Source organism: Rhopalosiphum maidis, chromosome 1 (genome assembly GCF_003676215.2).
Source record: "Rhopalosiphum maidis isolate BTI-1 chromosome 1, ASM367621v3, whole genome shotgun sequence".
Lineage (NCBI taxonomy): Eukaryota > Metazoa > Arthropoda > Insecta > Hemiptera > Aphididae > Rhopalosiphum > Rhopalosiphum maidis.
This window is the reverse complement of record NC_040877.1, coordinates 60317527-60605884: the sequence shown is the minus strand read 5'-3', so window position 1 is coordinate 60605884 and position 288358 is coordinate 60317527. Positions and strand designations below refer to the sequence as shown.

The following is a 288358-nucleotide window of genomic DNA, read 5'->3' as shown; positions in this document are numbered from 1 at the left end:
GAGTTTAGGTCATTCATAAATCAATTCGGAAATAGGTATGTAATTATTTTTCAAGGGCCAAGGCTAAATTAATTGATATGAGATACATTTATGACCATCAGATGTCCTGATTAACAATCTCAATATTTAAAATAGAAAACATATTTTATTCATGATGATTTTAAACTAGTGTTTCTAAATTGTAAATATAAAAATAATTGAATTTAGGAATATTATTTTCAATCAAAAGTACAATTTTATAGAAAAAACTATTAGAAAATAATGAATAACAACAAATTATAAAAACATAAAATTAATTTTAGTTGAACAAATTTCAGTTTAAACATAATGCACAAATAATATTAATGTTGAATTCATAAAAAATAAATCAAAACATTAACAATTTTATAATAATGAGTGTTAGATTTAAAATTCCAACAGATATATTTCACATAAACGAAAAATATTTGTAAAAAAAATTAATACACAAATGAACCAATAATATTTTAGTTTCTTACACGGTAAGTTTAAAATTATTCCTTAGATTTATTCTTTAGATCTAAAATGGCCGCGTTAATGTCGTTAATTTCGTTTTTTCTTTTTTTTCACGTTTTGTTTTAGCGTTTGACTTTGTGTCAGCACTCTTGGTCGATTGCTGGACTTTAACCGACCCTGACGGTAAACCTGTAGTTGACTTTACGACGGTATCTATGCCTGGCAAAGTATCTATTCCTTTAGAAGTTGTTGTGGACGTTTTACGTACAGTCACCGTGGTTCCAACATCTCCATCGCCTGCGGCTATGTCGAATTCACCTAGTCCTGTATTCGATATACGAGACGCTCTCCGTTCATTATCGATGAAGTCTGACACCACACCCGTATTCACATCGATGTCAACCGTATCAAGGATTAGCGAAGATTTAGATCGCGACTTTCCAAATATCAATAAGCCAGCACTTGGCTGGGACGATTTTCTAATAGGCGCAGCGTCCAACTGTGGCTCACCCTCAGCTTCAGGGATATCATGGTCCGCTGGTTGAGAAATAGATCGCTTAAATATTTTGGGCATCGAAATAGACTTCCTGGACTTTTCCGGAGACTTCGTGTCCCGTTTATCAGGCTCGTCATCTTCTACGTTCTTCGGTGATTTACTTTTGCTGCGGCTCAGCTTGGGCATACCAATTTCCAACTTTTTATCGCCGACACTCATGCTGACTCCGGATTTACCAATACCAAACTGGAAACCATGAGATTTTTTCTCATTCTCTGATACACCGTCGGTGACAACAGTCTCTTCGATAGTTTTCACCTCTCCGGGCAACGAAGATGACGATATTTTACGAGTTGTGTGGACTGTAACCTTGGTGTGCCCCGAACCAGATTCGTCCAACGTGTCCGGTAAATCTTCAACTGTAGTAGTTTCTATTATTTCTTCGATAATTTCTTCATCCTCGGCCCCGTCAGCCCCGTCTATGTATACAATTTCTTCAATGACCTCAACTTCCTCTTCATCTTCTTCATTATTTTCAGGTACAATGGATTTGTTGACCACCACTTTTTTTTCGACATTTTTATCTTCTTTTTCGAACCCTAAGAACTTTAATTTCGATTCATTTATTTTCATCGCAGTCTCTGTGTGGGGCGTTACGACGGTTTCTACAAGTTTTTCAATCTTATTTTCTGTAACAACATCCCTTTTGTTATGTGCATTTTCAATTAATTTTTTGGTTGTATCTTCATCTAATGTACTCGTTGTTTTCATGTCAGACATTTGTTCATTCGTTTCAATTTGTTGAAGATCTGGTACAGACACTTTTGAGATGCTAACTTCACTCACAGGCGTAACGTTTTCAAACTGTTGCGATTCACCAAGTGTTTTACTATTAATATGTTCTTGTACTACGGCATTGCGTGTTTCAATTTCGTTTAAAGGTACTTTATTTTGTGATTTTTCTACATCGACATTTGTATTGATTTCAATAATATTATGAACATCATTTTCATTATTTTCTTCGGAGTTCAAACTTTGTTTTTTGTCATTATTTAATTGAGAATTTGTATTTTCAGGTTTGATTTCGACATTTTTTTCATCAGTAATTTTTATTGATTTTTCTTTGTCTACTAATTTGGATATCATTGCTGCATCTTTAGATATGATATCCAAGTTCTTCTTAACTTCTTCATTTGATTCAACCTTTTTCACCACATTTTCAAGAATACCGTTAATTGTAGGTTTTAATTTTTCATTGAGTATCGTATTCATTTTTCCACATAAAGAATCTTTTATAGATTTTCCTTGCAAATTATTCTCAATATTTATAAGTGTTTCTTCGACATTTTTCGCAAGTGATTTCTTTTCATTTGTCATACTGCCATATTCATTATTGCTTTTCTGTTGACTATTATCATCGTTGTCGGTGCTATCACTTTTTTGCTGTTCCTCGTCGTCACTTTTTTTATTGCGCTTTTTGGATTTTTGAGACTTTTCATCTACAACTAGCGGTGATGAAGTATTGAATTTAGGTTGTAAAAGAGGTGTTTTTTCATTCGTAGAGTTTTGCGCTTCTAAGTCATCACCAGAAATATAACAACAACAAAATAATTTTGTTATATAATTCTAAAAAAAAAAATATTACGTTTAAACACTAAAATGTTTGCATTGTCAAAACATTTTATATCATACTTTAATTAACCGAAACGTTCCTTTGAAAGGTATTTGATCTGTACCAGTTTTTTTATAATAAAAACGATTTATGGCTGTTCCAGCAACTCCAGCAGCACCAGAAATAGATATTAATGAAACTCTGTAACATTAGAATATTAGAATATTAATAATAAATATTTATAATTTATTTTATTTTATCATACACTTTTATATATACTTACATTGATCCAATTATCTTAGCTGTGGAGTCGTTACCAAAGATTTTTGAAAAACTAAAGCTATTTTCTGATTGATTCGTACTATTTTCGGTGGTTTTTAAATCATCACTTACATTATTATCCGATAAATTTGCACTAGGTTCCGGTTCTGGTTCCAATTGTTCTGGTTGTATGTTTTTGTTAACGTTGTTGATATTATTTATAATTGTACCATTTTGTTTTGATTTATTGTTTGTTTTAATATTATTAGATTCATAGAACGTCGACGTGTCGATTGGTAATTCAGTAGACGAACCACTTACTTCACCAGATTCATTTGTATTTGATTGACCATTTTCCTTTGGCTTAAAATAATTATTTTTCATTTTATTTTTTTCATTCGTGTCGATAATTTTATCATCATCACTTGTATTATGTTTTGTCACATTAATATTATTAGTATCAACATGTATATCTTCACTATCCGTTGGTTTATTCTTAGATTCATCACGGGGGGTTATTATACCATTGATCGTATTGTTTTTGATTACAGTTTTTGAATCAACTTCTTGAAATGGATTGGATTCCAAATTTTTTTTTTGAATTTGCGTTTGATTTTCGTTAACTATATTGCCTGGCACCTTGTTATCGTCATAAATAATCGATTTATTGTTTTTTGATTGGCTTTGATTTGAAATATCAACTATTTTTCTTTCGTTGATTGTATTGCTTTTATCTCCGTTGACCGAGTTCGAAGTTTTATTATTAGTATCGTTATTTAAATACGATTTTTTCGAATAATCTTGATTAAACTTTTTTTCATTATCTGAAGAGTTTTTGTCTTCTTCGAAATCGTTCATCTTTTTATTTGATGTTTTTTTTTCAAATGTATTTCGTGTTAAATTTTTTTCCATTTTCGAAACATATTGATTTAATTCACCGTCCTTATTTTGATCGTATTTTGTTAATTTATTTATAACCGAATTTTCATTTTTACCTTCTGAGTTTTTATTTTGATTTATATATTTTTTTAAATTATTATAGTGCAAGATAGTTTCATTTTTTCTAGGATAACTATATTCATTATTATACGATGTACCAGAAACAGTATTATTAAATTTGAGATTAGTAAATTTATTTTCCAAATCATTATTTGAATAAGTATCATTGTTCTCATGATCTATTAACATTTTGTTTTCATATATTTTTGAATTACCTCCTTTGGTTTCCTCCTTTTCAATTTTCGCCAACAATGATTTTTCATACGTCTTTAAATAATTATCTTTATTTTCAATATCTAATTGTTTTTTCTGAGCTTTTGAAATAATTTGAGTTAAGTTTCCGTTTTTAATATCCTCGTTGTTTGTTTTATTTTCTTTACCATTATTGTCATTTTCGTTAATAATTGATTTATTGTTGTTGTTGGAATTAAATATTTTGTGATCAAACGCATTTTTCTGTAAAGGCATTTTATTGGAATTAGTTGACTCCTTCACATTGTATTCTTCATGAGCAGTCTGAAAAAATAATAACGGGTGGTTTGATTTTCTTATAATATTATTAAATGTAAAGAAGATATCAGCACAATGTTTTTATTTTTTTAATTCTAACCCATGCACAACAAATTATATTAATTTATATTCATCAAAAACAATATTATGTTGTATACTTTTAAATAAGAAAAAAATGTTTTTATGATCAAATATAAAATTAAAAAAATTAACTGTGTTAGTAAGTTGGTCTTAAAATATTTCAATTTGTATGCGATATGAATAAATGACGTGTATTATTAAATCGTATTATTTTACATAAAAATTGAAAAATTATAAAAAAAAAAGCATAAATAAAAATAAAAATACAGATTATATTCCTAAATTAAATTTAAATAATAAATCAATTCGTTTTAATATCAATAATAAGAACATAATAATGGTTTTGTTGAACGTAAATTTCCTATGATTAATTTATGATTTTTAAAAATAATTAGAAATTTGTAATTTGTAATTTTTGTTACATTAAAATTTAAAATTCTGGCCACCAACTTAATTAATTTCATAAATCATAAAGGTACTAATTTGATTTATTTTGAGATTTTTTTGGTAACAAGAAATAATTTGTAAATTCAATATGAGTAATTAAAAACAAAATAGTAGTTAAAATAACATCTCTGCAGCAATATCGGTATAAAATGAGTATTAGCATTAACTGCTAATTTATATTGGTTTTATAAAAACTATTTATTACCCTCCACTCTTCAGATTTGGTTGTCAGATTTTCACGAGTAGAAAAATCTTTTTCCAAAACGGCTAATGGTATATTTGGATGCCAGTTACATGTTTTAGATGTTTTTACTTCAAACCACACTTGACATATTTCAGGTTGTTCTGGGTCTTCGTCAATCAATGTTAAAATATTCTAAAACACAATATGATATTTTATTTAGTATATAAACTTGCATTTTATAAAAACAATATTAAATATAATATGATTTACTACAGTAAAAAAATATATATATTATGATGTCAAGATGTGAAAATAAAAATAAAAATGTGTTTAATATAATTAGCAACAATTTTTTCCAAAAAGTATTATGTTTAATATAATTAGCAACAATTTTTTCCAAAAAGTATTATATTTAATATAATTAGCAACAATTTTTTCCAAAAAGTATTATGTTTAATAAAGGTAAATCAACGTATTAAATTGCATGTTATTAAGACTTTTTAGAGTACAAAAATTGTATATTGATCAAACGCTCACATAATTACATTAATGATTAATGACGTTGGAGTTTTGAATTATAACACAACTATTAACTATAATGCGGGGATGAAGATAAAAATAAAATTCTACTTATATTTTACTTTATTTTTTTATTTTTTTAATTTCAACGACTGGCGTTGATTTTTTAAAGATATAAAATAATTTATATGAACCTATATTTTAATTGGACAAACACGAAATGCTAATAAAGAGAATCACTAATAATGAAAACTAATAATTTTGAAATAAAAAAAAGATATCATTTTTTCGTTGCCTAAATTCCATTATACATATAGCATAAAAACGATTCTATACCAACTAAAAATGTAAGCGATCAGGGACGTAATTAAGGGGGGATGAGGGGGATAGATCCTCCCCAGAGCCCAGAGCCTATATAATATGTATATTTATTTATTAATTTATAGGATTATGTGTTTTGTCGTGCTGACACACAACAAAATATATTAAATAGAAATTCTATCCATTATATAAATCTATAAATAGATATGAACATGGAAAATATTGATAATAAGAAAAAACCATGGTTAAAGATTTCTTCAAAGTTTAAGGCTGTTGAAAGCGAACTATTTTTAAGGGGTTGTATTTAGGCAATATTCGATATCTATCGTTAGTTCCCCGAACGCTTTATGTAATTAATGATAAACTACGGGTAAGATTCTTGGAAATCAGTAACGTACATACGCGCAGTCACACATTACTAAATTTTGCGATAAAAAAAGTTTTTACATGAAGATCCAAAAAAAAGAAAAATTCACCCAGTACCAAAAGTCCGATATTAATTTTGAAAACATATTGAATTCCTTGTTCTCTTTACTAGGTTATGTAGGAAATTGATTTTCAATTTATTAGTTTATTAATTATATTTCTATATTAGAAATTCTTTTGTAAACAGTATAAAGAAAGAACTATATACAATAAATTATATTAAAAATAAAATAAATTTAATATTTTAATAATTATTATTTAATTTTAATATATTAATGTTAACATTTTTGAAAATGTATCATAATGTTGTATAGGTACTAAATTGTATAGAATTTTAAAGAAACATTTATTAATACATTTTGAAATTTTGTGTACCTATATAGTAGTAGAGGGATTTTTGATAAAATAGAATTCTCAGATACCGCTCACCTCTGTACTTGAAAATCTAAGTATATTGTGTGTAAAAAAATGTCTATTCCCCTAAGACAAATTCCTAATTACGCCACTGTACGCGATGTTGTTAATGAATGTGTAAAAAGTACAAATGAATTCAATTATTTTTAAATTATGAATGAGATAATATATTTATAGTGTGATATAATCATATGAATACAAGTATAAAACGTTGTTTACCGTTAAAATAGTAAAAATAAGTACAGTTGTTAAAAAAAAAATTGCTGTGAATATTCTCTAAATTTATATATTTTTTAAAACACTTTCACAATTCATAAATCATAAGCGTTAACTAGTGAATATCCATGTCAAGCTTATATATTATTTTAAGTTTAATTGATATCAATCCGACAACCTATTTCAATTATTCTTTTAAGAACTTGTATAGGTAAATTATTTTATGTTTAAGCCATTTATGCAAAAATAATAAACATTATACGAAACTATATTACTATAATGGTATAAAGTAGATCAGGACATTATATATACTCCGTAATGATATGTTTATAAATGTATACATGGTTTTATCCAAATACAATGTAAAAATTAAAAGCTAACTATCTACAGCTACTTTTTTAATGCAAAATTAATCTAATTAAGTGTTAGTTACTTTTAAAAGAATATATTTTAATTTTTGAATATTGTTTATAGTTTATATGCCTAATACTTAACGTAAATAAACGTTTTGGGCGACATAGTTCCACTTTCGAGGTATGTGTCCTGCTGTCTCCAAAGAACGCTTTCAAAAGCGGCGATCTACAGCATTACATTCTAGTAAAAAATATTTGAATAAATACCTGTTTTATTATAATATTTTATAATACGAATAATATATAAGATTTCATTCGTTATTAGTTTATTACGGCCGCAACGTTAACCGCTCGTATATATTTAATATTATGTAAGTTAGTATACTATACAATTATTCAATGATAGCCATTAGACCAGTGCCGGTCGACAGACGACAATACGCAAGAAACTAATAAGTAATAAAAGCCATTTCAAGTTTCCCATTCCTAATTAAAAATCTAATCTAAAATTTTAAAACAGATTTGTTCATCCGATAAAATATAAAAAATCAGACCATCAAACTGCTCAAGATAATTTCTATTTCAGTATTCTATAGTTCTTAACAAATAAACATTAAACAAAATATTATTTTATTTATTTTAAATAATTCGTTTTATTATTTTATAATATAATATTTTATTTTATTTTACTGTTGTTTTTTTATTCGAAAAAAATAAATAAAAAAATAGCGGTTTTACTATTAAAATGTACAATTGTTCTATTCTGAAAGGAAAGATATGGTCACGTTCTTATACTGCAAACTGCAGTCACAATTTAGATTTTTAAATGACATAACCGGTTTTGTCAGAATTTATCTTATGCAGTAAGTATACGTTGTGTTGCTCAAATACTACGTAAAAACTAATAGTAAGTTAAGAGATGCCTATAAGAGATACTCTATACTCTAAAAATATTACAATAATACTATACAATCGCGATTTACATTTTTAAATCGCATTTATAGTTTTGGAAGTTGTTGTATTCTATTTTAAAAAAACAAAAATTTCAAGTTATAACTTACGTAGTTTATAGACGGATCACATATAAACGTCAGATACGTTTTCCATCGGAGACCTTTGCAAGTGTCTTCTGTATATCTGTCTCGATCACCACTAATGTATGTAAGCACAATATTATTCTCTAAAAACGTAACAAACAAGGTAAAGCATATATACATGATTGATGATATGTTTAAACAGTAAATAAGATTAAACCGTTAACGATGATATTGGATTGGTCAATATGTCCAAGATCGATCGTGTTCCCATCAGCTGTCAATTTAATAGCACCAGTCATCTTTCTGGCATCATAATACATTTCCGGCACATGGCGGCAAATTGATATAACATAAATATTTCCATTTGACTCAGTTAAAAGACTGTGTAGAAAAATTAAAGAAAATATTTTAGAAAAAAAGTTGTTTTTTTTTTTACATATAAATTATTCCATTTCTGATATTAATAGATAATTAATAACAATTAGACAAAAACAAACGCCCATAGTATTCGTTATATAATTATATGGAAAGTGATCAATATCGTTTACAAACCTTCACATTGATATTATATATACATACATATATGTTTAAATTAAAAATATTTACAGGAATTGTTCGTATCAATATTAAACTAAAAATTACAGAATCTTAACATGAACGATTTAACTGAATTTAAATAATTTCATAACAAAGTACACATTTTGTATAACATATCGAGTACGTTTGAAAAGAACTATTTACAAATGTTAATACAATATTGGCATTATAACCAAATAAAATAAAAATAATAATTTTGTGTTAGCCAACGATATCAATAAATAAAAATAGAAGGAGAAACCAGGTGAGCGCTGTGCTTTAGAAGCAATCACCATTGAATAGATCATTGTAAGGTATTAAATTTGACTTAAATGAGAAATAATTATATACGAAAATCAATTCAGAACGGAAAGTCTGTCAGCATATACAGCACATACGCAAATATTATATTGTTGTTAATTATTATAGTAATTTATTTTTCTATTAGTAATATGGCATTAACTATTAGTAGGCTGCAATAGCATAATATAATTTATTAATCCTGTAAATATTTTGAAAATATAATTTGCATATAAAATATAATATTTAATATTCATTAGATTAGGTAATAGGTACATATACATAAAAGTTTCAAATCACCAAGAAAAATATTTTTGAATTGCAATAAATTAATTAAAAACGGTATTCTTTGTTCAAATATCATATTATGTTTAAGAGTATTACAATGTTTATAAAATACAACAAGTTAATTTAAAATATGTTTTCATATTGTCTAGTATTAACTACTTATGAAAAATCTTACATTACATTTTCAAGCTTATAGACCCAATAAAAAAATGTTATCGTCATAAAAATGAAATTAAAAATTAAAAATTAAAATTGTCAAATATCTAGGTATATAATTTATAACTTAAAAAATATGAAAAAAGAATAGAAATTATAATCGTTATAGAAAATGCGAATACAAACATTTAATGAAAAAATTCAAATACCTATCTACAGTTTAAACTGCTTCTTTTTTAGTGACAATTAAAAAACAAAATCGATTTTGCGTACAATTTAATTTTTTTATCTCTATTATTTTGAAAAATATTAGGAATTATCTATCGTGGAAATACATACACAAAAAAAAGAGCCACTCATGAATCATGATAGGCAAATTTATGGATCACTCTGTATACATTTCTTGTATACATGAGATAATTTCATAAATTAATTGTACATTTAAGATTTTTATGATTTTTTATAAATTATTACATATATTATTAAACAAATTTTAATCTTATTACAATTTATTAATAGGATAAAATTGTATTTATATAAACACTAAAAAATATAATTATATGTTATTATTTTCATAGGCATATAAATTATAATTTTATCAATTATCTACTTTGAGTAATATTTTATTTCATATAGTTTATCAATGTTATTTGATATTAATACAAATTTAAGTTAAACCGATAACGAGTTTAATAATCATAAATGTTATCTGTACAATTTATAGTTCAAATGTATAATAAAACAATTTATTAATGCTATCGATATTGCAACTATATACCTACCTATACATTATTATTTGACTTTTAAGCACAAAATCTGAAAATAGGTCTTCTTTGTCAGTCGATTAACGTGTTAATTCATTTATTTATACTTTGTAATAAAAAAATACTTTTCAATATATACAACAAAACTTGATCAGTTTGAATAAGTAATTGAGCATGGGAATTTGTACGTTGCCAAGAATACGGTATTCAAGGACATATTATATTATATATATATATATATATAAATATATGTATTTTTATTGCATGATAAATGTTATAATATAGAGTGTATAAATACGTTAGCCCCATGATGAAGAAAACGATTTCGAAATTAAATGCAAACCCAATAAATAATTATATTGAAACATAATATTATTATGATGTAGGTACACAATATATACAATCTATATGGGAAACCTAATCCAATTACTATAATTAAAATGAAATGCTTCATTTCATTTTCGAACATAAAAATAGTAAATATTACATTTGCACTACGTTTAAACCAAATCAAACATTATTAGCGTATACCATATTATTAATGATGGTGTGTTTTTATTTTTTTAATCCGACGAATGAAGACCTTGACCAACACAAATATACTTATAATACTCTTATTGTATAATATAAAAAGAGACAATTTTTATTACTGGTGGATGAAATAATGACCATCGCGTTATTATATTGAGTTGTTTTCTACAATATAATTGAACACAAATGTAAAATTAAAATATTCGGCTTTTATAATAATTGTATACGTTATTTAAAACGCAAGTATAAAAAACAATGTATGGACTGAGCCAGTGAACCAACTATACAAACAACTTACTAAAATGCGAGATAGGTACTAAATAGTAAAAACTTGTTTAACTAGTTTGACAATTTTTTTCTTCATATTATACCTATGTGCCTATATTAGCATAATAAAATGCATAGGTCGCCGGTTAAAATCTTCAATATTCTTCTACGATTTCGATACGATTTGCACGTTTTGACTGTTTCGAGCTAACTATCCTAAGACCTAACCTCGTGAATCAGAAACGCGGTTGTTTGCTTTGATATTAAGCTCTGTGCCTCTGTATATTATTTCTAATGAGATTTCTGTCGATCAACGTCTCGATGTCTCGCAGTAACTTAAAACGTGCTTATATAATATAATATGTCATATAAATAAATGCACGGATGCCCATGGTAAATCCGATATATACTAGTCCAACTGGTACGAATGTGGAAACGAAAAACATTCCTACGTTGCTTTTTTTTTTTTTTTTTGTCTGCAGGTAGGTATACAGGAGATCGCGTTCCAGTACACCCAACTTAAGAAATAAAACTTCCAACGACGTTGACCGAGTAAATGACGTACGCTGATTAATCATTGTGCTTCAGTGATCGAATAACTTTTCTCCGTCGATCGTCGTTTACAGATAAAAATCAAAATAAAAACAAATCGACAGCATAAATTATTATTTATGTTATTACTACAGAGCTGGTATATAAACTACGATGATGCATCGTTTGGTAATTGGTAAACTAAATTAGTTATCTACTTTGAAATCAACGTCTAGTTCTTAAAAAAAAAAAAAAAAAAAAAATTGCATAATCCAATAATTATTGTCAGTATTAATCTTTTCGCTGCCGACCGTTCATTATACGCCTTTAATGTAAGTAATGTAACCTAAACTTATATAAAGCATTTGTACTAGTAAAGTTGTTTTTTATCAATGTATATATTGTGATGATATAAAATATTATAGTCACTAAGTATATTTATTAATAGCCATTGGGCATACAGTTCAGAATATATAGACGCATATTTATTTACAGATATTAATAAGACTATATATTATTTCAGTCTATACTATAAGCCAATTATTACTTGACTAATATTTAAAATTATATTACTCGTTCGAAATCAAATTTAAAAATTGTTTAAAATGTACTGGAATTTCGTTCTTAAAATATTATTAGAATTAAAATAAAAATATATGTACATTAAAACAAAGTTAGTATTAAAGCAATTAGCTATTAACTATGCCAGGAGGTAACTAAGTATTACCTCATATAACAAAAATAATCAAGTATGCAATTCGATTGATGCACATTGAAAACATTAATAATATAACACAAAATAGAATAGTAATTAATTGCCGGATTTAACATAGAAATTGTAAAAACTATTTGAATTACAAATATAAAATGATTTACACGAGTACATAAATAAAATTAATCTTAAACTAGCCTTAAGCTTACTTTTTTTTTAAATATTTAATATTAATGATGAACAGGGTTTTATATTATAATTTATTAGGTATAAGAACCAGCTACTACGTACGATGTGTTGATCAATCTATGAATTGCAATATAGAACGTATAATTATATAAATATTATAAAGATAATAATAATTAATAATAATAAAATATAGTTATCTATCTTTCCATTTTCCGTTAGCATAATGTTTCAATTGGATTATTTAGTTTCACGTGATCAAATTTGAAATATGTCTAGTGTTACTTGAAATTTATAAATTACTATCTATAAATACGAGTATTAAATAATAAATATCTACTCGTATTTGATTGAATGTAGCCATGGCCCATGAATACATATTATTGAATGTCATACTGTATTTATTTTCACAAATTTAATTTTCAATTATTTATACTGCGGTCAACGCTTACTGTTTTCTATTCTAATTACTTTGTATACCTAATTGGGAAAACTCGATAATAATTGATTATTAGGTAATTAATACATACATTTAGAACTAAAAGCCATACGATTAGACTTTCTAGTATTTAAAAATCGTATGGTACAATTTATTGTTATTTATTTATTATATTATAGTGATGTAAAGTAAACAATTTTAGTTATATTTCTAATTTCCATAAAATTTTATTGATATTAAACAAAAAATGTAAACTATTTTATAGAAACTTTGAAAAATTCCATTAATGTGGAAGGTATCTATTATTGTTAATTATTTTTTAAATATCTCTTATTGTATAGAAAATACTGTAGTTTGTCAAAATGAAAACTCAGACTAATAGAAAAAAAACCAAGACATTTATGTGACGTATTGTTTGAAAATTATTGATTTATAGGTTTTGTCTCGTTTTTACAATAATATATATTATTAAAATATTAAATGACGGCGATAGATACGCATAATATACTGTACAATGCTCAAATCGAAAAAAAATAATATGGGAGTTGTATGCTTAAAAAATTTGAAAAAAAAATAAAGAACAGATGAGATAATACTCAGTCCCCTCGTGTCCCTTCCTAAAGCACTAAATATACGTATTATGACGTGTTTACTCACGTTTCCCCGAAAATGTGTTCCAAAGTAGACAGTTTATATTCTTCGACGACTGTGTTTTTCTGGAGTACGCACGTGTTCATGGGTTCGCCACCGGCGAAAGACGCTACGGCTGTTACAATAAGTGCGACGGAGAGAATCATGATTTTCCGCGCGGAAACAGATTGAGGAAACATCTTTCCGCGTTAAAAAAAAAAGAGCGGGCGATGAATGAAGTATAATTTTTAATAAAATATTTTTCGGTTCCTGGCCAAAGAAACGACCACCAGACGTACTTGCGGCGTGGTACCGTAGTGGGCACTAAACCGTTGTTTTATCGACGAGGTCGCGGAGGAGCAAAATCGTATTTCTAGCGCCACTGCCGCCACGGATCACTACCGCTACGAAGTGGAGACGTGAAACTGGTTTGGTCCTAAAACTCAATGCCTAGCTAAATTATTTATGATACTATTATGATGAAATATTTTTAATATCAAAATATTATTAAATCGGCTTAAAAACACCGTTCAATTATTTTTTTCGAGTAAAAAAAAAAAAAAAACGATAGAAATATAGGTAGCAACACGTATTGGCAACACGTATGTAGACAGAGACGGACATAATGTCGATGCAAATTATTGAATTATGATAGATCCCGTGGGGCTATTTAATCAACCACCAGCCTTATCGCGTACCGAACAATACCGAATTTATATAATAATAATATAATTAATATAATATTATTACATTGGCTCTTATTAAATTATCATTATAAAAATTTTATGGGTATTATTCATTATCACAAATATAATATAGCAGGTATATGTATACCAGGTACACACTGCATCCTTATATATATATATATACAGTATATTTTATAGCGTATAAATTAATAACTAAAATCGGACATACTATAACGATAATCAATAAATTACATGTTTGTTGAAAATAAAAATAATAATGAAAATAATATGGCCTCATAATAGCCTTTATATATTATATATTATCATAATAACACGATCGATTATATCGGTCCACTATTTATTAGACATTGCTTAACGTTTAATCGCTAGCGAAACCATTAATATTTGGGTACACGTGATCCGTCAGTGAACTTTTATTTTTGTTACTGGGTCATCACAATATAAAATATTAATATTAATAACACTATATTATACAGGTACACTTGCTGTTTGCGCGACAGTGGAAAGTTCACAATATTATTGTTGTTTTTACTGCGATAGGAAACGACAATAATGCATAAAAGTTAATGGGTAAATAGCTAGAACAGTTTTGCATTTTATAACGGAAAAAGTGTGATCAAAATCTGACTATCACGGGCCACAGCCGTTTGAAGGCTATCTGGTATACTGGTCTCATGTGTCATTTAAAATTAAATAAAACGTGAAAAAAAATAAACGATTATATTATATCTATTTGCCTTATTCCCTGTTTATATAAGTAAATCTATTGAAATATTATAAAATTGTGATTTTATACTCTTACATTTGAAAAATATGAATTCGTACACAAGTCATCGTCAAACGGCGGCATAACTATATCCTATCGTATTAAAATGATATTTATAAACGAGAAAACGTGTTTTTAATTAGGTAGGTTCTTTAAAATTGTAAGACAATAATAAATAGTATATAAACGTGTTGTTGGTTCGAATGTCGAAAGAATGACCAACTTTAGTGATAATAGTTGCCCTAATTACAAATTATTATTACTATTTCGTGATTCCAACGTGATTCAGATCCGACGACTGCAGATGTGAAGTTTCTAAAATGGAATTTTAATCGAAATACGCTAGGAAGTATGTTTCTAATCACAAGTTAAAATAATACTTAGGAAAGCCCACTTTGCGATAATTGACAGTTCTACATTTCTAGTTTCTAAACGAATTTTAAAAAATTAACTATAAAATACTAATCAATCAATATTTTAAAAAAAAATCTGTTAAAATGTTGATACTATTTTGTATAAGTGTAAAAATCTCAATAAATTAAGTATCTTAATTTGTTTACTGTAATTAGTAAAAATTAGTAAAAATTCTTAGGATTATTACCACAATATACATCATAAATTTTATTTTGGAAATAATTGAATGAAGACAATATAACGGTTATGATGTGTCAGATTATATAACGGCAAAAAAATTATAAATTGATTTTTTCCGTGTTTCTACGGTGCATAAAGTCGACTCAGCATATCCTCATGTACGTTATGATTCATGACGTTAAGCTGTACAAGTTATACCGGGCTAGACTAAACTGATAAAGGTCACTTATCTACTGGGCAACTATTTTAACGTAAAACCACAGAATAAATGGAATTAAAATAAAATAAATCTATTATACCTATTTAGGCTATTTATTTAATTATTCTGTGATATTTAATCTACAACCTTCAATATTAAAGAATTATTTCGATAAATAAAATTGTATTATAACTTAAACATTATATAACTTACTGAACATAATTTTTTATCAACATCGCCTATTATACGGCTATATAACGTTTTCCGAGGAAGGGGGAACTGGCCAGTGTCATAATGATAGTATTTATTAATTAAAATATTTTAATTAAAACCAAACTAAAAACTTGTTAAATATAAACTGTAGTAAATACGGCGTTGTTTAGAGTTAAACGCATTTTACTTTTCAAAATTATAATTGTTGACAATTTTTTTTTTAAATTTAATAAGTAAATTTCTGGTTAATTGTGTATGTTAGTTGATAGCATAATAAAATAACTTTCTGACACATCAGCACAAACAGACAAGAGTTTGGTTTAGTTTAAAATAAAGTTTAATTATCAAAAACTAAAATAAATAACAAATTTATACCTCTCCTTTAAAGTGTTTCTTTTTTTATAATTCGAGATATACTATCATATGTCACCAGCTGGTCACTTATTACCGGGACATATTGAATATTTTTAATAAAATATTATTTTAATTTAAAGTATACATATTATATTGCACGACGATAAAATACTATACGACAATATTCGGATAACCACATTTATAGCCAATAAATATAGCACATATTATTATATTATTATTGTAATAATTTTCATTATAATTTTTAATAATGGAAGTACAAATTATTATACTTTCAGTTTAAAATATTTCTGACAAAACCTAATATAATTGTATTTGATATTATTTGTACTTACATTATAATAATGTTGTATAAAAACAAAATCATAATATTATCTTTAATTTTGAGTATTTTAAAGTAAATACAACTACTTATAAGGGGTTTTGGATAGGCAACCATAAGAAAAGTTTTCAAAAAAATAAAAATATAACAATACATTAGATAATATTATGCATATATTTATTTATTTATTTTATAAAGATGAAAAACGTATTTTTTTCAAACTTTTTTAACTTTCAATGTATAAAATGTATTTTTGACAAAACAAGTTACAGCATTTTCATTATAAAAAAAAAATACCTACATCATATTCACAAGCATTGTCATACAAGACATAAGCCTATATATATATAAAAAAAAAAAAATAACAACAATAAAGCTTATCTTTGAATCACATACTTTTTTTTTTAAGAACCTTTCTATTAAAATATATTTACAAGTGTGAAGTGATTTCCATACAATACACTATGGTATTACTTATATGGATTTGTTATGTGCTTATAAAACAATTAATGAAAACAGTTCTGCGCAATCCAACATTATTCAGCAAATAATAATTAAAAATTATACTATTGAACTTTGGTCTTTCATTATAAACAAGAGAGAATGTTATCAGTGATTTTTTATTTTTTAAAAATCTTAATCACATATGCCAATTTTATTAAGTTGAACGAAATATTACAAAAAATTACTTATTTTGATTACTTAAATTATATTTTCCTAGCTTTTAAAAATTATAAAAAGCACTACACTATGGGTTAAATTATTTTCCCTTATATATGAATAAAAATTTGTCATATTATTCAAAGTACACAGATATTGACTATGTAGCTGCATGATATATATTGATAAGTAGACATTGATTTTAAGAATTAAGCATGTATGACACACTCTAGAGTATAATTTATCATAATAATAATTTCCCTTCATAAAAATGTTTCATGGCAACAGAATCTACAAATTTATTCTAGATAGGTAAATAATAACTTTAATAACAATAAAAACAGTTCTAAATAGTCTAAACAGTTTCAGCTTAATATTCACAAATCATTTATTTTTTCAAACAAAATATACAAAGTTCATACTTCAACTCCATAGTTTATCTTGGTTTCAACTTTCAACTATAAATTAAATAATATTTTAAACCTAATCAAATTATCATCAAAATTATTTTAATAATATTAAAAAGTACAAATTTTAAACCTTTAACAAAATATAAAACGGTTTTTTTTTATGTAAAATTGTTAGTGATACCCATTGAATTTTGTGTAATTATAAAAAGATTAGATTAATTATACCTGTTTTGGCTTATATAAATTTGAACAGTTTAGAAAATTTTAAATAAAAATACATTGCATTTTATGTGAAATTAGTACAAAATTAAAAAAATTATTTCTATATGTTGGAAGTTTTTAGTTTACTCGTTTTGTCAGTAATAAAAAAAATTACATTTTTAAAATCATAGCATAATATGGGTTAAGATGATCGATTTAAATTTATAATTTAAACCAACACAAAAACACTTAGAGCAAAATGGAATTTGAAGTGTGTTCAATGAATCTAAATCAGTGGTATTATATAGTATATTATTATAGCAAAATATAACTTCCTAAAAACCGAGAAGATATGAACTTCAGCATCATTGATGGTGATACAATAATTCTTTACACTTGATTTACACTAAAAGTCACAAATTACTTTATTTGTTATAACTTATAATCACTATAGTTATATTATAATATAAATATATATATAAAAAAAAAAATCAAAAACATAATCATAATGATTGGAAACTAATGTACAATAAAAAGATAAATGTTCTTGAAGACTCGAGCAGCAAAAAATAATAATAATCACCGTACCATGTAACATAACATTGTGATATGAAGAAAAAAATGTTAACACATTGCATACATTATTATGTATTTATTATATAGTTATATAAATTAAGCACCAATTACGATACTATTGCAACAAAGACAATATCAGAACTGCAATATTATGTTTGTAATACCATTACGAATAAACATATAATATAAATGTATATAAACAATTATGATTATTAATATTAACACAAAAAAAAAAAATAAAATAAAAATACAGTCTTTTAGTAACACATTATTATTCGTAGAAAGAAAAATTAATAAAAAAACGCAAAACACAGGAATGAAGGAAGACGCTGTATGATGTGTTGTGTTCGCCTTCTTTTGACGCCTGTGACAACATGAACCAAAATAAAAAAAAAAACAAAGTGGATGGTGTCATACTATGAGCTTTTGCCACAGTGTTTTTATTAGGCTCAGCTGATGGCGGGCATTATTGTTACTAATTACTCGCTGCCAATAAAGTTTGCCACCAAAAATTAAAACCTTAAATACTATATGACAATGTATAAACCATAGACATATAAAAATGAAGTAAATTAAGTAAAAAGGTCTATGGTATTATTAATATTGTCAAATTAACTATCGATTATTGTCACGATTTCGTAGCCAAGTTGACACTTATTACTAAAATAATTAAGCTGTAATTTATTTTGGCGACAAACCTATTGACATAACAGAACAATCAGTTTAAGTTGATCGGGACGGCTGAAATGCATACAATAATAATTGAGGTTATGCGCTTTAAACGCAGACTGCTTGGTCGTCGGTTGCGGCCACCGCGTCGTCACAACGCACATAGTACAACCCCCCCCCCCCCGCGCGCGTCCTCGACCAATTCAGGACGGTTTAATATTCCACATATTCACTACAACGGTATTACTATATTATATATATATATACTATAAACCGAATAAAAAACGATATCTAACGAATATTACAAAATTCGGTCGTACAGAAAAAAATAATAATAATATGAGTAGGTATAGCACACTGACGCGACAAAAACGGAAAAACGAACGGAGCGAGTCGGATAATGACGATATATCCGTCGTTACGAGACGACGGTGGTGAGCTGCGTCTTCTCGGACCTAGGGGGCGGCGGCGGGGGTGGTCGCTTGTTGATCTTGTTGTTGGACGATACGCGGAGATGCTGTGCCGCGGCCTGTTGCTGCGGAGGCGGCGGCGGCGGCAGCGGTGGCGACGAACAAGCGGCCGGGACCGGACCGGGTTGCTGCTTGGGGTACACGTTCTCGTACAGGTTGTTTGGCCCGTAGTGTTCGGCCACCCAATTGCTGACGTTGGCCTCGCGGCTGTACGCGTTGCTGTTGTTGGCGCCGTCGGCGTACTGCAGCCCCTGCGCCGGGTCTCGGAATCCGAGCACTTCGTGCGGGGTGGCCATCGTGTCGAGCTTGCACTTCTGCGCCACCTGCCACTTCTTGCACACCACCCGGTGTAGGTCGGCCAGGAATGCCGTGCTGGGCGGTGACAGCAGCTTGGGCGGCGGCGGTGGTACAGCGTTCATCAGGTCGTCGTCGTCGTCGGCGGCGGCGGCGTCGTGGTCGACCAACAGTTCGGGGGGAGGAGGCGGCAACGATTCCAGACTAGGCGTCCGGCGGTGCTGCATGTGATGGTGGTGGTACTGCTGCTGCTGCTGCTGCTGTTGTTGTTGGTGGTGGTGGTGGTGGTGCTGGTACTGTTGGTACTGTTGCATTTGCTGCTGGTGGTGCTGATACGGTTGTTGCTGGTGATGGTGGTCAGCGAACTTGACCGACTTGACGGGCTTTTGTTGGCCGGCAGACGCCGTGGCCGCGGCGAAAGCCGTCGCCGCCGACGTCTCCGTCACGGAACAGGCGAGCTGACGTGTGGTGGCCGTCAGCGGCAGTTTTGGCGGCTTCCTCTTGATGGTGCCGCACGGCGGGTAATCCGACTCGAACGCCACGTCGCAACCGGACGACGAACCTCCGGAGTCGGACGACAGTCCGCTCTCGCCGTCGTCCAGCATCATGGTGGCCGCGTCGTCGTCGTCCAATCCCACGGAACCGCGTCCCGTCGACCCGTCAACACGGTGCAGGGACGTCCCGGACGAAGGCGACACCGCCGACAAGGACGACGGCGTTTGCGTCGGGTCACCGTCTCCGCCGGCAAGCGCCGACTCGTAGTTGTCGAGCAGCTGCTGCCCGTACTTGACGATCCGTATGGCCGACATCCACTTGTGCAACGTCCGCTCGTCCTCGGCGCACACGTACTTTATGTACTTTGTCGACTTGGGCTGCTGCAGACACGGGTGCTTGACCGCGAAACAGTGTTCGGTGGGCGCCTTGTACTTCTTCCGCCAGCCCACGCCGTAGTACACCTGGTTCACGTCGAACGTGGCCAGGCAGACGAGGTCCTTTGGCGACCGCGACGCCTTGTCCTTGTAATAGTACAGGCCCGAAGCCCGGAGCACGCTGTGGTACTTTTTCCAGCCTTTCCTCGAGTCCGTCTTGATGTACAGCGGGCCCTCTACGGTCGGTAGTCCACCGTTGCAAAAGTATTCCTGCAGAAAAAAAAACTCGGATCAGCAAAAATTGCGATAGTATATCAGTTGGTGATATCGGTCTGGCTACGACACGTATAATTAAAATATAATAATATATAGGTTAGGTCGTTAAGGCGAATTGCGATCCAGTGCACGACTTATTACGGACGAAAATACAATATACCTACCTATCAACGTTTAAAAAGTAATCGAAAAGACGTTTTTTTAAACGAATTAACTTAATTTATTTCAATTAAAATAATAAAAATTTAATTAGAACGTTAGGTTAGGTTAGACCATAACCTAGGTTAATATTACAGGTCGTATATTTGATTTAATATACAAATCGCTCAAAATAATAATAATTTTGAATTTATACCACACGTGGTAATTTTGATATAATTTGATTAATTGTTTGTTTTTTTTTTTTGTATCGAACGAAAGAAAGCCTTAATTGAACAATAATATTGTTTTTAAAGTATTATGATTAGGTATTAAATGTTTAAGATGAGTACTTACTTGGGCAAAGTTACTAGTCGCGTGGCTGAGCGACTGAGTGCTTGTATTAAACAACGACGGATTTTCAAATATTAACGTTCTCTCGGGCCGCTCGACAAACAATAAACGGTTTTTAGAATCTCTGGTCCACAGCATTAAATTATCTACTAGCAACTCGTGTTCTTCGTAAACGCGTTCTAAAAAACGTATACAAAAAAAAAAATATAAAAACAGAAATTCAACACGTGTTGCAAAAGTATCGTTTTTTTTTTTTTAGTTGACATACCCATATGAAGGTCCGGCAGATGTTCGACGAGCCCCCAGCGCGGTCCGAGATTAATGTGATGTTTGTCGGCTAACAATCGCATCACGTAACTACAACGCATACCCTCGTCGACCAGTAACGATTTTGCTCCACCGTCGTCATTGAACACTTTGATGAATAGTTTCTTCACACTGGCCTCCTTCATTTTTTGTAGGGCCAGACGGATTTTATCTGCTTTAGACGACTCCTGCGCACAAACACGAATAACAATCATTAAAACGATTCCGTCGACGCGGCACAATGCGCGTAATATAATATTGTAATAATCGATAATATATTATTAAAATAGTCGGATGACAGTTTACGATAGTATGCAATATGCTTAATATGCATAATAATGACAATAAAATTAATAATATAAAAACGATTAACTGCATAATCGTACTACATACTTTGTTTCCAGAGTGATTGGTAGTGCCGCTCGAAGCTGAACTCTCGCTACTCGACAATAACGATACGCAATCAGAGAACGCGGAATCGTTATCCGGACTATCAGTTCTCACTAGAAAAAAAATTAATTTAATACACTGATTCATATGGTATAATATATTTATATAGTGTAAATCTACATAGTGCCGCGGTGGGATATACATCTGGAGAAAAATGTGATGGGAAAAAAAAGGGATAAGTGAAATCGGACTGACGCGATTTATCTATAAGGGTATTCCCTCGAGTTACTATAACATTATCAGATTTGGGTTAAGTCCAAAGATTTGGGCTTACTACTCAGTTTTAAACGTATACAGACCGAATGTCACGAACGGTCTCTTTGATTCATTACCATTTGAACCATGGCCAAAAATGAAACCGCAATTGTTGGACCAGAGTAGAATAGTGTCGTAACTATATGTTGGCCAGGTGCCTCTATTCTGATATTGACCCTTCCCAGACGACGTATTATTATTGGAACGATAACAGTATTGTGAGTTATAATAATAAAATGGGCACTACCTATATATATATCTACTACGTAAAAAAAAAATTCGTAAAGAAAAGATTTTTGTGATTTGCCGCACAATTGGAAAACCCGAAATGCCTGCCGGCGTATTATAATAACGATAAGGGGTTATGGTCGTTGTTGTCTGCGTGAATAAATCGCGGTGCAACACAATAACAGCTGATATTCAAATAATATGACGGGTTTTACCTGTTCCCGGCTGATTTGAATTTGACAGCATCCTGTTTATTGTATTGTAATCTGTAATAAACAATAAAATGGTCATTATTGTCATCTATATATTTTTATATCTTATAAATGCGAAACGGACGATAATGATAACGATTTACATACCAATTTTTTCCGAATCCAATAGACTATTCGTACTCTGGTACTGGGATTCTAAGGCGCATAGCTCTCCCAACACGGCATCTAAGTCTACGTCTTGAGTATCTGAAACGCGAAAAAATGAACGGTATATTATTACACATCGTTGCATAGTGACGAGGGCGGAGACTATATAAATTATAATATGTTCCGATAATAACGACATCGCATTTATAATTTCGTCATCGGGCAATCTTACCTTCTAGATTTGCCATCGAGAATCTATAAGAATCCATCCGCTGACCAGCTATGTCTGTGGCGTTGGGTGCTTTCAAAATGACATTTTCGATTGGCTTGGACGGGCTTTTATCCAAACTCTACAAAACAAATACAGACAAAAATGTTGATACGTCAATAATAATAATAATAATGAAAAAACCATCAGTCCGACGTAATCGAACAAATATTCAATGATATATATATATATAGTATACGCTTATGTAGTATATAGTTATACGCGTGTGCAGTACGTCTTCGATTTGTGCGCACACAACTATACACGAACCACCTGCATGTAAGTGGCGAGGGGAACAACCCTCAGACGTTTTGGGTTTTCATGGTATATACATATTATTATATTATATTCTATTTTGTGTTCGTGCGACGTCAAAACTTCTTCACAAACGCGACTGCTCCCCCTCTCAGCTAATACAACGAATCCGCCCGGGTTCGTATTATATTTTACTAAAATCCCAACTAGGAACATACTATTGAAATACACCGAGTTTTTCAATTTTTTCCCCCTACAACAGTTATTATATATTATTTTCCAATCGTTTATTACGTAATACCGCTGTTCCTATAGTGCACGCAAAATTCCGACGCATGTTTTTAAATTATAATATCACGTAAACACAATATATATATATAAAAGATACATTATATTGTATTTAAAGAGCGGATTTAAAATATATTATCTTAACAATCTCTTGATTAATCCTTAAACTGGAAAAATATGTTGAAAATATAGATCTTTTTTACTTCAAATAAATTTATAATATTTAAATTTACTATTGCACAACGTATTATAATAAATTATATATTTAATTGCTTATGAGCTTGAAAATAACTGTTGCACCACTATTTTTTAATAAATTATTTAAATTCATTTACATTTAAAACAAACGATCAGTTTATAATATATCAGTTTTCTGAATATAAATAGGTACAAACCAGTTATTTAATTATTCTATCATTTTTCATTTTTAAATTAAAAACATATTTTTCTTGCATTAAAAGAATAATTACAATAAGAAAAATGAACAAAAATGATATATATATTTATCAACAATAACACAATAAATTGTTCTTGACTAAGAAATATATGCCAAATATCCTATTCCAAAACATGCATTAATATGTAAGATACATTTTTTCGAAAACTTTTATCAAGAATATTTTTTATTTTTTACCCCATTTTTCACTCCAGTTGAGCTTGCCTTAAGTCAATAAATACGTGTAAAAACTTAATAAATCTGTTCTTTAAGTTTATTATCACGCGCACACGTTTCAATGCTATTATTTCAACGCCATTCGCAAATTCTACATTGTAACGACGACGATCGAAGCTTATGCGTTTATTATGAATATGGCGTTAGTTTAAAAATGATATAGTTATTTTTGAGCCGATCATTATACTCGTATTATGCATTATTAAAACACGCAGTTAAACAGCACCGTACACATAACATTGTATTGCTCACGCGATTTTTCGATTAATTTATCGTCATTGCGCGACGTCGGCCCAATGGTAATAATAACAAGCGAGGCGTTAAACGGATGAACGTTGTAAAATATATCGGTTCCTAGACAACGCGGTGGTCATATAAAAAAAACATTCACGCGTTGATATAAAGTATAACTCAACCCCGCATAATATAATATGCATACGGTACAGAGCGTAGACGGCGCGCGGTCGTTTTAATAGAAAAATAAAAAAAAAACATTATGTTTTCAATTAAAAAGGAAACAATGATCCCTGTGCAAGCATTGTGTTAGGTCAACTGACTCGATTAAAATTATGCGTTTTTTTAAGACTCGAAAGCCTATATAATATATTATAATGTTTTTAAATGCGCCATTGTTCTTCGCGATCCTCCATATAATAATGTATATTCCGTAACGATGATTACCATTATCAGACGTATACGCGATGCATAATAATAAGTAAAAAGTTAGTATCTGTTCCATTAATAAACCACCCAATATTCGTCTAATAATTAGTTAGGGCGTAGTAGCGTACCTATATTATAATATTATTAATGTAATATTTTTATCGAAAGACCTATGCGGCTGTATTATTACGCGATGTAAGCCCGGTGGCATAATTTTTTTGTCGTTTAGAGGTCGGAGAGGGGGATGTAATTTTTGTACATTTTACCCATTAACTACAAGAAATGTACTTTTAATAAGCACCTCTCGATACAACCTAGTGTAAGCTCTTATGCTAATCTACATATTTTATACGGGAATTTTTTGACATTTACCAACGGCCGTGTAATTATTAATGTCGGCATATTCGAACTATCTCACCATTGTTATTATTTTTATTTTTTATGTAAATCTGATTATCATAATTATTTTTTTAAATAAACAACTTTAATTAATTTTTGATTGATATTGGGGTTTGTCAGTGATCTATGAAATTCGCAATATTTACCGGTTAATGGCTACTGTCATGAAATACGTGTATTTGTATTTACAATTTAAAATACTCGCTACGTAGATGGCGCCATTAGTGAATTCCTATTTTCGTATTTTACCTGCCATCACAATATCGAATAATGTCCAATCTGATACGACAAAAAGGTGCTCTCGAGTATTAATTAACAAATGAATAAATAGTTACTCCCGGCAGTTAGATGGTCATTGATCACTGTGTACATATTATAAATGTTACACGATGAACGCATACATATTAATATATTATATAAATTCTTGCAAAAGATACCCAGACAACATGATTTACCTTATACAAGTGCATACGCACGACCGAGCGGATTCAGTCGCGCGTGATATGGAAATGATTATTATTTATTAGTTTATTACTATCGATATTATAACAATAATAAGTTTATTATACACGAAAATTTAGGTTTCGAGTTAATTCGAGCTTATTCTATTACGTTTTTATTTTGCTCGGTTAGACTTTAATGATGTGATTTTGATTTCGTTGGGTTTTCGTCCGACAAGTCAATATCAATGTTTTGCATCATCGTACGCACAAATTCTCTGTTTGACCGTTCATAGATAAACAATAACAATATATACGACCGGGGACATTCGCGAAAACGTAACATAATATACCAAGTATATGCGTGTTCTAGGTAAAAGTTGGGGGGGGGGCTCTAGTTCAGTGACGACGTGTCGTTGGTTTGACACAATTTTATTTTTAGCCGAATATCATAAAATGTATTATCCTACAATACGCGTTCGGTAATCAGGAGAACCTGCACCGGCTACTATATAATGTTGTATTATTGTATAATATATGTATACGTGCTCTCGTGCCGTATATTGTATACGACGACGACAACACAGTAACGACAATAATAATAATAAAGTAATCGTCACAACTATAATTTAAAAACACCGGAGAGCACGCAATAGGCGTGGTACCCACATCGCCTACATAGTATATACGTAACATGCATTATATTGTTATTGTCGTCGTCATTGCTATTGAAGCGAAAAGGAAAAGAGCGGTACGTTACGTGAGCAGTCTTCACGAGTGTGTCGTGTACGCAAAACGGCAATAATCGTAATAATAATAATAATAAAAGTGACGACGACGACGACGACGACGTAACAACACGCGTAGTCATAAAGTGACGATTTTTCCGCGAAAGACGCGCAGAGGAAAACCGAGCGATTTACGAACGTGGTACTTACAGTAGGCGCGACCGCGGTCGGGGGCGTTTCCGAGCGATTAGACGTCTTGTGCACGTCGACGACCACTCGGCTGGTGTGAAGGGTGGCGGCGGGTGGCGTAACGTCGCTGCCGTTCGTGCGTCGTTCGTCGACGGGCAACGGCGGCAGTGGAAGCGCAAAAACGCGTCGTCCGTCTGCGGCCATCGGCGGCGGCGGCGGCGGCTGCGCGAAAATCATCCGTTCGCCGGGCAACGGCATGCGCTGCCTCTGAGCGATCATCTGGGCCACGTTCTTCCGGGTGGTGGAAAAACTGGAGGCCCGGCGCACGGCCACCGAATAGCACGGCGGCGGTGGCCGGTAGCTGTTGCGACGTCTGATCGGCGACGGCGGGGACGGCGGGGACCGGTGCACGCCGGAAAAGCTGACGGTCCGCTTGACGGGCGCGCGCCGGCGCACCGAACTCGCGGCGCTCGACAGCCGAGTCTTCAATATGGGCTTGTAACCGAACGTCAGGTTGCCGTATATGTGATAGTCGCCGTCGTCGGAGGGCGAACACGACGAATGACCGGCGGCGGCCCTGGTGCGGTTGCCCACGGCCCCGAACCCGTAACTGCCGTCCTCGTCGCTGTCGCTGTGCTGCTGCCCGCTCCGGCCGCAAGCGTACCGGGTCTTGCACGAGAACATTGCGAAGGCGATGAGTCGTCCGCGGACGTCGGTCGAGAACTGATTCCGGGTCTCGGGATGGGTGGCCGGTCTTCGGATCGCGACGACGGCGACCGGGTGTCCCGGGACCGGAGGAGCAGCTGCCGGCTGGAACGGTACACGGCCGGGTCCGCCAGGTGCAATCTCGAAGAGACCGCGTGCATGTGCGTGAGTGCGCGTCCAACACATGTCCCGCCCGTGTCTCGCGGTAACACAATATACCCGACAGAGACACCGCATCAGATCGAGATCCGACGGCAGCACCAGCAGCAGCAGCAGCAGCAGCAGTAGAGAGAGAGAGAGACGCGCGAGCGTACAATACATTATACTCTGCTGTGTAGACGATCGATGAGCGGCAGATGTTCTCGCAGCGAGTAATAATAATATTCGAAATCCGATTCTCGCCCGACATCGAAACTCGTTTAAGCGGTGTTGTTATATACCTATACGTGTGTATACGTTTTAACATAATAATATATAATATTATTATTATTATAGTTCACGCGCATCGGTTACCTGTGGCTGTTTTTTTCCACTGTGCTGTTATTTGTTATTATCGTCGTCGTCGTCGTCGTCCCCGACATTATTATTATTCGCCCTACTGCAGGGAATGCGCGTTACATACGCCGCACGGATTTCGATAAACAACAAATCTCGAAAATCGTGTGTGTGTGTGTGTGGTTTTTTAGCGATTTGGCACCGCCATATGGTCGGCCAGACGGTCGGCGGCTATATTTTATTTTTTTACATTTTTTATTTATTTCAAACGTACCAACGAGAATTAATAAGACTCGTGTACGCAGGCGCCATCGGCCGCCGATGTTGTCGCCGACACGGCGGGTCGCAGCGAGACGCAATGATAACGACACGCCGCGAGGACGACTGCCACACACACGACAAACCAGTTGGACTTTTAACGACAACGCACACACGCCATTGTGATTTGTGCGACCGCGTACGCATAATAATAATAAATAATAATAATATGTGTGTGTGTGTACAAACACGGCCTGTGATAAAACGTAATATTATCATCATCGCCGTTACTATTATTATTGCTGCAGGCATAATATTGTGTGCGCGGACTCGCGTGTCGACGACTTTCCGCGATAGCGCGGCGAAAACGCAATCGCGTGTAAGTAGTGCAGGTACACGACTACGGTATTATTAATGCGCGTCACATTATAGCTCCGCGGGTCCGGCCATCGGCGGGGCGTCGTAAGGGAATGTTGTCGTTTTTAACTGTATAGTAGTACGTCGAAGTCGATACGCGATAACTAACGACGCGTGCGAAAACCGGAAAACCGTGGCCATCGATGACTGCACCGCACCAGTACGTAACACCACATTGTAACCACTCTATTCGCACACGCCGCGATGTATGTACATTGTTATGTATTTATCATATGACATAGTGTTAGGGACGCTGTCAGGCGGACGAGACTGCAGGGGGAAAGCACTGCAACACTTCTGCGGTGTGACGTGGCGGTTGCTTCAGTTTTTCCCGATTCAACCGGTATTGTATTGCGAACAATCGAGTTTAGAATTACTATCAGTCGATAAATAAATTGTTTCAAAATGCGTTGGCGCCCAGAAGAATGAAAAACAATCGAGAGACTTGGTATAAAAACAAAGCGCGTACCACAAATGGAATCTCGCATATGACTGAGAAATCCGCAGTACTTCTTGATATCTACTTTTATCAATAGATGAGGTACGCGAAAAAAAAAAAACATTACTGTGTTAATACCGATGGATAGTGAGTATGAAGAATATGATGGTCTCTGCGATGATGCTTAGAAAACCGTCAACATACTCCCGTCGAAATTTATTCTAATATCGAAACTGCAATTCTTGATTCTGTGATCGGCATGTTCTGTTTGATCTCAGCTTGGAGTATTTATAAACGATTGAACGTCCAAAATTCGATAATATCGAGGGAATGGAGGCTTGTTAAAATATAACTCGAACATCTCTTTTTTCTGTTTAAATAGACGTCGTCGCGGGAACTACTTTCGCATTAATTCGCAAAACACGACTATATCCGAAAACGGCCCTTCATCAGTTAATGCAAAACTAATCCATTGACGACAGCTGAAATAGCGAAAGCAAACAAAACGAAGGAAAGAGCTAATTCAAAGGACAAGAAAGATCACACGTCTATACAAAACGGTATCTATGGATTGAGAAAATCCAATCATAATCACTAACACAGCTTAAATCGATCAAAGACTAAATCGGAAACAAAGCATTGAGGCATAAATCGACTAAACAAATTCAAAGTGTTTACTAGGTCGGTACGACAACTGAAAGAAAAGAGATCCAGTTATAAGATTGATTATGGTGTATTTGTGTAGTCACAAACGCTGAATATGTGTTTTCAAATAAACACTATACTAATGATGTAAATGCAACCATCGATTCATTGAACTCTGATTTGAATGTCAAATAATTCAATATTAAAAACCATTTAACTTACAACAATATTGTAATAGGTACCAACAATTAGTGTATAGAAATTATTGACGATAATGAGAATTCTGACAAATCTAGAACCAATAAATTAAAATCAACTAAAGGTTTTGGTATAAATTGATGTATCTCACATACATTTGTCTATGCATATCAAATATAAACCTAAATACATGCAGTAATATTTCCAAGAGCAATCAGATATATTGTCTACCTATGGAGTCGATAAGTTTTATAGTAAAAATCTAAGAACTATATTTAAGTTAATAGCATAATTAAATTATATAATAATCAATACATATTTTAGTTCGTTGGTAAAGAAATCTGACAATACAATAATAATAAATATATCATAGAAATGTTAACAAAATATGAATATACTATAGAATATTAGATGGTGGACAGAAAGACGTATATTTTTAGCAAAATCAAAGTTTTAATTTTCATTCAACAATAAACTATTATGTCTTAATTTATTGTTGTCGAAGTTCTAATTAAAAAAGTAATGAAGTACCTAATAAATAGGTAATAGTATAAAGCTACTAAAGTCAATACAAAAAATAAATTAAAGTAAATACTAATATTGTATATTATAATTAAATTGATATTATTATGCAATAATAGAAGCTCATTGATACCAAGCAATAGATTTTTAGTATAATTACACTATTTTAATGGTTTTAAGACTCCGATTTTAAAATTAATGTGCCACACTGATAACGTACAGTTGGAATGGACAATTTCTGTCCTTTAAAACTCCTTAAGATATTATCGTCGTAAATTTCAGTAAATAGCTCCTCTTTATTAAAACCCTACGTCGGCTACACCACTGCAACGTAGCTAATATTAAATGTCATCAAAAGTTATGGGTGATTATAATATACTATTTAAAATAGTCTAAAACAAGCGTGTTTCATGAGACTTCATCGTATGTAAATTTTAAATAATAAGCTCATATAATTATTTATCTTTATTTCTAGAAACGCATAAACTTAACTGACAAATATACACACACACACACACACACACACACACACACACACACACACACACACACATATATATATACATAAATTGCTGGTATACATTATAAAATGACGATTATGGTTTTTATATTTCCGGTTGGATGCAAAATATAGTAGTCATTTTCTCTACTATTCACTAGTCAATATTTCTTTAACATTAAAATGCATATCATGACTTTAGAAAATATTTTTTTTAGTCTTAAAAAGAAAAAAACTTTTTCGAAAGTTAAAACGAGTCTAAATTTGTAATTTACTCTTGGAGATCTGCCGACATTTTCAACAAGTAAATAAGTCGTGTAAATGGAATCTGGAAAAACGGTAAAGAAATGTAAACATGAATATACTTATGTATAACCTTGATATTTTCTAAGTTTGAACTCTGTTTTTGATTGTGATAAGAAGTCGTGCGCTTTACGTTAGTATGTAGAATAACATAAATGATACGCACCACTATCCTTTCAGTTCAGAGCTGAGCGGAGCGAGAAGTGGATTTTTTTTTTTGCAAGTACAATATTCCAATAAACTGTATTAATTTATAGAATAATTATCGTTAAATATTAAACCAGTTATTAAGAAACCGTTACATATTACACTTTCTACCCGTAATAATAAAGATAACTAATGAACTCTATGTGTGGCAGTTAAACGAATATGAATTTTAATTGAATGTTTATAGAACCACTATAGACAACTTTATATGCCTTACTTTTAATATATTTGTGAATCGCTTAAAATTGATAATCGAGTGTGCACATTGCATAACAATATTACACCACCGCCGTTACTTCATTGTCGTGTTAATCAAAATGAAATAAAATTGCCGGCTGCCGCAACATAATAAACTGTTCAAATCGGAGGGACGAACATCTTAAACTATTGCTCCATTCGTGGGTTGTATTCTTGAGTCTTTATAAATGACGCAAACACGAATTTATGTATTTCAATAACAAGTCCATAATGTCACGCTGCGAACAGTATATTGTATACAGCGGGAAATCGTATCCTCGCGGGATGTGTCACACATGTCTATATACAGCCAAGAAACGTCGAACAATATACGTAACCCCGATAGTGCATAAAAGTATATTGTACTCTATCTGTGTATACAATATACTCAATATAGCATAAACTATATATTGTGCAGTTTATCGATATTTAGTACCGAACACATTATTAACGTCAAATCACGAAAAGGCGAACGGCGAACCTTATTATTAACATTATATGTTATACTTGCTGCAAAGTGATTCACCCAGCGTAATATTATGCTCTCATACATCATTTCCTTTAATAATGAATTTATTCAAATCCTTACTTTTGATACGAATTATTTTCGGATACATTTTTTCTTTCATCAATAATCACAATATGAAATATATTAATATGAACGTTAAACGCGTGCCTATTCAAAAACATACAAAGTCGTATACAGCAATATAGTATATACATAATATTATGATTATAATTATGTGGCACGGTGTTTGAATCACCGCGGTGGACGAAAATCAAATCCGGAGCCTGCAGCTCGGGTTTCGCCGAACAGATTTAAGACGTCCCGCAGCAGCATCAATTTTCGAATCACCTAGATCGCCGACTTAATTGACCCGGGTGTTGTGTTATATACCTATCTCACACACACGACACGCGGTAAGTGAAGTATAAATCATATACATTATACCGTCGCAGAGCACCTGGCCAGGTGCGGTCGTGCGCATACGGCTCGACTCATCGTGCAGCGTACTTACAACACGCGCCACCTGCCCCGAAGACCAGACACGTGCAGTGCACACGTCGGCGCGGGGCAAGGATACGTTTGCAGCTGCTGTTGATGCCGCAGCCATTGCCGTAATAAGGGCGCATGCCATCTGTTGACGGGCCGAATATTATATATACTTATGGATTCCACCTAGATGTGTATATACATACATGCTATGTACCTATATATCTACGCCATACGTGACCCGAAAAATCGTCCTTGACGATCGAAATCCCGACAAAACCGTGACGGACTTGTTGATCGAGAGAAAGATAAATATATAATATTCGTTGAGCAGTTTTTGTGTGTATATACACTATATATTATATTGTTGTTATTGTTATTGTTATTTTTGTTGCTGATGCTATTATTCGGACCAGACCCGTGCCAGATCAAAATGTTTAAGAGTAGACTAAAAAATAACAATATTATAACTATATTTTATTTTATTTTCGCGTATATATAGAATACCATTTTCTCTTGAGTACTTCTCGAATCGAATTTCAATCACGTATAATTATACTATACTATTTCGGCGAGCTATGCTACTTCGTCTAACGTTCACTGCTTCGTAGTGTTTTTGGTTTCTTTGCGTAATGTTAGACGACTTTTTTTAAACTTTTTCAATCTTTTATCTTTTGCCCGGTCCGTGGCCGTGTTATCTATTTTAGATTGCAATTACGTCTATAAACTACAGTTCTTTTATAAAACAATATATTTTGACTTAATATGCACAGCAGATTCGATATTTTGATACAGCTCTCGTTTTTTAGTATAGGTAGTAACTATAGTTATTTTTTTTTATCAATATTACAATTATTGGTCGATTTTTGGATATTATTTGGGTATAACAATCTGTTTTAATAACACTTAACAAATACAATAATATGATATGTATAATATAATATTAGTCACACACATTAATGTTATCTCCAAGAATAAAACATTTGATTTAATTATTTTATACAGACTATGCGGTTTTTGTAATATATATTTAGCGAGATTCGAGTATAATATAATATTATTTCCATTTAATAAAACATCTTCTGGGACTATAGAGGGTTACTTGGTATTGCGGCAATTATGGACGCGTCACGCCCAAGCCGTAAAACGTAATGAAATCAAATTTGTTTCAAAAAATAAAAAATAAAAATACCGTTCACATTTTACAACATTTCATTCAATACATAAATTTTAGTCACACCTTAAAAAGCACCCAATCCACACGCTATAACTCCATTATAAAGTAATAATAATATAAATCTATTCTTAAATATATTATATTATATAGATGATTTTTCTAGATTTACATCGGCGAGAAGAAGGTGATTACGCCCAAGGTTTTACAGCGATATAGGTCTTATTTTTCAGTTTATTATGTTATTATATTTTTTTGATAATCTTTTTTTTTCTCGGGATAAAAAAACTTCGGAACAGTTTTATGTAGCGTATAACTTATGACGGTTACGTTTTTAAGAGGTAATATATATTCATTTTATTCACAATAGTTTTCCAACATTTTTACTACATGCGGGAAAAGTGAAAAGTTACCTAAGATTAGTGAACCCGTGCGATACACATGCAATAAATATTAAATATTATTATTAGACATTTGAATACAAAGTTACTCATAAGGCCACATTATCTATATACCTACAGTTCTATATATAGACATTACCTATTACCAAAATAATAAACCTATTTCTACTCAGAATCATTACGAATAGGATAGATATTATCCGGAATACCTAGATCAATGGTTTTCAACCGGTGTGCAGCGCTAATTGAAAATATAAATCATTCATACATTTTATAGTATATATAATATATAATATGGCTTGTTTAAAAAGTATAGAGAAAAAGCAAACCATACCATACATTATCCCGAACGGATTTTTATTGATTATAATTAAAACGCCCGAGGCGTTTGGAAACAACGCGCGAAAATTAACAAACGCCTAGAGCTATTAAAAATGCTGAATAACACATTAATTAGTAAATACTAACAATAACGGTGTATGTATATATTATAATTTGTATATTTACCGAAGCTAACGAGTCCAATTCACCGAGCCAAACGTCTAACAATCGCTCTGGGTCTTCTTCTTCTTCCGAGTCGCCACAATAATTGGAGTCCGCTGGACAATCGACGTCGTAATTGCCCTCATATGGTCTCATTACAACTGTAATCGTAAACATCGTTTTACTTCAATCAAGTAAATACAAAGCGTAAGCGTGATAAGCAACTAACAATAAATGATGAATTGTTGGATTTTTAACGGGAACAAATACGTTAGTTGTACTATTTTAGTTGTGCTAAGCTAAAAAGCAGTATCTATAATTTTGGTCATAATAATTTCATTGGGATAGTAAAAAAAATCGTTTGTTAAGTTGTGAAAAACAATGTAAATACTTTAGAACACTTCACTTTAATTTGTTAAGATTTAAAAGTTGAATAATTCGGTTTCAATTTCATTATTTTCATGTAATTAATTAATTATTTAATACTCATAATCAGTTAATATTCAATTATTTTTCAATAATATAATGAAAAATACATTTTTCAAATGTATAATTGCATCAACCTAGTCTAGAATTGAATATTCCCAATTGTCAAAAACATTCTTCAATTTACCTATGTTAAATTGGTGGCACTAATGACAAATCTAAAGTATCATAAAGCAGTTACTATTGATCCACCCAAGTATGTCCTTTCAATCCGTTTAATATATAATTGTATTAAAGTGATACTCGACACATATTATACAGCAGCAGATCTTATTTTCTCACTTGTTTTAAAGTTCAGTTTTAAATATTTGATAACACCTTCAGTTTCTTATTCTTATTTTTTTTTTATTTTCTGGTGAATTGAGCATATTTTAAAAAGTTTTCTGATATAAATTAAACTTTTAAATGATATTATAATTATTTCAGTGTTTCTGTAAAATACAGTGGAAATAATTTTATAATTTAAAAAATATTTTAAAATTTGCGTTGTACCTATGATGTTTATTAATATTATAAATATTTAAAAATGTTCATTAGAGAATTAAATAATATAACGTAGTCACCAAACTTTTTTAATACACTGTATATTGTGACAATGGCAATTGGTAGATTTGTACACCGTACACAGCTAATGCATTGCACAGAAGTTTAGGAACCATAATATCATCATGCAAAGGCATTACGTGTTTGTTAAAATAACACAAAACTTGTTTGAAAACAACAATAAGGGGCACCTAATATCATACGAATATATTTAACTTTATCACCGCGAGTGATTTTTTTTATGTCACCCTTAACAATTGATGGCACAGGATAACACTCCACCCTAACGTAATGTCTCTTATTGAAATCGCCCTCTGAATCAGTCTGAATAATGAACTGTTCAAAATGATTGCGCCATGACTTCCAAAAGTGCATAATGAATAATAAAATGTTTACTTTATACAATTGTTTGAAAACATTAAAATACGACCGTTCAATATGCATTGAAATGTTATACAACCGTATATATCAAATACATTTTTCAATATCCACTGTAAGTCTGTAAGGAAAGTGCTATATTATCCTGCGTACAGTTCATGATAGATATTGCCATGGCGCTATGTACTCTCCTTCGGTAGCTCTGTTTTTATATTATGTACACATACGAATCATCTATAATATAATAATCAATATGATATTCGGAGACTAAAATAAGTGAACAATAGGAATAAATTCATTGTATATTAATAATTTAGAAGCACGACTGTCCTTCAAACATCTATACTCTATAGTCACATAACAAAATCACGTGATTCATTAATAATAAATAACTACACATTAGCCCAAAATGTAACGCACAGAGTTCATATTATAGTAGGTACAATAAATTAGATAAAGCCTAATATTCTATAATAATAAGTTAGACGTTAATGTTATGATATTGTAGTTGTGTTGGCAGACGAACCGAATTATTATATTTTCTATTTCGATAATCAATCACCGAACGCCCTCTGGTGGTTTAATAATCTTTACCTGTCATCGACCATGTGGACTCATATTTTATCACGTCAACCAAGGCGAACACTCAAGGTCGAATTCACACTGTAGGTATACACGTTACTGACACGTGGCTTATGATGATCAACAATTCTGTCAGAAATTATGAAAATATAACACAATATCAACACCACCTATTTAAGCATTTGAAACAGACAATATACATTTGCTTAGAAATATTTGGATTACACATGCTCGGGATTACGGTACCTGGTTTAAAGAAAAATAAACTGTTTACATCGCAGGTATACGTTACGTTTACTATATATATTTTGTATTAATTATTGAAATGAGAAAATAAAAATGTTATTATTTCATCTGTAAAGAAATAATACAAATGACACCATGAAATACAAGTAAATCTAATATAAAGTAAATATAATATTGATATATTAGTATTTATTTTTAACAGTAAATATTAATATAAATAAATGAATAATATAAAATACTTTATGATATAAATGCCGATATAAAAACAGAGAAAATATATATTAGGATATCAATGTGTTTCATGGCGCTTGAATAGTTTTATAATGATTAATTTCTGTCGAAAATACAATTAAATATGATGGAACTGATGATGGGAAGTGTTTTGGAAAATCAAAACCCATATGATACACAGAGTACAAACTGACATGAAGTTTCTTGAAGACTCGCAGACATTACAATAGAGTATAGACATACTCTTAGCACAGCCGAGGGACCCCTCCTTTGTATAATGTACTCAACTACAGAGATAAGGACCACTGGCACTCTCTGTACACAGGATGTATCATATATCATGTATATCCCTTCTATATCTACCGGCGCTATTCGTTTAACTTCAATATGCTACGCGTATATATTTAATATTTTATTAGAATTTACTGTTGTAATATAATATATATTATATCATTAATACAATAATTATTTGCTTTTATTTATACATATATATTATTATTTACATGGCCAAAAATATAACAATACTTTAGTTAGTGATCCTAAAAATATTTTTTATAGACCTTATTGGTATCTGCACTCTGTTTTATAATTATACATCCTTTTTCGTATTTATAATAATATTATAATATTTTAAGTTTACAGTCTAAAAGTTTTATTACCCATCTGTGACAGCCATACGATAATGTATAAATGCGCTAAAATGCTTTAGTAAATTATAATTTAGCCCTAAATGGAACCTCATACATAGGATTTAATAGCTTCCGTTACAGGAACAAAATAAACAATAATTAACGATTTAATAAGATTTGCACACTGAACAGAGGCACATTATTAGTATTTCGAATACTAAACTGGCATGCAAAGTGACAACACTAATCAAATGGAGGATTATAATATTATATAATATACCAAATTAAGGTGTCAATAATTAGCATATGTACGATGTACCTACATTACCTTTAATTTCCATTGACGTTTAGTGTTATAATATCTAAAGTTAAATCTTGTTTAATTTGTGTCCATCTTTGCATTTAAAAATTTAAGGTAATTTAAAATGCCGAAAAATACAAACTGGGCATTGCAGGGCATTCGCTTCACCCACATTGACAAGATGGTCGATAAATTTTTTTTCTAATTTTAAAAACAATAATAAATCATTGCAATTTATAAAACATTTCTTCACATTTCGTTTTTTAAAAATGAATATGTAATAATATGAATAAATAACTAACGAGTTAAAACATTCAGAATAACTAATTCAATGATATTTAAATATTAATATGCACGAATGCGTTAACTATTTGAAATCAATAATTCATGTCATAATTAAACACCCAAATTATCGTTTCAATTTTGAATTATTTTTAATATGTCAAATTAGAAAATAGATTGTATATATGGATTGTATTCACATCTGTCACATGAGTTACAAAGTATTTGGAAAAAGTATATAAGTTTCTAAAGTACCTACCATCTGTATCTGTTGTATTAAAACAGTACAGTACTATGATATGATACAATAAACTTTTGAGATTTTTTTATTGGACAAAAATTCAAGAGTCTTCAAAAATAAAACTCACATCAAAGTAAAACCAAAATAGCTTCTTCTTTTCGCTCAAAATTGAATACGAATATCATATTTGAAAGATTATAATTTATTACAGCTGTTTTTAACTAAAGTGTTTTATTCTGTTCTTGTTCAAAGAAACTCATATAAACTTTAATATTGTTAAAATAAAAAGTAAATAATAATTAAATTTTTTTATGGAATGCAGATCTGAATTATTTGCATAAGACAAAGAAAACGTTATAATACGTTATAAAATATAAAACCTGCCGTATACATGCTATCATATGTCGAATTTGGACTTCGACCTGATTTTTTTTATTAAGAAATCGATATTGCTTTTTATTAATAGTTATGTATTATAACAGCAGGTTTTTGCTAAAACCGCAATCTTACCAAACAGATAACTGATAAGTACAAAATATTATAAAGGAGTTATATAAACTAATTAGGCAGCATTATATGAAAAATATTTTTAAATAATTAATGGTATTAATGATATTAATATTGTACATGTCATACATGTTCAAATAAAAACTGTATTATACACAGTTAAAACCCTACTCAAAATCATTACATATAGAAAATTACCAAATCCCAAATTGTTCAAAAGTATTTGTTACATTGTTTTCAAACACATCTTAAGTACCAATATAGAAACGGTACATCTACACACATTTTAATTTCGAATAATTTATCGTCTAAAATATTTTAATGTGTACACACGCGAAAATAACACAATTTGTTATAATCGTCGAGACCGGTTATAAATCCGTTATGTATTGTACAGTGTTTATACTATAGCCACGAACTTCTATGTATACCATATAATTAATAACATTATCATTGTGGAAAAAAATCAACACGCGTGCACAATGAAGGGTTGGTGTCCAATTGTTCAAACGATTATTCTTTATTATTACTTTTTATTTTAAATCACCGTGAAAAAATAATTATTATTATTGTTTGCCAGGAACAGATATATCAAGAATATCTTTTTTTTTATCACGCATTATCACATTAAATAGTCTACGGCGTAACGATTAAAACAACAATTGCTTCCAGCGAACGCGCGCGGTTCAATGTTCAAATTATAAAACCTACAGCGCCACTCGTGTCCAAATCAACAACAAAAAACGGACCATTGTTACGTATAATGTGATATAAGTTATACTTATAACCAACGTAAAAAAATGTGTGTGCATACAGTCCTAAAAAAGGAATACCAACCAAATAATGAATAATATAGAACCCAAACGGTTTGCTTTTGAAAACGAACGATGCAGTGAATTTATGTTAAACATAAGTGTTTACCAAGGTACATTTAAATTATTTTGTACGCGCGATTAAATACGGTAGATGTATTCGTCGTTACAAAACATTGTTTGCGAAAACATCTATGTAGGTGATAATATGCATAATATCTTAGAATATTTATGGGCTGTAACGCCCATTCTAAAGCACGGTGTATATATATATATACATAGTGTATACAATATATACATTGTATACAGAGCATATTATTTTGAACAAATTAACTTTTCAACCGGTACACGTGTATGTTATCTAGAAAAAATAAACAACTTGCATATTATTAAAATTAAAACGTACAGTCGACTCAAAAAACGGTATTGTACACTTGCAGTGCGCGTGCTACTACTTATTAACTACAATATGCATGTCGCAAGTCTGTATATAATATTAATATATTCTTATAGGTTTTTCTTCACGCGTCAACGCTAACGTATCGTTTGCAGTCGAGACAGTACAATAATTATTATTTATTAATTGTTAGAAATTAAATTTATTATGGATTACACGTCTCTTATCATTAATGGCGCAATTTATGACTTACATCGAACGCACGGTGTTTATTACACCGACGCCTAAACAACGAGCGAAAGTCAAAAATTATACTATCTATGAAATTCGAATTAAATTTATTCGGCGGCTCACGTAATGACCTTGAGAAAATATGCATATTTGATATATATATGAGCGAGTCATAGGTTAAACAATTTTTTCCTAGAATTTCATTACAACGCATCCCCCTTCCACCATTTCTTCATATGAGCAACACCAATCATATAACACGATTATACTTTTAATTATGCATACATGTTCGCAATAAATGTTTTAACACATCCTACAAAAAAAAAAACAACAGAAAATGTAACAGCTAGAGTGATATTATTGAATACGTCTGAACTTTGAAGTATATAAAGCATATATATACCTATATATAATAAATACAATACTATACAGTCTTGAAAATCTCTAAATAAACCTTTAAAAAATAATTATTACAAAAAACTATAGGTATTATAATATTATCTGAATTTTTTATTATTGTGTAAGTATAATGAGTTAATCCAATATGATTAACAAATGTCAAAATAAAAATAATTATGTACTACGGTGATGGTGGACCGTAGAATCGATAAAATATGTACTGCTGAAAAAATATTACGCCACGGAAAATAGTACTAAAAGTGATGACAGCGCAATTGTCGATAAGACGATAACATTACGGAAGAGGAAAAATACATAAGCGAAGGTAACAAGAGAATAATTATTTTCCACAATGATAAATAAACAAGAGGAGATCCTACCTTGGTACTTTACAAAATAAAATATAAATACCTGTAACTATACTACAATACTAAATTTTAAATATAATTAAGAAATTATGTAAATATTTAAAAATGGTAAACCTACACAATTTCTAAAAATAAAATGTACTAAGTATTATTTTATACTATATAATATATTTTTTTAATGGTACATTAATAAAAAATACATAAATACCGTAAATATCTTATCTTCATAAAACATTATGTACCCAACGTATCAAAGAACAATAGAACTGATATACACGTTGAACGTTAGTACTTCATTTTTATATGAAATAATAAAACGCGAATACAGTTTTATACGAACCTAATAACTTTTATTAATTTAACTATCAAACACCAAAGTTACGTTATTTTCAAGCACTTATATTTTAAATTTAAATAAATAGGTAAGTAGGTAATAGGTAAAATCGAAATAAATTGTCTATATGATTTTATTAGAAAATGAACAGCTTAGTGCTGAATTAATAAAAACAGTTGAATATTTCAAGTATAAAAAGAGGTTGTCGTTTAAGTTTACCACTTATAAATGATGAGTAATATACGTAAAATATTTAATATTTAATCTTGAATGTTGAAACGGTAAACAAGATAAATTCTTCAACCATTATTGGTAGAATAAAGTTAAAAGTTTCTATTTGCTCTATTAGTAATTCTCAGTTGACAATACTATGACATTCGACAAACCTAATATACGTATAATAAGTGTTATTGACATAATTTATACAACATTACTGTAATATTTTATACATGTGGGTAATTTGATTTGTTTTAGTTAAATATACAGATTAATTTACATTTTACTATTTACTTATATAATATGCACTTTAAAATTATTTTATTTCAAAAACTATTTGATGATCGATTTATAATTGTACTTATTGCCACTAAAATAAAAAAAAATTATCATAACAATCTATGGATTTCACTTCCCACTTTGCCACATTATGCATTCAAATATTTAATTTTGAACAGATGGTAAATATTTTATTTTATTTTCATTTAAACATAAACTTTAATCGACATAAAAGTGGGAGTTTTTTATTCGACTAAAATGTACTAGTGTAAAAACGCCCACAAAGGTAATACGTGCGGTGTGGTTTCGTGACCCATAATTATGCTATTGATAATCTTTACAGTCCCTAAACGACAAGTATACTCATATAATGCATACACATACAGACATAGAGTGGTTTATTAAAATTGACTATAATATCCGGAGTGAAAATTGAAAAAAAAAATGAAATAGAGAGGATGTAGGATGTACGTGACCGCTGTAGAGTGTCCTTCTGTCTTTTGCCGGTTTCATGACAATTGCACATTAATTTTAATGAATATGATCATGCTCCAGCGTTTTGCCATTATTGTCTATTAAACTCTTGTCTGTCATACAGAATGATATATTATTACTACTTGCTAGTAAGTGCGTACAATAAAAAAAAAATATAAATATGTATTTTAAAACCAAATATACCTACCTACAGTATATTTTTACAAAGGAAATAATAATAAAAAATTCACAAGTATTCAGTTATTAACTTGTAATAAACATCATGCACAGCCTCGTATTTTATAGATAAGAATAATCTGAAAATAACACACAACTAGGTTATGGACATTGAAAAGGAAGTTGAAATAAAGTTTAAAAATTAATCAACACATTATCATACATGTCCAAAAACAAGCAGATGACAATTTATTAAACACTAAAGATAATTCTATTGTGGTTTTGGACATTTATTTAAACTTATAATAATTATAAATGAAAGCTACACAACGTAAAAAGTACTGAAGTACATTTTTATTAACTGTATTTTTGACGATGTACATTCTATAAATAAGAGCGTTGTAAAAATTCGTACATAATAATATATTGGATGTGCATTGATAAGACATCTAGATCGAACGGGTTGATCACATGTTATATTGTTAAATCAGATTTAGTTGGCGTGCGACACCTACGGTTTTGTTCTCATAGAAAGTGTGGCCAGTTTTTAGAGGCGTACTACCGTGACCAGTGGACCCAAAACCATGGGGAGTCCGTTCTTCTCGGTCGACCCGCAATTATACACGCCTCGGCGACCTCCCAGTAAGCGATAGCCGATAAGTTTATACGATGTGAACCACTGATCTGCAGCTGGTGTCACGAGTCCGGTCAAAAGTCTTCTTACATAATACGCAGCGATCAACATCACAAAAGAAGTAGTATTTTAATCCGAACCAATAGCTTTTGCTTTTAGTATACAAATGGTGGAGCTATGTTTCCACCATACGGACGACTGTGCGTTTAGGGCGATGGCAAACGACGAGGTTGACATGATTAAATTTAAATGTTTAAAATTATATTCCAGCAGTGTAAAAAAAAGGGAGAAAGCATTTATTTAAAAAAGTTTCATGTATATTAGTTTATTACGAAGGCTCATGTGCGTGATGTCTGCCATCGGTGCCCGATAATTCAAACAGGCGCTGTAGATTCGAGACGTGCGAGTGGCCTACTACGAACGGTTTGGGTGACAGGACGCGAAGGGCGGGGGAACGGATTCTGAACAACATATGGTGCACACACAGTGGTGTCCAAACGAATATGCACAGGGGTCAACAACATGCGAGTGCGAGTTGTAGGATTTCCCGAGTGCATTTTTAAATCAGACTGCTCACCTTGAAAACCCATTGCACTATATATGGAGAAGTCTAATTTGAAACAAAAGAGCATCAAGACATTTTAACCGATTATCTGTTAAGTGGTTGGTGATGGAAAAACAGCTTTGTATAATTTTTAAAAGAATCGATTCATTCGACAAGCCGCACGAGATTACATTCTTAAAATTCTTTCGATAATTCCAACATTACCAACAATCGACTGCCAATCGTTACTCGGGATCTCCCTGCATTTGTCGTGTAGAGTTTGAAAAAAAGGTAGCTTCCAACGCATGAGTAATTATTCGTTATAAAAAATGTGTATATCTATACGCGACGCGGATAGATATTATTATAAAAACATATAGATTTCGTCATTAATTTTTAATAAATATTAAAATAATTGATCAAAATACATAACCTACCTAGTTAAGAAAAATATGTAGAACATGATAGAATAAATTAGTAAAATAAAACACGGCGTGTACTGTGTTGTTAAGGTATCAAATTATTAAAGAAACTGGTTTACTTGATGATATTATATAGTTACTTTTTATTGATGGACTAATTATTATTATAAAATATCAAACTAATTATTATATTTAGCTAACGGTTATATTTGCGAAACGATAAGTTTAACACTTATTAACTGTGATTGTAAAGTAAAAAGGTGTCGACAGACATATTATATAAAACATATATTTTAGAGTTAAAATATGAAGTATAATATATGTCAACTAAAACAGTTGTTATTCAATTAAATATGATACATGAGTATAAATTTAAACAATGTTCACTATTGTAAATATTTTGATTTAGCTATAATCACTTAGTAATGTATTACATTTTTATTTTGTAAATAATATGAAAAAGTATAAAAAAAAATATTAAAAGATAATTAGTTTAAATAGGTTATTTTTTTTATACAGATCAAAATATATAATATTAAATGTCTAAGTTGATTTATTTTTCAGGACCAGGATTATCATCGTTGATTAACAATTGTATCTATATATAGGTACTATGATAATTTTTCATTTTATTCATGATTGTTTCCCACGCTCTTAAATACATGTTTGAATAAATTATGTAGACTTATGTAGATGATGAAAATAAAAAAGTTTTGAACTCATTGTTTAAATATATATATATATATTTTTAATTTTTTTCCTTGGGGTATATCGTCTGATATTGCCAATGTTGATCTGTATACAAAACAAGTCATGGAAGGCCAAAGCTCGTGAGTCACGTTTTGGACGGTTTATGAAAATGTTTTTAACCAATGTCTCCCTTCTCTAACTACATGAACAAGTTTAGCGACAAAATCCTTTTTTTTTTTTAAAGCTGTGAAAACTAATCATGTGGCATTATTTCAAATTCTCAACGAATGCAGTGCGAAAGTTCCATTGACCTTAATTAAATATCAGTCTATACATGAATGAATACATAAAAATACATGTTTGTTTACATATAAGCAAACACAATTGAAGTACAAAAACTTCTTATAAATTGACGGCATTGTTTCCGTATTTATTATACACAAATACACAATACAAAGAGGGGATAAAGAATAAACCAAAAAATATGATTAACTACTTACAATAACTTATTCATTAATAATAATTAAAAATACATCGTGATGTTATAAAAGTATAATTTCTCTATAAATATTAAATATGTGTGGTAGGTATATTCATGACAAAATATTTTTGTATAGAATATTAATATAGTTAAAATACATATTATTTTATTGTGTTTATATTTTTAGTACTTTAATGTTCTAGCAAAATATCTTTTCCGTAATTTTTTTATCAAGTTTAAAGTAATAGCCAATTTAAATACCAGACATAAGCAATTAAATGTTATTTGTTGTATTATTAATTACTTAATATTGTTTAAAATCAATCTTTCTACATTTCAAGGAAAAAAATCCAACAATAACGTTTGTTACTTAAAGTTTTTTAACTACACTGATACGTATATTATATTATATATTTACGGACAAAAACGCTAAGAAGGTATTATATAAATAATGATTAATAAATATAGTACAACGAACCTAACATTATTTATCATTTATTTTATAAGGAGAAATAGGACGTACAGAAATAGTAATTTATGCGTTTATGACTGAGTATTATTTAAAACGATTATGTTACTATATAAAATATGTTAGACTCCCTAATCAATTCTTCAATATAAACTATACTATTATATCATATCTTCGTAGGTATAGGTACACTGATGACGAAATAGTAGATAATCCAAATTATTTCAAAATAAATAGTTAAATCTTTGTAAGATAACATCACTTACTAGGTACTTATTTATTTAATTTTGTCAAAGTATAAATATCTTAATACCATCATAAACGTCTTTATTTATTAGTCTAGCTAAATAAATAAATTATTACGTCACATTATACAAATGTTTAAAAAAGGTAAAAAAAAAAAACAAAAACAAAATTTTCTGTGATTCTTCAATCTCGGAACATGATTATTATTTTGTTATAATAACAAAAACCATAATAATTATTTTATTTTGTTTTATGTAATAACTAATGAGCCATAATAATACTAATATTATTTCCGGAATAAAATATTAAACAATATGATGATGATAGCTTTTAAATTGTTAATTTAATTGAAAATTATTTTGAAATATTAATTTAATGCTTTTATAGAAATAAATTTTATATCTTACCTATTAGGTAATTTTTTTATCATTATAGAAATCAATCCTTAAGTATTAAAGTTAGGATTCGTACGGTATTAATGTAATTATCAAATGGAATGTTTTGACACACTTAAATGAACAATAACATTTAAATATAATATCTTAAGCCTCGTAATTTAATCCGAAAAGACTTAAATATAACTAAAGTATAAGTGACATTTTAGTCATTTTACCCTAAATGGCCTATGTTACGCAACATGAATCTACTTTAATCAGATTAATTTGCAAATACGGTGTAATGTATTAATATAATTTGTTTATAATTTATTTAAAATTACAAGTGTATAGCACGGTATAGCTAACACTAGGATGTTGGTATATTACACAACAAATAACATACCAATATTACAAATAGAATGATATAAACATTACAATTGAATGTTATATAATTTAAACTGTATTTATACATCGTTTACACACAGGTATACCTACCTTAAATATTATTTTGTTTTTTATTGATTAAATCGGCGGAAGAACTGGTCACTGGGTGTCTAAATAACATATTATAAATGATTGAAACTTAATGAATTGTTTATACGAAAAAATATAGATCGTGATTTAATTTTCTATTTATTAGATACCAAATATAAAATTAAATCACAATCTTTCAGTAAACAACTAAACTTTGTCATACACCAGTGACCAAAAGTTAAGTCGAAATTTAAATACTTAATTATTAATACAAATTAGAAAATATATATTTTTTTCTAAATTTATCATAATAAATTATAGGATGTTTATTAATTACAAAACTTTTCAAATTAGCTCGATGAAATTAATATTTTTATATCTAAAATAAATAAATAATACATAATAATATGATTCAGATTTCAACCATCCGGATTTGGTTTGTTTAAAAATGTACTTAAAAATAAACATGAGCATAAGTAAATAATTTTAAAATAAATAGATTAGCAAAATATCATGTTTAAATTGTTATCGTAAATCGTTCCACAAATAAAAAAAAGCAGAAAAATTAATTTCAGCAGTCATCGGCTAACAATACGAAGTAAACCAATAATAGATAACTTGGTTTACGAAAAAAATAGTCTTCGAATCTTTCTGCAAAAGTAGTTACAAATTTAGAATTTTAGTAATTTATTAAATAATGTAGTCTGATGTTTTACATATTGAGTTAATAACAAATCTTAATAAATAACAATTCAAAAAAGTACACTAACCTAAACTGTATTGCGAACAGAAAAACTGTAAGAATAATAATTTTGCAAACCACACAAACTACACGCACCGTTAGACACGACCGGGCAAAATGTGATAACGCACACACTACATGGACGACATATCGTGTCCGCGCGAACGTTAGCTTTGTACTGAACGGTCCGCTGAGCCGCGTCGTAGCTCGAACCGTAAAAACTCACACGCAAATTGTTGTATAATAATATAATATAAACGTGTCTCGAGTGGGACTTTATGATAGGAAAACGGTTGGGGGATATGCTAAAATCGCTATTATTATTATTACTATTATTATTATTATTATTATTATTATTATTATTATATTATTATTATTAATATTTTGTTAGTATTATTTTAGATAACCAATTGTAGGTACAATGCTATTTTGTTTTTATCAATTCGATTTGATTTAACGTTGAAAAAGTATTACAATTCATTATTTTATTCCATATGATAATGTACTACTATACTCCATTCTTCGCCAAAAAAAAATGTTCTCGACATTATAATGCATATCATGTATTTTAGCTAATGAATACAAAACACAAATGTTAATTGCGGTCATAAAAGGGTCTGATGATTAATTTTTCTTTAATTGGCTAGTTTTGTATATTATATTGGTAGATAGGTTACTGTCACAATTATTTTTACATTAGCCTCAACTACTATAATGTGCCGCGTGCGACTATGCGAAAATTCATCAACACGAATTTGTTCAAATTAAAAACGTAAAGCCTTATACACGCCTGCGACATAAAACTTTAAAAAAAAATATGGTTCATAAATGATTCTTGGATCAATATAGATTTAGTCCATAGGTAAAATTTTTTTAAAAACGTTGATGTAAAATTATATAATAATATTATGAAATCCGTATAGTAATGATAAAAAATACAAAATAATATGTTATAGGTAGTAAAAAATTGATTCGTTTAGATTGTATAATATAATGTATATAGCCAAAAAACATGTTTATTTAAATAACGATCATTATTTTTTTTTTTAGTTTAGTTTCATAGAATCGTTCTTAAACAATAGCTCCTAAACAATTTCTTGGGATTTGCTAAACTCATTATATAAACGTTTTACATTTGGAGTCGTTTGACGTCTTATAAACATTAATGTTCATATATTTTAATGGTCTATTAATACTATCTAAACCTATTACACTTTAAAATATTTTATATAAGTATACTTTTTGCTTTTAAATTTAAGTATAAAATACCAAAAAATATAACAATATAAACTTTTAGATAATTTTAAAAATGTCAAAATGGAGATCATTAAATATAATACTTCATGGTACCATCTATAATATACTGCAATAAAAATATTTTTGCAATCATATCATGTTTCAAATTATGTACCTTAAAGAAATTTATTATTATAATAGCCAAATTAAATGATACACAATATATCATGTAAATCGTGTGCGGTTAGAGTTAAAACTTAAAACAAACAAATATATTATTTTATAAAGTTAAAATAACATTAAATATACCCTTTCAAAAGGATTATTAATAACATCGATTTTATTTTTTTAATGCTAATAAATGTTAATTAATGAAAATACTAATGAATACCGAACAATTAATTAGAATCCAAATAAAATACTTTAGTTATTTTATTAATATTCAAAATTGATTTTATGAAAAACCTGTAGAAAATAAAGATCGAACCCAAACAAATGTCTACTCGGCCTTATTGTGAAGGATTTTTATTTTAATCTCTTAAATGTCAACTTAGCATTAAGAGCTAAATAGGTAGGTTAAACAAAGTAGTTTACTTGTTATAATATATAAGCATAAATGAGTATTACTACATTTTAATAATGCATTTCAAAAAATAGATAAAGTCACAAACTAGATATTTTTAAGAAATTATCATTGAACAATAATTTATCAAAATGTATAACTTATATAAACATTAAATATATTTTCAAAAAGTATTATTACTCATGTTGTTTTTCTTAAAAAAAATAAATATTCATACAACATGCTTTTGACTAAAGATTTTAACAGAATATGTATATTATATGTATCTAATATATTATACATCTATAATCAATTATATATCCTATATCTAATATATTATACGCGATTCAATACATAGATATTATTATATATTTTTATTTTGTATATATATTACCGAAATGGCGACGTCCTCAATAAAATATATAATGTAATGCCTAAAACAGATTAAGCAATGTCTTTATCGCTGAAATTGAAAATACCCAACGATAAACTGCAATATGATTAGTATCAATTGACGATTGCTCTGTGAACACGAATGTTATGATTCAGTACCTACCGTGACGGTCTAAAGTGTATATTAAAGTTGTTATTTTAAGTTGTGTAAAGTAAACAAAGAAATTGTATAATGCAGAATTTAAGATAATCTATGCAAATTTAAAGACAACTAATCCGTATTTAACTGACAAACAAATTAACAAGGAAGTGTTACAAATAAAAGAATCGACAACAAAAGAAAACAATTCATGGCTGATAAGAAGGTAAGAAAACGAACATAATATAATATTGATAATTGATATACTCGTATTATATTTTAAATGATATATTTAATGATTTAATATCTAAAGTTAATCCAATTTTGTATAATCGATCATTATAATACGGTTTACATGTGTACAATAGTTTTCTTATTTCAACATATTGACAAGTGACGATGGTATCAGTTGTAAAATGAAATTTAAAACAGAATCTAAAATACCTATATTTTATTCAGTTATGAATACGTACATATGTCACAATACATAAAATTATTATGTAAAATAAAATACCACAAAAACAATGTCTTATAAACAACTAAAACATAATGATTTACTTGTATAATATATCAATAATAATATATCTAATATTAATTAAACTTAAAATATAAAGGTGATTAGTTAAGTGGATATCAATTTGTATGTTGCATAACTGTAACAGTAAAAAATAAAAATATTTATGTATAATATTGTATTATTATATGATTTATATGTTTTTAAAACATGACAAAATATTAAAAAATATAAGTACCATTTACGTGATGACTAAATTATATAAATACTATTTGTAGCTGTTTATGATTGTATAGTACACCACATAATAACAATTTCTTTTAGTTATAAATTATAACTGATATATAATAGAATAAATTATATCTTCAGAAATAAACGTTTTACTGTTGATAAATAAACATTTCGAAGATTCAAAAAGTATCGCATGTAAAGTCACGCACGTGGCTAACATTATATTATCGGATGATAAATACTTAGGTAACGTATCTTAGTAAAAGAATAATAACAAATTCCTATGTAAGTAAAACGCAATAATATTATTTTGACTGCGCATATTGTTCTTAATATTTTTCGATAAAGTACAAAATTGATAATATTTAATCTCTCAGATGTCTTGACTTAGCAATTAGCAATTCTTTACTCACTTTACCGTTCCAGGAATGTTTACAAACGAAAATCACAAACTAATCGTAATTTTTAATAACTTGAAAAAGTGTAAACTGTTTCCAGTATCCCATTTCTAACTACAATTATTTTAGTTTTGGTCAGCATTTCAATATATTGGAACACAACACAAGACAAAGTGTACTCATCAAATAATTGTTTTCAACTTTTTTGTTGCATTTCCATTACTCATTACTCATATTTATAACATTTATAACATTATTATGTTTTAAGTAGGTATAATTAAATTAATTAATTATTCATTTATTTAATCGAATTATATTTGTCAGCATACGTAATCATTTCGCAAATATAAAGCTCTATTTTTAAATGTTTTGGCAACACTGAACATAACATAGGAGCAGCCGTGAATATACAAGATACAACGTTTCCGGTACGTCCCACGTTTCCTGCTAGCTACAACCCACTATATATCTTTCTTTCCCAAGACATCGGGGTTACTCTTCTAAATTTCAATAACCATTGTCAAAACCAGCCATGAAGTAAACTAAAAACCCTAAAAAACATACATAAAAAAAATAATTGTTCTTTTCATATTCCCTTTTGTATTTTAAACTACAATCGTCCAAGAGAAATATGGTTGATAAAAAAATAAATGTATACCTACAATTTTAGAAACTAAAATCTTACAAGTACTTTATAGTGAGGCCGAATAAATAAACTTTATAAAATCATTGATCATCGTTTTAATACGTCATCGTCGCCGAGTACATAATAATATTATCCTGTAGTAAACGTCAACCAGTACATTAATATACGTATTACATATCTACGTATAAACGCATTATTCTCCCATATCCACACTGATCGTTCAAATAATACAATGCTTCAGAGGAATTCAAACATCGTTAATACATTAAGTTTTACGAGTTATCAAACGCTCAATAGCCAAGTAAATAACGTAGCGTTTTAAATAAATAGTAATTGCTATTCGGTTGAATAACATTATATTATGCTTACGAACAATATAAAAATTAGGGTGAAATTGTTTACAAATATTCGAGCGAACGACGTAGACTATGGTTTAGAAGAGGGCAAGTTATACATATTTATGTGAGTTTATGTATTTTTTAAACACCTCTTCGAAACGTTAATGCTGTGTTCGTCTGGCGCCACAGAATCCCGAAACCGAGCCCATTGTGCCTCCGAACAAGTGACTATATTTTTTCCCCTTCCCACGCGAATACAATTACATTAAAAATCATAACGTAATGCTTATTTTTCGAAAATTTAAAACCAACACGTAGTTATGACGGATAGAACCCGCTGCAGAGGAATATATACGAGTAGTATAATACACCGTATAAATAACAGTAGATCCCAACTTGGGATAAAAGAAAAAATGTGCAGTATATTTTTAGAAATTCCTATACAGTATACGAAGGGTCAAAAACAATATTCTGAAGTTACAAAACATAAATAAATTGGCCATATACAGTTAATGGGGGACACAGCTAGGCAGTGCGCATATGAAGGCGATATTAATTATTATTTAGTCACATTTATTTAAATAATTGATGGATTACGAATGTAGTAAATGCAAAATAGATGGAAAAATAATTTTTAATAATCAATAAAGCGACGATATTACTTCTTGGAATTAGTAGATAATAATAAATTGGGATGATAAATTACATGATTAGTAAATAAATTAACTTGTCTGACTTTCGACATTTGTTATTAACAAATGCAACTAAAACGTGTATAAATAAATACAAACGCAATACAAATATACGTACGAAGCATACAAATATCAAACAAAATAATTAACATTAAGACTATTACTGTGCTCTCAAATCTTAATCAAAATGACAATTAAATAAATGATAATGGTATGAATGTTTTTTTTTTTAGTATGCTACCATATACGTAGACTTGATATTTCATTTATGTACTATGAATTTCCCCAGACAAAGTGCACTCAATAAAAACAGAGGAAACACATAGTTACTGTAATTTGATATAATGTAAAATGTATTTATTTTATTTAATCAAATAATCAATAAGGAAAAACAAATGTCGGTAAATAATATATATATATATTTTTCATCATATAACATAATGTATATAGATAAGGTATATAACTATTTCCTGAATTTTAAATTATAAAACAAATATAGAATCAACTTGCTGTGCGACTTAAATATATATCAGCTATACAACACAAACAAAATATATATTATTTTTTTTTTTTAATGATCTATTTCAGACTATACGTAAATTACGAGGTAAATAATATTTGTAAATACTTATAAAAATATGTAGATCTCGCTATGGTATTTTGATAAATTTTGGATTATAATTTTCTTAAAACGTGAAGAAATATTTAAAAGCTATCCCACAGTAATGTATTATTTTTAAATTTCGGGGACTGTAGAAAATATATTATCAATCCACTTAAAAATAATTAAAATGTTGCGATGTACCCTTAGTTTCATACATTATATGTACATGGACGACCACCAAATGTTTCCGGACACTTGAAAATAAACAAATAATTTATAATGCACATGGAAGCCTGTCGTGTAAAATTAAACTAATGTTTCTTTTATTTTTATATACTTATATAAATAATTTATTTTAAAATACACGAAACAATTTTGTTTACAAGCATAAGACAATGGCAATGGCGTTAAAATCTTCAAGATTCATGTTAATTATAAAGCGCATTAAATTTATAGTCAATTTTAATTTTATAAACCATATAATATTTTGTAGACATTTAATTAAACAATTAATGTATATAATATTTTACTTTCAAACATAATATTTCGAAAATGTACTTTAGATTAAAAAATAAATTTTAATGGCATCCCTTAAGCCCTGAGCACCAACGTAATTTAAAATTTCCTGAACTCTGTCAGTAGGAAAGTACGCGTGCTCCATAGTCAATATAAGTTCGATTTAGACATAAAATCAATAACAATTAATAATATCAAAAAGCACTTCAGTTGGTAAAATAAACTATACATAAGTGACTAACATGGCGTCGTATTTATCTATGGTTATGTTACATCGTTATAACACTTAAGAAAAATTATTTTTCTACATGGTATAAGTTGATGCCAGTTTTTATTCGATAATATTTTTGAACATTATATTACATTTAGGGAACAAAATGAATTATAAAAATAGGCATTTTATCTTCGTAATAAATTTCAAACTGGAATAAGTATAGTTTTTAAATCTTCTAAGACATTTGCGTCCTGACTCGAAAGAACATTAAAATTACCATCTCATAACAAAAGTTTTTAGAAAGCGTTGATGTGACATATTCTTCAAATAATTACCGAAAAGGTTACAAGTTTACAACCTTGAACGAAATTATTATTATTTATGATTTGCAGTAAAAACAGTTCACGAAAGTACCTTCCCTGCTTAGAAATCGCAATAATTTATTGAAGTGAGTGTAACGAATTATAACGTTAAGTGTAATTTATAATAATCGCATTTAATGTTTTAGACAATTTAGTTTAAAAAATGTGTAATCCGGAAAATATAGGTAAAGGTGTTCACTGCAGTTCATATAGGACGGCATACCCCGTACAGTTTCATTTTTATAGACACGATGGAAATATAACTACCGTTTAAATTTGTTCGCGAAATTCTTTAGCAACTACTTTAAAATTTTAAAGCATCATTCTGTAATTGATGCGGCATCGCATTGCGTACGGTTGTTGTTCATTATATTATTAACAGTGCGGAAAAAAACTGTTGTAATTCGATAACCATCGGCATTATTATTATATGTACGCCAAAGTAATGACAACTAGGCGAGAAACTGTCATTTATTTATGTCGAAGTATATACATAATATAGCAACAATGACGTCTTCGGCACAACAATATAATGCATAATACATATTTGACACAATTACTGTCGCTCGGGGGCTCTGGGCGAAATGACGCGACGCCAACAATTACGCGTCCTAGCAATTAAATAATTACCGACGACTGTGCCCCCCCCCCGTCCACTCGGCGTCATCTCGTTCCCCTATACGGCGGGGCGAGGGGTGGGTAACAGATACGTGGCGCGCTAAGCGTGTCTGAGTGATGATCGATGTGAATAATTCACGAGATCAGCATCCGCTTTTGGTCGCACGTTGCACGCGTCTGTCCGGATTTTTGAATTTTTGGACCGAGTTCAACTCATTGTCCCCAAGAAGAATAAGAGGCTTACACTTCGCTGGCGAACAGTGAATTCTAATTTCGGGGCCACCATATTACTATTACTACTTACAACTATTACTTTTACTACTACTACTACTACTACTACTACTACGTCCGACGACTTGTTTATTGTCCATTAAAAATAACCGTGACAGTCACATTCTGGTGACGCGCGATAACGGTTCGTTTATACTGATATATTATATTATGTCGGGGCCATCGTCGGCAACCGACCCGGTGAACGATGATCCGTCAAATTGTGAGAATAACTGATAATAATTTGATTTGTTTTTCAAGAATTATAGACAATCTGATAGTATTATTCTATTTACGACGAGCGCAAACGATGAAAAGTGATAAGTGAAACGTCAGTATTGAGTATATTTTACTACATTTAGCATCGTAATATTGTAGCCGACAACCGGAATAATATTGGGGGGATACTCGTATTAACAAATAGGGTGCAGAGTCGATGGGGATGACCACCACTCAAAGCACGCCATTGACGGACGACCGCGCATAATATTATGGGCGGAAGACTGTCGTGGTCGTTAACGTTGACTTGTAACATCATCATGAACTACACCATGTCCGATAACAATATTATATAGTGGTGTTTAATAGACAATAATATTATTATTATTATTATTATTATTTTAACGACCTCGGACGCCCTCGCCCCCCTCCCCAAAGCGGTCAAACCCCGTCCTCACAAATCTCCTCGGCCCTTTTTCGATCACACGCTGTTATCGCCGTCACGTTCCCGACGATAATACTATATTGTAAGGGAAAACGGCGCGCCGTCTCCGGACGTCGTGCGGCCGTTGTTGTCGCCGCGGCTATTATTATATCTTCGACGACGGCGACGACTATCCGACCATATCGCGTGAACACGATCTAAGGCCGTCCGGAGAGCGAGCAGCAAATGCTGCGCGAAACCAGTTTCGGTCGGTATCCCGAGATGTACCCAGAACGTCGCGCCACGACTACCTGACCCCTTGACGTCGCCGACGACACGTTTCGAGTTTTCAATAATAATGAAAATAATTCGTCCCGGGCGGCGCGGACACATCGCGTCCCTTACCCCCACCCCCTCCCCCCCCGACGCGACTTCGACGAAACCAACAGGCTGTTCCACACACGGTTCGCCCGCCGACAAGGGTCTGGAAACCCGGCGACGACACCGCCGCGCCGTCGCCGATTGCGGGGGCACATGTGTGCGACGACCGCGGTAGCCGTGACTGGTGACGACGCGGCGACGGTCGTGTACCCGCACACCGCCAGTCCCGGCCCGCTGACGGTGCGGCGGAGAGAACCCGCCGGTCTTTGTCGTGAACACGTTGACGATGTTGATAATGGTGGAATAGCCGCGGAACCGAATAACGTGTACGACGCGGTGGTATTATTATTACCATCACCACCATGACGTACACACACGGCCGAATACTCGGAAACATCGTTAAATCGGGGCCGCGGCTAAACGGTTTAAATACGTTCGTTGACGCACTCGCTGGAGGAAAATAGCTGTTGGACATTCAAAACGTTCACGTTCGGTTGCTCGCGACGTTTCGTTTGTTTTCGATTACGAGTTTACGAGAACGGCGCTGCTCTATCCGTAAAAACGCATCGATGATCGATCACACTCGTTTTCTTGAATAATAGTTGGGTGTATCATTTAAAAAGGCCGGAGACAAAAATCCCGTGCTATCCCCTCCCCGACGTGCTGCTCGTGGTGCTTCGTACAGGATGTTTTTACAGACCAAATATTATTTTATACACTTGCCTCGCCGCTACTATGAGAAAAAATTCGACTATTGATCATTGATGATTATTGACCGGTCCGTGTCACATTATTGTATATTATTATTTTAATTGTATACTAATTTATCGTCGTCCGACGAGCCACGAGCACACGGTCATCAGATTCCTCATCGTTGTCAGCGCGCGCACAATAAATCACGGGCGTTTTATTTTTTTTTTTTTACTAACCGATCGGGCACCGCGTGCTGAGCTATATAAATATCGAAATCGAGTTAGTCACGGGGGTGGGACGAACAAAAACTCAAAAAAGGGGCCATATACAGATACACGTTGGTACATTTCGGCGAATCCTATTCGTATTTTTAACCACGCGCCGAAAGCGTCGTGCGACAAATATTATGGCCGCATTAGTGAAACAAAGTCTAAAACCAAAATCTATTTCTCGTATTGTGCAGTTGTTAGACAGCACCAAGAGACGTGTGCGCGCGGGGCTTCACATTTTCAGTTAAACACATATCACGAGTTCAAATTCGCTATTAATTATAATATAATACACATATAAGCGGCGCGACTAATAATTATACGCCTTCGTAGTGGTGCTCGCCTAATAATTCATTACGGGTAATAATACCCACCAAAAATAGGCTCCGACTAAAACTAATACACAACGCAATACGCATATATACATAGTGTACCTATAGGTACAACATTGATTGTAATTTATAATAATAACAACATTAATAATAACGGGTCTTACCTGGCGATCGGAGACGCCTCTTCGTCTTCGTACACGATGTCCGCCGCCGATGCCGAAGCAATGATAATGGATAATAACACGCGACGGAACCGAAATAAAATATCGAAACGATAAAACGTTACGGACTGCGTGAACAGAAACGCCTAACAGTCGTCGGACTGATACGCATCGGAACGACGATTCACGAACGTCGACGACATTTGACGGCAAAATTTGGAATGCGCCGAATTACGCGGGACTTTTCGAACACGTTTTGGCGACTACTACCCGGTCAGTGCGAGGAAAACGGTGACGCAATAAAATATTATAATACGATTTTATGGCGTGCGACTATGGCCTATGGGGCGCTGTGAAAAAAAAAAAAAAACGATGATAATAACATCAACAACAATAATATCAACAACAACAACAACCGTGTCGGTGTGATAACGCCGGACCGATCACTGGCGCTGCAACGCTCATATAGCACCACCGACCGGGGCACGGTCGCAGACGATAAATGACATTACACAGGATGAGTCAACGAACGCGCTACGCCGCATGATTGCCGTGGAGCGCGGCGGCCGATTACATCCGACAGGGCACGGCGACGCGGACGTCCGCCGTCGCGCACGTTAACGCAATAATCGACCGGGTAGGGGTGGAGCGCCACCTATCCGCGGACGTCCGCAACTACAACACGACAGCCGTGCGTCGACCGTCCGGCGGCCAGACGGACCGATGAGTCAGCCGCGGTAGCGACCGGGAGACCTCTCGTCGTCGCGGTCCGTCGACCGTGCGACAGGCCGTCCGTATAATGTATAATATGACGTAATGACGCATTCTCGACGACACGCTCATGACGTCAGTATTTGGTGGAGGGGGTGGGCAAGGGTAAGAGATCTCCGGTCGAAGCATATACGAAAATTCAATACGGTTTTCCGGACTAAATTTTCATAAAAAACCGCGTGATGACTCACCAGTTCGCATTTTCTCCTGTAGGTACCAATGAATCATTGGCAATGGTTTTACTCAAAATATTATGTGTTTTGTAATCTTATGGAATACTGAAAAACCATATAGATATAGTGAATGACTCAAAAATAGTTTAATTTTATGGTAGAATATATTATTATATAGGTGTATAAAACGAATCTAGGACGTATAATATTTCGGATAAAACCAAAGAACCTATTTTTCAACCTATTATTACGTGTAAAATATGTAATATTTATTGACTCTGGGGAGAACGTCTCAGTCCAGTGGGGAAACGTCCAGTAGGTACCGTTAAAATTCACGAAGGGAAAACGTCCAAATACCGTATAAAACAGTGGTTGAATTGGAAAAAAAATATAAAGATGGACTTTAAATGTAGTTTAATAATTAGCATTCCAACGCGGGGGACGCTATAGTATGGAGAAAAATGAAGAGTAGCTCCGTCCCCCCAATGGCTTTAAAACCTAAGACATACACTACATCTATGCAAGGTATTAAAGCAATACAACTGTAGTTTTTGACATTTTAATAAAAAATAATGTTAATAATTTCATAAATAAAAAACGAGATCTTACCAAACTATTTCACATTAAAAAGAAAACCGGCACAAATAAAACAATCTAAAGTGTAAGATATAATTAATTCAATTGGTTTCAAGCCTTCAAGGTAATATATTGTTTATCTATGAAATACAGATTATATATCAGTTTTTATCAATATTGTTATTTAATTTATTGCATTGTAATAATTGGTATTTATCAGAAGAAATTTCCTTAGGAGCTTTTTTAAATTAAGGTATAAACTATAAACTGTTTAAAATACTTTATGTCTCGTGAATTGATCTTCACTCTCCAGTGTTTCAGTATTTCAGGTCTTAGCAGGGTCGTATCTAGGACTAGGGGCTCCACGACTTGGGGGGGACGCTAAGTCGTGGATGGTGACATTTTTTTTCTTGTAGATACTTTATAATATAAATACTATCTGCAAATTGAATTTACCATCTACGAGAATTTATATAATTGAACTTAAATATTAGTAATGAATAATGTTAATTATTATAAATTAGTTCGCTGTTGTAAATATATATTATGATACGAGCAATGTGGAATACCGGGCAATATAAATCACGAATTTTTTTTGGACCAACTAATACTATTTTTTATTATTATTATGAATTATAATTATTACCTATTTATAGTATTGATTTTTTTTTTAAACAATGATTATTAATTTTATTTTATCATAATATTACAAATATTTTTAATTTAATCCATTATAAATTTTTGTATAACAATAAAATTGGTAAATTAATAAGGAGTGGGACTCTCAGTTCTTATTGAATAAATGATGTTTCAAGGAGTGGGGGCGTTTGTTTTTTATTAGCCTAGGGGCGCCTTTTAAGTAAATCCGGCCCTGGGTCTTAGCATAATTTGGAATATATTATACAATTGACATTTTTTTAACTACAATAAAAATAATTGCCAACTGTATTACGATATAGTAGGTGGCAGGTGTATGTATAATGTATATGTTATTATTTATTATTTAATATACAGAAAAAAATTGTCTTTTTTAACTGTGATTTTTTTCCTTTTACTCTGAATCAGTTGAATACAAATAATACAATAATTGTATAATATAATATTATTTGCAATGAATGCAGTTTTTCGAATATTTTCGTTGAAATACCGTTTAGATATTAAAGTCGCTTGCGCCGTTTTATCGCTGTTGTGGCAATATGTGATACATTCACTTGAAATAAATTAACTGATTCCCTCTGTACTCTTCGAAAACATATCAATTCGACGGCACTGTTCTTTGTTTTTTGCAATGCTCGATTTTCGTATAATATCTAGGTTGGAATACATTATATTATAATTATGTCATAAAAACTCGTACCTATGTATAGTCTAATATTAAATTATACTTGCATACTGAATATGTGTCTATTTTATCAAGTCGTCGATGTTGCATGAAAATATATCATTGTCAGCTATCGTTAAACTGTATCTGTCATTCTTATAGAGCATAGTATAATTTTACAACATTCATTATAAATTCAAATCGGTAAAATAACAAAAATATGTTTATTGATTAAGAGGTGTCTGGTTTTTATGACATATTTTATGTTTTTTTTTATCATTTCTTCAAAAACACTGTTATGTACAGACCTTAAGTATTAGATATAAGATATTATTTATTATATACAAAAGTCATCAAAATATTTTATTATTACTATAATTTAAGATTTTGTATTTATTTATTTAATACATTTTTGGTTTTAGTTTTGGCCATCAATGTCCATTTTATAGCCATTGCGATCAATAAATTACAAAGTACCTTTAGCTATTTAGTGACCATTTCAATTTCCATGCCACAAATGGTATAAATTATAAAATAAAAGTTTATTAAGATTCACACGCACATTCGTACAGTGTCAAACAACATACATTTTACCAGTATTATTATATTTTACTATATGAGAATGACGAACTTTTACCCACAATGATAATAATATTTTTAAGTAAGTATATAATTGCATTAGTTTACATACTTAAGAATTATCTATAGCTGTACCATATATTAATATAATATATTTCAAATAAAACACTAATCTATATAATGATAAAACTGTAAAAGTATACAACAAGTGGTTTATTTAATTGTTTATTTTTTATATAAACTTTATTTTAAGTGCATTATATTATATATTTTATATTTTATATTACACACTTATTTTACAACGTAAGTAAGTAATGCCCAATTTAATGAAAAAGTTATTGTTCTTTATGTGTAACAGTTACTATATGATGTTTACTGTTTAGTGTTTACTTAAAACACTATTTAAGACAGATAATTTTCCATCATTTCATGTGTGGTCTATCTGAAATGACTTACTCAATAGTACTATATGTCTATATATATATTTAACGCAGATACAATAACTACTTTAAAGATTAAATATTCTATTTCTTACAGTTCACTAATTTTTGTGCTAGTTATGTAGGTACCTAAAGACTGAAAATACTCTGTTATCTTGAGTTATAATTTTATAAGTGTTATATACGTTTTTTGTTCATTGGTTATAACGTATAAAAAAATGTTCAAAAAATATAATGTCAGTCTTTATAATTTTTATAATCATCGATTATTTCAAATTTAAAACATAAAAGCTTGAAATAAAATTCATTAATCAAAATATATACAACGGATAAAAACCATCAAGGCTGCATATTAGCATGTCATATTGTGAGGTGATTGTGTTTCCATCAGCTGTCATAGCATCGAAATAAAAATGTAAAATATATTATTGTAAATATACAAATTTTAAATCTAATCATATTTTATATTTTAACTAATTTGTACTTCTTACTAAACCTTAAATTTTTCAAATATATATATATAATTATATATATATATATATTTATTTGTAAGTATACGAAAAAAAATGTATATAAAATAATTTTACGCTAGTTATTCGATAAACCAACAATCTGATTAACCTTAAAGTTTAACATTTATCAGTTACAAAGAAATATTCAAATAATATAAATTAAACAAACTTTTGATAGATTTAAATTTTAAATATTAAAATGCAATATTCTATCATTTCCATGGTTCACAAATATTCACAAAAAGTATAATGTCGAATCTCAAGTATTTACTGTTTTATATCTTTGTAAATCTTGTAAAATTGATTTATCTTAAATAAAATGTATTGATTTGTTATTTATTATAAATACTTGTACTCGTATATTAAATATGTGCTTATTATGTGTAATTATAAATACGCAATAATCTTCCAAATACACATTACTTGAAAAATTAAATCATGTGTTCGAATTGGATATAATAAACAATTGTACACATTTTAATTTATTTTACATACTCTATACAGTATACATAATATGAAGAAATATACAATCCAATATTTAAAAGCTCTACTTATTACTTATAGGCTTTAGCATTGCATTTATAGTAAAATTGTATTATAAATTTAATGTCTATAAGTATAAATGTATAATTATTGATCAAACCTCCTTCTGAAATCTTATTTTGGTTATTAATAGATTACACAAATTAATAATTTGATAACAATAATAATTTATTAGATAAAATTATGATGAGTTAACTCGAAGATTATTAATTAATATAATTTGTACATCTGCGGGTGTTGTCAGTAGCTGTTGTCTTTTTGTTACTAAGTTTAGTACCACTTATATTATAAAAACATTTTGCAACACCAACAAACACGCTGGATGTTATATGTTGATCTGGAGAGTGAAGATATCTTAATATTTAAATATTACTAAAAAATAAAAAATATACTTATATAATATATATATATATATTATTTTAGGGCAATTTCCTCATTATTAAAGCTTACTATACACAATTTGAAATGCTGAACATAAATTGGCAATGTTGTACGTTTCCAAAACGGATTTTAAAAAATGAGAATAAAAACTTATGTATAAAAATATCATTAATACTAAAAAATGAATGGAGTATTTTATCATTCTTAAAATAAATAATATCAAGATCAGCACCTCCTCCCTATTCTCACAAAAAATATTCCGCTATTGAGGTAATTATTATGCAATATTGACAGTGAATTGATGATGTTGTAATTAATTCCCATAATAACTATCTATGAAAAATTAACAAAGATTTAGTTTAATTTAAATATTTTAAAGTTTAATGTTTTAATATACATTATATAAGTTATAACTAAAACTAATTATGCATTTTTAATCTCAAAATATTGCAAAAAGTCAAAGTCTTATTAATTATAAATACTAAATTCAATGTAGTTATCTCTAAAAAGCTATATAATTATGTAGGTACTTAGTGATCCTATTAACAGTTAACTTTTATCATCTCAAAAGTATATTAATATTTTTGATTTTTTTTTTTCAAAAATGTTATTTATAATAAGTTCAAACTATATAACTATATAAAAACATCAATACATTTCTAGATAAAATGTATACAGTTAAAAGAATCATTCTGTATGTATTTTAATTATTATAAAATTATCGTTTATCAAATGTAACTTTGATGACCTTAATTATAATAAATACATTTACTTTTTAATACAATGTATTTTTTTTCCATCTTTCTATCGACAGAACAATTTTGTGTTCAAAATAATTATTCTATATTAGTTTTAAATGATTATATTTTATTATAACATATATTCGATTATACTCGTAATTTAATAGTCATTATACTATTTTAATATTATTATGCATTGATATATAATTTATCTATCTATCTATATATATATATATGTATTGTACAAACAAATTTCTGCGCATAGTGGTACATTGTTACAAGGTCTCTGATTTTAGAAAAAAACTTTGCAAAATTGATGGATAAAAATGTCCAGATTTATACGACCGCGGCTCAGTTCCAAACAAATTTATTTCCCAAATAAACTTCCAACATAGTTTCTATTTTAGATTCTTAGCGGAACAATGGATGTATTGATTTTACAATAATGTGTTTTTTTATATGTATATACAATAAGTAGTTGAAAACTTTTCAATTTTCAACTTTGTGGCTGGTTTCTGATAGCAAATTGATTTAGTTTCTACTTCAGACAGGTTTAAATTAAAAACATCGAGTACTTTTAAAAATAATCTGACTGTCTCCGTTCAGAATTGTTTTTCGTATATCATATACAATAATAAACTATTGAATTTAAACGTAATACAACTACAACAGCGACTCTTTCGATAACTACTGATGGCTTAATGCGTAGGTACATCAGAGCGGAACCCATTTACCGATCATTTTATTTATAATTTTTAGACTTTAGTTCCAGTGGTTTTCAAACTTTTTCAAATACGACATACTGCAACTGTACTATTTTTTTTTTTTGTTGTTATTAAATTAAATTTTTTTTAATAACATTTTGCGGTGCCCAGTTTCAAAATAACTCCTTTAGTCAATAACCGTTATATAGGGCACGAATCATTACTAATTATATAGTGTTTATTTAGTGTTATCAATTAAAAAAACCTTGGAATTTTTCGTTAGATATCGCAACTCATTATAATATAAAAGTGCATATATTATAACTTTGAAGTCAATTTAAAAGTAAATATTTTTACCTTATTCATAGTAAATAATTGTTCGCTAATTTAAAATCAAAAAACAAATCACTGTAAATGTAGGTATTAAACATTATAAACTTTTAAACATCGAAGGTAAAACGTAAATCTCAGATTGTTCGTAATGCCGCAATATTATCTGTAGTTTATATTTTAATTTTGAGTATTTCAAAACTTTACTTACATGTACATCCATCATATATTTTCACATTTTCACAGCAAATCACCAGATATTTTAGATTTAATTTTCAACATCCCATCACCAACTGTAAAATATCTTAGGCTATCTCTTGACCGCTGCCTTATCTGGGCCCACCACATTCAAGCCAAAAGACTACAACTAAACTCCCGTTTGCGTATGCTGAAAACTTTAATTGTCAACAACAAACACTCTAAATTAAACATTAAATTACTTCTCTATAAATCTCTTCTACTACCAATGTGAACCTATGGCCTACAGTTAGGTGGTAATGCAAAAATCTCTAATCTAAATAAAATACAGAGATCCCAAAATATTATACAGAGAAAATTACCAATTCCCCTCCATGCGTATTAATCACACACTACATAAAGACTTACACATGAAAACCATACATGAAGAGGCCAAAAGTCACTGTAAACGGTTCCACCTACGCCTTAACTCTCACCCTAATCCGTTCATAAAAAACTTCCTATTAATATTAAAAATAACAAAGAAAATGCCTAGATTATTTTAAAATTCAAATTTGCTAATTTTTTGTTAGTAAAACCATAATTGATAGTAAAATTACATTCAGGTATAATGTTCTCTTAAAAAATTGAAATAATCGATTTTTGATATAAATTGTATTTATGTTTATACAATTATTATAACTTAAAAGAAAAAAATATTTTCAAAATGTCAAAACGTTTTGAAATAACAAAGGTTGACGCTTAAATAAATTATCTGATACTTTGATGCATTTTCTAGACATTATATTATTATTTTGAAAATATTTGTCTCGCGATACATGTTATTTATAGATATTTTAAATGTTAAACTTTTATTAGCTATTTTTTCAGTTTATGATGATGATATTTTTTATTTTTATCTAAATGTAATTTAAAAATATTGCTAAATTTAAATTGAAAAAAAATATATCCATCACAATAATACAAAAGTTTTACATAAAATAAACTATTCTTAGAAATAAATTATGATTTCTCCATGCAACACCTTAGGTCAGAATTGTTTTTCGTACTGCAGTGGATTGTTTTTTAATTCTATTTATAGCAATGGTTTACGAGGGGACGTGATTTTTTATGCAATTTTTAAACGCTAGTATATAATCAAAGCGCGTCCGTGTTTTTTCTTTAATTCACCATGATTTCAAGACACACACACGCACGTTCGAGTCGCCCCGTATGTATAACCAGCTTGTAGGTAATAATAATGTTCAAAATTATATTTTCAGGCCACAAGGCCCACATTTATATATTAATGATCCATATATATTGATTAATATAATAATTATGATCAAATAAAAAAAAATTAGACAGTTTCATAAAAATGTTATACAGATCATTATGAATTTATTAGAATAATATAAAAACAATTATTGTTGTACAGTATTGTATTTAGTTATTATTTTATTTTATTTTGTTTTTGCAAAAGATATTTCATATAATAGAACCATACAAATATATAGTTTTATTTTTTCTAACTTAAGAGTTTATTATATATCTTTGATTTATAGTGACTGCACTTATATATAGCGATTATTTAACGACGACGAGGCACTTGCATGACTACACTTAACTCCTCTGGTATATGAAACAGATACAGAGAATGTTTACCACCGATTATCAAAATTATACAATATAATAAGACTTGGTACATACTACATACTGATGATTATGACAGTTTATTTATTTTAGATTTGATTTGTTTATTTTTACTATACTTAAGAATTTAGACAGTACAAACTACAAAGTCAGTATTTATTTTCACTATTTATATTGTAGACATTCTTTTAAAACTAAACATTCCTATTCTATGACTATACGATGTATTATATCTATATCATATTATTCGTACATTTCTATATTGTGTAGTATACTCGTTATTTTTAATTTTTTAATTTTTACCATACTTAAATATTTAATTATCATGTTGTACTACTATAATACTTTTAAATCGTGATAAAGTAGTAATAAATTACCTTAAATATTGTCATACAGAATATTTTTAACGAAATCATAACTCAATAAAATATACTTAATCAACGATTTATCAAGTATAATTATATCATTTGTATGTATAAAGTATAATACGTCAATAGACAATATACATATTGACAAAATTTATTCATGTTGATAGGTCATGATGATAGGGTCACCTTGTAAAAATTGTTTAGGTTGAATTAAATGTAAAATTACTTACAAATAATAATTGATAAATTGAACTAGAACTTCGAACAATATTTTTTATTATTTAAATTAATTATTTACGATATTATTTTGATGTTTATATTTTATAAATATAAAATAATTATATATATATATATATTTATATAAATTTTTAATAAAAAAAATTTAACCATCGCCATAATATTTTAATTCACAACTCTGAAAAAGGAACAATACTAAATTATTTTGAATTTTCTATTTTTTGAAAAAATCAAAGTTAAAAATTATTATAACATATAATAATACTCGATAAAACCTGAAAATTCTAACTTATTGAAATAAAATAATTTTATAGCAGAATATTTTAACACTCACGTCATTATAATAAGTATTAATGATTTTTAAATTTAATTTGAAGTAAATTGAGTTAGTTAAAAATATTAACTGTAGTAAATAATTCATAATAATGTTATATTACTTATAGGTACATTTTTATCTATTTATTACATTTTTTTTAATTTATCGGGTGAAAAATAAATACAAGAAATTTTGTTCAATACAAATTTAAAACATTAACTGATACTTATATATCTAGGCATAATAATGATAAGATATTTTTATTATTTTTATTTAATATTTGTATCTCCTCGTACGTATCATTCGCATTTTTATCTTTAAAATCTTTTTATTAGTTACAATTGTGTTATTTTTGTTCATGAGATTACAGTTTTATATATATAATTATAATATAATAATTATAATTAAAAAAATTAAAAAATTAAAATTAAATAAATATATATAATTTAATATATAAAATTATTGATAGGTGTATATGTATTTGTCATGGAAAAACTTTTTACAGAAAAAATGACTTGCATTATGAAACGTATAAGTTCTAAATTTGTTTTAAGAAAAGTAGACAAAACATCCATAAAAAATTCATGGTGGATATTAACCTAAAAAAATTTACATCTTAGTTATTAATATTAATTTGAAAATAATTGTGTTTAAATAACAAGATTAAAAGTAATAAAGGATTGTTATTTTACATTTTTACATGTATATTAACCATAAACACATGGAAGCAGTTTTTACAGTTTCAAAAAAAAAAAAAAAGAAGTATTTTGAAGCATTAGAAATATAATAAATTGTCACGGTCGCGTTGCATTAGTAATCTAAGTAGTATGTAGTGTTTAACCACGTTTCTGTCTTCCACGTCGCCTTTATTATTTTGATTTCTCCCACCGAGCAAACCAGGCGATCTAGGGTAGTGGTTACTGGCATGCAGCAGCCAACAAATGTGGTCGGCCATACGTCGAACCAGTACGGCAGTACGTTAGTAGTGGCTCTTTTGTGCTTACTGTATTTTCATGAGTTCACTTCATAAAAACTTATGTTTAGTTTTTAAAACGTAAAAATTATTTTATCGTTATACTAACTATTATCTACGTACATATAAATATATTTTATGATAATTTCATTTTATTTCGCGTGAATTCGTAATAATTTATGTAAAATAATTATTTTTTTTTATAAAAAAAATACCATTACATCAACCGTGAGTTTTTGTTACCTACTACAGTTTTGGTAACGGGTAATACACTAAAGTGTACTGCCTACACAATGCCACCGACAAGGTCTGTATTTTAATATATTATATTATTATACCTAATAATAAAACTAAAAACATCTCAAATATATTAAATTGATTATTTTAAGCTTCTAAGCATGCATATTTTATGTTATCTTATAAGTTGTAATTCTAATGTTTAAAGTTTAAACATTATTTTAATAAATATAAATTAGAATAAATAACTATTTTACTTCTACTTTAAAATTAAATTTACAATTAAACTATTGTATAGAAGCCTAGAAGAGTGACTTGAACTCTGAAATTACTCTGTGATTATGTTTTAATCAGTTGAACTATATAGATTATTATTGTATAATTATGGTTCTCTCATTTTATTTCTAATAAGTTATTATCGTTATCTCACTTTGTAAGAGACAAAATACGTCAAAAGGACCGATTACAGAATATAATTAATATAATTTGATATTGGTCTTATGAAAAAATAAATTATATTTAAAATAATTACTCGTACATTGTAGACATATATTATAAGTCTTTTTTTACATGATAATTTTTAATTCAAACTGCAACAATTTGAAAGGATTTTTATTTTCAAAATAGTATTATTTTAAAAAGTTGTTGAAATACTACTTTAAACGATGTATTGAAGAACAGCCATTTTTTTTTTAATCATTCAAACATTACAGAACGTCGACTATTATTTTTACTTACTATTACAATTTAAAATATTCACAACATTTAGGTTTTAACAATTTTGACTGCACTTGTGTAACAGTTTTATAAATAGTTATCTCGAATTAGAGAAAGTTAAATATCAATCGACGTAAAAAATGTATTGGTGCCTAAAGAAATTTGATACTTTTATGTGGTTATATATGTGTGCGCGCGTGTGTTACCAACCGTGAAACGAACATTACCTATATGCAATAATTGAATAATCTATATAGTTTAACCATAATAATTATAAATGACGATCTCAATGACAATTTACAGATTCGCGTAATAATATATATTATTAATTATAATAATATAATTTTTAATTTGTATTTAACTTTATCTGTGGCGTAGGTACTAGTTGTACGAGTATAATATTACGTATATACTATAGTAAGCGAGACACCGTAGTGTTTTACATATTTCACGTTCAATAGCGCGTGTAAACTGTAAGTTAATTATTAATTTAAATTCAAGTTGACATAAATTATTTGAATATGGGATGGTATCGAAATTCGAAGAACGTAATAAGCTATTGGCTAGCCACGATGTCCATTACGAATTATTAAAGATTGGAATTTTGATGGGCATACGTTCATAACCTTACAATTTACAAATACAATAACGTGGTGTAGCTTCAGCCACCAGTTGGTCACCTATTCTCAAATAGTCAGAACGGTTATCTGGTCACCATTTACTCTCTGTCATAGAATAGATGGGATCTGTTCTCTAGAAAATAATGTGATAACCGTACCGAATGGCGTCGACTTGTTTCATATTTCGATTTAAATTAAATTCCGCTAATAAAAATTGATAAGAAAAATTGTTATTATAAAATGTACCTAACCATTGGTATACACAATTTCACATTATTATCAAATAATAATTGTTTTGTAAATTTATTTGTGTATTATAAATTATTAATTTTACACTATATCCTTAATTGTATATACCTATTATAGTTAATAAAATAATATATTGTAAATAATGTTTCATCGAAAATTTCTTGTGAATGTATTATGTTTATCATTAATAAAAATTAATGTTAAAATATTGGGAGATGTAAACGATCTTCTTAAGACTATATTATTTTTCTTGACATTATAAATTATATTAAAATGAATAGTATTTAAATTGAAATTAAACCAAAAACTGACAAAATGATTTTGTAGGTTTTAGAAAATCTTGATCTATTTTCTTAACGTACTTACTCATGACAATATCAAAATTAACGTATTCAAATTCTACCCGGTAATCAATATAGCAGAAGTCTTAAAATATCAAAAAACAAATACAAAGTTATTACCTAAAACATTTTCGTAATTAATAATAATTATGAACTTTTTATTGATAAAAAAAATTTTACCAATCTACCAACAATACAATAACTTTATCGAACTAATTTCAAATTACATTATTTAATGTAGTTACATCAAATGTGAATAGATGACCGTTTTGTATAATTTTTGATCAGGGTAAAAATCAATATTTTCTGAAACTATTACACACATATTAAAGTTAACTTTTAAATACAAAGACATATATTAAATCAATTTTTCAATTATATTAATAAATCAAATGTAAGATGTAAAATAAAATTATTAATTTTAATCAGAAAACTGACAATATTATTATTATAATTTATCAAAATAAGTAAAAATTAAAAATTGACACATTCGAGATCAACCATATTTTATCGATTTCAAATTTACTCGAAGATGACTTCATTTTATATATATAAAATGAAATATTACAATAAACTATGAAGTAGTAAGTTTGGGTTAAACGATATTACTTGTTACCCCTTACTGGTAGCGATAACAAAAAGACGTAAATGACATAAATTATTATTATTATACAAAAACACTAAATAAAAATAATCAATGGGATAATTTTGTATAAAACATGGATACAACAAAAGCAGTTAAGGAATAAGGACGTCGAAACTTTAATTCAAAAAATGTCTTATGACAATTAATTCGATTATTATATAATTACTATAACTGAGTGCCTCGACGTGGTTTAAATTGTTGACTAGATCATTCGATAATTATTGACCAAGACAATTTTAAACATGAACACAAGAATAATTGGTGAGCAGCTACACACAGAACGAATCGACGAACAATAATTATCAGTTATCACCAACAATTTAATCGAATATGATGTACACGCCTAATGTTAGTAATATAATACGAAGTGTTGTGTGTGGCCATTTAAAACCTTCATAATATTATACGGGTAAAATAATATAAACATTTGCAATAATTACAAGAGCTAAAAATTAGTGACAAAAATTTAATTTTCGAAGCTAACATTTTATGTTGACCAAACACAATATTATTATACTATGAACAGTTTATCGTATCCTTCGTATCAATATAATGAACCATGTATCATTGTGTATATTCGATCGTTAGCATATTGTTTAGCAGCAGTTTTCACTACAACATATAAATGGGCAACTATCAAATCACTTATGGCATTAATCGGATTGTTGGCGACATACATTTGGAAACACCATTTCTGTCCAGAGAAATGTGGAAAGAGCACAACGTTCATAAAATACTGATATTTATATTTTATTTACAATTAGTGTTAATTACCACGAAAGTAGTTTGGATACAAACAGAGTGAGTTCGAACAAAATATTTATTATTTCATTATATAATACCTTTAACTTTGTGTTATAATTTAACCAATAAGTCACAAATATATTTAAGTGAAAATTCAAGAATTAACTATCAGACCACATCACATCTTCATCTAACCAGTTATACTGCATTAATAGTGATTAAAAATTACTAAAAAATTGCGAACTATAATATACTCAAATCTGGAAGAAGATACATCTATGTTGAGTACTGGTTAGCAAAGATAGACAAGTTAATGACAAAAATTAACTTGAGTTTGTGAGCCACACGTCATGAACATTCATTTAAAGTTAAAAGTTAACAAACAATAAAGATCCAAGAGTTTAAAAGTTAATATAATAATACAAAAAAAAATATTTTCTCAATTGTCAAAAACAATTTTTTATTATTTCATTACATTATACTTTCAACTTTGAGTTATAATTTAACCTAAGTCACAAATATATTTAAGTGAAGATTCAAGGATGAACTATCAGACCACATCACATCTTCATCTAACCAGTCATACTGAATAAATAGTGATTAAAAAATTAAAAATTACTGAAAAATTGCGAACTATATGCTCAAAACTGGAAGAAGATACGCCTACACTCATAATAAGTGTTCATCGTTGTTTGTTATTAGATACACATTAAATTTACTATAGATATTGAAAATCAATGGATTCTTTCTTGTTATATTGGATCATTTTATTTAAAGTTTAATGGAAAATTATTTACTGTTAAATTAATCAATTGAAATTTATTATAATGGGAACTATTCTAAATAATTTTTTTGTGTCCATTAAGTCATATAATTAATTTTATTGCTTGTTACTATAGTTTTGGACAAATACAATTTTTTAATGTTGGAAAAAATTTTCAAGTATTAGAAGTCGGCGGCATTCGTATTTATGTTATAATAATATTATTCCTACAAAAATACCTAACTCATTATTTAATTTCATAATCAGAGAAAACAAAAATATGACGTATTGTACTTTAAGGAACGTTTAATTTAATTTACTTATTTCATGGTATTTTGATAATAATAACAAAACAAAATAAAAAAAATACTTACTGTTTTAAATTAGTTAATCATGCACATTAATTTTATTTTATTCTCTGTGTTTTATCAAGATAAATTTAAATGTTAAAACTACAAACGAATACACGGTTTTACGCAACTTGTAACTTCTTATCAACGTAACACGAGGAGGTGATACGTTCTACCGAGAAGATGGATAGGGATAACAAAAATATACCAATATAATATGTTGGAGTCTATATCCATTGAATGCTTCAAGAATAAGGCAGAGATCCGCGAATGCGAATAATATAATCTATATAAGAATAAAAAAATAGGCAACGAGTTACGGGTCCGGGATTGATGAATGACGAAAGACCAAAACATAGCAAAGTCGTCACTATAATATTCGTAAAAATAGACAAAAAAAATATAGGAGCTGAGCTATTGTTTGTAGTTTGCACTTTGCATAGACCAAAATAGAATTACGTTATAAATAAAAGAAAGTTATCAATGGTGAATACTAGTTAGTAAAGGTGGACAAGTTAATAACAAAAATTAACTTGAGTTTGCAGTGAACTACACGTCATGAACATTCTGCTATTAGTTAAAAGTTAACAAATAATATAGCTTTAAAAGTTTAAAAGTTAATATAATACAGAAAAAAAATTTTTTCCTCAACTGTCTAAAATAATTTATTACTTTTTTCATTGTTTATTTTTAAATCTAAAATCATTATTTTATATAAACATCTTGATTAAACAAATAACTACTTATTTGATAAATGTTTAATATTTTAAATTCAATTTTTTTTATATAGATCATTATAATATATATTAAAACATCGACAGCAGAGGTAATTAGTATATGGATATTATTTAATACTTACATAGGTAATTGGTTTTTATAAATTATTTACAATAAATATATACAGATTTTAATTAAATTAAATTAATTTTTTTTCTTGCCTCAGTTTTTATAGATAAACGTATATATTATACAAACTTGATTTTAACTTACCATATATACCAATTATTTTTTAAATATACTGAACAAATCTAAATTATTTTATAATGTATAATTTTAAGCTGATTGAGACTTAGCTTAATCATTATATTAATTAAAAAATCAACTAACTAGTTAAAAAAAAGTTTTAAAAAAATTAACTTTTTAACTAGTTGATACCCACCTTTAGGCTAGGTTAGTGGTTCATCGCCTAAGTTTTAGTGATTAGTTGCAACTTATTGCATACGTAATGCAGTAATTCTATATGCTCACAAACAAATCTAAATCGAATTAATTTAAACAAAACACGGATATTAATTTGGATTGCAATGACCAATACGAAATCAGGATTTTTTATTTAAATCTGGTATTCAGGCTAAAATTTTAAATAAATATACTATATATTAATAATGACAATGTTATGCTTCATGGCTTCATCCAAAAAAGATATTATTCTATAACTAATCTAAAATCCTACATTTTCGCTAAAATTTAAAGGACATGATTTGGTTTAAAATTCTACACAGGTTCTAATATTCGGATGAAATTAATTAAATCTACAAATAATGTACATTCTAATCTAGATTGATCAAACGATTTATGTTTGGCACTACAATACCGAGTTTATTTTTGTTTATAATAATTTTTTGCTGCAGACAATATATTATTTAGATTGAAATATTATATAATATCTATATAATATTTTTTTAAATAAAACACATCTTAAAAATATTTTTTTTTAAATTTAATCTACGTTTATCTTTTGTTTCACATAAACTAAATCCTAACATTCCTAACTTAAATATTTTTATGCAAAAATAATTTATTTTTTATTTTTTTAAATTCTTAATTATACCTATTAGTAAAGTTGTAATATTATTTGTTTAGCACATTTATTTATAGGTATACATATTATACAATTATAAAAATTATAACTTGAACATATTTTGTTATTAGTTATATCTAGTTATAACATCTTAATTACGTTTATTTATAGTCATATATTTAATTTAATTTTTTTTTTTTATTAACTATAGGTACGATAACAATAAATTAATGTCAAATAATACAACGCTTGGACTATTTAGTCCTAAAAAACTAAAGAAAACAATGAGGTTCATACATCAATATAATGTAACTAATAATTTTTATCTTTGTTGTTATTATTATTATTATTATTGAGTGTACACTTAATGATGGATTATATCAATGCAATATTCCTTTCTGTCAGATTTATTGTCGCTAGTGCATTTTTCGATTTAGAATGACATGGCTACAATCGCTGAAAGCATAAAAATACAAGTACGTGTAAAAATCAAATAGGATTTACAATTTCAAATTCCGACGTCTGCCGAGTGCAGATAATTAATAATCATGTTTACTTTAATAGTTTAATATTAACATTTCTGTTATGATAACTAATTAAAAAGTAAAATAATGCCGATTACCATGTAATATTATATTACATTTCATATAATTTATAAACAATGAAACGAATAACCATTAATAAAAAAAGTTTTTATAATTAAATTTCATGTTTAGTTAAAAATAAAAACTATTTACGACCAATTAAAATATAATAGGTACGTAATAATAATAAATTGTAGTATTAATTGTCCACATACCTCACGATCAACACTAAATAGTTTGAACGGTCCTATATCTTGCAGCCATCCGGGGAATTTTGGGTTTGTCTACCACACTGTGCATCGAAAATCAAAATAATACATACATAATGCCAAGTAGTACATCAAGTTAGCTCAACATACCACAATTTTCTCAAAACATGTTGAATTGTATTTAAAAAACTCTCGATTGGATTTCGTAAATACTATCATCTATATGTATCCTTAATATAAAAACAAAATGTATATATATTATATATATGTCCTGATTTTCATTCTTTTTTTCAAAAACATGTTTTGGAAGTATAGGAAGTATCGTGAATTTGAAATAAATCAAGCCATCAAGGTCATTTAAATTTTTGTATATCAATGTTCTATTCCATACTTCCATATGAAATATTTTCGATATTTATGGTTGTAATATTAATATTAAATACACTATACGCCCATTTGAAACCTAACGCAAACATAAATTTAACATAGCCAACATATTGACGAATTCTGTGTAGGTATACAATACAACTAAGTATATAAATAATGTGTACGATGTATTATACTATACTCTTATATTATGCGCATTCAAGATCATACGTTTATAAAATATTATGTTATGACCACGTATAATATTGTATTCTTGACATTATTTTAACCTATAACGTTAGTATAAAGATGAACATTTCATCTGTCAAACGTATCATTCAATACTAAACAATAACTGTAGTTGTAAAAGAATATAAAGCGCTTGTTAGTTATTATATTACAAACACAAAGATTGTTACTGAAATGTCAAAATCAAGAATAAATAACAATGTCTTTAAGTTTTCATATATATTTCTTATCGGTTGACTTTTCAGAACTGTATTATTATATTGTTCTTTTAACCTTTCATTCTTTGTATAGGTAACATTTTGGAAAAACAGTTTTTTTCCCGTATCTAGATCCTAGCCCCTAGGTCATAACTGTTTGGTAAATATATTTTAAAAACGTTATCGATATAATATGTGTATTATACATTATAATTCAACAATTCTAGATTCTAGATAAAAAAAAGTATTTAAAATATTAATCGTAAAAAAGAGTACCTAACCTATGATTAACGATGCTATCGAGTATCGATAAAACTAAAAAATTATTATGATGAGATTCCTATGTAGCTTATATAAAATGTATATTATATATGTAAACTTTACATAATACTAATATATTATAATAGTCTCGAACCGATGGCCGGTGACCTAAATTTGAGTCGCGATAAACTTAAAATTAAAAATCAACTACATACAAAATGCAATTTATTCAATTGTACAAAGCAAATAAAATAATAATATTAAACTAAATAAAAATTAGTTAGATTTTTTATACATACACATAAAACAATATTTAGAATGAGTTGTTTTTTTTTAAAAGTACGGGTTAAGTATAAATAATAATTTAAATGAGTTGTGACTTTATGAGTTTAGTAAGGTTGAAGACCACTGTTGTATAGAATAGGTCGTATAAGATTATTCGTTACGCTATGCCTATATTCATTCGTCACTATTTCGGTTTACTATCCATATAATATATTTAAACAGACGAAGTTCTCGTTTGGAATCTAAATACAAGATTGAAATTGGAAAGTCGACAAAACGAATTTCTACATCAAACAGGAAGCAGTATACGTAGGTAGGTATATTGTAAATTATACTGCCTAAATAAACCCAAACACGTCATTTATTACTTATTATTATTATTATTATTATTATATAGTCGATAAACTGTATTTTCTACAACTTCTCGAATTCACATTATTTTCGAAAAGTCTCTATGCCTAAGAATGTATAAATGTAGGAATATACATCTATATAGTATATACATTATACACTGTACAGAAAATATAAATCGAAAGTGGTTAACGAAAATACGCTTCATATACAAGTATAAATAAATTAACATCGACGTAAACTCGTCTGTACGTGGGTCACAGTATCCGCGGTGCATACAAGTCAAACAATAATAAAAGTGTACTTTTCGAAAATAAAAAACGAAATAAATGGAAAAAAATCGTTAAACGTTTAAAACGCTATGTTGTTCTTGTTATTAGATTGTTCGTGGACAAAAAGCTTTTCGATATATAATAATAAAAACACTGTGTGAAAACGACGACAAAAGGCACAGAAGATCCCGGCTAAGTGCTTCGATGACTCATCCCTGTGGCGGCGGCAGTCCCCCATCAGTCGCTATTCTATTTGGTCCTTTACCCCGATGTTTACTATCCCATTTATATATATATATATATATATATATTACATGTACGACGTTTTCTCGAATACGCACCAAACCACACACGTGATATATTATATACATACCTATTTAGAGTATTAACTTGACCCCGCGAAACCTAAACATCCACGCGATTGGAGAAACGTTGCCGGCCAGTTGCGCGTATTATAAATCCCAATCACGATAATAATTCGATTACGGGAGACCCTTCTCTGTAATATACTAGCCTCCGGCGGCAGTGAACGATCGAGAAAAGTTTTCAGCTGTATGCATGTGCGTACCCCGTCCGACCGACGGTTAGATGAACAAATCGCAACACCGACAGAGTTCTGGTCTACGTTTTAGGGGGAATTCGCACGGTCTGTACGTGAGATATAATAAAACATAGCGCTAATAAAATACAATGCAAATTCGCGCGAAAGAACGGCGCACGGCGTTCCGTGTAGGCAATCTGCCAATATTTCGCTATTGACGATCTGTGGACCGCGTGACGATCGCATAATATCTACCAATAATAGTATTATAATATAATACGATTGCAATTTTTTCAAGATTTACTTACAGTAGAAGACTCCGACTCAATTCGCGTCGTTATATTACGGGCGAATAGCAAAGTCGGGCATTAATTAGTTAGATAATAAAAATTAAGCTATATAAAGTTACTTTAAAACTATAGTTGCAGGTTTTAATTCATGTTATTCATATTTATGAATTTCATAATTACATTATAACTTAATGAGTTTAATTCAATGCAAAAAATAATCTAATTTAACGCGTTAAAAACAAAAATAGTAGGTTGTTATTTAAAGATATTATATTTTTACTACAAAAATCTCCGTAAGAAGTCGAGTACCGACAGAATAAATAATCAATAGGCAATAAGTAATATTTAGTATTTTTTGATAGCAGATTGGTACATTTCTTATATTATTATTTGTATAAATTCTTCATATTTCTTGCAATAAATAGTTTAAACCACGGCTATTTATTAAATAATGTATAAATAAAGTTAGCATCTTCATTTAATGAAATACTTTATAATTTAACACACGGGTTTTTAAATGTATATTTTTGACTTGAAAAAAAATACCAACTCCAACTTCTACTCTAACTTATGAGTTATGATTATTTTCATCCACTAACTACTAACTATTTTAGGAATTTTGGAAATTACAGGAAGTAACTTATAATTAGTTGTTAGCGTAACTTAATTTTAACTAGTTGGAAAAAATGACTGACTTGCCCAGATTCGAGTCAAATGACAATTCGTCACGTTAATATGACATTTATGACATCTATGTATTTCGTGCGGCGCCAATTCTGCGCAATACATTATATTATTTTAATTTCATGAATTGCGTTTGCCGAAAAACCCGTTGGAACGCAAATGGGTTTTATGCGATGCCACGCCTGTGTTTTTTGCACGCGAAATTTCCATTAGCCGTCTTTGTCGTGTTGTGTAAGTACGGCACGTGTATTATACTGCCGTCTGCCGAAGCACTCTTGTTGAGAGGGTTTAATCGAGAAAAACGAATAACGATTAGCGAACGCGTCGATACAGGACTACTATTGGACTGATATTCATTTTGGTGGAATCACACGTTTCAAAAAAATTTCGCGCCGTCAATATGGCTTTGAAGAAATACATGGCTGGCACTCATCAAAATACAAAGCACACGTGTTCTTTACGATTGATTTTTTAACAAAACAACAGTGCACTTTATATATATATATCAAACGTATTCTCGTAAAATCAGTGGCGGGCGTTGATGAGTATTAATAGTATGAAAATAATTAGCTACCTATATATTATTGAATAAAAAAAATAAAATTGTCTATGGTTTTTTATTCTATTGTTAATTATTGTACACTATACTTCGGGATGTGTTATGTTGCAAAGTTCTAGCTTGGAAAGAAATAACGATTATAGGATTGGTTAATCATTAGTTTCAGCAATATTTAGAAGAAATTGTAACTGAATAGTATGATGATTTCGAGAGTTGTCTATTTCTTAGAAGTGGACTCGATGATTCGGTCAAGTAAAGAATATTATACAGCTATTAAATAAATTAAAATAAATATCCTGAAAGAGGAAATAGTGATATTTTTCAATAAAAATAAATAAAACACATTCCTCATTTGATCAAAATTGAATACTTTATCATGCTTTTTATAACATAATATTGCAGGGAAATTATTATCAGATTTTTAATCTAGTGCCAAGCCATTTTTGCAAAATTAAAATCATTTTACAAAAAAAATTAGACCACTATATTATGTATGTTGTGCTAATACAAATCATTCTAACAAATAGCAATGTACAAATGAATTTATCAAAATAAAATATTTTGCTAAAAAAAAATTTTAACCTTATTTGGAAGCACTTATTCCTATATGAATAAATAGTTTCATTAATTAAATTTAAAAAAGTAAATATGTAATAAAATAAAATAAAACGTTGAATTTTATACAAATCCATATTTATATGGGATTTTATTGTAAACATTATTAAAAACTTAAATAACAAAACGTTACTTACTTTGAAACGGTTGTAAAATAAAATATAAATTATTATCTACCCATCTTAAAAAAAAAACTTTTATGTTTTGTGATTCTTGATAAAAATATTTTTGATTTTTTTACCATCGATACAAAAAAAAAAATAAATACCAACCACTGTATTATTCGAACAGTCTTATTATTATTGTATACAACCATATCAAATATTATATTGCATAGTAGATATATGTACATCTTTATAACGGACGTATTTTTTATTCTCGAGTTTTGACGAAAACAAAGACAGCAGAGCGAGCGCATCGAACTACAAACGCAATAACAACGATGAGGAACCTATAAACTCTTTGCGGGTCGAATAACAATAATTAATTGCACTCTAATGTAGTGTGTCTAGCAGTGAATGATTGGATTTTCTCACAAAATAACGAATAAGAATAATTATTATTAACACCGCGGATCGATTTTTATCATTATTTTAATACTTTTGACGTATAATATATAATTCATAATAAATATGAATAATGGATGCGCAGCACGGTAGACATACCTCTTATCGTCTATACAAAGTTAACAGCAAGTTTTGATTTCAGCGCGTACGTAATGTCTACACACACACACACACACACACGAGCGCGGTGCATTAGAGAACTTTTAATTAAATAAATATCATTGTACGCATATAATAATAATAATAATAATAATAATATGTGCGTACCGTGAGACCGGTCACGGGGAGGTAGCCAATCGCGGGTCTTGGCCGTACGGTGAAATAATAATAATTAGTACAATATAATAATGATATGTCGGACCGGCGGCGCTGTACATCGGCTGCAGCACCGGCGAGCATTACATCATATCGCAACAGTGATATTCGACGTCTGATCGTTTTCCGTGTGTGTGGAAGGCCGCTGGTCCGATATCCGTCGCAGTACATAATACATAGACATTACGCGTTAACGCGATGATGCATTTATTATTGTAAATTGTTCCGACGCAACCGCAGCAGTTCTTCCGTTCGATTACGGTACGTATATGTAATACGCACTAAATAAAATGTGTTCGGACCTTATGTATTATCATTATATATTATTATACTTAAATGACATTTATATTTTTAAATCTCGCGCGCTACTGCATGTAGTCGTCGGGCCGTCGTGTCCGACATTGAAATAATATTATTATTTTACTTTTTTGTTGACGTTTAACGACACCGTTGATTATTATAATAAGCTTACTTTTTCTTGTAAATAAATACAAACCGTGTTGTAATACGTCTTGAATCTCACGACTGAAATAACAATTTTCGCTATTTTCGGATTAATAAGTTTGTTTTACGAAAAATGTGTATGTATATTTCAGTATTTTATTCACAGAACGGTGCTTTTCATAGTGGAGATAGATTGTTGAAAAATGTCGAGCACATATTATTATTATAACTCAATCGTCTTATCTAAATTGTATCATCCTACTGTTTACGTTATTGTTTTTGTTGTGCACTGCTCGAAGAGAATGTTTTCGATTTTAATGATCTTATAATGCGTCTTCATCATATACAATGAATGATTTTTTTTTTTTTGCATATACCTACAAGTATTTAGGAAAAATGTTTAAGAGTGTATAATTAATTGTGTAAACAATTTTAAATTCGAGGTAAACATTATGACCGAATACCCGCTAGTTTGATCGTCATCTGTAGTATATGTAAGTATATTTACAACTACAACAGTCATTTTTGGTTGTTTTGTCGCACTTTTTTTTTAAACATTTGATTTTAGATTTAGTTTATGATTTGGTATTTTTACTTATAACGATATTTTATTGATTACATCTTTTTCTAAACGTCTATTTATTTTGATTTTAGTATCACGATTTTACACTACAACTTTTGGCTGAAATTGATACCGTATACAATATATAATGCGCAAATATAAAGGAACTAGATCCCTAACTCTTTTTCAGTTATAAAACCCAGACTGTTATTGTGAATCGTATAAGGGTATACGATTTCAGTTTCCACTAGTTATGAAAAATCGTTACCTATATCTAAAAATTGTGCTAATTATTTATGTTATATATATATATGAATTTGTATGTGCCGACTGATATGTTGTTAAGATAAAATTAGCCAAATGATTTGTATGCAGAACATATTTATATTTAACTTAAAAGTTAGATTTATCAAGATTAATATCTGACACATGTATCTTTATCATAGGCCTACCATAGAGCATAATTAACACAAATGGCCTACCTATTTTTACTATAAAAATATGTTTGTAAATTTATCAATGTACCACACAATATGTGAAATTGCGTAGTAATAAATTTATAAGCTTACTTTTTGTCGGTACATTATTTATTCATCGGTGTACTGTAGTCTACGAACCAATCGTGTTTAAAGATTAATAATTGTATTGTTATATTTTATCAGAATGAAATCTGAAACGAATTATTCGTTATTATTATTAAAAATAGGCCCGTGGTGATCATGAAATCATATATATATGGGAATATAAATAATAATAATTAATGTTTTGGCGCAGTACATTATACGTGACTAAGTATAGGATATTATATCGTGTTAGACATGAAAAACACGAATAATTTTTAACTTTGTATATCCAACACATCACATTTCGATTTCCGATTGTTTATCGTGATTCATATACTTTTCTTGTTCGACAATCATTAAAACACGAAATTCGTGCACAAACGCGCAAATGTATGAAAGAAAACAGAAACTGTATTTTACACGTTTAGAAAATTCGCTTATGGCTTATATATAAATATGTGTATTTGTATTCGTATTCTTATATCGTGTTCTTATATATAATATAAAGTATATAAACTATAAAGTAAGTAGACATTGACTAGAGCAATCTCGTTTATTTTGCATTAAATTTTTATTTTCGAAATTTTATGGAATAAGTAACCTATGCAAATATGCAATTAATAATTATTGTGATTTAGCAGTCTTGATAATAATTTTATATTGGTAATATAATATATGCAGACTAATACAGTAACAGTATATATATAATATATAGAGGTAAAAATCGATTCAGTAAGAAAAATAATGAAACGTTCTACTTAATCATATATTATATTATTTAATAATAAACACCTATAAACGTTGTGATTTAGATCGTAGTTCTTACAAACATAATTTTTTTTAACAGTTAGTCAGATAAAGGTCTACCACGTCACACTAAAATATATTTTTATAACACACTAGACAAGTATTAAATATATGTAATTTGATCATAGACGTGTGATACAAAAACTATATAGGTACCTACCTAGTATTTTTACATAATCTACTATCTACCATTCTGTGCCACGTGCAATGAGTTTACAACTTAACATTTTGAAAAATGTGGTTTTCACGGTCGAATTTGTCACGTTGAAAATGTCTACATGATAATATCGTTACAGTTCTATGGACTTAAAACGTTTCTGTAAAATATATTTAAGTGCTTTGAGGTGGTTTCTAAGGATAGATACTATCTTGCCGTTTGTTAGTCTAATGAGGGATAGCGCAAGCTTCAATATATAGAGCTAATATAATATAAATACGGACGGGTACGCTTTGAATTTCAAAGTATATAATATAAATACGCATACTACGTACATAATAAATCTAAAAACAAATCCTAAATTGTCTCAAGGTCTGCGCATTTATAAACTCTTGCGATTCAACTTCACGAATCTCAGTGGAACTGTAGCATATAATATTATTATAACAGGTATAATATTATAGTTGTATAGTATTATCAGTTATCGTACGTGTAACATACTGCACCAGTTATACAATGCGCCTATAGTGCATAATCTTATACACGCACACTCGCACACGTCATATTCCAAAAATCCAAAACAATGCAATAATTGAATAATAATAATAATAATAATAATAATAATATGTATGTTATATGCGTGTATTACCTCTGTGGCGTATGTGCAGCGTACGTGTATGCATATGTGTGTAAACAATTTTGTGAGCTATAGTGAGTAATTTTTAGTCGTTTATTGGGTTTCGGTAACCATTACAATATCTACAGCGATTGACATAAAATAATACAATAATAATTTTACATATACCTACCACAAAACGTCGAATTTCGAAAATGTTAAAAAAAAACATATATCACATTATATACAAATACAATATGATATTTGGTACCTATTGACTGTTTTATAATATTTATTTTCAAATCGTTTAGTTTTTACCATATGCACGTACGCGGCAAAAACGTACACGTTATAAATAATTTTAGACGATGTAGGTAGCTGCAGGTATAGGTATTAAAATAATAATAATATGCGTTTGTACTTTGGTGGGTGCAACGCGGTCCACGCCGACGATTTACAAATTTAGTAAGAAGACTACATATCTAAAATTGAGATTTACTAAAATTGTTGCTACTGCCAGACAACACCACTATTTTTACCAAAAAAAAATTTTTCATCTGAAATATAAATATAAAAAGAAAAATGTTTATAAATGGCATTCTCCAATTATTATTTTTTATTGAGTTATTGCCTATTAGTAACATTGGGGATATCCGTATCTGAGTTTTTAAGTGCAACAAAGTTTAAGACAGGTCTCTTTTTATTTCAATCCTTAAATACAATAAAACGTGTTCATACTTAAATAACATTTCTATTGATTAGATTTAAATTATATTTTTATAATTTAAATCTTCTTCTTATATATAAAACAAAAATAAAATAAAAACAACGCCACAACAAAACACCAAGTAGTTATTAACTTTAGAAATTAAATTTCAATAGTTGCAAAATCACAATAATATATGTTATCTCATACAGAAATAAATATTTTAATAGATTCTGTAGGTACTGAGAATTTCTAACTGTAAATAATTTATTTTCATGTAAAATGTATAAAAATGGAGCTGTCCTGCGTAGTTGCAGCAGCCTTTCAATTTGTCCCAATTATTTTCTTACTAAATATAGTATGTAAGTAGGTAATTTAAAGATAATAATAATTTTTTTTTACTTTAAAATGTATAATTTTTATAAAATCCGTATTTTTTAAGAAAAAAAATCAATAATTTAAATAATTAAAAAAATAAATCAATAAACATAAAAAACCTAATATGTTATAAACTAACCTATTATCTAATTATTTGGAAAACTATTTTAACTAAAAATGATACACGCTGAAATTTTGTACGATAAAATCAAATATATTTAGTTATGTACTTATGTAGTATATATTATTATATATTACTATACTGTTATTACTTATTAGAATATAAGAATATCAGATTATTTGATAATTTAATGCACTCTACAATGATTTTTTTTTTTTTTTTTGAATAAATATCATATAATATTTTAATTGTATTTAAGAGAAAAAAATTGATTTTTCTTATAGGTAAAACGCATTCAACTTTTAATCAATGCACATAGTGCATACTAAATTAGTTAGCGAGTTAAAGATGTCGTTTACCCGTTAAGTTAGGTACGTATATTATAGGTTTATATTAAACAAACGGTTTCAAATACTGAAAATGTACAAAAAGTTTGCGTTATTATATACGCACTTATTATATAATTATAATTTTATATATCATAGTATTCGCGTACTTATGTATATTATTAATCTTTGAAAATGAAGTGATCTATATCCAACTAAAACTTTTTTAAATTATTCAAAAAAACGCACCAACGCATTTTAAAATAAATTAGTTTTCACTACAGTGTCCTTGTTTTATATATACCCAGTGTAGTAGCACTATATTTCATTCGCGGACGATGATGAGCAAAACTGGATCCAATCTGCTTGCCTGTCACCTCGGGATGACATTACTCGTCGCCAACAGTAATATAGGTTTGTGATGGTCCTACAAACGCTTGTTATAATATAACAATGTGTTGGGAGAAATACGCTGTTAAATAAGTCCATATTATGTAGACATGTTGTACATTTAATGACGTAATATTGGTTTTTGGTTTTTCAAAAAGTATATTATTTGGAATATAGACTCTGCTACAGCCTACAGTATACCTATATTTTTATTATCATACGATTATATAGATATTTATATTATATCCATAAAATCACTATTTTTTTAAGCATTGTAAAGTGTATGTGTTTAAAATCAAAATATGAAGTAAATCACGTCTTGTACATTATAGTCTGGATTTGTTTATGTTTTAAAAAGTATATAAAAATATATGAATACTCGTATATACATGTATGTATATATTCATGTGTACATATTTTGTTGTTGTTTAGTTTCCGTTCATGAAAGCACTTCATAAATGTTACTATATATCTATATTTCTATATACCGTAGTCTATAAACATATTAATTATTACAATATAAGTACTTACTGAAATAGTGAAATGATATATTGATACTCGTTACAGACTTACAGTAATAATATAATATTAATCATAGGCAAAGTAACCACTACATTCGAACATTTATTTCCCTTTAAATTATAAAAATAGTCGTGTAGTTTTTAATTTTATTAAAACATGTACGCATCAAGAACGATCATTCCAGTATAGTTGGTTTTGGACGTGTCCGTAATTAATGACACTATATCATATTATTACAATCTACAGAGAAAAACACTCCTGCTGAAAAACTGCTAGCCAAAAAAAAATTAAGCATTTGTGACATTTCGAATTTGTGAGATTATTATATTATGTGCGTACCATACTTTTTGGCGCCTATCCGATTTTTTATACCGATACAAGTCTTCTATTTTTATAAGCTTCAGCTCGAGCACACGCGGACGAGTACCACGGCCCACGAATATCCATAAGACAGTATTATTATTATTTTTTTTTTTCTTTTTCCACATGTACAAACTTCATCTCCAAACACGTTTGCTTATTCGACATGTACGCGCAGCATCGCGTTCGAAATAAACATCGTCCTACATTCAGCTAATCGTACTTATAGATCTCGTACAAAAGATTTTGAAATAAAGACTGAGAAAGATTTTTACGTCAGATACAGTGCCGCGTGCTCAGAATCAAAAGGTGCTATGTCAAAATGACATCATATTATTAAACATTGTTCAGGAGAGAAATTTTAAATTCAATTCAAACTGCAGTAGATAATATCTTCTTAACTTCTTTCATACTGAATATTTTTTAATGATTATCAAAAATAAAAATTAACAAAGTTTTACGTTAAGTTCTCTTATACATAGATTTTAAGCTAAATTTAGGTAACGTAGAGAAAACGATAATGTAGAAAATTATAACCAAGGACCAAAATATTCAATAAATAAAACCAGGTTATATTCATACATTTTTTTTTATTACCAGTTAGAACATTTTTGTTCCAGATTATGTGAATATTTCCTAGGAAACAAATTATCGATTAAACAATAAAAGGTGACGTGATGTAAAATACCTTAATAAATTATATAATTATTTAAAGAATTTTTTATTTTATTGATAAATTTTTATAATTAATACAAAAATAATAATAATAATATTGTATCTACTATTATATCATTACTCTGTAATTGTTAAGACTAATGATTCCGACCAATTCTACTAAAATAAAAAAAAAACATATTTTTATAGTATGGTTGATACAATAAATTTTAAATAGTAGGTATAAATCACTATTAAATAAAAAATATGTAAATTATGTTAATTTAAAATACCTTTAAGTTCTCAATTATTCTTTAAATAATGTGCTTAAATTGTTGTTTGTGATATTGAATTGTAAAGTATTGAAATTTAGTCTATATGTATAACAATTAGTAGTTTATCAAAAAAATAAGGTTAGCGTATTTTGGCTCATGTCTATAGTATGCAGGTAAATTCTAAACATGTATTACTAAAATTAGGAGGTATTTATCTAAACAAATCCTCTTGGATGCCCCATAAACACAAATAAATTTTAAATTGTTTATATTTGTCTTAAAATACGTGTGATACGAGGGATTCAAAGGATAATTTTTACTAAGGGAACATAATATATGATATACCTACTTAAGTTTAATTTTAAAATATTTGAATTATAATTCCATAATACTTCGTACATTATACTATTTGTTATTTAATTACATTACATAATATTATGACGGACGATAGGTGTCTAAGAGTTCGAGTGAACGATATTAATTTATCTCGTCAATAATACCTATATAACTAGTAATACGATCATTATTAATTAGTAACTAGTAACTACCTGAGTAGACGAGTAGCAATTTATGTATGATTCGTTTACAATAAGTATCAATTTGCGGTGCGGAACACAGTTATTTATATAATATCTACGTAATCAAATATCAATAACCGTTGTTGAAAAATAAGATCATACTTATACAATAATAGAACGAACAGTAGTCGAATATTATGATCTAGATGAATCGAAATTCTCAATAGATCTGACGATCAAATTATTCATTACTAAATCAGAAATATTCTCACACATTACATTATTTATATAATATACATTTTACCTATATGTATTATTCTTATTTTGGTAACTTTTTTTTCTTTGCCAAGTAGTACATGAACCTTAATCGTCGCGTATCAGGTCATTCGAATCCACTGAATATAATCTTAGAATATTATATATTTTATTATGACTTTGATTTTTATTTATTTATGAACTTTTTTTTTATCAAGAAGAGTTTAATCTGTCCGATGTACCTATATATTATATATCATGTTAAATCATTAAAATGTTTGATATTGATCAACGTCCAGTAAATTTACTTTTTAGAATATAACTTGCATCTTTATTATAATAATAAATTACATAATTTTTGTTCGGTAAGAATAGTTTCTAAACACGTAAAAAATAAATATCGTTAATTATTTAAATCTTCTAACTAAAAAAAAAAATATGAAGAAATATGAATTCCTATAATGCTATAACTTATTTAACATGATTGTCAATTGCATTGTCTTTGACATCAGATTAATGAACTGTCAGATGCTGCGTAGTACGAATAATAAATTGAATGAATAAACTTGTATATATAGGTGTTATCAATGTGGCTTCGTGTTTCGGTAATAAATTATAAAATACATAACTCAATCATTGATTAGAAGTTAACCATAACTTTAAGTCTAAAACTAACCTAAGCAATTTCAAATTTAATTTATTGCTAGATATTATAACATTTTTTATTAATTGTGTGAATGTTATTAATTGGCTTATATTTCCTTGTCAAATTTATATACAAAGTATTTTTATAATTAAGTAAGTATAACATAAATATACTTGCATTCTATAGGTATATTGATAGTGCCCACAATAATTTTCGATTAGTAATTTTTTAACAATGTAAAGCATAAATTAAATCATTTTTATTTTTATCTGTATTATATAACTTATAGACATATAAAATATATTATAATGTACTTATTTATTTCATACCATTAAACATTCGGTTCAACTATACGATCTATATAATATATTATATAATTACACCACATTAAGCTATTCTAAAACAAAAATTAATAAATATTTAATTCGGCATACCTAGTGCATAATACGTATGTTTAAAATGTAAAAAATGTATTCTACATATTTTATTAACTCAATAATTCCAATTTCGCCCATCTCGTTTAATGTGTTTTTTTTTTTAATTCAGAAAAAAATATTTTGAAACAATGATGATCTAATAAATATCATAATATTATTTCATTTATAATTGGTTATAAATACTAGTGTGCAGCAATGTGGTTATTGATATTTTGTTAAGAATATACCTATGTATATGTTATTTTTGTAACTTAGACAGCTAATTTGGACATTTTATTTGACTCACTACAATCATAATAATTAGTTACACTAACGCAAGGTATTAAATGCAAATTAAAAATTGAAAATTCAGAACAAAACAAAATTATTAATTTAGGTATATATAACATTTGAAAAATTATTAGTTACATTTATTAGTTTATTTTTATTAATATAACTTGGTACAAGTCTAAAAAAATATACCTATGTATATTATTTGAACGTATATAAACGTTGTAAACGTAAATAATACTAAAATTTAATTTTTTTAAATTATTTACTATTCTGAATTTGAGTATTAATTAAATGTTAGAAATTAATTCATCAAAATATTATTTATTTTGGTTGTATTTTTATCGCAGTTTTTTTCATGACATAATATGGCCCATAAGGCTATAACAACTACAATATTAGCATGATTTTAAAAGATTGAAGTGCGCCATTGCAAATTTCAACAATACTCTAAATATTCAAATCTCAAGTCGTTTTAATACGAATTAATGTTTAAAGAAATCTCTTTTCACAGGCAAGCATCACGTTATTACAGTAATGATATGCGACGACGCGACGCGGTTAAATAAAATCACCCCATAGAATAAACTAGGCGAGAAAATAAATATTTTAATGACATATTAACGATCGTTGTAATTATGTATAGTTTTACAATATTTTGTATTATATACAAAATATACCTGCTGAGTTTACCGCAGATAAGTATAAAAAAAAACTTACAATTTATTTAGAAAACGTATTGATTTGAATTGGAATTATAAGTATAAAATTTCTAACATAATATTATCATTACAAGCCAATGCGGCCATGTCCCATATTCTGTTAAAAAATTTAAACTATAAATATAACATTAATTAATATTATGACGTGTTAAATAGTAATTATTATGTAGATAATACAGAGACAATTTGATAATAGTTATCGCACCAATTAAAACTATTTAACAACATTATCTATAAGATTACGATTATTGCTCTAAGAATATTATGTTCTATCATAGCGAGTCAAATTAATAATTATGAACTTTCGGCGATAATAATGTTGAAAGGCCGACTTCACCGAACAATATAAATATTATATTATCTTGTCTATATACGCGTACGTATATATCAATTATCAATGTACTGCATAATAAGATTTGTTATCGTTTTCCGCATTATTCACCGTCGTAAAATCGCAGCATTTTTCGCAATATGACGAAATCGAATAGAATATAAAACTCAATACGATCAATAAAATATGGTTATAACGTATTATTAAAATCGTGATCTTTTAAACTTTAAACGATGACGAACATTATTCTACAAACCTATTTTCGGTTTATACCTATTAAAATAATAATAATAATATCTATAAGGCGCATAATTCGATGAAACCATTTCTCATAAATCGCATGTGCTGCAACATGATTTATTGTCATTTAAAAACGTATACAAATAATATATAAAATAACTGTATTTTTTATTTTTTGTTTCGTTCTTTCTAAAGCTTTATGGCTCTGTTTGGTGCTGCTAACAAAACTAATGGCCTATACATCGAAAAAGGAAACGCCTGCACACGACTTAACGCGTTATCACTGTTCGATACCGACGATACCTAATCTCACCTTATATTATAGTATAATATTAATAGGCATAGCTGCTGCAAAGTATCTCTCTATGTATACAATACCATTTTCATCAGACCTTCGATACAATGCTATACCAGACACTAGTTTTGCCGTCGCCTCTGCATCAGTCGACCTTTCTCTTCTTCGGGACACAAGAACCGTATAACGGTTATATGTATACTATACATATCTATAATACATATTTTAAATTTAGGTACCTATATATTATACTTGTATTATAGCTGTATAGATTTATATATACAGAAACTGCAGCTGCACTGCCATAGCATTGTGATGAGTGCACACATACCAGCCGCGAGATCCATCATTAACACAATAACACTAAATATATATTATAACCCATAATCATCCTCGTCGTTCTATATAAAAGCCGTTAATTAAATATCCGCAGAAAAATCATAACGGATAATATTGTGGAACGGTTTATATATTATTGTTTCTTTTAACGAAACGCTGTTATATCCTTATTTTATGTATATCATCCTTATCATCATTATATTATATACATATAAATAGATACTACCACAAACATTATAATATATGTTACACTAAATCACATAATAATTTATTCGCACATAAACCTACACGAGTTATATTCATACAACATAAAATGCTAATACGGTAAAATCCTTTATTGTCGCGGCGTGACGATGGTTGTTATAAATTTATAATATTCTGCTGCAGCAGTAATGTAAATCATGAATAATATATTAATATTGTAATTCGGAGACATTTAATTATTTTTATTGTTTTTAATTCTTACTCTTCTGCTTCTATTATATTGTTATTATTATCATATATTCGCATATGCGTGACCGCGAGAACCCGTCTTCAATAAATAATGATATATCGCTTTATTATTATATAGTTTTCTAATTTTCTTCACGTCGAATGCAAGGGATGCGTTCTTTGATTTTTTCATGCGAAGCATTGCCTACGCCAAATTGTCTAGGCGCAACTTATTAGTGTGCAATTAAATGAAAAATCGCGAAATGATTAATGGTTCAATGTCATTGTAATTAATGAGTGTATAAAAAGGGTCAAATACATGATTATTATTATTATGATAGTAATTGGTAGTCGTTTCCAATAAAAATAACAGTATTATGTCTGATTGCGAAATGCAGATATTAAGAAAAAAAAGTCCTAAGAGTTCATTAATCAAACGTATATTATATATTTTATGAATTTTATTTGAATGGCTTGATTTAAATTTTAAATAACGACACTTTACAAGAATAAAAGCCAATAAGACTGTATAGGACTATATATTATATATAAAACTTTTAGCTGCAGCTAATCATGTAGTCTATACGCATGTATTCGGCGTAAGTATAATATCTTTAGTTAATATATTTAGTATGTTTTGGAACAATACAATTATTGGGGATAGGTAAGATACTCAAAAATCAGTATCGTGACACTATATAGGTTACTCGATACATTTGAATAAATCTAGTCATATGTTTTAAAAAAATTATATTTACTATACATTTTATTTGCTTGGTGTTGAATTATATTAATATAAAATAATGTTAGTATTATAATATATCTAATGTATAATATTATAGTAATAATAATATAGTCAGAATGGTGAAATTAATTTAGTATTATACCTTCATTGTATTATACAATAAATGTGATTATATATTATATGAATATTTTAAAATAATAACAGTCGTTGAGAGAATGTGAAAAAGAAAAAACATAATTACACACATTGCGGGTCACACGCTGTTAATCCCAAAAGACATTGCTTTATTCTGCCAGATTAGACCCATTTGGATGTATTATATAGTGCGCTACGTTATAATATTATAAATCCCATACTTATATAGTTACCAACACAAGAGATTGAATGTTGTTTCACGTTGTCATTTCGTATACAAGGGAATTTTGTAAAAATAAATATGTATATATACATAATGCATATGTGTTTATAATAATAATATGCCAGATGAAATTTCAACGCCGACAATCGTAAAAATAGCAGAAGTGTCCTCGTACACACCCCAAAGTTACGGAGAACATATGTGCGGTGTATGTATAATATACTATACGCACAGGAAATCTTTACGTTGAATACGGACATATTAACACACACTTATAAAGCCGTTAGTTTTTTATTTATATAATATATAATAACAAATATCATCTACAATATTATTGGTATTTGCGGTTTTAACTTGTATATATATTATTATAATGCTATCAACTATTCATCATTATTTATATTATATTTACACCGAATAAGTAGTTTTTTTTTGCTTCGTAACACTGCAAATACCACAACGGGGTCTTATTGTTCGCATGTAATATATAATGTTGGAAAAATATATAATTTTGTTTAGTGAGAAAACAAATAGCGATATTTTATAATTATGTCAATGTCGGGCAATTCGCTAGTATTTAGTATCGTACATGGTATGTATAATATTATATTATCTATCTACTTGCAGTATTATTCACACGGCTTATATTAGTTATGTAGATAACCGTGATTATTACGCATGCACATGTGATTACTTTACTTCCGCTTTCGTCTTCGAATTGTCCTAGTAGCAGTGCTTTAGTTTTTGGAATAATGAATTTCGTTCTGTATCAGTGTACGTAGATAATTATTTTACTTTATATATCATTACGGAATTAAAAATATAGCTGTAGGTCAACATTTATAAATCAAACCAAGATGTGAAAAAACCAAGAGTACTACCTATATATAAATTAACTTTTTCAAGAAAATTGTAGGTACCTAATTATATTTTTCAGAGCAACAAGAATTATCAAACTGCATTATTATGTAGGTAGGTATAATGTATATATAATCCGTTATCCAGTCTTATGATTTTAGTTATCATAACATTAAAGTTATTGGAATATTTAGATTTATTTTGTCACATACCACAGCTACATATTTTATATGATATATATTATATTATAGGTTCCTGTAAACGTAAGAATTACTATGAATATTAATTATTATACATAGATTATTAAAATGGTTATACATTTTATACATAAAAAACAACTTCATTAAAAACATATTTTATTCACATCTTAAGTAAGTACAAACGTTATTAGTTATTGTGTATAATATGATGTAATTTGATAAATAATTTTTTTTTTAATTTTATAATTATTATTACGGTGACCTATTCTAATAGTTATTTTCATTTCAGACACAAATAATTTATTCGTACATAGAACTATGATTTTGTATACTTAAACTACTTTTATTGAGTTTCGATATAATATCTATTATATGTATCTATGTATTGAAAACCTATTATATCGATATAAATACATATTTTTTATGAAAAAATGTTCATCATAACATAATTATTATTTATTATTATATGGCTATACCTAGTCAATGTACGTTTTAATTTGATTGCACGTAGGTACATTAAAAATAATATTGGCTATATACTTATTCATTAAGTAGAAATTCAAATATAGGTGCAATAGTCATTCAAAGACAAATATTCTTATAAAACTTGTTATCGACATTCATTGTATGTAATTATTTTTAAAAAATTTGCATTTATATTACCTATATGGCTATATATATAGTGTACATACCAATAATCTTCAGTACTTATGCATGAAGCTTTACAAAATCTTACTTCATGCTAGTTGTTTTTTTTTTTTATAGTCATAGAAGTTCTACATTTTTAGAACCTTTCAAATAATTTTATAATACCTATATATACATATATGTGTGTGTATGTGATGTGTATAGGTATTAAATAGATATATTATAATATATAATATATTATTATATCTCAACGTATTCTGTCCCTGTTATTTTGAAATTTTATTTGGATTTATTAAGATTATTACAATTTAAGATTCCTAGCATTAGTTTTAAATGCTTAAATTACTCCTCTTTTTTAAAAGTAGATCACAATTTATAATAAAAAAAATAATCGGATAATTACGAATTTAAAGGGGTTATTTATGCGTTATGTATTATTTATATATACTATAATGAAATTATATGTATTTTTATGTTCATAAAAATTGACAATCGAAAATCGGCTATCTTTATTTAAGTATAACTGTATAAGTACATGTAAAGCAATAGGTACGTATTGTAGTGATCTATTATACATAGGTGTAGGTGGAAATTCGATTTAATTTTAGAGGGTGGTAATATTTTTAAATAATTAGAAGGTTACAACAGAGCAGCTCCATTTTACAAAACACTATACAAAATAAATGTATAACATTTATATTTTATACATGCGTATTATCCATGCAAAAAAATTCATAATGAATGTCTCAACAAAATTTTTTTTAATAACACTTAATTGGATTTAAACTTCAATAATGACAATAATATATTAAAAAAAAATGAAAAGGTTTTTTTTATTATATTACCTACTTTTAAATTAATTTTAAACAAACGTTTTAGGTATAATTTAATTATATACACATAATAATATATACTGATTCACAGTATTTATTTGAAAATAATAAAAAAAAATAGTCAACAATTATTACGGCAATACGGACAATTAACTTTCACTATAGTATCTACTCGGGCTACTCGTATACTAGATCAATATTACTTTCAAAATATGAGTTGTCAACTGTATTCAATATTACTAACAAAACAATTAAGAATCAATGTACTCTAATTTGAGTGTTATGGCGTTTCCATTGGTGTATACCCAATAGTGGGACGTCATACCCATATTGTGTAATTATTAGCTTAAATATTATAAAGAATTGACTTGTTATCAAATTTAAGGTACAAGAACATTAAGAACAATAAGAATATTATCTGTGTTGTCTAGTTGGGTTTTTACAATAATTTAATTTTAATCGAGTTATGAGTATGTGAAATAGTAACATTGAATAGCGCTCATAAATTAAAACATTGTTTTAACCCAACAAGACAACACAGATAATTTTAGCCCTCCAATATTTCTGACTATGATTAGTGGGTTAGACATATTTGAGATAATACTACCTTAAGGCTATATTGCCTATATTCAAGGGCGTATTTACATGTCTCCCGCATATATGTTAGGTATAGTTATAGGTATAGAGTAGACCTATATGTAAAATTGCCACCCTAAATAACTAAAATAATAATATAATCATTTAATATACTGCGCTCACATTTAATTAGCTACTATAAAATATTATGTTATATTAATTAGGTAAATACATGCAAAAAAAATTTCTAAGCTAACTCGTTGCAAAGAATTTGAAGATGTGATTAAGATATCAAATTTATAAAATTTGGAAACTATGTATAACCGTAAAATGTATAAATACACTTTAAAAAATTTGCTGCCCCTTAAAATTTACGCTGTATGCACGTGTCTATAGTGTCTGCATATAAATATGATGCCAGTGCATGGATGGCTCTATTATATGTATGCACCACGCAGTAGGGTAATCGTAGTAAATCGTAAGTTTGTAATAATATATTGTATCTGCAATATTTAGTGTTAAGTATTTAGTTGCTGACAGACATAATATTGAAAATTTTATATTAATTAAAAAATCAATTTATTTAGTTTTATTGAAAAATAGTGTCCATTATAATTTATAAATACCTACCTCTATTTCCGATTGGTGTATCAGAACTGTATATAATATATATATATTTTTTTAGTAAAATCGCTATTTTTACATACAGGTACCTAATATATTAAATATAAATACATATCTATTTTTAATCCCCGTCGTTTAAACGACTTTATAGTATATTTAATGTAGGATTGCAGTTGGTAGGTTAGACCTACGTAAATACTCGAAGATAAATTTATCAAACGCTTTCAAGCGTTTAATTGGATTGAAAAAAGGTACCATTCTACCAATACTAGACACTGACTGACAGTGCGTCGTTTCAACGAAATTAGATAGCGTTTGTATACTACCATTAAAATTGTTTACATGTATTACATTATAGAACCATTACATTCGTTATTTTATATCACATACGATAAGAATCTAAAAAAAAGTTAGGTAAATAAGTACCACTCTGCTGTACATTTGGTGAGGACGGTCGCTATTATATTTATAGGTTTGTTAAATTTAAATTCGATGATACATTGATACCTATATCATTGTATCTATACGAATACGGAATAACGATTATGAGCGAAAATGGTCTATATCTTCCTATATTTTTTTGATGTAGCTATTAAAGTCATTTATTTTACTTTTACTTTTTAAAATTATAATAAGTTAATAAGTATATTTTTTTCCGAAAATATTGCATTTATTATATTATTAGTATTTAAATAATTATTGTAATATATATTTATACCATACTTAATCAAGTTTTATAATAATTTTATATACTCTATTCAAAATAAGTTTGAAAAAACTCGTGCAACCATCGCCCAATTGTTACTCGCTGTCGATGCGTGCTACGTAATTGTCTCTACGCGAGCTAAAACGCATTTTCGTTCTGATTTTTTTCAAACTTATTTGTTATAGAGTACCTATATAACTCACAATGTAATAAAATTTTTCTGTAAATACCGTAAAATAGTAAAAATAGAATCTTAATACTTATAAATAGATAATATTTTAAAATAAATCAAACATTTTATTGCGTATAGTAAAATTCATAATCATAAAAAATGTTTATAAAAATGAATTGCCTTTTTTTAGATTTAATGGTTTCATAAAACATTTTTTATGAATTTCTAACTATAAAATAATATAATATACTAATTTTCACAATTTTTTTTATAAATTTTGTCAAAATTCTAATTACCTATTTAAACGCTTATAAAAAAATATTGTGAATAAAGATTTAATTTAGAAATTAAAAAATTATGAGGATCAACGTGTAAAATTTTCAAGCATTTCTACACGTCAAATAGTTTTAAATCAACATTTATAAAAAAAATTGAAAATTTGTCATGTCTATAAATAATAAATAGCTCAAAAATATTCGAAATAATTTGATAGTTTTATCATAATTAAAAACGATAATTTAAACATTTGGTGAAAATTTTAATTGTCTACATTTATTCAATCTCGAGTTAGGCACTTACATAAAAAAAAAAACAAAACAAATTTTGTTGAAAAATGGATTTGTGTAAAAATCCCCGTTTGTCTTTAATTTTTTTATTCGGTTTTCCCAATTATAAAAATAAGTAATGAGAATTTATAAATTTTACCTTTCTAAAGTACAAACTAAATTCAATTGATATCCAAAATCACCCACATTTTATTGACAACTTTAAACTTATCATGTAGTATCCAAAAAAAGAATCACAGTACATTCATCGCTCCATTTAAAATCTAAAACAATTAAAATGTCATCATCGAAGATAATTAGATGATTTTTTTCTAAATAAATACTTGAATGAAAAAATATCAATATGGATCACTAGCTGGTGTCTCATAGGTACTGATGCTAAATAGTAAGTAGCCTGCAGAATAGAAAATGTATCTATAGATAATTTTCATCTATACAATATATAAGACTATAAGACTATTTGATTATCTGCAGTTTATTATATAATATAATCATAGATATATTATATTTATTAAAGGAATATATTATATATTAAATGTTTTATAAAATCTTAATTGTTAATGGTTGTAATATCGTTAGATATAACATATAAATCACGATAAATCACGATAAATATACATGATAATATTATAGGTGGTAGGTACTGTGCTATAGGCAGAGCTAGAATACTTTTCAAGAGGGGTTCTTGACAGGTGTATTATCGCTATCTTACGTTTATTTAATCAACTATATTTAATTATGTTCTATTGGGATAACCATATTCAAACTAAAATATTGATTGTTATTTGTTAATGCACATAATATAATTTGGTTTTTTTTATCTAATAATAATATAGTCTATTATAAACCAAATAAACTTATAAAACTTTCCATACCTTACATAAAAATCAAAAACAAATAAAATATATTAAAATAAAATACAAAAATTAAATCAATTTGAAATAAAAAAAAAAACATACATAATTAAGTAAGATAAGTGTCGCTAATGGACGATTTCTTAATCAACCCCTTATATGTTTATATCTAATCTAATAAATATATATATATGTTTTTAATAAAAATAAACGTCGCATTTGATTCAAATATTCAATTTTAAACAAATTAAACCTCACCTTAAGCTTTCACAAATTTTATTTTTTGCAGGTCAAAAATCTAAAATACATTTTATACTCATCTCTCAAAGTCTGAAATCACAGAAATTTTATCATGAACAATATTTTTGCTAAGTCGATTCCGAACAATTCTTCCCCTCGCCGGAGATAAGTGTAATAATTGGTGTAGAGGCCTTCTCTTATGCAAACTAACTAAAAGTTATTAATCCACTTTACTCACGGAGTATCATCAATATTCATCACGGAGTGCCTACCACGATAATTAGAATTAAAAGTGCTTAAATACTTATTGAAAAAATTAAGATTATATTTTATTCAATAATATATATAATATATTAATCGTAGACGCTATTGAAACATTTCGCCATTACCTATATTATTATTTTTTATATGCTATGTAGTCATATTTTTAAAATATTATTATATTTATAGTTTAGATTGGTTTCAAGCTAATTATTATATTATTATCATCACAATAGGTGTAAATCTATATTACATTCGTAAACCTTCTTCAGAAGCGAAGCGTTCGTTTTAGATAGTACGAGTTTGAATACATGCATTTCAATTAAAACTAGTTTTAACTGACTTAATCAAACCTGTGGTTAATTATAGTTTTAACTAGTCAAAACCTGAATTAACTAAAAGGATTTGTAGAAACAAGTTTTGACGAATTTCGGGTTTTAGTTTTAACTGTAGCATATTAAATATTCACAGACTCACAGTATTCATACTATTCATATTTTATAGTATGTCGGCATTGAAAATATGTAAGTTAGCTTAGTTAAAATATGTAGTTCTTAATTATTATATAATATTATTGTATTATAGATATATGCGATGATTTTATCAAAAATTAATTGAAGTTAAACTATTACACCAATGTATTATACTCTATCGTAATTTTACAATTAGTGCAATGCTAATGATCAAGTAATGGACAAATAAATAACGTATCTATATATGTAGTATAATATATTAATATTATAAAATACCTTACAGAAACTGATCGAATTTAGACGATATCTCAGAATCGTTTTTTATAAATAACAATGATTTATAATTGAATTCAAATTAAGCATATCCCTTAAGGTAACTTACTCAATGACCCGAAATATGAGTATTACACTCAATGGCGCCAAACTCAGACTTTTTTTGTCTTAACCACCCACCCATCCACTATTATTATAACCAATTGCCAATTGACCGATAGTATAATAATAATATAAAAAATTAAATGTTTGTTGAGTGTTTTACAATATTATATACATTTAAATAAATAATTTAATAAGTTATTTGTGATGATCATATTAATACATCACTTAAATCGAACACAGCAATATGCATATAGAAAGAAAATATTGCAGAAATACAACGAATCAAATCTTGTTTCAACTATATATACTACGTAGTATCTTATATTTTTCCATTTCTTCCGACCGGTTTAATTCTATTATTTTTTGCTACTGAACTTTTACCAAAATGAATAAAATTATATATGTTTGATCAATGGTCACTTGGATAGTAGAATGTCTGAATGTACATCTTCGTCGCGTAAAAACTATTTATTCACGATAATAGCAATAAAATAAACATTAAGCGTATAACCATCGAATGTTTTCAAATGACTGTGATGTCTGCAATTCAAACGACGTGTACTGAAAATAATTGACTATATGTTAATATGATATATGTCTATCTATAGGTATTAGTATAGAGTATACTTTATTAGTATTTTAAATATAAAGTTTTAAGCATAAGGTGTTAAAATTTAATTATTTTATGCATTTTTACCTACAAAATAATTTATATAATATTATCGAATAGTTAATGAATTTCGTATTTGACTATGATGTACTATCGATATTTTTTTAACCATGTATAACATTTTTAAGTATTTTCTCGTACACAACATTTTAACCATAATTCGAAAATAAACTAAAAAAATCTATAAATAGCGTAAAAATAGTAAAATTATCTTTTAAATTTTAGCATTTCTATCAAATATTTTTATAAACATTCGATAGAAATTACAGTGTTGCAGAGCTCTAGTTAGTTCTCAACAGCTATTTGTATTTGACTAACAACAAAATACTATAAATCAATTTTTTAGGAAACTGACTTATTTAGTTACTTGTATAAACATTTTCACGTATCCCTAGCTTTTTCTTTTTTTCTCGACCATTTGAAAAGAACCTACTGGGAGGTTTTTTATTTTTACCAAACTACTAACTAGATCTAATTTTCAATTAGAAACTACCCTCAAACTTGAAAATTAAAACATTTTTACTACTCAAAAAGTTATCTATGGATCCCACTCTCCTCCTGGCCACTACAAAAAAAACACACACGCCATTATTGTAAATTTGTAACACCTAACCAAAAAACACATCGTTTTGAATCTTAAAGATACATATTACATATACATTATATAATTCTATTCAAATGAAAAACACTACCCAATATTTAAGTTATAAGGATTACAAATTATAAATTTGTGAATGTAAAATAAGCGTTTGTGACGGAAATAAAATCTTTGCATATACATATTATGTATTATATATATATATATATATATATATATAGTTAAATTATTGTTCTACAGTCTTTGTATGTACTTATCTTTTTAAATATCCTATTAAATTACATGAACTATTTTTGTACATAATATATGACACATCCAATTTGTATAGGTAGGTATCAAGTTGTATTGTTTAAATATCAATTTTTTTAACACTAAAATTATTTGAATCTGTTGCTAAGAAATGTAATAGTCACACTCTTTATTAGTATACATTCATGTGTCCCCATGCAGTGCTAGATTAACCGTTGGCCCCCCGCCAATTAAAAATTAATTTTACCAGTGAAAAAACCCCACTCACCTATTGAGGAAGGTAGAGGGGAGAGAAATGTCATTAACCGTAAGCCTAAACACATAATACACTATCAAAAAAAAAAAAAAAAACAATCATTTTTTCCGTTTGAAAAATATTGTCAGCACCTGCAGGCACTGTCAAGCAATAAAAACCAGAAGTAGTTTAAATCTACATACTCCATAATTTTAGTTTAAAAAACGCTTATTTAATTTTATTATTTTAACGCTTATTAACCAGTAATTAATTTTTACCTTTTTGTTCTATAGATATATATTATGAAAATGACAACACTGTTTCATAATTACTAAATTATTATATATTACATAATTAACTAAAAATTTCTAATTTTACTGACGTTATTAGCTGATATAAAAGCACGTAACAAAATTTTTTTTTAGGAGTTTTTAAAATTAGATTTAAATATAACTTGGGAGGGGGGAGGGTTTATACACTCTCCCTTGTATAGTCATCAAAAATATGAAATTAAAAATTAATAGTCTACGGTAATATTATCAGCAATTATGGAATAGAACCATAACACCATTGATTATAAATACTATAGATTGCTCACTGGGCGGTTTTTCGGTGACCTATAGTATTTATAATCAATGATAATACTTTCATAATTACATTTAAAGCACTTAGATGCTTAGTAAATATATTTATGTATAAACATGACTGAGGGGAAGAGAGTATTACACCTCCAAAATTTCTCCCACCATTGTCTACACCACTGAGTATCTTAACAATATATAATATAGGCCCATAGCCCGGGGGCTCAGGCACCCGTTGAAATTATTATAGGGTATTGGGCACCCATTAGAATATTGGATTTTACGGGGACATTAATTGATCAGGGTCTAAGCCCCATCTCCCAAATTGTACATTTATGCCTATAATACCAAAGCACCCTTAAGTATTTTAAAACTTGGCGCCTATGAGTATAGCTACATATCAATGTATCATAATTAACTAAATACATTTATTAAATTTATAAGTATCTGTAATATACCTATATTCTACCTATATTCTCTTAAAAATTAATAATTTATAACACGTTATCGTATAAGCATTAAAGCCTCTATAACGATATAAGTATCAAATTATTGTATTAACTATTATATCTATTATTCTGCACAATAAGAAATAAATAGAGATTATAAATATAAAAATTAATAAAAAAAAAAAAAAAACTGTTATACCTCTTGTGGTAAGTAAAATAATTTTTGACCAAATTTTAGCTTGAGTTATATGGTAATAGAAATATAAAAGTAAAATCTTTTTAAAATTGACATAATTATTAAAAATCACTAAGGACGCATTGTCTGAGAGTAGGATTGGTCAGGTTAATGCAGTTACAGTATTATGTATTTATATATTTCATACGCACTACCATTGATTTTAAATACTAGCTAGTATTTACCTATAATCAATGGTACTACGCAGTTACATTAATAACAATATTCTCAGGATTTCAATAATTTCAAATGTAGATTATTAATAAATAATAAATAATAGATACTTAGGTATTAAATAAGTTTGATTATCTATTGATTAAATTGATAATGTTCCTACAACGACTACAATAAATTTAAAAATAATAGGAAAATAAAACATGAAAAATATAAAGTGCAAATGGATTCTGTATACCTAATACATAAAATACATTATATTATATATATAATACATACGATATACTGAAATTGTATTTATACATTATATTGTATAACGTGTCGTGTGACGCAATAATAAATTCTAAGACGATTTTAATAAAGTGTTTATATATATATATATATATGTATATATATTATTTTGGGACTGGATTCCCGAGCTCGTGATTATCAAAAGTATATAATAAGACGTATTGTATCCGGATATTATAATTTATAATAAACACATGTACAAAATACTAATACATAAGTGTAGGTGTATAAATAGTGTAAAGTATATCCAAAATAGGGACGGCAGGTGCAGGAAAAAATAAAAAATATAAAAACAACCTCGTGACAAATAAATGTTTGCGCCGTCACTTATGAAGTCGTATCACGTCGCACACAGTATTATATACATTATACAGTTGGTCGGTAACACGTGTTTGGTATAAATATGTATAAGGTGATTCGTTATTCGTTTAAGTGTATACATCCATTATTTCAAAAAAATTTAAACCTTTTGAAAATATTATTTTTACATAGTTTTATGTCATTGGAAATCAACATTTTATTTTAAAAAAAATGTATTTTTACGGATAGGTTTTTAGTTTTTGACAACATATTATACATTTAAGATTGTATTTTGTAAAAGGTTCTATTTAAAATATAATTTCCTTTAAAAATAAAATATTTTTCGGAGTACTAAGTACTTCAATAAATAAAAATCAAATTTTGAACCTGCAACGTAACTATAGTGTGAATTAATTAAAATTGAAACTTATAATTAAATCTTATTTATGAAATAGACAACATAACAAAAGTTTTAAATTTAAATAATTATAAAAAAAAGTCCTTATTTATTAATCAAGTGCATCATTCTAAGAAGTATATTTAGAAATATTCTTATAACATATAACGATATAAGTATTTAAAATTTAAATCGGAGTAGTGAACCAACATTTTTCAGGGTATTTCTGTGGCCTGTATAACTCAATGGTCAACGCCACTTAATTAATTAGCTTATTATTTTTTTTCCGAAATTCAATTATTATGAACATATATCGAAACACTTCGAACAATATAATGCTCGTGACATCAAATCACGTAAAAAAAATTTAAGACACCAAAAATAATGTCTGTTTACTGTTTACTGTATTAGTCTGTATATAATATATATATATATTAGACACTAAAATGGATCACCTTGTACATAGTTTAAATAATATACTTGTATACACTGCAAGTATTTGAATTTAATGTATATATTCGGCTCTCACGTGACACGCTGTAGCACAATAGGGGGTATCTTTATGGTTATTTATATACACAGGGTATCACGTGATGTTAATTTCACGTTTCATCATCAAAATATTGTAGGCAGCTGCTGTAGCTGCAAAGCTATAGCTCAGATTTATGTAAATATTTTATAATCTGGATTACTAATATGCATTAAGCATTCAAATATAGTTATGTTAGTTTTAATGTTTGGTAGAGAGGTATAAGTTAACGAGTAAATATATCACACAGTAGGAGGGCGCAAACAAACAGCATTCGACGACTCTTGCAGCATGCAGCTTGTGGCATTGTGTAGGTTAGGTACCTGACACCTGTATATGGTGCATGGAGTAATCCTTTAGGCTCTATAACTGGATAATCTCATTTTCTTAGTAAAATGTTGTAGATTGTTTTTAAAGTTTTTGAGTAGATTTCAAAAGTAATTAATAGCGAATTTTTTTTAGAAAATTACCTGTGTATAGTATGTACTCGTGACTACTTACCAATTAAATGAAATATGAATCATTTACATGCATATAGAATTAGGATTAGCGATAAATTGGTATGTCCTGATCTCCTAGTGGATAATATTATCAATGGTGAATTTGAATTACATACACTGGTACACTAATAATATATTTCACAGCATATATAAATGACATATTTATCGACGGATAGATGTTAATATTAAACGCCAAAAATATACGACCACATATACATCTGTTATCGTCAAATGACCCTGCGGGATATAACCAAAATGATTTTTACAGTAAAATAAAAATATGATCATTTTCTATATGAATATTTTTAAATTTCACAGGATTTGGTCTTTGATTAAACAAGTAATTCATAATCGTGACATGACGTCGTCATTACCTTACAAACAATTCGAAAATGATAACTGTTCCGATGACCAATTGGAGCTCCATTCGACGTCGGTAAGACTGAATACTATTTAAATTTTCATATAAACCACAAATTATAATATAGCTAGATACTTACTGCGTAGTTGCAATTCAAAATTAAAATAAAACGTGGTTTATGAACGCATATTTTCTTCCATGAATTGTTTTTCAAAAACAATGTTATCAACATCATAATATTATTATCATAATAATAACAACTTAATAATAACAACAATGCGATATTATTAAAGTTTAACAATTTTTCCGCAGTATTGTTTTTGCTCCTACTATAAACTTTGTCACTTTAACATAGTAGAAACATAAAACTCTTCGGTGGTGTTCCATATGTAAGTAGTAATCATTTAAATTCGATGGTTTCAGACAGAGATCAATGTTTATCATGTTGATGGTACTTATGAAACAGTTTCAGTTACCCCGAGTACAACATCTGAACAAATATGCTCCCAGATAGCCAAAAAAGTTATCTGCCAAACTTACGATTGGTCGATTGTGGAAATTTGGAAAGACGAAGGGATAGGTAATTGTATTGAATGTCATGCCTTTGTTTATTAGTTTATTACAGTCGGTACACCTAATAATATGTTGTTCATTTTTGTTAAGAGAGAACATTAGAAAATCACGAATCTGTGTTATTATGTTATCAAAAAATGGGACCTGAAAAAAACAGAATATTGGTGCTTCGTCTAAGCAACAAAATGTTTCACATGTTCAAGCATCCAGAAGTAAATTTTATTTCATGACGTGTAGAAATGAGAATTTAAAAAAAGAAAATATTTTCCAGTGTCTTAATTCTTAAAACCTGTACATTTTTCAACTATTTTAATTATTAATATTTTTTTCATAGGAATTCTCTCTCTACAGAACATGGGATCTTAATAAAAAAAAAGAAGCCAAAGTTATACAGGTAATTTAATATTGTTAATATTTGATGATTCAATTAAACAAAAAAAAAAAATTAATAATTTTACTATTGATACAATCTGAATTCATAACAAGAACATAAAAAATAGGGAAGGAAAATAATTGATAACTTCCCCAAGTTGCATTTTATTAAAAAAAATTCAAAGGATATAGGAATGTCAGATAATAATTCAGTGATTTACCTTTTCTGCAGAACAAAAGTTTAGTATTTTTGATTGATATTAAAAGTGTATTTCGTTTTATTTGGATTGAAATTAAACCCTAATTAAAATGCTTAATCAAGATATATGTAGCATATTTTAAGCAATATATACCAGGGGTCCAACTTGCGGCTCTTTTTATTGTCTGATACGTCTCACCTGGGGCGGCTTGCTATATAAGAATACTAGGGGCGACTGCTCCTACTCTGAAAATGGGAAAAATATTGTTTTAAGTTGAACATAATTCATAACAGAAGATTAATCATTTAAGTAAAAAATAAGTGTATCTATATCATAAATTGTAAAAGTTAATAAAAATTTAACTTAAAGAAGAACCTAAAAATATTACATTGATCCTAGTAAATTTAGTTTGTAGGTGGGTTGTTTTGAAACTTGCTCCTTGAATTTTGAGCACTCAAACAGTGTCTCACATCTTATTCATAAAATCAAAATTTACTTATTATTATTAATTTAAATTTTTTGTTACACATTTATAAAAAATTATCAAATTATTTAAAATGTATCTATAAATATTTTGGCTCATTGCATTTATCTGTATGGTCCACAAAAATGTTCATGTTTGCCACCCACCCACCTCTAATTCATATTATACAATTATTTAACTTCCTTATTATTAAATATCTTATAAGTTATAATCATCTTTGTGTTATGTAAATATTAACGTGTCAAATAAAGATTTAAAATTAAAATTGAATTATTTACAAAAAAAAAACTAAATACTTAGATTGAAATTAATCTTATTAATTTTACATTTATTGTACAAAATACCATTAAAAATTCAACTATTTCTTTATTGAATTAGTATTTTGCATTTTTTAGTTATTCATAATTAGTCATATGAAGTTGGGGTATAACCCATTTTTTGTAATGTTTATTATTCCTGCTCTATACTTACTGCGTTGATTGTTCTTAATCAGAATGTTAATTATTTGAACTTCAGCCAAGTTTAGAACATCAACAATTGGAGGCCAAGTTGAATTATTTATTTAAAATTTTATCTTTTGTAAATCAATTAATCGATTATAGCAAATTTTATTTTTAAATGTGATTTGTATTATTTGAGGTTAAATATTTTACTGGTTATTATTAATAAATAATTACTTGAATTCAAAATTCAAGTATTCCAATCATTTTAATAATTAAACAATAGTTTATAAATTTTAATTGTGTTTAAAAAAGTGTTTTTAATCACTCTAATTACAACTAAATTAACTTATATTTTCTTTACATAAAAACTTTTTTACTTTCTGTTTTTACCTTTTACTAATGTATTTTAATTATTAAAGATTCATCAAGTGTTAAATTATATTTTCATGATTTTCACCTAATATATATTAGGTTACTATACAATTTATTGAATAATATTGTATGATTTCAAGATGTTAGGTCTAATATTTATTTTTATTATTCGTCCATTTATCTATGTCTTTATAGTATTGGTCAATATTGGGTGACTTTTTAGTTTTAGAAATATTTTCAATCTTAGTATCAACTAAGTATTTTTTAAACATGGATTAATAGAAAATATTAGTGTAAAATTTTTTAATAAACATAAACTACTTGTTAATTTTTAATTTTGACATAGAATCTTGATAAATATTTAAATTTATATATTTTTAGTTTAAATCTTGAATTATGTTAAAATGTTTGTAAATAATTCAAAATATTGAATAATGTTTAATTAATTAATTTAAGCATTGTGTTACTTTTTGGTAGTAAGTAATACTATATTATTGTTTATTTATTGTATTTAGAAAGTTCTCAACGGTGACATCTGTCCGTTACATTTTGGTCAGGTGTGGGTTTATGATTGTAATAAGACAAAACCTTTCTGGGATATAACAGTTTTGCTGCTTAAGGATAAAAATCTGTATCTCTCATCAAATGTAAGTGTTTAGAATTTTTAGTAGCTAACTAACAACCACATTTTCACATAGTAATTAATATAAATTATAATTGGTTATAATTTTTCAGCATAAAACCATAGTGCCACTCATTAGGAGAGCCGGGATTAGCTTCTTTCGTAACGCTATTATGGTAAGATATAACATTAGTCTTTTGTGGTACTAGTTAAATCAGAGGTTCCCAACCAGAGAGCCGCAAACTTTATTTAGGGTTCCGTGAAATTATTTGAACTATCTTGATAATCTTGATAATCAAATTATATTATACCATTATAATTAAAAATAAAAATATATAGTTAATGTTCAATGTAATAATTTGTTTTATAAAATATAATATGTGTATATTATATACACCTATATATGTCTTACTACTTTACATTGCTAAATAAAACCGAAGTAGTCTATAGGGTGCCTCCAGATTTTTAGAAAATGACTAAGGGTACCTAACTTAACTTCCTAAGGTCGGGAACCTCTGAGTTAAACAATAGAAAATTAATTTTATAATGAATATATTAAATTAATTTTTATTTTCATACTACCATTAATTTTATTTTAGTATTAGTTAGAGACCTGTCATTTTTTTTATGAATAACTATCATTCTGTAACTACAGATGATGTTTCTCAATGCCATTCATATAATGAGATTTTAAATGAAAATAATAAAATATAATTTATGAATGAAAAATAAATTCATTATGTCAAGATTTGATTAAAGGATAAATGTGCTTAAGATAAAGTTACTTAATTCTCATTTTTTTTTTTTTTTTGCTGCTTTAAATTTATTTACTTCAATTGTATCTAATGTAATGAACTCATTTAAATTCATAGGATATGTACAACAATTATTTAGCTAAATAATTTATCATTTAAATTATCTAATATTTTAACTTTACCAAATAATTTTTAAGTAATTTATTACACAAATTTTTATTTAATTATTGATTATAGTTTATGTATTTGGTAATTTTCCTTTTAATTGTATTAGTTATCATGCGTGATTTGAATTAGAAATATATCATACTGAAAATTTAGATATGCAACAGTCAAAACCATTTGATTTCTATTTAATTTATAGTAATATAGTGTTGATAGGTATTTTAAATTCAATATTGAATTATAAAATCATTGAATTTGGATAATTCTATGATCATTATTTTTTATATTTTTATTTGTAACATTTAGTACTTGATTATACAATAAGTAATACATTTTTAATGTATATTTACAAATTAAAAACTATTTAAAAAGATACAATAAAATAATATTGTTATTGATACAGGTAAAAATGTATTATGCTTCTTTAAGCGTAATACTAATTATTATCTATTAATCACAAAAACATAAGCAATATAAAATGTATCAACTAAAAATCTCTTTAAAAACCTAAGTAATTAAATAATATAATATATTTTGTTGACTATTTAGATACATTAATGTTGGTAATGCTTGTATTTTCTTAGACTTAACTTTGAATTCTAAATTTACTATTTAGTCTATATGTCTATATGTCTGTTTGTGGAGTAACAAGGTTTAGGTTTGCTAAGCCCTGATGAAACCGTTGGTTATCATAGATAACAATTTTTTACTTTGTTTAATTAAAGCTTATAATTATTTCTATTATATAATAATTACTAAACAACAACATTTCAAATTAGAATACTTACATTCTCATTTAAGGACAATTAATTCTAATAATTATTGTTATTTATTTTAAAATATATAATAAACACTCATAATTTGGATAATCAATTATTATTGTTTTAGTTATATTAATTTTAACCTTATTGTAAGTAATAAGTTACTTACCTATGTATAATCTATATTGCATATTATATCAAGGTATTCTATTATTATCATGAATCTCGTTTTTCAATTTCTTATTAGTTACATAGGTAGCAAGTATTTTAGAGATCTACTCCAATCTTTAAGAATGTATTTATTTTCTTTCTATGGATACTTATATTTTATGTTAGCTTATTGTTTTTATTCTTTTAGTTTTATAATCTTACAATCAATACAATGTACTTCTATTGAATTTAATGGAATTCAGTAGAAGCCAATATTGCATGTATTTACTGTTTTCTATTATCTTTATTTATTTATTTCCAAAATCAATTTGATTCATTTTTAACCAATAGAAAGCATAAATAATTAATTCCAATATTAGGTAACAAATTCAGTAATTTTTTATTTATTATTTCATTTATGCTCAGATTCTACAATTTTTGTTGTAAACAATAATAAGGTAATTCTTTATTATTTCATAAATAATTTATGTGTAATAGTGTAATACCTTATTATCATGTAAACTTTTGTTAGATTAGGTTAAGTTATATTGTTAATGTATTATGTATAATTCAAAACAATTATTGCTTACTATTTAATATGTATCTAATTAGATTGTAATGACTGATCCGAAAATTATAATCCAAATATTTTAAATTAATATGAATTACTAAGAAAATATAAGCTATAGTTAGCGACAGTTTGAGAGTTAAATAAGCCAGAGACTAAGTACATTTTCCGAATAATAGGTTATTGATACTTAAAATATATTAACATCATTCTTAAAATATGAAAATTATGATGCCGGGGCGCCTTCTTTGTCCCCTGTTAGACACAGCTTTGGCTATAGTTTATCTATATTTCTGTAAGTACATAAGTTATTAGTTATTACATATATTTCTCTTCTTAAAATATATTATGATTTTTATCATAAATATAAACTAATGTCTACATAATTTTATTACTATATTAATAGAACATAAGAATTAAAGATTATATTTCCTCTAATCTCCATAAATTCTAGTTTTATGAATTTAGTGTACCTAGTTGATGCTTGCAGTTGTCAAATTGTTAAAATTCTATTTGTTGGCATGTCATTCTTTTTTCGGAGAATTTATTTTTAAATTTGGTATTAAAAAAAAATACATTCAATATCTCATGAGGTTTAATTTTAATATTACTAATATTGGACCCTTGAACTTAATTAATGTTTTTGAAAAAAAAATTCCTAAATATTTAATATTTGTAGATTGATCGGCTTGAATTGCATAAATGTAATGTAATTGCAGTTATATTTCTTATGACCTTTGGCGATCCTACTGATATATATAAATTTACATTTCAACGTACATAACTATAAAAAATTGAAAATGACAAGAAAATAGGAATGACCATTCTATCTGAATCTCTTGACTATGTAAGAAAAAAACCAACGGCAAAATAGTGAAAGATAATTTGGGATTGTGCCACACGGTTTTTGGCCTTAAAAATTCGGTCAATTATTATCAGCGTACAGTAATAATAATAATAGTAATAGTAATAATAAGTCTTTAGAATAGTTGGCAACAGCGTACCCGAATCAGAACCAAAACATAATTTTTGATTGACACATTGCTTATGGTGAGACGTTGCCAGCTTGCACGTAAATCCGTATACGGTATACTTTAATAATATTTAAAAGCGTAAACATGTTCGATGCATTAGAAAACTAATAATAAATATTGTGTTTTATTAAAAATTAGATATTGATAGTTATTTGAACAAATTCGACACTGTGCAGTACTGCAATCAAGTTAAAATTTATAACCTCGTTTTTTGTAGTCGTTTTATTATTGCATTATTATATAGGGTTTTATAAAAATTATTTTAAAAGTGTCCTAACTTATGTTATAAATAATAGAAACGGCTAATTTTTGACTTTATAATGATTGCAAATATGGAATAAAGAAAAATCGGGAAGTTGTTTTTCTATTTAGTATTGGTGTGTGATGTAGGTACCCGTCATTGAGTAGGTCACTACAATAATGGTTGTGTAAAATTAAATTCTGTAATAAATCATTGTTTACGTCTAAAACGATTCTAAGAAGAGATAAATCTTTAAAATAATTCTGAATTACACCAATTTTTTCTAAATTTTAAATTCAAACATTTATAGAAAAATATGTGATGTATTTATGATGACAAAATTAATTTTGTAAAACTGATAACTTTTAGCCATTTTTCTAACAGAAACTTCCTTTAAAATTTAAGAGGAGCTTTTTTTCTACAGTCAAAAAGTATCTTAAAAAACAACACTGTTGAACGAACTTAAATATACATGATACATCGTTTCCCTTAGAATCTTAAAAAATTAATATTTTTTATGCATTGGAACAAAATAATAGGTATAATATATTATATATATATATGTATATAATACATAATAATATATATATATTATAAGTATTATTATTTTAATAGCAATATAGCATGTAACAACAGATTCCGATTGATTGTTAATAACCGTTGTGATTTTCTTGACCTTGAATTTACATGCATTTTCACAAAAAACGTGAAATTTTAGTTTTGCAGTTTTTTTTTTTGCATTTAGGTCATTTTGCCATATCGGCAAAATCGGTTTCGCGTGGTAGGCTAGGAAAAACAATAAAACCGTTCGATTCAACAATGGCTGATTCTATGACTATTCCTTTTGAATCCTTGTGATATATTCCCATAAATTACAATCGGTTACAGAATTATAAAAAAACTCTGTGGATTTTACGAAAAGATTCGATTTATAGACGTGCCACGTGCGGCGAATATTTCTTCGCAAAAAATAGGTTGTTACTTATATTGTATAAAGCTGCGGGCGATTTATTCAAAAATTAACAGTTTTTATTGATCTTAGCATTTGTCGCAATTATTATACTTCAAGACGAATAAAATTAACCATTGTATATACAGGGCGATACACTAATTTTTCCTTAAATAATGAATTTATTTTTATTTTTATTTTTAGAATTCTCAAGTATATTTAAGAATTATATTTTGAAATATTTAGATTTTCTAGTTATAGAAACAAATTTTTTTGTATCTTAATCGAAATAAATTAGGAGGACTCTTTCTGAACGAATAGTTTTTGAGTTATTTAAGTAATTAACATAGAAATTTTGGTGATTAGAAAATTATAGTAATTTATTATTTAATTTTTAAGATCTGAAGTAGATAGATATAATAGACTAAATATTATGTATATTTAATATTTTTGTAAAACCATTTTTAAAAATTATAATCTTTAGTAGATACCATTTACATTTTAACTTGGAAATCACTTGTTTAAATTTTAATTTAAATAGGTACATCAGTATTTTCAAAATTTTATCTATTGACAATTTACAGTTGTAAGGTATGATTTTCATTTGGAAAAAAAATTGGTATTACTATTAGAGTACTCTCCTTTAATGCTTGTTGAATCACTCTGTGTCTGACTTTATGAGTAAAAATAAATAAATCTCGAATTACGTCTGCTACTCTAACCGCCAATCATTCTAATATATATTTATTATACATGGACTATAATTAAAGTAAAAACATTTTGATATTAAATTAACCTAATATAAAATCCTAGCTAGTATTTATATTATAGTCGAACAGATTCTTTTTTTTTTTTGATTGATGTAAATTATTTTCCTATGATTTCTCCACAGTTTGTTTATTAATAAATAGAAATAGTATGATGACTATTTTGTTGACTGCTGATGTTTTATGTATGTATAATATATATATTAAATAGCTTTCCTTTAAAATTATATTTATTTAACCTATTGCTTAACTCTAGAAATTCCGATACTGTATACCATTTGTCATTTTCTACTGACTACACCCGGAGGATATAAAAAAAATCTTAAATTATTCTCGAAGTCTTTGAATTACTTTGAATTTTTATTTGAAAAATATTTAAAACAATATAATTAAAAACATATTAAACAATCAGGTTAAAAACGATCTGTAATCATTAAAATTCATCAAATTAATATTAATAAAAAAATCAAATCTCACTCAAAATGTACAGAGTAAAATAATAAATAAAATTCGCGTATTACTCTATTCTGAAGAAACTAAAAATGGTCTTCCATAAGCTTTAGACTTATAAGTACATTGCTGGTATTCGTGTTTTTTCTACATTGTAATAATTTATCAATATTATACAAGCTGCGACTAAGTCGACTGACAAGTTTTGAAAGACTAGAAATAACGAACAGTAAATTTTAGAGAAATAATTATTTTTATTAAAATCAGTATTTAATCCCATTTTTAAAAATTATGATTTGAAAATTATATCTCCAATATGACGGCCGTCAGCATCAATGCACTGTTATAGTCCTGTAGACGATCTCTGAACTTCACATATAATTTTCGGCACGGTCCCCAGATTTAAGCATGTATGATTTTTTCCTCTAAGGGTTTTCAGATATCGCCCCCATACCATAAGAGATCTTAGACAGAAAATCACTGAGAAAGTCGAGGCCATAGTACTTGTACTGATATGTATTTAAACCATTTTATTTCTCTAAATATTTAATGTCTATTAGGCTATTATAGATGCAATATTCTACAAATATAATCTATATATATATATGCATAACAAAATATAATCTACATTTATCTTTTTAAAATCTGACCCAGAATTTGAACGTCTTATATTGAAAATATCTCTTAGCATTTAGCAATATTTTATATCATTGAAATTATAAAGTTTGTCTTTAAGTGAGAGTGTCAATGCCCTAACTAAATTCGTGTGTATAGACCGCAGTCCGCAGAGCGTATGTTGAAATGAATATTTGAGTGATGATTAGTTATTTTGGATATTTTGGTTAGCGAACAACTCGAATCACTTGAATTATCATATTTATTATAGATACAACGATCGTTAGATAAAAATATAATAGAGGTTATACTTGTATCGCATCGTCATAACCGTGAGGTACAAGTGTCAAATAAGAAATTACTGTCATTGTCCTTATTGAAACCCTTTCGAAATGAAATCGAAGAAATATTGCTGTGCGCGACGCGACTTGCTAAATGATTAAAAAGAAAGAAAAAACCTCCGGTTTTCGTCAAAATAAATACGTTCATCGACGGCCGGCGTGTTGTTATTATTATTATTATTATTATCAATAATATTATTATATTTATTATTTTACGTTGCGCGCATGGACGGAAAGGGTGTCGCTGTCGGTCCGAGGGTGCACTAAGCGCGCAGTGTTCGCTTGCAGCAGCGGGGGGGGGGACAACGACGAACGGCCGTCGCGCCGACACAAAGACGAAACGTCACGCGGCGTACCCCTACTCAGTCCCATCCAACCCCGAACAGCTGTTTGCGCTCCGCCCTTGCGGGATTAGACGCCCGTTCCGGTTAGACGCCCGCGGTTCCGTTGTCCGGGTATGAACGGCGCGCGGGGCATGCCTTGTTCCGCACACGCACGCACGTGCCACGTAGGCCTGCATCACCCTTCCGTCACACGGCTAACGTTTTATTGACCTACCCTATGCCTCCTAGTCCGGAATTCCGCCCTCCGCCGAAAACGCCGCGTGGCAACAAAAGCCGCTCTCTCGGTCCCCACCGCAACCGGAAGACCCTACTCTGCTCGCTCGATGTGCAATAAACCTGACGACGCGTCGATCGTCGCTTTCACAACATGCATTCGCTCGACGGCGGCAGCGTCAGCATCCCGACAGCGGCGGCGGTATTATGTGTAACGGCAACGTCGCACTCCTCTCCTACGTCTCCCCTTCCGACGGTGTTGTACGCGTATCACTTATATATATATCTACACATACATACTATATATATATATAATATAAGTACACGAAATGTTATTATATACGCGTTGTATACCTATGCGGTGATTTCCTCGCCCGTCGCCATCGAAAAAAAAATTTCGTTCGCCGCCGGCTCACACCTGCCCGCCACCGTGATACGCTGTTCTCGGTCGCTCGCGCGCGCTGCATACACGCTTGACACAATATTATATAGGTATACGTGTTCGTGTGTGCACTGACGGATGGCCGCGCAACGTGATTTCGCTAGTGTACCAAGGTCGGGGTTACGCGTGTCGTGTCGTACATATTATTGTTTTTATTATTATTATATATGTTTAGAGGTATAACGTTACTATATATAGTTTACACATGAATAATGAATATATCACTATATTACAAGTTAAAACTACCTATGTAGGATATGGCATATTATCCACGGATGTTTAGTGCCAGTAGTATATGTATCGGGAATTGGGAGGGGAGAAGAGCTGACCAGCGAGTCTGAAGGTATCGTATTTAATGTGGGTATAACTGCAGCAGTCTAAATAAAGATGCGTATTCTTTACTTATCATTTTTAATGTGTAGACCAATGAGTTTTATCTGAAACCAAAACAATTTTAGAAATATCTACAGCTATTGATCTATAAGTATCTTTTGTTTTACTTCAGATGAAAATAAATATAATTAAATAATAAAATTAAAAATTTCAATTTGCTATCAAAAACCACCCTCAGTTTTTAAGAGAGGAAAATTTTTACAGCTGCCAAACACATCAAATACACTGCAAATTGTAAATCAAATATATATTATACTATTCCGCACAGAAACTAAAAAAACCGGTACTTTGATCAAAATGAAAAGCCAGTAAAAATTAATAATGCGCAAAAACGTGCACGTTTTAATTCCAAAAAAAATATTACTTTAAACACTTTTAATTTTTTAAATAAAGAATAATAAAGTAATAATTTTCATTTAAAATACACCGAACATCTGTTTATTTCATAATCTATTTACGCTTAAGTGTTTTACAACGTTCAATATGTATCTTTATACATATATATAGGTATATAGCCTAACCTAGGTATGGCATATTAATTTGTGTAACGCTGCTGTGTTTTTATACTGTCATACTACTACAATGCAGTTATTGTTGAATTCTTTAAAACTGTCCTTGTGATATCCTCTTTTACTATATAATATTATTTAGTACCCAAATAAATTTAACTTTGATAATCCTAGTTTTATCATCAAATTAGTTTTTAAAAAAGTTAAAATAATTCACTATTTCAATATTATATGAAATCGGGTCATTATAAATTATAACTGCATATAAGACATAGAAATATTTAATTAGATTTTCCATTTTTAATATATAATTTAGTTAGGTTTCAAAAGTGTATAATTTATTAAAATAATTGGGAGTTTCTGTAATAATGTAATAATAAATATCGTGTCACGTATCTTAAAATGTATTAGTCATTATTTTCAAAATATAAGCTATATAAATTTATAATAAAGGTACTATACTAAAAGGTATATACTATATAGTTTATAATACTACCGATAATACTGCAGTGTTTATACTGAATTATACCCTGAATTTTTCTTCGTGTGAAATGATAACAAAATTAATTCTCCTACTATTATATTTTAAGGTGTGTTATTTATTGTGTTATCTATTAGTTGTTTTATAAAAAAATTTAATATTATATACACCACATACAGAAAGTTCATATAATTGTATTATTAAAAACTTCATAGTATGTTTATTTACATGAAAGAAATTTTTTATTTTTTATTAATTTAATTATTTAAAACTTAAATAACATAATACCTACGACTGATATAAAATTATAACAATCATAACTATTAGTTATCAAGTGTTGCATGCATAAATTTGTTATTCAAAGTCTAATAAAAGTAGAACAATAATTTTAAATAAATCAAGACGACTTGTCATGTATAAAGCATATAAACAGTTATTTGTTATACGAATCGGTGTTTTGTTCTACTTTGTCGAGTAAACAGTGAAAATAAAAATTAAATACTAAAGTAAAATTTAAATTAAAAATTTGAACAATCAAAGAGTAATTATGTAATTATTTATAAGGCTATAACATTGTATTATGCGTAAAATATGACATAAATTTATCGCCAAAAATATAAATGCAATTATTTGTAGGTAGACACCAGCTGGATTTAGTTTAATGATAAAATGTGTGTTTTAAGTCGTATTGTAATGTAATGAATGTAAAGGAAAAGTAAATGTTAATAGAATTTTATGCGGTTTTAAATTAATGTTATTAGTTTATTATTTATTAGTCATTAAAATTTACATAAAGTGATCGACATACATTGTCTGCAAGATAATTTATAATATTACAATATCCATTTAAAAAATTGCAAACTCAGTAATGATTTAAATATTTTTTTTTAACAACCAAGCTATTTTACTACAAAATATAAATTATTTTTACTTTGATAACGTATATATATATATGTGTGTGTTATATGTGTATATTTAGAGAAAGATGTGTAATTATTATTAATCAATTTTATTGAAATAAATAATTTATAATACATAAAAAAATTTTAAGTAGTCTAGATATATAGTGTAATAAATTATACACGTGGAATTATATGCGAATTAAAATATATTACTAATTAGTTAAAGAAAATTATTAAATTAATTTCAAAAATTCCCGATAATATGAATTATAATATTTTTGATATTGAAAACAAATGTTGATATATTTAGTATATATATAATATCAAATAATTTTACAGTAATTGTCATACTATTTGTATTTTATTCCATAAATTATAATTTGTATTTCCATGTTATATATAATATTTGAGTACACCCCCCCCCCCCCAAAAAAAAATAGTATATATTAATTGTACTTATCTATATGTATTTTGTATGCCTGTATTAGTATTTTTATCAATCATAAGATTATGACTAACGGTGTAAGTATATATAATTACGGTAAAAATAAACTTGTATAATTGTATGCAATTTTTTTTTTTAAATTAGTTCAACCTATTCCGAATTAATAAATACATAATAATAATATACATTTTTTATGACATACTTGATCCATTCGTGTTCATCGCATAAAACCGTTTTTTGTACACAATGATTATATAACATTGAATTCAAATTTAACTCATCCATTAGAGTGATTTATACTCGAAACCCCTACTATTCAGCAAAATTGAGTTTCCCGATTATAATTGTTGTTATAGAATTTTATTTTTTAATCAAAAATAGATAATTTTGTTAACGTGTCTATATTCAGTATACATTTTCAGTAGGTATATACTTTTTTTCCTTTAGTTATTTTTACCTGACGGTTTTTATATTATATATAACTGACTGATAAGATTTGGCTCCTAAAATGCTAATCAATGCCAAAAAAAAATCACCCCTCTAAAAAAAAATCCAAATTGAGCAACTTATATATTTCATATTTTCGTAAATTCTGCATAATCATCCATGAAATATAAAAATGTCGTTGTTTTTAGTTTTCACTATAATCAATCTATTCCTAGTAAAAATCTTCATTAAATTACAAGGCTTACTTTAATTCTTAAATACTCAAATACTCAAACACCAAACAACTTTTACATGCAGCCGTTATTAATTAATATAGTACACAACTGCAGTTTCTCTCAGAATAGTTCATATAAATACAATATTATCGTATTATTTGTCTAAATCTTTCACCCAACTGTTCCGTTGAGAATTAATCAATCAACTTCATTATTTCGAAAAATATCGCACTACGTCATTTCACTGTTAGAACCTCTCCCCACCCACTTTCAACAATTAATTGCCCACAAAGAACTCGTTTCTTTATCATAGTATCTCTTGGGGAGTCCGAAACATTACATCCCCGTATCATTATTATCAATATCAAATCGTACCTTAAACTAAATAAATATAAAATAATCATTTATTATAATATATTATGAATCATTATTTATGACCTACATGGACCTACAGCCCATAGTGGCCACAGGTATAATATATTTATATATTATATTATTGACCAAAAATGAATTTCAATTTAAAATAATACAATAATTTTTAAAAAAATGTTAATAAATTATAAAAATAATAACAATTCTTGTTAATTAGTTGCAACTGTAAAAAACACATTAAATGAAAATTAAAAAATCAGTATTTTTTTTTAATATTATATCTACGAAATTTAAAATGTAAATGGTTCATTCAAAATTATAAAATAATAAAATATATTACCTACGCTAAAAAATGTTATTTTGTAATCATGACTTGAAATTATTGTGGAAAAGAAATATTTTCAAAAATGTATATGTGTCTTATAAAATGATGATTGTTTTACATAAAATGAATCACGCCGTATAATATTATATAAGGACGGATTGTGTATGAATATATTATATTATATAATATATATATATATATAATGACAACAAAAATTATGTAACAGGGGTTCAACGTACCTATATAGGTATGATAGTGGCTATTTTTATTTTCGAATTTTGTATCGTTTATACCTCCCAGGTTTTGCTTAACTTTGGAATTTTTTTTTTCTTTCGCTAAGTATTGTAGCGAAAGTTGGCCAGCCGTCCAATCACTACAATGCAAGTACACGTGTATGATATTATACCACGATTTGTCATTTGCGGTGTTACGGATTAGAAAATCGTCGTTGATGCGACCTTTTTTCCGCCAGAAAATAGTGCACGAGCGAGTTAAAATATAAATTGCAACTTATTAATTCTGGCACGGAGCAAACGCAGCCTAATGAAAATAACACATCGTGAAACTAGTTTCATTGCGAGTATAATGCCTGGCCCGGCCCGGCCCGGCCCGAATGCGTTTGTGTGTTGTATATATAGGCATTAGGCAGGTACTATATGCAGATATAATAAGTATAGTTAGTCTATGTCTCTGACAGTCTCTGTATTACTGTTGCAGCATTGTAGTACGCCACACCAATAATTACCCGTGTGGCCGTGTGCGTAGTCAGGAGTTTTTCAATTTTTGTTCCCCTCCGCTTTAGTGTCACTCACTCGCCCACTCTTTCCCCCTCTCTCTGCACTATACAAACACAACCGAGGTCATACTGATGTTGTATAGGTATACGCGGTTTTAACCTTGATTACCTTTTGTGCTGCAATATAGGTACATAATGCGCCGGCGTACACTCGAAATTTCATCCGAAATGCAAAACCCTTCTTCGATATTATGCCAAGAGTATACCGTCATAATGTAACATCATGTGTGGCGCAGTAGCAGAACACCAAAGGCCTAAGCCCGAGTATGTATGCCTATGCATACAGTTATCTATAAAGAACTTGTATTAACTCTCTTTTTATATTATAAAGAACTGTAAGAACTGTGTAGTACTACATATTATAGTCTAAGTAGCTTATATATTTATATATACTACTCGCCACTCCCGTTCGACCAATTATTATTATGTGACGGTGAAGCACACATTTTGGCGATTTATTATTCTGTCGAGTTGTCAAAATCTCGAGCCTGTCTGTGATTTATCTTTGAATAAATGTCCAGGGAAAGGGGGGTTATCGCGGAGAGGGAAAAAAACCGCTTCTTAAACGCTGCCATTGTGAAATAATTAATGATGGACTACAAGTGTTGCAGGGCAACATTGTTTCGACGACGATACAATGATAATAATACACACGGAAAAAAAAGATATCATTATTGTGCGTTGCAATTATACATGTATTATCAACTTTTTTCTTTAAAAGAATCTTTTACGCGATTACTTTAGTATATAGAGATCGATTTTTATTATCTTTCTATTATTTGTAATGGATAATAACAAATTTGAAAGGGGGCCGCACATTTGTCGATTTTTGGGGCCGTTTTGAATCAAAGCGAAAGAAAAAGAAAGAAGTAATTATAAACAGCATCAGCTGTTTAATAATCATTGATATAAAACATATGGATACTGCATTCCTATTTTTCACTAGACGTATACTTTTATTGATGATCGTAATAGTGAGGAAAACAATGGTTCTCACTTCCACAAAAGCTTCTTAGCGATAAAAATATTAACATTTAAACAACAGAGGAAAGATTTGTAACGATGTTGTGATTAATATATAATGATATCAGTTTTTTTAGCAACAGATTTGCATATGTACTATGTCGCATCTATAAGTCTAGTATCAATAAACAATGTTACTATGATTAGTTAACGCTGTTCGCTCTCTGCAGTGCGAATTTGATAGTTGGGTAGTCTTGACGCAGCGCAAGATATGTATAATTAGTGTTCAGTTATATATAATCGTGAGAGGGTATATTAGAATAAATTTATATAATTTTCAATTCATGTATCTGCTCAATACTTTTACGACCTCTAGAATAATAATCTTGCTTAAAGGCCAATTTTTAATAACGTACAAGCAACAGGCATATTGCATAATAAAAAAAACCCCTTCCCGTGCACTATACTTATACTATACGAAATATTATCAAGTATAAAGCTACATACGGTTTTGAGTCACAATGACCATCATTTCTTCTTTTAGGACAAACAATAGGATGGAAAAAATTGTATGTAACTATAATGTGTATACACATGTATATGTATACGCTTTTATAATTTTCATAATTTATTATATTATATTTCTATGCATACGCGTATAGGCACACTATTTACAGGGTGGCTTCAAACTTTTTTTTTCCGTTCCTGTAATTAACTTATTTTGTGTAGTTGATATAATAAAAGTTTCAAAAATTGTTTTTCATAAAATAATTTCATTCTCGAGATTCAATTATTATTGCGCTAATTGATGTAAATATTTTAAATGTCAAATTATAGTAGTTTCCATTAAGTAATCTTAATTCTGATAGTAAGTAAGTCTAAAAGTTAAGACAGGTGTCGGAAGGTAAAATTTATAATATTTTACTCAGGTGAGTGTAATTAATACGAGGACAAACATGACGTGATGAGAAACACTGTGTGTAATAAGTTATTAACTAATAACTATTATAGTGTTATTATTTCTCTCGGTAATATTTTCTCGAGTGTAGCAAGCTTTGTCGTTTGTATTTTCTATATACATATATGATATATATATATATATGAATTACTAAATACAGGTATAATACGCACCACCACCGCTGATAATAATGACTATTATTTCATATTAACCATTTCTATTATTTTATTTTTCTAGATAATTTCTATACCACAATTTTTTTACATTACTGATATATATTAGATATATTTACCGCAGTAAATTTATAATTTATGTCTCGCCAGACATTTATATTTATATAAATCACAAAATATTTAATATTCTAGTGCTCATCAAATTTAATTTATAATAATTTAATTTATGTGTTAATCAAATGCAAAACTTGTGTTTGAATGATGTATAGCGATAGCCGTATTGGTAATTTATAAATATACCTAAACCAAATACATAATAATACTTTAAACAAAATGTAATAATATAATAATTATTAATAAATATTCTATTTTTTCGTTTTATTTGATACAAAAATATATAAGAAATTATAAGATATTCTACTTAATTTTTCATCTATATATTCGTAAGTTGTTTATATTTGTTTTAACAACAAGTTCTTATTAATGGTTAAGTTATACTCAAAAAATACTATTATAATATTATTACGTTTGTTTTAAATTGTAATTGATTGACGTGTAAAAGATAATCATTTTTTTTAGTATATATATTAATTATTAGCTATGACAAGTATAAGTCTTTCCATTTGTATAGTTACTGTGCGCAATAGTTTACAATAAATTTAATTTGTATACAATTTTTGCTAAAACATAATAAATATAATATGCTGCCTTATCTTTTTCATTCCGATGTTATATAACACGAAACAGTTTTAATTTTGAAATTAAAAATAAGTCTCACAATCTTGTAAAAATATTAAATATTTTATATATTTATATATTTAATACAAATTAATTGCAACACATATTATTATGAATTTAATTTCCGAGAATACCTTACATGAATATCATTTAATTTAAACTATAACCGTACACACGTTAAGAAGTAAGCTTAGTAATTTATTTGGAAAAATATATTTTTATTTTAGAAGTAATAATTCTGCAACCAGTTTCTATTCTGTTTAATCAAACTAGTTTTGTGTGTGTATAGACTATAGACACTCATATGTAATTTTTATTTGAATTTAAATGGTAATAAAATATAAGAACTCTTTTTGAAATTAAAGTGTTGTTGGGGCGCACAGCAATAAATGCAGTTAAAACACATTTCCCAATGGTATATAGAAAAATACAGATGTTTTCATACACAGTAAATAGGTACCTTATGTAGCTACTATTGGTATATTATAATCTGCTATTAACAAATTATGTATGTAATGTAAAATATTGTGGAGAAATATTATTCGAGTTACATAATTATTCTTTTCATTGAAGAATTTAAATTATAATATAAATTATATAGTTTTATGTTTTATACACATAAATAATTTTTTAGAAAAGACAAACTATTTATTATTTATTAAAATTTAAAAGTGTTGGTTAATGTTTAATAATATATATTAATTTATAAGATCTGAATACCACACATGACTTATATTATTGATACCTATATCATATAGTTAAGCATTTAAATTGGGTTTGTTTTTAAATTATTAGTTCAAAGTTTACATATTTTATTTTTACAATTAATATGCTTGAATATTGGGAGTTATGGCTGTTTAGTAAATATTTAGGAAATTATTAATGTTTAACTGCAATTTTTACATGACGATTAAAAATCTATTGTTTTTTTTTATGTTATGCCTTTTTTATATATTAATGCGCTAAATAAATTATGGAAACGTATGTTTACTTTTGAGTATAAAAATCTTTTAGACTCGTAGACGTATAAAATAATTATTATATTTAAATCAATATTACGTAATTTTAGTTCATGACAAAATTTACAAACAATAAATTATTATATAACCAATACATCATTACATGGTATGTGTATTATTACTAAGTTTTATAGGTGTAGTTAGCATAATAATTGTAATCTTTTGTCTCTTTATGATTAAAATGTATAATGCTAGTTTGAAAAAAAACCTTGTCCTCTATATGGTATTAACACCAAATATAATAAATTCATTAAATACGTACACATTTTGTTGAATATTGTTTAATGTTATTTATTATTGGGTGACTATTACCAATACAAACACTTATTTAATGGTTAAGTACATATATTTAAGTATGCATTTTTTTAGGACAACTTTATCAAATGTTTTAATATTAATGAATATGATAGTTTCTTTTTACAATCAATTTGACCTAATATAAAAGACTAAATTCAGGTACCTATAATATGTAGTTTGGTATTGCATGATTTGATTAATTATTAAGACAATTACTAATACATCCTTATAATTGCTATGTAAAGAGTAAAGACTAATCAAAAACAACTCGCATGGGCACGAATATAAAAGAGAAAACTATCTAACCGACCATCGGCTGCTGCAGGAAGCATTCGTGTAGTATTTACTATACATATATATATATACAGGGTCCGGCAAAAAAACCTCCCATATTTCAAGAAGCAGTTGCAAATTAACAAACAAAGAAATAGAAAAAATTCTTTTATTTTTTACTAATAAATATTATGCCATTTTTAATTATTTATTTTAAACATTATATCGGTTAAGTGGCGTCCTCCATTGAAACCATTTGTCCTCCATTTCCGATAGTTTTCCATAACTCTTTGTGTCATTGCTGGTGTAATGGAGGCCAATACCTGGTGATTGGCTCCTTAAGTGCTTGTAGGGGTGCGGGGCAATGATCGTAGGTACACTGTGCCTTTAAATATCCTCAAAGAACGTAATCACAGGGTGATCACGTTAAAAATTTAAATTTAGAAATTTTTTTTTTAAAATAACGCTTTATTTTTGTTATTTTTTGTTGGTTTTTATTTCATTTTTTTTTTTTTGTTTTGTTTTTTATTCCTTGCCATTACATATACTAAAAATGGCACGTATACCACTATCTATCGATACCCTCTCCACTGTTGTACCACCACCACAACTCAACAGCGCTATTTCTAAATAAGGGAGGTGTTTTTGCCGGACCTTGTATATATTATTATATATTCGCTTATTGAAATATATAAACAAAATTTATAAATGGGTATGATTTTACTTGTTTTTCCTAGAATATAGCGATCACGTTAGGTTAGGTTAAAATTCTAACGTCGAGTTATATAATAATAAATGATTTACCTATATACTTAATGGTTCATTAAAATGAAATAGAGCAATTATGGGTCACTAAATCGTGTTTAATTTTTTAGCTCACTATTGATTTATTAAATAATATTTTAAATGTTAAGTGATTTATACGATAGGCATAACCTATAATAATGAAGACAACATTTTGGCATCAAGTGCGTTAATCGTTAATATATATATATATATATATATATATATATGCCTAATGCCTATTATAGTATTATATAGTACCTAAACCTACTTTAACCAATTATACTACCGATGCCGCGTTCAATATAATGAGATTTCATTGATTCCGCCAGACTTTTTTATACTTGTGAAAAAGATACACCGAATCCGGCTGCATCCGAATTGCATGCCGTACATAATTTTACTTATCAGTTATCACAATATATACCTAGTACCTACATTCTATATGTAACATTACATTTAAACAACATTGTATACTTCCAATTCTTATTGCATTTGGAAAAACAACTAAAAGTGCAGAATATATAGTAAGTTATTCAATGTCAGCGTAAATTATTTTTGCTTAATTAGTTCAGGTCGTTCTTACTTATCAATAAACTATAATAAAAGTATCTTCATAAATTTGTTTTATTTTTCCAGTTAGTAAAGAAAATTAGTGGCGTATAACTATAATTTTCAACACCATGCATTATGAAACTGATAAAATATTTTAAGTTTTCAATTTATGTTGACAAAATTAAATCGAAGGTTTCAATATAATTAAATAAAATGTTATGTATGTTGTGATAAGTAAAATTATTTATGGAATGTAATTCGAACTAACCTCTGTAAGATATGGCATACAATTTAGCCTACACTAATCGGATTAGTTATATAGTTATTTGTTTATATATGTATATCGTATATCATCATCTGTTTTATAAATATGTATTTTTTGTTTATAACATATCTCTTTGTATGAGAATTATAATTTCCAAAATATTAGTTACATTATTAAGACAAATGAAATATATTTTTAAATTAAGTTAAGAAAGAAGTAGGATGACCAGTAACGGCAGTGACCACAGATAAAAATTGGTAGGTGAAGTAATCAATAAATTGTTTTTAGACTACATGCATTGGTGAAGTATATATTGGCGGAATCAATAGGTCTCCCGATATAATACCGCTGCAGATTATTTATAATAAATATATTATTATCTTATTTGAATAATACAAGAGTTGATGATGGTCTAAAATATAATACATTATATTTATATGATATTATGTTATATATTAAAAAATAGTTAGGTGAAGTATACATTATACGAAATATTACCTGCAAGTTTGAACTTGAATTTTATAAACCTATATAATATTATACATATATATATTATCATTACCTATACTATCATTATATAAACATAAATTAATTTAAAATAACGGTCTTATATAGGTATTGAGGTAGGTATGAATAACTGATTTATTTTTACAAAAAAACTGTTAATAATGTAGGTGACTGATATACATCTTACCTTGATACGCTGCCATTGGCTGGTAATCCTCAGAAAATGAGAGACGCGTTTTATCGGACCGGAAGTGATGATAGACTCACAAGTACCCAAATACAAGACTCGTTTCGCTGCAATTTCTTCGCACTTAGCACACAACATATCATAGTACATAATATTTAGGTACTTACTCGTTGACTAAAAAACAGTTTGATCGGCTATCTAAATCGAAAAAGTGGATATCAATTTCCTACGAATTTAATCCAAAATAATAAATCTGTATTACCCATTTGCGATTACTTGGTATCTATAATAATGGAGTGAACGCTGGAATTTAAGTTTATCTGTTATGCGTAACTCACGGAAAAGTCGCAGTCAACGTTGTGAGGACGTATAACGATAGGCTGGAATTTCATTACACTTCATATTTGACCAGTATATTCACTATTGTATCTGTAATATCTAATATCTACTATCTATGATGCGTACTCGCACGCAGACGGAGACGCTAAAATGATTTGATCGAAAAACAATGGGCACGGATGAAGCGGAGGAAATGGCCGATGTAGCGAACAACCGTTTTTTTAAAGGTTCACTTTCGGAAAATATCATGTTTTTCTGCTCGGGAACACTGCATATAATATAGATTGCAACCATCTCAGTTCTTGATAGATTTTATACCACGGTCCATATTATTTAAATATATACAGTATTCCCACGACCTGCAGGTAACCGCGAACTAATATCGGTCAGTCAGTCATAGAAAAACGACTGCCGTCGCCGCCAGCTATTTTATATTGCGCATCGTCCGATTCTCGATCAACCAGTTTTCTAATCTGTGAATAGTGTGTATATCAATATATAATTTAGTGGTGTACTACAGTGCGACAAAATTCAAAGAAAACCTGTCTCCAGTTTTCTTAAGGTTTCCATGTACCAACCAAAAGCAGTGCTTTAAGGACCGTAAGACGTACCGTATCAATCAACTAAATATGTATATTATTCACACTCCACAAGTTCCTCAACGGTAATTCTTACACGCAATGTTGAATGTATGAATGCAGAAACGATGTGTCACCAAAATTCTTACCAAGCAAGCATATTTTTCACGCCAATTAAGTATTACTTTTCAATTTTACTCTTATTATCATTGACATGAATTATATATATGAATAATGAATATGACACTTATAATTTGAATATTTGATTGGGATAAGTTTTTAAATGGTACATTTAATAATCACACATTTTTTCTATAATATCAACCTGCACTAACCAGAAAACATTCATTAAGTACTATATGCATCTATGCACAGTGGTGAAATAGCGAGAAGAGGAATTTATATATTGTATCTTTGCCATAACTTTTTTAAGGACTAGCTCACTACTTTTGTTTACTTATTTAACAACATTATAATATATTTCTGGACATAATACAATAAACACTATTGCACAAATATATTAAATTATATCGTATTATTGTTGTACAAAAATACACAGAATAATGATCGAATATTATTTGGTCGAGGATCGACTACGTCGTATCTATAACTACTTGTATATCAATTGTAAGAGAATATTTAAATATTATGTATATAATTATTTTGTTTCCAACTGTGCAAACATTTATGTATGTACTTATATTACATCACATATCACAATAGTTGTGTTAAGGGGTGCTTATGATGCATACAAATATTTTTTGAGGGAGTTATAAATAGTGTACGAATATTTTATCCCTACCCCTCATAAACATGACTAAATTACTCTGCAGTTTATAGTTTATACCCACAACTAAGTGATCCCGCTATCCTATATAATATACTTATATATGAATATATTGCTTATTAATTATTACTATACATTTTTTTTATAAATATATTTTAGCCACCTACTTTTGGAAAATCTTACAAAGTTGGTTACCAAATACATATTATTATTTATATTACTGTTCGATGTAACTATGCAAGGCATAGATTAAAACAAAAATTATAATTTTTAATTCATATTGACTCAAAAAGAAAAAAATATCATTAATATATTATTATAATAAAAAATATATTTATAATATAGGTATTGTAATTATACACGTGATAGTAACAAATTTTAAAAATCTAAGTGTTTATACTTTTATAGTACATATATTAATACACATTATAAAAATATAGAAAAGTTTTAAATCAGAATGCAATTTAACATAGATACTATAGGTCCTATGCCCATTTCAAAACTATTATTATTGTACGCATTGTATAAAAATTATGGCAAGGGTATATTTTTTAAGTTACACTAATCACGAACAAGTTTTTAGTACATTAGTCAAAAAATGTAATTTTAAATAAAATATTTACACTTACTTCATTTTTCATTTACATTATTCCAAGTACCTTCATTATATAAAATTATTTATAATGTCAACTTTACAAAATTACAAAATTAAAAATCTAATTTATTACCATAAGAAGTAACAAATTGTCTGAAATTGAACCATCAGGCCACTCTTTATTTAGTTATTTATTTCTCCGTTTCTCGTTATTTAAACAACCCCGACCATATCAATGTATCGACCGGTCAATATCTCTATTTCTCAGTTGGTTGTTGGAGTAGCTCTATATGAATGTTTATTGTATAGTAAAAGTGTGTAAATTACAAGTAAAATCTTGGTGAAATTGTCACGTAATAGTGTGCAATTTGACAAAGTTCTACGTGTAGTTATATACCTGCTCTAATATTAAAAAAATAATAGTTTGCGTGTTATCGTGTTATATTGTCGACCAAAATATATACTAAATTTTAGGTCGAATCCTTGACTACATTATTTTCACAGACCTTGTAGAACAATAACTATATAATAAATGATGCGGTACCTTCCGAAAAATGTTTTTTTTTTTTTTATTTGTTCCAAGTTATTTGGTTGTATTCTTTTTTCTTTTTTTTTTTATTAGTTAATTGGGATTGTCGTACTTTGATTTATATGTAAAATAAAATAATTATACCATTATAGACAAAATATGTATGTATAAATAATATGGAGCACATATTTTAAGTCTGATGTTACCTTTAAAATTTTAAATAAGGAAACAACAATTTTTTTCTAATTTTTAGAATTACATTAAATTATGATTAATCCTTTTAATATACCTACTGTCACAAGGTTGAAGACGGCCATATAAGAAGTGGAATTTTTAAATTGTTGGTACATTGCCTATGAATGCGATTTATATGTCCGTTACAAGGGTGGTATAGGGAGATATATTTAATCGACATAATATCCAAGTCATTGATTCAGTACGGATTGCATAGTACTTATTATACACCCACGTAGCCATCATACACGACACCCACGTCATCGCCAATTTTGAATTCTGTTTTAGGGATGGAAAACGGTCTGAATACGTTTTTGCACCATCTGCTACGTATACTACGGCCCACATGTATAATATTCGCGCTGCTAATCGTCTTTGTGGTCTCGCGCGCAGCTGATGTGTTTGGTGCGGTCCGCTTTACGATTTTTTCTAAAATATATTTATGGCATGTTCAGAGTGCCATGTGTGGGGGAGAGTCCTATTAGGGTGTCTTGGCGGACTTAACCTCGTCATAAACTTTTTCTAATTGATAATTTTATTGAAATATATTATATGATAGATAAGTATATTGTGTGAGAGGCGTCCCTATATATACTTATCAATGTACAGTTTTTGATTTCCTACTATTAAAAAAAAAAATTTGTTTTCTTATTAAAAATTATATTTATATAAATATACTTATTTATATTTTATAGATAATTATAAACAATTATTATATTTGCGTTCAAATAATTTATGATTAAGTTAATATTATAAGACGTCAAACAGCAAGCAGGTAGAGATGCATAGTATTTTGTAGGCAAGCGAGGATAAACTGCGCGATGAAACACTCTGTATATCATCATTGAATAGGTATAATTATGACCTTATTGGATTCAATCGATGATCGATCGCGAATGCATGAATAAAATGTATAACAGTTGACGGATTCATTCGTCGTTTTTATATTGTTTTATCATTATTTAAGTTCTTTGTATGGATTCATCTAACCAACCTAAGTATTAGAATAATACATATTCAAAAACTTTGATTTTACTCATTTTAAAAAGAAAAATGTCATCTCCGACATATTTGACTGCAATTTAATATATTTATAAATTCCAAAAAATAGCAATACGTGCCTAATGATTTTTAGATATTTAATAAAGAAATTGAAATTATCACCATCAGATATTTTCATTTTATAGCTTAAAAATATTTTAACTCAATCGACACTAATAAAATACGTTCGGGTAATTAAAAGAACTTGTACTTTTTCATACCACGCCATCACTGAATAGTCTTTTTTTCATTCATTTTTTCCATTATTATTTAATACATTTGGCTTTCCCGATATGGAGTCCGGGCGGACTGTCCTTTATGTAGTTGTATTGTTTATAAATCGTAATTTATATTCCATGGTAGGTATATCGTATGATTATTTCGAATAGGGACTGTCGAATACATTGGTTATAAATAGTAGTAATACTATTAGTAATAATTAGTAATAGTTATTGTCGTATTTGTCCGGTGAAAAAACAAACAAACGAACGAAACAATGGTAAATAATAATAAAAACCGGCCGGTCGCGCGATACGGTAATTGTACGTTCGCGAGTCGCCTACACTGCGAGTTCAGCTGTGCGGTTGGATGGCGGAGACGGGGATCGCACAATTCAACCGTTATACGCGTGCGGCGGTGGCTGTGACGTTGGTGGTGGTGGCGGTGTTACCGGCCGGTCCGCCAGCCAGCCATCGAGTGAGTGAGCGAGTGAGCAGCAGCACCGGCACCACCTCCGCCACCACCACCACCATCACTACTAGTACCGACGACGGCCCAATCCGTTCGATATCAGCTGTTCCTTTGTGTAAGTGTTCGTCCGGCGGCCCCGATGCCTATCCGCCGCGTTCAAAACCCAATCGTCGTCGTCGTCTCCGACCGCGTACAACTATTGTCGCCGCCTCCGTCGTAATCGCGTGCTGTCGCGAGATACACAAAATATATTACAGTATTTCACTTATCGCCATCCGTCCACCGAGCCGATTTGGCGTCGTCGTTTTCCTCGATAACAACAATAATAATAATAATTATTATTATTATTACAATATTACTATCGTTTACTACCTACAACTCAATTGCCGTACAAGTCCCAGAGGAACGTCAGTCGCTGGCGTTTCCGTGCGTCGTCGACCACAGCTAAAACCGACCGCCATGTACGGGACGTGAAAACCGCCAGTTAATTTTCCGAAAAAATTTTCAAAAGCAACCGTTTCGGATCGCTACGATCGGTTGCCCAGGAACAATAGGAGAAGGTACGTACGACCCACTTGTTACGACGAGCGCTTGCGATGTTAATATGATTCGGATCGAGGAAATTTTCGTCGTTTCGAAACCGAATCGTTTTTACGCAGTGCATTCAGTGTATTGCCATGCGAATTGTGTAGGTGTTGTTGATAAGCATAAGTTATAAAGCACAAGCGTCCAATACAAAAGTGTGTGCTCGTCGCTGAAATTTTATCCATTCTCGTCGATCAGCGTTTATATTTCCCTCGAGAGTGAACTCGAATTTCCGTAGATTCCGTATATCGAAATATAGGTTCCTACTGTTTGTTCTTAGGTAAGAGACCTTCATAAACAAATTTCGACTCAATTTGTTCGTTTTTTCTTTTTCGTAAATTTATACGATTCTTCTGCTCAGCAGTCTCAGTTAGATGATCGTTTTAGCGGTTTTTACTGCAGGTTACGGTTACGAATGCGTATCAAAACGAATTATGTCTAAATATTACAGTACTTGGATTTGAAACGTTTCATTAATTTGTCATTTCAAACGTTAATAGTAAATCATAGTTTTCATAAGTTAGATTACATATTTACGTTTTCATCAATTAATATGTATACTAGATAACAAAAGTTTACAAGTTTAATATTTTAGGTAGTCTAATGCCGGGTTGAATGAATAATCATAATATACACATTTAATGAATCAATGGTCCCTTAAACATGACCCGTGGTTGGTCCAATAACTTTTATTAAAACATTAAATTAATCTATTTTTGTATACAACCAGGCATATATTGTTAAAAATTAACTTACCATTTGAAATTTATTTAACATTTATACTAACTATACGATCAATTCAGTGTAGTTCTTATACTGAGCAATATATTAATATATAATATATTACCTATATAGTGTCTATGTTCATATAATTTATATATCAAAGCTTCTATGACATTATTATAATATACTATTGAATTTCTTCCGCTAATTCTGTTTTAAAGCAACATCAAAATACATACTGACGAGTATACTGTCAAAAAAAAAAATATATATTGAAATAAATAATTATTACAATTATTGTTATTATTTATGTTTCTGATTACTGAAATCCAGATATACTGAAAAATTAAATTTCCTTTGTGTACGAATGAAAATCTATTCTAACCCAAGAATTAGTATGAGGCACGTTCATAATTATGACAGATTATGTTGAAAGAGAGAGAGAAAAATCGATTAAAGCGTACAATTTTGCCGCGAGTTGGTTTTGTATCCGGAAAGAGATAAAGTAAACCTCTGCAATTAAGATAATTTTGTAAATTTATTGTTATGGTTGAGAGCTGCATTTAAGAACACTGCATAGTTATGACATGTGAAACTGAAAGACATTTGTGTTTAATTTAGTAACAAATTGTTTTGTCCTATAAGTTGTTAATGGTGGTGGTATACTGGTATATTATGTCACATAAAAAAATAAAACAATAAAATATACTTTATTTAACGGTTAACCCGCCAGGAAAATGTAGGTTATTGTTGGGTTTATTGCTAACAAAGCCATACAAAAAACTTTTTCTAACGATATAATATGAAAAAAAAGCTTAAATATATTTAACCAATTATACATTAATACATTTTATGTGCAATTTATTTATATTGAAAATGTAAGTTAAAATTTTACTCTTACATTTTAACAGTGATCGATAAAGTGTTACTTCAAACAAATTCATTTGATTTTACCTTTGGAACAATTTAAAAACTATAATAATTATATACTTTGCAGTAAATTAAAATTTCCTTATCTCATATCTTGTAAAATACCATAGCACAAAACCCAAAGGTCACAGCCGCAAATTTAGGGTTACCTAACGACTATTATTTAGTGGACTAAAATTTATTTTAATATAATATACTTTTTGTATACAAGACTATCATTGTTTTCTATGTTTAAAGCATCTATGCTCCTAATTATACATATTTCATATATCTTTATTTTTTAAACAATAATTTAGGATATAATACACTTCATCTAGCCATATGTTAAACGACTATAATATGAGTTAGGATTGTTAGGAATCAATTCGTTAATGACGCCTGTATGCGAGTATAAACACCGTGATAACTAGCTATGATGCTATATTATTATTTACAGTTTAATTTAATCACCAAAAATTCTGTTTATGGTACATCTTGGTTTATAATTTAAATTATAAATATATTTTCGTTACTATTCACTGAGCGCAGACTATAAATGGTTTCGCAGACAACGCTTTGTGATTTTAATAATTCTTATGAGCCATCTCGCTGATTCAAAAGAAACTGGAATTATGACTTATTACTCTGACAAAATAAATAAATTTTATATCATTTTTTACACCTGAATAGGATGTATAATATATACTTTACATTTTATGCGGTGTATTATCAATTTGATACCGCCTCCTTATCAAGAGATTCACATTACAAATGTATTTTAGTGTCATGATAACTATTATATAATATATTATGTGTATAGATAGTTTTTATTTTTAACAATAGTAAAAAAAAAAAATATATGATGATCGATAGGTAGCTACTTTAATATTTGGTTTTACCAGTAATTGAATTTTTAATATTCAAATTATTTGTAGTTATTGTAGATTCAATAATTATAGGTAAATTATTTTTCGTATAATAAAAATCATAGTGTATTTATCACTTATAAATGTTTAATAAAATGTTCAATTTCAACAAAAACTTAAAAGTTTTAAAACTGCAGTATAAAATAGTATTTTGTTATATTTTATATATTGTATTCCATCAGGGAATAATTCGTTATTAATTATTAATACCGATAGCTTACATGTTATTATTTATTACTACCTAAATGTATTTCTGTTCTACAAGGTAATATATTTCACATACTTTTTATCAAGATGGAGATAGATTAAGTACACAAATGTTTGTTTATACTTTTTTAAGATAACTAATTAGAAACTGACATTGCAATCAAATCCTATTCTAGCTAGCTCTATTGTTCTATCAGCTCTATCATTCTCTACACACGCGCTGAACTACACTTTGACCACTCCTTCCTTTACAAATTTTTTTTTTTTTGTTTCTATTTGCACGTATTTAACCTGCGGTTAGAACCTGATAAAAAAGACCACCAATTTATTTTTTCTGTCCCCGCCTATACTTTGCTAGTGAAGGTGTACTCCATGCATATATATATATATACAACCACTGCTTTTGTCTAGTAGCCGATGGCATGAGGATACTTTCACAATTATACATAATATAATGTACATGTGTGTGTGTGAGAGAGAGAGAGAGAGAGCGCATATCTCTCTCTTTCTCTATTAATGAAAATTGCCAACGCAGACAACCGACAGGTACCAAATAGATAAGTCCAAAAATGCTAATATATAGTATATATTGATATACCTATTTTATAATATAACACCTTTTTTTTTATATTTAAAATTTAACTAGAAAGAAGTACGTTTGTATATTTAATTATATTCTATAAAGTGACTAGTGCAAGTACAATTTAATAATTGCTTATAATAGGGAAATAAATAATAAAAAATAATCTATGTGATGAACTAAGTGTTGATACTGTTTTGTATAATTTATAATTTATATTATTTTAGTTATATTGTTTTGAGAAGTATTTCCAGAGAAAAGTCTTTAATAACCAATGTTAAAATATTTCTAAGTCGTTATTTTTTTAATAATGTAACTAGGTTCAAGAGTTCAAAATTCATAAAAATATATATGTAAATTTAAGAAATTAAGCGTTTCTGTATATTTTATTTGCCTATTAGGATTATTCTATAGAAGTTATACTACTTATACTTATACTATAGCTTATAAGTGTTGAGCTATAACGGATAAGTAATAAGTATACTGTATTGATTTTTTATAAAATCAATAATTAAAAAAAATACTTATATCGATTTAAGGTTTGCTTGATTTCAACTTTGATTTGGGGTGTGTGAGGGACTAAGGCTTCACTGCTTTGTACGTCAATTAAAATGTATGCAGTATAAAGTTTTAGTTATTTTAGCCCCCAGTAATATGATATAATAATAATCCCCCCTTATTGTAGGTCAATACGAACTATTATATATGTTACATGAAATATGTTAAGAAAAAATGTATTACATTATCGTGAGAAATTGTTACTAATACAATTGTTTTACGTATTAAAGTATCTAATACATGTGTATAAACAATAATATAGTGATAGTATTGTGTAACATCGTAAGTAATTACCTACTTATTTGTAGACAATATCTTGTTGATAAAGCCATCCAAATTCCAATATGTAGTAGGTAGTAATATTCTTTTCTACCTAGTTATTTTGCAATTTTAACCTTATCGAGTATTAATACATTAATATAATATATGAAATTAGATTATATTTATCGTATTTCAACAACTAATATTCATTAGCTATGCATGAATTATTGATCACTTATCTCCATATCATAAATATTTTACTACCTAATGATAAAAATGAACTATTTTAGAAGAATTGATCAATGTAAAAAAATACCAATATGCAGAGAATAATATAATCATTTAATTGAATATCGAGAATTTTCTCTCAAACTAATGTTAATTTTCTCAATTTTTTGAATGGTTAATATTGTCATTTATGATGGATGGTTTACTTACGTTGAAATACAGATAATCGAGTGCAACACTATACGAGTAAATGTTGCTTTTAATCAACAAAACGTTTTACAAGACTAATCAACCTTTCTTAGTTTATAATTTTTCATTGTAAACTGACTTTATTTTACATTAAATAATATTTATAATGACTTTTTTTAATAATTTACTATTTCTCTATGTTTGTAATGAACAATTGACCTCGAAACAAAATTTATTTTATAATAAAGTTTATTAACTACTACTAAATATACTATTTATCAATATTCAAATTCAATTATATACCAACGTAGTATAAATTCAAAGATACATTTTAATATGAGTATAATGTATAATATATACATAAAAAATGTTTAGTACTAAGTCCCTTTGTCAACATTACTGCTCATAATAATATAACAAAAGATTATTGAAGTATAAATAAATTATACAAAAAAATAGTTGTTTTATATCTAGTTAGAATTTTCTATTATAATAATTATTATTTATTAACGTTGCTATTCGAATGATTAAATATTAAAGATAGTAGGCATCTTATATTTCTTCAGTTAACTTGTCATTTTCATATTTTAAAATATATTTTAGTTTTCATATACATTAATTGATGATCATCGTATATTTTTAAATATTTACTTAGTAAAAAATGTAAAAATTTTAATTTTGTTATTAATTTTATGCAATTCTATATAAGTTATGGCCACTAAAAATGATGTTAAATGTATATCTACTATACATATTGATATTAAATTCAAAATGTTTATATTTATTTATACCAAATGAGTAAATAAAATTTTAGTTCGGCAGTATATGATAACCAATAATGTAAAAGATGAACGCGGATTAAAACAACGAGCAAAATAAGTTTCTATAAAATATTTTACATCACGTTCGGTTGTTCGGAAGCTTACTTAATGAAATTGGAAGACCTTGATGTGACTAAATCTTGTTGTAAAATAATGTTTTTTTTTTTTAACATAAATTCGTTTATCGTTTCTTTTTTAGTGATGGATAATAAATAAAAAACTAAATACTTGCTAAGATTTTATTGGTCAAATATATATATTAATTAGAAAATGTAAAATAGTCTTATAAAATATTTACAATAAATTATTAAATCGTGTTCTGTGATAAATCATTTTAAATGTATGAACTTGTTGATTGTTTTAATAATTTTATCATACATTACTCTAAATAGCAAATAAAAAATGGAAAAAAATCAGTTGTCTAAATTATTTTTATACTATAATTTTTCTTTAGCTTATTAAAATTGTATTATATAATACATAATAATTATTTTTAGCACCTATTATATAATAAAAATTTAAAAAACTACATGTTTTTCCTTGTTCACATTTTTATACTTTTAAATTATTACAAATTTCAACTTTATTTTTTAATCATTTTCTATGTATTAATATATTTATTTTATTGTATTTATACATTTAGCTATATAAGCATTATATATTGTTTTTATTGCCTTAATCTATGTTAAGTAACAATTAAATATATACTTTATTAATTTTCAAGGGTGAGTATTTTTTAAGAAGTAAAAATAGTTTGTCTTCTGGTGAATTTTAAAATATGGAAATTTGTAAATATAATTTTTACTCACAAATAGTTTTGTAAAAATATATTCAATATTTTTCCACTAAAAAATAAAGAGATTAAAATTTGTAGTTTATTTTAAATATTATGAAAAAACAGTTGTCAGTTTTTTTACTCTATTTATTCATGGCCCTATTTGTTGCATAGCTTAAAATTAAAAATACTCTAACAGTATCTTTGTGTTCGCGCGAGAACATACACACATATATATTTGTAATAATAATTTGTGAACGTGGCATATCGTATTGAAGTTCGCGCCCACTAACCGAGGAAAGCGTTGAGCGATGTTTATTAATGTGAAAAATACTTGTATAATATTATTGTCTATGGCCGAAATAGATAGAGGCCTATCGAGAAACCGATCGCGCGTATTACGGCCAACCACGAAGGTCTCGCGTATGAATCATCGTCATTATATAAAATTCCGACCAAAAGTTTATTTTTTTTTAAAGTTAAAAATTAAAATCACCGACCACGTGTTTTTCCACATACCTACCTATATATAAGTGCATCGATTGCTATTTATATTCGTTTATTACGATTCTCCATATACGTACAAAATAATTAATTAATAAACAATAATTATTTCACTGTAAAATGTCAAGTGGGGTTTACTCATGGTAGACGACACATACTAAAGATTATACAAGATGTGGGTATTGACAATATAAGACGATAAATTCGTATTAAGACATTGTGTGATAATAGTCTGGCGACGTGACCGTGACGTGTGTTTTGTGTAGGTGGGGGTACGTCACTATTCGATTAAAAACATAGGTATATTTCAATAAATTTACCTTGCATGTTTCTTCAAATCTTGCAATTCGGTTACATTTTCCAGCCTGATGGAACTTATTATTTTCTGATATACATTTAATCCCAGCAGACATCTCTGCGTGTGCAAGGTGTATCTTTATAAGGCATCTCCAAAGATTTTTAATTAGGGATAATGATTAAAGTTAATCACCTGTCATCTACATTTTATCTGGTTTTTCTAAATATACATATCTTATACAAAATATATGAAACAGTAATAAAATATTATTAAATAATATTATAATTTATAATATTGGTTGTAAGTTGAAACACTTGGAACTATGGTTATAGTACAAGTTATTTAATACAAATTATCAGTAAAGATGCTGTAACTGCTCTTAATTAGTAATAAAATGTTATATAAAATATTTTGTGTATTTCTGAAAATATCAATTTGACTACTGGTTTATTGGGATTAATTGTACAACAAAGAGGGGGGTGGTGCAGACAAATGGGCTGATTAATATTAAATAGGTAGATATCGCTTAAAATTCTGGCTTGATCACGTATGTGCGCTATTTCATATCAACCATACTTGACGCACGCGGCACACGACTGAAGTGTGATTATCTTTTCGAAATCTTACATTTGCGATCCATGGGTATTCGTATACAGTGTGTGTATCGTGTATGTGTATGTGTGATACTATTTATATTTGTTAACAACTCGAGTGTTTGATTGCACAATAATTATTGTCTGTTATTTTTTATTGGTTTCGTAAATTTTTTTTCTACAAGGCAGACGGGCCCTGCTTTACGTCATCGTATCTGTATCGATAAGCAAATTGTCTAATTGAGATTCATCGTTTGTTCGATAATATTACTTACTTGATCTCGTAAATTTATCGCCTGCTCGTGTATAAGATTATAATAAATATTATATAGGTAATCGACATTTTTTGCTACTTATCTCAATTATTGGTACCTGTGTTATACATAAAATATAATATACCTGGGTGTATCGTGTTTTTTACTATTATAATTATATTTATGTTGAGGTCTTTATACATAGATATATTATTATTTATTATATTAGTTATTATTTATTAATATTGATGAATTATCCGTGATTACCTATTATACTAAATCTCACGAAACAAATGTCTTCATACAGGTATGTTGATTGAAAAAGATATACCTTTATTTTTTTTATTGTTTTATATACTATGAGTATAATTTTCAACTTAAAGTACATCGCAGAATTCTTTGCCGGAATTATCTACTGACGACGTGGCAGTTATTAGACGATTTAAACTTTAAATCAAAAATTTAATTTTATACAATTTACTTAACTCATTTAGATGTTTATTCATTGTGTGTTCAATTGTTTTTAGTTGGCCTAAGAATAATAACTTCCTAGTTTTGAAATATACGTTCAGAATACAGTCAGCGTTTCCGATTATTTCGGTACGTGTTAAAATAAAATAGTAAAAGTAAACAAAAACCATGTCCAATATATTGTTTTTGGCGATAGTATAATAATTTAAACAACTGTATACTCCATCATGTATACGATAGTTGTTAGCCTATGGTACTCGGGTTTCAATACTCTTTCTCTTTAAATTGATAAAACGTTATCGGGACATTACGTTTTTTATAGTCTCGTGCTTGATAATATTATTTTATGGTTTACTATTATATTTTATTATTTAAATATGGCAAAAAATGTTGCCGTCTAAATCTAATAAAATATATTACTTACTGCATTTACTTCGAAATATGACCTCGGTGAAATCCATGCGGTCGTCAAGACATCATAATTCTGTTAGCAATAATTTGTACCTTCGTTGTAGTAGACGAAACGCTGCAAAATGCATGTTCGCTGACCCGGCGGGGAGGCAGTCTTATTATGCTTGTTATTAAATTATTATCTATCGTAATCAATCTCTGTCCGTATCTCTCGGGCATGCACATGCACATGCATTAATATAATATAATATAACACATTGAGGCTTGGTGACTATATATGTATATAAGTATATAACGTTATGCACTCGGACCGTCGCGCACCATTTTTATAGATATTAGTCTCGATGCGTCATAAATTCGTCCTTGGAGTTGATTGATCACAATGCATTTTGATTGCACTCTAACTGCGTGGCCACTCCTAATTTCTATACCTATAATACAAAACCGTGGCACTGATATATTACAATTTTATCGTATGCCGTTGTTATAGTTTAGTAACTTTTAATGATGTGCTAATAATTATTGTCTCATTTCGTAACGATTAATAACGCCGTATCCTCAACAATGTTGTCTTTTTATATTAATTTGAGTTCACATCATTTTAGCAGTAATGATAGAAATTGTGTTGGGATTCATTAGTTATAGGTTAAAAATTGTATACTAACAATTTTTTTTAAACTTGTCACATGGCTGTTGGTAATGATACAATACATAAGTATTATGTGTACTTTATAATATATATATATATATGTATATGTTAAAGATATAAATTTACATCAGAATATTTCCAAATTTGAACTTAGTTGTGTATTTCCCATAGTCATAATTATTAATCTATTTTTATAATAACGTACAAAGATAATAATGTACGACAAAAATAATTGTCCGATATCTAAATTTTAAATCTTATCTTAATTTTTATGATTATAATGTTCTTGGTATCAATTGTCTACTATAAATAACTTGGACCGGCATATTATGATAGTTGATTGTCGATAGAATGATAGACGACAGTGGATGTGGCATCAGTCGATTACTCGTCAGTCGTCGTTCGATAGCCTACAGCGTTTATTTTTTGTTTAATACTATATGTTTTGTTTTCTTGAAGTCTGAAATTATATAGGCATTCTTGATTAAGTAAAAGTTGATTAACAGACTATGAGCCCACGAAAATTTCAATTGGAAAGTCATATTGTGTTAAAAATAAAAATTCTTTTTTTCTCTAAAAAAACGTTTTGCATTCATTCATCTGAATTGGAACTGAATCATTTTTTTATTTCATAACGTGAATCCTGTGTAAGAATAGCGATTTATTGTAATATTTAATTTTGGTATTTACCACTTGTAAAATGATTTTATACATTTTAGAAGTCGAAATTGCCGTTGTTCAATTTGAGTATTTAACTACAGTGTAGGTTTTAATTTGTAAGTATAATGTTAATAGTTTTAGTGATTTTATTCTATAAATAATTGTTTTATAATTTATCCATAAGTTGTATTAATGTTAAAATATATTTTTGTAACAATTTTATTATGATTCTTTTAACAATGATCCTGTTTTCATTTACTATAATACATTTATATTCTAAGATTTTATTACCCGGGGAAAACCTTAAATTAGCTTCATTGTTCTTAAATGCCTTTTTCTGACAAATTAATTTATAAAATCTTTTTACTTCTACTATAAATACTAATTATACATTAAACAAGTTTAATATTATTCAAGTAACTATTTAAAAAAAATTGGAATTACAAATTTTAAAAAATATGTACCCAAAATATTATTTATTATTATCCCCAGATATAATTTTTTTAATATCATTCACTGTATTCCTTATAAAAGTTTTGTCGAATTTTTTTATTGAAATATTTGATCATTTTTGTCTAATTGTATTCCTAACCTATATATATACTATGGTATTCGTATTTTTTTTACACCGTTTATATACTACCTAGTGTAGTACTACAGTTTTTTTTACTAAAACTAAATGTAACCTATTTATTTAATGTACTTTTTTATATCACAGATGTTCTGATTAAAAAGAATTAATTTTTTTTGTCGATAAATTTATGTTTTTATGGTCTACTGTATTAACATTGAAGGTAAAATACTTTTATAATCGTGATTGTTAATCAATTCACTGAAGTAAATAATATGTGAGTTCGTTTAATTTTTTTATCTAGTTTTTAACTATAATTTAAATCATACTTTGCATAATACTCCGATGCTCGTACTCAACGGTGTCGCCTGAATGTATTTAAACATGAATTTAATTAAACATTTAAAAATCTTAAAAAATTAAGAATAAAAACAAAAATGGTCAATTTGATATTGTTTAATTTTTAAATGTATCCAATAAATTTGTACTGATCATAGATTTTATACTTATGTTAATGCATATAGTTATTATAGTTCATGATTTTTATGTTGAGGTAGGTTTATAAATATTCAAAATAGCTGATTTAAAATATTTTCTAGCTGAATTAACGTTTGTGTTCACACAATATCATATTATTTTTTCTTTGTTTCTCGGTATAAAATTGTTCTATGAAGCTAATAAAATATTATTAATAGTCATATTTCCCACTTGAAGGATACCATTAGGTGTTATTTTTCATTTATTTCTGCCTAACTAATTTGAAATTTTATTTTTAATATATATTTTACTACATTTTTTAGTCTGGAACACGAGATAAATGTCAAGTACAAGTCTGGGCTTACCTAGGTGACTTCAGAATATTCACCACTACTAAAAGGGTAGCAGGCGCCCCCACAGATCACTGCCTATGTTTGGTGCCCGCTAGTGGCATAAAGCAGTACATTGCGTGCAGTTCCAATAGAACTCAATCTTATTGGATGTGCGCTATGAGATTGTCGAAAGTGAGTGTTTAAACTTGTTTTGTAAAATAAAGAGTAATTGATTTAATATATCTGTTTGTGGTTATGTAGTACGGAAAACAATTAAGAGACAACTACCGATCATTTGTGAAGAAGCACAACGATGCTAATGAATATGAATACAATAAGAAGCCATTGCCCAATGAGAGCGTACGGTCCCACGTAGCTATGGACTTTTCTGGTAATGTTGGTCGTATTGTAGAAGATCCCAAAGAAGCACTTGCCATTGCTCAAGCAGAGACTGGTAGTGTGCGGCGAAGCTGGCGATCCAGTGGTCGAACTACTCCTGGTCTTCAAACAGCTGTCACAAAACTTGAAAATGATATTCACCTATCTCAGCCATGGTATCATAAAAACATGAGCCGTGATCAAGCTGCCAATGTCCTTAATGGACTTGGGAATAAGGATGGGTAAGTACAATAAACATATTTATAAATGTTTAACTTAACTTATCTTAAAATAAATATTCCAGAGTATTTTTAATACGAGAGAGCAAAAGTAAATGTGGATCATATGTACTAACATTCAAATGTGGTGGTAAAATTATCCATACACCTATTGTAGCGGTATGTATTAAAATTTATTTATTTATTTATTTATAAGTTTATTACAATTAATTAAATGTAATAAATATTTTTACAGCAAATGGATCCAATTAATGATCAAGTTTGTTTTACGCTAGACAACGGTGTGATCAAATTTTATGACCTTTTACAACTAGTAGAGTTTTATCAATTAAATGCAGGTAGTCTGCCCACCCGACTGATGCATTATGTTGTCCAAGTACCAGTCACCAAATGAAATTTGCATTAATACAATGCACAGACGACATACACAGTTCCTGTTGACACAAAATATTCTCATCCAAAAGGTGTGTGACCTATAAATAATGACACAATTCTACAGGTAAAATACCTACGGTTTAGGTATTTTAATTATCTCGACCATCAAATTACTAATTTTCTTTTTTCTCTTTTTTCATTTTCTAACGTACCATAACGTTATTGTAAAAAATTTGACTGAATCGTTAAAAAACATCTACCGTTTGCACTGTTCGGACTCAAAAATTTTATATTTCAGTGTTACAATTAGTTATTAACGTGTAATCCTAATGGATATAATAATTTTGCGCGATCAGTTCCTAGATTAACTAGTTCGTAACATTCAATCAAGCACCTTTAGGACTTATAATTTAATTGTAATATTAGAGAGAATAATAATAATAAAAAAATCATTAATAATTATTGTCATTTAAAATATAATATAATATTTATATTGTGATAACTTTTGTCTTGCGCATTTAAGCATGACAGACCAAATATTTAGCACGTAAGCATACCTAATATTAAATGGAAATAACATATTCTATTTAACTTGTTTAACATGGTATTCAGTAGTCAATGTAAAAGCAATAATAATTGTTATTATGAACTTTGTAAGATCTGTTAAAAACAAAAAATTTAAAACTAGTTTATGATGTATATTATATATGTATATATATATATATATATATATATCTATAGACAGAGTGGACAATGTTGTTTTTCTCAATAGCTCACACGAGACAATGGAAAAGTACCATGGTCTACTCTGAATACTTTATGCATGTTAGTAAAGCAAGCAGTATCTACCTTCTATAATATAGCATATCAAAATGAATAAACACTGTTATACAGCTCTTGAAATAGTAATAATTCATATTACCTCTATGATACAATTTTAATCATATCTGTATGTCATACAATTGTATAACCATTTAATAGTTTTTAAAATAACTATTTTATTTTTTCATATATTTTTATCATTATTTTTGTAAAATATTTTGAGACGTGCATAGCATGGTTGGTAGATTACTTGTAACACCTACTAGTTCTTTATGTGTTGTTTTCCATCCGAAAAGTGAGGACTAAAGTCAACGCACTGTATCCTGTACTGCTCACATTGTAACACTACAATATCCAATATTATAAATTTATACCGTACAGATATGATCTCAAATTCTTCCCCCTTGGTAATATACTATTTTCCTTACAAGATATGCATTACCGTTAGGTATTATTAAATATTTATTTGTTTGTTTTAAATTTAAGACACACACTTTATCATAATATATATATATATATAATACTGTAAAATATGAAAGCTTTTATACAATTATATATGAATGTATGTGTGTTGAATACCTTTGTGCTGTTGTTATAATTAATAGTTTACAAAATTCTCAGTGTTGTAATTTGAAATGTATGCAATAACTACAAAAAAAATAATAATATATTAACACAGAAACAATGTAATTGTACCTAATTAATTGTGATATACATAAAATGTATATCACAATTAATGTGAAATAAATATAGTTTTTAATACATACATGCACATATTGTATTTAAGTTCTAAATGTCTACACTATACATATATATTAATGTAATGTGTGTGTTTCTTTCATGAAATTGAGGATATATTATATTTATCTGTGACAAGTATAAAAATATATTTATATCAAGCAATCAATAGGTGATGACATTAATATTATAAAAGTTGATTCCATACTCCTTTCAAGATGAAAAAAGTCATATATATGTGGAAACAAATGTGATAAGCGCAGTGCAATTAAATAAATACACGCGATATAAATAATATTCTTTTTCACAATAAATTAACGTTTAGCATATAAATAACAATAAAAAAAAAAACATATATTAATATCAAGTCAATGTTTATGTGATCATTAAAGTACAAAAGACCCATTAATTTTAATTTATTTTTTCCCTGTAGAGTATTACAACTATTATATTACTTTAATTTATTTCAAAAGAAAACTATTTATTAAAAAAAATATATATATATATATGCGGATTATGGTCGTGTTTTGTATATCGACATTTTGTGTTCCTACGAATTGTTATTATGAAAAAAAAAAAATTGTATGATTATTATAATTTTTACAATATCTTACGTTGAATGATGTACCGTGTATTGTAATTCAATAATGTTTAGTTGATAAGTATTATTTAAAAAAAAATTATATAACTGTATTATTTGTATTTTGATGGAACTCTGCTCCCTCCCTTCCAATAGTTAAATTTTATAGACAATCAAATCCTAGACAGTTTAAAAATAAAACTATTATTATATTATTTTTTTTCCATATGATATTGTATTTAATTGTGAAATAGAAAACACAATATAACTATATTGTTGTAATTTTGGTGTATGTAAATACTATTAAAAAATCTGTACACTGACATGTCTTACGCATACTTTAGATTCGATAAAGTGATCAACAATGATGAAAAATTATAAAATGTCAATTTCTTGGCAATGTATGTTTTCTTTATTATAATAACTAATATTATGTATTTTTGTATATTAAATTTAAATAAAAAAAACTTCATAAACTATTGAATCTTCTGTAGACACTTCTTTGTACAGTTTTTATTAGATCAATTAATTATTTATGTTTGTATTATATCAATACAATTTTTGTATATTTTCTATTTGCGTCTTAACCTCCTAAGTATTGCACAATAACATAACCTTTGTAAGTTCAAGAAATTTGGATGGTTTTATCTAATCTCTGACCTCATTGAATAAAAAAAAACAGATACAACTATATTATTATAATTACTAATAGATGAAGCAAATGCATAAGTAGATAAAAGTGTATGTAAACAATTTTTTTGTTAATAATCTCTCTTTCTTTCAAACAAAAATTTACAGAGAAAGAGTTATCAAAAAACTATGCATTTCCCTATTATTAATTTGTATATAATTCTTATATATGTGTTTAAAAGGGATTAATCAATATGACGCTTATGAGCATTTTTATAAATACTTTAGGGCCCTGCGTAGTGCGTAGTAATAAAGTGCTTAGTGTACACCAATGTTTAATAAAACCATTATTACGTCAATGATTAAAATAGAAACCATTGATTATTTCTCATTAAATTATTCTTAAAGTTTGTTGTTTTGTTTTTAATGTGCATATCACATGCATACATGCATTTAATGTTTGTTATTAATAGAGAAGCAAAAATTGAAATATTTTTTTAAAAATACCTCTGTAAAATGAATTATGTTTTGTATCTTAAGTAGATCGTAAAAAATATAATTTGATATGTTTCAAATTAATTGTGATTTATATAATATCTTAATAAGTACATTTTAACAGTAAAGCATTGGTATTATTTTAAATTTATCAAAACTATTAATTCGGTACCTATATTGAATGTTCTCTTATTTTTTAATTGATATTTTCTCAATCAAATTAAAACAATAATATATTTTATAAAAATTTGGAATAAACAATCATAATATATGAATCTAATTCAGTAGAATTTGTCACTGGTTATGAATATACTAGAAATAGATAGTGTAGTTTTACTATCTTGATTATGTATACACTTGCTACATTATAATATCAATCGTTGCTTCATTTATCTGTTGAATTATTATATGAAAAAGACACGGTTCATTCTGCAGAAATTTGCATTAAATATAATATATAAATTTGTAAATGCATTTTCTGTTTATATTAACTTCTAGGAAGTCATTGAATGTGTCCCACACGAAATGGTAGGTACCCGAAATTCTGACACCGATAACTAATCTTTTACATTTTATGTATATACCTGACGACTAACACTAATGTTTTTCTTATAATTTAAATGTTAAACATTAATTTTTTTTAAAAAAAAAAAGGAAAGTAGGTGAACATCCATACAATTGTCAGTTTATGTGGAAGAATACCTCGTCATTGAGAATTAAGTCGTAATATATGTGTTAAATTTGAATTCAATGAAACGAAAAACGATTCTGAGAAGTATCTGTCAGCAGCCTATATTGCTTAATATATTTTTATGTATATTATTATAAAAGTAATTTATTTTACTACTAATAATACGGTAAGTAGTCGTAGATTGAATTATTTTTTTCCGAAAACGTGTTTAAAAATATCATTGTTGTGTGTATAAAATAAAATTCCAAGTACCTACAAATATTAATATTTTTAAATTACAAAAAACCTCTATAAAATAATTATTTGATTAAATACTCAACTACTTAATTTCTTAATCACTTAATTCAACATAAAATGTCTACTTTAAAAAAAAAATCCTATACAAAAGTATCAACTAAATTAAATTTACTATCAGAAACCACCGCCAACAGTTGAAAATCTAAGCGTTTTTACTGTTCCAAGAGGAAATAAATTATGATAATCAAAAAATAAAATTGCATTATTATTTCAATAATTACATTCATCGCTCCTCTCGTAATATAATATGTAAGAAAGAATCATATTCAAGCATACTTTATGACATTTTAATTCGGTTTTTCAGACACTATATCAGATAACTGATGTCTTGGTCAATTGTAATAATTGGCGAAAAAGTACACGTATATAAGTGTTCTTTTGTACTACTTTTATTTTCTCCAATTAAATTTTAAATCGTGCTCTATTGTTTTTTTCTTTTTAATGATTATTTACACAACACGGCAACACACACATGCTGCATACTGACTGACCCGTTAACGTACATATTGCCTATATTTGGCACCTTAATGTTGATATCTAATAAAATCACACAACATAACTTAATTTATTGAGTAAATATAATATAATATTTTGATATTAATAATAATTTGATGTTGCCTTATAATTTTACTTTACTTTGTAAATGTACGATGTTTATAATTGTACATAAACTTAACGTACTTAAAATGCTAATGATGTGTAATTGTCATTTAAGTTGCCTACTTGCTGCACTCCTAAAAATTAAATGTTAAAAAAAGAAAATTGTATTTTGACGATTTCTCAAGTGTGTTTTTAGGAAATTCTATCCAGCCCGAAGATAAATTATCACCATAACATTAATAAAAGATGCATATTTAAAAATTCCAATTATGCAAACGATTTATTTATGATGCATTAAAACAAATTTATTTTATGCTTACACAAGATACTATATAATACGAGTTATACGGAAACCTATATCTTAAATATTTTAATAAACCGTGTGGATTTTTTTAGTGGTCTTTCATATAGTCGTTGATAATTGCTGTATAACCTAATTAAAATAATTAAGATAATTAAATTATTGTCAAAATGTGTTAATATTAAGTTTTTTTTATGTTTAATTGTATAATATGCAACTATAAATGAATAAACGATATTTAATGCTGACCATTAAAACACTAACAGTCTAACTAATCGTTAAGACGTTAACAGTAGTTTAATTACGTTTAACCTACCGGCTAGTTAAAAAATCTGTGGTCATAAACTCATAACGCATAATTACTAATTTTGGTAGGGATTCAAAGGTCTTTATTTAACAAATATATTTTTTTAAACATACCTAAACGGGCTTAAGGTAAATGTAAAGTTTAAGGATTTAAATAAAAATTATAAATTTTACCATAAGATCAGAAACAACTTTTGTTTCAGGATGACATTATAATGTATTAAATACATTATACATTGTATACGCGCAAGTCGTTAAAATCTCCATGCATAAATAGATACATTATAAATTTCCATTTATTATACATACGTTACACGCATTTGTAAAGCTCGTATTTAAGTAGTCACGCAAACATTTTCAAAATCAATTTATCACTTGTCAATTTGCTTCATTGTGAATACTGGTTGGAATTTAACAAGAAATATGATATCTATTGATAAAGTTGTTTGGTTATTTTTATTCGCACTCAGTCAGTAACATTTACTGATAATTTATAGCGTTTATGGATATATTAATTAATACAAGTATAACGGTAAAATTCCAAAAACAATTATAACATTTATAATTAATATAACTTAACAAACTAGTTTGGTATAGATAACTATTTAAATATGTATATTTCCTGGTGCCTATACGGCTATACATATTATATGCATTATGTGTAATTTATTTAAAAAGAGCTTAATCATACACTGCAATATAATGTTTCTATACAATATATGAATGTACACATATAAATTACGTAAGTATATATATAAATATGTATTATATATATTAGAGATAGGCGAGAATGATTATGATAGAGCAACATAGATAGCCATTTCTTTAGCTTCTTGTACCCACAAACAGTAAAAGAGAAGTGATAGCTCATCTGAAAAAAATTAAAAAATTATTACTGTTATTTTAACACATCTCTTACTTAAATCATTTTTCATTAATATATGTGTGATGCTAAGCTTCTCTTCATTTCCAATTGAATATAAAAATGCAATTGCATCATTTTTAAATTCCACTGTGGAGTGTGTATTCTGTATGCAATGAAATAAATAAATGTATTTAGCATGTATAAATAAACTATATAATATATTACCCTTAGAATACTTAAACTTTGCTTTTGAGATGATTTTAAACGATTAAAGAAAAAAGAATAGCTCCAAGGACTGTAGAACATTTAAATAATCTAAATACTTACTGTCTATAGTGTCTTTATACATAATGAGTAAGCAATGGATATTAAAAATTTTTACCCTTAGAGATTCTCTGTTGAGAAACATTTTTTATTTGGTCATAAATTATTAGAGTAGCTTCTCTTTTAGTTGCTTCCTTAGTTTTTCCTTCACCTATTAATTTATTTTTATTTATTTATTTATTTATAAAAAGGTAAGAACCCTTTAAAATAATAGTACAGTCAATGATATAATTGCATGACAAATATTATTTTGACAGTAACAACATACATAACAACTAACATATTTCAAGTACATTCAAAAATAAAAATAAACAAGATATGACAGCAGATAATAATACATTTACAAGTTATTGACAACAAAAATTAATGTTAGTATGCTTTATAAACAATGTGCTCAATAAAAACGTGATACGAAACAAAAAAGAAATCAATCTGATTAATAATATTGTTAGCTAAATCAAGAACTTTTGGAAAAAATGATAGAATCCTGGGTTTGTAAACTTACTTGAAACATATAATATTTCACACTGAATTTTATTATAAACCAATTCAGACCCACCCTACAAGCCCGCCAAATTTGCGCCTATGGTTAGAAGACTGCGGAAAATTATTACTAATCTAATATTTTATGGATTTAAACCACTAATTCACTTTCTATTTATAGAAAAAAAAACCATTATTTTTTTTCGTATTGAGTGAAATGTTTTTCACCTATTTTAAATACATAATAAATATTAAATACATGGATTTCAAAAAAATTCTTTCTGAATTTCATTTTCTACTATTTTTATGAACTTATTTTAATTCACGCCCAAAAATGGTTTTATTTATTTATTTTATTTGTTCATTAGGTAAGAAATTATATGATTTTAAAAATTTAATTACATCTTTTCATTATGAATGATATTTTGATACAAATAATTCATACTAATTCATAGTTTTAGTAATAAGGAAATAAAAATAATATATTAGTAGACACAAAGAACTACAGCTAAATTGAAATATAATATTATATTGTTTATAATCCACATGACTCACAAACACAGACTGTCAGACTAATTTTACATTTTTGTAAAAAATACTAATCTTTATTATAAAATGATAAAGTAAGTATATTGTATATATTATAATAAAATTTGATATAGTTTAGATACCTATATTTTTTTAGATAGTATACTAAAACAATTACCGTATTATAACAATTATATCACATGACACTATGTATTGACACTTATCACTTATGTTTATCCAATATATAAACTCTATTACTCTACATTACTGACACAATACGATTAATTTCTCACCAATACAATCATACACATACACTCACACAAAATAGCTGTATGGTGAATTATCAATACATATCAACTTGAAAGAACAGTTCATTGTGCACAGTATTATGGACAACCAAAGGAATAGTTGTGATAACAATGGAAGATTGGAAGCGAACTTAAAATACGATAAACTGTAGATAAGAAACACATCCTACTAGAATGCCCCCCCCCACCCAAAGTGGTACTTTATACTATAATTACAAACATTTTTTACTTCAATCTTCATGCTCATCTGTGATGTGCAAACTACTGCTTCATAATTAAAAATGTTGAATTATTAAATACTAGGGAAGGAGAATGACTCAGTGGCGTATTGAAAAGAGATCATGATGAGCAATAAGCCATCGGCCAATTCGGCTCAATTAGTCTTTAGAGGGCTTATCAAGGAATACATGGAATCCGAGAAACATATCATTATAACAAAATTTTAAAATACAAATAATACGATGATCTTCAGAAAAAACTATGTTCTTATTATAAAATGAAATTGTTTTAAAATTAATTTAATTTAATATTTTTAGAAAAATTACTGACATACGCTTATAGGTTATTTTATATGCAGTGTTTGCTCGTCATTCGACGTAACAATAAAATACTTATCAGTTCTCTTTGTCAACGTATTTGAATTTTAGAATTTGTTGTTGAGGGTATAAAAAAATATTTTGTTGTATACAAGGCGTCGAGGCCACGTTCGTATCTACGAATATAATAATATATTTTCAATTTTTTGTTTTACGAGATTTAGTGAAATGTATAAAAGAAATTAAAAGAAGAAAATTGATTTTATCTAAAACTACTTATAGTTTTCGGTATTTTTTTCATACATTCCATCATGCAAATTAGTAATTACCAATATTATTACTTTACTTAGGTTATTTAAATCATCATTATATGTTGTTTACATATAGAATCTATGTATTGGCCGCATATAGACATTATAAACATATATATATAATACATAATAATATAATATGTAGCAGGGGTGGCTCCAGAGACTTGCAAGTTGAGGCGGGGCCATAGTTTTAATTGTTCTTATTATTCTTGGTATTTCCGTAGTCCATATAGAAATGTGTCTATATATCTATATACTATCTATCTATTACTTGTATGTGTAATTTTTTCTTAACAATATACAATTTTTTAGAAATACAGGCTTGGATAAGGGAGTTGTGGCCCCTAACCAACGCTGGAGTCGCCCCTGGTATACAGTAGATGCATTACATAGTTTGGTTATCAGTTTCACGCTTTTATCGTTATATATAGCCTACTATGGTAATAAATGAGTGACTGATCAAAACACCTCTTCCGGTATTTATATCGTTTAGGTACTTAATTCCACGCTATACCGATTATAATAATATCGTTGCAGGTTTAGTGTTGGTTAAATCGGCTATGTATATAGCACATAATTTACATAATGCCACAATGCATTCTACTACGGTTATTTTGTCGGTTAAATATGTGTCATGTGTTAATAGAAATTAGAATAACTAACTAAGGTCTAAGATTGACATTCCTAACGAATAAATATGATGATGATCTACAACAATTTTCTCTGACACTCGTATAAAAAAACAGATTGGAAATTCGGAATCAATGTAAAACTAAAAATTGACTTTAAAAATTGAAATTCACTATAGGAAGTTTTCGCAATATGACGATAATAATTGGCATAATTGGAATATTTTAATTTGTAACATATGTCATTTTTATACTTTATTAATCTCCTTGGAAGAAAACAAATATTAACGTTTTCTAAAATACAAATTGTACGAGGAAAAGGTAAAAAATAAAGAAAAAGTAAGTTAAATATACTCAGACACATATAGTAATAATTTTTTTACTTATTGTTATTTTCAGGCTTCAGTAGTAATTTACTAATTAAACTTTTTAACAATTAGATTAGGTTTATGTACCTATATAAATATATAATCTAATAAATATAATATAGCAAGTATTTCTAGGTATTGATTTTGATTATAGCGTACAGATATACAAACTTAAATCAATATTTAAGTGATTTTTATTAAATAAAATCATATCACAATGGTAATTTATTATATAATAGAATAGAATAGTTAATAGTTATGACATTTATAACTTATGACTAATTGTCGTTAAGTTGAGCCAGGTTAAAATTGCACTTTTAAAATATTAAATAACTGCTAATTATCATGAGCTTACCACTTTTTTAGTTTTAAAATTAAAAGCTTTGCTTAGAGAAAATACTAAGAAATCCAAAATTTTTTAATAAGTATTTAAATTATGTGGTCAATCGACAGTTATCACTGTGCTTATTATTGTTTAAATATTATAACGGATTATTAACTATAATTCATCATTTATTGTCCATTAACTTACCATACCTGTACTCGGCGTAAATACCTATATATCATTCTCAATACTCATAATGTCATTAATTCATTATATGCGACAATCGTTTATTATACATGGTCATATACGATACACGGATACCATTAATCTAATCTAATTATTATTAGATATTAATTTGTTTTAAATTATTTAACTGATTGCACATATTTCAAATTTGACACTTTTAGTTTTACGGTTTTTTTAAATTTACTTTAAGACAATTATTCGAATTAAAATTTTATTATCATTATAATATATTATAATGTATCTGTTTAAAATAGCTAATACATTGCATACTCAGTGATGGTCTGATGTTCATAATTTTATTCAAAATCAACGGTGAACTGATTTTGAATAGCAGATAATTATAATCAAAACTTTAACGACTCGATTGGTCTGATTGGTCATAACTTTAAAATCTAAAATCTAAAATGTTAGCATGTCTTTTATAGAAAAATTTAATGTATAGTATTATGTACGATATACATATTATAATACATATAATACATACAGTTTATATAATGTACGATGTTGATAAAATTAACGTTTGTTTAAAAGTGATAAGACAGTACCTAAGCTTATATTTTGATCTTGTTTTTATTTTGTTAAATTAATAAAACTGTAAACAATTATAATAACTATACATCAGTATACAATGATGATTTGTGTTTTTTTTTTATGCTTGTATAATCATTTTAGACACTATAGTTTTTAACTTGTAACAGATAAGTTACATCTGTATACGTCTTATGATAGATCCATAAAATATTAAATAATAGTAATTTACTATTTGTACTAGTTGTGCTAAGTACCTAAGTTTTAAAATCGAAAAAATACTTGGATAATGTCTCACAAGAATAATTATGATATTATATAATACATACGTATTTAATATATCTAGTTAGTCAAAAAAAAAAAAAATGTGAACGATCCCACGATCCTAAGGTGCATTTTCAAGAGATGACGAAATTATAAAAATTGTTCTATTTTTTATTTGTATTAGACTTCTGTCTAACAAAATTTTTGTGTAAGGGTAAAAAAGTTTAGGCACTAATGTAATACTATAGGTTCTTACGGTGGTTAAAAAGTATTAAAATTGCATAGTTACAATTTATTTTTATTAGCGTCTGAATTTCAAATTTTGACAAAATCCTATAAAACCATGAATTATTTTGTAAACATATAATATAAGCGGATGGATCGTTTTCGATCGATTGATCAGAATCATTTTTGATCATTTACAATGATTTATTATTGAATTCAAGTTTAACACATCCATTACAGTGACCTACTCAATGTCGAGATTCACTTTACATATATTATACAGCAGAACATGGCTTTATCAATTATATCTACTTGACCGTTTTTAGATTGAGAGCGAAGCGATGGATGTATTGGTTTTACAATGTTGTATTATTTTCTGTCCATCATCACCTTTTGAAATTGTAAAAATATATTCATCTTTAAGGGTAGTTTCTACTGTTTCTAGTATATACTAGATACTATATACTCGCGCGTATAGATATTCGTATATCTAGTATTAATAACATTTACAAGACATGATTTAATTTTCAAAATATTTAAATATTTATACCATTAACTTATATTCACACTATTTTACGGTAAATTAGTTTTGTTACAAAAGTTAATAACAATAATATATAATATATATATAGTATTTACTAATATACTAGTTATAGTATGGCATAAATATATATTATATTATAATAATTAAATAATAATAATAAACAATTTTTTCGGCAAAAATTAAATCAATATAATATTAATAATATTAATATTAATGTTTAACAACATAAATAATTTTAACTTAGGCTGACGGAACATCACTACTCTACAGAATGTTTTTATACCGTAATGAAGTAATATATAGTTAAATTTAATTATAACACATCAATTTCAGTGTCTCCGTGATCTACAGTAGATGAGTAGATCGTCTACTCAATGACAAGGAATACTATTGACACCATGCTTTACACAATTCGACTTCCCCGCTTTTTATTTATTAGGAAATGTATAAAACATTTTTAAAAGGGCTGAGCTTAACTGCACAAGCCTCTAATTTCTACTTGGTTATACCATCAAGTGTAATTGTTTTAATATGTGCGTGAAACAAGCCGAATTTTGTGATTTGTTATTTACGGGATTTAAAATATTAAGATAATATAGTGGCACACGCAGCTAGTAAGTACCGCATTTCCATATAAGCCAACCACGCCGTGTAAGCAGTTCAGGTCGCCGATCGGTATGTATAATACAATCGACGTTAGACTTTCTGGAACCGACGAGGTAGCCTTGACGACGTGCCGCGCCAAAACACACCATAACGTTAAGCAGTGTAGTTACGCGTGATCATCCTGCCATCGCATAATATATAATATTGTTATTAATTAAAAACGCATTACAAATTTACAGTTCGATAAAATAGTTCGTCCTCCAATAATTGTAGGGGTGAAGATGAACCTGCAAGCAGTATGCACAAACATCGTAGTCATTTTATATTTAAATAATGCATAATAACATTATGAACTATAATTTTGTTTAGTAAAAGGTGAGATATTTTCATAATTGTTTCAATATCGGTGCAATATCTGATGTATATAGTTAGAGTTGTAAAATTCATATACCAAGTGAACGGTATTGTCGGCAGAGACTTCGTGTTTAAATTGAAAGGAGTTTATTCAACAATTACCGATTGATTTGGGTTTTGAATTTAAAAACAAATAAATGTTCAAACAACAATAGGTAAAGGTACCTAAAATAGTTAATTATCCATATCGATTTTGATTTGGCTAGGTGAAGTCATGAGAAATATCAATAAGTCGCACGGTAAAGTCTTTTACGGAAACTGCAGGTATCTCGGTCGGTCAGGTAAAAAGGAAAACAATAACATATCGTAGCCGACTATTGCAGGCGTAAAAAAGTATTGATGGTTCAGAGTACTCGTCACAAGTTCGGCGGTTTCACGTGACTCCGGAAAATCTATCTCGAAAACGATTGTTTCGTGGTTAACGCGGACGGACAGTCGAAAACAAAAAAAAAAAAAAAAACCAAACAAAAGACTCTGAGAGGAGCGAGAGCCGCTTGGCAACATCGCGGACAGCCGCCGCCGCCGCTCCGAAACCGGTCTTCGGTCGTTACAGGTGTGGTGCGCGGTCACGATGGTTCGGTCGGACAGGTACCAACGACAGTGGGGGGCTCTGAAAAGGAACGGATGTGGCGGCGGTGGTGGTGGAGCATAATTGGTGGCGGCGGTGAAGCGGTGCGCAACAGTAACGACAACGTCGACTCGGAAAAAAAGGTGAGTCACTCGGCCGCGTCGCGTGTGCGTATACCTGCGCAGGTTGCCCGGTGAGCGGCGGCAGCGGCGGCAGGGAACACCCGCCGTCCAGTGGGGGAGTACCGAGTGTAGCGGTCGTGGTGTGTATACGCACGCGAAAACATTCCTCTACAACTGCTACGCGCCGCTGCTGCCGCCGCCGCCGCCGCCGCTCGTACCGCACGACGATATTCGGTGTTTAATAATAATATTATGGTTCGGCGAGCCTTTGGCGGGTTCCATCCGACCTCGGGTTACCTCCACGGCACCGCGATACTGCTGCCGCCGTCGCCGTCAATAGCGATCGTCGTACGTTAGGTGAGCGACATCCACGACTATTGATTTATAATAATAATATTGTTAATTACTGTAAAATATTTTGTTTTCGTAAAACGATTTCGCGACGCGGCCTAAACCGGTTGGTCGGCGGCGGACGGGGTTCGGTCGGAGCGCGCCAAAAGCGTACGTTCCCGCCAGCAACCGTCGTCGTCGGCTCGGCAGTCGGCTATCGGCCGCGCACGACTTCCGATCGGTGATGTCGACGTCGATAGTTTTTGTTGTCGAACCCGTCCAATACGCGTGATACGATCGTTGTTTCGTCGTCTCTGACCTATCCCGCGGGCTTAAATATAATATCATAAAATCATATTAAATTGCCTTGCAGTCATTGCCATGTCGGGTTTGTCGCTGAGGAAGCCGTGCGGCGAGAAGGAGTGCCCGGAGTACCACATGTGCCAAGCCCACGATCTCCAGTGCTACCCGTGTCATTCCTACTGCAACGAGACTTCACACAACTTTGACGTCAAGATATGCCAACAACAGTGTCAAGGTACGTCTATCTAGATGTCGAGGATTTTGGTCCATGTAGTGTATTAGACTACACGTTTATTATTTTTATTACCACTCGGAGGTAACTCTTACTCTGACCTACTAGGTATTAACCGCGATTTTCGAATAAAAATAGTATGTTTAATATCACACGGCACGTGCCTACGTGCGTTTTTTTTTTTTTTTTGATCATATGAGTCTAAATCGTACGCTCCGTATTAAACCTTTATTATAGTGGTGAGTAGAGCTCGTGAAGTGACTTTAATAATATTATATCATATCCATTTGGTATAATATATACATAAATGACCACGTTAGTGTAGTATTATTAATATACATATTATGTATTTTATATTATAATAATGCTTGGCCACCGCAGCTGCAATGGTTTCTGCGAGGTCAACCGCCAAACGTTGTCCTTTCTCGGTCGAGAAAAAAAATTAAAACCAGCTCGCGACGAAGAAACTACGGAACGCGCGCCCGCCGGAAGACCTTATTTCTATATGGCGTCGACTTTCTACTCCGGAATATCGTCTAATATATTCGTCGTACTAACCGCACGCGTGCGACATACATCTACCCATAGACCTACTACCTCGTCGTTTCTACAAATATTCGTATTGGTCCCGCAGTCGACCGATGATCGTCATAATATCCGAAAGGATCCAAACTCGAAACCAACGAGGTCGACACGGCAGCGTATTATAGTAAGGGCAGTGTGTATACTCAGTATTATGATATAATGTATACGGTTTAAACTCGTCAAGCTATGCGTAAAAGAATAGGCTTTTACTTTTCCCATCAAAATTCGTCCAGTGCACCTTCAAATGTTTATTGCACAATTGTACGAGATTATTCCTGTTAAAACGTTCGACATATATTTTGTTCACATAGTTTTTATTTTCGATAAGCTGTTTTAGTAATACGCGTATTATACGCAGGCACAACTGTACGAGTCGATCTGGTAAACAACATAGGGCGCGATGATGATGATGTACGTGATCGCGGTGTAAATAAAAATTAAAAACAACACATTCTTTAAGCGATGGTCCGTGGACGGGTTAAGGATTTTTTTTTTTTTTTACTAGTCCTCGTGTTATAGTGAGTTTCTTTCTTATAATATATAACATCGGAACACTGCAAGCAGAAGACAAGCGGCCATATTCGTTTAATGAATTTTGTATATTGCCTGTAGATATTCGTAAGCGTACGATTATTATTATTACACGCGCCCAATAAAATATTGAATAGGTATAATACCCGAAAAATGTGTAAAAAAAACCTGTATAATTCTTATTATAATATGAGCAAACAAGCAAAAACGATAAATTACGTTCTGGAGTACGGATTCTGCGCGTAAATCTATAGCCTGTATGTGTATAGTAACCGAGTGTATGACGCAGAGCTGGCACCACGCAGTCAATAATACATAGGTGTATCTATTATACTACGAAAATAATATATATATATATATATATATATATATATATTATGTATAGTAGCGAGGTGAAATTGGTTGGTGGTCCTGCTTTGTCATAGAAATTTGTTGTTTTTTTTTTCGTATGTCCTTGAAATACTATTCGAGGGGAACAATTCCAAAAAGAATTTGGTGCCTACCTCAGTATTGTTATTTGTTGTCTGTAAGGTAATAAATAATGGTTTATGGTACCTGTGGCTGTATACTTACAATGTTTTAGATCTATAGTCCACCGTCAAATGCTCCCGCAACTGTATAACCAGTATATGAGCCAAGAGACGCGCTCTCAGGTTTCAAAAACTCTGTAGGACTCCGACCAAAATGTCCGATGGCCGCATGAGGTATACATAATTGCAGCACTCGAATAATTCAACGCGTTTTTCAACTTTGACTACTCCGCGCCTGTTAAATCTATATCGTGTAGGCCTGAGATTTCCAGTGCAAAGATTATTAATTGTTTGTTCAATCGTGGTAAATGTTATTATTCTTGTTATTTGTTGTTTCTTGTTTATTCAGATTTCCGTCGAATGTTTTTTTTTTTAAATTTATTTTGAACAATTTAATATTGTTATACAACAAATACCTATATTATTAATAAATAATAATATAATATGTCCACCGCCATGACTGCAGCTCAACTATAAAAATTTTGTCAAACGGTTCTTGTAACTGTTACTCCTAGCTATTTTATGCGCCATTTATTTATTTGGGTTATAATGTGATTTCAAAAACATTTGTGGTTTTTTATCCTTTCATGAATATTATGGTGCTATATGTTTTTTGTGTACGTAATATGACTTTTATTTTATGAAATAAATAACAAAACATTGCTTCACAACCTATACACAATAATTAAAGATGGATTTTTTTTGCCATTACGGATATTAAATATATTTTGTCTATAACGAGTGTACGCGGTTTGTACTGCAGTAACACGTTTTATAAACAATAATGAATATATTTCATGGACTCCTCAGTCTTCCGTCGCAAAATATAATTTTCAAGTAGGTTCATACTAAAAAATTCACAGACATCTGAGGTAAAATTAAAACATAAAACTGAAAAATATTTATTTATTCAATTAATAATGCCATGGGCAGAGAATATACTCAGGATACACATTTTATTTTATATAACTAAGATAAAAAATACATTTAAATTATAAATAATTTAAAAAAATATATTATATATATTATTATACATACATTTGCTGTTTATATAAAATTTACAACGTAGAAAGTTTTAATGGTAAATACGTATGTTCACTGATAAAATATGAAAAGCCAAAAATTAATCTTATTTAATAATTTTGGACACTACTCATTTTATAAAATAAGGCATTATTAGATGTACAGCATATTACACATATTATTTTATATAAGAAATTATAAGTATTATTATTGTCGACGATTAAAGAGAAATTTGTTAACATATGCGGTGATATGCATTGAAAAAATGTAATATATTCATTCTAATTATAAAATTAAAACAATTTTTTAAGGTTTTCAGTATTTAAATATGCATATTTTTTACTATTCTACGAACGTTTTTTAAATATGGTGTACCTATTTCCGTTGTACGTCATGCAATATTTTTCACTGCGATTCGGCGAACCGTGAATTCACAACTATAATTGTATTAGGATGTTCGTGATAATTTTCACAATGAATTCTAAATATAACTTTAGATGACATAAAGAATTAATTCATAACACATTACCATAAACTAAACAATAAGTTTCATAAATTATTAAATAACATGCATTATTTTATACTTTTAAATAAAAGTAATTAATTAATTCTCAGTTATAAAGCAATTTAAATCTTGTTTTATAATTTATATTATTGTGTTTTATTAACCCTCTAACAAAAAACTGAAATAACAGTTTTCATTTGATATCACAATCAATAATAATACTTATATATCACCATAGTTAATTATCTATAATATATATTATAATATACAAGATATCCCCCACCCGAGATGAACTCTCAAATAAGCTACTTGTTTGTCACTTGTAAATTATAATACTTATTATAGGACAACTTGAGTAAAAAAAAACATTATTAATAGTTATAAGATAAAAATAAAATCCATACTAATGCAATTAACACTAAAGAGGTAGGTAAATACAGAAACTAGGTTTTTCCACATAGTATCAAGTATCACTCATAAAGTCATAACATAATAATATTTAGTTCTAATTTGAAAAGAATTTGAACGTTTATCGAAATCCACCGTCGATAAACACGCGGAAACTAAATTTTTTTTAGTATTACTTGCATAATATAATTATCTAGTAAGAAAAGAATTTTAACGTTTCTCGAAACCGTTTTGCCAACAAAAAATATTTTTTATATTATTTAGCTGTGATGAAACGTGTTTTCTTGTATTATTTTAGCCAATTTATACAGAAATCTATATGAATAATGATAGTGTATTATCAACGGAAGAAAAACACGTAATGTTTGTGTCATTTTAATATTTCGGATCGACTAAATTCTTATGTTTAACCACATCGTATATGTTGACATTTTTTTAATCAAATAACCAGTTATATTATGTATAATAATATATTATTCCGCAGCTGTGTCGTTCAAACATTTTTTCAAATTTAACACAACCTGCACATATGCATATATACTTACCACAATTTATCCTTCTTTTACAGAATCATAGATCTGTCGTCTAAATTATTTAGCCATAACGCGTTTACAGCTGCAGGTTGTAACCGTATTGTTTATAGTTACTAGTTGAAAATCATTGTGCCCGAAATTATAATAAAACATTGTATACCTACGCCTTTGTTGTACTCAGCTCGTGGTATATACCGTATGCACATAATAATGTAACACATAGGCGTGTCCGAACCTCTGTTGTAGATTATGCACAAGCTAATATGTGAAATTAAAACTGTATATGACTAGTATGACCCCCTGCATTTTTAAAAAAGCATCATTATATATCATCGAGGATTCTGAAAATAATAAATACAAAATTGTTTTGCACTTTCGTCGATTTCGCAGAACCGTGCCTCTATAGGCGTGACGTGTAGATATAAAAATAATGCGGTGTATCAAATTCTGCGCGGAAATCTGAATTGGTATGTTTTTCGTATCAGGTGATTTAAAAAAAAAACCCCACCCCGTTAGGTGTATTATTATTTTTCTGTAAATCCCCAGCCTCGAGTGACCTGATTCTGTCGCAGTACCGACAGTACCGTCTTCTTAGACTGTACTGTATACAGCTATTCACATTGTTATTGTGACTCATCGTACGCGACGTACGCGTATAATAAATATGTGTAATTACGGCTGCAGGTAGTTGGACTATACCTGTGCAAAATGTAGGTATGTTTACTGTTATGGTGGATACCCGAAGCGGCAAAGTTGTTGTGTACGTATATGTATTTTAGGGAAATCAATTGGGTCGACTGTCGGCAAGTCGTGCTGGAGGGAGAGTGTTGCTGGGGCAACTATAAGCTCGAAATCGGCCAAACAAAACTCAAGCACATCCCAAACAATAGAATATTGTACACTCTGCAGAAGGCCAGAAGTCTACGCGGTCTTAGGTTTTAATATAATTTCGTGTTTTTAAATTTTATATTCTATACTTACTGTCGCCGCAGAACGTGCTTTATCAAGTTCGTTTTATCGTCAGTAGGTATAATATGTATATGTATATATATATATATTATTTTATAAGTACGTGTGATTTCTTTCACTTTGCGCCCGAGCACGTTATTAACTCGACCGTATAGGTCACGCATATTATGTTAACCGCACGTATGGTAACTATTGTGTACCTACAACACTTTAGTATATAGAACATCATCATCATCCGCACTAAAACAAACATAAAATGCTATGTCCCAACGTGATAGACTAACGTTGATAATTAACCGCAGATGTGTGTCAAAGGGTCGTATCACTCGTATCAGATGATTTGTATAGCTATATATATATATATATTAAATACTAATTTATCATTACACACATTGCGTATAATAATATTATGATAATACATCGGTTTTCGGGCGGACGGATGGTATAATGTGGCGGTCGCGGCGAAATCCGACACTCGTACCCGGAATACGCGAGTACTCACGGCGCAGAGGACATGTCCAATAATAATAATAATAATAATAATAATAATAATTGTAAATTCTGCAAAATAATTCAATTCTTCATGTATATAATGTTGTCTTTATCATTACAACACACTCGTTTGTCGCGGTAAAGGGAGGGGAATTAGGCGCGTAAAATGAAATACTTTGTTTTGAATATAGGACGACTGTACAGACGACGATTCGCAGTCGTCCGTATAAAATCAAAATATGATGTTCGATGGACGGCCGTACTAATTTATCGTTTTTGAATTTGTTTACGCAGATTACATACATGATTACGTGAAGCATTACGTCAAGGATAGTAACATCCAAGGTGAGCAACTGCCTACATAGAATTATAAATTTATAATAAACATAGTTAATAGTGTCGTAAGTGGTTTTCGAATATTATTAAATATATATTAATAGTATGCAAATTTGTTTCTGTTCCGTGTGTAGATGTGCTACAAGAATTGGAGAGCCTGAAATCGTTGATAATTTGGTTGACGTTGCTGGTGGTCGTTGCTATCGCATTGATGTCCATTATGTTGGCGTTCGTTTGGAAACGCGAGAGGAAAATACCAAAGCTTAAGAACGGAGGCAAAGATTCATATTTCAAAAAAAAATTGGCTTTCTTAAAGGTACATACTATTATAATTTACAATAGATACCGTGAAAAAATAACCAAAAAATATTACCGCATAGGTAGGTAGGTACTGAGAAGTGAGAATACGTGATGGGAAAAAAACCTCTTTATTGTCTCCCGTTTTTTTTCCTCTGAAATGTATACTAACACGCTTGAGAAGGGTGTGTCGTGTTATTATTCTATTTTTCTCGGCATCGCATAATATATAAGAATGTATATTTTCATTCCGTCTGGTGCAGGTATACGTGTTTCAAATGTGTTTAACTCGGGGACGTGACGTTCACATCATTATACGGAGAGGAGGCATATATCGTTGTAATTATATATCCATTGGAACCTGGTGGCGTATATTGTATATTATGAAGTATCACGAAGTGCATGCATATATACAGGTGTTATGTGCTGTAATCGTGTTTTTATGGTCTTTTGTAACGCATATATAGGTAGTCTCCGTTCCTCTCCCAGAATGGTAGCCGCTTCTATAAGACTTCTCCCGATAATGGTTTGTCGTTAAATCGCGATTATTGTTTTCATGGCGTATGTTAATGCGTTACACGAATCGGTCGGAGAAAAATGAAATGACATTTTTTAAAACGATAAATTTAACAACGTCGAGTTCCAATTTTGCCTTGAGGCGCAATGTCATTGACGACAAATCAAATAACGAATAATAATGCCACTTAGACCAAGTGTATTTCTCAATTTACGCATATGAACATAATAGTATAATATAATTACTTGGTTTTATAAATTTCAATGTTAAAAGAATCACAATAACAGTCATAGTTATATATTATTATACTTATACATACCTAAGAAATTATAAAATGTCATTTTCGTCAGGTATAATCGTCGAGGGACACGATCGAAAATATAATAGATTATTAATGTTAATATAATGAGTAGTTATCAAAAAGCACGTCTCAAGAATTTATACATAATATAATATTATATAGGTACATTATTTAAGTCGTCAATCGATATTCTCGTCATTAACGACGTTAACCCGAACAGTTCTTAAATATATTATGCTACTATTACCTATGTTAGTATAATATTATATAGTAGGTACTATTGATAACCACGGAAATATTAAACCTATATCATTCAGTCATCGGCCTCAAATTTTAATACATACATGTATATCATTGTAAATATTTTATAACATATGTATACGTCGTACAATATGCTTCACTTAAATAATGATATATTATTGTATTGATGTTCCCGTATCGTGGGATGTTTACGGTTATTATCGAGTTGTGTTTGCAATATATGTCGTTTCGATGAAAAAAAAAGCCGATGTAACGTAGAATATTTACACATTGCGTGTATGTATATAACAATAATAATATTTCGAAACGAGTGCGAACAGTGCCAGTTGTAGGTATATAGGAATATAAAATATAAGTCATTAATATGTATGTCATATATATATATATATATTATGTGTAATGTGTGTGTACAATAAACAGTATATGCCCATTCGTAGGCGATTTTTTTCAGTCTGCAAAATCTGAATGTAGCAATAATTGTATACTATCATTATAATAAATCGAAATCCGTTTAGAAAAAAACTCGTCGCTCGTCGTTCGCGGCATGTACAATTAAATTGCATTATTATATAATATAGTGTTATACTTATCAAATATAATATATATATATATATATATATTTGAAGCTCTTATTAAATAAACAGTATATTTATATATATATATATACATTATATAAATTATTATCAAACAATATTGGCTTTTCTCAGCATAGTTTTAATCCAAACATTCAATTCTAATTAATTCATGTAATATAGCATACCTAAGGCCTAAGCAGTAAGTATACATATCAAAATAATCTTATAAATGCCTTAGATTAATATAAGGTTTCAGTCTGTGGTAGTATACACTGATTTTCATAATAAGACTACTCCCGACCTAGTCAAGTCAACTGATAACCGTATATAACCACTACGACGACATACCTAAAATAAACATTTCTATAAATTATGGACAAATTAAAATTATACGGCGTTTGTACCAATTTTTTGGTTATTTTATTAGTTTGATCAAAGTACCGTACCTAGAGGTATTTATAACCTTTAAGTATATTGTTATGAACACTCAAAATTAAAAAAACTTGAAAGTTATTTAATTACACTGGTCGCACTCGTCGTGAATACGTACGCCAACTGAGTTGTAAGACGTTCCAATGTTCCACAGTAGGAGGGTTCGCGTTTAATAGGACCTTTTCTGCTTTTAATTTTACGGTCTAGCTCGATTTGTTATAATATTAATATATACGACGGAGCGATGCATCCAATTGATATATTTCAACATCGAATCACGTGACAATGGTTTTTGCGGAATACTCGATCAGGCTTCAACATAAAATATATTTGGTGTATTCGTAGTAAAAAATACTTGGCCGTTAAAATCTCTGCCGTTTTTGATACACATATGGTAAACGCATTATTATATTCGTCTCGTTTTGAGCATTGAAATAGATACTTATATTTTAAATTAATACCTATATACGGGCATGTGCATGCATTTAAATATTATTTATTTTTGTCATCATCGTGTCTTACACGTTCTAAAGGTGGTTTGTGTTTTTTTTTTGTTTTGCGCTACAGTTCAGGAAGAACACGGTGAACACGGTTAGCGAATCTGTGGACAACAAGCCGTGGACGGTGACGGCGGCGGCGGCGGCGACTATGATGGCCGCGCACACGACGGACGCCCCGAAGACGTCGTCGGCCGGATCGTCGTCCGGCAACCGGACGAGCCGCACGACCGTCTCGTCGTCGTCGACGTCGTCCACCGACAAGCTGCCGTGCGAGGACGCCACGCTCGTGACGCAGGAGTTCACCGGTTACGACAACCTGGGGCTGTGCAAAGTGTCGCCGGTGCTGTGCGGCAAACCGACGGCCACGATGAAGGTGTACGGCGCGACCGACACGGACCTGCTGCACCGATACTCCCCCTAGCCGCCGCCGCCGCCCGCATCGTCGCGCCATCGCACCGGGCAACCGGTAGGCTCGCCGTCGCCGACACGACGGTGCCGGATTGCAGGGATGTTCGACGGGTACGCGAGCTGCGACGACCGCCGCAGACGACGTGCGGACGAGACGCATCAGTGGAGAAGACAAACGAACGAACGCCGCCGCCGCCGCCGCCGCGGGAGGGTACGCCCAATAATACGCTTATACCAATTACTGTTGTAGGCACAAATTCGCGCGGAGATGTGATCTCCTCAGACCATTTGTGAGTGATGTAATCGTGCGCGTAGTAGTATACTATGTTGGTTTGAGCGATTCGAAAACCGTTCCGGGAACGTTACAGCTATAAAGTCTTTAGTTGGGTCGAGTGCATTTTGAAAATCTCTTTTTGTGTAATGATCATGTTATCATTACAAAATTTCGTCGTAGTTGTGTACAAGTCCGCGACACATTACGTGATATCACACACGCACGCACTCAATACAATATATATATATATAATGTATGTATGTATATGTGAGTACGTAACGCGTAAATTGTAGTTTTTTCGTTTTCTCGTACCTATTATTTACTATTATATTTTTTAAATGAACTGCGCACAGTATTATATAGACGACGCGCGTATCGCGGTCAAAGTACTTAAATATTGTAGTTGTTACTTGTTGTTATTATTGTTTTTTATTTTTTTGTTTCTTTAATAATTTAACCTTATATTATATCGTGTAACTTTGTTGATACTTATGAGTTAGGATAATTTTGTATATTGTATTCAAGTTAAAAGGCGTGTTACGCGCGCGTTAGCGATTATTATGTAAGTATTAAGTTTAGTGAGCTATGAGGAGGATGAAATAAACCTTTGATCAGTGAACCCCGTCCAATAAACTTTAACAGTTTTTAGATAATTTTACGCCACACTCGTCCATGTCTATACATATTATAATACACGTATGTGTACTTATGTATAGATGCGCTGTCGGCGTAAAATTGTAGGTTTTCGACAAACGCCGTTCGTTTGACGTTGTACATATAATAATATAAACTATTTTTATTATATATAATATTTCATAAAATGATTTTTTTTATTTATCTATATTATATATTATAATATCATCGTTTTAAAGTGTGTAGTATAATATACCTTAGTTATCATGAAAAAGTTCTATTGTTTGTTTTAGCATCGTAATACTTTAAATGTATAATTTCTATACAACACGAGTAATGCGCATTGCAATGCCATTAGATCGGTTTATTAATATTATATAGATTATAGTTTGTATAGTTAGTATTAAAATACATAGTATATAGTTAAATTAATTTATCGATCATATTATAGAACCGAGACAATCATATCATATTACTTATAAGGAGGTATTAGTATTATTAGGTATGGATATTATATTATTTGTAATACATCGTCGTACCTAGGCACCTAGATAATATTATATTTAAAAAAAAAAATTAAAATTTAGTATATTATTTATAATGATAATTAAGTATAGGTACAATACATATATATATTATATTATTCTCAACGTTATTATTAATCATTAATCGGTTACTCATACCATGAAAAGTGTATCAAAAAGCAATATTTACACATAAGTATCAGTATTTAATTATTGTATTATTTTAAAACGACGCCCAATGGGGAGGATCGGTACCTATATATTTAATATTTTACACGTCATATACTCATATGTTTATAATTTTATAACTTTCATAAAAATGTATTGTTGTATTACGACAGAACAATTTGTTCCTATTTATTTCATTTTTGTACGAATAAAATTATCACGTGATAAGAAAAATTTTTTCTATGTTGCATATTAATAAAAAAAATTATATATATATATATAACTATTTTGTATTATTTTTTTTATTTATTTAACTCTTCCCAGTCTTCCTAAATTTACAATATTCACTCCAGGGAACACAGAGTAAAGAAATGCCTCATTTTCAAAAACCTCAATCTGTTCACTGTTGTCATTATACCCTCAAAAATATTATAAAGAAATATTAAGCAATAAATATAATAATAGGTATGATTATTCTTTATTACTAAAGGATTTAGTCAGGTATCAGGTACCTACACGATATTTTTTATTTTTAACATATTATGAAAATATGCGAAGTTCTTAATAGAATATACATTTATAAATAAATATACACTCGTCAAAGTATATTTAATATATTTTATGTATATCTACATAATAGAAAATAATAAAGTTTTTATAAATATTAATCGTTTCTAACATTCCAAATATCCAAAAAATCGTCTGGTTTTTAGATTTCTACTACCCAAAACGTTAGAGATAATTCATAATTATACATCAAAAGTTGGGAAACTAAAAATCATCTAACTAGGAGACAATCTTATATTCGTTAATCTAAAAATATGAGTTGACTAAATTTAATGATAAATTGATAAATAACTAATAAGTTCTCCAAAAGCTAAGCCTTCTGAAGAAAACTGCAGCAATAGAAGGGATAAGTGTCGCTGGAATTATAAGCTCATAATATTTATTATTTATACTTTTCGTACAAAAGCTACTGCAGTCACCTGTGCAGCGTTCTCGCGGGCGGACGAGTGTTGTTGAGGCGTTTGCCCGGGAGCGCGATTCGACGACCATCATATCGAGTCCAGATAGCTTCGGCTTCGAGAGCAGCTTGTGCTCGACGTGATGCAGATCTGGCGACGGACAGCGGAGACCGAAGGCCGACACAACGCTGTCCTAGGACTCTCCTTAAATTTCGTCTCGGCGGTCCCGTCGGCCGCGTTTGCAAGTAAAGAGCAGGAAATAGAAACATCCATTATGCCAGCAAAAATAGAAAATGCGTTACGCGAATATGAATTAGTTGGTGCAAGTGACGAGGAAGCGGTAGATAAGGGCATTGTGCCGGCAAAAATCGAAGATGATGCGTTGCCCGAAGACTCACTTGCCAGTGGCGATGAGCTGCAGCCTGCAGGCGATAGAAACGGACGTTGTGACGGCCAGGGACGAAGAAGTGAAAAATAGTTTTGGAGATTTGGTCGTGTGGTTGGAACCGGGTGTAACTATGCCACCACTTGTCGCTCCTCGCCGTCGAAGATGTTCGACGGGTACGGCGGGCTTTTGGATGCATGCGTTGCATCCGGGCCGATTAACGACTCGAAGTTTCAGGATCAGGTGGTGCGCGACTTCGGCCGGCACGCTCCAAAACTATTTCTCACTTCTTCACCCCTGGCCGTCACAATGTCCGTTTCTATCGCCTGCAGGCTGCAGCTCATCGCCACTGGCAAGTGAGTCTTCGGGCAACGCATCATTTTCGATTTTTGCCGACACAATGCCCTTATCTACCACTTGCTCGTCACTCGCACCACTTTGAGTAACGCGTTTTTATTTTTGCTGGCACAATGAACGTTTCTATTGCCTGCTCTTTACTTGCACCAGCCAACTCATCTCCGGGCGACGAATCTTGTACTTTTGTCTGAACAATGGCCGTAGCTATTTCCTGATCGTCATCACTAACCAGTGAGTGATCTCCGCTGGACAACGGATGCAAGAGCAGATCACTCTTTATTCCTTGTATATTGTCGTTATTGAAAGCTTTAAGTTTTTCTAATATGAACTGATTGATGTTTCGTGATGCCATTGTATCGTTAATAAGTATTATGTCGTAGGTACACTATAATAATATGATTGAGAATGAAAGTGTAGTATGTCCGGACTCAGAATTCTAAGTGAACCTTTAAAATATTGTACGATAACGAAAAAATTGAAAATCTCCCAGACGACGGTCTCAGTATTGTTTATTACTAGCCGTATTTTATAGGGTCCGTTATTTTTCCAAAGACCATTATTATATTGTTAAAATGTTATTTATTTAATATTACCCACTTAAATATAGGTACTATAATATTTTAACGTGAATTTTGATTCCTGTTCTATACCCGTTTTATAGGTGGATCTTTTTTTAAATATAATATATTTATTTCGATTGAACTCTAACATATGACATATATTTCCGATAAACAAAGTTTTTTAATTTCTTCTAATTATTTTATGTTTAATTCGATAACGATCAAGTAAAGATATTATTATTTATTATCAATATTATATTTTATATTATTTTGTAATTTAATATAATTTAAGTAATGTATTTCTGTGTATAATAACTATAATACATGTATTATATTACGACTCTGCTGGTCCAAACCATTTTACCATTTTTTTTCCTTAAATTACGTTGCGGCATAAATAGCTCTTGGCTGGAAGATGGATAGATAAATTACGGTGTGGATCCACACGCTCCTCAGTCATCATCACATCAAAAACATATGAAAAAGTTCCCAAATACATGACGACATACGTCAGATGTATTACAATTTAATTTAAAATTAGTAATAAAATACTATTGTTTTTTTTTGTGTGTCTGTGCATCTTTTAATTACCAATGAGCATTTTATAATATTACGTTTAAACTGTTTAAAGTATTGGCATTGAATTAATTAATTTTGTTTTAGCCGTCAACTTTTCTAAAAATAAAAATTATTGAAATAAATAATAATAATGTTTAGTCTAGCATTAATTTAATTTTAGTTATTAAATAATTTTTTTTCTCAAATTATGTAGGTATAACTTGTTATTAGAAAAAGTTTTCACTTTTTAAAATAATTATTAGACTTTTAATTGCTTCACCTTGTATACTTTTAAATGTCTTGTTTAAATTGATGTTATGTGTATCAGGATAAAATTACACGCCAAGAACTGAACCGCAAAGAACCGAAAACCCTTTAAAACTAAAATTGGTATTTTTAGATAGAAGTCTTATGACTCTTAACAGTCTTAACAGGTTCTTATTAGTTTTAATAGATTGAATAAAACAGATTAATTTTATTAATTGCTTTTCGTAATCTCAAGCTGAGTTTACACTTGGGCCCGCCAAGTCTAGGTTTAATTCCATAAATTATGTAAGAAGTTTAAAAAAATGGAACTAGGTAAATTGAGTCCGAAATTCCGTTTTTGTGGTAAACTGAGTCCCGGATTTGAAAAAATATACGGTAAACTGGCTTGTTATAATAGGTTTAGTTTCCAAAACAGCACATTTTCCTTCTTACTTTTACAGGCTTAGGACTATTTGTTATGTTAACAACTGGCATGGTTAAAAATATGCGTTTTTATTTTTAATATCTAATATAATTCACTACGTTGTACATACAAATCACAACTAATTAAATATAATAATATAATATTATATAAATTCAAGTCAATTTTTTTTTTTTATTAATATTTATTGTTATTATGTACATGGTAAAAATGTATTTGACATATTCTTAACCACGGACTAAGATATACAGGAGTGATTTAGAATGTTTTTTTTTACTCTATATAAATTATCTTAGTCTGTGCACAGTGCTCACTTCGATTTTAAATAGGTACAACGACTACACTCAAACCTCAAAGTTGTTTCACCTCTGCTTGATTAAGAAATATAATCAATGTCCAAGTAATCCAACTTTTACATTTTCGTTTTTTGGAGGGTTATGAAATGTTATTAAAAATAAAAAATTGATGTTTAAGCTACATAGTCCGAAAATATTTTAAGTGGAAAGGTTGAACTTTTAAATCTTCCCCCCTCCCAGGAATTACTTTACTGCTATCTTTATTGAGTAATTACTAATTATATTATATAGCATAGTAAATGTCATATAGTATGCCACATTGCTACTTATAATTACACTACCTTAATACAACATTAATTATATAATTTATCTCAGTTAGTCTTAGTTGGACAGTCGTAGCATAGCATTTTTAAATGACATTTTAGGAGACTCTGAGCAACCATAACAGTGATACGATTATATTACAGTACTAACTAGTAAGTATACATAATTACATTTCTGCAATTCTGCCTCATCTAATACTAATATAAATAAAATAATGTATTATGTTCATATTTTTACACTTAGATCAAAATATAAATTTATTTTGTTAAGTGAATCATGTGGAACTAGTTTGTAAAATGTATCTGCAATTTTCTAGAATTTGTTTTATGTTTAATATTTTAACTAGTATGAAATTCTAGTGACATCTGAAATAAGCCAATGCTCATGTATTTTACTTCAGTGAAGTATATACACATATACACATTGAATATGAATAATCTAACTCCAAATTTGAATCTGTTTTCGTGCATGCACATCAACTATAAAATTCTACCGTTATTATGTACAATTTTTCCTAAATTTTTGTTATGCTGTTGCCAGTTTTAGATTTAATTATTTTCATTAACTATTAAACTGCAATAGAAATTAAATAATCATTATGTAATATAAAAAAAATTAAAATAACCTATATAATATAAATTTCTTTTATTTAAAACTTAAAGCAATAACATTATGTAAAAACTATTCAAGTAAAACATATATTCAACATTTTATATAGTTATAACAATTCTAATTTATATAAAAATAAATAATTTGACAATTTTATTGAAAATATTAAGAATGTATTTTAAGATTTTCTTTGTTCAGGAGAAATTTTATTTTGGTGGAATAGGTGTATCACAGTTTCCATGATATAAATGCACTTTCTCTGTACATTTTGCAAATGTCTCAAACGTATCCGCATAGCCGTGTAGCTTCCACCATGTGCATAGTTGACGATTCCACCCACACGACAAGCGATATATCAATTCTGGGCGTTCATAACTTACCAAAGTATACCAATCTTGATCACCCAAATGTCCCTTAAAATCAAAAATCAATCATATACCAAAGATCAAAAGTAACAGATGTTTACACTTACCTTGAATAGATACTTTTGAACAACACCAGAAATCCATTCAGGACTGATAAGTCTATCGTACTCAGCGCTTTTTCTAATTCGCTCCAAATATGACAGTATAACACCACTATTCAGGCCATTCATGTTAGTGTATGGCTGAGTTTTGTACTTATCACCTTTATAGTTCCTCCATTTCCACAGTATATGATGGTAGACTGGCGAAAGTTCTGGGGCCAAACCAAACAGTTGTGTGTTGGTGAAACTGTAATAATAACAATATTTTCTTTATTTTCATTAATTTTGTAAGCATTTATAGCTCTGCTTACTTGTCAAATACATTGTAAAGGTCACAAATGCTAGATTGAAATGATGTATCAACATCAACTACAATAGCTTTGTCCAATAAATTTGGTGCAACTAGATGAAGTGCTGGTGATAGATAGAAAACATCATCACTGTAGTAAGATCCTTTTGATGATTGAAAAAATCGTTTTAACGGTTCAATTTTACTTTCAACTATTTTCAACACGTCTTGAAAATCATAATGAACTAACTATAAATAATCATATACATTACACACGCTAATTAAACAGAATCTTTAAACAAAATTAAATTTATAATTTATATTTACAGTCAGTAATGTTTCTTTGTATTGTTTGCTAAATTCGTTGATCACACTGTCAACTGTTGGACGGCTGGCGTTGTCTGTTATTACATTTAATTCAAAAACAGCAGGGCACTTGCCACGCTGACTGATCAAAGACTTGAAGAACTTGCGAAACTTTGTTAACAAGTGACCGCGAGCAATTTTTGTCACCGATATCCATATACTGACCTTCGACTCGGTCTTGTTATCCACTGGTGCAGTCGCCACATGGCTCGAAGACAATATTTTTGATTTCAAATTAACCGCAGACTTTGGGTTGGAGTACAGGATCACTAGTATTGTGAATATCGTTATAGCTATAATGAACTTGGCATAGGTGCGCATTAATACCACATGTACATTGCAATTTCTAACAACAGTAGTAGGAAATTTGACGTATCTTCACGTCGCTTAAATCAACCAGAAATTGTTTACGTTACCGTGAATCGAGCATAAACAAGCTTAAAATTTTGATTGTAAAATAAGAATAAGTTAATACTTAACGGTAGAACGTAACAATTAAGAATTTACATTTTACAATTTACTTATTTAGTGTTTACTATTTACTTATTTAATATTATTATTTATTATTATTTACAGCGTATTATCAAATACTATATATGTCATATATAGTATTTGGTATTATCAACATTCAAAGTTCAATTCAAACATTTGTCATATAGGAACCTCAGAGTTGCCAACATGTCTTGGTTGTCCAGACAAAAAAAATTCTATGCATCGGGAGCACGGACTAAGATATCTTAGTATGTCAAATAAGCTTGTTGTTTCTTTTACGAGTTAAAGAGTTACGACTTGCTGTAAATCCTAGACTTGGTAATACTAGTATAATAATTAATAATTACTGATTAATTAGGCATGGTGTCGTGTTGAACTATCGCAGAAGTTAAATATACTAATAGTATATAGGCATATAGCTCGGGCAGTAGACTTTCATAAACCAAGTATTACCGTTCTATATTAGTCTTATAGATTGACATGCAACGTATCGTAGTCATAGACATTATAGAATTCTATCATGTCTATGGTCGTAGTATTATATTGATGAAATAATTAATTTATCCGGCATGTATGACACTGTATTCAGAATAGGAACATTGAATAAACTAATTATAATAATAAATATTATTTAATTTCATCTAGATATTCGTTGTTTATAAAAAAATAATATTAAACGTCTCAAAACTCAGGCACGTATATAGGGGGATGGGAGTGAGTTTACCCTTCCACCACGAAAATGAATAGTTGTGTAATTTGTTTATATCAATCATCGATTACTACTACAATGTAGATATAATAATCTAAATCTAATACCTAATTCATTTTTTTTATTTGAATAAATTTCATGTCAAGCATAAAAATATAAAATGTACTATAAATAAATTGTGTAATAATGATTATTGTAAATTTTGAATTACCCCACCCTCGTTTTTTTTCGTGTGCGTGCCTGTTTCAAGTATTTTTTTTATTAAAATTAAAATAAAACATGTATAGTATATTATGCTCTTCAATACCTATTATAACATGCAAAACTAATAAGGCCGCTTTCTAAGTCCACATTAAACAGATACAAATCATGTTATAATAAATGACATTGTATAAGACATAGAAAATTGTACTCAAAAAATATGTACAAACAATCGGAATCTATATTTGGGCAAGCCGTTTAATTTGGAACAAGTACGTGGCATGTGCCTTGGCAAACACACTCGTATTGCAATTTGTGACTGAAACAATGTATCAATATTTATTATTGTGCTTTGTGTTTAATAATAACCGCCTTTACTAGTTATATAATAATGAATGTATAAAAATCTCGACTTCGATTGTTTATTATGTTTGTTAATCTAAAGTTAACACATTTATTTTAATATACTTACTTCAAGACTAATGTATTTAGTATTTCTGTAATAAAATATTTCAAACGGACATTTTTTTTTGATAGGCACAAATGGGGCTGAACATTGATAATTTATGCCATTTTATTGAAATACTTAACTATAAAAACTAAAAAATTAAAGGTGTAGGATATAAAAATTTCTCTATTGACATTCAAACCGTGTTAATTTTTTGTTTGTATTGAATACAAATAACATCAATACAAATAGGTATATCATTTATTTTACATATTATCTAAACACAAAAAATAATATTAATATGACATAAAAAGTGTCACTAAAACCAGGGACGAACCAAAGATGGATTGAGCAAGTGTGACACCCTCTAATTAAAAGCAATATATGACTTTCAGTTATCAGTCAAGTTAACACTTGGTAAATACCAATCATATCATAATTTATTTTTTAAATCGTCTCTGACTATTATATGAAAGTTCTAATATATTGATAATTAAAAAAACAAATATTAAAATGATAAAATATAATTTAAACTTTGCTCGTTCAGTTCATTAATTTCTGCATAATACAAAACCAAATTTGGTTATAGTATATATTAATCCCACATCTCTTATTTACAATTGGCAAAACCAACTCTGTTGTTTTCTAGATCAAATTCGGTATAATAGCGACCAATGAAGACATCTCCCAATATCCACAATGGACCATTTGGAGGAGGAATGTCGATACCCATAAAACCAGATATACAAAGGGTTTTTCCAAATTGCGACACCTTAAATACAAAAAACAAGTATTTTAAAATGAATAATCAAAAAATAACAAATTTAACAGTTTTTCATTTTAAAATGTCAAAGAGGAACAGGAATAGAGAAAACATACACACCTTCAATATGTAATCTTTTCCTTCAAGCTTAAATGTTGTGCTACCAATTACAAATGATATCACAGGTAAACTATCAATTTGATCACATGCAATCTAAAACAATCATTCATCATTAGTTATAGGTCCAATAAAATATTAAAAAATTTATCTTACAATGTATTCTCCTCCTGGTATGGCAGTACCCCCAAGAAGCTCATTGATTTGTTTGATATTATCAACAGGTCCAGCGATCAAGCTGGTGCCAGTATCAGCAATTGCTTGAAGGGATCCACTCACAATTGATGTATTGCCAACTAGTACTCTTTTCAAACAAAATTAAATAAACAATAAATATACATAAATTGGAAAATAAAATACTTCTTTATAAAAATATTATTGATTGTAAAAATAAAGAAATAATTAATTTTGATAGTTTTTTTGTCACTAATAATTAAGAGTTATGTAAAAATTAAAACAATACATACTCATCTAGACCAAACTGCCAATAACCATGTCTAGTAACAGGAACATAAGTAAAAGGTCCGGTATACTTTTCTGGGTCGGATCCACCAAATATTATTTCACCACCTGGAGTGCTGGATGGATCTCTAAATTAATATACATAGAAAATAAAATTAAATAGTTTGAATAATGTTTTATTCTTGAACTTTTAATTATGTAGAAAGCTTTATAAATAATTTTTCTTTTATGTATTGCATCATTACCTGGACAAATAGAATGAAAATATGGCATTTTTAACAATTCCCTGATTAACCATATTGTAGAACGGAGGTACAACGCCATCAACAGAAATTGTGTTGTATCCTAAACCAAGTATTCCATCAAACTTAGCAGCAACAAAAGCTAATCCTGGTTCTTGGATTGCTTCAGCAAAAGTTTGATTAACAATTGAAGTTCCATCCATCTAAATGATAATTATTATTAAATTCAGAAATTCATAAAACAAAAAAAAAAATAATAAATAGTAAATAACACTTTTACCAAGAAAATGTTGATAAAAAAACAAAAACCATAAACACTAATTATTCAAAAACTTTATATTGATACTATTATACTGTAACTAGTGATGGGGACTGTCAACATTATTTAATATTTTTGTATTATTACTATTTGGTAGTTAAAAATACACCTATCAAATATTTTTATACTTTCAAATTAACCTAACAGTTTTAATTATTTTATTGTGTCATCATTACACACAATAATTTATTTTTGAATTTTATTTTGATATGAGTAAAAACATAACTATTTACGATTATGGCTTATTTTGTTAAGTATATATAAAGTTTTATCTGTGCATATAAATCTTGATCATACTGACATAAGTATGGATATAATTACAATTATTGTGTAATTAATTTTAAAGTAATATTAAAACAATCATTATAAGCTTTGCAATACTTATAAATTATAATTGATATATAACTCTATTCCATTGTTATAAATTTACTGTAAATTGTTCTGGCGCCTATGAATATTATTAAATAGTATTGTATTGTCTTATTTTAAAAACCATTTACTAACAGAAATGACATCAGTAGACAAATAGCCCGATAAACTTCCTGAACCATAATGAATTGAAAATGTAGTTCCATTCTTTTGATATGTAGTTGATTTGGCCATATTATATTTGTTATGTAACACTAAAAAAAAAAAACTTAAGCAAAAAAAAAAAAAAAATGATAGAAGAAATAAAAATATTCATATATTACTGCATGCTATGTTCAAAACACTACATTGTTTTGATGGAACCCAAAGATTTGATGAACCTGTGTCAAATACCACATTGAAGGGTTGAGGGGGAGTTCCAATAGTAATCGGTCCATAGTATTGAGCCTAAAATAAAGTAAAATTGTAATAAAAAACTTAACATTTAGATAACGGGGACAATACATGCTTACGTCTAAATAGTTGGACAAAGGCTCGGCATTGAGTGGATTATAGCGACTTTGGATCTGATCAAAAGAATTGGAAATCCCTCTGAGTTGTTTACGTACACTATCAATTTTGTAGAGTTTTACCCTGAAAACGACAAACAATGATATGAGTATAAACATGATTTGTGAATCATCCAAAGTAACGCTACTCACCTGAGCAAATCGCCATCGCATTGGACTAACGTAATTGTAATCGCAAATAAAGTCAGCAACTGCAGACATAAACGTTTGAATGCACTCATTGTGCACTACACACGTATACAACGATTGTGGCTACAAATGAATTAATATTTATAAATTCGTTGTCGACGACGACGAACAACCGTAATAAAGTGTAACGAAATCGAAAAAAATGCAAGTCATAAGAAATGTTTTTATCGATAAAAAAAATAATGTGAACGAACAAAAAACAAATGACAATTATAATTGTATAATGTATATCATAGATATAAGTGTACAATGTTACTCATTCGTTATTATCAACACTAGACTGATAATGAGTGATGATGACCGACGACCGGTTGAACTTGTACAGTGCGGAATGTGTAACAGCTGCATCCATTACCATCGTTGCCGTCGAATTTTTTTTAGATCGAAAATTCTTTAGCACATTATTTGCCATAATTATTTATTACTTAAGAATAATTCGAGAGAGATTATCGTCGCCAAACAACGCTTATTATAATAAATTAATAAATATTATATGCACAGCTCACACACCGCACGTGTCGGGCATTTTACGTCAAATAAAATAAAATAATATTAAGATTAACCAAGGGGTGGCAAATGACGTGAGCAAAGAAAGCAGAAAACTGGACCGTTTATATATATTACTTTAAAACATTATTTTTAAAATAATTAAAAAGCGGCCAAGTATAGGTAATCAATCTGCTGTATCACTATAGAGTCTATAGTATTGACTATAGTGATGTCAAGTGCACCTCGTCATTGAGTAGGTCACTTAGAGATCACTGAAATGGAAATACCTATTATGTTTGAATGAATCGATAATTCATTATGTACGTAGAGAAACAATTTTGATCGGAGACGATTTGTTAGTCAATATGTTTACAAAATTATTCATAATTTTTCAAAATGTCAACATTTTAAATTTAAATTCTTATAAATAATTAATTCGGGTATTAATACATAATTTTTTCTTTTATAATAATAATTTATTTATATCTATTTATTCATAATATATATTATAAACCTTGTTTTAAATTTTCAAACTGAATATAAAATTAAAAATGTAATGAAAAATTTTTAACTTCAAAAGATTTTACAAATTTACTGGATTTTGACGGATTTCATCAAAATGTAAAATTCAAACGCTTATTAAAAAATAATTTAACCATAGTTGTTGTAGAAAAAACTGTGGGGTCATTATATGTGAAATTTGGTATTACATTTTTAAGCTTTTTTACTTATAAACAAAACTTTTTCATAAACTTTGTCACAGCATTGGGGTGATTCACTGGTGATTGGTTTAATAAAAAATGAAAAACTAAAATATTTGCAATTTGATTGGTCGCTATCAGTCTAAAAATTATAGCAAAGATAATAATCAAGATGATCAACCATAAAACAACAAAACAAATGGTATAGGTACCTACTACCTACTAGCCACTAGGTAGGTTTAGTACGTTACTACGTTATGACTGCTTCGAGTCACTAAAATGTAGACATTTTTCAAAATGGATGGTATAATAATCATTTACCATTAGGTTTTCCGACGTATGCGATGACCAATTTTATGTTAACCCGAACCCATTTAATTTTTCCCAGTTTATTAATTTTAAAATTTTGATCAAAGCACGCTTTTCAACTTTAAAAAAATGTCTCACTAAAATGCCACCATGCTTACAAAGTTACAACACAAACCAAAAATCCATGTCCCTTGAATTCGTTGTCCGTAATTTCGATTATTTATTACATCGTCTTCATCTGAACTCTCTTCATCTTCATTAGACTTTTCCCCAGGTTTGCGATCTCTAAGACATAATCTTCCACGATTATATTTTCTTTTATACCTTGTAACAAGCATTCATCTATTTGCACAACTAGGCCAGGACCTCCCATTTTTTCACGGTTTTGAAATTCAGCTACTGCTACGTCTCGACATAGTTGATTGTGATTTTTTCATTTAAACATTTCAGTATGTGTTACCTTTATTTGAAATACTCGATACCAAACAAATTCTAAGATATTTCACAAATTTAAACCACTGTTAAACTTCCCATTTTTATCCTTTTACGTAAAAAAGTTATTGTTTTTGCGTATTTGGAGTGAATTGTTTGGCACCCTATTTTTCTACATCGATTATACATTGCTTTCAAAATATTACCTTCCAAATCACGTTTTTAACTATTTTTCAAAATTTTTTGAACTCACCTCCACAAATTGTTTGGTTTTTAATTTTGGTACATGTTTGATAAATTGGTAATAAACTACGCATTTTTAAAAAAATTGCGCAAATCTCTTCATTTTGAATAATGTGTTAATATAAATAACTCATAGTTGACAAATTCATAATAATAATTAATAAGTAAGAAAATTAATGTAAAACCATATACCTATATAATCGACACGGCTCACAAACACACACTATTTTTTTTTTTTTTTTGTATAAGAAACCTATGATAAATTATAAAAAGGTATAGACTATAAATATAATAAAATTTGGGATTTCAATATAAGCTTAATCTTAATTGCATAATGATAATGTATATATAATATATCCAAGTATATTATTCTATAAGAGTATACTGCAGCAGATACAATATCTACAGTAGATATCATACTAAACAACTAAACTATCATAAAATTACGGTAGATAAAGTATTTACGGCAGATGACGTATTGAACGAGTACCGTATAAAATATTTTAAACAACTTATCCCTTAACTATAGATAACACACTACATTTAGTTTATTTTAACTTTTTATTCCGAATACATTTATTCTCATACACTTTCAGAGTACCAAATTTCGTATTTAGGCCATCTTGAGTATAATAACCTAATCAAAAAAATGGACAAACAACTCACGGTTTGTCGATACTATTATCTATATCTAGGCGACTAGTGTTTGTGTGCTATTAGTTGCCTATCCATGACGCCGATTCATAATTTTACTATTTAAATATAATATTATCATATTAATACTATATGAGATACGTGAAAATTAGATTTCTAAATATAAATACCAACTTTAATAAAAATGAAAAGTCGCCGCGAAAGCATGGACGTATAAATAAATTAAGTTGGTGATCATATATGATAACTTTGTAAGTATTCGCATTGTATTGTATAAGACTATAGTAATTATAGTTTCGGTTAATTTCGAGAGTCGTCGTTATGAAAAGTTTGTTTTCATTATAACATACCGTCAATTTTTAATTAAACAACATATATTAAAATTGATAAATATATAAAATAAAATTGGTACTCATATTACTACATTATTGAATTTGGGAAAGGGCCCAAATAATTTTACAGTGTGCCTATTAAATTGTTCAAATCTTTAATTGTTTTCCAAAATAATATTAACAAGTCTTTGATACTTTTGAAAAAATAGTTTTAGTCTTTTACGGATATTTGTAGATTATTTTAGTAAATTATATAGTTTTTAATATAAGTATATAATAATATTATGTTTTTCACTACTACATAATGATATATAACTTTATTTATGCATATAAATTATTTTTTTCTTAGATATAGTTTATAATCAAGAATCTAGAATCTTAGTTTAAAATGTGGGTAAGATTCAAAGTAGGCGGACGTTGCGATGACAATTATAACAAAAGAATAATTATGTTATATATATATATATATATATATTCAATGGTAATCCATAGGATTAAATATGCATTGTTAAGTCATAGAAAATGTAGTATTACCAATAAAATTTTATTTATATATAAATAGAAAATGAATCACCTGTTATCTGTGTAGTTGAATATATTAAATACTAATAAGCCTAAGCACTTGTAATTATTGCATTATTGCACAAACCAGTGGCCTACGTATTTTATATCAAATGCATATAGTGTTTTGTATAAAATAAAAGTGCTATTTAAATTATAATTTTATCTAATTATAAAAAAATTTAAATCGTCACATTTTAATGTTTATTGGAACTTCTAAAATTTAGTTTATTTATTTAGAAAATAATTTGTATTTAAATTTAAATTTTACTATAAACGACATTATACAAATTAGGGATATGAATTAAATATATTTGTGTTTTTTTGTTATATTAGGTAAATGATAAATGTTTAATGAAAATACAAATAAAAATAATAATATAATAAATAATTAAATATAATGGGCACCTAGCTAATGATAAAATAATATTTATAATATTATATTGATTTCAAAGAAAATTTGATTATTCTTCAATATCGTATTGATCAAGCGGCGTACACTAAATATTTTCAATAATAATTTGTGTTCAAATTTTCTTTAAAAGGTTTCTTGTTAGGTGTTAATCGATAATATATAGTTTTGCATTACTTTACACTATTTTGACAGTTATTATTAAAATATTATAACTTAAAAGGAATATTAAAATTTAAAATTTTTGTAAAATGTAAAATCATTGTTTGACATTAATATGTAACGTCGTAATATTTTGACACTTTATATGCGTAAAGCGTATTTCATTAACAGGTTGGACACTTGGACTGGCAATGGCATTTTTTCTATGCACATACGACATAATAGAGGAATATACAACTAAATAGCAACACCACGTCCACATTCATATTTTTTAAGAATTTATAGAATAATATTAATGATTTTACAAATTTTGATGTCTGTTTAATTGTATAAGATCAACAAAACAAAATAAGTATACTATTTGAATGGAAATTAAAACGAAGATTACTATTCTCGTTCATGTATACGACTGCCCCTCTCTAAACGCCATACTATACGAATACGGGCTGTGTACAGCTGGCTGACCGCAGTTCAGCGTGAACATTATTGAATAGGTAGTTCAATTCCAGTCAACACACGAGCAACGACCGACGGTTATTCGCCTATAAAGTCTTTAAGCGTTTACGTATAAAGGAAATCTAACATTAATAAAAATATTGTACAAATATACAATTTATTTTTCATTATAAGTAAATCTGTAAAAATATATTAAAATAATGCCGGAAACTGTGGTTACCGTTCAAAATCCCGAATCCAAACCTGGAAAACCTGGAGTGGAAAATGGAAACATGAACAACATTTTTTCTTGGGTAGAAATCAATTACAAATATTTCAAAACCTTGCCAGGGATACTGAAATTAGCACAGTTGGTAAGTTTCATGATAAATATTTATATACGTTTTAAAATAATATAACATATACATATTATTAACTGTAATTACATTTGCAATAAACTATTATAGTATTTTAACGATTGGTTTTTACAAAAAATAAAAACAAATATTTCGGTAAAAACTATTATTTTGTATAGTCACTGAAATATGAAACATTCCATCGGTTTTGTTGTTGAATAACATATTCTGAACGTTAGACCTATCCCCTGTGCTTTTTTAAAATACTTTTTTCCGAAGTCGTTTGAATAATAGTAATAGTAATAATATGTAGGAACATATAACAATCCTACCTAATTATAATATGCACATATTTCATTCATAATCATGATATTCCAGTCAGAGATAAACTGTCAACTCACACGATACACGGTAAGCGCTACAACAGAATAAAATAATGGAATATCTCTGGAAAGAACAATAAAGTGCAATTGTATCAAATTTAAATAATTTAAAAAATGTCTATACAAAATAATTGTATCGCGTTTTTGTGGTTGAGAAACAAAAGAACGGAAACGAAAAATATTTAAAAGATTTTAAACAATTATTTAACATGCAAAGCTATAAAGACGTAATTTTTGATAGGCGATGAAAATTATCAATGAAATCATAATTTCATCATAAATGTTTGGATTTTAATATTGGCTTTAAATGTTCACTTGATGAATCATTAAACCATTTGTTTAAAATAATAAAAAAAAACGTTGGTATGTTGTGGTTTTATTGGAATTAGGGACAAACTAATTTATGTATATATAATATTTATATACATAGCTATTATATTATAACACTTTTGTAGTTGTTTACGCAAAGAAACGTCGGATACATTTAACACATATTTTTTACGAGTATAAACACAATATTATAATCAATATAATCTATACGTATACAATTCTGAATTGATGTTTTTGTTATTTTAATAAAATTTGTTGAGTGCGCGTGCATACTTAAAAAGAAACACCCATTGGCCAAGCCTTACGCCACCACCACCGCGTGTAAACCCATCAAAATAGGTTTAAGCATTCTTGGCGCACCTAACTTCCACAAGGCTACTACAATAGATTTTTGTCATACTGTTAAAAGAAACGCACACAATTATTATTATATTATCATACATTACGGATGAAAATATTATAACATAAACGGAAATTTAATTACACGTTTTATTATTTTCCAAATAATGCTATTTACGTGTTTGGACTGAAAAGCGGACAAAAATAAATATATACTCGTATAATTATATTATATTGTATAATACAAAATATATTCAAATATAAAATATTGATCCATATTATACTCGCCAAACTGTCCAAACTTTGCGTACCTATAGATACATACAACAAATGTACACAACGTCACAGCCCATAGACATTTATAGTATATAACCCACGTTAATATTGTTCAATCCTTACAGATCGAGTTTTAAAAATACCTTCTCATTCTTGTACGGTTTGAAGAAAAAAACAAAGCCACTGCGGCGTATCCACAGTTATATATTACATACATACGTAGCGTCCTAAAATATACGTCCTAATTATGAATAATATTTAGTTGAACATCTGAATAGAATAACACATTATTATCGATTGAACTGTATTACAACATGTTTTGTTTTAGTATTGTAATATTTACAATATTTGATTCAAGAAATTATAACGCATTCAATTGATACATCGTAATATTGAAACAGTTATCATTAAATTAAATTCATTGCAGACGTGGAAAACGCACCACCACATTTTATAATATCAAACGATTTGTCCTTAACACATACGCGCGAGAAAAAGTGACACGCATACATATGTTTTATTTTTAGACGCCGGTTTGTAGAGAAAAAATTGTGATTTAAAAAACCATAATATTATCGTAGGAACGCGTCGTAATGATAAATAACTTTTTTACTTGAGCGTGAATACATTTTAATATTGTAAAACCGTTAGACATTAACGTTAAATTATAAACCATTATTATGGAAGGAATAAACGGTCGTTCAAACATTTTTAGTCTATGGTGACAGATTTTATTTCACCCCATTGTTTACGGATTTTCGATGTGTCTGTGAAACGATTTAAAATTGTTTATCGTTCACGTGGATGCATAAATAATACGGATTCCGGAGACTTGGACCGAACGACTTTTTTTATGAAATAATTATAACAACAAAGCTCCAGGCCATTATGAAAACCTGATCTTGTTCTGCTACACGAATGATAATAACAATATCCGAACGGAATGTGGTAAAATAAAAAACAAAACTGTGGGTTATTAGGCATGTATTGGGGGGATAACGTGTATAATAATATAATGTTTATAAATACGAATAATTGCTGTGACACACTGCACGAGGTAACCCACGCGAGGGAAGACGGAAAAAGAAAAGTTCACCTATATATTATACCTGCTCTACGCGCGACTCTACACCTCGTTAATATATTATATTTCTGAAATGTATATGTTTGTGTACAGAGCGATCGTTTTAACAATGAACTGCACTATTGCAGACTATACATATTATATAGTTGTTATTATTATTATTTTATGAACATTTAAACAAATGTTTCTCGAACAAACATAAACAGATAATGCAACACTTGACGTGTATCCTATTTATTTAGATTTAAACACCATTTAAACTTTATTATTTTTAAGCAACATTATGTATAGAATATAATAATTACTTATTTCGTTAACATTTTTAGGTGGAACTTTTTGTCCATAAGTTTCATTTTTTAGTTTACACAGGTGCAAAGTACATTAGGTACGTACATATCATTACATTGTCATAATATAACTCCTATCTATACCTAAACGTTATAAATGGATGGAATAAATTATTAAAAAATGTATATTATATTATATTATATTACCCACTGCAGTATATGATATTTTAAAAATAAATCGCATAGGTCGGTTGTCATTAAAATCACTTTCTGCGTAAGTAGCAGTGGCATACAATATAAATAGAGCGATTGGGTATCAGTTTCGCTCAGTCCTTACTCGTTAGACATTCTAAACAATTTCCTACTATATGAACGGAGTACAAAATACTTATACAGTTATACTTATATACCTAGTGTATATTTTTCATTACTTTTTCCTGTGAGTTTATAGTTATATAATATACTATATTAGTTTATAAAAAATATTAAGGAGCCGAAGTCACCTCTCCTTTTCCTAGTTTTCGAAAATTTTTATTATTCCCGCAATTGTTAATAAAATAATATTATTTGTCCAAAGAGAAGATGCGGTGATACTGGTGATAGTGAGACATAGCTAATATTTTTATTTCTTTACCATCTCGTAATAAGTCTATACGTATACAATACATTTTTCTAAACAACTTTTTTCGAAATTTCACGTCATAATCATTCACACTCAATAAAATAATAATAATAATATTATTGATCATTAGGTCCGTGTGAGCAGGTGTGTGCCGCGTTCACACAGTTTTAACTGTTTTAAGTAGGACGAATGACGACGACGATGACGGTACTCAAGTCGTTGCAACGGTGTTTTCGACGGAGTATACTACTACTGCAAGTACTCCTACGCTCGAGAAGTTTTTCATTAATAAATACGCTGTTGTCGCGATCGTGGTCGTATTCATTTTTTTCCGTTTCCTGCTGTTACGCGGCATAAGTGGTATCTGTACTTCCGCTCGCAGACTGTTAGCACTTGACGATCAGCTATGGGGCACATTATATGACCATTGGCGTCGTCGACACACTGACCTGCAACAGCGTGCAATATGATTTATGATATGTGTGTGTGTGGCGAGTGCGTATATCTACGTATATCCTTACACGCAACGCACAAACGGCTAAATGTCTTAATTGAACGTTAATTAAACTAATTTCTACCGGTTAACAAACAGTATGATACAGTCATAATTACAAGACGGTTGCCCGTTCTTTGTTCGCATTAAAATGAAAAATAATTAAAGCGGAGGCGGACCACACCACGCGGTACCTATCTTTTTTTAATAATATGTTTCTGTTTTATTTTCATTAGAGTGAAAGAAAATGAGAGACAGTAGTTATAATGGTTTCATAATAGTATATCCTCAAAAGTTATAAAATATACCCATAGTATAATAGATAATAATAGTATAATATAATATACATTATACATACAAGATGATTTTTTTAAAATATTAATACATCCACATTTGAACGAGTAGTCACTCATTTACGCACTTACTAAGATGAAAATATATTTTATTGAATATTTCAATATAGTATTTAATACCGTAAACTTATAAAAATATTTAAATATAATATAATAATGGCGAATGGGGTAGCATTATACTGATATACTATAATACTATAGTATAAGCTCCACAGCAAAGCATTTTAATATTTTTCTCGATCTATAAATCTGCGGGGCAGTATCGTTTTAGTCATATGTTGTAAATGTCCGGGAGTATTTCGAATGATTGTCTTGAGATGATAATATAGTTTAGAATGGTGAGTCGTTTTTTTCCTTTAAGTATTAAATTATATTGTTTATTTATTTATGTTAAACATCTGTTTTATTCGATAAATAAATTATAATAATAATTTAGTATAATATCTATAATATAATAGGTAAGTGTATTTTATGCTGTGAATTCTGATATTATATTATCATCTATCAAAACATCATCCCTTATTAACGCTACAATTTTAATTTCCTAGCATGATTAAAGATTAAACGATAAAGTTGGATTACCTACTATTACATTATAACCTTGTATATTTTAGTTATTATAATATATTCACATAACATATAATATGGACATTATCGCGTTTAACAAACTAACCATCATGCGGGCGACGACAGTGTCCTTTTAACTTTAGTATATTCGTCGAGGAACATTTTTTGGGTCGGTAAAATGATTGTACAACTATATAGCCACGCATAGTTATTAGTTACATGCATCATTGTATCATAGTAGTATGCGTCTAATATATAGTTAGTCGATGATAACATTATACGGTCATAGGGGTCGTGGTGATATGGACTCGCATGGACAAAACATAGTAACATTAAAAATTTAAAGCTAATTGACATCGTTTTGAATATTATATCTAAACATTCTACACCATACTGTTCAAAGCCAAAATAAAACGGATGCTTGAACAATAAATATTTTTTAAGTCCTTCATACTTCCCTTTTCTGAGTTCATAAATTACAGTTGAACATAATATTATAATATGTATTTTGCAACGAATGGTTTTATATAGTCTGCGACTAAAAGACGCACATTATAATAATAGGTATAAGGTATTAATAAGTAGGTACACATATCTATATCTACATATATTATATTATAAATGGATGGTGATGTAAAAGAGTAAAAATGTAGTCAAATAATCACTTTTTCGGAGGAAACGAAAAAATGTTATTTTTCTTTAAAGGCTTTAACATTTTTCACCGATTAACTGAATTAAAAAAAAATACAGAAATAAAATATTTTGAAAATATTAAAAATAACTAAGTATGTAGAAATTGTTTTTTACAATATAGCGTACTAAACAATAATCTAAAAATGACTAAATTTATGAGTTTTATCCACGCACCAGCACCATCCGTATAGACCGTATAGTATTATCTTAATTGGTTTATATTTTCTTGACATTTTTTTTATCTCTGTGTAATATGTATTGCCATGTGCCGATGTCTCAATAGTTGATTTTTTTATGTCTTTTCGGGAGCGGTTTCCAACTGAGTAATAATGACACCATCATAATTGTCTCGAATCATGCAGAACATTAAAGTATTAAACTGTGTCTTATTCAAATATTACGTACATCACAAATATAATGATAATTGAAAAAATAAATATTATAACAGCTGTATAGAATGTTCAAATGATAACTTTATCTTTCGCCGTCTTTAATGCACTTGGCAAAAATATATTATTATTATTATTTTGTATATTCATTGTTGTGGTTCGTTTTTAATATTTCACGTATTTTACTTTGATAAATTAATATAATTATATAACACGCGTCAACCCATACAAATTGGTGACTTTAAATTCAATAATGAAACGATTATATAAATGTGTTCGGCAAGAGACAATCATTATTGTTGTACGTCACGGTATTATAAAATAAAATAGACTGGAAAAATTAAAGAAAAATCGTTTTTTTTTTTTTAATTTAATGGTTAAAAGGTTTTCGATGCATACATAATATTATATATTTATATGAATTCTTTGCTGTAAATTACAATATGCTTTGATGTATGTCCCCAATCAACGTCCTCTTTGTCCCCCATCGGGGGACCGTAAAACGCAACTTCGGAGTTTAATTTAACTTTGTATGATATGTCCACGCGCGCGGAAAAAATAAATGAATCGTGAATAATATGGATTAACCTTAAATCATTATAGTATAAAACTATTTAGTAAAAATGACTTTAATGTCGCTGAGGAATAAAATACGCGTGAACGAATAAAATAAACAAAAATGTATAAGACATAAATTAAATATTTATGTTAAAAAATATGTTTGGTTTTCGTATGCAGCTATATTATGTAAGTAGTTATAAGAAAATTGCATTTTCTAACTATACCGTTGGACGGTAATGACCGCAGGTCGCGTCTTATATTGATTGCAATTATATTAATTGTTACGGTTTCTGTGTGATGGATGTGCTATGTGCGTACGTGTAAAGTTTCTATATTATATATATATATATATATAGAATTGGAATAATGGTAAAGAAAACAATCTGTCGGCTTTGAAGAAATAAACGACTATATGCGTACATGAAATGATCATAAAGTGAGTTATATAGTTGTGTAATACCGCTACAAGCGACAATATTATTATATACACATAGCGTAAATTGTGTACTTATACTTGAGAGACCTAACCGTTCAGAAATAAATGATGAAAATACGCAGAAAACGATAAAAGTAGTTTCAAAAGAATATTTGCGGTTGTATCAACCGTTAACATAATAATATCATAATCTGCAAAAGTCCATCTGAAGTAATTCATCAGTCATCACTCATCATAATATAAGTAAAAGCGATAGGTCAGAATTAACCGTATTCTTCGTTAATACATAGGTACATCTAAGCATCATTTACATATTTATAAAATATATATATATATATATTATAAAGTATATTATTTTAACATTTAAAATGTTTAATAAGAAAAAAATATGATACATTGATTATTGATTACATAATTATTTTAATATAATAACTATACTTTATATGGCGAGGAAGCTATATTATGATATTATTATCGATCATTATCAGTTATGCTGATATTTAAATGTTTTAACAGCTTAAATTGATTGTTGTTGTTAATTTGTAATTTAGATTGTTTCTATTCCAGCCATAAGGGAAAATTGGTGAGGATAGGTGTAAGTACTGTAAGCATAAAAGAGTAAACAATTCTTCTATACACGGTCAATTATATACATTATACACATATATTATTAGATATGTCGGGATATGATGGGCAACGTTAGACGCTCGGCTACAGATCGTTTGCGCATTTCGCTAAGATTTGTTCAGATTCAACTCGATTAAATATTTGAATATAATAATATGTATAACGTATGTATACACGGTCACTTGAATGACAATTTTCATGCAATATGATATGGATGGCAATTCTATAATAGCCATAGAAATATGATGCGCAGTGCGCACTACAATATACTATAGTGTATATATCTAACTTATCAGTTTATACTTTAATGGTAATTCTGGGCGTTATTTAAATGGATTTACAACGAATGTTTAAATTTATTCACATTAATTTTATCCAGATATAAATAAAAAATAAATACAATTGTTGATGTTTAAATTAAAAACTCATTTAACAATAATTACAAAAAAAATGGTACTTTTAAAACTAAATATTTTGATGAGTTAGTAATAAATTTGTTTGTATATACTCGTACATGTACACGATAGAAAACATTGAACATTTAAGTAAATAAAAATATTTATTTTATCAAACTATTTAGTTATTGACATTTTGGAATTACTTAAGTGTGCCCCGGATTTAAATTCACCAAAAACTATAAAAAAAAAAATGGCTAAAAATTCCATACAAAATTACGTAAAGATTTTTTTAATTTTATTATAAAAAATCAATTGAATACAATATATTTTAATATCTGAAGAAGTTTAATAATTCTAAGGTTACAAACAAAAAAAGTTGGTAATGGTTTTTATCGGAAAATAACCCTGCAGGCTTGTGACTATATTATTAAATATATTTTAAACATATAAAAATACCAAAAAGTAGGATAATGTAAAATTCTATGTTCAACTATTTTATAATTGTTAAGCTGAGAACCTAACAAAATTTCTTGAGATAATATTTTGAATCACCTAGTTTTACACTCCAAAAAGTATTGGTATATTTTGAGCACTAAAAGTTTATAAAAAAATACAATAAGACAGTAATGTTAATAAATTAAAAGTTCCATTCTTCAAGTTATTATCTATCTATATACATGTTATATATAATTCATATCTGTTGCATGAATCGAAATATGTATTTGAATGTATCGTTATAACATGGTTTTGACATCACCAATAATATAAAATCCACCACATTGAACTTTGGATCCTAATAATATGTATACATAGGTGTGAGTGGTGTGATAGACACGAAGATAACGTTAAAGTATTCTAAATCCATAATATAGTAATATATTAATGCTATACTTACTCGTCGTTTTTAGGTTTGACGAGCGATATTAAAATATTATTTGTTATGCACGCGGTGTATTAAGTGCGCTCGCGCGCGGAACCGTTCTCGTTTTAGAGCCGTAAAAACGTTTCGATAAATCGTTTATTTTTTATCTGTGAAAACAATTTCTTTTCGTTTTTCCGTCATCTTATTATGTATATTTTATACCGACGAGATTAGAAATCGCAGTCACCGTTTTACCACGTCTAGCCGAGCATTCGGTCCGCCGTGGCGTCTACACAATACAATAATAATAATATTAATGTACTGCTTTTTTATCGCAATGAAAGATATAACATCGCAGCGTATTTATACCCGATAAAATAAAGATTTATATAATCATCGCGTAAATAGGACGCGACGTTCGTCTTAGCTCGCCGATCTCGCGATTAACCCCGAAAATAGCAGCCGGTGAGCTCAAACATTTCATGAACCACCATACAAAATTGCTTATTTGTATCAATCTTTTTGTATTGTTTACAGAACACTTAATAACATAATTGTATCCCAGAGCTTGGGAAACAATAATTCTCATCGTCAATAGGGAAATTGTTGAAGGGCATATTTTTGAGAAAAAAAAGTTATACTGCTCCAGTTTATAGCGACAGGAATATGGAGGCTTAGACCGCTCCACTAATATGTTATCAAGCTGTTTCGCTTTTTAATACATGATGATATATATGCATATATTTGTTATAAACAGTATATAATATCAGTATATGTGCATACATACATACATACATGCAATATTCTCTTACATTTTAACAATGATAAGAGGAGTGTATAGATGTATTTCCTTCGTGGACCTTAATTTATATTTTCTAATTATATATAATCATCATTTTATTTATATATATTATAAAGGATAATATGGTGTTTATAGTTTTTTTTTTCTATTGCACTTTATAATTTATGATAATTAATAAATTATAGACACCAAACTATCAAGTTATGAAAGTAACAAAATACTAATTGCTTCTTTTTTAATTTTAAGAATATAATTTGATTATTATATGATTGCTCCTTTAGTATGATTAAAAAACATACTATTATTTTTTTTTTTAAAACATTCTCACATATAATATTGTATTTAAGTCGATTTCTATGTTTGTTTTTACTTATAGAGTTATAGTAGAAAAGGATGAACAAATATTTTGCCTCCCCAGTCCCCTAAATAAAAACTGTCTTGGGTACACTTACCTATAAATAAATTATGGGACTAAAGGTTTTATCCTTCCAAAATAATTTTGACTATTTAGTATTCATGCCTGATACACTATACTCTGAGAACCGCGTTTATCTTGTTGTATTATTTACACGTACATAATAAGTAAGTACGTCAACTTTTACTTATTACAATGTTATATTATTTATTTTATTGTACACTTGATAGTGTTGATAAAGATAAGATAAGATAAATTTGTTGGCCAAAAATAAGAAATTATAAAAATATTCGTTACATCATAATTTGTACAATATTAATGGGAAAATATTATTACAGGAAATACAAGTAAAATACAAATTTATGATTGATTGGTCCAATTCATCACTGAGGTGATACCTTTTTGTGATGAAATTTGAATTTCTAAATACTATAGGTAATTCATCGTTTAAACATGAATAATCACAATAGTTCACCAACTTGCTCGAGGCACAACACATATACGCCATTGCAATTATAAATGTTGATATAAAAATAAAACAAATCAATATTCTTGAACGTCGTTCATTTTGAATTTTGATACCGTTAAATGGACTACCTGTGTATACTCGAATGTTTCACGCGTGTTATCACGTATCATAAGTTTATGGTGTGAGCCTATAATAGTTAAGTTCTACATATTGTTATACAGAGTACAGACTGTCGCGTTCACTGCCGGCCGGCCATAAGTACAGCATATTATATTATTATCATATAATTTATAATATAGACACGGGTGATTCATCAAACATGCTCTACTTACATTTTCTTCTTTAATAACGCGTGCAGCTATTCTAAATCTGATTTTCTGAATTTTTTGGAATACTTAGGAAATGTTCTATATAAAGATACAAACTTCTGTTTTTCAAATTACAACCTCACTTTTAAATTGTACATTTTTTTTTATAAATAATTTTCCTGAAAATGTTGACGTATATTATTTATGAAAATTGCACAGTGTCTGGTATTATAGTATATTAATATCTATTTTATATTTTAGTACAACCATTTTTGAAAACTTTTATTTTTAATTTGAATATTTTAATAATTAAAAAACTTTAAACTAGGTATATTCCCATTTAAAAAACTATCCAAAATAAAAAAGTTTTTTTGTTAAAAAAAAAAAACAGAAGTTTATATCATCACAGAACATTTCCTAAGTAGTACAAAAATTCCTAAACATTTAAAAATATGATTATGATTGGTGAATCTGAATTACCCTGTATACGTAATACGTACGTGTATAATATAAATATAGTATATAGATAAGTATATACGAGTAAACTCATTTATTTATTTACTTTTTCAGAACACGTTTGCAGGTCGATTATCATACTATTGATATTGAACCTCAGTCCCTACCCTTCCTCCGGTCTACGTGACTGGTAGTATTATGTAGTGAAATCCGGACTTAGCGTATGATTCCAGTGGCCGCAGTGATTACACGCTTAAAATATATTGAGATATCAATAATGTATATAATAGAAATAATTGATACCTGTGTGTGTGTGTGTGTGTGTATGTGTGTGTGTGTGTGTGTGTGTGTATTATAGCTGGTAATAACATTATTTTGTCCGTGCGGTTTTGTTTGTTTTTTATTTTAAATATTATTATTTTCATAACAGATTTTATTGATTGACGGCAGATGCGGTCATCACAAATATTATGCAATCGCGTAGCATAGTTTTCGTTATTATTGTTCGGTGCATACAGTAGGTAAATAATGAGTTTATGTACGCTACAGCTACGACATAATATCATAAAATATACACAGCAACATTATTATACCATTTATACCCCGGTACCGTGATTTACAGTTGAGTATTATTATACGAGTAGTATAAAATGAATTTAATGTTCATATGCAATTATTATGCCTACACACTATAAACGAAATTCCCACAGAAATGAAAGCTTATTATAATAGGTATAATATAATATAATATATATAAGTAGGTATCCGCGCTTGTGTCAACGTCTCCGGGCTATACAATACGTACGTTTTCATTAAAAAAAAAAAAAACGTCGAGACTTCAGTCATTTTTACAGCTGCTGCGAGATGTATGCGTGCATATGGACATGGCATAGATTTATGTATATATATATATATATGTATATAGTGGCGCGAGTACGTGTAGGTACATGAACATCTCATAAAACCATCGCGACAAAACGTTTCCATATTAGTTGGTGTTTATATGTGATGTGTACGGAACTACGGAGCGAGTATATTATAAATAATATTATTATAACGTGCATTATATATTGGTACGTATAATATAATATATACCTCTACATTACTGAATTTTGTATAATAATATTATACCGAAATACGAATATTGCTCGTAACGTTTGCGTCATCGCGCTACCACGGCGATGAGTCTGTGTAAAATAAAATGCATGTGACGTTTATGACGTATGTTATAATGGAACGAGTTTTAAATTCTCATTTTAACCTGAAACTTTCCTTATAGTAGTTAAGCCGTTGCGTCGTGCAGCGCAAAAACATAAACAAGTATTTTTAATTCGTATTTTATTAAGAAAAAAAAGTACCTATGGTCGGAAATGATCAGAAAATAATCAACAGCGAACAGACAACAGCAGAACCATGGAATAATGATTACTTACAAAGTACGCGCGTGTAATTTATTTTAAATGTCTGTAGCGCACACAAAAACCATAATGCGTACACCTTTAATTTTAAAGACCTGACATTTGTTTTGAATAAGCGATTTCTATAGTAATATAAATATCATTCGACGATATTTTTTGAGAGACAACAAAATACTTCTATCTTTACAGTAGTAGGACTTATACTAGATACTTGAAAACGTTCAAGTGCGATTAATTTCTTTCAAAATTATATAATTAAGATTTACAGTTTTGATCAATGCGCTATGGAACGCGTATGAAGACGTGTGTGTGTTCACCACACGGCGCCGAATTGGGTACAACACGCGTTCGAGCACCTCTAATTGACTGTCTATAATGGATTGTTACCGTCTTGTATATAATCTAGTGCTCGTATTTAGTATAATTGTGTATACTTACGTCACTTGTGGTATACCTATTACCTACTATCATTTACAAGTAGTATGTATTTGTATGTTCACAGCACTTTTGAGCAGGGAAATTTTTATATTTCAAGCAGGAGTATCCTCCTCGAGCCAATTTTTTTCCGTATAACACAATTTATAATAAATTCCGTATATCCTTAAACACACTTTTTTAAAAAAAAAATAATGATTGTTTTAAATTGAATAAGAACACGGTTTGATTAAGGTAACATAATACTTGAAACAACAAATATTAATAAATTATTTTTTATTTAAGTCAAACTATTTTCTTATTCCATTTAAAACGATTATTTTTTTTAAATCTTCCTGTCAAAAAGTGCTGTGAACATACATTATGGTTTTTGAAAAACAATGTTTTTACGTGTTACAGGGAAAAAATAATTGGCTTGGGCGGGAAACTCCTCCATAAACTTTTAAAATATTCCTGCTCAAAAGTGGTGTGAACATACAAATACATACTACTTATTATACTGATACAATTTATCATAATATATTATGTTTCTATAAGTTTTTTGTCTAATCAATCGTAAATTAAGAGAAATTTTTTTGGTATGTACATAATTTTATCATAATAATATCCTATTCGTTTGTTGAACTGATTGAAAGCAAAGCTGTAATTCAAATGGTTTAATGAAAACAGCATCGCATATTAATAATATCTGCAATAAAAGTTGAAACGTTTAAACGTATATATAGTCTTGCTTCTGCAACGTTTCTGGATGTCCTAATAATAGATTCACATTAGCCGTATCTCATATTGTAATAAGAACATCGCACGCGCGGAACTGCGTCAAATACTGAATTTGAAAATCGCCGAGAAAAATAAGACAATAAATAAGACGCAATATACCTATTATAAATTTATAACTAATAATATAAAATATAAATAGTATATAATAATATAATAATATGTATACAAGTGCATATATATATAATATATATATTATATATCGTTCGACACTTAAGTTTCCATATTAAATGTTTCCTCGACAACTCGTTTATTTAAATGTTGAACAAATACCCATATGAATGACAGTTGAGGTTACGTTAGAAAAAATGGAGATTATACATTATATTTTATAAGTGCCATAAAATAATCGTTTTCGAGTTTTGTGGTTATTATATATACAGTATTTGCAATATTGTCATCACCAGAAGGTAAATATTATACATTTTGTTGACATGAACGAGTTTTTCGAGAGGAAAAACTACGTGTAATTATGTACTTTTGTCGAACACTCCAATGGCTGAATATATATAATACGAGTATAGTACAGGACCTATAGCCTGCTATTGTCCAAAACAATATATTATACACGTATGAAATATGAATAGAAAAATCGACTTTCGTTGAAAAACATAATGTATAATTAAATTTGACGGTATTACGAGTTTGTGACAAAATTCGGCGTGCAGTGCTCAATGAATATATGACCGCGAGGCGAGCAAAAGCGATAATAATGGAAAAACTTCGGTCTTGTATATTAATTGGTATAGTGTAATTTTAATCGAGTTCTCTTTATATAGTACAGCGAGCATATTGTAGAGGTTTTTTTTCTTCACGACAATTAAACCGACGCAACGACGTTTTCTCCGGTTTGTTCTCACAAAGAGAAATTCAACAATAACGGAAGAAAAAAAAACGTCAACAAAATAAATAAAGAGTTGACTATATAAATCGTGTTTTTCCGCGAGAAAAAACATGTCACGGATTGCGTGGTTCGGAAACTCAAAACGTTTTCTTTTTAAATAATAATTATAACAATGTTGTATAATATATTAATGTATTGTCGAGAATTATACCATGGTTGCTCTTAAGTCTGAAGAGGTTAAAAGAAAATCGTGTGCTTATAATATAAATATTATTATATTTGTTTAAAAAATTTAAATTGTTCTACAACCAATAACACTATATTATTTTTTCCCGTGTATATACGTTTTAGTTTTGTACAATAATAATTTGTTTTTGAAATTCCATACTCCCCAGATGTTCTCTCTTAATTATACACCACTACACTTCACGTATATAAAAATATCGTTAGAGCTCTGCTGTAATTGTTTTTAAAGTAATATTGTCGACACTCACTCTCTACAGTCATAAAATACAAAAAAATGTATATATATACAAATACATTCCTATTTCTCGTGATTATGATACACATATACGGACATACAGTGATGATGCGTGGGTTTAGTTTCCCAGTCAGAAGTTTGGACCAATTATACAACAATAAATTGCATGTACATCGTTTAAATCGTCTTCTACGTATATTATATTCTCAAGGCGCAAACCGATTCCTAATAGGAATTTTTTTTTTAAGGTTTAAATAAATATTGTTAAAACAATAATAACTATCATTTTAAGGAATCGACTGCAAGTTATTAAGCCAGCTATTATATAGTTATAGACAATTTTTATACAGACCGTTTTTATACATTTTTTTATTTCGTGATAATAATAATAATATGAATACTGGGTCTCGCTGTCCACTGAGAGAACTCGTTTGAGGATTCAGGAGCAGTTCCTAAGGAGTTTTAAATCATATTAAAAAGTATGAACTATTTGATGGGTACCTACGTATAATTATTTAAAAAATATTAAATTATTTTACGATTTTATATAAATATATATAGGATTATAATCACAGATTAATAATAATAATAATAATAAAATATTTTTATGCAGTGGTGGTGTAAAATATCTAATTTACTAATAAAACTCCATCATAATCATTTATATTAGATTTATTACATTTAGGAGTGCATATTCCCATAGATTTCTTCAAATCGTATATTGAACAATTGTTTTCCCACGAAAGTTTGAAAATTTTGACTTACGGTTCTATGATCAACATACAATTTTTTTTAATGCTATGAAGATAAATAATGTATTAATTATTTATTAAATACTTTTATATTAGACTATTAGTATAACACTTCTCAGTCCTCACGTTTCTCTTATACATATCATAGAATGACAAAACCTATAAAAATACAATTTTGTGATAAGTTGTGCATTTTTAGTGTTTGTTTACGGTAACCCCAAAATGTTGGCCTTGGTACCGCGTAAAATCATAGCGCAATTGCACTACTTGTTACCACCCTATACGTGAATTTCACTACTGATGCAGTTGTTGAGACAAGAATTTCTAGCTGATGGCAATTGTTTTTTTTAAGGGGGGGGGGGTATTTTTCGCAACAGTATTTTATTGTTATGATAATATTTAAATATAATTATTCAAATTATTATATTATGAATGATCCATTATGTATGATAGCTATATAGGCTTTAATAATTATATATAATATAATAGTAACTATATTTGATTGTGTGCACAAAGGCCAAAGAGGTCACCACCAATCGCTATTCATATAGACTTAATATATTGATTATGCTGCAGAAATACAAAATACGGTATAACTACTGGTTGTACCAATTATATACGTGCAACCTGCGGATATATAGGTTTAATACGTACTTATATTAATAAATACGAAAATACGGTAAAATTATAAGACGTGTGCTGTGCAGAATAATTAATTTTACGCTACGTAATATTATGATATATAACTGCGCGCAGTACCTACTAAGTTATATTTTTTTTTATCCAAAACCATATCATATACATTATACAATAATAATAATAATAATAATGACGTCGTCGAATATACACGCTCAGTTAGCTCTTCGCCAGGTTTCGAAGGAAAATCGTACGGTATAATATTTTAGTACCTACATAATAATGTAAAATTAAAAATAATGAAAATCGGTTTTTTTCAATGGAAAAATATCTGCACGTACAGGGAGCCATCGTCGTCGTCGTGCAGTGCAAACATTATTACATCATAAATATAATAGTAATAGTAATAATAATACAATAAACAGGCATATCGTTGATGTGTGATTCGTGTGCAGCAATAGCCATTGTTTGGAGATTTTTTTTTTGAAAACTTCTCTTTTAGTCAGCCCACGGGACAGTATTCGTATACATAAAACGTATTAAATAACATATATATATATATAAGGTACCTATGCCGATATATAGTTTTCTATAATAATATAATAATATGTATATGTATACGTATATGATGTAGCGTTAGTGCATTACGAAGTGTACCTTGTGCGAACGGTACTTTAATCGCTTTCTGGATCGCGGCGCGAAGAATACCGCTATACGCGACTGCGGAAAGAAAATACTAACAACCACTGCATAGTGACGGGAATAATAATATTAAATCGATCGGTCGATAATAAATTATAATAATATACCGCGACACATAAATGTCATAGCTACAGAGTACAGACGTTACAATATGATTAGTATGTCGTCTATAGCAACACCGTTACATATGGTAACGATATAGTTACCTATGAATTATAATAAGTCTATAACACAATATAATGTAGGTAATATTGACCTGTGCTGAAGTCAAGTGGATGGACCCAAAATTCGGATAGAATCCTCCTTGGAAACTAATACCTAAAAACGTAAAAAAAAAAAAATTAAAAAAATAGTTTCGTAATAATAATTACAAACAATTATTTTATTGTTTTATTTTATAATTTTATAAAACACCCAAGACAATAATGTAAATTTGATGTCCATAATAGATACCTATATTTAATTTAAAATTTTGTATTTAGTTATACTATAAAAAAAAATTTATGTTTGGACTTCTACTCATTAGATAGATACTGGCGGGTTCCTAGCGACCAAATGCCAGAAAATTTCCGGATAAAACTAGTATTTTTTTTCCTAAAGCTTCGGAAAATATGGAAAAATTTAAGAATATTATAATAATACATTTCTGAAAAAAAAACTAGTTTTTAGAAAATTAAAAAATTGTATTTACGTTTAAAATAATTGAAGTAAAAAAAACCCTGTTAAAATAAATAAATAAAGAAACCTGTCATTGTCATTTCACACTTCCCAATACTAAGTACGAATCATTGTATTAACACTATTAACTATTTACTATTAATAATTAAATTGTAAATACTAAATACTAAATAATTAATAATTATAGTTATTACAAATTATATAAATAAAGTATAGAATCTGCAAGATTCATCGACTATAATGCAGACTTTTTAAATTATAGTATATTAAATAATTAATGTATTATGAATAATGATAATTACTTATTAGGTTGTTTCCTTTTTACTTTACATAACTTTTTCAATTCTTTAGAAAAAATTTTTTAAACCATTTTTTCATGAAATTTCACAATTTTTCCGGATTCCAGTTTTTTTCGTCAAAACCATTTATCCCGCAAATGATAAATAAAACCAAATTTTCCAGATCCTTTCGAAAAAAAATCTGAAAAACCCAGGTTTTCGAATGAATACTAAGCCGTCAAGTATCCGACCAGTCTTTATGATTATAGATCGAAGAAAATTAAAGTCTATGAAATTAAAAAAAATCAAAGAATCAAAATAAGTTGACTCATCGTGTTCCACATAGAATCCAGATACTATTCGTTATATTATTTCCGCAATATGCAGTCATAATTCCAGCCAACCCAGTGAACCCACTTGCCACTGTATCAGTTTAGTCACACAGATTGACGGAACCATACAGACACGTGGAACTATTTTCAAATAGTTATACTCATACTTCATACTTTCATAGAGTAGCATAAAAAGTATACATTTTGTATAAGTAATGTAAAATTGTTTTAACTTATCGTGGCACTTCACGACATAGATGCTAAACGTTAACATCGTATATATGAATTACAAAATACAAACACGCTACTAGTTGATGTTAATTGTTAAATTATATACTGAAAGACTGTAACATTGTCCGACGGTGTTAGTGTCCTAACTTAAGAACTCCTATCCAATTTCATTTCTGTCTACAATATCATTTTTTTTTTGTTCGTCGCCGTTCTCACCACACACTAACCTACATCCACATACAGGGGTCTTAAAACATTTTGATTCTATACAGCCATACATACGATAGTGTGTGAGCATGTCCATGTAAAACGAAATTAAATCTCTTTGCTGGTCAAAACATATATTATAGTTACAATAAAAATATTGAGTTATATAAAAATGCGTTGAACCTTAAAATAAACTTAAATTGAAGGCAAGTTTAAAAGTATAATTATACTCAACTGCATATTTTTCCCATGCTTGACGATTTATTGTAGCTATGTTTAATTTTGAATATAAATCTAGAATATATGAATTATACTTCATTAAAAAATCACAACAAAATCAAATTAGAAACGAATAAGATAATGTTTAATAGTTTATTTTTTGGATTATTCGCTGCGATTTATAGACGAAACTTGGCAACTTTCAAAACTTAACAACCCTAGTTTAAACTGTTTAAAGACTCCTGCGGTATTATAATATATCCAAAGGCATACATATTCACAATACACGGGGGGTAATGGTGCTAGGGTCCATAGGAAACACTTTGGGACATTGTTTAATGCAGACGACAAAGATGGTCTCAGTTCGCGGCGTGTGCACATTGTTATTTTTTACTATAATATGTATTGAATATATCAACGTCTGTTCAGTAATTTCGCCTGCATGACTGCAAACCATACGAAATATATTATAGTATTTATAGACTCACATAAAAAAAAATTAAAACTTTGGGTGCCGTGCGCTTTTATCGTTAAATTGCATAAAAAAATGTGTATATGAAGTTACGCCAGACGAACTTTAACGCGCAGCTATAATATAGAATTATAAAAAATAATACATGTCACACGTATTATATTGTACTTACTAGTAACTAGTTAATAATTATTATAATATAGGCTACCTTGGTCAGTATTATTTAAGAATACGTGTGTACAATTAATGTTTTACATTGTTTTTGGTGGAAAAAGCATTAATGCGGTTTACATTATTATTATATCGCGTGCGGTTATAAGTACGACCGTCGCGGTTATAAAAATGTATACGATAAATGATATATATATATATATATAGGTTATGGGGTACACACGGAAAACGGTATAGCTGCAAACGCGTCGACGGCAAATGAATTCGTTGGTTTTCATGGCCAAGACTTGGCGTGGGCATTGTCGCATATATATGTGGTGCAGACTCCCGCGCGTGCGGCATTAATGGTCCTATATAATATTTTAATATATTATTACTATACACAACGCGTGGAGAACTGTACGACATATATAGCCGTGCAGATAAATATTATATATGTATATACTGCAGTCATCGCTGTAAATGGTTATATCTATGATCTATCTATATGTTATTAAGTAGGTATATGGGTGACCTTCGTTTATGTTTTTAGTTTTTCACACGTGTCTATATATATATATATGTACATACGGAGTGAATCACCAAGCATGCTTCCCTCATTTAATTATGAATTTATTTAGATTCTGTTTCTTGGAATATTTAAAATTACTAAAAAGTAAAGACCGTGTTTTAAGATTATTGGGATTATTTTTAGAAACTATTAAAAAGTGTTATATGACGGTGATTCCAACTTCTGTTTTTAAAATAAGGTCATTTGAGATCATTCATCAAAATGAGTGAATATTTTTTTTGAAAATATTGATAAATCTAATTCAAAATTCAAACAAATAGTTTTTCAGTTATTAAAATGTTTATATTAAGCCATTAAAAGAGTAAGGACTAAGGGTAATAAAACTTTTTACAAAAATATAAAATAGGTTTAATCTTAGATTTTAGCATTTATTGTGTATTTATTACACAAAGTTAAATAACTCAAAAATTATTCGTTTAAATTATCTACTAAATAATTTATAGTTGAAAATGAGGGTTCTTTTTTGAAAAATCGAAGTTTGTATCATATCACAGGAAAATCATTAGTTCTTAAAGAAAATTATGGTCCTTAAGAATATTTGAAAATTTCAAAAATCAAATTTTCAATAACAGCATGATTTAGAAGGCGAACATGCCTTGTGATTCACTCTGTATATAATATAGCCATACTACACACTTCCATCACAAGTAAATCGGAATAGATTTAATCGTTATTATTGTAAATCGTACTGGTTAAAATATACCTACCTATTGTAATATTTGTCGAAATATAATTTAATATGTTAGTGGGTACAAGTGCTGTAGTGCTGCGTGTATAGTGGGCGATCGGGTTTGTAATGTTTAGGTATTTATATAATATTGTTTGATACACAAAATACCTACTTGCTTATTATTTCAAAATCTATTAGCGTTTTGAAAAATATTTTCAAACTTATTACAAAGCATTAATTTTTATAAGTAAAATTGTTTATTTTATCATTATCATTTTAGAGTTTTTACTTTTATAAATGACAATATATATTTTTAATATCAAAAGTTGAATATTTTTCAAAAAATTTTGATGTATAAAAATCGAATTTTAAATGATAAATTAATTGGTTATAACTTATAAAATGCATTCAAACGTTAAAAATTTAAATACTTTTTAAGTTTAAACTAATTATTAAATCAATAAATATTTTACCTCAGAATATGAAATTAAAATGTATGTAGGTATTGTCATTAAAATTTAGAAAAAAACTTGAAATAAAATAAAGCGATAAAAAAATTACAAAAAATATAATTTGTTTCTAATTAAATATATATTGTTTTGTTATCATTTAAAATTATTTAAAAAAACGTTTATAGTTTTTGAAATAATGATTGTTTTACTTTAATAATCACCGGGTAAGTGCCAATTGGTAAACCTATTAAATTTTAATTGTATTATACCTACATTTTATAATATACAGTTTCAAACGCTGCAAATATACGTGAATCACGTACATTAATGCACATTAAAATAATACACCAGTACTTATAATATATTTTCCACACGAACACGATAATTTTCATTCATAAGTATTCTATGCCACGATGAATATTCATATTATTAGTATAAAATACATATTATTAATATTATTTATATTTGCATATAGAATGCAAACAGAGTTGATTAAAAACAAAAAAAATTTATCGTTAATATTTTTTAATCATTTCAGATACTCGGCATAATATGTTTAGCACTTGCTTCGCCAGCCAGGTTACCGGGCACCAATTGGTTCCTGTTCGTGGTCATCATCAGTTTTATAGCGACTGCCATCTGGTCATTTGTCTATTTGCTTTCCATCCGAGAAGCTATCAATTTCCCGATAAATTGGGTGCTCACGGTAATACAGTATTATTATTATTATTATTAGTTATTACATGTATACTAATCAAATTAATAATATAATATTAGGAATGGCCAAGGATTTTAATTACACTTGAATTAAGTTTTCAAACATCATACTTGAAAGTTCCCTAACTGTATTTTATATTCTTATGTTCTTACTATATTATCATAATATAGATACTAATTAAAATATTACGACCACAATATCTTTATACATCGTGGCCTAAAAAATTGGAACCCAATTTAAGCATAACAATTTTACTATCTGATGATAAAAAGTGACCATCGTGATCTCGTTGCCATGAATCCACGAATCAATTATAATTTATAAATATTAACATCGAAATATCAATTTTCCAGGAATTCTTCAACACGCTCCTGTTAACTGTCCTGTACACAGTTGCGTTCATCGTACAACTTTCAGCCTGGTCCAGACCGTACCAATCGTATTACAAAAATCCTAACATAGCGGCAGGAGTAAGTGTGCTATAATAATACTGTTGATTGTTTTAACATTCGTTTGTTAAAAAGTATTAAAGTCTTTGAAAAAATATATTTTTTTATGTAAAGAAAATAATCTTGATTAATATCTATTGAATTTCAAATATAGTTATAATAATGTTTACATTCAAAAAGTTTATATGAGCGGAGTAGTTACCAATATTTTGTAAATTTCAAGGTACCACTGTGAAGCTGTACTTATATCACTTCCCTCGAAGCTTTGCTGATCTTAAATATTAATACCTATTGAATTTAAACATAATTAAATATTAACTAAGTTGTCATTTGAAATTCGATTATGTATCAAAATTCCTAGAAAAATATTTTACTTAGGAATATCCGAAAATGACATTAAAAATACGTATATCAATGATAAGTTGACGTTTTTCAAAAAATAGAAAACCTCAAATATAAAATAATAAAATGTATAAATTGTTTACAAAAAAGTTTTTTTTATATAACAGAAAATTATATAGGTATCAGACTTGGGTAGTATTCGAATACTTTTTTACCGTTCAATTACACTAAAAATAATTTTATTACTTCTTCTGTCATAGAAATTACTCTTGCATTTGTATATAACCATCACCTATAATCTGTGTATATTTCTATTCAAAATATTTCATAGCAATATATCATTTTGTTTTATACTATTTTTAGTGGGTAATGTTATTTCCAATTTGAAACGTTGAATTTGTAATTATTATAATTATTTAAGACACAACAACTTGGCTATTGCCTTAAAGCAGTTGAGTATTGTACTACTTTTTATAAAAATAATAATTATATTATAATTAAGTATTAATTAATAGTTTCTTTTGTGAGTACAATGTTCCTTTAATCTTTATTAGGTTTTACTAAAAAAGTTACCCACTTTATTACTTAAATGAATCACACAATATTATAATTTAAATAAAATTTATAACGAATAGATTGGACAATGTTCACTTATAAACACTGAATTGAAAAAAAAATATATTTTTGTTATTGAAATCTAAATCTACTAAAAAAAAGTACTTAAAAAATATTTGGAATACTTCATAAAAAGTATTCCAAATACTTGGGAATACTATTATCATAAAGTATTCAAATATTTTTAAAAACTATTTCACTCAAGTCTGATATGTTTATATAAAAAAAATGATTAATATTTTTTAGACAATCTAGCATATTAAAATTGAATGTTAGTATTACCTGTTATTTGTGGATATATTTAGTATTTACTAATATATTATTATTAGTAGTAGTAGTAATTTTTTTTTCACTTTTTATAACTTTAGTTGTTCGGATTTATCAACGCGGCTGTGTACGGAACTGGAGTGTATTTAATATTCAACGATTGGAAAAAGTCGAGAACTGCTTCAACTGTTCAACAGCAATAATATTCAAGAGGACAGAAAAAACGCCTGCTACCCATTATTTGTCCACAGACATATGATATTATATAATAATAATATCATACTTATTATTAATATATTAAATAGTACCTAACTGTTTTATGTATTTTCGTAAGTAGGTTATGATAATGATAATGTATAATTTTAGACGGGATCGTAAATAAATATTAAATATACCTTAAAACTAATTGCTAAGCCAATACAATATTTAGATTTTTTTTTTCATAAAGTATCAAAATATGGGTTCCTTGGGAAATGAAAAACTGACCATAGTTAGGCGCAAAGGCATCATAAAATTTACACTAGTTTTTACCAATTAATACGTTATGGTAAGCATAAAAATATATTTTATAATATAAAACATTAATTCAACATGCTAAAAAACGATCTTCTTGCACCTCTTGACTCTTCGACTTATTTTGTCAGTCTTCATGGGTTTGCGTACCTGCACTTTAAACTTAAACTTAAATACCTATATTCATATATAATATTACGCTGGCTTATACATACACAACAGACATTGAAAACTGAACTATTTATAGGTATATATTATATTATTTGTATTTTAAATATATCCTAACGGCTAACTGTAAACCGGACGGTGGTAGGTAGGTAACTACAAGTGTTACTGACACACTGTAAACATTTACAATTCATTATAAACTAAAACCTAATTAATATGTAAATTATACATATATTATCAACGATTATAATAATATGTGTAAGTCCGATTAAAATGAAAGAAAATATCAAAAATTGAGCACATTTCATAAAATGGAAAAGCATAACAAAAAATGGGTAGGAATTAAATTTTTAAGAAGGAATAGAAAATGTTCAAACATCGTATATTATTATTTTTTTTTAAATAGTATGGTACAATTTATAATATCAAATATTTAATGAATAATGTTACAGTTGTGAATATATTATATTTTATTTTAATATTACCTATATGCATTCGGTTTTCCCTATTAGTTAGTTGTATAGAATTTGGAACAAATAAATTTTAATAAACAATGAACAGATAATAAGTTTTATTAAAATTGAATGATAATTAAATTATTTGTAAATAATTATTTATTTAATATTTTTGTTAATCATAATGGTATGATTATGTGCTTAAGCGCTTATTTTACTGCATACAAATATCGTATATTCTTAGGCTATATTAAACTATGTTTTTTTTATAAATACCTATTAATATTTGTTATTTAAGTTTATATTATATTGTATACCTTAAGTCGATCGAAATATTTTTAATTTAATTTTTTTGTATTTTGTTTTATTAAAATGATATACCTAAATATATATTAATGTCACACATATTTTGCATTATTTTTTCTTTGTATTTCACATGTTTTAATAGTAATGTATTCTTTCCAACATTCATATTTATATATTTTTATATAATTAGAAAAGAGTGCAAAACTTCACTATATTTGAAAATAGATCTAACGAGTAAAAATGTCTAATTTGTCTTTTAGATATTGACAACCAACAAAATGGTAAATTTTACAAAAAATAAATACAATAAGATTATTACATTTTTTAAATGTACAGAAATATAATTAATGTGATGCAGAGTTTGAAACCATCAATATTTGAACACAAATATATGAATAATTAGTTCTGAATATTAAGTGTACAAAAGTTAAAACACACTGTTTCCAGATAGTTAGTAGTTACATTAATATTAACATAGCATAACGAATAAATACTCAGCATAAATTTAATTAATTTAATATTAAAATAAAAAAGTCCAACACATCATCATAGTTCCATATTATGTCATTGCTAGGACTTGTATAAATATGAATTGAGCATCTAGAAGTATTTAGTATTTTGTCTCATTTCTAGAGTAGTTGTTACCAGACATGCAGTTATGTTCATCGTTTTCAACTTTAGATAATAACACTGTCTTGAACCTAAGTAATATACCCAGTTAGAATATTATAAAGTGTTATTATTATTTTATAAAATAATAAACATTCAACTTCTTTATATTTAAATACCTATATTCTCAGTTCTTAACCATTGTCTTAATTTTGTCATAGCTAGTAACGTGTTATATCATTAAATAATTGTATGTATAAACGTTTTCAGTATCCTACAGGTGCACAGCTATCACTAAACAAAGTTTTATTATTTTATTCAATATAAACAAAGTAAAGCCTTGCTCTGGATATAATAAAAACTTAAAAATTTTAAGTTACATACATGTTATACCTTATATTAACTGTGATTGTATTAAAAGATCTAAAAAGTTATGTTTGTAATTATTAGTTTTATAATTTTATCACTGAGTAATGACTACATAATTAAAACATAAAATACTGTCAGTTTATTTATAACAAACAAGATGACTCCTGGGCGTCTACACGAGTTTTTACTCCAGTAACCTTGTTAATATCAAAATAAATAAATAATAGCAAAAAAACGATTATTTTAATGATAAAGGTCTTTCTTTCCTAATTGATACTCTAGTACAGACTAAATAAGTCTAAATATATAAGTGTATATAAGTATTAAATATTGTAATAGAACTTAAAGTAGTAACTACATAGAAGTTTTATAAAATGTTGCATGTTTGTATTATCCAAATCAAATTTGATAAAAAATATTATACAGTTCTTGCCTAATGATTTAACATAAATTAAATACTGGGCATATCATATTTTAATCACTAGAAAAAATTTGGTGTTAATTGATTTTTGATTAAAAAATAACAATTTGTCAGTGAAAATTTTATTATAAAATGTACACCTATTATTGTCAGCATTATAACTCCAAAAACAGGACAGATATTATACGCTTTAAATCTAATGATATCATACATAAAACTTTATTGATACATTATGAATGTTGACTACTTACATTAACCGACCAAATTTTGTGAAATTAAAAAATAATTATATATAATTATAATATAACAAATGTGTTAAACTCAGTCAATTACACATTCAGCTCCTACTTTAGTAAATGCTTCTTTTAATTTCTCTGCTTCGTCTTTACCAATATCTGATTTGATAACTGTAGGGGCACTTTCAACAAACTTTTTAGCCTGAAATTGCAATATTATATGAAATATCTGGATTATGTACAAATTTAATATAGTACTAACCTGTACTAAATTCATGCCTTCCAATAAGTTTTTCACTTCTTTTATCAAAGCAACCTTTTGTTTTTCATCGAATTTCATAAGTTTAACAGTGAAACTTGTCTTGACTGTTGTAACTACTTCATCTTCTTCTTCCTTAAAAATGATAATAAAAGTAATTTTAACATTGGTAGAATGTTAATTTTTAAAACTACTCACTTGTCCTGCTGCAGCTGGAGCGCTGACCATTGCTCCCATAGGAATATCTTTTAGGTTAAGACGGACTTTTAATAGTTCAGTAAATTCTGAAACTTCAATCATCGTTAAGGAAGTGATTTCTGTATACAATTTTTCTAACTTAGGAGAGCTCGACAGAGAGCTACCGTCGGGCTCTGGTACAGTCAGTGGCTGAGTAGCGGCAGAATACATTCTTAATGTTCTATAAATGAAATAATAAAAATTTGTTTTACATCTGCACGCCTATAAAGATTATTTATTTGTTCATACGTACTTCTTGGACAAAGGTCGCAAATGTCTGCCAAACATACGGATTGGAGTGTTTAACAACATTTTAACTAGTATATTATTTATTACTTATTAAATAAAATTCAAAAAAAAAAATTGGTCGATAAGAAACTTGATTGAAAAGCTTCGGTTTTCCGGATCGACTGAACTAAGAACTAACCTAAAATGATACCAATAGCAAAACAGCTGAAAATTTTCTAATTCTTAACACTGAAACGAGCCAACGAAAAAGATATGGTAATAACCATATCCATAATATAATAACCATAGTATAACCATCTCTTTTTCGTTGGCTCGTTACAGTGTTAAGAATTGGTTACGTACCACTTAGATCCCGCGACAAGTAGATCCACGTACGTCAACTGGATACCTTTAGACATTTAGAACCTCAATGACATTTTAGATTCCATATTAACTATGATCTCCCACGTCATACTCATCACGGCGACAGTCTTAAAAACTTGTCTAAAAAAATACTTAAATAACAATTTAAGTTTTAAAAATATTATAAAGTATAAGTAAGTTACATGGCGTTAGTAAAATCTCTAATTCCATTAGTTATGATATTAGATTCGATGTTTTAAATAAGTAGTAACGTTTCATTATATTCTAATATACACAATATATGAATTATCGATTATGTTAATGTAAAATTTATATATAATTTTTAAAAGAACTTGCTCAAATACCTATTCATTATAATAGGTAAGTATATTAAAACCTATAGTATACAAGGTGACTATACTTATTTAAAAGCATTGTATGGCCGTTTTTTTTTTTCAAAACTATTTTATTGTAATACTCTTTTATAAAAGTTAATATTTCTCGTTTCTTGATATAAATAATTATTTAATTGGTATTTAATAAAAAAATGTATGCAAGGTAACTATAAAATAAGAATAACAGTGTTAGGTAATTTTCCACACCACCTTTATTATTAAACGACGTACAATAACATTGTCCGTATTGTTTAATAACTTTATGAGGTATTACACGAGGCGCGTTTTTTTTATTGTGGTGTCCCCAGTAGGCCTAATCCACATCGTAAGCGAGAACGCATCATATGCAGGGGCGTATTTAGGTAGGGGCTTTGGGTACCGTCACAACAAATGTGTGCCATAGAGGTATAAAATACTATAGTATTTATATAACATGGTGTTCTATGGTATTAACAGTTTCACCATTTCACGGCGTAGAAGTTTTTTAGTTTTTTTTTTTACTGAGGGGGAGGCGGCAAAATATGTGTTGCCCTTATTCTAAAATTCCTAAATACGCCCCACTGATCATATGAATGCATTCAAATAATAAAAAAAATGTACAACAACTTTAACTATATAGATATCAATATATAATTTATTTCAATAAGGAAACCTAGGAATAAAAATACGATTTTCGCTATTGTGCAAGCTACAAAAACGGGTAATGTGTATAATATGTGTGTTGCCGGCCGGCGATAGTCAATGTGTTGGATGAGTGGATGAGAGATGAGCGCTGACGCGTAAGGGGACAACTAAATAAAAATTATTATAATATAATATAAAATAAAAAAAAAAATATAAAAAAAAAATATTAAATATTAAATAAAAAGTAATAAAATACTTATATATTATATACTACAACTAAATCATTACAACTACAATACATACTAAAAATAATTTAATAAGTCTATTTACTAATTCCTTATACTTATACTTAGGTATATATATTATATATATACACAGTCGGCACATTTTCCATCAGCTCAACGACAAATTCTTCGTCGGTGGATAGTCCATGATCCAGCCAAATGTTCGGTTCCTATAAAACTTCAACTAATGTGCAGATTAAATGTAATTTAAACTTATAAAATAACAATTTTAATGTTTAAAAAATCTGTGTTGGTGTTCTTTTATTTTTGAATTTAAATTAATTTTAAATTTTATATTCATAATTTATCAGTTAAAAAAATTAAACAATAAAATTAAAATAAAAGAACACCTAAAACCGTAATACAGTATATTATATGAAAAAAACCATAAAAGTTAAATATAATTTAAGTAAATATTCATAATATACTGTACTACTGTTCAAAAAATTATACTATAAAACAAACACATCCTGGCCACACTTGATATTAAGATGAGATTTCTTATTAATGCTGCAAATCTTCCTCCGGGTTGAGTTACAGCCAACACATTTCCCATCAGCTTTGTGACAAATTATTCTTCACTAATAAATATTATATATTTATATATAGCATATTGTACCTACTACGATTCTAAAAATTATAATATAATACAAACAAATCCTTTCGACAGTTGATATTAAGATGAGTTTCTTATTGATGCTGCTAATCTTCCTCCGGGTTGAAACGAAGCCGAATGCCGACACATTTTCCATTAGCTCAATGACAAATTTATCGTTGGTGAGTAGTCCATGATCCAGCTAAACGTTTGGTTCCTATAAAACTTCAATTAATGTGCAGATTTAATGCAATTTAAACTCATAGAAAAAACAATTTTAATATTTCAGAAATCTGTGTTGGTGTTCTTTTATTTTTGAATTTAAATTAATTTTAAATTTTATATTCATGATTTATCAGTTAAAAATGTAAACAAGAACTAAGAAGATTATAGTATGTTGTAGTTTAACTTTCTGTTCGGTGGACACCTTTTAAATTCCTCACTCTCTTTTATAAGATAGTTAAACAGCACAACAACTATAAAAAATATAAATTTAAACATACATAACATACATAAAGACGAACTAGCTATGTGATAAGAAAAAAAAAATTAAAAAACTTGGTAATTTATCAACGTATTATTAAAATAAAAAGAACACCTAAAACCGTAGTACAGCATATTTTCTGAAAAAAAACCATAAAAGCTAAATATAATTTAAGTAAATATTCATAATATACTGCACTACTGTTCAAAAAATTATGGTATTAAACAAACACAGCCTTGTGACACTTGTTATTCAGATGAGCTTCTTATTGATGCTGCCAATCGTCCTTCAGGTTGAAATTATACAAGGATATAGCGTAATTATTTCAGTTTTTTTGTTTTTCCGATATTATGGCAAGATTTGAAATTTTTGTTTTATTTTACTATTTACCACCCACAGTACCAAATAGATCATATTTCAGTACTATCACTAATGGCCTTGTAACTGATGTTTCTTAAATAAACTACATAATTTTAAAATCATAATATATTTTTCGCTATGTCCAGGATCTAAGGTGTACTTAACGACTTTATTTTATTCTTGGCAATTTCATCATTAATGCATAGTCGGTAACCTTTTTGAACTCTCAGGCCACATTCACAAATTAAAAACAGTTTGCGGACCAGATAAAAAAAAAAATTATATTCTTAAATTATTTATTATGGAAAAAAATATTCTCTAGAACTCTAAAACTTTAAAATAATAAAATATCAATAAAAAAAATGTCAGTGTTTTAGAATTTAAAACGGGTCGTATATACAATAACCCGCCGGTTGCCGACCACTTCATTGGATTGGACGATCGAAAATAAAATATAGGTCAGTCATCGGGGTAACAGCTTGTAGAAATCATTAAATATTTATTTTATGGCTAAATAGTAAATTTATTACTACCTCAAAATTATAGGACAATTAACCTACGTAAGTATCCATCGACGCTTTTGGGCGAAATCAAGCTGCAGTGCCATATTAAAATTCAAACGTGCACCGTCACAGAAGAAACAGCTAGTTTATTTCTTCATTTGTCTTCTTTACGCTTAGGAATGGAATTATTGAAATATTTTATGAAAATGAGAGTACTTGTCATGTACTGAAAGCTGTTGTTTGACGACTGTTCAATAAAATTATTAGAATTGTTAATCGTCTCCTACAAATGACAACGATTGTCGTTTGCCATGGATGATAAATATTATAATAATGTTTTTTTTTTATAGAACTCTTTGTGATTTTATAGGATTTATTATTATATTTCAGCTGTATTGCATACGAAACTTTTGTTATCTAATTAATTTCATAAGTAAAATCATAATAATTGTATATTATCCTGAATTTTTTTTTAAATTATAATTTTATAACGGTTATTAACGGTTTGATACGGTTTGGCTGAACTAAATGATTAATAATTTTAAAAATATTTAAAAGTTTAATCATTAAACTGATATTACATACGAAATAGTTAATAGATTATGATCTATTACATAAAATAAAGAAGGACTTACAAAATTAATAAAATTAATTTATATATACAAGCAGTTATTCATATTCAACTTGTTATACACTTATAGTCACATATCATTTCCGTTTCGATACCGTCCTGTTTAGCAATAATACATACTCATACTATTTTTACTGATTTTAAAATTAAGTTATAAGTTCTAATTAATATGCTCAGATAATTTGCGATATTAATATATTTATATATATAATAAATTCATCTATTTATGGTATTATGCTATGTTTATTTTATCCTATAAGTGTATAGTCAAAATATTTTGAAAATTATAATATGTATAAGAAATGTAAACATTAACATTTGATAAAATGATAATAACGTAAAAACATTTAAATACATTGATAATTAAAAATTAATAATACTAATTACCAAATTAATTAATTTGTAAAATCCTTATGATTATTTTAATCCTCCGTCAATTAGATCCTCTTGCGTCAGTTAGTCACATGGATCTAGCTGTCGAGGAATCTATGTGACCGTTCACCGGCTTAGGGACCTCACCTATTACGAGTCAATGGTTAAATACAGTTTTCTTATAACCACGGTATGAAAAATAAATGTACAATTGTACAATGTTATCAATATTTTGGCGGGTAAATAAAATATAAAAATGATACGATCACAAATTCGCCAAGTATAGTCGACGTATCTAGTCAATTTCATATGTAACTTTAATTGTATCGTACATTCGTACGAAAAACTATTATAGTATTAGTAGAATTCTATTTTTTTTTTTTAGTATAAAATATTATATTATATATTTTTTTTATAAATATTTTATATTCGTTACGTTTTTGATGTCCACGTTGTAAACGCACGCAGACGACTTGAAGTTTAAAAAGAGATGGGTATTCAAGGGCTGATACCTCTTTTAGAAAAATCATGGAGAACCGTTAATGTGTCGGAGTTCTCCGGATGTACTGTGGCCATTGACGCTTATTGTTGGTTACATAAAGGTGTATACACCTGTGCTGAGAAATTGGCAAGAGGAGAAGATTGTCAAGCGTAAGTATTACTAGAAATATTATTTAAGTTATATACTGAATTTTCAACGTGTATCTCAATGAAACAATATTAGAATATTAATCTTCATATCTATTGTCTTGTTTTTAACAACTAAATTTATTTCTTTTGATAGCATAGTTATACATCTGTCTGATATTTTAGTATTTTAAAAATCCAGAAATGTTACAAAGTGAACTGTGAGAGGGTTTTAGTTAAACAAATTTAGTTGGATGCTAACAGATGATTTCGAAGAAGTGTATAGTTTAAAAATATGTTTATATTCATACAATTTGCATTAGCCTAATTAGGATTTAGATATTATAATTATTTAAAGCAACTACATTTATTTTAATAGCATTAGTTAAAGCTTCAATTGAACAGATTGAATTAAGATCATATAATTATTTCTCAGTATCTTTTAGTTGATAATATTTATTTCACAGTATATTTATAATACTTTGCTTGGAGTTGGCTTTAAGCAGTGGCTAGTGAGATTCATGCTCTAGACCTCACATTAATGAAGTGAAAATCTGAGGTGTTTTCTCACAAAAATTGACCTATACCTCGCTCCATCTTGAGGTCGGCTCGAACTATACTATATATCTTCATACTGTTTCTACTGACACTGGTAATATTATACATGTATGTACATTATTAACAGAATTCAGTATAGTTGAATATTAAATAATAAAATTTTTTTTTTTTAAATAAATTTACTTAAAATCTAGGACTAAAAGATTTTTTATAATTTAATAATAATTATTATTAAATATAATATTATTCTATTTAATTTAATAATTTCTATAATTCTTTAGGTATGTATACTATTGTATGCGATTTGTGTCTATGTTGTTAGCTCAAAATATTAAACCAATTTTAGTTTTTGATGGACAACATTTACCTGCTAAAGCTGATACTGAATTAAAACGGCGAAAGTAATAATATAATAATTGTTTTAGTGATGTCATATTATTTGTTCTTATATTTCTATAATATATTTTATTTAGATTAAGAGAGCAAAATCGAAAGAAAGCAGCCGAGTTAATGCGTTTAGATAAAGGGAAAGAAGCTTCATCACTTTTAAGACGGAGTATCGATGTTACCCATAAAATGGCATTAAATCTTATTAAGCGATGTAGAGAGATTAATGTTGATTGTATTGTAGCACCATATGAAGCTGATTCTCAACTAGCATATTTAAATTTAAGTGGAATTGCTCATATAGTCATTACAGAAGACTCAGATTTGTTGCTGTTTGGTTGTAAACGAGTAAAATAACTGATTTTTAAAGATTTGAATATATTTAATTAGCTTCATGTTTAATATACTTATAGGTGTTATTTAAAATGGACCAAAATGGTGCTGGCATATTAATTGAACAAGAAAAATTACATCTGTCAATGAATATCCAACCTGAACAATTTAGTTTAGATAAATTTCGTTATATGTGTATATTATCGGGCTGTGATTATTTACCTTCTATTTCTGGAATAGGATTGATTAAAGCTCGACAATTCATCACTAGAACAAGTGAACCTGATATTTACAAAGTACATTTTTCAATTATTTTTGCTTATATTTGTTTTAATCTAATAATTTATAAAATATGTTATTATTTCAATATTCTAGGCACTTTCGAGATTAGGTTCTTTTATGAATATTAAAATTCCACCTGAATATCGTGATCAATTTATGGATGCTGATCGTATGTTCCAATATCAACCTGTATTTGATCCATTATCTCGTCGAGTAATACCATTAAATGAAATATCAGACCCTAATTTACCTGTGCTTGTTTCAAAATTAAGTAGTAATCAGGCTTATCAGCTTGCACTAGGAAATATAGATCCTTTTTCTTTAGAAATAATGGATAATTGGGATCCAGATATTCAATTAGTAAGAATGCTTTTATTTTATTGATAACCTATTATATTTCTATCATTGATTTGGTGGTTTTAGACTCCTGAAAAAATTGCAAAAAAGAAAATTATTCAAGCTCGCCATAAAAGTATTTGGTCAAAAGACTATCAACCATTTAAATATAATCCTGAAGTATGTACTTTAACCCAAGAAATCATCAAGACTCCAACTATGAGTCCCAAAGTATCAAAAAATGTTATTCCGTCATCACCAATTCATCAACCACCAGTAGCAAAAAAACGTCTTCCTGGTACTTATTATTCTAGATGAACACAGAATTTTAAAATAATTTAGATGTACTATTTATATTATTTTTTAGTAACTGAAGATGATATTCTAAATACTCTTGACGAAATTTACGAAAATGAAAAAGTCTCAGAAAAATGTGACATTATTACTGAAGAAAAACATAAGTCTACAAAATCAGCATATCTCAAAGATTGTAAAATTACAAATGAATCGTTGAAATCAGAATTTAATATAGATGAAAATGAATCGCCTTCATTTTTAAAACAATTAACTAAGAGAAAGTATACAGTTATAGATCCAGATGTACAGATAGTTAGTGGGTTAGTTATTAAAATTCTTATAATTCATTATAAACAATTAATAAAAATAACTTATTTCTAGGTACTTTTCCCCTCAAGTACCCAAAATTAATGATGTTTTTGAAGAAGAATCGATAAATCCATTTAAAAGTCGCAAGATAACGATTCATGAAAATAAGAATATTAATGACGATAAGAATATTTTTTTAAATACTAATAATATTAATGAAGGAAATTTACTGCAATTGTCGTGTCTTGAAAACGAGGAAGTTAAAACAAAAACATTTAATAAAAAACTGCCTAGTCAAACATTATCAGCCTTTAGTTGGAAGAGCTACTCAAATAATAGAATGGTTACAAATAAAGAACTCAATGAGGAACAAAAATACCAAAATAACTCAAATGATTGTACTTCAGTAGACAATGATACTAAAAAAGTAAGTATATTAGCTTACATATTTATTATTATTATATTTCATGACTAAAAGTATTTTAGATACAGTTAATATTTATGTGTTTTTTATTAGATATTATACTATTGTCTATTATAGTTATAAATGTAAAATTAAAATATATTTAAAAACAATTGATTTAATATATAAACATTAGAATATTTTCATTACAGTCCTCTTATAATAGTTTTACATATTATTTTGTTTATACAAATTATACATGAATAATTGATTTGTTAAAAAATGTATATAAATTAAAATACATCAATCTCTAGAAATAAAATATTCAGATAATTTAGGAAAATATTTTCATTTTACAATATAAAATAAGTACACATTTCTTTTAACTCAACAATAAATAATGTCAACAATTGTTAAATATTCTATAAGACACGTGACACTATCCTCTATAAAATCATTATTTTTACAGGTCGACCATGAAAATGATATTGATGAAGGATTTGGTAGTCAGAGCACAAAAGAAACGAGTAATTCTCCAGTTGAGACACCAAAACATGGAAAGCGTTCATATCCAAGGACTGGATTATCTAAAAGTACTGGGAAAAACAGTCAGACTCTGTTGTCCAAGTTTGGTTTCAAGTAAGCAATTGCGTTTAATTTAATTATAATATTATTTAGATTACTATTGTCTAATTTTACAGAACTGGTGACAAATTAAAACGTTGAAGACTGTTTGCTCAAATGATCATTTCTATTCACCCTAAGACTGATGACATTAAGCTTATGTGTTGTAACAAAGCTTGAAATCTTCATAAATAATTTTTTTTTTTTCATTGTTAGGTTTTAGATTATTATACATTTAATGTTTTATAAAGATTATCACAAATAAAACATTACTTGGATTTATGTATTTTCTTTATTCTATAATGGTCTAAACCGTATGTGTAAAACAATTGAATATTGAAAGCCCTTGCTGAAGCACAATTTATTTTTACACTGCACAATTGAAGTTTCAAATTAAAAATGTTTATAAATAATATAATAGCCGTCTAATAATATGCTTTATAACTCGTCTTTCATTAATGCAATAGATTGATAATAATAAAAAAAAATAAATTTTCAAATCAATAAAAACTTTTTTAATTTAATAAAATACATTCAATTACTTAGAAGCTGTGTAAAAAATAGTTAGTTACCGGCATTCTATTCATAGTCAAATAAAACTTGTGTCACTTTAATGAAGAAAACATAAATGTATAGATATAATTATTATATTATATACATTAAATATTAATTGTTTATTGTTTAGTTTTCCTAACTCTATATAAGGCAATCATCTATCATTACAATTTGTTCCCCCACACAATATACGACTAAAATTATACAATTTATTACGGCCAACAAATGGAATGTTTATATAGATAAATAAAATTGATCTTTCTTACATACATAAAAAATTAAAAAATATTAAATGTGCTAACTTTTTCTATATTTTAATACGCTCCAAATATATATATAATATTTATATTACTTAATGTTAAGTATTTACAATTAATTGGTACAAGAAAGTAAAAAAAAAAAAAATTAAAATTAAAATTAAATTATCATTTAAGTATTTTTACATCATATTAGTAGCACCCATTAAAACTTGGGATTTTTTTACTTATTACAATTCAATGCATGCGTATTACTATTTATTGAACAATAATACACACATATATGTTCATATTTTACACACTAAGATAAGATCCAGAAAAATTAATTTAATATCTTGTCTAATAAGTCTACCTATATAAATTTGATTAGGTATGAAAAAAAAAAATTAAGAAAAAAAATTCACAACATTTACAAACTCATAGTATGGTTGATACTTAATTATACTTTTAACTTGAGGGCGTATTTTACTCAATTAGATAAACAAATATGTAAGTAGGAAATACTTTCCAAAAGTATAGCTGCGAAATAAATGAACTTCCTACTTTTACTATGCTGATTTGATGAATGGATTGAAAATCAATTCAGCTGTAACTGAAACCTTAGGTGCAGCATACAATGATAATACATAATATATTCATGTTAATAATTAATACATTTTAATAAAATAGTTCTAATTGTAATAATGAAACTAATTTTTTTTTTTTTTTTATAATATAAGTAATTATACATTTAAATAGATTTGATATTTAAGTAAACATGTTTACTTGAAGAGCAAGCAAAAGAAAAAAAACTAATAAAAAAAAAAAACACTCTTAAATTCCGATGACGCCACATTTTTACAGTCAAAAATAAATGTTTAAATTGATTTACATTCATGCAGCATAAAATAATACATTTAGGTAATCAAAATATATTTAACGTATACTCTGAAGAATAAAACCTCTATCACTGCTAATATATTTTGGGATTCGAGTTCAAGAAAAATCAATGAATAACTGCAATTTTTATAAGAAAATATAGATCTTTTTTTTTTTTTAAAAATCCAAGTATAAAACAAGGCAGTTATTATGACCCTGAATGGGCCTCACTGGGATGTCTTAAAAGTTGAGGTTGACTACCAGATTGAATATGCCTAATAGGCTGTAGTCCCAGGATAGTTGTATGAAGAGGAGTCGGTTGCAAGCCAACCTGTTCAGTCTGTAAATGTTGTATTGATTGGACAGCTGAAGTGGTAGCATTACGATTTCTAGATGGTGGTGGATCCATATGTTGCCGTTCATGTAGTACAAGATGATTTTTTTGCATGAAACTTTTACCACATTTTTGACAAGCAAAGGGTTTATCTTTACAAGTGGCATTTGGATATTTGACATGATGCTGTTGTAAGCCATGTTTTTGGGTAAAGCCACGGCCACAGTCTCCACAATAGTGAGATTTTTTATTGGCTACAACACCAGATTGATGTTGTGATTGGTGATGATTTTGAACATTAGCAATACCATTTGATACACCTTGTACACTTTGTTTCAATGTAGCAGCTAGACTACAAATATCAGATAGGAAACTATGGTCACCGATGTGTAATCGCATGTGAAGTGCTAATCCTTCGTCACTAGCAAATGTTTCACCACACTCACTGTAAATAATTATAAATATTAATTTCATTGCTTATTTATTTACTTTATTAAATCAAAAAAATTAATTAATAGATATACCGGCATGCTTTACTCGCAGTTGCGGTATAAGGAGATCTATGTACTGGTGTCGATGAGTTAAGGCCACAGTTTCTTACGTGAACCAATAATGTGCGTCTCTGTAAGAACTCTTTACCACAAGCAGGGCAAGATTCAGGTATACGGCCATGTTGCCGTTCATGGTTAACCAATTCAAATTTACGCAAGAATGCTGCTCCACAGTCTGGGCACACAAATGGTTGTGTTCCTCCGTGGAACCTTGAATGCATGACTAGATGTTCTTCACGCGAGAATGTCTCACCACAAACCTGCAAGTATTTTATAAGTAATTTAAAACACCATTCAAAAAGATCCATTTCAATCAAAGATTTGCTTACAGAACATGAGTATGGTCGTTCACCAGAGTGGAATTTTATATGAGTAGTCAAATGTCGTTTCTGAGGAAATCGACGACGACATTCAGGACACTCAAATGGTCTATCCCGAGTATGTACTCTTTCATGACTCACCTAAAAATTAATTATTATAAAATATGATCAAGTGAAATAGTTGTATTATATAAATTATAGTTGAATGAAATACTAACCAAATGATGTTTTAAGGTAAAACTCTTATTACATTCTAAACATTTATATGGTCGTTCCGAGCTATGCAATAGCAAATGAGTGCTTAGACAATGTTTGAGAGCAAAAGTCTTTCCACATTCAGGACAAATATGAGGTCGCTCACCAGTATGACCTCGCATGTGAGTTGACAAATGATGTTTCATTAGAAACGTTTTGCCACACTCTTCGCACCCGTGGGGACGTGCTTTTGGTGGCTAAATAATTATAATAGGATTAGTAAATTGATTAGTAGTACATTAAAATAGGATCTTACTTGTAATGGTTTGATTTCAACACTAGAACTAGAATCGTGATTGACGAGTGCTGCAACTGCTTGCTGCTGTTGCTGTTGATGGTGTGTATTCAAATTTGGATTACCAGTTTTGCGTGTGAAATACTCCCCGTCAGTCGTAGACAATTGTATAGGCGGCGCCAAGAAATGTCTAGCTTCTTCGTTCATAAAAAACATACTTCGAAACATGAGATTGTTGCTCATCGTTGTCACGTCATTCTGGTTATTTTTTTTGGCCGCAAGCCGAATATGTTGTCCAGTCGCAAGCCGGCCCTTCTTTGTCGCTTTGATCGGTTTCGGTTCGAAGTACGCAGAACCTGAATTGGCCAACGGCAATGCGCATGCACTATCAAGGTTCAGCCGTTCGGTTAGATGGTCCGTCACCAATCTTATTGGCTGGAGACTGTCATTGTACCTGCGAACGGTGCATTAAGTATACTATGCGCGATGCGACACCCACGGACGACATTCCACACGCGCTGGTTCACTTACCTTTTTAACATTAACTTGCAACACGAAGACCTGAGTGACTTCGGGAAAAGGCTAAATTGCGCACGGTCATGCACAGACGACAATCGAAACAGACGCTGTCCAAACAGTGGTTGAGACCGTCCGACGGCTAGAAGTCCAAAACACTTGGGACGCGCGCGCGCGCATCGTCGTCCCTAGACTTCGTCAAAAGCGCAACGGTTGGGTGCAGCAACGATCCCGAACGGACGGAAAAACTACCTACCTATAGAATCGAATTTGGCATCGTAAACAACGGAAAGCGTCAATGACATCTTCTGTTGTGTTGATAACGTTCCGCCATTTTAATTGTGTAGGTGAGTCGACGGAGGGTCGTCGCGACGATGATTACATGCGCGCGCGGGGAGACAAAAAAAAAAATCGACAATAACGTTGAGAGTGAGCGAGAAAGAGAAATAAAAGCGAAAAGGTGTACTAACCAACTGTCGGGATGGGTGGAGGAACAAACGACACAATAATATCGCACCGGACGACAGCACAAACTGCAGTCACCGTATACACCATTCGAGCACGGCTCTATCTGACGGACTGTGACCCATCGGTCGTAATCGTTTCATCCATGATAACGCCCCTCGGACAACCAGTCGCCCACTTATTTTGAATCACGGTTTTAGATTATTGAATAGTGCAACCAGCAGCTGCAGCTGCTGCAGTTCCATTTTGTTTCCGCCAAAATTTAAAAATGTTCCTAGACTTCCGTTCCCACCGATAACATTTATAATACGATTGACGTTTTAGCTTAGATTTTTTTTTCAAACGTGTTTACAACAATCTTAAATAGTTCATTGGAATAAAAAATTTACAGAAATAATATTTACTGCAACAATGCGACCTTAAACAGTAACGAAAGACAATAACAGGAGACTCTATAGTCTATATTTTAGAATAGAAATTTATATAAACATTGTATGACAGCGGTCCGCATTAACATTTTGGAAAGGGCTAAGATTAATTTTGAAAATTACAGAGATCGCAGGTAATGAATCAATTAGAATTTACTTAATATTAACCTAAATAAGAGTTTTCGTTGTGGCTATCGTTTTCTTCAAAACAATTCTTAATTACATATTATATGATACTAAATAAAATATATAAGAATAATACAATAAAATAAATAAAAGATACTATATTGTATATAATAAAACCACAAAGCAAGTTTTTTATTTTATTTATACGTTAAAAGTGTTTAAGTGTACAATATACACAATTTAAACTTACCTATAGTTATAATTTATAACAATTCATTACGAAGACAAAAATATAAAAGCATAAATCAAATACTACTATTAATAAAAATAAAAGTCTATTAATCTTTAGAAAAAAATAAATATTTCAAAAGTATCATTTTATATGTGTATATTAAGTATTTTTCAAAAAAAATTTTTTCGATATATCGCGATATGACTTTTTTCAAAGTATCTATTAAAAAGCTTTGTTATTAATGTCCATAAATATTTATTCAAACGATCTATTTTTATTTAATATAATTTAAGTATATTGCATATTTTAACTTTAAACAGGAAGAATTCATACTTCATAGTGAGTACTTCAACGAAAGTATTGTAAAACGCTAGATGCCGCATCATATATATTACGCTCTCTTAATTTCAATTACAAAATACAGATATAGGTGATTTTATCTTTTATGAAGAAAAATGTAAAAATGCTATGATTTTATTTAAAAGTGAAAGTATAGTGAGACTAACAAAAATTATTTAGCGTGCACAAAGAGTAAATACATACAATTTATTCAAAAATTATAAAATGCTTCTCTTTCACTTAACGATAGTGAAATTATGTAAAAATATATGTGACGATCTGTAGATTACGGTCTGTAGACCGTAATCAAAGAATAGTAAATTTAACGTTAAAATCTTGTTCCAGAACACTCTTGAGATCATGTATCCACGTATAGTGTAGTGCAATTTTTGTGTATAATATGTATAAAAATCTTACTTGTTGTTCTGGACAGGACACATATCATTTGAGCTATATATAATACATACTTCGATATGACAGAAATGGACAAGGACGAAAGTGCAAATGTGTCATGTATAAAAATATAAATAAAATATACGATGAGAGACACTAAGTACAATATATGGTAAGGCTGTCTGGCTGTATTCTTCACGCAAACCAGACAGGTTATTTTACACTAACACACCACACATTGTATAGTGTATATATAACTATATAAGGGATGGTACGCGCACACTAGGGAGATCAGTGGCGTACGCACGGGGGGGGGGGGTGTCAGGGAGATATGACACCCCCTTAAAAATAAATATCTGTTCAAATTATGAAACAAGGACTAAAAAAAAAAAAGGTCAATATGTGTATATAATTATGATATGACATCCCCCTTAAAAAAATTCTGCGTACGCCACTGAGGTAGATTTACTGGTCTTGCTGACTAAAGGATGAAATGCGTTATCAAAGGGATTTGAACATCAAAAGATTATCTCTCATCGGCGTCAAGCCCCTTTCTTGGTTAATCCTCGTCTTCGGCGGCAAGATAGAAAGTAACATATTTTCTGTTAAGTTAATTTTATACAAAATCATAACATGTGTTATTAAGTATTCATGAGAAAAAATAAATAATTATGTGATAATTGATATAGTTGGTGTGTTATAGCCTTATAGTCTATAGGTAATAGGTGGCTATACATAGGTACTCTGAAACTCATTTGGGGAATACAGTTCCTGTGGATGTTGCGAACGAGCATTTATTCAAAATAGATTTTTAACCAAGTATACACACGAAAGAATGATAGCCGATATGTGTAATTTGGCATTTAGTAATGTTTGAAAATTATTAGTATATTCATTGTATATTTATTATTTTTATTGCATAATTTATCAAAACTAAATAAATATTTTACTATTTTATATTTTTATACATAACACATTATACAAATCCTAGCTATTGATATAAGTTTTAATTTATGTGGAATTTTGTTGGATGAATCGTAATTTTTGGCTAAATATCTGACTAAAAATGAAAAAATCTCTAAATCAATATATAATATTGTAAAGAGCAAGGACGTATTATAGCGCATAGGCACTATAGACACTGTGCCTAGGCTCTACGAGTCATTTTTGGGACCTACAAAAATAAAATGTGTGGCAATGATTTTTTTTTATTTTAATTATCTTGTTTTATACTTAAATACGAGGGATAAAGAATTATTCAAATTGATGTAAAATAAGTTGTTTTTTTATGGTTTTTAACAATTCAATTTTCTATATATTTGGAGACTTGGAGTAAAATGAATTACCTATCATAAATACGTATATATAGAATAATAATAAATACATAACATATCATCGAAATTCTCCTGAGACTTTGACGCTGGTCTCTAATACATGATGATGTTGTAATAATATGATGTTGATAGTATTTTATAGCAACTTTGTGCCTATTTATTTTATACACGATGTATAATTTATAAGCTTACATGAGAGTATGGGACATGGCGATATTGATTAATTGTATGGTTTATACTCGTATAGATATTATATAGAAATATAGAAAATAGACCTATAGTTATTTTATTAGGTTATAAATACTTATAATAAAGTTTTGTGTTTGGTGTGATCTTACCAATAATAAGTTATTTATTTTTTTTTTAAATGTTGACTAGTTTTTTTATTATTATTATTATTATTATGTAATTATTCTAAATCTAATTAAAAAAAAAAAATTAATTATACTCACAATTACTTATATTTTAGAATATAGTTTTTTCAAAATAACTGTTTTTCGAGGCCCTATAAGTATTAAATATTTAAAAAACCGGAATCACGTACTTTTGGACCATGATGGGACATATGTAAGAAAGAAAAATTTACTTGTTCTATGTTCTTATACACGTATATTGTTTTAGCAACACACCTAATTATGTATGTGAAGCAATGTCGATTTAAGCAAGGACATTATGGGTGTATGTCCAGGGCTCATGCAGACCAGGGGAGTGGGGACCCTCGAACTAGATTTAATTTTAATTGATTCTGTAATTTTTAGATTATGGAGATAGTTATTGATTTAAAATATTAAGCGACGGTCCCTTAAACATTCTACTATATATTTTAGAATTTTTACAAACACCCTACACTCTTATATATAGACGTAAATTTAGTTTTATTTCATATATAACGGGTTCGTGAGCACTATAAAAAAAGTAATTTTTTTATGTTTTTATGTATATTGTATATATTTATTGATTCACAACACACCTTATCATGAATTGGAAATTTCAAACTTCAAAATGTACTCCTTTGTCATTATTCATAAATAAATAAAATCATAAGACCTTAATGTGAGATTATTTTTTAATTGCTTGAAGATTTATTATGTACAGTAGGCAGTATCTACCAATTATTAATTGATAATAAATAATAATAACTATTAATAATATTCGCTATTATAATACTTTTTGGTAATTCAATCTTAAATGAGCTCATAATATTTTGTAAATACATCCGTTGATATTCTATAATATTTTCTATACCACGGTTATCTAGAGATCTGTTGCTTATTAGGTAATCGGACAGTCGAACACTCGGTATTCTTTAAATATCATACCTATAAATAGAATATTATTATAATATTATGAGTATATTGATTAAAATAAACTGGTTATTTTGTTAGGAATATAAAATAATATTATATGTAAATTTGAACTGGAATGTGAATCCAAAAATAGACACAATATCAAAGCCTGTTTTAATTTTTTATATTCAATTATAAATAATATGATGATGTTATTTAGGTAATACTGGTAAAAGTATGTTTGTATGAACTTGAATTATTGTATTAAACCTGCAGTCTTACTTATTCCGCTCATCTGAAAGTACCAACTTATCTAATTATTGTTATCACTATTATACGTATATACTGTATATACAAGGGGCTTGATCTTTTTTTAAATGCGTCTAATTTTTTTTTTTTTTTTTATTAGATTGATTGATAGGTATGATTTAAATTTATTTCATTAAGAGGACAAGTACCCGCATGTGTTATCTCCGTCTTACACACGTTAAACATAGCAAATTTTCATTCACCATTTTCAATATTATGCTGTTAGTTTTGATATTAGAGTGAACTGACCTATTATAAAATTTAATGGTAAGATAATTATCCAGGGCTCCATGTAGCCATCTATTGATATTATTATTTTTAAGTAAGTTATGATCTTTTTGAAACGGTTATACTTAAGTTACATAAATTTAAGGCAAAATAATAATAAGAGTGTACCTAAATATTTTTGTTTCAAAATTTTAAGAGCACATTTTTGATTTATTAAGTTCATAATAACTGCTTACTGGCATAACTTTGTGCACTTTCTTACAACATTTAAGTAGTTATCACTTATCACTTACTTATAAATCATCATGTCGATTGTCGAGAATAAATTGAATCTAAGATAGATGTACCTATTATACATTATTACATCGTTTATTTTCGAACATAACACGTTTGTGCATAATATTTTCAACAATTAACCTGAAAATCGTGAATATGTTTTAGCAAAAAGTAATTACAATTCAAAAATAATAGGTGGAATAAGAAAAGAAATTGACGTAAAATCAAAATCGCATATAAAAACATTGGGAAAATTATTAAATTAAAAAAAATACATTAGACTATACAATAAAGAAGTCAACGTTTTGCAGTTAAAAATATTAAATTAACCACATAACAGCATTCTGAAATTATTACATAGGTATCATAAGATAATAGTAGGGGTACTAATATAATTATAAACATATTTTTGGAATACTGTATTGAGCCAATCTCGTGGTGTTATCTGGGTAAAGTTAATTAGTTCAGAATTATATGGACCTAAATATACTAATAGGTATAAAGTAGTATATACCTATTGTACCTACACAGAGAAATTCACTCAAACGTAGTAAATAAATTTACGTCCTAAACTTTAGGACCTTAAGTATTGTTTTTTGGGAAAATTCACACATACATTACATTATTTGTCTTCTGTTTTCTATCCATTTAGTAAATGATTTACATGTCTGCTATATTTTAAATTTTTTCGTGCTTAAATTTAAATTTATTGAATGTACTATACTAAATACTATATATCGTCATTAAGGTATATATATATTATATTCCATTCACATCTCATAAAACAGAATATCATACAAACACACTACAGTATTTATAGATATTAAATTAAAATAAAAAAATTATTGATTATATATTTAAATGATAAACAGAAAAATTAAATTTCAGATTAGTAGTCAATAGTTATAATACAATTTGTACAAATTGAGAATATTATTTAAAGAAATATATTAAAAATATAACACGTACCTAAACCTTATATTCATCAATATTATACATAGAAAATTTAGGAAGAATAAAATTTGTTTTATACAACCGTGTTAAGTGTTAATCCGATAAAATAAAATCTTTAAAAAAATAAATTCTAAATTATTTATATTTAATTATGAACCTGTACGACCGTTCCCATTCTCAACAAGCTACAACCCACCTCATCTAATATACAAATATTATCTCAAAAATACAAAAGTTATTTGATAACTATTGAAGGTCTTTTTTTAGAGTTATAATAACTTATCAACAGTTACATTAACCCGTGCACTACACAAATTATATACAACATGCCTCGTGTTTAAATCTGACATAATATTGTTCGTCGGCCCTCAACGGTATAACGATCTTAAGAACTTAAAGATAGCCAGTAGATCATAAATACATTTTTCCAGGTTATTATCTGTTGAGTTTACATAGAAATACTTTTAAAATATCTAGCTACAATTCGTTAGGTTTTTTTACGTTTATCTTAATCTAACCACGGTTTAAAATTATAATAATTACCATTCAATATCACAGATATAATTCACCACGTCCTTACCTTGGCTCTCAAATTATATCTATCGACTAAATGGAAATAATAAACGAATTAGCTAAAAAAACCTAGAAAATTTTATTTCATAAATTATAGAATTTACGATAGTTAAATTTTTATCTAAATTTTAACTGCGTATAGAATCGTGTTTGAAAAAAATAAATATAAAATAAAATTGTTTACTACAAGAAGAACATGCAGCTTATAATAAGCCTTGTATTAAATTTTAAAGATTTTTCGGAAAGCTAATTTTTTTTATCGGCATTTCAAGAAAAAAAATTTAGAGAAATCGTAAATTTCAATGGCCTATAAATAGTAAAAAATCAAAATATTTTGAAAATTTTATCGTAAATAGATAACGCTAATATAAACATTCATGAAAATTTCAAGTATTTACAATAATTCGTTTTTGAGTTACAACAAAATCAAAAAATCAATTTTGTCGAAAAGTGAGTATTTCCGTTACTTTTTCAGGGTTTTTCCTGACGCTTTTGAAAACTACTTGACCCCAAAGTACCGACTAGATTCAATTTCCTTTTCAAATATGGGCTGAAGTCAAAAATCAAAGTACTATTACTACTACAAAACGTGATGACAAACACAAAAGTAAAAAAAAAAAAACACATCGTTATAGAATCAATACATTCATCACTCCATTAAGAATCTAAAATACAAAGTACACAGATCCATAGAAATCTATTTACTATACTTCAATGTTTAGTATACTATATTAAGAAATACGCAAAAGCAAAATTGATTTTTCTGTTTGTCTTTCCTCCTGAACTATAAACAGCACATGGCTATCCTTGAATAATTAGCCACTAGGTATATACTATTATACTGCACCTAGTATAATTTTGTAGTTTACAATTTTTTTGGATTATTTATATTTATTCAATATGTAACATGTATACCTATTTATTATTTCTACAATTATAAATATTAACTAATATATTTCATGTATATAATGTGCATTAAAACATAGCGTTAAAATGTAATAAGTATACACATAAATATATAATATGCAATATGCATAATATTTAATGTTTATCTATATTATATTCATCACTATGAGCACGTAGGTATACAATATATGCATAATGTATATGATATATCTACTGTGGTTACTGTACTACTGTTGGTGTATGTGCCTAAATATACCTACTAAATTACCTACATAATTATATTTGAGAATTTGAGATAAGAACTTTGATGTAATAACAAAATTTACAAGGTTTAATCTAAGGTGAACGGGGCAACAATACCAAACTAATAGGTAATTTTGATCTCACTAAACTATTTTGTTGCAATATAATTAATTAACTATTCAATGATTTTGATTAAGACAAGACAAACCTTTAATCAAGTGAAATTGATACCTATTAATTATTATCAAAGTAATAGTTCTAATGTAATTTATTAATAGCAAAAATGTACGTCGAGTTAATCAAACTAATATTGTGTACAATTATTTAATGATGGACATTGTAAATTTCTAATATAATTATTAATAGGTATTATTGAGATGTATTTTTTTAAATTTAATTTTTAAGATATATTATGCTTATAATAATTACGAATAACAACTATAATAACTGTTACATATTGATATCTAATTTTTTGATAAATATAAAATATTTTATTATAATAAAATAAGGTAGGTACAGTTAAAATACAAGTGTTTTGAATTGTTTGAGTAACCCGTTCAACGACTGCCGTATCTCAAACTAATCCAACAATATAATAATAAATTATTATATTATTTTATTTATGTTTTTTACGACCATCGAAATTCATATGGATACAGCATTCCTATCTACACTAAACATTCTAAAATTGTAGGCCAAAAAATAACGGAAGCACAGAAGCTTCTGTGATTAATGATGGTGTTAATTGTGTTGACTTATAGAATTATATATATATATATTATCGCATCCATACGTTTAATATTTATATATATATGATCAAAATTAATAAAAATAAAAAATAAAAAAGAGTAATAATATCTATGTGCAATCAATAATAATTAAACAAAGATTGTAAATTATTTTGGTTAGATATTAGAGTTAAATATTCAATCTAAATTTGTGTTTGACTCGTGACAACCGTATAGTAAAGGTAATAAATTATCTTTGTTTGCTGATAATTGTTCACACAATACTAATGCAACAGTTAATAATGCAATATTGTATCAGATATCTATAATAGTGTATAAAATCTTTTTCATTTATGGTCTTATGGAGTATTTTTATTACAAATAATAAATTATTGGTATTAAAACGATTCATATAAGATGTAACTGCGTTATTACATTATTACCTACTCATTACATTAATATAATGAAACTTCTTATATAAACAACTAATGAGTGAGCACACGTGCGCAAGTGTGATAGTATAATTTATCAACAAATCTTTGATTTTTGTTATGATAAAATATATAGTAGACAGTAGATATATACTTTTTACTGTTATACTCGTATTCTCGTATATTAAACTAATACATCTATTAGTTATTTTATTATTTAAGTTATTACACAAAATATTGGTAATACTGAATTTATGGACGAAGGCAAACAACATTATAGATCCAATTATTATATAAATCCTTTTACTTCGTTTTATAACTCGGTGGTTTTAGTTAATAGTAGTAAATAGTTTAATAGTCATAAAATGGTTGAAAAATTCAATTGAATTAATATTCAATAAAAATCATGTATTTTCTCGAGAGACCTTTATGACGGTGTTGACGTTTAATATTTAAAAATATTATGATATTCGATTCGAAAGTGGTGGTTATTATCATTTATCAATAACCAAAAATACTTCTTAAAAATGTTTTTTACAATTTACACGGTAAATTTATACCAAAATATTTTAGGACATTTTTATAATGTTATTTTTTACTTTTAGGTAGAGTTATTGTACGGAAAAATCCCTGAAATTTATTCAATTCTTATATTCTTTGAATACCTATACTATCTATTTTATGTCTTTAATTAACAATAAATAGAAACACCACGTGTAGAAACTGATGAAATAGGCATCTATCTTTATTGACCTAAAAAGCATTAAAAACAGACAACAGTACATGCAATTGTACAATTGTTGTACAATTGTAAATGATAATAAAATTAATTCTTGCTTTCGCGCTTAGAAATTAAAATCAGCCCAACTACCCAAACCATTGTTTCTTTTCCTATACGGATGTCCCCGAGATTAGGTTTATGTCTCTGTGACCATAGTACCATACCTGATAAAGGCGTTAAAAATGTTTTTCAACTATTAAATTATCATTAATATAATTTACTACCTTTTGTCCTTGTTTATTTAAAAATAATATTTTTGATGTAAAAAAACAATATAATATATCTTTATACATTCTAAATATTATTGTCTTAAACTTTTGTTACGTCATATTATTATATTTTAAAGATAAGAAGCTAAAAGTTTTTTCATATATTAATTTTCGATGTTTGTAAGTTTTAATATTTGGAATTAAAGGTATTTTTCTATTATATAACTAAAATAGTAGGTACTATTTTGTAAATCTGATGAACACAACTTTTTTTTATACATACTATAGTAAAATTTCTCATCAATAATTTTAATAATACAATGATACACCACTTATAAATACATAAACTTTAATCTAGCTTTATATTGCGACATTTTAATTGGTACGTGATTACGTCATTGGCGTCATGGGATCTACATTTTAAATTTATAACTAAACCATTATAAACATTTTTTACTGGTAGGTAAATATATAAACTCGATTAATTTCATACGAATACGGCGCCTACCAATATATTATTATGTATAATACGTTCAAATATCAAATTAGTGGTTGCCAATAGTGAAAAGACTATGGAGATGTGGGTCATGCTATTTTTGATACACATATTTTATTGTTAATTAAGTTGTACTGTATTCAAATATTATTACCTTAAATGTTCACATTATAATTTAAAATGATTTTATTATTATTACTATTTATGAAGTCATATTTTAAGATCACAATTGATACCAGGTGTGTATAAATTGCACTAAAGAATCATAATCCTCTTAAGTTAAGAGTAGTAGTCTTGGTTTGTTCGTTCTTTACAGTGTACTGCACAATTACTTTTATAATATACCTTAAAATCTTTTAATAATTAAGAAATCTCATTGTAAAGCTAAAAACCTTGTCACTCATGGTATTGAGTCTTTTCTTGTAATTGTAAATGATTATAAGTAAAAAGTTGTATATAATTAAGTATACCTACTCAAATATAATAAACAGTATATATACTACATACACGATGTTTAAATACATTTTATAGCTATAAAAAAAAATGTATTCTATAGCATAATAAATAATAAGATTAAACTATTATTGATTTAAATACAGACATTTTCTTCATTTTTTCGTCATACATTCAAACAATTAAGGATTGTATTTTTCAATAAAGATAACTTGTTATTGTTCTTAATTCTTAATAAACACTAATGATGTAATTATAGAACAAACTTTCAATTTTTCTAATTATAAATATGATACTTGTTGAAAAATTAAAGTTAATGCGTAACGACTATATACATATATATATATACAGGTTGATTATCCAAATATGTTCATCCCCATTTTTTCCTTTAATAATAAACTTATTCAAATTATAATTTTTGGAAATTTTTAAGTAAGTATACTTATATGATTATATTTAAAACCCTGTATATTCAAATATTTTTTTTTTATACCATTTATGGTGTATCCTGTATTGATAAGAAATTTTTTTTTCTAAATGAAAACCACTGTTTTTAATTGTAAATTATTAAGCAAAATAATAATATCAAATTAAAATCTTATAACTAGAAGTTTTTCAAATATTTAACTTTTTTACGAATATTGATTTAAATACGTAAATATTTTCAAAAAAATCATTTGCTTATTAAATTACAGTAAAATGGTTATGATTTGAAAAAAAAACGTCTATACAGTAAAATTCATGATATATTTACTACTAAAATATATATATATGTTTCAGATATATTTTAGATTTGAGTCTAACTTCACTCCCATTATAATACCTACCTCTATATATACACTCAGAGAAAATATAATTTTAATTTCTATGATTTCATTCCATGGCTTTACTATTTCATTATTTTCTTAAAATGTATGACAAATTTCATCATTTCAAAGATAACATAATCAATTCAAAGATATGTTTTCTTTAATTTAAGAATAAAAATATATAATCAAATTTTAGCAAATCCATTGATATTATTATTCAGTTTTCTTCAAAATAAAGGAAAAAAATATTTATTTTATGTTCAACGGACTTAGAAACGATGAAAGATATCTTCATTTTTACGCATAATTATAATGTTGAAAAATAGTACTTAATTTGTTAAAAATATGGTTTAAAATCAATATATATATATTATATATTTATTATTTTAGAATAAACTATTTTTTTAAATTATCAGTCTAGTAGTGTAAATGTTAAATATGTGCAACAAATATTATTTATACAGTATCTTTAGATTCTTAATGGATCCAGTGGCGTACGTAGGGGGGGTGTTAGAGAGATATGACAACACCCCCCTTAAAAATAAATATCTGTTCAAATTATGAAAGGCGACTAAAAAAAAAGAAGTAAATTCGTACATATAATTATGATTTTACAAATTTTTTTATCTGAAAAAACTTTTATAATATCGGTAACACGGACATTTTTGAAATGTTAATATTACATAATATTATATAATACATTGTAACCTTATTGGTTACATATTAAAAAATTAGACTGACTTACTGTTTTCGCTCAAAACCGTTTTTCACGTACTTGTATAATCGTATACAATGATTTGAGTGATGAATGTTTATAGATTACAAATGATATATCGTAGTAAGAAATTTATAAATTTTTCTGATTATCTTTTAAAGATTTTAAAATTTTATCTAAGTGTCTTTAAAAGTTTTATAATCTATAAAAAAATTCACCAGAAAAGTCAAATTAATTTTTTTCTGTTATATAGACATTCCTATGACTTCGTATATTCACTAGTATAAATTATACGGTATAATAAATAATAACCAATTCTCCTCAAACAATTATTGTTTTTTGTTGTTATTAAAAAAAAAATATTCGTAGATAATTTAAATTTTTAGCAAATGTATTATCATTTTTTTACTTTTTAATTATTTATAGACATGACAATTATCGATTTTTTTTTTTAAAAAATTTTGTTTATAACTTGATTAAAAATTATTCAATGAGTCAAAATTTTTAAAAATTTAATCCATAAGATCCCCATAAGTTTTTTTTTTTATGTTTATAAATTATAAAAATACATAGGTACAATTTTTTTATACATTTCAAGTTCCAATTTTTACAAAATAAGAAAACAAATATGAAAATTATAGCAAAGTTACTGCTATTGATTAGGTGCTTATTATATATAGATATATTTGATACTAACAATATAAATTAATACTATATTAGTATATTACCAATGTTTTTCTTATTAAATATTGGTTAAATTAAACTAAATAAATATAAAATATTAATAATATATAGTATAAGGAACACTATAAACAATGAACACAGACATACTGCTAATGATTGACTGATTTCAAAGGGAGGCATATAAACAGATATTCAGTAAAAACTTATACTCGACGCTTATTTATTTTGAAGTTTTCGGTTTTTTCTAGTATATCAATAATAATATCATATTTGGAAATATATTTACTATAAATACATTTATTGTGATTAACACTACCTTAAAAATATTATAATGATAATTTGGTTAATTGGTTTATATTACCAACTACTAAGTACATGCCTTATCGCAAAATAATTATCTAACTTATTTAATAACTAGTTTGGACAATTATAATAACCTATTAATTATAATTTATAATATAAAATATAAAAGTATAATTATGAATTACAAATTATAGTTATTAATTATTATTTACTAATATATCATAATATAAGTACGAAGTACTGAATAAATTATATTGGCTAACTTATATAGGTACAATATATATCTATATGTAACATATAATAATTAATTAATCATATCTAGTCTATAAATTATAGTTTTGGGTAATTCGCGAAAAAGCAGATAGGAAATTTGTTTCAACTGATAGATACATATTTTTTTAAAGGGCTGTATGACTGTTAATTAAATTCTTTTAAAAAGTGTGAATAATTCAAAACCATTCTTAGGGAACCTTATAATTTCCAAATAGAATGAGAAAAATTGTTTTAATTTTTATAGTTGGCCTAGTCTTTTTATAAAAGGTGTATAGTTGCTAGGTACAATTATTTTAGAAATTAAAATTTTTGAAACTTGGGATAAAGTTTATTTAGTAATACATCATATTTATATCATATTTTATACTATACAACTATAAGTACTATAGTAATTTATAAATTGCATAAATTAAATTATAAACTCATCATGTACATGAGGTATGTATTTCAAAAAAATAAAATATTTATAATTTCTTATGAATGAGCAAAGCTAATTAAAATAATTAATTGGATAATAAAAATCTCCAATTAACTATAAAATAACAAGTAATGCACGAAATATCCATGTAAAAAAATCAAAGAAATCGAAATAATTAATAGAAATTGTTGAACTATACGCGTTTAATATAGTATAGTAGTGTAGTACGCCCGTGACTTGTGGTATGTTGAATAATTAACACAAATCGGTCGCCTTGAAATAATTGTGATATAGTAAAACAATGATACAAATTGTTCTCAATTTTGTGGATATTATTGCTGATAAGCAACTGTATAGGTACGCTCGACTACATGTGACACGCTTATACCTTAGTTATAAATATTATAATTTAGTACAGTAATATATTATTTTGAAGTGCAATACTGAGTTATATTACACATTCTAACTTCTCGGACCACGTTTGATTATATTTTATGTTTATTAATTTATTATAAATATGTATACATTCTACATTACTACATTTTATACATAACTGTGTATACAAATTATCAAATCTAAATTTTTGCTTTCAATTTGTAAGTAAAATTATTTGTTTTGTGTATTTTATTACAGATATACCCACTGCAGTGCCTTCTGTGTAATATTATGCATATATAATATTAAGACGTTATTAAATATCTAAAAGTGACAACTTTTTTACAAAGTTTTACCTACGTGACTTCATTTCTATTATTTTCGCAAGAGAAAAAATAATTCAAGCACGATCAGATATCAAATTTTTTTAAATTATCCGAGGGCTTGTAGGTTGGATCTTGGATTTATCATTAATCATTATCACACCCTGGAAAAACTGAATTCGGTAACCTATTATGGGTTTGCGTACCAACTTGGATAATATATAAAATAGTATACGTAGTATGACAAGGTAAAGGTATACACATATAATTCACCATATCATGTCAACAGCTACAAAACTGACATTAAAAAATTATTAATATTTAATAGGTATTATAAATTTGAATAAGTTTCAAATATAATTTAACTTAATTCTTTAAGAAATCATTGTATTGAATAAATATATATTATTTTATCATGTCACAATAATGCGAAATTACTTCATTAAAAACTATATGAATATATAGCAGTACAACTTCCAAAGTATAATATGGTACCCACTATACTTTTATTATGCGGGTTCAGAAGATTCTAATTTTCAAGGGCATACGTGCTATTACACTATTACATAGAAATTAATCGCACTAAACAATCGATAATAAGTACATTTTAAAATATTTTTTTCTATTAGTATTTCATTTAATTAATATAATAAATAAGATATGTACTGTACGTAATATATTAAGAATTCATAAACGAAATTATAAATATTCAAATTCCAAAATGGGGAGGGGGAGGAAGAACGTCATGAACCAATTATAGATTATTAGGTATTCTGCGGCGTACTCACAATTTTCTTACTCTTTTTAAAAATATTTTAAGTAGTAGAAAATCCACCACGGACTACAAAATCTCATAAAATAATTATATTTTCCTCGATTTAATCACGTTGCAAACTACTAAAGGTATACACTTGAAAATTACACTCATTCCAAGGTGTTGCAATCGCAATTACTAATTACGACAATGTCGAAAGAAATAAAATTGTATTCGTATAATATAATATATTTGATCGTAATTCGTGTATAATAATTGGCACGAACAAGTAGGTATCACGGCTATCTTTTTCAGACTTTATATCTATTTTGTATTTTTGTATATGTACAATATATTACATATATGCCTTTGTAGTACATAGGTTAGTTCAGTGATGATGAGTACATCCGATTTTAATTTATATTTAATAACTTATTCGTTGTTTTGTTATGGATTATTCGTCGAGTATTATATTCGAGTGTAACAAATAATTACGTTGGATTATATTTTATATAACGATCGTCGAGTGTATAATATTGTAAAATTATTTACAAGGCATTGTCAAATAGTCGGTATATGTTATTTTATAAAATAGCCCACTAATGCTTGTCACTACAGTTGCCTCGTTTCCGGATAAGCCTAATTTGGACGTAGCCCATTCGGCTCTAGTTTTTCTTTAACGGCTCCTGTTTTACAAAAAAGTAAATTCTCAAACGGCTCAAGTTTTTTACAACACAAATTCCTTCCCACTTCATTCATTCAGACTTAGGTTTACCTATCTCAAAAGAGGATTGGATAAAAATGTGTACTAGTACACTAAGTACATTATAAAAATAATTTAAAAAAATCATATATTATCGTGAACTAATTTGTATTAAATTTAAGCGTTAAAACACTAGAAAAATTGTAAAAAAAAATTATGTAATTAATGTAAAATTATAAAAAAAAACAGATATTGGGTAAATGTTATTCACACAATTTTTTATATAATCCATACGTGTTATTTTATTCGACGAAAACTCATCAATGATGTTTCCAATGAGCTTCTGTTTTTTTTTAGTACGTATAATATATAAATTTATAATTCATTTTGGTATAGAAATTATGTTCAGTGCTTCCAGTATTTTAGGTATTTTCGATGTTATCATAATTTCCGATATAAATTTAAAATTTAAAAATACAGTATACCAGTATATAGACCTCAAATCGATATACCAGTATTACCGTCAACAGTTTGGGATGCGCCGTCTAATTTACCAATTATAATATTATTATCGTTAGTTAATCGTAAGAAAAAAATAATAATACATACAAACATAAATGTACTTATACATTTTATAGTAGATATAGGTGTGTAGATCTGGCGGTGTGGAACAATTGGGGGGAGGTTACCCAAATGTTAATAATTTATTTTATTAATGAGGTTATTCAATTAAATATTAATAATTTAAAAGTTAGATCATCTTTTGGATGTTTTATTATCATAAAAATATTACATTCGATTATTATTTATAATAAAGGGCAAAACATATTTTAAACATTGGTAAATAGGAGGGTCGTTATGGTGAATTGTACTTGTCCATCTAAATGTTATTTAAAAAACTTTAAGCCCCTCCTCTAAATTTGATTAAATCTCCACCTATATGCTTCCAGAGTATGCGGGTATACGACGCAAATGGTGATCATGCTGTGAATGAAAAACTAAATGCGTAAAATGTAAAAATAAAAACGTCTTTGAACGGATTTTAAGAGTTAAGACTACGACTAAAGCCATAATGACCGCATATTATAACGGCTTATAGTTCAAGTATTCTGTTTCTTACTGCAGTCCGATCGACAAAAACATTATTTATTTCGTAATAATAATAATCCGTGCGACGCAAACACACTACTTAAATATTATAATTAATGTAACAGTATGTATACGTGTATGGAACTGTGGACGTATGGTTATACAGATGTATATAATAATGTAATATTATTATGGTATGCCGTGTGCGCGATAGCGGATAGGAAATACAAACGCACGCGACTTATTAATGCCGTGATGAATTCTCGGTGTGGTGACGTCAGTCATTAAACATATATTATCTAAATTATTATGTAATATCTACTTTGAACAATTTACTGCCTTACATGATTTAAACGCAATCAGTAGGGACGCATACAACAAATATAATGGAATCGAATTCCGGAACTATATTATAAATGAATATACTAAAAATACTACTGTTAAATAATAATAATATGAATGTGCAATTTGGATCGCTGTAACATTGCAGTGTATTGTACGACAGTGTACGATAATGTACCAGGGTATCAGCTTTCCGTGCTACCGTGTTTGTGTATAAAACAAAAAAAAAAAAAAAACCGTACAATTAATAACGTTTTTCACAAGTCCGTTCCTTGTGTACATTTCGATGTTTTAATTTTTATTCCAATTATTATTATAGTTGTCAAATAGTCTCTTAAACAGACGTACTTACTGTATATTTGTAAATTGTATACTACACTTTAAATATCAATGGTGGCTTCAGAAAAAAAAAAACTACCTATTACAATTTACAATAGATATGTTTATAGGTAGAAATACATCATATTATATTATAATCATTTCACGGAACTGATATTTTTATCATACATATTATAATGTAAGACGTGGGTATGGATGTTATATTAATATGTTGTTTGGCTTAGACACGTGTTATAAATGTTATATTTGGCCAATTAAAAACAAGGCAAAACATTAAAAAAAATTTATTGTATTGATATCAAAATAATACATATATAGGACAGGTGTTATATTTAAATAATATCAAGTAGTTGACCCAATAAACGTTGTATTACCCACATACATTTTTTTTTTATTTATTTTTTTTTTTTTTATATCAAAAATCAATGGAATCGCCAACTGAACCTAACATGTAAATATGGCTTCGATAACTTTTGTGGTTTTCCAGATTACGAAGTAATAAACAAATTGGTCATATTACTTTTCATATAATATAATATATTTAGATATAGTCTAATAGTCACATCTATCTTGTATTATCTGATCACACAAATTTTTTTAAGTTACCCGTTAAGTTATCTTGCAACGCGTAAATATCCATTCGTATTTAATCTCATCAGACACATATAATATACTGATTATGCTATATTAAAATTGAATCTGGAACTGTCCATCGAATTGAGTAAGACATCGGCAATTTAAAAATATTATGCAAACACAATTCATTTGTAATATAATTCCAAAGTAATTTTATACATATAGGTACATTATATATTATGTAGAATGTAGATGTATTAAGTTCATACAATATAAACTACTTGTCTACTTGTATATAAATACAATATAATATTAAACTCAGTGTGATTATTTTATAAGTAACACTACATTTACATCTGCATTTATCAGTGGCATGCCCAGGAATTTTCAATATGAGTAGATATTATCTTATAAGTTATTACTTATTAGTAACCATGCATATTAGTGAGTTGCGGAAACAGAACCAAAAACGCAAATAACGGGTACTTATAGGAGTTAATTTCAAATTTGTTAATATAGTTTAAAACCATCAAATACGATACTAAGATATAAGTTATAATAGTAATTAGTAAATCAAATTTCGTATTTTTCACTGTATAATATTATTTAGATGGGTACATTTTATATTCGTACTGTAATATACGTTTTCTCTGCAGTGTCAAACAATTAGTTTAGACGCGAACCGTGTCCGGTGTTGACACGCTATGAACGTTTTGAAAAAAACATATTGGTACGGTTTGAAGTAGCTATTGATAATTGATAAGTGATTACACACAAGTTTATTGATTTACCACATTTGATAATGTTTTAGTATTATGTGGTCTATTTAGGTAATACTAAAGATATGTGCTGTACATTTACCGGGTAAATTTTCCAATTTTTTTACTGGTAAATTATTTTTTCTATAATTATCAGATTCTATAAATTCTATTTATTTAAACTAGCTGAAAATAATAAAATAATTATTGTAATAATCATATTTTATATTAATTGTAGGTAAACCACAGAAGTAACTTACTGTGATATTTTAATTTTTCATAGATTTACTTGCTATAATTTATTATAATATATTTATTATGGTTATTTTAACAAAAAAAAATACAAAAAATTGTTATGTTAATTTCAGTTATTTATTAATTGTATTATGAATAATTAAATATTCATAATTTGTACTAAATATTAAAATTGACAAGTATAAAAAAATAAAAATCATATTTACTAACAGAAACAATATATAACTAAAATGTATCTAATTTACCATTTTTAAAACATTGGTAAATATACCGATATTATTTTTATGGTTTATACTCATAAACATATCTATGACTATGCCGTCTCTATGATTCCTCAATTTTCCTTGTATAATATTATAATCAATATGATAATATCTAATTTTTCTAGGATAGGACTAGAAATATATACAATTGATGACCGCTTCATTTAATTTTAATTGGGTAGGAGTATCAAAGGGAATTTTTAAATTAAGATTGCATGTTCACGGTCACGAGGCACATACTTGTATTAAAAAGCCGTCGTCGCGATAACTTTGGCTTAGTAACGCTTTGTGGTGTGTCAGGTGGTGCATTTACAACACTTGAGAAAATATTTTTTAATAATTTAGAATTTTAAAGTAAATAATAAAATATAAAAATATTCCTACTTTGTTAATTTATAATTTATGTTCATGAATATGGTCAATATAATAAATAAATAGTAAATACTAAATACCTATTATAAGAAATTGTCGTACTTAAGTACTGACGTAGGTACAGTCATGAGATAACAGAAATACCAGACTAATACATTTATTTTGTTCATTTATGGTATTATTATTAATTTTGTTATCTGTGTATTATATTGACCGTCGTCTGTGGTACATTTTTAAAAAGTAACTCGTTATAATATATTCTTGTACCTTGTACGCATAAATAAAATATTATAACAGTATAATTTAAGGTTTATTAATATTCATCGACAAAGTTATGAAAATGATAAAAATTACTTAAACAATATATGAAATCAATTATTAATAAGTTTGAATTAAGTTTTATAGGTGGTGGATATTACTTATTATTGATTGACAATGTGCATAACGTAAATAAGAAAATATATTTTTTTAGAAATAAAAAATAAAATTACTTATGTTTTAAATATATTTTACCATATTGGTCATTAATGTATAATGATTTTATGTACATTTAATGTTAGGGAGGTGGAGGAGGCAAGGCCCCGCATGACTTATATTTACACCAAAAGTATTTTGCACCTAGTTAGTAACTTCCACTTTGTGGGCATCTCTGTTTGCATACGCCTCTCCAGAGGTGTCATTACTCTTTACTCTTTAGACATTAGCAGCAACACTTTTGGTATACTTTTTACATATCATAGATTGTTATCATATCAACAGTAAGGCCCAAATAGAACATTTTTTTCTAGCAACGTTCCACCTAAGTAATATTATGACAAGCCCATCTGTAGCATGCTTGTAGCTTGTATCTTTTTTTATTACTTATTGGTTTTCTGAGCTTTCTCAACCGACAAACTCACCGAGAGATTGTCTTAATATTGTTTTTAAATTTGTCTATGTTTACAGTTTAAGTATAGTAGTGCATTCCACGATAATACAAATATCGTCTTCAAAACATATTATTGCTGAATTTTCAAAATAACCAGGAAAAACAGGAATTTTATTTGAAACCAATATCGACCTAATCAATTTTGTAATTGGATATTCAATTGTAAAATATTTAAATTTCTACTAAAACATATTTTGATATTCTATTATAGTTCAATAATGAATAACCGTACAGACTTAAAATTGTAAGCAAATTTTTATGTATATGTCGAAAAAATTTATCAATCCACCCCTGTTGGACAGTATGATTCTATTGTGGTATTATATTTATACGATAGTAATACTTAGTGCGTTGGCACGTTGCAAATTTAATATAATATAACAATATATCATGTCTAGGCAATACAGTTCCTTCGATACGTACCTACACGATACACAATACATACATATTATATTGAGTACGACAGTGATGATAAAATAATACGAAATGAATAACAATAATCTAATCGAACACTAACACACTTGCAATTCGCGAAAACACACTTGCATAGTTACTACTATATAACAAGTGGTAATTATTAACTGTATTTATAATTTATATACCATACTTATGTAGTGTTACGGTGTCATAGACTCATTGTGAAGTACAACAATGACGTAAAAATTTAATTTAAAATAACTATTGTACAACACGATTAATTATTATGAAAATTTTAGAATGTTTGCGAAACCATCGCAAGTATATAATATTATAATAGTATAAATATAATACAAATATACAATACAACGCATCACGAACAGGTGTAGTAGGTATACGTTATTAATAACTAATTGTACATATCAAGATATTTTTGTATAATATTCCTTTTTTCTTACAATTCGAGCGAAACGTGTTCGAAAATAATATATTGACTTGACGCAACTATAAACAGGCCTGGTTTTAATCAAACATTCGATGGTAGATCTAACGCTAAATTCGAAATCTTGTTTCGGTCCATCTAAAGGCTACGCGTTTTATCACTTTGTTTCCTCTACTAATTGTTTACACCCTGGAGCTCTTTATTAAACACTATGTCTATATTGGCGGAAACAATATTTTTCTTCGCCATTTATAATATCGATTAATATGTTCACAGACATACACACATACAGACATACAGTATACACAAATAGAGTGATAAAATTTTCAAGTTATATTTAAACGATAGAACCTCGTTATTTGTTATTTTTTATTTATGTTATGTCGAGTATGCACAGATCTGAACACACACGAGGTCATTTGCCTATAGTCATCAGCGCCGGATAGACTAGGCGGTATATTAGCTTACCAAGTTTTAGGATTTCTAACGTTTAATTACAGGTATACCACTAGTAATACTATACGGTTTAATAATTCGATTCAAATATTTTCCATTACTGTTTGTACTAATTTATTTTTACCATCAAAAATAAAATTACAACAAAACATTCATAATCAGTCCAGTCCATTAGCGGTCCACTGAAATTTTCTCGGTAGCTAGCCAGCCCAATACATTACACATAAGCCAGTTATCCGATGGTACGTACTAATAAGACATAATATACGATATATATATATGTATAATGTATATAATACCGCATTTTTAAAGGTATAAACTATACAGTACCTTCTACAGTCCTACCTACACTCAATACTGCGGTGAATTTGTATCGATCTTGTTGAATTTTTTATCGTAAATACCTACCTCTCCTTAGAACCGAATATTTCTGTATTGATTGTTGATATATTATTTTGATTTGTTAGATACATATCTATTTAACTGAGTTAGATTCATTTTACCACCGCTTGGCATACTTTCACCAACTATAATAGTTTTGACCCGCAGTGCAGTCCAACCTACTGCATTATTATCTGTTTTTTTAATAATTTACCATACAGATTGTAAATAAATAATAATAGTTCTATTTTTTTCGTTAACATTTTATTTATTTGTTTGTGTGTAAAATGACCCACAAATTTCAAAAAGTTGGACCATACTGATCTATATTATATAATAGGACTTTGTATTTCTAAGAGTAATATAAATATGAACTTACATACGGCGAATAAAATTAGATTGTCAATAATAAAAGTGATTATGAAAACAACGTCGCAAAGTGCAATATTACGTTCCACAGTCGATTTAACATATATAATCATAAATCAAAATGTTAACAAAATTCACACCATTAGTATTTTAAATCACAAATCATAGTAAATACTATATAGCATGTGAAATTACGTGTTGTTTATGTGTATTCAAAGATTTGGTTTTTGATGTTATTTGTTCAACTCATCCCGACTTTTGTGATGTGAAATGATGTGGTAATGATAAATAAAAACAAAATTTATGTAGACAAAAATGTGTTTGGTAACAGTTTATTAAATAAATTATAAAAAGAAAGAAAATAAATCGCCTAATATAGGCTACGTTCAACACGTTAATTCAATATAGGTTAAAAAAACATACATACATGTATAGTATATGTCGATAGACATAAAAAAAAAACATTTAGGTACACAATATCAAAATCTTGTAGTCATGAAAACAAATAATGATCGTCGGATCATGACTTATTCTTTACGTTTATACTATTTAAAATTATATGAAATAATAAAATATATTGTGTATACATAATTCAGTAAAGGTATGGAAATGGAGAGGCCCCCACGACGATGTGCGAGGCTGCACGTACGCCGGACGATAGAGCCATAGGGTACAGACACGCGCGTGCAAACATGTCAATGGACCGCGGCGCGTCGAACTTGCAGTGTTCAGTGGCGAATCATGGCTTGACTACCGCGTTGATACGTGTGTGTTCACAGACGCTCGTTTACACAACGCAGTTCGTCGCTATTCAGACCGACGCATGTACGCGATAAATAATAAAATAATATGATACATCATTATTTTAATATAATATATCACCGCACAATATTATGCATACAAAAATTAAATATAATATATGTTTATAAATAAAATAATGAATAATTATGTATAATATAAAAAAATCACACACACACACATGCACACATCAATAATAATAGCTATAATAATAATAAATAATAATATATAAAAACATTTGGAAAGTACTCGTTTATTGAGTTGTACGAGTAATATATTATATAAACACAATTTATCGATATTCGCACGTGAACGAATAATCAACAATGTTGAACGAACATAATTTACGCGTGTACGAATTATAACACGTTTATCGAATTATATAACCATTTATAATTTATTAACACAAGTATAAGGTAGTGTGTGTGTGTGTGTGTGTGTGATCGCGTATAAAAATAAAACATTTGGATATGTACATATTATGTATAAAAATGAGATCAAAGAACGCGCCTGTGGTACGACACGACAGTATAGAGAGAGAAAGAGAGAGTAAGTGATTGAGAGAAAATATCATACGGGATAATATTACTTATTACTCATTGTTTTTGATTATTAAATTATATTATATTCGCGCGTGCGTCGTCGTCTTCTTGCGCGTAAAAAATTGGTAGAATTATAATATTGTTGTCGTCGTCGTCGTCGTCGTCGTTGTCGTTCCCGTCCATCCGTCCGAAGGGGTAAAAATCCAGGGGCGGACCGAACGTTGTGGGGAAGAATAGTGGGAGGGGGGGTTGATTTGAGTGTCGGTGGCGGCCGTGACGATTTTTATTTGAATTTCGTCTGTGGTAATACGGCAGCCAACAGTTTGGCGTCAGCCACTGCCACGGCTACTGCCGCGGCGTTAGTGGTGCACGTGGCGCAGGTGGTGGAGCAGTTGTTGGCGCTGGCGGTAGTGGTCGTGGCCGCGTGCACGGGTACCACATACACGTCGGCGAGCTTCTTGCCGGTGGCGACCGGAGCGCGGTGGTGGTACTGCTGCTGCACCTGTCCAAACCCTCCCTTAACGGTGTCGTCGTAGCTGGGTGGCGCGAACAGATGGTACGGCGGTGGTGGCGTCTCGGGCTTGTAGTTGTGCTGTCCATGGTTCCGGATGCCGTACACGTGTCGGCGCAGGTAGCCGGCGTGCGGCAGCTCAACGGGGCGGCGCGTATAGATGGGATTTCCAAAGAACAGTTCGGAGCACGTGACCACGAAGAAGAACAGCACCAGGCCACCGAACGCGGCCAAGTACCATACGGCGGACAGCGCTTCCTCATCGCCCACTGCACCAGACGTCGCATCCTCGTCTTCCGCGTCTGCGCATCACAAAAAAAAAAAAAATTTATTAAAAAATTGTTGTCTATATTATAATCACTATACAGTATAGTCAGTATAGGCAAACGTGCGAATTTTCCACCCCTTATATCCACCATCACTGATAATAACTTATAATATCTATTATGAACCACCGATATTTCGAATCGACACAGACTGATAACATACATATTATATAATACATATTTTATGGTGACAGAGTAATTTGAGAACCAAATAAAGTTAATATTAAAAAAAAACAGATGTAAAAATATCGCGAGTTGTAAAGTATTTAACTGTCATTACTCATTACAGCATATATACTTATTCAGGGGGTAGGGAAAAGGGAGAATTTAGATCATAACAGTTTTGCACCTGCTGAACTAATTTTCTGAGGATGTTCCGGTAATAAAAACATTACAATCCATTATCCAAACCGGAACTAATAATATTAACCAGCTAGACAACTATTATATATATATAATTTACAATAATACTGCATTATTTATTTCCGGCTTTCCGGTTCGATCTAGATTTCTCCGATGACGTCATAATTTTTTACGACTGAATTTGACTTTTTGGCTTTACGTATCGATTATTCTACGTTTTATATATATTTTCCATAAGCCTGAAGTCTTACATTGAAGTAGATGTAGCGACTGAATATATTATAATACATAATATTTTGTTGTTGCTCGTTAAGTATTACGCAACGACCGTATTATTCGTCGCTTATTGTCGCTACCGTATATGTGTGTGCAGTCGCAATTCGCAAATGCGGATTAAGATATATTTCAAATGTGTATTATGTATTATAATAATAATAATATATTTCTATAGATACGCGACACGAGAATGATGAAAATCAACGTCGTTGAGTGAAAGAATTAACGATGAAATAAAATTTAGTACAAATTCGGTCTCATAATTTTACGACTCGGGGATTTAAAATAATTTTCGATTAGATGTACTTATAACTATAATAAATTATAATTAATAAACCTATAGTTTGAGCGTGTGTCTGTATGTTTTGAAACGTATAAATGATTAACGAATATCAAAAGTCGATAATGAGTGTTTCGTCATGATGCGTAATTAAAAAACCATCGAATATATAGCTATAACAATCTCGTTTTAATTTATTTATCTTCGTTAAATTTTACATATACACAGACAACACACTGATCTTCAATAAAAAAAAATCGATTCAAGTAAGACAGCGTTGGGTGTGTGAAATGCCGGTTTACGTGTATGATATAGGCGGGGGTTGAACACGTTAAAACAGGACACAATCTTAGATTCTGCGTATAATTTAAAAAATATATGCACATTTTTGCCAACCGTCGCATTATGGAGGAGCAAATCAATTTCGTAATAATGTACTATGCAGTTGATTACAATAATGGAAACGTATTATAACGCGACACGAGTATTATACTAAGCCGCTCACCACGTTCGAATTATATTATTACGTTGGTATAAACGTATACGATGTGTATATAGTGGTCTTGGATATTTTTAAAACCTGCCTAATGGCTATTATTTTTGCACCACACCTGACAAAATGTGTTTACCTACATATTTGTTTCGCCGCGTCTGGTTCTGTGGACGCCCTTGTAAAAACACAACACCGTCCAATTGTACAGTGTATAATATGTTAGACGTCGGCAGTGATAATAAAATAAAAAAAAATCCACGAATAAATTTCGAAAACACCCAAATGTAATTTGTTTTAAATCCGCGGACACTTGACATACGCGGCGCGATAAGGCTAAGTTTAGTATTATTTATAATTATTTATTATAGGTGATATAATGGTCAGTACTCGGTAACATACATAATAAGTTGTTGAGTATAAAATACGGATGACGTATTTGTTTATGATTTTATTGGCGAAAAATCGCGAAGAGGATTATTAAAGTATTTACAAAAATTATTACCACCGCGAAGAGATAAGATAGATAGAACGGCCGTAATGTTAATACTATATACCCGCCGACTGCCTACGGTAAACAGCGAAATTATAGATAATAAAATATAATATCTAATTAACGGTATATACATAAAATCATAATACGTATTATTTTATTATATATATAATATATTGTCCCGCGACGATAAGATGGGCATCAAACACTCGATTTGAGAGGATTAATTGGATTAAATATTTCAATATCAATTGCAATTATATGATTTAATATAGCATGTTGAAACGCCCGTAAAATAGACACGGTTTGACGGGCTTAAGCTTTTAACGATATTTTAGCGTTGCGGTAATTGTTTTGCCAAAATACGAAACACGACCAAGCATATAAAAAAATCGTACATTATTGATATAAAGTAAAATTACATTTAGTACCTATTAGGTATATATCCAAAGTAATTTCGATAATTTTGAAACGTATATAACAATTTGTATGCTAGGTGCTGTTTTATTCCTAATATAACTATTAATAATTCGTTATATATGGGCATACGGTGAATTCAAATATGATTTATAATTGTATAGGTATTAAAATAAATAAGTTTTATAGAAAAATCTTCAAATAATTACAAAAACATTTTGCATAATATTTTATAATTCATAAAATATTTATATAATAGAAAAAATAAATAGCGAAACATCAACCGATCTATCGGCGTAGTGAACAAAATAACCGACTATTGTCAACTCTTTATTATCGGACGGCACGCGCTTGGCTCGTATAATAATGTAATAATAATTGATAGATAAACTGCGAATTAAACGCCACGCGCGATCTCAGAGGTATTATTGACGTCGCTGCGGCGAATAAAAACAGCCGGTAAGCGTGCGAGCATATAACATCAAAAGTTATAATTTTATAAACGTATAATCTAAAAATAAACGTATTTTTACAAATAAAACTGTTGAACTTGTTGGTGTTCTATACCTCCCTTATAGATGCAATAAACTATCACCGTTATCAGAATTATTATACTCCGAAAATAATAATACAGAAATGCGTAGAAATAACATTACTATGACTACTATGTAAAAAGTAATAAGGAAAATTCTCGACGTCATATTCGCGCGGTTGCGGCACGTAGTAATCGCAAAACTCGTGTGATTTATTCACGAGAATGTGTTTTCGGCAACTGTTTGTTGACTTTAGTTTATCATTTCGTTTCGAAACACGGTTTTAATCGGCTAGGTTGATTGGTTGGAGGAATGGTATGAACGTTTTGTGTCTTAGAAAAAAACAGAAATACTCGATAACAACGAAGCCCATCAGTCATTAACTTCATCAATATGACATGATGATGATACCCACTACCTAGTACCCCCCGTCAGATGTCAAATATCTGAAATTTCGAGAGACTGTTAATATCACGGAAAACACAATTAGTGCAAATTACGAATGATGTTCATTATACACCTACGTATAATCTTCAGCTGACTCACCGAGACCATTAGGTACGACAACGTCGCGGAAATCAAACGACTTGTGGGCAAGGAGGGGTTGGGTAACACTTCGAATCGATATTGGTTGCATTGGTTGCGGTCGTCGTCCCCGCGGGATATTCACGAAGAAATTCTCCGTTCCATCCAGTTTGTTATATGTACGCACACTCACCCATCAACAAATTAAAGTTACATAATTCGATAATCGTATCGCGATGAAGCTTACCGGTAATGTTGGCGACGTTTGTGTAGTTTTGAGCGTTAAAGTTGTACGTTTCGGAGTTATCCTTCATGGTCGATGCGGCGGCATTTCCATCCACGTCGACGACTCCTTTAGATCTAAACATCGAAGTTTCTATAAACAAAAAAAAAAATGCCGACAATTTAGTAAAACCGATCGATACATGTGCGTATACGTCACATTATTTAATTATGAATATTATGGCGACGATTACAATGTCGAACGTAGAAAATATAAGCAGCTAAATAATAGTGTACAGTGGATAACGTCATCAATTAATTGTATATTATATCAAAATATATCAATCGACAATATGATATCGCTATACCTATGGTATATTTTTATTATTTGAACATCAGCTGTGGCACGGTCAACGGGACGGGGGCGAGGGGGGTTCACGGTTATTGTGAATCATTCGCAAAGGTCGCCGACCTCGAGCACACGCGCGCGACCGACGAATGCGTCGTTTTGTCCGGCGCGGAATCGGAATCTACGACAAAAAAAAATATCGTATATAAATATTGTAATAAATAATACAGCGGCAGAGGTACAAATAACAATAATAATAATAATAACAACAACAGTCACGTTTCTCGTATCGCCTGCAAACCGTTTATTGGAAAATAATATTATTAATTTATTGTTTTTACGACGACGACGAACGGTTTGAGCGCAATAATAATATCATCACAGCATGGCTACAATTTTATACTACGCGACATTTATTTAAACGACGACCTCGACGAGCAGTTTTAACACCAACGCCGATAAAGAGTAATTTTTTTTCGAGTTTTAGTTTTTAACGTCGATGAATCCGCACGTCGTCGCGCATTTCGACACACTTTAATGTTTATACGTCGTATGGGATTGTTAAATAACCATCATCTCAATAATATCGGTTATTGGAGGTCTAAGTCGTTAAATATTAATTTAAAATAACGATGAAAACATTACTGCCGCTTAATGCTGACACATGTGCGTTCGTTATATATATAACGGGTTGAGGGTTAGGAGAGGGGTGTGAGTGGACGATGACCTATCACGAGGAGGATGACCGACACTCGACACGCGAACACAAAAGAGAGTGTGTGTGAGAGTGAGAGAGAGTTTATAGGGGGAACTTTTTCGTCTCGTATATGAGATTGATTTCGTCTCTCCGAGATACCGAGAAATTCCGTAATAGAAGTCTACATACACGGCAGGTAAACAAGCATCCCGTACATAATATCACAGCATCAGCTTATTATTATAAACGAATACGTACGATTTCTTTGAACTCTGCGTGGGGCGGTTTAAAAAAAAATTATATTATATGACCGCAAATCCGAGCGATTGGGGTAATACAGATTCCAGACGAGATTACGAGAATAATAATTTTATAGATCACCGTCACTACATAATATTATAGGTACCTTTTAATCGACCGAAAATAGGTCAAAAAATTCTATACAGTCGATAATACGCATTATGGCAATTTAACTATGCTGTTTGAAAGTTTTCGTAAAATACTCGGACATCGCCTAATGCACATTATGACAGGGATGGGGGAAAGTAAACAATTTTGGGGACTTTTAAACACAATAATATAAACGTAAGTACGCTCTGGACGACGAAAACTACAGTATAATAATAATAATACAAATAAAAATGGCGACATGTCGTAAACATTCCTTTACGGAAAGGGAACGGCGTAAAACCAAATGAAAATAATAATATTGTGTTGGAACGTGTATGAAAATCGCGGACGAGGATTTCGGCGTTGTATAATGTACGATGTATCCAAGCAAGTAAGCACGCACTACGCACACATACACTCGGTTGTATACACACGCGTGATGTGGGTAAGCGGAACTCGTTTTCTCGCACGTACGCCAACCGCATTGTAATATTATTATTATTATGTCGCGACCACGCGATTTTTCGAACAAAGTGTAAGCAGTGTTGCACTCTTAATATTCGCACTTACGCCACACGATAATATTATTAACATGTATACGACACGACAACGACCACCGGAAGTACCTATACGTACGCCTTTTTTCGACAATCCACAAACGATCGGAATTATAATAATATACAGATCATCCGCGATCGGCGGGACGTGATTTCGGCCATGTTTTTCGACTCGTTCGAAAAACGATAACATAAAAAAATAACATCGTAAGTCGTATGTGTTATAGTAATTATTATTATTATGATATAGGCCGATCGGCGATCGCAATAGCACGCCTGTGTTCTCGTCCTAGTTGCACGTGCGAACGCAGCCGGTGCCAATACGCCATATGTATATAATAATAATATGTGCATAATACTTATATGCACTATACTACGCCGGTTGTTTGTCGAACGTAAAAACAAAACAAAAGAACGAGAGGTGTAGTAGTAGTAGTTGTAGTAGTAATAATAATAATGGCAATATTGTTTGTTGTTATTCCCGATATCGTATGTCGTAGCAGTTATTTTTTTTTTCGCTATTACAAAGTGAACAACGGAAGTCGACGTCTTTCGACACGACCGTGCCACCACCGAATAAAGTCGCAGTTATTGACGACGATATAGTACGTATTATAGTATTGTAATTTATGTCGCGCACCGCAGCCCGATCCCTCGTGCTGACGTAGTTATTACAAAGTTCGGTTGTTTTCGTACGCGTGTCGCATTCACATTTTTTTTTACCACTATTATAGCCAACTCGTTTGTTTGCCACATCCCACATGTGTCGCATCAATTATTATTATTGTTCTACTGCAGAAAAATATTATAGGCTCGTGTTTTCGGAACGTTTATTATGCAAAGCTTAATTGACGACGAGAAAAAATAATAGTAATATACTCTTATCGTCTGGCTGTAATTGTTTTATTTTTCAAACAAAATATAATAGTAATGTACTAAAATATGCGATAACGAGATGAGACGACCTTAGCGAACAACGCTGATAAATGGGATCAACCGTCCGTCTATTTGATTAAAATTACGGCAAATATTTGTTTGATTCGTTTTATTATATTATATGGTGTAGTGTTCGACATTTTATTGTCGTAAGACAAAACCGAACCGTCTCGAATTTAGGACAACCGGTAAAATTCAATCCGGCGGCGTCCACTGTATGCAAATGCTCGTATACACCTTATTATATATTACAATGTTATTAATGTTACATACGTGAGTACAACTATCTCCGCGAGCTTATCGATACCTTACCCGGAGAACTGGGCTATACGCGCGACTCAATTCGGCGACAGTATATAATGCTATTATCGGTGCGAGCGCCGGCCGGTCGGCCGGAGTGACGCGTGAACAAAATATACATTACACCAGACGCGCGTATATAACGTGTTTCGCAATGTTTACGCTATCAAAACGACGGCGATCACTGGTCTCAAACTCCCGAAACGCGTCTGCGGTCACGTACACATCAAGAATCTACGCGGATACCGTACAGATAACGACTTAGACACGCATTGAGATCGCCCAAGGTAAATTAAACATATCGTCCGCCGAACAAGTAATATGGCGATGATAGGCGAGTGAAAAAAAAATTGTAAAACAAAAATGAACCGTCTGGCGACGAGTTCTCGCGGTAACAGCTATCATGTCATAACGATATATTGTTGTGGTCATCGCGAAATGACCCATTTATCGTCTTGCCCAAACAGAGATGGACCCGTGAGGTGGTGGAGGTTTGGGGCGGACGAGAGAAAACGATTCGGACTTCTATTGCACGACAACATAAGATTATTGTTTGCAAACCGCTATAATATTATAATATAGCTAACGTGTACACATTTTTTCTTGTACCGACCGCGGCGGCGGACGGACACGTGTTGAGGTAGGACCGCGGACGAGCAAAAAAAAAAAATAATATAATAACAGAAACCGAAAAACTAGTCTCACCTTTCATCCTGGTCATCACTGTGGCGGCGTCGGTGCACGACGCCAGTGCGGCGACGACGGCCACGATCACGGATCTGGGCACGTAACAGCGCGCGCTGGAAGCTGCTGATGGCGACGACGACGACATGTTCAGACGGGCTGACTTGTCGGCGGTGGGCGGCTGCGGCTGATGCCCGCTGATGGTCGTTACCGGCGAGCGAATGTCGTCGCAACACCGGTGCTGGCTTATGTACTGTATAGCAACAGTTGTAGTTGTAGTCGTAGTCGTAGTCGCGGTTTAGCAGCAGCAGTAGTAGTACTCGTTACGAACAGTGCTACAGTACGCGGAGCGCGCCCGCGTGTGTGCGTGCGTCCGTCGTGAGCTGCGCTGCGTGCGGCGCGTATGTGTACGATAATGATCGTCGCACACGGTATACAGTATGCGTACAGTGTAATATTATAATATAATGGTATTATGTTGTCACGGCGAAAATCACTTATTAGACACGCTTGCGAGTGCGAAAAATTACGAGGAGAAAATTTTTTTAAATTTTCAAAACAAACGGTTATTATTAGCGCGATTTCGAACTCGGACAACGATATTTGACGAAAAATTTGTTTTGAAACGCGACCCCAACGTGCAAGACGCAAACGAATTATGTATATATATATAGATACATATGTATATGGCGTACGAACTGTTTGTCTTGCCGGCGGGCACTTGTCGTTCCTATGAGACGAGTGAGTGCGCGTAACGGATCTTATATATTGTATTACCAGACGGCGGCGGCGTCGTCGAACCGCGGGGAAAGGTGCGCGCGTGTATTATCTCCGGCGGCGGCGTTGTACACGCGTATAATACAGTACGGATTACGCGCGCGCGCCCGCACGGATCGGGACGGCAGCGGCGTACGCACACATTATACAGATAAGAAGCCGGTCGGCCGAGAACTCGGGACGACGACGACGTGCCAACTGCCAAGTACAACAGTCGCCGCGCGTACGCGTACCACGCGGTAATTGCAACTAAGGCGCGGCGGCGGCGTACCTTCGACGTACACAGTGACGCGTGCGGTAAAATATTATTATTATTATATTTGAAATATCTATAATAATTAATAATATTTTCGTGGTAGTTTTTGTTATTTGTATTGCCGTTGTACGGGTAAGCAATAACAACAATAATAATATATATATATATATATTATGGGCGTGTTTATTAATCATTTCGCGGTAGACTTACTGTATAATTTTTAGGTATCGGCGGCTGTTACCATGATTTGTATACCGCACGTGGCGGCTGCACACAGTCCAATGGACACGTTCGTTTTGCAGTAGACTACAACTGTATAATATTTAGGTACCGGCAGCGGTAACCAAGGTTTGTATACCGCACGTGGCGGCTGCGCACGGCCCACAGTGTTTTCACGCCGTAGAGTGTAGACGCGCGTGCGATTTACGATAATTTAAAAACATACCTTTCTCGTTTCCAACCCTGACACTTCTGAGAAGTCCCACGCCACAGCAAACATAATTTATTTTATCATTACCCGTCATCATCATTCGCTCATATCCTGATTTCGTTTTTAAAAATAATTATTTACTTCCTATAATATAATGTATACTATATAGTATATACACATAAATATGATGGCCGCGGGTGAGGATGTCTTCTGCAATCAGGGTTCGTTACACCGACACCACATGTATAGTATAATTTTATTATTATATCGAGGGGGTTAATATTTAAATTGAATTTATTTCATTTTCACTGCGACTGTAACTACGTTTCTTAAATTCGTTAGAATTCGTCATCACGAATTTATATTACATATTATACTGAATTATTGTGTATACCTAGTAATAGGATGTTAAAGATAGATTGAAAAGCAAATACTTTTAGTTTCATGGTGGATATTCTGCATAACAACTAAACCGATGAAAAATTTCCAGCGTGTGTTTGAAGTTTTGAACCCCCTGTCGTCTCTACCCGACATCGCCGATTGGTTGTATAGCATTCATCTGGCGGCCGATAGTTTTATAAATTAATAACACTCTGTTGAGCAATATTTTATTTCCGTACCATTTGCCACGGTTGTACGCTATACATTATACTATCGCAGCATGTATTTGAACTTTTCATGGTCTTTTAGCCTGTTGAAAAAAATAGGCCAAGCAATATTGTGTATATTACTGGTTTTCGAGTTTAAAAAAATAAATAAACTACTATAAGATAATTGTTGTAATGTTGTCTATCCTTTTTGAAAATTATATTAAACAGTATATACTAACAGTAATGTTTGTATTGTCAATGCTTAAACGATTTTATAGAAATAGCATATCAGTAATTTATTTTTCATCAAACGCTCTCAATTTAATGAATGTGTTTGTTTAGACTACGGGAAGATTAATTTGACTAATATCGTGCTACATTGTATAATAGTTTGCTAATTGTTAGTCATCGTTTCATATTTTTAATAGCATATTAGTATGCGAATGGTAATTCGAGTTTCAAACTATATTTTTATAAATTATCAATTTATACAACCGTTTGTCGTGAGTTTTGTGCAGTTAATATGTATTCACAAATTTAAGTGCTGTATAATTTTAAATATTGTTAGTTAGAACTTAAATAAAGTTCTTGTTTTTTATATTCTATCTGGCAAACATATAATGTTTACTTCCAAACGTTTTAATTCAATAAAAATAATGTGGGGTGTACATACAAATGAAAACCTAAAAAATATACAGGAGTCTGTAATTGCTTTAATGCTACAATAATTTTTGATTTATTGAAGATTTTCGAATTTGATTACCTAATTAAAAATAAAGTCAATAATGAATACAACTACATTACTTGAATGTTGTATATACGAAACTCATAAAAGAAATCTCATAAATCTTAAATTAATTTATAACATAAAAATTATGTATTTATGAAATTATAATAATTTGGTGGTTTCTTTATTTATGAAGATTCCATAAATGGTACATCATTAAAAATTTGAATCTGATCTTAATGACCCAATAAAGAAACTGTGCCACATCGTCCTAACAGCTAGGTATGGGTAAAGGTACTTCAAATGATTTATAATTTTATATGCTTTACCGCAAAATAGGGTGAATAGAGCCAATCTTACACAGGGCTTTTTATAACACCATAGAGATTTTTTTAAATTAGTACTTTTGGTTTTTATGAAAGTTTGGCATGTCTCCGGATAATGATATAATTATACTTAATGACAAGGTATCAAAATTTTATTATTTTTTTTTTACGTTCTGTATAATAAATTTATACAACAGGTATACTTTACGTAAAATATTACAAATGCAGACGAACATTTTATTTTTAAGTTGATTAATTTTAAAATTATTCTTTCTCAGTGTCATGCTTTTATACACTATTCATAGAACTATAAAAGTGCATGATTATAATAGTTATTATACAACTAAATGGCAAATAGTTAAACGAATATAAAAATGTAAAATTAATAAATTATTTCTTATTTTAACAATGATATTTGAATTTTATATTTTGAGTAATTTTGATAGTATTTTTGTTATATTTGATTCAATAATTGTATACTACTATTAAATAACAAATTAAGAGAAAATTGTGAAATAGCTAATGGTAACTGAAGTCATATAAAGACGGTCAAATAAAACTATCGAACAAAATTATGTAAAAATAATATTCGATAATATAATGAAAACCGAATAAATAGGTATTCCATACCAAAAAAAATGTAAGTTATTATTTGACCTTGATCAATACGAAAAACTTCTTTCAGCCGTAAACAGTTTAACCTTGAAAATTCAAACGTATGTGTAGAAATCAAATAATATTATCCCCTTAAAATTAAAAACATTTACAATTAATTTTGTACTATGATGATTATAAAATTTTAAAAATAACAACCTTTTTTTTCATTTTTAACTGATGACAGGCTAACCCATCACTATAGTATAAACTATTATGTGTCGATGAAGACAAAAAAAAAATGTATATCATAAGATAAGTATAATTATTTCCTTTTTAAATACTGAAGGTTAGGTTAATAAGTGATGACTAATGAGAAAATATTATATTTAATTTCAATGTGTATTAAAAAATTTTTTTTTGTTTTGTAATGTTTTAATATTATTTTTAAATCAAATAATCGTCCATTACGTATATTGACTACCGTTATTTGGAATGCTTACGCTATTTATAGCTAATTTACGCTAATTATAATTACCGAAATAAATCAAATTATCAGATTGTGATATAAATTATTATACCTAATATCGTTGTTATTATTATTATTATTTGATAGTTAGACACAAACTATTTTTCTGATGACCTTATGACAATTAAATTATAATATATACCTCTTCATAACTGTATACAGTATACTAGGTATAACCACAGAATAATAAGGTATCTACATTATTATATATAATAGTACAAAACGTCATAAACTCACAACTATAATAATATAGTCCAATAATGGAGTTTAACCTGTATATGAGGTTCGTGAAAACTTAGTAAAAAAAGAAGCTACTCTATAATTGCATTTAATGAAAACCTTTTAACAGTTTAACACTAATAAAAATGACATTATTTAGTTGAAATTAAGTGAGCGATGAATTGAGTTTTCATCAAATAAAAATGAACGTGACTTTTTCCAAAAAACCATAAAATGTGAATAAATTTGGATTTCCATTAAAGATTATAAAAACGAGCAGTGTTTCTACTTCCATTTGTTTCAGCTAATTTTGTGAAACGCTTTTTTGTTCTACCGGAGGTACCCTAAACTCTATACTTGAATAGTATTAAATCCTGTATTTATATTTATATTTTGTAATTTCGGTTTTATTTAACTAAATACTTAAGAAGTTAAGTATACACAAAAGTAGTAGGTATATACCCTATTAAATACGTATATATATATATATACGTACAAATATTATATTTTATTTATAAAATAAATTATTACATTGAACATTAACTAAAAAATATATTTCAAATAATTTTACGGCACCCTAAATTTAAGTTCTAGATACCTTGCTTATAGGGGACTTCTTTTCTAGTCATTATAAATTTATAAAAACAAATATCGGTCAAGATTGAATGTTGTAGAAAATGTATTTCAGCTTCAAATATAAATCATATCATGGTTCATTATCCTAAGAATTAAATCAAATATCCAATTAAAGTTTAAATTTGTTATTATATTATTTTAAAATTTAAATTTGATGTAGGTAAATATTATTATTCCTATGTTTATTTTTATTTTTTTAATTCATAATTTTGTTTTTACTATTTGTAATCATACGAGTTGAGTGTGGTGCAAGAGGTTGGGTCGTTTAAACAAAATTTTAGAGTCACGGTAAATTTCGCATTACATCAACAAATATAAATTTGAAGCCCCGAGGCTGCAATATTGTAAGAATAAGAAGTATTTTCTTCAGGTCGGTTCAAATAAAGATACTTACATTACATTTTACATTAGCTTATTTTATAAATTATAAAGGAAATCGAGTACAACATTATTTTGTTTCAATAAAAGTAATAAATTGAAGAATCATTTTAGATTTTGATTTCTTTGAAGGAGACGGAATAATTATATTAATTCCCGGTTTTATAGTGACTCGCGCTTTGAATAGAACACTTTTGTGATAGAAAACAAATTATCAGATAATTTATATTTAGCATCTCTAGTTATCAAAGACTGTAATTTTTGAATTTTCTAAGAATATTTTAGTAGTTATTTACATGAAGTAAAAAATAACGCGAAAAAGTTAAAGAAATTGTAATCTTCACTACTAATGTTAATATTCTAAGTATCTAAATTGAAAAAAATGTTCAGTAAAACTATATCTATGTCGTTATATTGTTATACGAATATATATTACAACATTTAAGACTTATTGTAATTATTATCACCAATTTATATAGTAATGACGACATAATAATGTAGTATTTGTAAGTTTTGAAACACTTAAGAATTTATAGTTATCGTTAATTATTGGTGTATTATACATTGGTAATTTTTATGATGTTATATATTATAATGTATCATATTAGCTCATATTTAATTTGAGAATGATCATAATTTACAATTCAATAGATATATAAACTGGTAATTTTTATTTGGTAAAATATGTTTGATAAAATTTATTAAAAATATCGAATTTGTTTTCTACCATGTTTGAGTAATACGCCAACTGCAGGATATATAAACAAAATCATTCATAATTTTGTAACAAAAGTTAGTGATGTAACTTCAATATAAATAATGACGTATTGATGAAGATTTAAAAATGGCCAATAAAATTGTGCAAGGTAATACACGAATATTTAAAAACAAAAAAAAAACCCATGATCAAATTTGAGCAAATAAAAAACATTTTAAAAAGGTAAATTGGTTATTGTAAATAAACTGTATTAGAAATCTTTTCTAGGGAGTAGAAACCGTTATTAATAGGTATCTAAGTATTCTAAAGGATAATAGTTTTGATGTAAAATTTATTTACATTTTATTTTGGTTTAATATTTCATAACCTCGATAAAGAAATTAATGACGTCAAAATTATAAACATTTTTTATAATTTAAAAACACAATCTTATAAATCTACGCGGTAAAATAATATTGTGCATTTGTGCTTGTAATTTTGTTATTTATCAATTTGTTTTTGTTTTCTAAAACTTATGGTAGGGTGTTTTTGGTTCTTCGTCAAGGCGAAATATTATATGAAGGAGAACTATAATATGCATAATATTGCATATAGACCATATATAAACTAATACACATATAGAACGTGTGGTAGGCAGCGATCAAGGACATGTTTACGCTACAGCGTAAATAATTGTTGTTTTGGGTCTACAATTCTCCATAGGATAATTATTTGTTTAGTTGTTTGTTAATTTAAGTATTTGAATGATTGGAATATAGGATAAACCTTTCAATAATAACAACAACAAATTAATTATTTTTATTGTTGTAATACACGGTTATTATCTTGCTAATAAAATATTTTAATTTTTTTATTATTATTATTTAAAAAAGATATTTACAGTCTGTATACACAATTAACACAATAAGTATATTAGTTGACATTTGTACAAAACTTAAAAAAATACGATGGTAGGAAGCATCCATAAACACTACTTCCAGTACTTTCAGTTTTTATAAAGAAAGATTAAAATAAAAATTTAAAAAAAACCAAAAATCTCGTTTTATTTTAGAGTTGCATTATGTATAGCGAGTGTATCCTGTCATTAAGGTGTATATTACATTTAAATTCAACGATAATTATCGTTGAAACTTAAGAAAAATGATTTTGAGCATCGAGCTGACTGCACAGAATAACTGTAAATAATAATTAAAAAAAATTCATTGGAAATCATACCGTGTCTAGAAAATTCTGTTATAAATATTTTAGGGAAATTTCAAGTAGCTAATGATTATTCGTTTTTTAATTGTCTTGTTTTATAAAATAAAACCGTTCAATTTCGGTGTACAACTATTAATAAACAAAATTGATTATGTTAAAATATGGTGTTATGTAAATATTTCTATTTTTCTGTAATGTTATACTTTTGATTTCAGAAAGTACCAACTAGATCCAATTAACTACGAAAACCCTCCTCAAAGTTGAAAATTGAAGCATATTTACTACTTTAAAAAGTGACGACAGATACAAAAAAACATATTATGTATTTATATAAAACCAATAAATTCATTTTCGCTCCGTTCAGAATTATAATGTAGTTAGATATTATTAAATGTATGTTTTATAAAGGATATAAAATGCTAAAAAATATTATATACCTATTACGAGTGATGACTAAAATGGCAATAGTAATATAAGTGAATACTGATTATTAAGATTTTATAACTCATAAGTACTTAATATGATCATCTAATTTAATAGGATATTAAGAAGAAACTTTTTAAGATAATAATTTCTTATGTCTTAAGATTAATATTGGTATAATTATTAATTAATAATTTGTTTATCAAATTAAGAGATACGAAGCATCGATGATAATAATGTTGAGTCATTGAGTGCAATAGAATGATAAAAAATTATGTTTTTTCATTTCGTATACCAAGTATTATCGTATAATATTATCGTCTAAGACTCTTAAGTAGTAACGTATAATACTAAGTATGATATTGAATTGTCAAATGGATCACATTCGGAGTTTGCACATTCCCAAGAGGATATTTAACTGGAGCATTGGAGTTGTGGAGTGTGCCGAACACATAGGTACTAATATAAGGACTTTGATTTATTCACTTGCTGATGACTGATGGTAAACTTTATTATAACCATGTTTAAGTGTGTATCTTCATAATATCAATGAATACTTAAGTGGTTTAATGCAATTTTGAGTGTTTAACAGTTAATAATACAGTCTATAGAACAAATTCAAGAATGATGGAAAATCTTAAAAATAGATAGTTTTGATTAGAAGGGATCTAAAGAGTTCATTATCGTAGGAAAATAAAAATAAAAAAAATGATGTAAAACAAGTGTTAAAGTACAGATGTAGAACACTTATATGAATATAATTTGAACATGGGTTATTGTTTTCCGAAAATAATGTCATTGGTGATTTAAAATCAAACATATTTAATACTTATATTTTTATAACTTATAAGAAGTATACAACGTAGTTAAATAAAATACTAAAATACGACAATCAAATGAACAGTAAAATACCTACAATAAATGGTAAATGCTTGTGGTCGTATATATATGAATGCGGTACTGTTCAAATCTCCATAAAAATAATTAGTCTTTAATAATTATATAATCTTAGTTATGAGATAAATATTGGCCCATGCATTTTTAATTTTTACAAAATTTAAATGGTTTACACAAAAATACATTTTCAGGAAAAACTCGTTATTTTTATTTTATAAAAAATAGTAAATACTAAATATGTTGCTTAAATACAATGGAGTCGGCTTTATATTTCAGCATTTAAAATTATTCAAGTTAATAAACTACAAGTTTAGTATTAAAATGTATTGATATTATAATTATTATTGATTGTATATATAAATATATCTATATTACAAGTAACAATAATTAACCGTTTTAGTTACACTTGGAGTATTACTATTTTACATATTAAAATAATTACGAGAATAATATTACAATATTACTAACAAAAATTATAATTTAGTGACAACTTATTTATAAACTATAATTGCTCGAATTATTTAAAAGTTGATATTTATAATATTCTATAATACAATATTTACGAATATGGTAATAATAGATTATACATAGTTCAATAGTTGTATAGGAATATAAATAATAAATAAATATTTAAGTATGCGAATTTATATAGTGTGATTAAAATCACCAGAATTATAATAACTTGTAAATATTCCATAACATTATGATCAATTATCAATTATATTAATTAAATATTTGAATAATTAAGCACAAATCAAGTGGCGTGACAGAGATGTATGTATTTAAAATTAATTTAAGAAATTCTAATTTTTAACAAAGATAAACGCCAGCAGCAGGTGCAAATATATAAATAATATAGGTTTATATTTGGTTATTTATACAACGGCCATCGATGACTGATTGCACTGAATTAAATTTAAGTTAATATAAATTATATAAAGTGTCATAAATTACATAGTTGTATAAATAAATATCTAAATAAATAAATAATCAATTCATCTTATATCTAATATTACATTATAATCTTATATGTTTATTCTTAATCCTAATTATATCGATAGCCTACAAAAGGCTATATTATAGGATTATAGGATTATTATATTAAGGATTATTGGACATTTGTAAGGAGATTCGACATTTTAACGAATTTAGATGCAATGTTGTAACATATCGGGAATGCATTTAAAGGCCATTAATAAGCCATTATCAACGATTTAATGGTCCATTCGCAAAGCCACTAAGCTAAATAGATATATTATATAAAAATACTAAGTAGGTTATATATGTATATGTATACAAATTAGATTCAAACTATATAATATGTAATATGTATACATATTATGAAAACAATAAGCACCCATTGGCCATTACTATATACCCATTAGCTAGGTAAGTAAATTATATACATTCGTTCTAGTTATAAAATATGTTGGTTGTAAACTTGTGAATTAAGAAAATGTATATATATATTTATTCCCATACTCCCACGCGCAGTAGGTATATACTGTGGAAGTGCGGACTTAAAAATTGAGACTGGCGATGACTTTTAGTTATAAAAATGTAAACATCTACTTTTTATTTAAATGGGGATTTTAGACAACGGTCAACGAGGTACTTCGGTAGGAACTTATCGTATAGATACAAAAGATATTTTTTATATTATATGAAAATAGTCAAACTACAGTACTACACTGTACTCTTAGTACATTTTTGTGATCATGTATTTGTATTTTGTCGTATATGCTTCTTCAAATTGAATAGACTCGTTGCAGAATTCTGTTTTATAGGATAAAGTTCTAGACAGATAGACAGAATGAAATATAGAAATAATATAATATAGTCTATTATATCATTTTACATTTTTGAACGAAGTTGAGTATAGTTTTATAATTGAATATTAAGTTAATCGAACCGATTGAGAGATATTTAGGATTAATATTGTGTATTTTGCATACATTTCAACTGGCTTGAGCTAAATTTATATTTTTCAAAATAAATAAATTATGTTGATTTGGCATTGTAAATAAAATAAATCATCTTCGATGGCCAATTGTTTTATTTCGACTCAATTTTTGTAGTAGAATATATGGGCTTATCATTTATATATTCGTTTAGCACTTTGAATGGTACTTTAAAGTTAAAATTTAATGAAACCAAATCTGTTCAAATAACATTCTTGTTATTAAGACTAAAAATCTACCTAACTTAACTACCCTTCACTGTTTAAAATATCCACACTTAATGTGAATTTTTATTTTGATATTGTATAGATTATGACATCCATGTTGAAGTTGTGTAATATCTTTTGATTAATAAATACAAAATATTTCATCATATTATGTCAATTTTTATGTAATAAAGAATGGTATGTAGGTTTATTTAAAAAACTGAATTATAAAGCTTAAATCATAAAATACAAGAATATACGGTGATGATCGGCTTATTAGTTTATTAATTAGGAATCATTTTAACATTTAAGTATGTTCATTTTTATCACAACTTATAGTAATTAGAACATTTATAATTTAATATTTTCATAGTAGTCACATAATCCAAATGTATTAATTTATTATTAGTTGAATCTATAATTAAATAATAACGAGAAAGCGATTACTAATGACTAATTAGTTAATTTTCTTTTTAATAAAAAAGAAACATCTAGATAGCATACATATTTCAAGGGTCAAAACAAATAACAATAATATTACCTATGTATTGATAATAGTGTAAACCGAGTGCAGATGAGAATTATTATGCTTGATTAAAAAATCAAGCCTCCAAAACTAGAAATTACTAATTAGTAAATATTTTGTTATACACAATAAAAACGTATAGTGTGTACATTATATTATTAGATATTAATTAATTGTTTACTTATTTTAAAGAGTTTAATGTTATCTGTTTATTAATAAAAAAACCGATAATGATGTATTTGCTATTTTTGATGTTGTTGCGATATAAATATATAATAATTCATACATAATTAATATAGATTATACTGTTAAAGCATTGATTAAATATAATACAATGGTGAATGGTTATTGTTATTATGATTTTACAAAATGTCATAGGTACATAACAGAAGGTACATATTTAAATATTTTACTAGTAAAAATAATAATCGAATATTTTAATATACAAATTGATCATTTACGTAGATGTGAGATATGAGGCATCAAAACAACATTTTTTTGCCGAGTTTAACAAATGATAAATATATTATATGAAGGAAGATCGAGAATCAATCATTTAATTTTAAATTCTGAACTGACTAAATCAGTTATAGACTTACAGTTTACTAACTATCAACTGAGCCAATATTATTTTCGTGTCCATAAAATATTATTTTCTTTTGAATACTAACAATATAATATTACATATTATGTTTAAACTATTTTGCATAACAATATGACATAACTAGTATATAAAGTATGTCGACTAGACATTATTATATTAAGTACGTTACATCCGCATGTGTTGTCTTCGTCTTGCAAACATACAATATAGTGAATTTGCGTTCAGTAAAACCGATTTTATGTTGATAGCTTGGATTGAGAGTGAATTGACCTATTATCAAGATTAAAGTTAAGAATATTGTCTGTGTGTTGGCTTTTTTCAATCTTTTAATTTAAATTTTAAAGTTAATATCTAACTTGAAAGTTAAAATATTGAAAAAACAACGCAAGCAGATATAATGTTTTTATCCCTGATTTTAGGTTAACTCACTCTAATTTTAAAACTAACAACACAAAATCAGTTTTACTGAACACAAATTTGTCATATTGTATGTTTATAAAACGAAGACACATGCGTGTGTATATAGTCCTTTTAATCATTATAGTATCCACTATTCATAGTTAAGATACTTATTAGTTCGTAGAAAGAAGAATACCTGAGCTTCTTTATGTAAGGGTTATAATATTATTTAATAGTTATAGTTAGGTAAAGTTTAAGTGTGTTGAAAAAAATCCGGGGCATTTCAAGTGGATAACCTATTAACCTAATTTACGCTAGTAAATAGAATCATACAAGATATATTACATTTTCTATATTTTAAATATTCTCAAGATAGTTTAGTTCACTATTTTGTTTTTATTATACCTACTTAGGCATTAATGTATTACTATCTGTTTAATTGTAGACCAATTATAAATAATATTTTATAGTTAGTATTTAAAATTCTCTATTAATACATTTTCGTTAATTTTAAATGCTACAAATTTGGGCGAAGATAAATATTCACTTATACCTAAGTATTTAAATGGACAATTTTTATCTATTTAATTAACATCTGTATACACTTAAAAACAATATTTTATCCATTGTTCTATACTGTTTACTTAAGCCAGCTCAGGTACATATAATTGATAAGTTCTAAAAAAAAACTCTCTAATCTCTACACTGAATACCTACTGAATAAAGAATTTAGAATACTTACTTTAGTATTAATATTGAACAAAGTCCTCCAGAAAATTTATTATTTATAACCTGTTAAAACATGTTTAAAGTATAATATAACTATTAATACAAACTGACAAATGAGTCAATTAAGACAAATAAATCAATTTTACATCTATATATTTGAAAATCAAATTATGCTTTATTATTATTATACTTGAATTAGCTGCTGCTGTGTTGATTAAGTAGTGAAGCATCAATTAAAACTCATGTAGTCATATGTGTTATGTGTATATTATATATAGGTATATTTATGTATGAATACATGGATATTTTAACATTGAATACATAACAAGTTAATAATTTACAACTTTAATCAGTATAACCTATATAGTATAAAGTATTTAATTCTTTTAATTATCTAAAGTATCTTTACAAGTATGTAACTATTCATTATAATTTATAAGACTTTAAACATATATAATATATTGTTATCTAAAATATTATGATCATTACTCAGTATAATTAAATATTAAATATATTATATATTTAGTGTTGATCGAATTAAATTAAATGTTTAGCAAATAATCTGTTGTGAAATTTTAGTAAATCGTATAGGTAGGAGTGTAATATTATAGTACATAGAAACAAATCACATTATTAATCATAAATATTATGTACATAAAAAATATTATTCAGGATTGTATTTATTTTGGTTTGTAGTTTTTTATAATAACACGATTACAGCAATAAGTACATTGTATAATGCATTAACAATAATAATATTATGTGATTATTTTGTGTCAAAGAGTAAATTATAAAATTTTATTTTATATAGTTTTGATAATTAATCGTGTAATATAAATTCCTACTTTAAAAGACATTTTAATGATAAATGGACACAGTACTTGCTTAATAGGTTGTCTCCGTCTTAGTAAAGTACGAGACATAGACGAGACGTCATGTTAAATTTGTGTTCAGAAGCTCCAATTTTGTGCCATAACTAAAAAGTAGTAGTAAACAAATTTAAAAATATAGTCTTTTTAAGTATACTTGAAAATTTCAAAAATCAGATTTTGAATGACTGCATTATGTATGGAAGAAAATAAGGGCCCAAGTTTGGAGAATCACCCATCACCCTGTATATAATATGAAACATTATGATTTACAATTTATTTATCTGCAATTTGAATAATTTTATATCCCTCAACATTATACGAGACTTATCAATTCAAATTCGATTTGTAGATAATATATTTAAGAATATATAATAATAATTAAGATTAGCGCTTAATGATTTGAAGTGTTAGATTTTAAGATGGACATTTTATATTTAAGTGGCGACGATAAAACTCGGTCAGACCATATCGTTTGACGTGTGCTAAGGAACGTATTATACCGATAAGCACGTCGGCTGTATTTTTTAGCGACGGTTGTATTTTTTAGCGTTGGTTGGGTGGGATTGAAATGCTCTTCAACTGTTGCATAATGTTAACATGAACTGCTGTCGCAAATATAAGACGACTACGATAATAATAATGAAACAGTTCACAATACTATAGCATTAGTAAGTACTTATATTCGACTAGCTGGTGATAACTTACAGGTAGTACTGTAATAGTCACCTATACATCATACTATAGAAATTAGTATAGATATGTCACCGAGTCACAAATACAAATAAAATAAAATATAGCGTTTGGTACAGCGGCTCAGTGCTCAACCTCGAGTGGTTTTTCGTTAAATATTTATACATCATAATATAATATTTAATAATATTATAAAATATGTACATACATTTCGGGAGTAATCGATTAATAAAAACAATATACTGAATACTGAAACAAGTAACAAGTAACAAGTGATAAACTGGTCAAATGAATGAATGATTTGAACCATGTCAAACAACAAGCTATTATACAAGTATTAGACATTATACATAGTATATACAGTGTATAGAGCGTCGATTATCCGTAGATACGTCAATTATCCGCACTACACAATTTTTGTATACATTTATTTTTTGTTTAATTTAATTTAGTTTTATCATTCTTTACGTTCGTTTCATCGTGTACATATTAGGAAATGCGAGATTATTTTATTATCTACTAAGGCTCACTCTAATTTATCATATTTTAGCTATATTATTATACACACATGCACAGTAAAATAGTTTTAACTTTATTTTTAATGGTTATTTGATTATCTGCATTCTGCACCCCCTTCGGTCCCAATTAGGTATATAGTATAATATCGCTTAGTATATTTTACGTTGGCATTGGTAATTATTGTAGTTATTTAATATAACGATATGTAGGGGTACAATTCAGTTTTAAAATGGGACTGCTAAATTTTTAATTTTTTTTTTTTTAACAGTCAACAGATCACAGTAATAATAAGGAAATGGAGTATTGTTTTAAAAGATAGGATAACGTTCCTTTAATGTATAAATTCTAGCCTATTATGCAGTCTCACGAAATACTTTACATTCTAAAAATGACGTAAAATTATTTTTTTTTTCAAAAAACAGACAACAGGTGGCCGTAGGCCCTATAAGAAAAACGTATGACTTTGTTTACATTTTTATAAAAAATTTTCATTTGGTAACACGCCCATCGTAGATGTGAAGTTTCAAAATTTAAAACTCACTCCATGTCTCCATCGTCCAGATAATGCATATAATGTAACAATGGCTATCAATTAAAAAAAAAAAAACTGGTGAAAAACTATTATAATTTATAATACTTTATTTTACTTTAATTTTAATAGGATGATAATACAATTTGCAAAAGGAAAACGCAGAAACTATAGTCCAATCAAAATTTGGACAGACTAAAAATTGATTTTTTTTTTTTATGTAACTAAAACGAATAACCATAAACATGCTTTCTATACACGATAAAATTTTCAAAATATTATGAATATTTTTGAGTCATTTATATACATGAGAAATTTTGAAATTTTTTTCTATAAATGTCGATTAAAAATTGTTTGCTGAGTATAAATAATGAAAATTTAGAAAAAAGCTTCTCATAAGTTGTTGATTTTTCAATTATTGAAAAATATCGAAAATCTATAGTCACAATATTTTTTTATAAGCTTTTAAAATTAAAATTTTGACCAAATTCATGAAAATCACCGTAAATATTATTTAATACATTTTATTATAATTTTAATAAATTATTTTTTATTTAAAGTTTCATAAAAAAAATGGTTTTTATAGGTACTTAAGACTTTTTTTCAATCTATATTATAAAAAAAAATTCTACCAGAAACAAATTAATTTTTTAAGAGTATTTCAAATTTAAAGTTTTACGACATTCAATATTTACCCGTAAATTAATTATTTCTCCTCAAACAATTTTTAATATTTTTTTTGTATATCGAAAAAAAATAAATAAAAGTAGATACTTTAAATTTTCACCAAATGTTAATTTTATAATTTTCATTATAATTAAAATTAAAATTTATTTAAAACAAAATTTTCTAGGCAATTATATTTTATAGAATTTTAAAGTTAAAATTAAGTGAAATTAGTTACTTAAATGATATGATATAACGATTTTGATTTTATTAAAAAATGTATTATTTAAAAACATTATTCTTGGAAATTTAAACTTTTACGTTACGTATATTATTTTATGATATATTTCACTATACGCAAAAACATTATTGATTTATTTTAAGATATTATCACGTACATGTCCCCAATCCCACTCAATCAACATTTTTACATTTTTTTTCAAGTCAACATTTAGCAGTCATTTAACAACGATTTGCGAGCCTATTTTTTAATCGAAAAAAATAAAAACTTAGGGTAGGATTGGAGACACATGTCCTCAGCTTCACCCATATCATTCAAATCACATTTTTAAGTTTTTCTTGAACCATCATTTAGCAGCCAATTAGCCACGTTTTGAGAGGTAAAAATTTTGTCGTCAAGATTTGCAAACCAATATTTCTTCCGTAAAATACTGTTAATGATATTATCTATTTTTACTGTTTTACGGTATTTACAGAAAGATAAATATTAAATATTTTTTGAAACATTTTATCAATCCACTGTAATACTAAAGTCTAAAAGTAAAATAAATGACTTTAATAGCTATGTCAAAAAAACATCATGAAATATACTTAGTGATATAGGCTGACAGACCGTTCCCGTTCAGAATCATTTTTCGTTTGTCCGTCAATTTAGAACCTTTTTTTTCCTTGTAAATCACTACATGAGGGCCGAACTGTTTTCACATTGCTTAGCCCCCATGCAGTATCGTTTATTGGATAAAAAAGAATCATATAATTTATACAATTTGGTGAGCCCTCAACGGTCTGGGAATTACCTTCCTCGGCGAAGCTAGTATGTATAATATATAAAACACGAGTCCGATATGGCGAACAGGTATTTACAACTTAAATGGGGATATATGGGACATGTCCTGCACTACCCTCTTACAACATTAAAAATATACATATATATATATATATATACAGCTGAGAGGTCTTCTCAAGCCGATCTAAGTCCGCCGACCTAGACATCTCGTCCTGAGCATTTCTTGGCTCTTTTCAGGTTGGCATTAGCTCTCCGCGGCGCCACTCTCTATATATTTGTTCTGAATCTTCACCGCTCGTTACCCATGGCTGCTTGCCGCACCCTTTCTTCCTGCTCCTTGAGCGTCAGGATCTCCACTGTCATCTTGTATATACAACCACCACAACTTCAAATCACATCAATATTTTGCTAAATTTTGCTATGCTATTTTTATAATTGACTACAGTTTGGTTTTCCCGGAATCCTGGAAACTTCAAATTATAGTATGCTATCTAGGCGTACCTAGGTTACAAACACTTGTCCAAACATCTCTAAATGGGTAGCTAACTAGCAAACATTTTTTGTCGTGGTTATAACTAATATAACTTATATAGCCATTGAACTTTACTTATGTGTATGTTACTTATTATTTATGGTGTGTAGGAGGGTGTATCCTATCATTCTATAAAATATGTTTTATATACATCGTAATTGTATAAAAAAAAAATTATCACCTGCTATTACTTAAAAGACCCTTATAGATATTTTTGTAGTTCTAAGATATGGATAATAGGAAAACAGTGTTTATAATATAATACAGAAATAAAATATTTTTAATATATTTGACTATGTTTAATGAGATTGTAACAATAATAATTATGAATATTTAATATAAAAAAATTGTTTTAGATATAATTTTATACTTTTTAGATGTGCGTGCCTACCTTAATTGAAAATTTATTCGCCAGTACACAATTGGTTAAAAACTAATTATATTTACACATTATGGATATACATTTAATAATAATTACAGCGTCGAATCCGAGCACCTACATGTCTCTATATAAATATATTATTTAATAATATTGTGTATTCATTAACATGCGATAGTCCTGGATATAGTATTATGCGGCGTACGTGTGATTACACATGTCATTTAGTGTTCTTACGCTTTTAAGGCGATTATAAGAGAGCCCAGAGGATTGATAATATTGAATAGTTGTATATATCCTCTTAAATGACTTTTCTATTATCAATAATTAGTTATTATTATCATAAAATTATATATATTATACAAGTGTTAATGTATATGAATAATAAATATGTAACGATAAATGAAGTGTTATTCTCATTTTTTTTTATGTACGTTACTACACGCAAACAGAATTATAAAAATTAAAAACATTTTATTTCCAACAATTTTATTTTTTTGTTAGTTTTTTATAAAAAAAATGTATAATAAAAGGTATTATAATTATTAATTATACATAATAAAATACTAAAATATATCTGCTGTAGGAGTATAAACTTTAGTAATACTACACATTATGTTTGATGTGTGTTATAAAATGTTTAATAATAGTTGTAGTTACTTTCACTAGTTAGTGGTGTTATTTAGTTAGTGCTGCAATGGTGTTGACTGTAGATTATAGAGGGAGCCGGGGAAGGTGAGCATTTTCCGCTGTCTGATTTTAACTGATACCCCGATAACAGCTAGGCTAGTTGTTTGTGATAAAATATGCCTATTTTTTTATAATTGTTTAGAACAGATGCAGGTATTTTATATATTAGGAAATTATTGTAACAAACCACAATGATAGTTTTATATTTTAGTAATAGTATTTACTATTTTAGATGTTTTCGGCCGAGTGATCTATCTATTTTCAATTTTCATATAGTCTGTGGTTCGTACAGCTTATTTATTTTTAATAATTGGAATATTTATGGACGTATGTTTGACCTATACCTAAATATAAATACTAAGTATTGTGTGTGTGTGTGTATGTGTGTGGTGTACTGGTGTCTGGAGGGAATTGTATGTGCAGTGAATATGTACATTGTACTTATACAGACCTAACGGTAATATCGTAGTCTCGTATAATTTTATTTCCAAAATTATTCACTAACGCTAGTATCAACCAAATATGTATTCAGGATTAATTTTCGGGGGGAGGTGGTGGTAAAATATTTTTAATACATAAATTGTAAATATACAATTATACATAAAGATTGTAGTTATTTTTTGTTTCTAATTTAATCATTTCGGAGGAAGTGAGGGGGTTAAACTCCTAACCCCCCTTGTATACGGATTTGGTTAATCAACTGACATAATGAAATTTCATAAACAAATGAATAATACACACTAAAAAGCTTTATCCATGGATCGCGATTAATGATTACTATAGAATTTTTAATATTATTCAATAATATGTATCACTTTTATAAGTTACCTTATAACATTCATGAACAGTATTTTAATTTAATTTGTTCAGATTTTCTAGAAAAATAGGTATAAGTAAGTATAGTAGGTATTAGATATTTTATTTTACTTTTTTTGTCTTTGTCGAAAAAAAAATAAGCTATTTGTAATCAGAATACAAATTTAACTATGAAGGATGACAACTATTTTGAGATAAAAATGTATAAGTACGTACCTATAAGTGAAAATTATTGTCGTAATGCAACGAACCCGTAAATAATAAAATACAAATAAGTGACTGATGTGCGTCATAATTTGACGCACCACGAATCACGATAGAATTACAATTTATCGGATCAGAAGTGACAATGTTCGCATATTTATACATATTATACTTTAAGACTGGTTTCATTGAAATATCGTCACATTGCTCAACATTTTACGTACTTGCGAACATCAATACGAATTAGGTAAAAACTGTTGAGAATCAGATGGTGTAGATATTGTGATGGTCGCTATATGTTCTAGCTCCAAGCTCCTAATATTACTACCATCACTGGAAAATATGAGGTTATCTGATAGCGAGTAAAAATGTTTTTTTCTTAATTCGTATATTTTTATGCAGACCATAAAATTTGTATGGAATCTATCGATTTTTGAGGCCCAACTAATTTGAAAATGGGCCAAATTAGTACACTATTAGATTTAAAAAAAACTAATAATATATACCTTGTGTAGTTGTGCAATCCAATTATCCAAATGACACTATATTACTTTTATAAATTTTATAAATATATGAACTTTACGGTCTACCTAATTTTAATTCCTTGACAGTACTTTTGTTTTAATATTGAATTAAAATGTATTCTTGATATAAAAACAATAAACATTGTCATTATAGATATTTTTAGCTAGTGTTTGAAATATAATACTTGTATACACCTCTCAATTATTTCAATATTATTTCTACCAATAATAAAATTTATTCTAAAAGTTATAAGTTTATAACGTACTTGTTGTGCATGCAATATTAACGTATATAATAAATTAATCAATCACATCCAGCGATGGTCCAATGGCGAAACTTTCATCTCGATACCGACTGCCGAGTATTGAAGTTATGACGTCTGGAGCCGATATCAAGGTGCTGAAATCTTGATGTTTTTAACCGAGCTAAAACCCAATTCGACTGGCAAGCAATGGTTTAACTGGTCCACTGATTTTACGCATTAAAGCCGAATATTGGTGTGATGGCGTTTGAAGTCGAGTTCAAGAAGCCGTGCGCTTCAATGATTACGACTGAGTCGTATAGCTCGACCAATCTCGACGTGGTGGTGGTGTTCGGACCCGGAAAAAAGTGATAAGAATTAAAAATCCTGTAGTGGTTAAAGGTATATATACTTTGATCGTCATGGTCCCGGACGAAGACATTGGTCAGGCTAAACATGCGTTTTAATAAGCTTAGTCTGAAGTCTGTGTCGTTCTTTCATACTCGTGCATTATAGAATGTATACTATATTATTATAACATATATTACTACATATATAATTATTAGGTACATGATGTTTATTGTACATAAATTATAATTTATAATAATTTTACTTTATAAGTGAAGCTTATAAACTATGATAGGTACAAACATGAAATTTATTTGATATACGAACTCGTAAAACACTATTGTTTACAATATTAAAAATATTTATAGATAACTATAGCATACAAGTAGCTTAAATGTTTAGAAAATGATATAGACCTAAACGCTATAATTAAAATATTTGATGAAAATTTTAAGAATCTATACTTATTCATTTTTTAATATTATGCTACAAAAATCAAAATAATTACGTACTATTATATGATTTAAACACCTACATTAGTTCATATAAATATTAAAATCGTCTTGATCAAACTTAGAACATTTCTGTACTGATGTAAAACATAATAAATAATAAAGACTATTCAGTGGGGTAAAATACATTTATAGGTCTGGTACACAAATAGATTGTGTTCAGAAATACCGTGTTTTACCTCTTACTGAAACTAAAACAAAGTTTAGTGTAAGCCATATTAACTTATTATGAGCTTTTGAAGCTAAAACCATGTTGAATTTAGATAAAAGCTTGAAACATTTCACTATAACTTAAATTAATATTTTTTTATATAAAACCCATTTTTAAATTTTTTTTTTGTATAAATGCTGATAAAAATGTTTATGCTTAACCAAAAAGCCTGAAAATGTATTAAAAGTTACCTTATAAATATATTACCTTTTAATATACAAGGTTTAATGCACGATTTTTTAATTAAAGATTCAGATGGGATTATAATCGTCTTAAATATTATTTTAAGTACAGGTTTAATCGTTCTATTGTTCTAATATTTAGTACCTATATAATGCTTAATATCTATATTGCTTATTATAGTATAGATAATAGATATATCAAATATTATGCAAATATAAATTCTAATTAGACACTTAAAATTAAGCGATTAATCTTAAGGGTACAAATGAGTACATTATGTTTTGACCATTATTATTATCATTAGATCAATAATGATAAATATTAAATACCTATTTCTTTGTTAAAATTTCAAATATGAGACAATTAAAATATACTTATACCTATGTACCTATTTAAATACTTAACCAACAATAACTGAATAATGTATACGATATACAAACTAAAAATCTAATCCGGATTAAACTTTACATTCGTTATCTATAGGTAATCAATATAATTATACATATGTGACGTGTGACGTTACCTGCATATAGTCTATAGTATCATTAAGTATATATATTATCAATATTCAATGTAGGGAAAATAAATCCTTCTAAAAAAATAGGATTGAACTAAATTATTATAGAAAAACAAGTGTTATCTTTATCAAGTGTTTTTGTCACAGTAACTAACCAAATTATACTTTATTTATAATTATATACCTATGCCTAGTCTTGGGCTGCCAATTTTTTTAAATTGCACAGGGTGACAAAATACTTAGTGCCGGCCCTATATATACTATTATGATGATTGATGATGGTGTATAGTGGTGGGGGATACCTACCTAAATATCTTTGATTAGTATAAAATAGTCAATAGTCATATTATAATATATTATAAAGACCATAAAACATATCGATACATTTATAATAATGTACAATATTGCATATAGTAGTATAGTACCATTAGTGCTTATCTTATCTGTAGCATTTAATCAATAATACGTTTAGTAAATACTAAATAGTATTTATTAGATTTAGATAGGTAGGTAGGTACTTACTAATTACCTATTTAATATTTATAATTTAATAACTATAAGTACACAAAAGTAAGTCTGTTTAAAGAAATTTTACAAACATTATGTTGAGCAAATTATATTTTACTCAAATATACATTGTATTCATTGTAATTTCTAAATGATAGATATCATCACAGTCTACACCGGAGTATACTTCATACAAGCTAAGAAGACGACTTATTGGCGGTGGTCGGGCGGTCAAGCAACATTCGTTTGTCACTCCTCGTCGAGTATCTGTACACTTGCTGTGTAGTTAAGCCACGCCCCCGCACACAAGTCACTCTCAAAGTTGTTTTTCGAACTTGAATAAATTATAATATATACTCACTACCTATATCTCATCATTAGGTCTTAGTATAACATATGAAAATCTACCTATAAACAATATTAGAACCTTATAGCAGTTGGAATTTGGTTGGTATATGAAATATGAATCCACCAAATTTTCGGTCTAATCATTAAACTATCTAATATAATTATTTATAAGCACTTTATTGTATGTTTTCTACTATTTCACTATTGCCACTATTAGTGTAATAGTAGGTACATTAAGTGTGTTTATATAGCGCCTATATAATATGTACAAGTCTGACTATCAGACTATAAAATATTACCTAGTTATCATAGTCAAGTGTTAAGTTTTTAAGTGTGTATAGTATTGTATGTACCACTACAGTATAGGTACCTATAGTTACTATAGTTCTCTATACTAACTATGTTGAAAATATTAAAATGTGTGTATTGGAGCAAACATTTACTATGTAATCAATTAATCAAATATGTACCTAATGACGTCGATTTCTTTTTCGTGAATATTTTAGAACGAAAGCTATATTTTTAATAATTGCTTAGAATATTTTGTATGTTTCTGTATTAAATGGCTTTTTTCATAAAATGTTAAAAAAAATATAGAATAGTGAATAGGTGTAAATCTAAAACATTTTAGTCAACCTAAAAGTGTTTACTGTTTGGTTAAACATATTTATATTACTTTACGAATCTTAAAATATATAGATTTAAAAAATATTTACCTATAAAATAAAAATACCTAGTTAAATGGGTATAAATAGAAAAATAGAAAATAAGAAAACTAGGTGAATTACTTATAAATATAATACTTTAATTGACACCACTTACCAGCTATTGGTCGGATGTAATTTATATCATTTAAATTTCCATGTGATAATCATATATTTTTGTCTTTGAAAAATATATTTTGAACTGCTGAGTTTTTAATAAAATTCATGAAAAGGTATAAGGTAATAAACTAATAGATAATTATAGCTAGTATTTATTAAATAAACAACAAAAATAAAAATATCAAAAGATAGTGAAAATACAATTTTGGCAATTTATTTTTGAGATCAAAAAACACATTACTGACTAAATTTTAGAATAATAGTATATTAGTATAACAAAATAGATACTCAAAACATGCAAAATAATTACAACAGGCATCATTGACAAGATATAATCAGTATAATATAATATGTAGTATATTTTGTCAAAAATTTTTGTACGTACTTTTTTTATACTTTTAATTCTATAACTTATAGGTCTATTAAAAATATTGCCTTATGCCTAGTAAAAAAATTAAAATATTATCATTGTTCGTTGTTTTTCGCAAAATAGTTAACTTAAAATCCCTAATCTATTATTCTTTTCATAACAACCAGATAATTTTTATTATACTTTTTTATGTACATATTACTATGTATCACTATCTATAAATTATAAAATAATCGAATTTCTTGCTTTAAAATTGTAAACTACCATTTAAATATTTAATTTGAAGTGTTTGCAGTCTAAGCTGGAACACTTTAGAAGATAACAATATAATGGTCAGATCAATAAGTGACGTATTCTCTCGAAAAATATAGGTACTTGTAATAAGCTCATTAATTTATAAGCGTTGTTGTAAGATTGAAAAGCAATAAAATTATTACATAATGTTAATCCAATAGCCAATAGGTATACCGTGAATAAAACGGTCAAGATAATACAACGTAGGTACCCTGGATTTATACAAGATTATTTTAAGTTTGTCTTATCAGCATACATCAATAATTTGCACAAATCTAAAATTAAAAAAAATAATAAACCAAATAAAATGGTACATAATCTGAAATATACTTATGGTAGTGTATAATACAGATGGTAAGGAACATAATCACTGATTGGATATATTATAGGGTGTGATTAAATGATAAACAAGTAAAAATTAGAAAGTGTGAAAAGGGGTAATAAAAAAAAACCAAAATACTATTAAATTCAAGGAAAACAAAAAGTAACTAATATTTGTCAAATTTAACATTATATTATTAAGATATAAAAAAGTATAAGGAGTATGGACTGATTAATTAGATAAGTATTAAATATACTTAGGTAGATCTAATGTAAAGACAGTACATAGTTGTATCTATTAGTAAAAGAATGATTATGTTTATAAATAATTGTGTTTGTTGTGAAGTTGACGAGTTACCATAAAAGAATAAACCATTTAATAAGAAACATACAATTTTTATAATCAATAAATTATGAAACGAAATAAATTATGATTTGCATGTACTTGAAAAT

The 288358-nt window shown here is 28.4% G+C and overlaps 11 protein-coding genes, 2 long non-coding RNA genes and 1 pseudogene across 24 annotated transcripts; 6 read left to right on the top strand and 8 right to left on the bottom strand.

The window, feature by feature from the left end:
* Positions 1-404: 404 nt before the first annotated feature.
* Positions 405-14042, bottom strand: LOC113547749 (protein PFC0760c-like). Its single transcript, XM_026948225.2, has 7 exons — positions 13758-14042; positions 8568-8731; positions 8375-8493; positions 5086-5256; positions 2866-4358; positions 2663-2783; positions 405-2596 (listed from the first exon to the last, which is right to left on the bottom strand). The coding sequence occupies exons 1-7, from the start codon at positions 13928-13930 to the stop codon at positions 539-541; spliced, it is 4299 nt and encodes a 1432-aa protein (XP_026804026.1). The 5' UTR covers positions 13931-14042; the 3' UTR covers positions 405-538.
* A 4645-nt stretch (positions 14043-18687) lies between these two features.
* On the bottom strand, positions 18688-59066 carry LOC113548213 (amyloid beta A4 precursor protein-binding family B member 1-interacting protein-like). 6 transcript variants are annotated; one of them, XM_026948975.1, is made up of 10 exons: positions 48519-48661; positions 47770-47828; positions 35323-35459; positions 23651-23768; positions 23419-23517; positions 23275-23325; positions 22520-22629; positions 22089-22314; positions 21824-21999; positions 18691-21322 (listed from the first exon to the last, which is right to left on the bottom strand). In XM_026948975.1, the coding sequence occupies exons 3-10, from the start codon at positions 35452-35454 to the stop codon at positions 19838-19840; spliced, it is 2397 nt and encodes a 798-aa protein (XP_026804776.1). In that variant the 5' UTR covers positions 35455-35459; positions 47770-47828; positions 48519-48661; the 3' UTR covers positions 18691-19837. The 6 variants fall into 6 exon arrangements, with proteins under 6 accessions (XP_026804773.1, XP_026804778.1, XP_026804776.1 ...); XM_026948977.1 differs by lacking the exon at positions 47770-47828 and having other exon boundaries at positions 18690-21322; positions 48587-48648; XM_026948974.1 differs by lacking the exons at positions 47770-47828; positions 48519-48661 and adding an exon at positions 58706-59066.
* A 10526-nt stretch (positions 59067-69592) lies between these two features.
* On the top strand, positions 69593-76332 carry LOC113548216. The gene is made up of 2 exons (XR_003404877.1): positions 69593-69803; positions 76176-76332. It is a non-coding gene; the product is annotated as an uncharacterized LOC113548216 (long non-coding RNA).
* A 1875-nt stretch (positions 76333-78207) lies between these two features.
* On the top strand, positions 78208-149865 carry LOC113548215 (growth factor receptor-bound protein 14-like). 4 transcript variants are annotated; one of them, XM_026948979.1, is made up of 11 exons: positions 78208-78428; positions 107693-107810; positions 108159-108315; positions 108399-108520; positions 108643-108702; positions 110695-110826; positions 110915-110977; positions 146966-147166; positions 147236-147594; positions 147657-147750; positions 147827-149865. In XM_026948979.1, exons 2-11 carry the CDS (start codon positions 107733-107735, stop codon positions 147983-147985), a joined length of 1425 nt encoding a protein of 474 aa, XP_026804780.1. In that variant the 5' UTR covers positions 78208-78428; positions 107693-107732; the 3' UTR covers positions 147986-149865. The 4 variants fall into 4 exon arrangements, with proteins under 4 accessions (XP_026804780.1, XP_026804779.1, XP_026804781.1 ...); XM_026948978.1 differs by lacking the exon at positions 78208-78428 and adding an exon at positions 82399-82569; XM_026948980.1 differs by lacking the exons at positions 78208-78428; positions 107693-107810 and adding an exon at positions 108003-108124 and having other exon boundaries at positions 108202-108315.
* Positions 149866-161648: 11783 nt separating this feature from the next.
* On the top strand, positions 161649-173391 carry LOC113554211 (protein grindelwald-like). Of its 2 annotated transcripts, XM_026957952.1 has the most exons (5): positions 161649-161977; positions 162324-162488; positions 168356-168406; positions 168532-168713; positions 171348-171701. In XM_026957952.1, exons 2-5 carry the CDS (start codon positions 162332-162334, stop codon positions 171699-171701), a joined length of 744 nt encoding a protein of 247 aa, XP_026813753.1. In that variant the 5' UTR covers positions 161649-161977; positions 162324-162331. The 2 variants fall into 2 exon arrangements, with proteins under 2 accessions (XP_026813753.1, XP_026813763.1); XM_026957962.1 differs by lacking the exon at positions 161649-161977 and having other exon boundaries at positions 162332-162488; positions 171348-173391.
* Positions 173392-178158: 4767 nt separating this feature from the next.
* Positions 178159-179721, bottom strand: LOC113548568 (xyloside xylosyltransferase 1). The gene is made up of 4 exons (XM_026949514.1): positions 179112-179721; positions 178807-179033; positions 178502-178742; positions 178159-178442 (listed from the first exon to the last, which is right to left on the bottom strand). Exons 1-4 carry the CDS (start codon positions 179469-179471, stop codon positions 178236-178238), a joined length of 1035 nt encoding a protein of 344 aa, XP_026805315.1. The 5' UTR covers positions 179472-179721; the 3' UTR covers positions 178159-178235.
* A 1518-nt stretch (positions 179722-181239) lies between these two features.
* Positions 181240-184274, bottom strand: LOC113550942 (lysosomal aspartic protease). The gene is made up of 9 exons (XM_026952909.1): positions 183974-184274; positions 183785-183905; positions 183596-183719; positions 183408-183526; positions 182588-182787; positions 182348-182470; positions 182037-182184; positions 181884-181976; positions 181240-181772 (listed from the first exon to the last, which is right to left on the bottom strand). The coding sequence occupies exons 1-9, from the start codon at positions 184060-184062 to the stop codon at positions 181611-181613; spliced, it is 1179 nt and encodes a 392-aa protein (XP_026808710.1). The 5' UTR covers positions 184063-184274; the 3' UTR covers positions 181240-181610.
* Positions 184275-185574: 1300 nt separating this feature from the next.
* Positions 185575-185953, bottom strand: LOC114253697 (annotated as a pseudogene).
* A 2865-nt stretch (positions 185954-188818) lies between these two features.
* LOC113550948 (CKLF-like MARVEL transmembrane domain-containing protein 8) lies at positions 188819-214344 on the top strand. The gene is made up of 4 exons (XM_026952922.1): positions 188819-189134; positions 211131-211298; positions 211664-211780; positions 213085-214344. Exons 1-4 carry the CDS (start codon positions 188982-188984, stop codon positions 213184-213186), a joined length of 540 nt encoding a protein of 179 aa, XP_026808723.1. The 5' UTR covers positions 188819-188981; the 3' UTR covers positions 213187-214344.
* Positions 214345-215930: 1586 nt separating this feature from the next.
* LOC113548156 (39S ribosomal protein L12, mitochondrial) lies at positions 215931-216991 on the bottom strand. Its single transcript, XM_026948879.1, has 4 exons — positions 216810-216991; positions 216518-216737; positions 216323-216454; positions 215931-216262 (listed from the first exon to the last, which is right to left on the bottom strand). The coding sequence occupies exons 1-4, from the start codon at positions 216866-216868 to the stop codon at positions 216146-216148; spliced, it is 528 nt and encodes a 175-aa protein (XP_026804680.1). The 5' UTR covers positions 216869-216991; the 3' UTR covers positions 215931-216145.
* A 4723-nt stretch (positions 216992-221714) lies between these two features.
* LOC113554543 (exonuclease 1) lies at positions 221715-225831 on the top strand. 2 transcript variants are annotated; one of them, XM_026958437.1, is made up of 11 exons: positions 221975-222046; positions 222490-222688; positions 222862-222981; positions 223054-223315; positions 223381-223596; positions 223676-223942; positions 224006-224216; positions 224286-224535; positions 224597-224951; positions 225397-225566; positions 225629-225831. In XM_026958437.1, coding segments are annotated over exons 2-11 (1878 nt in total). In that variant the 5' UTR covers positions 221975-222046; positions 222490-222686; the 3' UTR covers positions 225654-225831. The 2 variants fall into 2 exon arrangements, with proteins under 2 accessions (XP_026814231.1, XP_026814238.1); XM_026958430.1 differs by lacking the exon at positions 222490-222688 and having other exon boundaries at positions 221715-222046.
* A 1001-nt stretch (positions 225832-226832) lies between these two features.
* On the bottom strand, positions 226833-229821 carry LOC113554555 (gastrula zinc finger protein XlCGF57.1-like). Its single transcript, XM_026958449.1, has 6 exons — positions 229448-229821; positions 228938-229370; positions 228645-228878; positions 228436-228567; positions 228080-228366; positions 226833-228000 (listed from the first exon to the last, which is right to left on the bottom strand). The coding sequence occupies exons 1-6, from the start codon at positions 229456-229458 to the stop codon at positions 227430-227432; spliced, it is 1668 nt and encodes a 555-aa protein (XP_026814250.1). The 5' UTR covers positions 229459-229821; the 3' UTR covers positions 226833-227429.
* Positions 229822-253272: 23451 nt separating this feature from the next.
* LOC113556979 lies at positions 253273-263321 on the bottom strand. 2 transcript variants are annotated; one of them, XM_026962240.1, is made up of 4 exons: positions 262677-262812; positions 259111-259272; positions 258768-258896; positions 253273-255119 (listed from the first exon to the last, which is right to left on the bottom strand). In XM_026962240.1, the coding sequence occupies exons 3-4, from the start codon at positions 258886-258888 to the stop codon at positions 254590-254592; spliced, it is 651 nt and encodes a 216-aa protein (XP_026818041.1). In that variant the 5' UTR covers positions 258889-258896; positions 259111-259272; positions 262677-262812; the 3' UTR covers positions 253273-254589. The 2 variants fall into 2 exon arrangements, with proteins under 2 accessions (XP_026818041.1, XP_026818030.1); XM_026962229.1 differs by lacking the exon at positions 259111-259272 and having other exon boundaries at positions 262677-263321.
* A 54-nt stretch (positions 263322-263375) lies between these two features.
* Positions 263376-270340, top strand: LOC113556990. The gene is made up of 3 exons (XR_003405562.1): positions 263376-263820; positions 263913-264036; positions 270251-270340. It is a non-coding gene; the product is annotated as an uncharacterized LOC113556990 (long non-coding RNA).
* The last annotated feature ends 18018 nt before the right edge of the window (positions 270341-288358 follow it).

Bases quoted from the DNA above. Each gene is read 5' to 3' on its own strand.
- LOC113547749 (XM_026948225.2), bottom strand. From the start codon at position 13,930: ATGTTTCCTCAATCTGTTTCCGCGCGGAAAATCATGATTCTCTCCGTC. The intron at 5,257-8,374 runs GTAAGTTATAAC...ATTGTGTTTTAG, and splicing joins GTGATCCGTCTATAAACTAC to AATATTTTAACATTGATTGA. The intron at 2,784-2,865 runs GTAAGTATATAT...CTAATGTTACAG, and splicing joins GCTAAGATAATTGGATCAAT to AGTTTCATTAATATCTATTT.
- LOC113548213 (XM_026948972.1), bottom strand. From the start codon at position 28,212: ATGTGTTGGACGCGCACTCACGCACATGCACGCGGTCTCTTCGAGATT. The intron at 22,315-22,519 runs GTATGTAGTACG...GTTTGTGCGCAG, and splicing joins CCAATCACTCTGGAAACAAA to GAGTCGTCTAAAGCAGATAA. The intron at 21,323-21,823 runs GTAAGTACTCAT...TTTTTTCTGCAG, and splicing joins CGACTAGTAACTTTGCCCAA to GAATACTTTTGCAACGGTGG.
- LOC113548215 (XM_026948979.1), top strand. From the start codon at position 107,733: ATGACGTCGTCATTACCTTACAAACAATTCGAAAATGATAACTGTTCC. The intron at 110,827-110,914 runs GTAAGTGTTTAG...ATAATTTTTCAG, and splicing joins ATCTGTATCTCTCATCAAAT to CATAAAACCATAGTGCCACT. The intron at 110,978-146,965 runs GTAAGATATAAC...TACATTTTTTAG, and splicing joins TCTTTCGTAACGCTATTATG to TCTGGAACACGAGATAAATG.
- LOC113554211 (XM_026957962.1), top strand. From the start codon at position 162,332: ATGTCGGGTTTGTCGCTGAGGAAGCCGTGCGGCGAGAAGGAGTGCCCG. The intron at 162,489-168,355 runs GTACGTCTATCT...TTGTTTACGCAG, and splicing joins ATGCCAACAACAGTGTCAAG to ATTACATACATGATTACGTG. The intron at 168,407-168,531 runs GTGAGCAACTGC...TTCCGTGTGTAG, and splicing joins CAAGGATAGTAACATCCAAG to ATGTGCTACAAGAATTGGAG.
- LOC113548568 (XM_026949514.1), bottom strand. From the start codon at position 179,471: ATGCGCACCTATGCCAAGTTCATTATAGCTATAACGATATTCACAATA. The intron at 179,034-179,111 runs GTAAATATAAAT...GATTATTTATAG, and splicing joins ACAAAGAAACATTACTGACT to TTAGTTCATTATGATTTTCA. The intron at 178,443-178,501 runs GTAAGTGTAAAC...TTTGATTTTAAG, and splicing joins TTCAAAAGTATCTATTCAAG to GGACATTTGGGTGATCAAGA.
- LOC113550942 (XM_026952909.1), bottom strand. From the start codon at position 184,062: ATGAGTGCATTCAAACGTTTATGTCTGCAGTTGCTGACTTTATTTGCG. The intron at 183,906-183,973 runs GTGAGTAGCGTT...TGTCGTTTTCAG, and splicing joins TGCGATGGCGATTTGCTCAG to GGTAAAACTCTACAAAATTG. The intron at 182,788-183,407 runs GTTAGTAAATGG...ATTATCATTTAG, and splicing joins TGTCTACTGATGTCATTTCT to ATGGATGGAACTTCAATTGT.
- LOC113550948 (XM_026952922.1), top strand. From the start codon at position 188,982: ATGCCGGAAACTGTGGTTACCGTTCAAAATCCCGAATCCAAACCTGGA. The intron at 189,135-211,130 runs GTAAGTTTCATG...TAATCATTTCAG, and splicing joins TACTGAAATTAGCACAGTTG to ATACTCGGCATAATATGTTT. The intron at 211,781-213,084 runs GTAAGTGTGCTA...TTATAACTTTAG, and splicing joins ATCCTAACATAGCGGCAGGA to TTGTTCGGATTTATCAACGC.
- LOC113548156 (XM_026948879.1), bottom strand. From the start codon at position 216,868: ATGTTGTTAAACACTCCAATCCGTATGTTTGGCAGACATTTGCGACCT. The intron at 216,455-216,517 runs GTGAGTAGTTTT...ATCATTTTTAAG, and splicing joins CTCCAGCTGCAGCAGGACAA to GAAGAAGAAGATGAAGTAGT. The intron at 216,263-216,322 runs GTTAGTACTATA...TTGCAATTTCAG, and splicing joins AAGGCATGAATTTAGTACAG to GCTAAAAAGTTTGTTGAAAG.
- LOC113554543 (XM_026958430.1), top strand. From the start codon at position 221,886: ATGGGTATTCAAGGGCTGATACCTCTTTTAGAAAAATCATGGAGAACC. The intron at 222,047-222,861 runs GTAAGTATTACT...ATAATTCTTTAG, and splicing joins AGAGGAGAAGATTGTCAAGC to GTATGTATACTATTGTATGC. The intron at 224,536-224,596 runs GTTAGTTATTAA...ACTTATTTCTAG, and splicing joins GATGTACAGATAGTTAGTGG to GTACTTTTCCCCTCAAGTAC.
- LOC113554555 (XM_026958449.1), bottom strand. The intron at 228,879-228,937 runs GTAAGATCCTAT...ATAATTATTTAG, and splicing joins TTGAAATCAAACCATTACAA to CCACCAAAAGCACGTCCCCA. The intron at 228,001-228,079 runs GTATATCTATTA...AATTATTTACAG, and splicing joins ACTGCGAGTAAAGCATGCCG to TGAGTGTGGTGAAACATTTG.
- LOC113556979 (XM_026962229.1), bottom strand. From the start codon at position 262,803: ATGTCGTCGTCGTCGCCATCAGCAGCTTCCAGCGCGCGCTGTTACGTG. The intron at 258,897-262,676 runs GTGAGACTAGTT...TTTTGTTTATAG, and splicing joins AGTGATGACCAGGATGAAAG to AAACTTCGATGTTTAGATCT. The intron at 255,120-258,767 runs GTAAGCTTCATC...TGTGATGCGCAG, and splicing joins AAACGTCGCCAACATTACCG to ACGCGGAAGACGAGGATGCG.